The sequence below is a fragment of the Bos javanicus genome, chromosome 1 (assembly GCF_032452875.1).
Source record: "Bos javanicus breed banteng chromosome 1, ARS-OSU_banteng_1.0, whole genome shotgun sequence".
NCBI lineage: Eukaryota > Metazoa > Chordata > Mammalia > Artiodactyla > Bovidae > Bos > Bos javanicus.
In genome coordinates, this window is record NC_083868.1 from 18,904,254 (window position 1) to 19,192,611 (window position 288,358).

At 37.5% G+C, this 288,358-nt stretch overlaps 2 protein-coding genes across 2 annotated transcripts; one reads left to right on the plus strand and one right to left on the minus strand.

Moving 5' to 3' along the window:
* The first annotated feature begins 6,406 nt into the window (after positions 1-6,406).
* On the plus strand, positions 6,407-148,642 carry TMPRSS15 (transmembrane serine protease 15). The gene is made up of 26 exons (XM_061426189.1): positions 6,407-6,697; positions 10,279-10,409; positions 10,910-10,977; positions 18,193-18,344; positions 20,765-20,809; positions 22,238-22,273; positions 34,655-34,786; positions 42,638-42,749; positions 54,838-54,944; positions 63,200-63,340; positions 64,028-64,177; positions 71,346-71,451; positions 71,760-71,910; positions 74,267-74,402; positions 81,556-81,645; positions 86,702-86,827; positions 89,048-89,188; positions 97,722-97,832; positions 99,378-99,510; positions 113,283-113,378; positions 117,944-117,993; positions 118,152-118,326; positions 135,244-135,425; positions 137,110-137,205; positions 143,174-143,313; positions 147,844-148,642. Exons 1-26 carry the CDS (start codon positions 6,553-6,555, stop codon positions 147,997-147,999), a joined length of 3,108 nt encoding a protein of 1,035 aa, XP_061282173.1. The 5' UTR covers positions 6,407-6,552; the 3' UTR covers positions 148,000-148,642.
* Positions 148,643-150,258: 1,616 nt separating this feature from the next.
* On the minus strand, positions 150,259-173,646 carry CHODL (chondrolectin). The gene is made up of 6 exons (XM_061426059.1): positions 173,565-173,646; positions 162,488-162,797; positions 162,185-162,342; positions 156,941-157,027; positions 154,792-154,894; positions 150,259-151,662 (listed from the first exon to the last, which is right to left on the minus strand). The coding sequence occupies exons 1-6, from the start codon at positions 173,641-173,643 to the stop codon at positions 151,578-151,580; spliced, it is 822 nt and encodes a 273-aa protein (XP_061282043.1). The 5' UTR covers positions 173,644-173,646; the 3' UTR covers positions 150,259-151,577.
* Between the last annotated feature and the right edge of the window lie 114,712 nt (positions 173,647-288,358).

Genomic DNA, 288,358 nt, shown 5'->3' on the forward strand with positions numbered 1-288,358 from the left:
CAGTCGTCTTTGAATCATGTACCATAAAAGTCATCAAAGTGTTAATTTACTGACCACTTTGGATTATTTGAACACATTTTCAGAGAAAAAAAAAATCATCTGTAGAATCACCAAAAGTATTCCTGGTGAGCAATATTGCTCTTCTTATTTTATATTAGCTTTTTTTTAAATTTAATATTCATTCAAGAAATTTTTCCAGTAACAGACCGGTCACAGGAATTTTGCATATTTAAAGGTGAAAGCTATTGGGACTTTCTCACATCTTGTTGAATAATGGAAGAAATGTTTCATTAATGCTCAGGGCCTTAATCTTAAGAAGCTCTTTGTAATTACTACAGCTACTTACACAGTCAGAGCATAAAATCACATTCAGCAAATGAATGGACTATATTATGTAACATGATTCTTAACCCTCCAGTTCTTTTGCTTCAATAATATTAACAAGAGTTTATTGATTCAACTTTCTCAGTTTTTTGTTTGTTTGTTTTTTTCTTAACCTTTCATTCATTATAGGCTAAAATGGTTGCAATTTCACTCAGGAGTTCAATATTGAACTCTTAAAAGTTCAATACTAGCCCTACTTACTACATTTTTCACTATCTTCAAGTCTCTTCCCACTTCATTTTTCACTTAACTGAAATGTGTCACTCCCATCACTGAAGTGGTCACAATTGTTTTCCTCACTGAAAACTTCATTAAAAATATAAATGATGCTTACTTTTCCAGAGCTATATATTCTCTTCATTAACCATGCCAGATGTTTTTTCCTACTTATTTGTTTCTACTTCATCTAGATCATTTTAGCATATATGGTTACATTTTAATATATGTTTAAAATACATGTTTTACTTATAAATATTCAATAATTTGAGTTAAGTAGGGTCAGGTGTTTCTATGACTTCTACATTTCTCAAAGTAAAAAGCCTTAGGCATAAAGATTTTTAAAATTTAGTTGTTATTAAATAAGATTAAACTTATTTGTTATTAAATAAGATGAAACTAATATAACAGAGACTTCAATCATATGCTTCCCCTTTCATTTATATATATATGCAGTGCTTAGTTGCTCAGTAGTATCCAGCTCTTTGCAACCGTATGGACTGTAGCTGGTCAGGTTTCTCTGACCATGGGGATTCTCCAGGCAAGAATATTGTGATGGGTTGCCATCCCCTCCCCCAGGAGATCTTCCCAACCCAGGGATCGACTCTGCAAGCAGATTTTTTACCATCAGAGCCACCAGGGAAGCCCAAGAATACATGATTGGGTAGCCTATCCTTTCTCCAGGGGAACTTCCTGACCCAGGAATTAAACTAGGGTTTCCTGCATTGTAGGCAGGTTCTTTACCAGCTGAATTACCTTGGAAGCCCATATATATATATATATATATATATATATATATATATATATACACACACATATATATATGTTTATATATATAAACATATATATAAACTCTCTCCAGTATTCTTGCCTGAAAAATTCCATGGCCAGAGGTGCCTGGTGAGCTGTAGTTCTTGGGGTCACAAAAAATAAAACATGACTGAGTGTGCACACACACACACGCAGACATACATATATTGTGTGCATACTCAATCGTGTTTGACTCTTTATGGACTGCAGCCCAACAGGTTCCTCTGTCCATGGGATTTTCTCCAGGCAAGAATACTGAAGTGGGTTGTCATTTCTTCTTCCACGGGATCTTCCCAACCTAGGGATGGAACCCACATCTCCTGCATTGACAGGCAGATTCTTTACCACTGAGCCACCTGGGAAGACCATACATATATTAGAATAATGCAGAAAACTATTAATTCATGTGTCCCAATCATCTAATTTTGTCAAGTTAACATGGTTCATTAATTTATTTCAAAAATTTTAAGAGAATCAACACAATTCAAATACAGTTGAAGTCCCCTTGGTTGGTATTCCATTCCCACACTATCCAATCCTGTTCTTAGCTAGAAGTAATCATTATATTGAAGTTTTAATTTATCATTCATATGTAAACTTTCATTACATGTAACTACATTCCTAAACAAATTATTTTCTTTTTTTTACTTTAAAAAGTTTAACACTGCATATATTCTTCTGCAACTTCTTTCTTGTTTTTATTGAAATATAATTTGACATACAATGATACATTAGTTCCAGGTGTGCTACATAGTAGCTGACTTCTAGTTCACAGTCTCTAGTCTCATCTCATAAAATGCTTAATATGAGTTCAGTCTTCTTAAATTTGATAAGGCTTGTTTTCTGGTCTAGTATTTGATCTATCCTGGAGAATGTTCCACATCACTTGAAAAGAATATGTATTCAGCAACATTTGAAAGGACGTTCTATCTGTCTGTCTGTCTGTCTCTCCTTTGGTGGACATGGCTAGATCTTGGGGTTTAACTGGTTTCTTTATGTAAAAAGTTTTTTGTTTATTTCCAAACTGCTACATAGAGCTCTGGTTTGTATGCTTATAATGTGTATAATATTTTATCATGTAAAAAGTACAATTCATTTCCCTATTGATGGACACAAGATTTCTCTCTACTTTGTGAAGCTTAAGGTAGTTTCATGATAAATATTGTCATATTGTCTCATTATCTGGATGTGTTAGAGTTTCTCTAGGAGGTATAATTATAAGATGAACTTGGGAGTCAAATTCTACATGTATATTTAGTTTTGATAGATACTACCATATTGCTCTTCAATATGATTTTAATTTTCTTTCTCACAGTTAATAGTTGCCACTGCTTAGCAATACTAAGGATGTTAAATGTTGCTAGTATATTTGAAGTCAATAATATTTCATTTTTTAATTTTAATTGGAATTCTATAATTATTACTGAAGTTGACCATCTACTAAAATTGACTGCCTATAGACATTTGTGTTTTTGTGTTTTATTTCTTTAAAATTTGTTAGGATTTGTGCTTTTGTTAATTGCCTGGTGTTTGTCTTTTAAATGTTATTTAGCAGAAATTCTCCATGAATTCTTTTTTTTTATTTTATTTTATTTTTAAACTTTACATAATTGTATTAGTTTTGCCAAATATCAAAATGAATCCGCCACATGAATTCTTGAAAGTATTTTCTCGGTTGGAAACTGTAAGGGTCCTTCCTACATATGCTCTCATTCATCTCTACAAACTGAAAGCAATTTTTCATGAATGTTCTGTACACACACAGGGTGAGCTGAAAGTAGGAGAGTTAAAGCCCCAGAAACTACTTTCTGCCAGTGAACAAGGCTATTTGGTTAATAAACATCCCTGCTTCCTTGCCCATTAATTGGGATAATCCTGAGGACTTTTCTCTCTGTTTCACACAGTCCACAGCAGGATGTTCCTGAGCCTACGGTGGTTTCTGGCTTGATTATATAGTTTTATTGCCTTTATTGTTCCCCACTTTTCACTTCCCAACTCTTCTCATGGACTTTGTTTGGATTACCTTCCAAATAAATTTGAGAAACTCACAAAAAAATCTTGGCCTCAGTTCTGTTCTGTTGTAGCCAAATAAAAACATACACAGTAAAAAAAATGAAAAAAAAAAAAAGAAGCAATCTACTTTGTGTTTTGTTTTTACTTTCATTGTATGTCTTTTGTTTAAAATCCAGTTTGTGTTATTATTGGCTAAATTTATCAATATTCTTCCTAGTTCACATTTTTAATAAAATGACAGTTTCTATAGTTTTTGGTTTATTTATCCACCTGGAATTTATTTTTCTTATGATGTGAGATAAAGATCTAACTTTATATCCGTAGAAGAATAACCTGATGACCCAGCATTATTTATGAAAGAGCATTCTTCTTCACATTAATAAGACTATCTTTTTGACATATGAAATTTCCATATATGAATCAAGTTGCTTGTGAATTCCTTATTCTGTTTCACTGAGATATTTTTTCACTCTTGGCCCAATATCACTCACTCTTTATTATAACTGTGTAATGAGGTTTGTTATCTGAGATGGCAAGTTCTGGGCTTCTCTGGTAGCTTGGGGGATTTCCCTGTGGCTCAGATGGTAAAGAGCTTACCTGCAATGTGGGAGACCTGAGTTTGATCCCTGGGTAGGGAAGATCCCTTGGAGAAGGAAATGGCAACCCACTCCAGTATTTTTGCCAGGAAAATCCCATGGATGGAGGAGCCTGTCAGGCTACAGTCCATAGGATCACAAAGAGTGGGACATGACTGAGCAACTTCACTTTCTTTCTTTCTGGTAGCTCAGCTGGTAAAGAATTCACATGCAATGCAGGAGACTCCAGTTCGATTTTTGAGTTGGGAAGTTCCCCTGGAGAAAGGATAGGCTATCTACCCCAGTATTCTTGGGCTTCCCTGGTGGCTCAGATAGTAAAGAATACACCTGCAATGCAGGAGACCTGCATTCAATCCCTGAGTTTGGGAGACCCCCTGGAGGAGGGCATGGCTACCCACTTCAGCATTCTTGCCTGGAGAATCTATGGACAGAGGAGCCTGGCAGGCTGCAGTCCATGGGGTCGCCAAGAGTCAGACATGGCTGAGCAACTGAGTGCAGCACAGCATGACAAGTTCCATTTTATTTTAGTAATTTTTTCAGTTTCAAGACATATAATTTGTCCTTTTTCACATTAACCTATTCGTCTTCTTTCAGTCTGTCCTTCATATATCAACGTCTTTTTAAAGAAAAGCTATTCTTCCACTCATTTATTTGAACATAATAAGCATAGTCACTTAAAGCATATAATTTGAGGAAAAATTATAATATGAATGCTGATTTCATTTCTGAACATAAGTATATAATTGCTGATTTTCAATTTTCTGTTTAGTATATTATTGCCCTATGTGGAGGATGGTGCATGAACAAATTTTGCTATTTTTCTTCCCTTATATAAAGTAAAAAGAAAATGCTACTCGATTTTTCTGAAAGCAATTGCCAATGCAACAGCTATAATGAAGAAGACAGTCATTTATCTCCATCTTCTTGACTCCCCAAATTCAAGGGGACCCTCTCAGGTCTCCCATTGTATAGGAGTGTCTCACCTGTCATTAGAATCATCTCCTAGAACATGATAAAGATAAAGCTCTCCCAACTCCATCCATGGTTTCTCTCTTTTCATGTGTATTTTAAAGTGATTAAGAATACTTAGTATGAACTCAGTTAAATAAAAAATATAAATATATTCCATGACATACCTTTATTTATTTATATTCCACTTTTTATTAGCAAGGCTTTCAGAGAGCAACATGTGGTTCTTTTTGTTCAAGAGTAAAGAAGAAACAAATAAGTTATTGCTTATTTGAGCCAATATAATAGGCCACACTTTCAACACATTAACCCTAGACCTAGTACTTCCTTGCCTCTGACCAGTTTTACTTGCCAGAACTAGAGACAAATTGGCTTACTTCAGAACAACTTTGGTTTTATTTATTAATTTTAATTCTAAATTAATTGTTATTCAAAGTGTGGAAGGCCTCATGATGAAGTGTACTTTTATCACAGGACAGTCTTGGTTTTCACGTAACTATCGTCATGAGCATGGTTATCTCAACCTGTCCTGTCGTTATTGTTGGGATACTTAAAATAGTAAAGTTCAAGGCAAGTGAGTAATGTTTTCCCCACCCAGAACACTTCCTTAAAAGAGAAACAAATGCTTAATTCCTCCCACAGCAGTTACTCTTGTTCATTGATAACTACGTGAGGACATGAAAATGTTGGCATGTGATGCCTTGTTTATGTGGACTTTCCTTTAGGTTAGATCAATACTCCCTTACATTATGGAACTTTAGATGGGTGACATAGTGAAGATCGCAAAATTTGTGATTGTTTCGTGTCTGACTCTTTGTGACCCCCATGGACTGTAGCCCACCAGGCTCCTCTGTCCATGGAATTCTCCAGGCAAGAATACTGGAGTGGATTGCCATTCCCTTCTCCAGGGAATTTTCTGCACCCAGGGGTCAAATCCGGGCCTCCTGCTATATATATATATATATATTGCGAGAGAGAGAGAAAGAAAGTGGGATAGAGGAAGGACGGGAAGACAGGTATAAGTGTTAATATATATATTAGGCTATTTATCTGTGTTTAAAAGTTATCTTTAGAATGTCTAAACCTACATAAAACAGGAAAAATGCTTTAATAATGACCTGAGTCAGAGGGTAGAAGGTTGATCTGTTAGGGACTTACTACAAATATCATGTGTGTGCCCAATGATTAATTTGACTATCATGAATTTCATATTTCTTCTACCAGTTCTCAAAATGATAAAGTTTCATTTTTGTTTACAACATGCAGTTAACTTCATTCACATTGACACTGACCTGCTTGGGTGATTAACATTTATAACTCTAAACACCTCTGTACTCACTAGTATCTTATTAAAGATTAACTTCTTAAAGATTAAAGCTAGTTAATGTATAGAGACATAATGCTGCCAAAGGGACATACACACTCATATACACTGACTAGTAAGACTAATGTAGATTTGTTGTTTGACAAAACTTTGAAAACTGGAGAGTTTCTGCTCTTCAACTGCTGCAAGCTTCTGTGCTCTTCCAGAGTCCTTAGAGTAGCAAACCTTCAAAAACCAAAAATGGGGTCAAAGCGAAGTGTACCATCAAGGCACCGTTCTCTCACCACCTATGAAGTCATGTTTGCCGTTCTCTTTGTCATATTGGTGGCGCTCTGTGCTGGATTAATTGCCGTGTCCTGGCTGTCAATCCAGGGATCAGTAAAAGGTAAGTTACATAAGGTTGGCTACAGAAAGTGCTCACAGGTGAATATATACACTTCAGTCTCCAGAATCCTGCCAGCATATTGTATCCATTGCTGTGATTGATTTCCTGCCAAGGTATTTATATTGCATTCAGATGCTTCACCTTAGCTCACATCATAGGAATTTTTTAAGTTGGTATATAATTTTAAATTTAATTCAGAATTTGAATATGAGACTAAGTATTTAAAATTAAAAAATGATTAGATTCTCAGTGTCAACATATAACAAAGTAGGTTCATAGCCTTTGGGTCTGTTCTGATAGAATTTAACTCATAAACATATTCAAACCTTGTTGACTATAATAGTGGCTAAATAGGCCAATTTAAAGAAAAATATTGCTTATTTCTAGAGAATTATATCTTCATTCTTATTAGTACATCAATTTTAATTATAACAATATAAGGGAACCTTGGTATAATTGTGGAGTTATAAATGTCTCAAGATGCCTGAGTAGCAATTTGTGATTAACAGAAAAAATAAATAACTAAATAAAAACCTCTTCTTTAGAGCTAAATGACCTGTGTGTGAAAGCTGACCTGTCATGTCCAACTCTTTGTGACCCCATGGACTGTAGCCCACCAGCCTCCTCTGCCCATGGAATTCTCCAGGGAAGGATACTGGAGTGGGTAGCCATTCCCTTCTCCTGGGAATCTTCCTAACCTAGTGATCAAATCCAGATCTCCTGCATTTCAGGCAGATTCTTTACCATCTGAGCCAGCCAGGAAGTCCAAATTACCTGTACCAACTGCTTTTAAAAGCTCTACAAATGTATTCTCTTGTTACAACAAACCTATGAGTTAGTTGCTATTGATACACCCATTTTACAAGTGAAAAACCAGAGGCAGAATTTAGGTAACTTGTTTCAATTTGCAGCATTGCCAGGTAGTACAAGCTAGATAATCTAACTGGATAATGTGCACTCTACCATTCATTCATTTATATGATTTTTTAAAAAATGTTAGCATAGCAAAAACCTTGAATATTGGATTTATTTTTTTCTGAGAAAATTTTCACATTTTTATAAAATGATGAGTTATATGGTATATTAATTCCTTCAAAACCATTTAATGGTAGTGATTTTGGTTTTACTGAGAAAATTCTCAACCTTTGAGTTAGTTCTTTTCCTTTAAGCAAATAAGTTTAAATTAGAAACAATAAACATGATTTATAGTTTTATAAAAGAATTCCAATATAATCCCTGGTTTATATTACTACTATAGCTATATACAAAGAGAAGGAAGGCTTGTGGATATAAAATTAAATAAATTTTAGAAGTTCACTGAGCCTTTTAGAAAAGTGACCACTTTGGTCTTAAATGCCCTGTGAATACCTTCAAGGACATGTAATCATTTGGAAGTCCATTGGAATGTTTCATACTCAATAAAAATACAAAAGTTAGTTTTTTACCAGGAAAATAAAAGAATAAATACTTTTAAAAGTTTGTGTGATTTAATCATGAACAACTGAATATAAGAAGAGATTTGAAATAAAGCTATAACACTACACCAGGGCTTCTCTGGTGGCTCAGAGGTTAAAGCTTCTGCCTGCAAGGCAGGAGACCGGGGTTCAATCCCTGGGTTGGGAAGATCCCCTGGAGAAGGAAATGGCAACCCACTCCAGTATTCTTGCCTGGAGAATCCCATGGACAGAGGAGCCTGGTAGGTTACAGTCCACGGGGTCGCAAAGAGTCAGACACGACTGAGCGACTTCGCTTCACTATAACACTACACCACAGGATATAAGACACACTTTCAATACATACTTCAATATTTGTTGTTGTTCTTCAGTTGCTAAGCCTGTTGGATTCTTTGAGACCTCATGGACTGCAGCATGCCAGGCTTCCCTGTCCTCCACTGTCTCCAGAACTTGCTCAAATTCATGTCCATTGAGTCGGTGATGTTATCTAAAACCCATCCTCTGCTGCCCTCTTCTCATTTTGCCTTCAATCTTTAGTTTACTTTATACTTACTTTTATGTATTTCATACTATACACTTTAATATACTTAACACTTTTACTGGAAATTGTTTTAGATTTCAAAAAGTTGTAAAAATTGTAGAATTATTTTATACATTCATACAAGTTCCCCTCAAGTCAGTATCTAGTATATATATATACAACTATTACAACCAAGAAATTAATAAAATTGTTACAATAATATTAGCTAAACTAAACACTCTATTCAAATTTCACCAGTTTTTTCACTAATGGCTTTTCTTGTTCAGGATTCAGGACAGATTCCTACATTGTATTTAGTTTCCATGTTTCCTCAGTCTCTGGCAATTCATGACAGTTCCTCAGTCTTTCCTTGTGTTTTAAATACACAAATCTAAATTTTGAGTACTGTTTAAAATATTAATTCTAAAAGTTTCTTCTGAACTAAGAGATTTGTGTCAATATATACAATATGGGAGACCTGGGTTTGATCCCTGGGTTGGGAAGACCCCCTGGAGAAGGGAATGGCATTCTTGCCTGGAGAATCCCCATGGACAGAGGAGCCTTCCAGGCTACAGTTGGCATGGGGTCGCAAAGAGTCAGACATGACTGAGCAACTAAGCACAGCACAGCATGACAGATCTTGAGGTTTGAAGTCAGTCAGTCCTTTGTCCAAATTACATATCTGTCACTCTTTAACATTGAAAAATTTTCTTAGTGAGTCTAAGCCCCAATTTCCCCAGCTGGAAAAAAAAGAAATAGCATCTTTTCATATCAGGTCAATGCATCATTATTAGCACATTTATTAATGATCTCATCATTGTATGAGCTTCATCTGAAGCAATTCATTTTGAACAGACATTCAAGGAAAATAATCACATAATAGTATTGTATTGGACTTAATGGCATATTTTATTTCCCACATCCCTACCCAAATTGTTAGCTTTTTTAAACATATTTTTCATATTGAGATAATTATATTTTCTGCAGCATTCTCAAAAACTTCTCCAATAATGACAGTCCCCATCTAATGGCAAAAGGTTACACATGTCAAATTTATAATTATTAGAATGAAAGAAGTAGTTTCAAAGCTATGCTTCAAAGTAATGCACATACTGAAATCCTCACAGCAATCCACATGTAGAAAACCAGCAGTGTCCCTTGATTCTAGGTGTTCAAGAAGTATCTGAAAGCAACTACAAAACTTTTAATGGTGCCTTTCTCACCATGTTTCCCTGAATCAGTTCCCATAATTGGTGGAAGTTGATCATTCCTGTATCTTCTGACAGGAATCTCAATAACAAACCAACAAAAACAAAACAAAACTTGGAAGTTTGCAGAGTTGGTTAGATTTCAAAGAAAAGAAAAAAAATTATAATGGGACAGAGATGAAGTTTTAATTTTCAATCTTTTAAAACAATTAGATAGCTAAGAAAAAAAATAAAGGATAAAAGCAGCTGATGATGAAACAGGAAGACTAAAATGAAAAAGCAAGAACTCCAGAGTCAGCACATTAAGTAAGAACTTTACTTCCGTGTCTTAACCAGAATGTGCATATTTTCTTACTCATCATTCACATTTTCAGTTTTGTTTCTAATAAATTCATCTAGATGCAGCATTTGGAAAAAGTCATGAAGCCAGAGGGACATTGAAAATAATATCCGGAGCTACTTATAATCCTCATTTGCAAGACAAACTCTCAGTGGACTTCAAAGTTCTTGCTTTTGACATTCAGCAAATGGTAGGAGACTTTTTCTCTTTCTCTCTTTAACTATGTTAAAATTTCATAACATAATTTCACTAACTACTTGCTAGAGATACATAGGTCTTGAAAGTGAAAGTGAAAGTCACTCAGTCATGTCTGACTCTTTGTGACCCCATGGACTGTAGCCTGCCAGACTCCTCTGTCCATGGAATTCTCCAGGCTAGAATACTGGAGAGGGTAGCTGTTCCCTTCTCCAGGAATCTTCCCAACCCAGAGATCGAACCCAGGTCTCCCAAGTTGCAAGCAGATTCTTTACCATCTGAGCCACCAGGGAAGCCCACATAGATCTTATTCTCTTTGAAAAAAATCAGCCAATAAATATAATTGCTCAGGATACTTAAATATATGAAATGTATCATCACAGAGAAGGAAAGTACCCCAAAATAGTCCTATATAAAAATTATTTTGTTTAAATTTGTTTACTGGTTTACTTAATAAATAACATATTAAATTTAATATGTCTTTTTAACTTTCAGATAGATGATATCTTTCAATCAAGTAATCTGAAAAATGAATATAAAAACTCAAGAGTTTTACAATTTGAGTGAGTATAGCTCAAAATTTTTATATAAATAGAAAGCACAGAATCACAACATAGTAATCTCTTGTTAATATTTGTAAATAGAGCATCACAATTTTTAGGAGAAAATGGAATATTTTAAATTTTCAACATTTTCTGGGAGGGTTGAGAAAAGTGGCACAGTATAGACTTTTATATTGGTAGAAAATAACAATGCTAGATAATTGATCTCATATTAACATATTTCCCTCACTTGAGTACAAAATCTTTCAGAGACACATGAAGAAGAGTGAGGTTGCTTTTATGCAGATGTCTAGGAGTCTGACAGTTAACCTATATCCAATGGAAGCCACAGGGGGTTTCAGGTCATTGGAGAATACAAAGAGCCTCACTGTATTTTATTAATTAATTAATTTATTTATTTATTTCCAAGCTTGCCCAGTGGTTCAGTAAAGAATCTGCCTGCCATTGCAGGAGCCTCAGGAGACGCGAGTTTGATCCCTAAGTGGGAAAGATTCCATGGAGGAAGAAATGACAACCCACTCCAGTATTCTTTCTGGGATAATCCCACGCATAGGGGAGCCTGACAGGCTACAGTCCAAAAGGCCTCAAAAAGTCAGACATGACTGAGCACTCACGCAATCTATCTCAGATCAGAAACAATTAAACCAGAGAGTCTACCACCAAAGATACTTGTTACATGGTCTTCACAACAGTCCTGACATTTGTATAACAGTCCTTTGGTTCACAGGGACCAAACAGAGATAGGTCAAGTCAAAGAAAAAGAGATTATACTTAGAAGAACAATGACAGAAGGTCAAATTAGTTAATGGGGAGAAGGAAATGTTAGTCCTTGCTGTTTCTTTTTGGAACAAAATGAACAAAAGCACAAAGCTTTATTTTACCAAATACAAAAAAAAAAAAAAAAAGGCGATTTTTCACCTACTTATCTATTTATCTTTATCATTCTTTATCCCAGATAGCACATTCATGATATCTTAGTCTCAGTAGCCAGTCAACTCCACCCCATGTCCTGTCTTCATTCCTGTCCACAATAGAGAGGCTTTGACTCCTGTTTTCCAGGGTTTATGATCTCTGGTAACCTCTTTCATAACCTAACTTCAGGGCTAGAAGGAGACATATGGCCTCTCAGGAAAGATTTATTAGTGTTTTTTGTTTGTGTATTTTACTCAAAATATTGTTTTAAAATATTTATTCAGTATTTATTCTGTGTAGGTAAAGCCATGAATGCAAGATTTTATTTCACTTTAAGTTAATTATCTATTTTAGAGTAAGTGGAACTGATTTCTCTTTTCCAGTTTTAGAGAGGACTAAATGTGGAGATCTGCATTAAAGCTTCAATTAATATTTAGTTCTTAAAGGTTTAGCACAGATTTCCCTGGAGAAGAGACTGACCACCCACTCCAGTGTTCTTGCCTGGAGAATTCCATGGACAAAGGAGCCTAGCAGGCTAAGTCCATGGGGTCACAAAAAGTCAGACACGACTGAGCAACTATCTCTTTTAAGGAGCGGAATCCCATGTTCTTCCTCACCTTCATAAGGCTCTGCACAGTGAAATCCACGCTAAGCACGGTATGTAGTGCAGAGTTTATTAGGATAGTTTCCCTAATGGAACTATTTGTCTTCTCTTGCTTACAACTTGCTGGATAACTTTGTTTTTACTCAACTGAGAAAATTTGCTGAATACAGACTTTTATATAAGGTCTGGTAGTTTATCAAAACCCTAGCATTTTCTTTGGTATTTATTAAGTAACCTTACATTTCTCTAGATAGTAAAATCACTATATTTGAAACTGTAAATTATTTGAGCTGAGGAATTATTTCTTTCCCTTCCTTTAAACTACCTAGGAGACCAATATAGTGCCTATACCTTGATACATATTTTATAACAATTTTCCAATAATATACTTCATCAGTATAGAAAAACTTTCACCTAGTTGTAGCTGAACTACTTTTAAACCAGAAGTGAGTTTTTAAAAGATGCAACGCAAAGGAATTTCATGAAAATGTCTGTAAGATAAATTATAGGTAGGTGCTCTGGGAGACTGAGAAGAAAAGGATGAGAAAAGAAATTTAGAAGCAGGGAAGAAAGTACCAAGCAAACATTTAGGTTTACTTTAACTAATGTGATATAAAATGACATATTCCAGTTACAGAAAAAAGTGAAAGTGTTAGTTGCTCAGTCATGTCCGACTCTTTGCTACCCCATGGAGTGTAGCCCACCAGGCTCTGTCCATGTGATTCTCCAGGCAAGAATACTGCAGTGAGTTGCCATTCACTTCACCAGGGGATCTTCCCAACCCAGGGATCGAACCCGGGTCTCCAATACAGGCAGATTCTTTACCACCTGAGCCATCAGAAAAGCCTATAGAAATAAGTGACAGACTCTTAATTGCTTTTATAAAGTATTTTTACTTTAAACTGATTGATAAAATTAAGAAACAGAAATAACTGACTTCTCAACTAACAGTAGCCATATCAACTCTGAAAAATACATCTAAAATTCCTTAAAAATGCCTATTTCATTTTTTGTTACTGATTTTAATGAAATACACACTTTATGCACATGTATATGGTCAAATTACAGCACTCAGAATACTACACTTAGTCATTAACCTCTCTCTTCTTCCTTTTAAAAATATTATTTAATGTCAACTCTTTCCTCCTCCATTAAGTTTTGTGTACATATGTGTGTATGTGTGTGTGTGTGTTGAGCTACTCTGCAGGACAAGCAAATGGTCTACCCATCTCTGGAAACCCTTTTATTACTCTGCTTTGTGAAAATGCTTTGACTCAAAGAGCATTTAAGAGTTGATTCTTTTAATAAAGTGCTGTTTACCCTTTGTAGCAATAGGAAGCTTATTTTGCCCTTTGAGCACAGATAAGTCATCAAGTTAGGAAAGGAAAGACTTTTGTTTACTCAGCAACCCTAGAGGTTATCAATATCATTAAGGAAAAGAAGAGATAAGAAACGTTTGATTTATTGCACACAGGCTTTCTGTATAATGATAGGATTTATCTTTTTTTTATAAAAAAAAAAAAAAGGATGAACTCAGATATTCCACTGAAAAAGGGCTTTGAAATGAAAATGGTCATTGTTTCCTTTTTTTGTTTTCTAAAGGAAGAATTCGCATTTTCTTAGTAAATAAATTCAATCTCACAGCTGTGATAGAGATGATTACTAAACCACATAACAGCTTTAACTTTATTATTAGGTAAAGCATACATGTTTATTATGGTTTCCCTGATTTCTACTGTATATCTTTCATATCTCAATATTTATACTGAATAAGAAACAAATTTTAAAGAATGCAACTGTGTGTATAGAATATGTAACTCCTGTCCTTGCAAATGAATTATTAAATGCAATATATAATTTACAACCAAAAAATCCCCACATCTTTCATACAAAGATGTTTTATGCCTGAGAATAAACTAATCCGGTTACTTTCAACTCAGTGAAAGGAAATTCCAGATTTGTATGCTCTCTGCCAAAATTACCTTACCTTTTCTATTTCCTAATTCAAATAAAATAAAAGAAAGTAGTAAGTGAAATTAAATCTGTGAAAGTTACATAAAGAGAAAAAATCTGTTTTAATCAGGATTAAAACTGTATGCTGGGCAACCAAGGATGAGTTGGCAATGATGAATTGAAGACAGAAGAACTAATGGACATTGTTGACTCTCACTTTATTTTAACCACATTTAACTCTATTCATTTAAGAAGTCTGGGATAAAGATTGGTAAGAAGACAAGGAAAAAGAGAAGAAGAAGATGAGGAAAAGATGGAGAAAGTGAGAAGGAAAAGAAAAAGATGAAGAGCTATTAGAGGAGCAGGAGAGGAGAGAGGGAGAGAAAAAGAGGAGGGAAGATTCTATTTCCCCAAAATGTGGAGGCAATAAACTATTCACTCACCATCCCAACTCCAACCAACCATTTCCCCCATCTCTTTGGATATAAAGTTCTGCTAACAATGCAAGATAATAAAAACCTGGACCTGCATCTAGGCAAATGTATTATATTGTCTTCCGTATCAATAAATAGTCCATAATGGTGTTGATAGCAGTGCAGGGGGGTGGGGAATCAGAACTATATCAAAACACATCTGGGACACAGAGTTTCTGGGTTTTATTCCTGTATCTGGTACTACTGCTGCTGCTGCTGCTCCTGCTGCTGCTAAGTCGCTTCCGTCATGTCCGATTCTGTGCGACCTCATAGACGGCAGCCCACCAGGCTCCGCCGTCCCTGGAATTCTCCACGCAAGAACACTGGAGTGGGTTGCCATTTCCTTCTCCAATGCATGAAAGTGAAAAGTGAAAGGGAAGTCGCTCAGTCTTGCCCGACTCTTAGCAACCCCATGGACTGCAGCCTACCAGGCTCCTCTGTCCATGGGATTTTCCAGGCAAGAGTACTGGAGTGGGGTGCCATTGTCTTCTCCACCATCTAGTACTAGTAAGCTATATAACTCTAGGCACAATTACATACATGATTCTAAGTTTCAGTCTCCTTATTGCTAAAATTAGTGTTGGCCAACATCAGGTGAAAAATACTAGAGTCATTTTCCTTTACTCAAGCTTCTGTTTAAATAAATATAGCATGAAACCTGAGAGTTATATGCCTGTTAGGATTTTTTAAATAGCAATTAACAGAACACATGACTGAAAGTATCCTAAACAAAAGTGATTATCATCCGATATCACAAGAAATCTGTAGGTTTCAGAAGAGGTTAATTCAGTGGTACAATGATTGTGACATGATCAAAAATGTACGTGTTTTCAATCTTTTATTATGCTATCTGTAGCTTGACAATCATAACTTGCCTCATGGTTCCACAATAGATCAACAGTTCCAGCAATCACATGTAGACATAATAATAATCAACAACAGAGTAGTAGTCCACTATGAGCCTTTATTACATTAAATATGGAAACATTTCCTAGAAGTCTCCAATCAGTTTTACCTCATATTCCATTGGCCAGGTCCTAGTCACATGCTCATGAATAAAACTATCATTGACATGAGCAATGGTTGCAGAAGTTATGTGAAGATGGAGCATTATTCTCAAATAAAGAGAGACTGACTAGCATGGAAAAATTCACAAGTGTGGAGGAGTATGTAAAAACAGTGTCTGTAATAAAATCTACTTTTATCATGGATAGCAAGTGATTACATGTGTGGGTGAATTTGAGACATTGTTACTTAGTAAATAGTTATTAAGGAGCCTTGCCATTTAAAAGATTTGGATAATTTGATTTAACCAAATAATTGGAAAGTTAAACATTCTAACATTTTAAAATTCTATACTTAATAGAGGTGAAATGTGCAATTATTGATCAGCCCTTTCACATCAATCATGAAAAACTAGCTACATAGAAAGGAATTATTTCTAAACTGTGAACTTGAATAAAAGCACAGAAACTAAAAAGGAATATCCTACGGAGGGGGAATGGTGATCTACTGTGATCTTTCAGGGACATTTTGAGTAGGCTCTACCAAGACATTTATACATACAGATACATAAAGAACCCTTCAGGAGTTGATGAAGCCCTTCAAGAAACTAATTAATTTACAGATATGAATTTAAATGCCTAAATTTCAGAAATAGCAAACATATTATGCAAAATTCGGTTCTCTTTAGTTTGCCTTTTTTTCCTTAATATTCCATTATTTTTAATGGATATTTATTTATTTTTGGTTGCATTTTGGTTTTACTTATTTTATTTATTATTTTTGTTATTTGATTACCATTTATCTTCTTGTTATATTAATATTATATTATTTTAATTATCTTTATTTACTATTTTTATTTATTTTATTAATTTATTATTTTGGTTGCATTTTGGTTTTATTTATTTTTGGTTGTGGCATGCAGGCTTCTCATTTTGTTGGCTTCTTGTGGCGCTCACTTGTGCTTGCCGGCTTCCGTAGTTGACGTGCTCGGGTCTTAGTTGCCCTGCAACAGGTAGAATCTTCCCAGACCGGAAATCGAACCTGAGCCACGTCTCTCGTTAGCAGGCATTTTCTTATTCATTGTACCACCAGAGAAGTCCGTTAAGTCTGCCTCGTAAGGATCCAAGTAAACCCTGAGTAGCCTTAGCTTACTGAAGCGTACAGAATGAAGACCAGAACTAGAGTTCATTTTCCAAACAGTCGTATCCTAAAAGCGCATTGCTCCTGCTCATTCACTTCAGTCATGCCCAACTCTTTGCGACCCTATGAACTCTTTTCCACCAGGCTCCTCTGTCCATGAGATTGTCCAGACAAGAATACTGGAGTGGGCTGCCATGCCCGCCTCCATGGTATCTTCCTGATCCAACGATCGAACCCGAGGCTCCTGCGTTGCAAGTGGATTCTTCACCACTGAGCCACCAGGGAAGCCCTTAAAAGCATAGTAGCAAAGTAGAAACATAGACCAAAGAGCAAAAATCCCTGTAGTATTTCCACTTGGCCAAATATTCATTTTTTGATTCTTTAAACTGTAAACAAATTACCGGTGAGAGGAAAACTTTAAAATGCAGGTTTCAGAGAAGGAGAAAAGAAATGATGACTTGGGTCATATAACTGAACTCTAACATCATGGTCAGAGATGAACAGACAACATAATCCAACTCTTGACAATGAGACAGTATAGCCCACAACTTCCCAGTAACCCATGTATGCTTGTCTTCTTTCTGCTTTTTGAAGTCAGGATATATTTCAATATTTTATATTAAGAATGAAGAAGAAAAAGTAGATATAATGTATTAACAGTTGTTATAAGCTTGCCATCAGGCCTTTGTTAACTACATAGAAAAAAATTTTTTTTTCTGAAATCAGTGTAACTACTTTAGACTTCTTCCTACTTAGAAGTCATCAGTGAAAATAAAAAATCCAATTACAAATCCTCATTTTTTCAAACAGTGCAATAGGAATAAATGTCATGATATCATGTGATTTTGTTTAATTTGACTCAAGTGATTGTGGTTTGGCCTAGGGATTAGTGTGCTACTGTGGAACTGAGAAAAATTGGGTTCTAATTCTGGATATATCTTGTGCTCTTGTAGAAACGGTCACTTGTTTAAGTTCTCTTTCTTCCACCTGTGAAATAAAGATAACACTTGACATGACCTTCCTTGTACAAGTGTGATAGGATTAACAAGGTGATGACTGTAGAGAGCCAAACGCAAATCATTTGAAGAGGGCTGAGTTTTTTCTCTTATGTCACTTTTTGCTTTGCAGAAATGGCAGCATTATAGTCATATTTGACCTTCTCTTTGACCAGTGGGTGTCAGATAAAAATGTAAAAGAAGAACTGATTCAAGGCATTGAAGCCAATAAATCCAGCCAACTGGTCACTTTCCACATTGACTTGAACAGCATTGATATCACAGGTATCTGTGAACCTTATTTGATACTTTGAATTAATAAGCCATGAAATTAAAATTCTATGTACCAAAGGAGCAATGGGATCACCCTGGACTTTTAGGAACCTGTCTTATTGCATGAGTAACACATTTACATAAGGATAGTGAAATATGGAGAAAACAGAAAAAAAAAAAAATGCCAATGAGAAAATCTTTGTAAAATATCAAATACCAAAGAAGTTCTGAAAATATTGGCATGCATAAATGTTTGTGAGTCTAATCACACTTTTGGCCTTGGCCAAGCACAACACTGATTTTCTAGGAACCCTCCATCTGAAAGTGACACATTACTTTTTTTTTTTAAACTTTACATAATTGTATTAGTTTTGCCAAATATCAAAATGAATCCATCACAGGTATACATGTGTTCCCCATCCTGAACCCTCCTCCCTCCTCCCTCCCCATACCATCCCTCTGGGTTGTCCCACTGCACTAGCCCCAAGCATCCAGTATCGTGCATCAAACCTGGACTGGCATCTCGTTTCATACATGATATTTTACATGTTTCAATGCCATTCTCCCAAATCTTCCCACCCTCTCCCTCTCCCACAGAGTCCATAAGACTGTTCTAAACATCAGTGTCTCTTTTGCTGTCTCGTACACAGGGTTACTTTCTGATAGTCATATTGTTGTTTAGTCACCAAGTTGTGTCTGACTCTTGCAACACTCTGGTAGGCCCACCTGGTTCCTCTGTCTGTGGAATTTTCCAGGCAAGAGTATTAGAGTAGGTTGCCATTTCCTTCTCTAGGGTATCTTCCCGGCCCAGGGTTTGAATCTGAGTCTCTTGAACCTCCTACATTGGCAGGCGGATTCTTTACCACTTCACCACCTGGGACGCCCCTAGAATACTGAATCTACCTCTAAATAGCTGTGTTATTTAAGGCAGTTTACCAAAATTTTCTGTATGTTCGTTATCTCATCTGGAAAATGGGAATAGTAAAGATACTGTGTAGTAGCATTGTTTTCAGGGGTAAATGTGTTGATAAAAAAACACTTGTTCTAGCTAATAATAGTTAGTAGTATTTTTCAGCCCATTTGAATTAGACAAAAACCCAAAATAGTCTCTGCTGCAGCAGGTGTGCCAGAGGGGACCAAACCATCAGTAGAGGAAGCACTAAAGAACTTGAGTTGCCTTCTCACTGAACAGGCACAGCAGGATAAAGCAGGAAACTGGATAAAAGTAAACTGTGCTTGATGAGCCCTTGCTGTAAAGAAAAGCAGCTAGAGGTCTGCAATATTGTATCTACTATCACAAAATCAAAGAAACAAAGCACTCATGTCTTTATATTTTTGCTTAAGAGCAAATCGATACTGACTTATGCTGAAGTAAAACTATTTGAACTGGCAATAGGTTACTTAGAGTGTGCATTTATTCCTGTTGAAGTGGATATTTATATATTGATGAGCTTTCTAACATCTAAAAATTTCTGAATTCGAAAACATATTTAGCTGAAGGTTTACAGAGAAGAGATTGTGGATACAGATGAGCCTGGTATTTCATTTTAATATTTATTTGCATCATGTCAATTTTCAAATTTGTTACATTTTAAAATTGGTTAATAATCTCACAAACATCTTAGATTTTTATACAGTAAACTGTCAAGCCAAACACAATGAAAAATTAAGATATTATCTTCTTTAAGAAAAAAATCTTATAAAATTGATTTTATCTTTTTCATTAATAATCTACCACATATTTATGAAACTGTTACAGGTCTTTTACAAAGAAGACAATGCAGTAATGAGGAAATAATGCAATAAACCATCTAGTTAGTAGAAGAAGACCTACCTCTTAGCCCACTTACTATAAATATTGTTTTGAATAAAATCAAATTCATTAGATCAGGGCTTCTCAGAAGATATACTTTGGTTTCCTCTATTTTTAACATAGCTGTCATTGTGTCTTTAAAAATATTAAACATGTTAAATGGTGAAGAAAATAGCTATTTTTATCTTTTAAGTGAAAATCACTTTATTCTTAAACAGTTCTTAGTTCTCAATAGATGTTATCATGTGCCAGATTATTTTGGCATCCATTTGTTTCACGCAAAACCATTGATTCTAGGTCCCACAAGATCGAGGGTATTAGATTATCTCTCTTAAATATAAATTATTCTATATAACTATGATGAATAAGTAGCTATCCTTCTTAAATGGATAAAATAAATGAAACATTCTGTTATATATACATTTTATAGAGAAACTATATAAAGATTCTGAAAATTCATTGAATGTATAATCAAATAGTAATTAAAAAAATAGGAACGTTCAGGGTAAGAAAGGATGAAATGGAAACTCTAGATCAGATGCCCTTTGAATAACTATTTGAACTGCACTCGATGTTTTGTAATACTCTAAGCACTATATTCAAACCAACTTTATTCCAGCCTATTTGGAGAATTTCTCTACGATAAGTCCTGCAACAACGTCAGGTCAGTACTTAACGACATTTTAAAATATATAACTTGGTGACCATAAAACTTTATGACATTAAGCAAGGATTCTATTTTTTTCTGGTGGCTCTTTCTAAATGAGGTATTTAGTCTTCATTTAAAAATGTAAAAAGTATACATTTGGCCTGGAATAATGTAGTTCATAGTATCCAGGATTCATAATGCTTAGGTATGTATGCAAGGATATGCATTTCAAATTGCAATCAACCCTTCATATTTCAAACTCTATATACATATGTATGCATATATGATGCGTGTGTGATCTCAAAATATGACTCTGATTATGCAGCCTTGGAAATGAAGCCCTGACATTGCTAAGGTCACTATGAATGAGGGAAAGGAATCTTAAAGATAATGAAATGATAACTTTCAAAATGTATTGTACTGTTTGGAAAGGACAATCTAAAGTTTAATATTAACTTTGCTCTATTCCAGCATTTTCTTCACTCTCTCTTTCTAACTACAATTGGTCACTATGGCTCATAAAATTGAGGACTTCACTTTGTCTTATCAAGATGATACTGATTATCAAAAGAGAGCTTTGAGAAATTATCATTTTAAAATTAACCTGAGTTATCTTAAAATGTAAAATCATTTTGTTGTAAACATCTTATTCAAATTGAAGTCAAAAGATCTGAACACTAATCCTGTCTCTGCCAACTATCAGAATCACTGAGCATTTCACCTTCTGAAAATCTGTTTCCCATAAATTGTGAATAATAAAAGTTTTCTAAAAGTGTTAGAAGTCATCCCAAACATCAAATTCATAAACAAGTGCTTTTTAAACTGTAAATTGTTATAAAACTATAACTGTATTACTTTTTATATCACTTGTAATCATGAACACTTCTATAATATTTAAAAAATCTATTTGAAGTATCTACTACTAGGTACTATATTTTACAAACATTATCTCATTTAATTCTCAGAATGATTTTGTAGAGAGTTAATACTTTTTCTACTTAAAAATATATAATTAATAAAGAAAGTGCCCAGAGTCACACAGTTTAAATTTATCAAAGTCAGGAATTAAAAGTAATTCTCTGGACTCCAAGGCCAATAGTTTAAGCATATCTCAAGCTCCTATTTCAAATAGCATCAGATTAATCTAGGACATTTATGTCTACAGCCATTATGAAATAAGTGAATTCTTATATTAATTATTGAAAAAATCTTTTTTCCTTAAAAAAGTGAACACATCTAAAAACCTCTGCTATACTACTATAAAAATCAATAAAAAACATAAAAGATTTGTTTTTTAGATCCAGATACAAATCATATATTAAGTTAATGAACATTAATAATTCATAGTAATTTAAAAAACTCTCACATAAAATATTAAACAGGAGGAATTCCTAATAATCGGTTTAAAAATGTAATTTTTATTTATTTTATTTATTTTTACAGAAAAGCTAACAACCAGCATTCCTCTGGCAACCCCAGGTCAGTTTTAATAATATAATTTCTCTTGTTTTTTAAAAAGTTTTTGTTATGTTTCATTTTGGACTTCTGAGAATTATCTGATAAACAGCAGTTAACAGCACCCTTATTATAGATAAGAAAAGTAAAGCATGAAAGTTTATAGTTAGTCTAATTTTTACCAAAAGGCAACAACATATTTGAGGTTAATTAATGCCTGTATTATCTAATCTCACTCCAGTCCTCCATCTATTAGAATCATGGTTATTATCTTCTGCTAAGCATGCCAAGAGTAGGATCAAAATGTTTTCCAGAAAGGATCAAAAGTTTTCCAGAAAGGATACAGGTTTCATCAGGTGTGAGGGACTTTTTTCTCTAATTATTCTCTGAATACAAGTGACACATACTTGCTCTCTCCTTTTAACATGGTATGGTTGCCAAATCAGTACCAACGTTCCCTTGGATTCAGTCATTCAACAATTTTTCATTAAGTGGGTATTTTATACCAACACATGGCATGTATTTGTTTTTAAATTTTTATTGGAGTACGGCTGATTTAAATGTTGTGTTAGTTTCTACTGTATAACAAAGTGAATCACTTATACATATACATATATACCCCTTTTTTTTTAGATTTCCTTCCAATTTAGGTCACCACAGAACAATGAGTAGGTGACTAGAGCACTGAGTAGAACAGTAGTTCCCTGTGTTATTCGGTTAGGTTCTCATTTGTTATCTTTTTTATACATAATAGTGTATCTATTTCAATCCCAATCTCCCAATTCATCCTACCCACATTCTGCTCTCAGTTTGTTAAGTTTGCTAACAAACTTAAGCCTGTTCTCTACATCTGTGTCTCTATTTCTGCTTTGCCAATATGTCTATCTGTACCATTTTTCTAGATTTCACAAATAAGCAATCTTGTATGGTATTTGTTTTTCTCTTCCTGATTTACTTCATTCTGTATGACAGTCTCTAGGTCTGTCCAAGTTTCTGCAAATGGCCCTATTTCATTCCTTTTTATGGTTGAGCAATATTCCATCGTATATAGGTACCACATCCTCTTTATCCAGTCCTCTGTTGATGGACATTTAGGTTGCTTCCAAGTCCTGGCTATTGTAAACAGTGCTGCAATGAGTACTGGGTGCATGCATCTTTTTGAATTATAATTTTCTTTGGTCATACCCAGGAGTGGGATTGCTGGGTCATGTGGTAGCTCCGTTTTCAGTTTTTTGCAGAACCTCTATTCTGTTCTCTAGAGTGGCTGTACCAGTTTACAATCCCACCATGAGAGTTCCCTTTTCTCCATACCCTCTCCAACATTTGTTTGTAGAATTTTTGATGATGGACATTATGACCAGTAGAAGGAGATGCTTCGTTATAGTTTTGCTTTTCATTTCTCTAGTAATTAGTGATGTTGAGCATTTTTCCATGTGCTTTTTAGCCATCTGTATGTCTTCTTTGGAAAAATGTCTATTTAGGTCTTCCACCCATTTTTTGATTGGGTTGTTCTTTTGATATTGAGCTACATGAGCTCTTTGCATATTGTGAAGATTAATCCCTTGTCAGTTCCTTTGTATGCAAATATTTTCTCCTATTCTGAGTGTTGTCTTTTCTTTTTGTTTATGGTTTCCTTTGCTGTGAAAAGCCTTTTAAGTTTAATTAGGTCCCATTATTTATTTTTATTTTCCTTACTCTTCAGTTCAATCGCTCAGTCATGTCTGACTCTTTGCGACCCCATGAACCACAGCACACCAGGCCTCCCTGTCCATCACCAACTCCCAGAGTCCACCCAAACCCATGTCCATCGAGTCGGTGATGCCATCCAACCATCTCATCCTCTGTCGTCCCCTTCTCCTCCTGTGCTTGGTCTTTCCCTGCATCAGGGTCTTTTCAAATGAGTCAGCTCTTCGCATCAGGTGGCCAAAGTATTGGAGTTTCAGCTTCAACATCAGTCCTTCCAATGAACACCCAGGACTGATCTCCTTTAGGATGGACTGGTTGGATCTCCTTGCAGCCCAAGGGACTCAAGAGTCTCCTCCAACACCACAGTTCAAAAGCATCAATTCTTCTGTGCTCAGCTTTCTTTATAGTCCAACTCTCACATCCATACATGACCACAGGAAAAACCATAGCCTTGACTAGATGGACCTTTGTTGGCAAAGTAACTCTTTTTTTTTTTTTTTAATTTAATTTAATTTTTTTAAACTTTTTTTTTTTAATTTAACTTGCAATATTGTATTGGTTTTGCCATATATCAAAAAGAATCTGCCACAGGTATACATGTGTTTCCCATCCTGAACCCTCCTCCCTCCTCCCTCCCCATACCATCCCTGTGGGTCGTCCCAGTGCACCAGACCCAAGCATCCAGTATCATGCATCGAACCTGGACTGGTGACTCGTTTCATATATGATATTATACATATTTCAGTGCCATTCTCCCAAATCATCCCACCATCTCCCTCTCCCACAGAGTCCATAAGACTGTTCTATACATCTGTGTCTCTTTTGCTGTCTCGTATACAGGGTTATTGTTACCATCTTTCTAAATTCCATATATATGCATTAGTATACTGTATTAGTGTTTTTCTTTCTGGCTTACTTCACTCTGTATAATAGGCTCCAGTTTCATCCACCTCATTAGAACTGATTCAAATGTATTCTTTTTAATGGCTGAGTAATACTCTATTGTGTATATGTACCACAGCTCTCTTATCCATTCATCTGCTGATGGTTGCTTCCATGTCCTGGCTATTATAAACAGTGCTGTGATGAACATTGAGGTCCATGTGTCTCTTTCAATTCTGGTTTCCTCAGTGTGTATGCCCAGCAGTGGGATTGCTGGGTCATAAGGCAGTTCTATTTCCAGTTTTTTAAGGAATCTCCACACTGTTCTCCATAGTGGCTGTACTAGTTTGCATTCCCACCAACAGTGTAAGAGGGTTCCCTTTTCTCCACACCCTCTCCAGCATTTATTGCTTGTAGACTTTTGGATTGCAGCCATTCTGACTGGCATGAAATGGTACCTCATAGTGGTTTTGATTTGCATTTCTCTGATAATGAGTGATGTTGAGCATCTTTTCATGTGTTTGTTAGCCATCTGTATGTCTTCTTTGGAGAACTGTCTATTTAGTTCTTTGGCCCATTGTTTGATTGGGTCATTTATTTTTCTGGAATTGAGCTGTGGGAGTTGCTTGTATATTTTTGAGATTAGTTGTTTGTCAGTTGCTTCATTTGCTATTATTTTCTCCCATTCTGAAGGCTGTCTTTTCACCTTGCTTATAGTTTCCTTTGTTGTGCAGAAGCTTTTAAGTTTAATTAGGTCCCATTTGTTTATTTTTGCTTTTATTTCCAGTATTCTGGGAGGTGTCATAGAGGATCCTGCTGTGATGTATGTCAGAGAGTGTTTTGCCTATGTTCTCCTCTAGGAGTTTTATAGTTTCTGGTCTTACGTTTAGATCTTTAATCCATTTTGAGTTTATTTTTGTTTATGGTGTTAGAAAGTGCTCTAGTTTCATTCTTTTGCAAGTGGTTGACCAGTTTTCCCAGCACCATCTGTTAAAGAAATTGTCTTTAATCCATTGTATATTCTTGCCTCCTTTGTCAAAGATAAGGTGTCCATATGTGCATGGATTTATCTCTGGGCTTTCTATTTTGTTCCATTGATCTATTTTTCTGTCTTTGTGCCAGTACCATACTGTCTTGATGACTGTGGCTTTGTAGTAGAGCCTGAAGTCAGACAGGTTGATTCCTCCAGTTCCATTCTTCTTTCTCAAGATAGCTTTGGCTATTCGAGGTTTTTTGTATTTCCATACAAATTGTGAAATTATTTTTTCTGGCTCTGTGAAGAATACCGTTGGTAGCTTGATAGGGATTGCATTGAATCTATAAATTGCTTTGGGTAGTATACTCATTTTCATTATATTGATTCTTCCAATCCATGAACATGGTATATTTTTCCAAATACTTAGGAATATATCTACCTAAAGAAACTAAAGACCTATATATAGAAAACTATAAAATACTGGTGAAAGAAATCAAAGAGGCAAAGTAACTCTTAAGAGGTGGGTCAAAAAATTTCTTGTTTGGATTTATGTCAAAGAGTATTCTGCCTATGTTTTCCTCTAAGAGTTTTATAATGTCTGGCCTTACATTTATCTTTGCTCCACTTTGAGTTTATTTTTAAGTTTTGTGTATGGTTGGTATGTGTCTTTAATGTCATAATTTTTCCAGATTCTTAATAATTGTCTACTTTGCCTTTGTCTATCTGCTGCTTAACCAAAGTGTCTTCTCTACTAACTTAATCTTCGTGTTAAACAGTCTGAATGTGTACATAATCTCTTTAGGTAAACTCCATGCAGGCAATATTGTATAACTCTTCAGCTCCTAAAATAATACTGCTATTTTCATGTTATTAGAATTTATATCAAATATTATATAATACAAGGAGAGAACATTTGTGAAATTATAAGTGGTCTCTGGGTAAGACTTAGCAATTCCTAGATATAACAGTAGGTGTGAAGTTTGAAAAGCAGAGTGATATGTGAATGATGTATCAAAATACTTTATGAAACAAATCATCCCACCTCTAAACCCATGGAGGGCTCTTATGGTAGGACAAGCCTGCCTGGGGTTGTATTTTGGTGTCGTTCAGAGAGCAGCACAACACAGTGAAGAATAGAACTGCTCTTCAGCCCACTGTCCCTTATGCAATGCAGAAAACTACTTATAGCATCTAAAATCACCTTTCAACACACTCTCAAAAAGTGATCTTAGGATGAATAATGACCAATTAATTTAATCTAAAATTTAAATAACTTTAATATATTTTAAGAAATATTTTTATAACTTTAAAAGTCAGCAACAAATACCAAAGTTAGTGCTGTGTTTTCTATTTACCTATTTATTGATTCACTGGGTGATTCATACAACCCACAGTTATTGAGGACCTCTTAGGTGTACAAAACACCCTAAGGGAAATATGTGGAAAGACATAGAAGGAAAAAAAGTGCTAGAGCAAAATATCTGTGGACTTAAAACAAATTTTCTTTCTTACTCTCTTGAAGACAAGCCCACCAAAAATATGAAAAGTGACTGAACAATATACCCAGTTTCTTGCAGGACTTTTAGTCCTATCCAGAATGCCCATAAGACATCTGCCCACACCAAAATGGTCCTTGATGATTTGGTCCTGTCCAAAATTATTTGAAGGACTTCCCTGGTGGTGCAGAGGTTAAGAATCTGCCTGCCAATGCAGGGAGCATGGGTTCAATCCCTGGTCCAGGAAGATTCCCCGTGTTGCAAGGCAACTACACGTACACCACGACTACTGAGCCCACGTGCCCTAGAGCCCACTTGCTCTGCAACAAGAGAAGCCACCACACTGCAAGTATAGAGATGCTCAGGCTCACCGCAACTAGAGAAGGCCCACATGCAGCAAAAAAAAACCCAGCTCAGCCAAAATAAATTAAAAAAAAAAAAGCAAAACAACAACAAAACCCAAATCATTTGAATGGAACAGATATGCTCTTGGACACTTTTTGTTGTTGTTATTTAGTCACTCGGTTGTGTGTGACTCTTTTGTGACCCCTTTTAGTGTAATCCGCCAAGGATCCTCTGTCCATGGATACTTCAGATAGGAGCAAATTTTAAGGACCTTTTGGAATGGATCAAGTGTTTAAGAACCAAATGTCTTATGGACCAAAATATCCCACACACCAAATGTATTATGACATTTGATGTGCTATGTACACACACACATAGTTGCTCAGTTGTGTCTGACTATTTATGACCCATGGACTATAGCCCAGCAGGCTCCTCTCTCCATGGGATTTTCCAGGCAAGAATACTGAAGGGGTACCCATTCCCTTCTCCAGAGATCCTCCTGACCCAGGGATCAAACTCAGGGCTTATGCATTGCAGGTGGATTCTTTGTCTTCTGAACCACCAGAGATGCTGGGTAGGATCAAACATAGGCTAACAGCCCAGCTTCTGGCAAAAGGATATGGTGAAAGGGAAACACAGAGCATGAGGGTAATGATTGACCAGCACTTTTCTTTCCTAGAGAGTAGGACAGAAATCTTTCCAACCTGTAAACTGTAAGAATGGAATCAGTACATATTTATTTCTATCCTTCACATTTTATATGAACATTTGATAATCATAATGAAGACCAAAAACTAATATACAATTTTCAAAGATTGAAAATGTGTAGGTGAATCCATCTTAACTATTTCCACCAATTACCATCATATAATGTTTGGTAAGCCACCTAGTTCTTGAACTTTGTATTTATTATCTGAAAGACAAAGATTTAAATATATGTCTTAAAGAGCAGTCATGAAGAAAGGAAATAATACAGATACCAATTCATGATTGGCATAAAGGAGGGACACAACCAAAAAAAAAAATAGCAAGTTGTATACCTTTTCAAAAAGATCTTTTAAAAACTAGACTAAGGTTAAAACAAGATTGTTGTGTTCAGTAGTGCCCGTTTTAATCTGATCATTTCTTTGGCCACAAAAACTCCATTTCCAAAGCTTTCCTATTATTGGAGACCGTATTGAATTACCTTACTCAATCTTGAAGAATTCTCATAATGTAAGTAGGTGGTAAAATATCACATTCCCTCTTTTACTGGATCCATGAGTCCCCAGTCACCATTCATTCCTATTCATTCCTCTCATACAGCAAGACACTATAGATTTATAGAGGGGAACGTGGCAATTAAACTTGAAAACCACAGTTTCCAAGCAGTAATTTATTATGAATATGACTTTCAGGGATGTTAAGTTTATTCTCATTTTTATATGCCTGGAAGACAGAGTTTGAGAAAAATCAACAAATGCATGCACCATATACCTGGCGTTACTACTATTATAAATTCTGCCAAAGAGAATTTTTATTTGATAGTGGGTACAAAGTCCATGAGGATTATGTTCTATTGTTCAACTGCCTTTGTTGCCAATTACCGTAAAGTTTTACTAACCCATTCGGAACAGTAAAGGGAGAGATGGGAACTAAGGTTGCATTACACCGATTGATTTCTAGCTGTTACAGTGTGCCCAAGAGGGGCTCTTTTGCGCAATTGTTCATATGCTTGAAGGGTTTCTAGAATACAGCTTGTTCTAGTCTTTTGTTGCTTACTGGTCAGGCAATGATTGCAGAAAAACAAGATTAACTATCATGGGCTTTCTCAGTCTCAACAAAATGCAATTTTCTATAGTTCCACCATGTGGAGGGGTTTGAGGATGGAAGGAAAAGAACTGGCTAATTTAGTAAAGAATGTGAAATTGGCTCAAGAGAATTTAAGGCAGAATTATACTCTTCAATTGAATTGATTGTCCCAGGACTCAGACACAGGCACTGCAACCAACACCAAATGTCTTTTGACTTCAAGTATTTGTTTTCTCTGCATCTGAGAAAACAACATACATATCCTGCTAAGCACTCTCCTCTAATTTAAGACACTCCTACACAAATAATAACAGAACCATTAAAGTATTTTCCCACTTTAATTTCATTTGAACAGCCACAGTCTTGCTAAAATGATTAAATTTGTTCTTTTAAAGTAGAGGAGAATTTCTGTAAAGTGATATCTCCCAAACGCAGTAGAGTGAAATGAACTTGGTCTCTTAAAGCAGGAACTCATGCATTCAGATTCTGACTTCATTACTAAGTAAGCTATTAAATCTTGGGTTTAATTTGTCTCATATTTGGTCACCAAGGGTTATTACACCTATTTTTAGGGAAAATAAAAATCTAATATTTCCCAAATATGATTTTCAAATTACTGTCTTGTATGTAACACTTCTTATAACTGGTTTGGAAGAAAACAAATAATGGGTTTCAGTCTTTTTCTTCTCCACAATGCTTAGTCCAGAGTCTGCACAAAACAAACACGAGAGATTCCTCACCTCAAGTCACTGGACAGTGTTATGACCATGGATTACTCTGAAGTAATCACAGTTTTGGGTATACTGAATCCTTCCTGATACAAATATAAATAGACGATAAAGCCTTCAATTTGCAGAATTATGAATAATACTAATTTATGGTGGGTTTCCATATTATGCCAAAAATTAATATCCTCAAGATTAAAATGCCATATAATATAAAAATATGCAAATCTTTTTTCCATTCAAGAAAACAGCAAGTAATATTTAGACAATTTGAACAGATTTTAATAAACAGAATCAATTATTTTTGTACACATTTCCTTAAATAGAAATCCTTAACTGTTTTGTTAAATAGTCCTTATAAGAATCACAGTAGAGATTCCCGAGAAAAGGAGATGTACTAAAGTAAAAACTAACGGATGAAATGGCAAACTAAATAGTCCAGCCAAAGAACTCTAGTTTTAAGAATGGAAGGTTACTTTAAAAACTGGCATCTGGCTAATTTCTGTAGCAGTTAATGTTTTAATCAATGGTTTTGTTGGAAATGGACATCATACCTGTGTATGTAAGGAGATGAGAGGGAGACTGAATACTAGGTAAAAATAAAATCTGATAAAATCCTAAAACATACTTCCTTTATATAAGAATACGATATTCATATTTTATTTTTTTAAATTTATTGATTTTACTTTACAATATTGTATTGGTTTTGCCATACATTGACATGAATCCGCCATGGGTGTACATGTGTTCCCCATCCTGAACCCCCTCCCACCGCCCTCCCCATCCCATCCCTCTGGGTCAACCCAGGGCACCAGCCCCGAGCATCCTGTATCATGCATCAAACCTGGACTGGTGATTCGTTTCACATATGATAATATACATGTTTCAATGCCATTCTCCCATACCATCCTGCCCTCTCCCTCTCCCACAGAGTCCAAAAGACTGTTCAATACATCTGTGTCTCTTTTGCTGTCTTGCATACAGGGTTATTGTTGCCATCTTTCTAAATTCCATATATATGTGTTAGTATACTGTATTGGTGTTTTTCTTCCTGGCTTACTTCACACTGTATAATAGGCTCCAGTTTCATGCACCTCACTAGAACTGATTCAAATGTATTTTTAATGGCTGAGTAATATTCCATTGTGTATATGTACCACAGCTTTCTTATCCATTCATCTGCTGATGGACATCTAGGTTGCTTCCATGTCCTGGCTATTATAAACAGTGCTGTGATGAACATTGGAGTACACATGTTTCTTTCAATTCTGGCTTTAAATTAGAGGAATTTCTCTTTATTCATGGACCAAGACAGATGAAGAGTGTTTGTACAACAGAATATGGAGATATGGAGAGTACAATCTAAACAAGAGTATAATATTTCCACCTTCAAATCTAAATATTTCAAACTAGAGTCATTTACTAATCCCACCAGCTGTTTCTCTGATAATGCCTATTGTGACTGATGAACACTGGCATTTCATGGCCACTTCAAAGTGCATCTGTCATTCTGAGCATCCTTTTCTTCACCTCCCTCTGGCCAGGAGCATATCTGGCCACTAAAGCCCATCAATCCTACTTGTAAAATAGCAACTGGAATATATCCCCATCTCCCCTGCTAGTGCAAGAGTTCCAACTCTCATCAACTTTCACCTTGAATGTTGAAATGGTTTCTCAGTTGGTAGCAGAATTGTCTTTATGAAACATGGACTGGTCATATCGCATATATATGTTAAAATTTTCAATACTGGTGTTTACAAAAAATATTTTAATATGTTAAAATGATTTTTAAAATGTCCCCCAGAATTTGACTAAACTCCCTTCCTGCCATAGTTTCAGTAAGCATGCCAACATCTAGATAAGTTAGATGCCCCTGCTTTCCCTGTAGTAATATGCTCTTGTCATATCATCATATGTACATTTCACATACCTCTTTTCATTGTGCATTTCTAAACATCTTTCAAATTTTAATTTATATGAAGATGTTTTCAATCCCAGACTCAGAAGGAAGATAATCCATGGCATAGCCCAGTTTTTATGTTCCCACATCACTTTTTTCTACCTCATTTACAAAATTTGCTAGCCAATGAATCAGTTGACCACTAAACTCCAAACTCTATAAAAATAGTCTCTGCCTTACTCATCCTATTATTTCTATCCCTTAAAAAGACATGACACAAGTAAATAGGAAATAAATACTTGTAAAGTGAATGAATAATCATTAATGAGATCAAATGTTTCAAATGGTGTCTCTTGACAGTGTGGTTTTGAAGTTCAATCTATAAATTTCAATAAGCAATAGACAAAGATATGAAATATCAATAAGTGAAGTTTCCATAGAAAGCATTAGATCAGACAAAATCATAATGTCTCTAGTTAAATGCCCAAATCTATTCTTGTAGATGCTGAATACCTAGAACTCCTTCAACCACTGTTTAAGAGACAGAGTTACTACAATGATGTCCTTTTTCTCATTTATTTTTTACCAAGCATTTTTTTGAATACTATCAACATGATACCTCTTACGGATTAGTGGCTCAATAATTAAGAACTCTTGATGAATATCTCATATGTGTCATAATATACAAGTTTATTTAATATATTTTTAAATTATTTTTTTTCTCTTAAATGGGAGTAGTTTAGCACTTGGAAATGATTCAGCTTTATCCTGTCCTATTTTAGATGTTAGCTGGTCCATGAATTTCACAATGGCTTATATCTATTTTAATTACAATTATAAAAGACCAATTTAGTTGTATTTATACCCAGCAACTCTGTCTATAATGTTCTTAATTAAGCATTACTTTAGCAGATTTATTAACAGAAGCACTTTCCCCAATTTATTTCTTGGAGCCTAAGAGAAATTTCAGAATCAAATATATTTTTAAAACCCAGCAGATGGCAGTACAATGCTGGCTTTAAGATTAAGACCAATAACAAAAAGAAAAAAAAACGCTATTGAGCTTAAAGATTTTCCAAAAACTTTAAACTGTCATTGTTATTCTAATCATAAAGAAACATATTGAAATTCTCACATTGCTCAGAAAATTAAAAACATATGTGGTTATCCAATGGGCATATATTATTAGGATTGCACCTAAATTTTCCAAGTCAATTTCTAGAAGCAAAATATGTTTCTCGGTCCATCTTTATATTTAGCAATGTGGAAAGAAGCAGGTGAAGGACAGGACAGGCTGAGAGGTGCAAATTTATCAGATCCTGGTCAGAGTATGACATGGAATCCTTCAGGGGGATGTTTGCAACTTTCCCCCTAAGAAACTCTGACCCAAGAAGCTGTGGGAGGGAGGGGGGGATGATTTGGGAGAATGGCATTAAAATATGTATAATATCATCTAAGAAACAAAAGAAAATAATAAAAAAATAAAAGTATATAACATATTTTAAAAAAGAAGAAGAAGAAGCAAGGAGATAATGAACAGAAGAAAACCATTGGGTTTTCTTGTTCAATGTACTGTGGATTTTAAGTTTCATTTTACTATAAAATAGTTTTCATTGACAAATTTTGTTCTGCAGGATGCAAACCTTAACTTCAACTACTATATTTTCAAGTCATAAGTTTATAAGTAAATGAAGTGGCTATTAGATACTGTAGATGATGAGATATACATTTTAGCAAATTGCCCCACATTACACATAACAATCCTAGGAGGTGTAACTATTGGGGACTAAATGTCCAAACTGTAGCATTCATTTATCAAGATTAAAAATCAGCAAAGTAGGGGCTTCCCTGATGGCTCAGTGGTAAAGAATCTGCCTGCCAATCCAGGAGACACAGGTTTGGTCCCTGCTCCAGGAAGATCCAACATGCCTCAGAGCGACTAAGCCCATGCCCCACAGACACTGAGCCTGTGCTCTAGAGCCGGGGAGCCAGAACTACTGAAGTTCACGTGCCCTAAAGCCCATTCTCGCTCCACAATAAGAAAAGCCAGCACAATGAGAAGCCTGCAGTCTGCAACTAGAGAGCAGCCGCACTTGCCACAACTAGAGAAAGCCCGGGCAGCAGCAAAGACCCAGCACACACAACCAAAAGCAAATGAATAAATAGACAACCTTTTCAGAAAATCAACATAGTAAGCATCGTATTTAATATCTATGAAGAAATATGTATCATTTCTTCAAAACTTAAAACTATAAGATGAATTCATTAAATGAAATACATATTTTGGGGGAAGTTGAAATAATTATAAGTAAGCATATACTTACTTGGGCTTCCCTTGTGGCTCAGCTGCTAAAGAATCCGCCTGTAATGTAGGAGACCTGGGTTCGATCCCTGGGTTGGGAAGATTCCCTGAAGAAGGAAAAGGCTACCCACTCCAGTATAACTCCAGTATGCTGGTCTGGAAAATTCCATGGACTATACAGTCCATGGGTCTGCAAAGAGTCAGACACAACTGAGTGACTTTCACTTTCACTTTCAAGTATGTACTTACCTAAATGACAAAGAATAATACATCATAACCTTTAAATTCAATTTTTTTTAAAGGAAATGTCTCAATAGAGTGCCCACCTGATTCAAGGCTGTGTGCTGATGCTCTAAAGTGCATAGCAATTGATTTATTTTGTGATGGAGAATTAAACTGTCCAGATGGCTCTGATGAAGACAATAAAACTTGTGGTAAGTGATTAACTTCCCTCCCTCACTGTGTATACACACACACACACACACACACACACACACACACAGACACACCCCTCAGGTGCCAGAAATTACCAGAGATTGAGATATACCCTTAGTCATGTTTATGATTTAAGACAAAAATCTAAAAGTAATCATATTAATATTCTTAAATTTTGTCTTTAACTCAGGAATCATCACTCCTTAATTCAAATTGTTGCCTTTATTCAACTTTTGGCAAAGAAACAAAAAATAGGTAAAAAGTGTACTTGAGTTGTAGTTCTGTGAGTAAAGGAAATCAGTTAAGAGTAAGATCTTCATGTCTGTTAAACTAAATATCTGTTTTGTTTCATCTTTTGTAAATACTGGCATTTGTTTAGAGTGCTAATAGTTTTTTTAATCACTATTATTACTATTAGTTAACACTTAAGTAGCACTTAATAAATGCTGAACATAGCTGTAATTTAAACATGTAATTTAAATATGTAATTTAAACATATTTCTTTTTTGGCTTGTTTCTTCATTTTATTGCCTGGGTAATATAATGTATATACGACTGGTAAGTAATGTGAGGAACTATTTGAACAATTCTAACCTACAATTTGTTCTTGAAAAATTAAAGAGCAGGAATTGAGCAATTTTTTGGTATAGTTTATAATTAGTTTAAAAATTGACCGTGAGCACAGTTAGTTCCTGAAATGTGTAAAGGCTTTAGTTACAATTTACTTCACTTTATTTGTTATACTTTGCTCTTCTTTTTGATATTAATTGAAGACAAATACTCAAATACCAACTGAAGTTTTAAAAATTACCTATCCACTCAGGATATACTTGAAAAGATAGGCAGTTGGTCTGTTTCCCAGAACCAACTCAAAAACCAGCAACTTGACTAAAGTGTCTTCAACTAAGCACTCCTAGTTCAAATGTTCTTGGATAAAATTCAAACTTCAAAGTTTAACCGCATACTTTGAAGTGCTCTCAGAGCATACTGGAAGAAAGTGCAGGCTACAGAATATTTTTTAATCTATTTTATATAACTAAATTACTCAAAGAAGAAGAAAGCCATGTCTTTGTTTGCTCTGGTTTTCAGGCAGTTTAAAAACCTTTTCAGTGGGAATGTGATACAAGTGTGCCATCATGAGGTAATAGAGGTGATGTTCCCCCAATTTATATTTCAAAAATTACGTGTATCAGAGTGAGCCACATACCTTTAAGTCTATATGATGCTGATCACTAACTGTAAATGGGGAGAAACATCTAAGATGTGTAATCAGAAAATGAACCATACCTGTTATGTGCTCTCCATGGTTACAGAGTTTACAATTTTCATAACAAATTAGTATCCATGCATATCAAATAATAACCATAGAAATACACTATATGTGGAAACTTGTCCTGAAGTAAGTTATAAGGCCATGAATTATGTTTCTAAGTCACTCTAAACAAACTCATGACATTAACTTCAGTATTAGAACTGAAATCTCTAATTATGAGTATGTGTTTGCATTAAATACATAATCAAACTGCATTATTACTTTTCAATATCATGAAGGTTTTGTGTTAATTGAAACGTACTATCAATTCACCATCCAAGTCACTAACTTTCTGAAGCCTATAGATCCTTGTCTGTCATTTTTCTTGATTCTCTTTATTATTTGCACTTTAAAGTTAGCACTGTATCTTTTTTTTTTTTTTTTTTTTTTGCAAAAACAAGTTAAAGTCTTTGTGGAATAAAGAAGAGAAAAAATCAATTAACTACTCTATCTTTATCCAGGATTTACTGTCATATAGGTTGTTTTATTCATTATTTGGATTCCCTGGTGGCTCAGATGGTAAAGAATCCACCCACAATGCAGGAGACCCCGGGTTCATATATTTAGTCAGATCCCTGGGGTGGGAAGATCCCTTGGAAAAGGAAATGGCAACCCACTCCTATACTTTTGCCTGGAGAGTTCCATTGCCAGAGGAGCCTGGTAGGCTACAGTTCATGGGGTCACAAAGCGTCAGACATGACTTAGCGACTAACATTTTCACTCTCACACTTTCATTCATTACTTAATCATAAATGATTGTGAGTACTTCACCTCAGCCCCACTTCAAACTTGTGCTCAAATTGTAGCATAATTTCTAGAAGAAAGCCCTGTCCATCAATTTACATTCACTGAAAGATGATTTTAAGAGAACTATCTGTGTGAAATTGACCTATGCTCTCTCTTCTCTCCCTTATTCCTCCATCTGTGAGCTCTAATTCTAGTCGGTGTTATTAATAGAGTCATATTAATGTTAACTTCCTAAACAGCTTTCTTTTTAGGCTTTAGTTATTTAGGTTTTCATAACTTATAGCTGACGATAGCAGAACCAAGATTTCTTTAAACTGTTCTTTTCTTCTGATGAGGATTGAATCAGCAGGAAAGTTCACTTTTTAGCTGACCTGTGAGAAGAAAAAGTGCTGATCCATACCCTTCAGGCCAATGTTCAGGCCTATTTTGAAAGCTGGCAAGTGTCTCCAAAGGTTGTTTGTCTGTCTCATATGTACATGCAAAATAGACTTGAGTGGATGGGCAGAGATCACGTTTGATTTGTGTGTGTGTGTGTGTGTGTGTTCGTGTGAGATAGACACTCAGTCATGTCCAACTCTTTACTACCCTATGGACTGTAGCCCGCCAGGCTCTTCTGTCCCTGGAATTCTCCAGGAAAGAATAATACTGGAGTGGGTTGTCATGCCCTTTTCCAGTTTGATGTATATTCCTGGAGAATTCAGTGTACTGAGCAAACACACTACTAAAAAATAATGAACCAGCAGAGGGAGCCCTCAGTGGGTCCTAAGAACACACCTATATGAATCCCATTCCATTATACTCAATTTTGGATAGTGCAATAGAATGGCTGATAGTATAATACTGGACAGGCTCATTTATCTCCCACTGAGAGTTTTTTCCTAGCACCACACTAAAAAGCACTTTGTAGTCTAAAAAATTATAATCCTGAATACTTAGTAATCATACTCAGCCATGGCTGGGTTATATCTGTTTTTCCAGAAGTATGCCCTGCTTCATGTCTTATTGTAACATTCAGTTAGGTTCAGTCGCTCAGTCATGTCTGACTCTTCAACCCCATAGACTGCAGCGTGCCAGGCTTCTCTGTCCATCACCAGCTCCCAGGGCTTGCTCAAACTCATGTCCATCAAGTCGGTGATGCCATCCAACCATCTCATCTTCTGTCATCCCCTTCTCCTCCTGCCTTCAATCTTTCCCAGCAGCAGGGTCTTTTCTAAGGAATCAGTTCTTCGCATCAGGTGGCCAAATTATTGGGGCTTCAGCTTCAACATCAGCTGTTCAATGAGTATTCCTGACTGATTTCTTTTAGGATGAACTGGTTGGATCTCCTTGCAGTCCAAGTGACTCTCAAGAGTCTTCTCCAACACCACAGTTCAAAAGCATCAATTCTTTGGCTGCAGCTTTCTTTATAGTCCAACTCTTACATCCAGACATGACTACTAGAAAAACCACAGCTTTGACTAGATGGATCTTTGTTGGCAAAGTGATGTCTCTGCTTTTTAAGATGCTGTCTAGGTTTGTCATAGCTGTTATAAGTAGTTCAATACTATTGTAACTTTATTTTAAATGCCTTCAGGAATGTTCTTCTTAATCTTTTCTCAAATGCAGAAATTCCCAAAGTTCCTTTAGAGCATAAATTGATCTATAGAGTATCCATTTCCACTAAAACTCAGCAACTTCATAGAAAACTGAACACACAAACTGATCGTGTCCTTAAGGGCAAACTAAATATTATGAAAGAGGAGAGTGAAAGAGCTGGTTTAAAACTCAACATTCAAAAAACAAAGATCATGGCATCTGGTCCCATCACTTCATGGCAAATAGATGGGGAAACAATAGAAACAGTGACGGACTTTATTTTCTTGGGCTCCAAAATCACTGTGGGTAGTGACTGCAGATATGAAATTCAAAGAAGTTGAATTGCTCCTTGCTCTTTGGAAAGAAAGCTGTGAGAAACCTAAAGAGCATATTAAAAAAACATCACTTTGCTGACAAAGGTCCGTCTAGTCAAAGCTATGGTTTTTCCAGTAGTCTTGTATGGATGTGAGAGTTGGACCCTAAAGAAGGCTGAGCACTGAAGAATTGATACTTTTGAACTGTGATGTTGAGAAGACTCTTGAGAGCCCCCTTGGACTGCAAGGAGATCAAACCAGTCAATTCTAAAGGAAATCAGTCCTGAATATTCATTGGAAGGACTGATGTTGAAGCTGAAACTCCAATACTTTGGCCACCTGCTGCGAAGAAATGACTCATTGGAAAAGACCCTGATGTTGGGAAAGATTGAAAGCGGGAGGAGAAGGGGACAACAAAGGATGAGGTGGTTGGATGGCATCACCAACTCGATGGACATGAGTTTGAGCAAGCTCTAGGAGATAGCAAAGGACAGGGAAGGCTGGTGTGCTGCAGTCCCTGGGGTTGCAAAGAGTCAGATATGGCTTAGTGACTGAACAACAACAAAAAATACTATGATAAGTAATCTTAACAATATAGGACAATTACAATTTATCACTGACAATATAATTCAAGAAAGGTGGCAAGAGGCTGTGCTCTGAAGCATTCAGGGTTCCAGTGCCTCCACCATACCTTCTGAGCCAAGTTCTCCCCTGGATTCTTTGCAACCTGCTGACAGACAATGGAAGAATGTTACAGAAGATCTTTTTATAAATCAGATCTGGAAATAAATACAATCGTTTCCACCAAAGTTTATTAACCAGACTCTGTCATGTGACCCATTTGGAGGTACGCAGTCTAGTCATGAACCTAGAAAGGGACTGAGTAAAGGTACAGCAGACATACAACCATCTTTGCCAACAGGGACATAATTCACTTTTTTTTTTAATTTATTAATCCTGTTGTGCAGCCCAAAGCTGTTGATAACCTTTCCCCACAAATATGTAGTGAGTGGACGAAGCTGCTGCTGCTAAGTCACTTCAGTCGTGTCTGACTCTGTGCAACCCTACAGACGGGAGCCCTCCAGGCTACACCGTCCCTGGGATTCTCCAGGCAGGAGCACTGGAGTAGGTTGCCATTTCCTTCTCCAATGTGTGAAAGTGAAAACTGAAAGTGAAGTCGCTCAGTTGTGTCCGACTCTTGGCGACCCCATGGACTGCAGCCTACCAGGCACCTCAGTCCATGGGATTTTCCAGACAAGAGTACTGGAGTGGGCTGCCATTGCCTTCTCCGGAGTGGACGAGGAGGATTACTAAAATATCAGCTTTGCAAATAGGATTTATACATTCTAAAACTGCTCTTGTTTTGTTCCCTTTTTCACTTCATATGTTTTTCCTTTTATTTCTCCTGTTTGTTGCGAAGTGCTATTGCAAATGTGATCTATATTATAATTTTAAAAACACTGGATTGATGAAATTCTTTTAATTTCATTTCCTTTTTCATTTGCAGTCTCACTCTCTCTCTCACACACACACACACACATGCACACACACACCCCTGCTTTTCAACTCAAAGAGATTTGAGTAATAACATTATGATAGCTTTATATATTGTAGTATTAAGATAATATTAGGTATTGGGTAAGACTGCCTGTCTTTGAAGCATTGTTTATAAGCTGGGAGAACTTATGCTAGTTATTTAACCCTTCTGTACCTCAGTTTCCCCACCTAAAACATCATAAGTTTGTGGTGAAGAAAACATTAAAACTTATGAAGTGACCTTAGGGAAAGGCCAGTACATAAGAAATACTCCACCAATGCTAGCAGCTGTATTTTATTGCTGGTAGGATTAATTGCTCTTCCTCACTGAGTTCCTGAGTATCATAGTTTAAATATAAACTATTTACAATAGTAGTGGATTTTCATGCATTGCCAATAATCTTGGAGTCCACATGTTTCTTTACAAACTGTGATTAAAAGGCTCCATATATCATTTAAAATACAAGCAGACATTATTCTTACTTTTATGATCAGTGAAGCTAAGGGATTAATAGTCTCATTTCTTTGGTGTGGTTTATGACAGACAGCTTTGAATGAACAAGGGAGTTTTTTTACAACTAGAAATTTGTTTAGTTCTGCCTTAAAAAGTCATATTTTCACTGTGTTTACTTTCAAATCATATAAACTAGCCTTAATTGTCCTTTTTGCTCCAGTAAGTATAACACAGCAACTGAGTCTGTTCTCTCAACAAATCACAGATTTTTCCCTTTTATTTCCTGAAATTTGTGATATTAGGTTATTATCTTTTCTGTTCTTAATTTGTTCTTTTTTTCTTTCTTTTGTCACCTTCTGGGAACTAGGCTACAACAATCCCATTCATAATCCAATACAGTTAACTCCTAGGCCATTGTTCTTAACAGACTTTGAATCTTAAAATGTACCTACTTTTTTTATGCCTTTACCTAATATGCCCAAAGTAGTAAAAAGTCAACCAAAATGCAAGATTTTTACCTAGATTTCTGTGTGCTGATCAATTTATTTCTTTTGTTCATGTAAAATATTTCATGTCACGTAATAGCTTGTATTTTATAATTTGACAGCATTTTTGTATAATGTTAGAATGGGCTTTTCCATCTATCAATTTAGGATTAGCTTATGCTAGCACTCAGATTGCAAGACCAGCAAGCTGATTTTGATAAATTTCCTTGATTTCCCTGCCCTCCATCAACACGTCTGGCATATGAGGAATTAACAACATGCCAAAAGATAAAGGACACATTTTAGAAGTCTTTATTTTAGAATATAATATCCATACAACTAAGTATACAGAAAATAACCTAAGAAAAACATTAATGTTATTTTTAATACATATGATATATAGCAAGTATAAAATGAAAAGCTGTTAATTCATGACTCCTGGTTCATGCTTTCAACAAGGTTTACTCTAATTGGAAATGATTCATATGGAAACTAAGATCAGTAGTAATGCATGACATTGAAGAGAATGGCTTCCCAGGTGGTAAGTGGTAAAGAGTCCGCCTGCCAATGCGGGAGACGCAAGTGACACGGGTTTTATTCCTGGGTCGGGAAGTTCCCCTGAAGTAGGAAATGGCAACACAGTCCGATATTCTTGCCTGGAGAATTCCATGGACAGCAGAGCCTGGTGGGCTAGAGTCCACAGGGTTGCAGAGAGTCTGACACGGCTGAGTACTGAGCACTCCGACACTCTGATACTTTAACACTTTGACTTGACATAAATATATTCATGCTACACGAATTAAAAGAGAAAAGTGAGTTGCCATAGGAAGGAAAAACACATTCAGAGATCCTGAATGAAAATACTGAACTAGATTGTGAGTTCGTATAAAAGGAGCAAAAGTGAAGTCTAGAAGTTGTGTGCAGTAGTTTGAATGGAAAGTTCTCTTCAAGCCACTTGCGCCATATGTTTCATTTGCCTGGTCATATTCTGACCATTTTCAGGAAGACAAATCACTTAGTACACATAGTTGAAACTCACTCTAGCTCCAACTTAATAGGGAAAATAAAATTAAGAACACAGTAGTCATTTGTTTAAATTGGAAGTTTGTAATTCAGATATACATATTTTTTACAAATGTGGAAGAATATACTAAAATGCAACTTAGTTATGGGTATTTAGAAATAGAATGCTTTTCTATTTTTATGGACTCTGATGGGCTGTGTAAAAGTATCTGAAAATAAGTAATAGATTTAAAACATGAAATTTGATCTACTTCCATTCGATCATTTTGGTTTTGTGAAATAGCCTCCTATAGATTTAGTCATGAGTGTTCTATGAAGATTCATTAGCGAATTTGAATCCCATTTCATTTGTGAAATGCTTCCAAGATGATTTTTGTCTGACATTAATTTTCTCTTTTTCACAGCGACAGCTTGTGATGGAAGATTTTTGTTGACTGGATCTTCTGGGTCCCTTGAGGCTCTGCATTATCCCAAGCCTTCTAATAATACAAGTGCTGTTTGTCGGTGGATTATACGGTAATAGTGAGTGAAGTCGCTCAGTAGTGTCCGACTCTTTGCAACCCCATGGACACCAGGCTCCTCCGTCCATGGGATTTTCTAGGCAAGAGTACTGGAGTGGGTTGCCATTTCCTTCTCCAGGGTACTTCCTGACCCAGGGATCGAACCCAGGTCTCCTACATTGCAGACAGACGCTTTATCATCTGAGCCAGCAGGGAAACCACCTTTTATTCCATGTACTTAAGTCATGAAGTCTTTCTCTGATGCAGGAAGTCTTAGCATCTTTAGTAATGCATTTATTTTCTAGACAGTTGTTTCCATTAGCTACAAAACAAAGTCTTCCCATCTGATATACTGTCCAAGAAGTTTCTCTCTCATTCTCAACCTTTTAAAAAGGAATTTTGCCCTATAAATGGGGCCATCTCACTGGGCTCTGTAGCAAGTTTTTTCTTTTTTCCCCCATATGGTTGTCACAAATCAAGTGCTACCAAAATGAACAGCACACCCATGTATCTGTATATCACAAGAAACCATATTTCCTTCAGCTGCATCCTGACTGCAGAATAGTTCCTTTCTCATTATGCTTTGTATCTGTATGAAATCTCCTATGCTGTGATTTGGTCATGCAGATCAAGATCTGGGACACCCTCTATATTCATCTTCTTTGCTGTATCTTGGAAAACACTTAGTTCATTTAATATATATTTGACCTCCAAGTCTTAATTCAGTTGATGAATGCAATCATGATAATCAAAATAATCAAACTGCTGATAACTGGTCTACCTTAATATATGCCTAAGCATTTTTCACAGAGGAGTGATGTTTCTCCCAGATATTCCAAGAGAAGTATCATCTGTACTCAAATAAATATAAGCAATACTGAAATAAGCTCATTGCAGTCTTTTAAAGTGCAAAACTTCTCATAGCCTTAGATAAGTTAAGATGCAAGTAAATCTCCCCCCAAATATACAGTTGACCTTGAACAACAGAAGGCATAGAGATGCCAACACCCTGTGCAGTCAGAATCCATGTATAACATTACAGTTGTCCCTCTGTTCTATAGTTCCCTATGGTTTGTGTAGTGTTGTAATATGCACTTTTCAAAAAAAAAAAAAAATCCACATATAAGTGGACCCACATTCTTTAAGCCAGTATTGTTCAAGAGTCAACTGTATATTTCCTATTAAGCCACTGAAATTTCCCCCCCACAGGAGTATTCAACACACATGCTTTGTGGAATTCACTTTGATAAATGAATCCTAGTTAGCTCATTTCTCTTAACAGCTGGAAGGGAGTTTGGTTTCCCATTCTGACCTACCATATATTTATTTTAATCATTATGATGACTTAATAGAAAATGGGAAATCGATATATCAACTGATCAAACAAGGTTGAAAGACAGAGCCTCAGGTTCTTGCCAAACAAGTGATAGGAAATGGCCCTGTAAATGCTCACATGAGTTCTTTTCCTGTGTAGACATATTGCAGAGAGGACATGAGGTATGAAGGGAAGATTGTTCTAAACACATTTACTTGGCATTATTCAGGGAACAAAGAACATGCTGTCCTGTTTAAATAATTTCTATTTTGGAGCTCAGCCCCATGTAAGTTATGTGATATAACTAGAAGCACACTTTCTTCTTGTCAGTGCTCTAAACAACATGTTGTTGCTGTTGTTTAGTTGCTAAGACGTGTCCAATTCTTGCTACCCCATGGAACATAGCTCACTAGGCTCCTTTGTCTATGGTATTTCCCAGGCAAGAATACTTGAGTAGGTTGTCATTTCCTTCTCCAGGGAATCTTCCTGACCCAGGGAACAAACCTGTGTCTCCTGCATGGGCAGGCGGATTCTTTACAACTGAGCCACCTGGGAAGTACCTAAACAACACTCTATTTGTGTGCAAAAGATAAAATTCTGCATATTAAAAATGGCAGTTCTAAGTAACTCTCAACTGAAAAATTTTTTAAATTTAATATTTATTTAAAAATATTAGGACATCACTTCTGATAATCACATTTAAAAAGAAGATTTATAAATGGCTATTAGTACTGTTTTTAGTACAATGAAAAAATATTCCATTCTTTACCTAAAATGTCAGCAGAGAGTCTTAGAAAAATCTTAAATTACTTCCTTTAAAAAGGGAAATAAAATGAATTGTAACTGATCTATGATGCATTCCTAATTGCACAATGATTTCTTCATGAAATCTTTGGAACTTTATTAATACTAAATAATAATAATTTAATTTTTATGTAATTAATATTTAATCACCCACCCTCCACTTCTTAGTAAAACTATGTCAAGTCTTCAGGGAAGTCTTATAAGCAGACCACAGTAAACAATATTATTTTTGCTACAATAGTAATATTATTTATGCATAATCAATATTATGTTAATTAAATATTTGTATGGTCTGTACTTTTAACTTCCTTTCAATGACTTAATTTTTAAAACTATTTTAAGAAATCCACCATTAATTAGGGATGATTTTTAAAACCTACAAAATCTAAAATATTACTTTAAGTAAATACTGTCAGTTCAGTTCAGTTGCTCAGTCGTGTCCGACTCTTTGCCACCCCATGAATCACAGCACACCAGGCCTCCCTGTCCATCACAAACTCCCGGAGTTCACCCAGACTCACGTCCATCGAGTCAGTGATGCCATCCAGCCATCTCATCCTCTGTCTTCCCCTTCTCCTCCTGCCCCCAATCCCTCCCAGCATCAGAGTCTTTTCCAATGAGTCAACTCTTCACATGAGGTGGCCAAAGGACTGGAGTTTCAGCTTTAGCATCATTCCTTCCAAAGAAATCCCAGGGCTGATCTCCTTCAGAATGGACTGGTTGGATCTCCTTGCAGTCCAAGGGACTCCCAAGAGTCTTCTCCAACACCACAGTTCAAAAGCATCAATTCTTCGGCACTCAGCCTTCTTCACAGTCCAACTCTCACATCCATACATGACCACTGGAAAAACTATAGCCTTGACTAAACGGACCTTTGTTGGCAAAGTAATGTCTCTGCTTTTCAAGATGCTATCTAGGTTGGTCATAACTTTTCTTCCAAGGAGTAAGCATCTTTTAATTTCATGGCTGCAGTCACCATCTGCAGTGATTTCGGAGCCCAGAAAAATAAAGTCTGACACTATTTCCACTGTTTCCTCATCTATTTGCCATGAAGTGATGGGACTGGATGCCATGATCTTAGTTTTCTGAATGTTGAGCTTTAAGCCAACTTTTCACTCTCCTCTTTCACCTTCATCAAGAGGCTTTTAGTTCCTCTTCACTTTCTGCCATAAGGATGGTGTCATCTGCATATCTGAGGTTATTGATATTTCTCCCAGCAATCTTGATTCCAGCTTGTGCTTCTTCCAGCCCAGCATTTCTCATGATGTACTCTGCATATAAGTTAAACAAGGAGGGTGACAATATACAGCCTTGATGTACTCCTTTTCCTATTTGGAACCAGTCTGTTGTTCCATGTCCAGTTCTAACTGTTGCTTTTTGACCTGCATACAAATTTCTCAAGAGGCAGGTCAGGTGGTCTGGTATTCCCATCTCTTTCAGAATTTTCCACAGTTTATTGTGATACACACAGTAAATACTGTACTGCATCATAAAAATTTATTTAAAAGTATATAAATTTTCTAAGTGTACTTTCTTCTCCAAACTGATTATTACATTAGATGGTGGTTTGTTTTTCCTAATGGTGATCAAAGTAGGGTATGAAAGTAATAATGTTTCTTACAAGCTTGAAGACCCAGGAGCCAGTCGAGAAATGGTTATGATACAGTTAAGCTATATTTTGGAATTATATTAAGGCCCCGTGTAGCAGAGTGTCAGTGATGAAGGATGTGAGTGCTGAAGACAGTCTGTGTGGCTTCAAACCTGGCCTCCTCACATTCAATATCTACGATCTCAGGCAAATGACTAAATCTCTTAGACTCAAAATTTCTACATCTGTAGGGGTCAGGGCCTCTAACTACAGGGGTCAAAGTCATCATGAACTGTAAAACACTTAGGTCTCTATTAGGTGCTCAATAAAAGTGGGCTCTAAGAAGAGTAGCTATTGATACAAAAATGTAAAATATAAAAATGACATTTAGAAAAGTACCCTTTCGCTTAAAAAATTCATAAAGTAGCCATGGCTAAAATTACCAATTAATCTCACCTTTATAAATGCCTGTGTTTTATTGCAAGTAATTTGAGTTTTCTGAATCAGAAGTAGAACACAGCATGCACTCATTTCTCTCCTCCACCTTCAGTTATCTATTTTGAAAAAAGTAAAGGGCTTCGGAACACAGTTTCTTGGGGAGCTTTTCTTGATCCCTTAGTTTCAAGGCTTAAAAACAACATCAATTGTTGAAAAAAAGAATCACTATTTTCTTGCCTGGAAACACCAAACTTTCATTAAAAGAACAGAAATCATCCTGAGGGGGCTGCTTATTTCTTCTTCCTCTGTCTTCTTCTTTGATGTTGGATTCCCTACAGGTCTCACTCACAAGCTCACTTCCCCCAGTCCCTGAAGAGGCCTTTAGTTGGTGGAATTCTTCTAAACAGCTGCCACCACTTGCTTTGTTCTTCTCTCAGTCTGGGCTGGGAAGAGCTCATGCTCCTCATATTGATCTCCTCTCACCTCTGTCAGCCTCCTGTGGACATCTGTGGGTAGCCCATGAGCGCACCATCCTCTGTATCTGCCCATCTTCCTATAAAAATACACATCCCCTAATCCACTCCAGAACCACTGAATCTGATATCCACAATTGAAGTCCACATGTCAGTATTTAAAAAAATAAGCAACCTGCCAGTGCTCTACCCTCACTTTCCAGGCAATAAACACTGGTCAGATCCAAAAACCTAGATTTCTGTTTAGATGTCTTTTAATCCTGCACTGCTGGTCACGGCCATTTCAGTGTTGTCAATCCCACTCATTGAAGACTAAACCCTAGTCCTGCCTCCAGCCCATCATTAGGAATCTTATGCAATGAGGTAGTGCTCCAATTTGACATTTTCCTACCATGAAATTCAGAGTTTCAAAATTAACTATATATATTTTTTTTACTTTCAAATAATAGATTTTATTTTATTAATTTTATTTTTATTATATTTTTAATTTAATTTTATTTTTTACATTGATTAAGACTTTAGTACAATCCTAAATAGAATTGATAATATCAAAAATTTTTTATTTCTGATGTTATTAAAGGTTAAAAGTGTGTTAGTCTTAATTTTTTTTCTTTTAATTTTTAATTTTTTTCCTTTATCATTGTTATTTTATTTGTGATGAATGTCCCCAGTTTCTCAATTGACTGAGTATTACTGATAACTTACCAAAAATCTGAACTTGCCATGCCCCTGGCCAGGAATCCTGGTTCATTCAGTAGCCTCCACAGTCAGCCTCTGAAGTCAAGAGTCTTTTCAGTCTTCCTGTCTTTGGAGATTAGCCATCTCCCTATTTTCAGCCCTTTCAGTATTTAGCCAGCTTCAACATTATCACCCATGCTTTGCTCTGCTGTTCAGCTTCCTCCTTTGTGAAGAGTTCAGGGGAACATTGTTCCTCCAAAACACTAAAGAATTATTGACATTTCTGATCTCACACTTCAGTGAAACAATGTAATTATAAACAGACATTGCCCTAGATACATTTCCTCAATCTGAAAATTAAAATTTGAACACTTTCCCCACAGAGTATTCAACATAATGTAGATCAACCATTGGCAGTTTGATTATTGTGATCATCATAACAACTGAACCATTCAACCAAATCAAGAGTTTAGAGATCAAATATATAGCAACTGATCCAAATTTTATTCAAGACTTAGCAAAAAGCATGTATATAAAGGGTATTCCCAACTTTTAATTTGCCATGAATAAATCACACCATAGGAGATTTTCATACAGATGAGAAAGGAAATTTTCTATAGTCAGGAATGATTCATCTTTGTTCCTGCACAGATGTATCAATTTAACAATGAAGTGAAATGAATGAAAATTCCAGAATTCAGTTTAGAAGTTGCATACCCTGCGTGACTGCAAAGCCAAGAACAGCTGCAAGAAATGGGCAAGAAGATTAAGCTTTAACCTCCATCAGCACTTCCCCCAACACAGCACAGCCCAACACAGGTCTTAACTCTCTACTTCTTCCTTGGAAGGAAAGAAAAGGGTGGAACATGCATCCAATGTCCCAACTTTTCCAAGAGTTTCCAAAGGAACTAGTTTCTGTTCTCGTATGTATCACTAATGGACCTGGCATTGTTTGAATGCCTGAGAGATACTGAGAACAAATAGGAGTGGGTGCAGCTTGCTATGATCAGCAGGACTTGATACCATCAGGAAAAGATGAACAAATCAAGGCTTCTCCCTAAAGATGAAAAGAAAGAATTGCAGGAAGTTCCCAACATTCTAGCTATTTCAGCAACTTCCCCAGCAACTGGTGTGTACCTTGCATGAATGGGAAGCTGATGAACCAGCACAATTTGCATGACCTGGTGGCTGCAGAGAATAAGGGAGAGTGGGGTGACTTGCTGTGGTAGGAAGAGAAAACGTGCAGCCCACATTACAGACACCAGAGAGAGTAAGAAACAGAAACCACCAAAGAAGAAACCTGCCAGCCTCTTGTTGTTCTTCAGTGGCTCAGTCGTGTCTGACTCTTTGTGACCCCAGGGACTGCAGCACCCCAGGCTTCCCTGTCCTTCACTATCTCCTGGAGCTTGCTCAGACTCATGTCCTGTGAGTCAGTGATGCCATCCAGCCATCACATCCTCTGTCATCGCCTTCTCCTCCTGCCTTCAATCTTTCCCAGCATCAGGACCTTTTCCAATGAGTCGGCTTTCTGCACCAAGTGGCCAAAATATTGGAGCTTCAGCTTCAGCATCAGTCCTTCCAATGAGTACTCAGGGTTGATTTCCTTTAGGATTGACTGGCTTGATCTCCTTGCAGTCCAAGAGACTCACAAGAATCTTCTCCAACAACACAGTTTAAAAGTATCAATTCTTCAGCATTCAGCCTTCTTTAGGGTCCAACTCTCACATCTGTACAAGATCACTGGTTAAACCATAGCTTAGACTATACGGACCTCTGTTGGCAGAGTCATGTCTCTGCTTTCTAATACACTGTACCGGATTGTCATAGCTTTTCTTCCAAGGAGCAAGAGTCTTTTAATTTCTTGACTGCAGTCACTGTCTGCAGTTATTTTGGAGCCCAAGAAAATAAAGTCTGTCACTGTTTCCATTGTTTCCCCATCTATTTGCCATGAATTGACGGGATCAGATACCTTGATCTTAACTTTTTGAATGTTGAGTTTTAAGAGTTGTAAGCCAGCTTTTTCACTGTCCTCTTTCACCTTCATCAAGAGGTTCTTTAGTTCCCCTTTGTTTTCTGCTATAAGGGTGGTATCATCTGTATATATGAGGTTATTGATATTTCTCCCAGCAGTCTTGATTCCAGCTTGTGCTTTATCCAGCCTGGCATTTCACATGATGTACTCTGCATAGAAGTTAAATAAACAGGGTGACAATATACAGACTTGACACACTCCTCTCCCAATTTGAAACCAGTCTGTTGTTCCATATTCAGTTCTAACTGTTGCTTCCTGACCTACATAGGGGTTTCTCAGGAGGCAGGTAAGGTGGTCTGGTATTGCCATCTCTTTAAGAATTTTCCAGTTTGTTGTGAGCCACATGGACAAAGGCTTAGCATAGTCAATGAAGCAGAAGTAGATGTGGTTTTTTTTGGAATTCTCTTGTGTTTTCTGTGATCCAACAAATGTTGACAATTTGATCTCTGGTTTCTTTGCCTTTTCTAGATCCAGTTTGTATATCTGGAAGTTCTCAGTTCACTTACTGTTGAAACCTGCCTTGGTGGAATTTGAGCATGACCTTGCTAGCAAGTGAAATGAGTGCAGTTGTGCAGTAGTTTGAGCATTTTTTGGCATTGCCTTTCTTTGGTATTGTGAACCTCTGATTGCTTTGGAATAGTCAACGGGGATCTCAGAAAATCAAAAAAGAAATTAGAAAATATCTTGAAGCAAATGAAAACAAGCAAAAAAAAAAAAAAAACCTTATGGGAATAGAGAAAAAGCAGTGTGAATTGGGATAACCTAGAAGAAAGGGATAAATTCCTAGAACCATATGATCTATTCAGATTGAATTATAAAGAAACACAAAGATCTCGGCAGACCAATTACTATTAAGAAAATTGAGCCAGTAACCAAAGACCACTCAACAAAATACTGCAACACAGTGGTTTTACTAGTGAATTCTACCAAATATTTAAAGATGAATTCATACTAATCTTTCTCAAATTCTTCCATAACTTAAAAAATAAGAATGTTTACTCTGGTACCAAAGCCATAGAAAGTCACCTGAAGAAAAGAAAACTCTAGTCCAAGACCCCTGACAAATATTAACATAAATTCACAAATCCTTGAGTAAAATACCAGCAAACCACATGCAATGGCAAATTAAAAGAATCATACACCATCACCAAGTGAGGTTCATCTCTGGAATGCAAGGATGTTTCAATATATAAAAATCTGTCCATTGATATACAATTATTAACAGATTGAAAGATAAAAATCACAGGATATACTCAATAGATGCAGATAAAGCTCTTGACAAAATTCAATAGTCTTTTATGATAAAAAAATAAACATACAATAAACTAGGAATAGAAGAAAATTACCTAAATAGAACAAATGCCAGATAAGAAAAGGCCCAGATTGATATCATACTCAGTTCAGTTCAATTCAGTTCACTTCAGTCACTCAATTGTGTCCGACTCTTTGCAACCCCATGAACTGCAGCATGCTAGGTCTCCCTGTCTATCACCAACTCCTGGAGTTCACTCAGACTCACGTCCATCGAGTCAGTGATGCCATCCAGCCATCTCATCCTCTGTCGTTCCCTTCTCCTCTTGCCCCCAATCCCTCTCAGCATCAGAGTCTTTTCCAAGGAGTCAACTCTTTGCATGAGGTGGCCAAAGTACTGGAGTTTAAGCTTTAGCATCATTACTTCCAAAGAACACCCAAGACTGATCTCCTTTAGAATGGACTGATTGGATCTCCTCTCAGTCCAAGGGACTTTCAAAAGTCTTCTCCAACACCACAGTTCAAAAGCATCAGTTCTTCGGTGCTCAGCTTTCTTCACAGTCCAACTCTCATATCCATACATGACCACTGAAAAACCATAGCCTTGACTAAACGGACCTTTGTTGGCAAAGTAATGTCTCTGCTTTTCAATATGCTGTCTAGGTTGGCCATAACTTTCCTTCCAAAGAGTAAGCGTCTTTTAATTTCCTGGCTGATATCACCATCTGCAGTGATTTTGGAGCCCAGAAAAATAAAGTCTGACACTATTTCCACTGTTTCCCCATCTATTTGCCATGAAGTGATGGGACTGAATGCCATGATCTTAGTTTTCTGAATGTTGAGCTTTAAGCCAACTTTTCACTCTCCTCTTTCACTTTCATCAAGAGGCTTTTGAGTTTCTCTTCACTTTCTGCCATAAGGGTGGTGTCATCTGCATATCTGAGGTTATTGATATTTCTCCCGGCAATCTTAATTCCAGCTTGTGCTTCTTCCAGCCCAGCGTTTCTCATGATGTACTCTGCATATAAGTTAAATAAGCAGGGTGACAATAAACAGCCTTGACATATTCCTTTTCCTATTTGGAACCAGTCTGTTGTTCCATGTCCAGTTCTAACTGTTGCTTCCTGACCTGCATATAGGTTTCTCAAGAGGCATACTAACTGATGAAAAAGTAAAGACTTTTCCTCTAAGATCAGGAATAAAACAAGGATGCCCCCTCTCACCACTTTTATTTAACATAGTACTGGAAGTTCTAGGCAGAACAATTAAGCAAGAAAAAAAATGCAGTGTATCCAAATAAGAAAGGAAGATGTAAAAATATCTGTTCACAGAGGATAAGATCTTATATATAGAAAACCATAAATGTCACCAAAAAAAAGAGAAAAAATATTGAGTAATAAAATAATTAAGAAAAGTTACAGGATACAAAAATTCACATAGAAAGATCACTTGTGTTTCTACACACTAATCATGCAAAAAGAAAATCAAGAAAGTAATCCCATTTACAATAGCAGTGAAAAGAATAAAGTATAATACTTACAAATTAAACTTAATCAAGGAGGTAGAAGTTTTAAACAGTGAAAATAATTAAACATGGCTGACGTAATTTAAAGACAAATGGAAAGGCATGTCACATTCATGAATTGGAAGCTAATGTCATTAAAATATAGTAACATAATATAATAATGTCCATATTACTGAAAATGATCTACAAGTTTATCACAATCCCTATCAAAGTCCCAGTGACTTTAAAAATACTTGGAAAAAAGAATCCTAAAATTCACATTGAATCACAAAGGACCCAAAATAGCTAAAACAATTTTGAGAAAGAGAACAAAGTCTCACATCTTGATTTCAAACTATATTACAAAGCTATGGTAATCAGTAAGTATGCCGCTGCTAAGTCGCTTCAGTCGTGTCGACTCTGTACAACCCCATAGACGGCAGCCCACCAGGATCCCTGTCCCTGGGATTCTCCAAGCAAGAACACTGGAGTGGGTTGCCATTTCCTTCTCCAGTAAGTATAGTTCCAGCATAAAAATAGACGTAAAGCCCAATGAAGAAGAACAGAGAGGACAGAAATAGCCCACAGATATATGATCAAATCATCTTTAACAAGGATGGAAAAACCACACGATGGGGAAACAGCTTTCTCTTCAACAAATGGTGTTGGTAAAATGAGATATTCTAATGCAGAACAAAATTTACCTTTATCGTACACCATACACGAAACCAACTCATAATTAATTAAAGGTTTAAATGTAAGACCTGAAATTATAAATCTCATAGAAGAAAATATGTAAGAAAAACTTCATAGCTTTGGTCTTCACAATGATTTCCTGAATTTGTAAACAAAAGCACGGGCAACAAAAGCAAAATCAACAAACGGCAGTGCATCTCATTCAAACCTTCCGTACAGGAAAAGAAACAGTAGCATGGAAAGGCAACCTGAGGAATGTACGAAAAGATGTGCAAACCATTTTCTAATAAGGAGTTAATATCCAAAATATATAAGGAACTCCTTCAAAGGCTCAATAGCAAAATAAACTAAATAAACTTTGGACAAAGGTCTCAATAGATATTTCTTTTTTATTTTAACTTTTTTTTAGATATTTCTTTTTTAAAAAAGACATACGAATGGCCAACAGGCATTGCTCAACCTCGATAATCATCATGGAAATGCAAATCAAAATAATAATGGTCATTATTAAAAAAATCAGAACATTATAAATATTGGTGAGGATGTGGAAAAACTGGAACACTTGTGTGCTGTTAATTGGAATGTAAAATAGTATAGTCATTATAGAAAGCAGTATGAAATTTCCCTAAAGACATACAAATAGAACGACTATATGATCTAGCAATCTGATTTCTTTGAGTATTTATTCAAAAGAATTGAAATCAAGATCTCTAAAAGATACACAGTCCCATGTTCATTATAGCAGTATTCACAATAGCCAAGAGGTAGATACAGCCTAAATTAGAAACAGCCTAAACAACCTAAAACATGTATTACTAGCCTAAATTTTTATTGACACTAGCCTAAATTTTTAAAGAAACTATGGTTTCACTTTATATACAGTGGAATATTATTGTCATTAAAAGAGGGAAATCGTATCTTTACAGCAGAAGAAAACCCTGTGATAACATGGTTGCACCTTAAGGACATTATACTAAGTGAAATAAACCAGTCGCAGGAGGACAAATCTTGCATGATTTCACTTACATGAAGTATCTAAAGCATTCAAAATCATAGAGACAGAAAGTAGAACAGTGCAAACAGTGGGGAGTTACTGATCAATGGATACAGAGTTTCAGTCATGCAAATTAAAAGAGTTCCAGAGAGCTGAAGTACGATATTGTGTTACAAATACCATTCTTTACATTTAAATATTTGCTGAGTGTCCATCACAAGTTATATATTTTTATTACAATTGGAATAATACATTCAAATTTGAGAATGCATTGAGTTGTGCCAACTGTTAAATGTGTAATAATCTATTTATTTTTTTGCTTTTAATTTAGTGTAAACCAAGGACTTTCCATTCAACTGAACTTCGATTATTTTAATACATATTATGCAGATGTATTAAATATTTATGAAGGAATGGGTTCAAGCAAGATTTTAAGAGGTAAGTTAAAGCAAATATACAGTCCATTATCAAAATGAAAATATGTACAAAATTTATGGACTAGATTGTGCTTTCGCTTTGATTTTGAGCTGAATATGAATTTGTACTTTGTTTCTAAAAGGAAAAACTGATCTTCATTATAAAAATTAATAATTTAGTGCTCTGTGTAATCAATCTTCTTAGTAATAAAAGAGATATTGTTTCACATGATCCCCTTCATGTGGAATTTTACTCTACCCCGTGTTACTTCTCATTAAGCAAAATTCAAACAAACCCTAAAAATGACTATTTTTCTTCAACATTTGATTTTTTTTTCTCTTTTTAATATGCACTCTGGTTCTCTGGCTCTTTCAGGACTATTACCAGTAAAATGGATAACACAATGACTAGATCAAGATATAAGCGCTTTAAATGGATGGTGTGGATGGTATTGTGCAACCATTTGTCATTGTGAACATAGACATCAGTGGGAGCTGAGAAAAGGCAGGGAAAGCACTAATAATATATGTGTGGCTACCCCACTTTATACCATCTGGTCCCCAAATGCATAGACCTATTCATGGTAGCCAAAAAAATGGGAGTGAAAATAAAATAGGTATGAAGGAGGAAATAAAATAAGGATGAATGTGGCAGTGAAATCCAGGGAATAACTAGTTTTCCTCACACTTTTGAGAAATAATCAAGTGCAGAGCTAAGATGAGGTTACAAGTGGTATCTCTTATTAAAGTTTGAATAATAGCTACATATATTCATGAATGCCAAGTCATTTCAGTCGTGTCTGACTCTTTGCGATCCTATGGACTGTAGCCCGCTAGGCTTCTCTGTCCATGGAATTCTCCAGGCAAGAATGCTCGAGTGGGTTGCCATGCCCTCCTCCAGGGGAGCTTCCTGACTCAAGGATTGGATCTGTGTTTCCTGCAGCTCCTGCATTGCAGGTGGATTCTTTACCACTGAGCCACCAGTATAGCTGAGCTGTGTATATATATATATATATATATATATATATATATATAATTTTGGATTTTAAATTGCAATTATGAGTAATGAAAAGTAGATCCTATCTAACACATGCTTTGATTGACTTATTGATCTGAGAAATATTTGAGCATATGATAATAACATATACCTTTTTATTGGGTGCTTTCAATATGGAACTCAACATACTGAGTGCTCTTTGTGGATACCTTATTTAACATTTTTAATAAATCTGAAAAATATGCATTACATGAGAGGAAATTGATGTCCAAGAAGTTAAATGATGACAAGTCCACAAAGGTAGTTAGTGTTGGAGATAGAAATCAGACCCAAACACTCTCGACTTCAAACACAGTGTATTAATTTATTGTGCTTTAAAAGCTCCAAGTACAAATATAATAATGAGTATACATAAAACAGATGAACTCATGGTAAGTTACATTTGGCTTAAATAAATGGGCCAGTCATTTCATAATCTACTTATTTCTGTAGTTGATAAATCAGGTTCATTCAAATTATGTCAACATAAATATTTACATAGCTGAATAAATAAGCCAGGTCATATAAATTTCTCCAAGGGCTAATGTGATGTTAATAATAAAATTTAGCATGCTTTGATCACTTGAAATATTCAAAGTAGTGTAATCATTACTTTAACTCAAAAAAATGCTCCTGTGGACCATATTATGTAGGTGCTGTTACAATCTTTATTTTATGAATGATAAAAACTAAATTCATAGAGGTTAACTGGCCAAAAGTGGTAGGTGAAATTACCCTCATGCTCTCTTCTCTTCAGCTACAATTTGCCTGAATGCTATTTTTACTTATTTTCACATGCTTAGATCATCAGAAATATATAACAAAATCTTCGAGTCATTAGATATAGTGATATGAATAATGCATAAATAATTATCACAAATATCCAATAAGAAAACTATATATCCAAATAGAAAATAGAAAAAAAAAAACAAGAAAATTAATTTAAATTATAATAAATAGGTAGTTGTTTAGTTTTTAGGGTCTTTTTGAAATATGAAAATATTTCAATGTTTTTTAAATTAAATATATTAATTTAACTTGAAAAAATATGAGAAATGGTATTGTTATTATAATTACACTTTACATTTTAAAATAATACCTTGTTGAAGATAGGTAAAACTATCTTACCTCTAGATTCTAGCACATGCCTGATATATTGTAAAAACTTTGTATTTTTTTATTTAAAGTAAAATCTACAGGTTGACATGGTATATAGTAGTTAATCAATGGACACCAATAACATTTCTTGCAGTTTTAAAGGTATTTTGTTTTTTAAATATGCTGATACTTTTATCTATTTTCTAAATATTTCAGTAAGTTTCTTTCTGTGAGAAATATGTACAAATCACTTTTATTAAATTACAATTCAGAATAAAGATAATTACCTTTCTAACATGGAAATAAACAGATATTTTAATTAAATCAATGAAAATAAGATTATATAATTAAATTATAAGAAAACACAAGTTTCCAGTACCATAAAATAGCTATTGCATACTTGATTAGGAATATGTCAGTATAAACAAATTTTAAAGGCATTTTTCAGTCATTTTTATATAAAGTCATGATGTAAAAGTTCTCCTGTGGAAAGTTTCAGAGGAAGATGGGCATTTCATAAAGACAGACAATATCGAGAGCAGTAGGAAGTATTTGGAAATACTTATTTCCAAGTAAGTATTGGAATCAGGGTAAATTAGAATAAATTAACAGGATAGTTAAAAAATGTTTTCTTTATGTTGTGGTTATAAAGCTACAATATTAAATTCATTAGTGTTAATTGTTATCAGTGCTGGGTATTGAAATGGTTCAGTTCAGTTCAGTCGCTCAGTCATGTCCGACTCTGCAAGCCCATGGACTGCAGCATGTCAGGCCTCCCTGTCCATCACCAACTCCTAGAGTTTACTCAAACTCATGTCCATTGAGTCGATGATGCCATACAACCATCTCATTCTCTGTCTCCCCCTTCTCCTCCCACCTTAAATCTTTCCAGCATCAAGGTCTTTTGCAATGAGTCAGTCATTTGCATCAGGTGGCCAAAGTATTGGAGTTTCAACTTCAACATCAGTCCTTCCAATGAACACTCAGGACAGATCTCCTTTAGGATGGACTGGTTGCGTTTTCTTACAGTCCAAGTGACTCTCGAGTCTTCTCCAACACCACAGTTCAAAAGCATCAATTCTTCAGTGCTCAGCTTTCTTCACAGTTACTCTCACATCCATACATGACTACTGGAAAAACCATAGCCACGACTAGACGGACCTTTGTTGGCAAAGTAATGCCTCTGCTTTTTAATGTGCTGTCTAGGTTGGTCATAATTTTCTGTCCAAGGAGAAAGCATCTTTTAATTTCATGGCTGCAGTCACCATCTACAGTGATTTTGGAGCCCCAGAAAATAAAGTCTGTCACTGTTTCCACTGTTTCCCCATTTTTGCCATGAAGTGATGCAACCAGATGCCATGATCTTAGTTTTCCGAATGTTGAGCTTTAAGCCAACTTTTTTACTCTCCTCTTCCACTTTCATCAAGAGGCTGTTTATTTCCTCTTCGCTTTCTGTCATAAGGGTGGTGTCATCCGCATATCTGAGATTTTTTATATTTCTCCCAGCAATCTTGATTCCAGTTTGTGCTTCATCCAGTCCAGGGTTTTTCATGACGTACTCTGCATATAAGTTAAATAAGCAGGGTGACAATATACAGCCTTGACATACTCCTTTTCCTATTTGGAACCAGTCTGTTGTTCCATGTCCAGTTCTAACTGTTGCTCTCTGATCTGTATATAAATTTCTCAAGAGGCAGGTGAAGCAGTCTGGTATTCCCATATCTTTCAGAATTTTCCACAGTTTGTTGTGATCCACACAAAGTCTTTGACATAGTCAATAAAGCAGAAATAGATGATTTTTTTTCTGCAACTCTCTTGCTTTTTCAATACGCTGGCACTTTGATCTCTGGTTCTTCTGCCTTTTCTAAAACCAGCTTGAACATCTGGAAACTCACAGTTCACATATTGTTGAAGCCTGGGATGGAGAATTTTGAGCATTACTTTACTAGTGTGTGAGATGAGTGCAATTGTGCGGTAGTTTGAGCATTCTTTGGCATTGCCTTTCTTTGGGATTGGAATGAAAACTGACCTTTTCCAGCCCTGTGGCCACTGCTGAGTTTTCCAAATTTGCTGGCATATTGAATGCAGCACTTTCACAGCATCATCTTTCAGGATTTGAAAGAGCTCAACTGGAATTCCATCACCTCCACTAGCTTTGTTTGTAGTGATACTTCCAAAGGCCCACTTGACTTCACTTTCCAGGATGTCTGGCTCTAGGTGAGGGATCATACCATCGTGATCATCTGGGTTGTGAAGATCTTTTTTGTACAGTTCTTCTGTGTATTCTTGCCACCTCTTCTTAATATCTTCTGCTTCTGTTAGGTCCATACCATTTCTGTCCTTTATTGAGCCCATCTTTGCATGAAATGTTCCTTTGGTATCTCTAATTTTCCTGAAGAAATCTCTAGTCTTTCCCATTCTATTGTTTTCTTCTCTTTCTTTGAGTGATCATTGACGAAGTCTTTCTTATCTCTCCTTGCTATTCTTTCAAACTCTGCATTCAAATGGGTGTATCTTTCCTTTTCTCCTTTGCTTTTCACTTCTCTTCTTTTCACAGCTATTTGTAAGACCTCCTCAGACAGCCATTTTGCATTTTTCATTTCTTTTTCTTGGGGATGGTCTTGATCACTGCCTCCTGTACAGTGTCACGAACCTCCATCCATAGTTCATCTGGCACTCTGTCTATCAGACCTAGTCCCTTAAATCTATTTCCCACTTCCATGGTATAATCATAAGGGGTTTGATTTAGGTCATACCTGAATGGTCTAGTGGTTTTCCCTACTTTCTTCAATTTAAGTCTGAATTTGGCAATAAGGAGTTCATGATCTGAACCACAGTCAGCTCCCGGTCTTGTTTTTGCTGACTGGATAGAGCTTCTACATTTTGACTGCAAAGAATATAATCAATCTGATTTCGGTGTTGACCATCTGATGATGTCCATGTGTAGAGTCTTCTCTTGTGTTGTTACAAGGTGGTGTTTGCTATGATCAGTGCATTCTCTTAGCAAAACTCTATTAACCTTTGCCCTGCTTCATTCTGTACTCCAAGGCCAAATTTACCTGTTACTCCGTTTGTTTCTTAACTTCCTATTTTTACATTCCAGTCCCCTATAATGAAAATTATAGAAGATGATAAATATTCTGTTAATATTTTATTAAAAATACATAGATGTATATTTATGAATCTGCAAAGAAAGACAACAAAACTGCCTATATGAGAATGCTGAAAGTAATTCCAAGTTGCCACTCTCAGAAATTCTTTTTTTGTGTGTGTGTAGTTATTACTCTTTTCTTTATATCCTAAATGCTTAGCTGTTATTCCATTCCCAAAGGACTGTTATTATCATATCCTTAGTATTGGAGCTTATATTTTAAGACCATGTTTTTAAAACTGAAACACACAAAAGTGGGCACAGTATAGCTGAAGATATGTAATAAACATAATGGATCTTCTTGAGGCTCGTCTTTAATTGTCAACTTATCCTATGACAAAAATAATCACATTGTGGTGTATGTATATTAGTCACTCAGTCATGTCCAACTCTTTGCAATCCCATGGATTGCAATATTGGAGTGGGCTGCCATTTCCTTCGGAGAAGGCAATGGCACCCCACTCCAGTATTCTTGCCTGGAAAATCCCATGGACTGAGGAGCCTGGAAGGCTGCAGTCCATGGGGTCGCTAAGAGTCGGACACGACTGAGCGACTTCCCTTTCACTTTCACTTTCATGTATTGGAGAAGGAAATGGCAAGCCACTCCAGTGTTCTTGCCTGGAGAATCCCAGGGACAGGGGAGCCTAGTGGGCTGCCGTCTATGGGGTCGCACAGAGTCGGACACGACTGAAGCGACAGCAGCAGCAGCAGCAGCCATTTCCTTCTCAGGGTATCTTCCTGACCCAGGGATCAAACCCACATCTACTGCATTGGCAGGCAGATTCTTTACTACTGAGCCACAAGGGAGGTCCCTACTGAACCAGTAGCCACAGTTAGATCCTACCAGAAGTCATTTTCCCCAAAACCTTTATTGCTATAGAAAAGAAAGCAAGAAGGATAGGCAGATAGGTTTGAAGCAAAATTTCTTAAATATTCACATCCTTTAAGCAACTAGATATTTATGGACTACATAAAGTTTCAATATGGGAAACATTGGATTGTGTGTGTTAGCCGCTCAATCACGTCCAGCTCTTTGCGACCCCATGGGCTGTAGACCGTCAGGCTCCTCTGCCCATGGAATTCTCCAGGCAGGAATACTGGAGTGGGTTGGCATTCCCTTCTCCGGGGCATCTTCCCTTGAACCCCAGTCTCCCACATTGCAGGCAGATTTGTTACCATTTGAGCTATCAGAGAAGCCCAACCATTTAGACTGCACAGTTACATATGCTAGTAGAAGGAATCCAAATAACCAATGTAATTCTTCATGAGAAAATACTGAAAGAATGACATACAACTTTATTGGGAAAAAGAATAAGATAGAAGTGAAACCTTATCCATGGCTTTCTTTCCATTAGATGTGACTGAAATTGTCATGCATGTATCATATTTTTCACTAATTTCTACACAATAAGCACAGAATTTTTCAGTAGTTTTGAAAGTATTTTTCTTTGGAACTCAGTAAGTAACAGTGATGTTTTGTCTTCAACTTGCAAGCATAATAACTTTCATAAACTTGAATCTGATACCCAGTTCAAACTGTTACACTAAAATTTAAGCTACTGTTTCCTACCCTATTTTATTATTCCCACTAAGAAACTTCTTAGATGTTTTTCCCCCTAGCTGCTCACCCATGAAATTTTAATATTTCAGATATTGTCTATATCCATACTGTATGAATATCTAAGAATTTTTCTTCTGCTTCTGATAAAAATTTTACCATTTATAGTTTTTTAACAATTATAAAAACTAAGAATTTTTCTTCTGCCCCTGAGAAAAATTTTACCATTTATAATTTTTTACCAGCTAAGAGGCAATATCACCCTTGAGAATGTATGTGCTAAAAACAAATTTTTATAAAAAGAAAATATTATATAATAATGCTTTTTAAAAGTCATCATGTGAGTACTTATTTCTCAAGCACTATATAAATTTGTGAGAATCAAAGATTTTGAAAGATAATATCTTTTTTAGCTAGAATTAAGATAGAAAAGTGACTAGATCAATGTGGGCTTCCCTGGTGGCTCAGACAGTAAAGAATCTGCCTCCAATGTGGCAGACCTGGATTCGATCCCTGAGTTGGGAAGATCCCATGGAGGAGGGCATGGCCACCCATTCCAGTATTCTTGCCTGGAGAATCCCATGGACAGAGAAGCGTGGCAGGCTATAGTCCATGGGGTTGCAAAGAGTTGGACATGACTGACCGACTAAGCACAGCACACAAGATCAATATAAAATTCTGTAGAAACAATACTTAAGTTGTAGAAACAATACTTAAGTTGCCTAGGATTTTTTTGAGGTCCTCAGTTCAGTTCAGTTCAGTCGCTCAGTCATGTCTGACTCTTCGCGACCCCATGAATCGCAGCACACCAGGCCTCCCTGTCCATCACCAACTCCTGGAATTCACTCAGACTCACATCCATCGAGTCCATGATGTCATCCAGCCATCTCATCCTCTGTCGTCCCCTTCTCCTCCTGCCCTCAATCCCTCCCACCATCAGAGTCTTTTCCAATGAGTCAACTCTTCGCATGAGATGGCCAAAGTACTGGAGTTTCAGCTTCACACCATTCCCTCCAAAGAAATCCCAGGGCTGATCTCCTTCAGAATGGACTGGTTGGATCTCCTTGCAGTCCAAGTCCTATAGTTATGTAAATAAAGAGACAGACAAACACCCTTATTTATATTATTTTGATGAAGTTTAGCCCCTGTTAGTATAGCATGGGAAATACTGATAGTATTAAAGTCATTTTTTGTTTCATAACTTTTTAACTTATGTACTTCTAATTTGAAACATTATTATAATAGAACAAGGAACACTTTATTTCAAATAAATTAATTTTAGGACTAATGCTTTCAGTTAACCTTAGGATCAGATAAAAAGATTGATAGATCAATAGAATGATGAATGTATAGATGAATGATGAACACATCAATAGATAAGTGAATAGATACATATGTACATATAACATTCTTCTTTTTTTTTTTTTTTTGTAGCTTCTCTCTGGTCAAATAATCCTGGCATAATTAGGATTTTTTCCAATCAAGTTACTGCCACTTTTCTTATACAATCTGATGAAAGTGATTATATTGGCTTCAAAGTAACATACACTGCATTTAACAGCAAAGAGCTTAATAGTAAGTACTGTTTATTCCTTAGCCTTTGAATCTTCAAGTACTTTAATGCTGTGGTTGAATTTTAAAAGCAACAGAACCTAATATTTTAGAAAAGGATCATTATCCGTTTCATTGTGCAAGTTCTTCAATGAGTATCTCTTACATATACCTTTCTCCACTTCATACTTGGAAAGAAATGAGAAATCAGAAAATCCTTCAAAACAATGAAATAACCAATTTGAAAAAATATATAACAATAGAAAAATTAAATCAAACTTTTATATACTGCAAGTATTCAAGGATTTAAAATTAGCATAAAACTAATCGTGAGAATGTTCCACATCAATTCAGTTTTGACCAGAGTATTAAATTTAGTAAATAGATAGGGGGAGAAAAAAATGGGGACAGAGTTTATGCAGGTAAGTCAACAGAGGTAAGCTATAAAATTTAAAGAACAATAAGAACGAAAGGCTTGTCTTGGCTAAAGCCCTAATGCAGCATAAGAAACATATTAACACTGTTGGCAACAAAAGCTGGTGTGTTTTTTGGTTTTTTTTAACTAAATCAAACAGCCAGCATTAAATTAAGAAAAATAATTCTGTACATGCCACTTGATTATAAACTGTATAAGTATATATTATTGTCAATTCAATCTATTATAATTAGTCAGATTGTTGACTCAATTTGAAGCAAATTTTTAATTTACAGATTATGAGAAAATCAACTGTAATTTTGAAGATGGCTTCTGCTTCTGGATCCAGGATCTAAATGATGACAATGAGTGGGAAAGGACTCAGGGAAGCACCTTTCCTCCATCTACTGGACCAACTTTTGACCACACTTTTGGCAATGAGTCAGGTATAATTCCTATTTAATTCAGAAACCAAGAAAAAACTATGGCATCTTATTCCACAGTTCAAATTGAGCAGTATTAAATGCAAGACCTTTTTTCTTCAGATTTTTTTAATCATTCCTAATAAAATGAATTTAACTGAAAATGGTATCAATTAGGCAAGTAAAAGTATTTCAAGAAATATATTTTTTACCTTATATATTCACAAAATGTTGAAAAGAACACAGGCCATTAGAGACAAAGAGACTTGGGTTGTCACTCTAGATTTGCCACTTATTATTAACTAAGTGGACTTGTGGGAGGTAATTAACTTTTCTGAACTTTGGTCTACTATGCCTTAATTTCATTTTCTCGTTGTTCATTGCTAGTGTATAGAATCCAGTTGATTTTGCATATTGACCTTGTGCCTTGCAGCTTTGCTGAAATTAGTTTTAAGACTTTTCAATAGATCAATATCATACCATCTTGAAATACAGATAACGAGGCAGGTTTACTTCTGATAAGCCTTCTTAGACTGTTCAGGCTGCTATAACTGAATTCTAGAGATTGGTTTTCTTAAACAATCAATATTTATTTTTCACAATTCTGAAGACAGGAAGTCCTAAGTCAGGATGCCAGCATGGTCTGGTTCTGATGAGAGCCCTCCTTTTGGTTCACCGACACCAGCCTTCTTACTACATCCTCATGTAGCAGAGAGAGAGAATGTAAGAGAGAGATCTGTCCTGTCTCTTTTTACAAGATCACTTATACCATCATGAGGGCTCACCTTCATGAAAAGATTACCCTCCAAAGGACCCATTTCCACTCTCATCACATTGGGGTTTAGGGTTTCAGCATATTAGGGGCAGGAGGGAGACCACCATTCAGACCATAACAGAAAAACTATGGAAGATCTGATTCTAAAGCATGGTCCTAGAGGATGAGATGGTTGGATAGCATCACCGACTCAATGGACATGAGTTTGGGTAAACTCTGGGAGTTGGTGATGGACAGGGAAGCCTGGCCCACTGCAGTCCATGGGGTCGCAAAGAATCAGACACAACTGAGCGACCGAACTGAACTGAACTGAAGGGAAAGGTGATGTTTTGTAAGTATATTTGTCACATAAGTGAGATATTAGAACTGGATTTCAGGTGGAAACATTAACATTAAGATAATAAAATTTGACTGAGAACACCAGAAATTATTGGGGATTATTAAGGAATAAGGAACTTGTAGTGAAGAGACCAACTACATATCCCTTGGATGCATGTATTCATAATATTTGTTATTGTTGTTCAGTCGCTAAGTTGTGTCTGACTCTCTTCTACCCCATGGTCTGCAACACATCAGCCTTCTCTGTTCTTCACTGTCTCTCAGAGTTTGCTGAGATTCATGTCCATTGAGTTGCATCTAACCATCTCATCCTCTGTCACCCCCTTCTCCTTTTGCCTTTATTTTTTCCCAGCATCAGGGTCTTTTTCTAATGAGTCAGCTCTTCACATCAGGTGGCCAAAGTATTGGAACTTCAACTTCAGCATCAGTCTTTACAATAAATATTCAGGATTGATTTCCTTTAGGATCAACTGGTTTGATCTCCTTTCTGTCCAAGAGACTCTGAAGAGTCCTCCATCACCACAATTTAAAAGCATCAGTTTTTTGGTGCTCAGCTTTCTTTATCGTCCAACTCTCATATCCATACAAGATGCAAAAACCATAGCTTTGACTAGATGGACTTTTTAGGCAAAGTTATGTCTCTACTTTTTAATATGTTGTCACAGTTTGTCATAGCTTTCCTTCCAAGAAGAAAGTGTCTTTTATTTTCATGACTGTAGTCACTGTCCTCAGTGATTTTGAAGCCCAAGACAATAAAATCTGTCACTGCTTCCACCTTTTTTCCTGCCATTTGCCATGAAATGATGGAACTGGATGCATGATATTAATAGTTTTTTGAATGTTGAGCTTTAAACCAGCTTTTTCACTTTCCTCTTTAACCCTCACCAAGAAGTTTGTTAGCTCCTCTTCACTTTCTGCCATTAGAATTATATTGTCTGCCTAACTGAGGTTATTAAAATTTCTCCCAAGAGTCTGATTTCAGCTTGTGATTCATCCAGCCCGGCATTTCAGTGATTTACTCTGCGTATATGTTAAATAAGCAAGGTGACAATATACAGCCTTGCCATACTCCTTTCCCAATTTTGAACCAATCTGTTGTTCCATGCCCTGTCTGTTGTTTCTTGACCTGCATACAGGTTTCTCAGGAGATATGTACATGGTCTGTTATTCCCATCGCTTTAAGAATTTTCCACAGTTTTTTGTGATCCATGCAATCAAAGGCTTTAGCATTGTCAATGAAGCAAAAGTAGATCTAACTACAAATCCAGATGTAATATGGATCTTACAAAGTAAAGTGAAAGTTGCTCAATCATGTCCAACTCTTTGCAACCCCATGGAGTCCATGGAATTCTCCAGGCCAGAATACTGGAGTAGGTAGCCTTTCGCTTCTCCAGGGAATCTTCCCAATCCAGGGATAGAACCCAGGTCTCCATATTGCAGGTGGATTCTTTACCAGCTGAGCCACCAGGGAAGCTCAAGAATACTGGAGTGGGTAGCCTATCCCTTCTCCAGCAGATCTTCCAGACCCAGGAATCGAACTGGAGTCTCCTGCATTACAGGTGGATTCAATTCAAAAAAGCAATGCAGGTGCATTGCTTTTGATCTTACCTGGTGAGCTACCAGGGAAGCCCATTTAAAAAACAAAGAAAATTACAAAAAGGACAGAATAGAAATTCATGCCTTTAGATGATTTTCTTAGACAAAATCAATCCTATAATACATTTTACTATTGAGATTTCAATTCAATTCAAAAAACACATATTAAATGCTTCTTTTAACTAAACATGGTTCTAGGTATTGAGGACTGGGATCACACATCACAATTTCTACAAAGCCTTTCTGGAACTTACAAATTAAAATCTTCCTTTCCATTAAGCTTTAAAGCACCTCTTTTATTTTTCCTATCACATGACCTTTTATCTGCTTACTTGTTTGTTTCTTTTCATCACAATGTTCTCTTCAGGAACAAGAACCTTGTCTTTTTCATCTTTGAGATGCTAGTGCATTTTCAGTGCCAGAATATAACTAACATGTAAAATTATTTTAAATTAATGAGTGAATGTCTACAGTTTTGACTCAATAAGTCATTTTTAAATAAGTGATTGACTATATGAAATTGCTTATAACATAAAAATAGCCTGAGCACTTCCTTAGAAAATGCACCCCAGGATAACAAAATACAGTTCACACAAATTACAGTTCATGAAGCATTTCTTAACAGGAATGTGACTGCTTTTGATCTATTTCTCTAAGAAATCATTGAAACTCCCACTCGAAGCATTCATTCACTCCCTTATTTAAGAAGTATTTTCTTGAGTCAAGACCTCTGGATGTATCTGTGAATAAAAGCAACCAGATTTTCTTCTCTTACGGAACACATTTTATAGCAAAGGAAAACAGGAAATAAGCACTATGCATCACAAATCATTACATTTTGGGCGTCTGTTTAATGTTAATGAGTACTTAGGGGAAAATACAGAGCTTGGTAAGGCCAGTGGGGAGGGCAGATGTTGAGGTGTTTCTGCAAATTAAAATATAATCATTAGGTTGAGTCTCATTGAAACAATAAGTGATACTTGAATCAAAACTTTAAGGGACATACAGATTACCCCAGGCATAGGAAACACGCAGAGTAAAGGCTCTGAAGGGTGCATGCCTGACCTGCATGAAGGAAAGCCAGGAAACCAGCATTGCTGAAATAGAATCTATAGGGCCAATGGGATTCAGATAATAATGAGTCTTCCATGGCTCTGCCCTTTTCCCCAGTGACGTGAGGAGCCACTGACGTTTAAGTGTAGGAAGGAGAAGATTCACTTTGATTGGTAGAATAGTTTATGGAAGGGCAAGAGAGTTGTCAAGGAGACCAATGAAAAGTTGTCACTTAATCCAGAAAAGAGGCCATGGGACTCACATGTGGTCATATGAGGTCAGATTCTGGATATAATCTAAAAATAATGTTAACAGGATCCTGCTAAATTAGTTAACCAGTGTGACCCTATGGATAAAAAAATATATATATGCTCTGCGTAGATGGCCAATCTCATTAGACTTACATGCTTAAAACTAAATATTATGACATGCATCGTCTTATGCATAATTATTCTCCTTTGAATCAGTGATTTCCCACAGCCTGGTCCCCTAGGGATAATTAGTAATCTGCACAGTTGAAGACTAACCCCCAAGTGATAATAACCCCAACTCTCTAGAGAATCCTGACCTAAAACAGTCAAATAATTTGACCATTTTTTTTTCCTTAACTATAATAAAAAAAAAAAATTCTCTCTCACACTTGGAAAGTAGTTAGAGGAAAGTACAGAAAGCACCTATATCCATTGACTCTGACAGATGGCTTTTATGTAGTCGAAATCTTTGATGTTCAAATTATCATTTTCTCCTTTTATGTCATTATAATAAGAGAGAAAAATCATTCTACTGATATTTGAAGACTATAAGTACATTAGGGGAGAAAAATGATTTAGGCTTGCCAACAGATTAAATCACAAAAGAAATAAGATGAAACTGACCAAAGTGAGACAGGTTGAATGTCAGGTGGAGGTTTTAAATAGTCGGGTTGGAAATGCAGTCTCAGGAGAAGGTTGTGAAGCAGGAGTTATTTAAAGTGAGATGAGTCAGAGCAGTTGAGAGCCCACCAGAGGCAGCAGTGTAATAAGAACGGATGAGAGGCCTTAATAGGTCCTTCCCAAGTCTCATACCGGTGATTTCATAATCTAGCAGTCATTCCCCTCCAAGGGGTATTTTTCTTCCAGCTTGCTTTTTATGTGTCAGACATCCTGCCTCTGAGACGGAAGGGAATTAAATCTTTCCTGCTGTTCCTCTTATCCATGCAGGATGTTTTTTGTTCTTTACTTTCACTTTAAATGACAGGTAGGCCTAAATGAAACAGATAAACTTTGAATTAACATTGCTTTAGGGAAGAATAGCTAAGCCCCTTAACTCTCCGAGTCTTTCTGAAGAAGTTTCTCCTAGTGGAGCACCTGCTTTGAAATCTCTGTATTGTCAATGCTCCGTTTCTCTGTTCTTCTTAGAAACAAAAGCAACTGGTGGAGACATTGGTGCTGATTCAGGGCAGCAGCTTGGGGTGCTCAGCAGAGACCCATTTTTCCAGAACATTCAGGGATATGAGATGAGTAACATAAAATTTTCAGAAATGGAGGAGTCACAAAAGAGCTAGAAGAGATGAAGAAAGTATTTTTTGTTGGCTTTTCTCAATGAAATCATAATCATTCCAACACTTGGGGGTTAGCTAGCACTGTATAGTAGTAAGAATCATTCAAATAGAGACCCTAAAGTCATAGCTAGGTTTACATTTGAGCTCTGCCATTTAAATCTACTCTGTTAGATGACTCGTCATCATCAATCATTTCATCATCTATCTCAGTTTCCTCATCTGGAAAGTGGGTTGATGATAATAGAACCTGACTTTGGAGGAATATTATGAACATTAAATTAACATGTTTTTTAAAATCTTAGGAAAATGCCTGGCATATGAAAAATGCTTTATACATATTAGGTATCATAACTATTTTCTTTGCATACCACAGAAACTTTCAACAGAAACAAATTGGCTGTGATACTGTTCTAAATATTATGCCAGAGAGGAAAATAGTTATAGATTCAATTTTCAAAAGTATGTTAAGTCTTGGGGATATCTGCATTTTATTTAGCCTATAAACCTATTCTAAAATAAGAGTAATTTCAATGTTTCAAAGTAAAATTGTCCTTATTTCCTTATTTTTTCCTGTGATGTTGAATTTCAGAAAATAATGTTGCTCTTTAATATTGAGAGAACCTGGCTGAATTTGCACCATTCTCAATCTAAAACTTTTGATATTTATCTACCAGATTCAGTTAATTTTATATGCACCCACAAACTCACAAAGTGATTCTTAGAATAGTATTTTCTTTTTGAGAGGGCCCTCTAGTTTTCCAGAAAGTTCTACTCTCTCTGCAATCTCTGCTGCCTCTACATCAACATCCAGCACTACTTCTCTTCCAAAGAGAAGAAGTGAAGTAGTGTTACGACTTCTTTGGAGGTTGGAGTGTTGGAGGGGCAGAGGTTAGGTTCAGTTCATGAAGAAATAAGCAGAATAAAAGGCTAGATGGACGTTGTAGGAGAAACCAAATGGCTCACAAAAACTCACTGAATGCTTAACTTACAAATTTTGAAGCTGACTCTTGAGGTTAATTCCAAGAACTCTCAAAGATATTTTAAAAGAATTATCATTTAACCTATAATTCCCCGTAGGGTTGTGGAAGATACCTATTTAATCATTTCAATTGTGTAGTACTTTAATAAATTTTAAAATAAAAAGCCAATTTAATGTAGCATGAATATATTAAATAATATTTAGCTAATCCACACAGAGAATTAAGAAAATGTACCAAATGTCTTTCTTTTATCCAAATTTCTAACAAGTTTTTAACAGCACATATGACTATAAATATAATACACGATGGAATACTCTAAGTGACATCAGAGAAGTACAAGTGTAACTAAGAATTCAAGAGTCACATCTAGTTCGAAAGACCAAAAAGGATTTTCTGAAGATGTTAATTAGACTTAAATGACCTCAAAAATTAGTGACAGTTACAATTGTAAGGGAAACTCCAGTAGAAGGAATTGAACTTTCCCTTGGAATTTGCATTTAAGTACTTACCTTAAGTGAGTTAGTCCATCAGCATATCTAAATATCTTCATGGTCCTATTGTCTCTACAGGAGTGAATACTCAAAACATCTAATAAATTGGAGCTAAAGTGGTATTTTCTCAAAGTAATAAGATGAAACAGTCATGTGAACTCTTAGTAACTTAGATTTTGTCCTGTTCAAGGCTATTGGGAAGTCCTAAATTGAGAAGTGACTTTCTTAAATAACAATTGATTATGGAAGTTGCCTTCTGGCTTCTAATATAGCTCCTTTCCATTCTACCTAAACATGTTTCTTTATATTTTCATGTTAAAGTTGTGCTTTCCTGCTTATAAATTATATAGAAGGAAAGCACAACCAAAAAAGTTGCTAATATTTAAGTGAAGCAAAATATTTTTGTTGTTTTTTACAGGATTTTACATTTCCACCCCAACTGGACCAGGAGGAAGACGAGAAAGAGTAGGGCTTTTAACTCTCCCTTTAGATCCCACTCCTGAACAAGCCTGCCTTAGTTTCTGGTATGTTATAGACACATGTTAAGTAACACCGTATTTAATAAGTGATGTTGCTTTTCTTACATTGCCAAGCTCAAATTTTACTAAGATGTTGCCCCAAGTTTTAATGCATTAGTCATTACTTTTCCCATTAATAAAGTAGCAAATACTAAAAACTTTCTTTTCTCTAGCAGCTCCTTTACCCAAAAGAAAAGAGGTAATTGAGTGAAAGATTTAGAATAATCCAAATATATCTACATATATGTGAATATATGTATATTTTTTTTCTAGTGTTCTAGGAATTGATTAATTTTTGCTTGTTTCCAAATTAGGTATTATATGTATGGTGAAAATGTTTACAAACTAAGCATTAATATCAGCAGTGACCAAAACATGGAGAAGACAATTTTCCAAAAAGAAGGAAATTATGGACAAAATTGGAACTATGGACAAGTAACATTAAATGAAACAGTGGAATTTAAGGTGGGCAAAACACTTATAACCATGTATTTGTATTACAAAATGGTGATACAATTATAGTTTATGGTGATATGTGAAAAACAATTTACTTTCTGGGTATAGCTAAGTCGTTTTCTCTTCTTTCCTGATCTTTCTCTCTTTTTTTTTTTATATTTGAGTTCCCCTATTTTCAATTATTCACTGACATTAAAAACCACTTACTGAGGAACAATTTACTACATGGAAGTACTACTTATAATGAGCCATAAAATTCACAGAAAACTTGAAGGATATTTCAGCTTTCTTCAGCAACTTTCTAGTACAAGTCAACCATGTCTTCCTATTCCACTGCCTAACTAGGTTTTCCAACTTTTCAAGACCACCACCTAAATGACCCCTACACTTTTCTAGGGAATCATCTTTTGCTGTTAGAACATCCACACCCACCAGTATCCCCACACGCTGCCACATTCTAACTTAATCGCCATATATTTCCTCTAGAGACAAGTTCTATGAGCTGTATCATTGGGAAGTCTCTGATCATTTATTTCACTTTAGGGTGAATTAATTTTTCACGTAACAGCTTAATGTATTCTCTTCCCAAGGGTGTTTGCAATTAAAATATAGGATCATATAAGCTAATAGCTTGACCAAATTAAGAATGTTTTAACTGGGCAATTTCAGATACAAGAGTATAACTTTCAGAAGATGTTTGGACAGACATTGTCATTAGTGAAGATTCCGTGCTTTTCTGTGACTTGATAAAAAACAGGCAATAATCAATGACTCTCATTTGTATTCCTCCCAGCTTTCTTAGCTTTCTTTTTTTTTTTTTTCCCTATCCTTTTTCCTTATCCTCTTTCTTCTGATTCTATAATTCTGTAAAGTTTTCTTTTCCACCTTAATTTTCTGACAATTCAAGGAAGGGTAAAGGAAAATGGAACATGAAGGAACGAAAAGATGGCAGAAACAGGAAGATAGGTATGGAAGTAACTAAATCTTGGCCAACACATGGAGAGTCTTAAAAGTCACAAAACTGCATCCACTTTTTCATCAGGCAGAGTGAGAGGACTGAGTTCTAGAAATATTTACACCTTGGCTTTGCCACTTCAGTTACAAAATCTTGAAAAAGTTACTGTATTCTCTTTGACATTCAGCTTATGTGTATCTGAAAGGAAAAGATAATTCTTACATGGAGTAGTGTCTACCATGAAGTAGGTAGAATGAATGAACTAACAAGTGAATAGATGATTGTATATTGAAGTAGGTATAATGAGTGAACAAATGAGTGAATAGATGACTGTAAATTCAATTTAGTGTCAGAAAAATTAAATAATATAATGCATACAATGCACCTTGCATAGCAAATAGCACATCAGGTGTTCAGTTTATGTCTTTCCTTTCCCAGACAGGAGAGGATCCAACAAAGTCCATCAAAAATAGCCACTGTTCTTAAGAACCTAATATGTTTCATCTGAACACTGGGCCTTTCTCCCAGGTCTGGGTCTGTGTCCTCTGGTTATCACCTTTGTAATATATCTCACACAAACTTCCCAGGTCAATTACGACCAGTACCAGCAGGCATTCCCCACTCCAGGGGATCTTCTCAGCCCAGGAATCTAACTCTCTTGTGTCTCCTGCGTTGGCAGATTCTTTACCACTAGAGCCACTATCTGGCTCTGAATAACTATATCATATTTATATTTTCTCTTGTTTTCTTCTTCTCTCTTTTAAATTACCTAATCAATGTGTCTTCCCTTCAGGGTGCTATGCTCCAGGTATTTCTCTGATAGCTCAGTTGGTAAAGAAGCCACCTGCAATGCAGGAGACCCTGGTTCAATACTGGGTTGGAAATATCCCCTGAAGAAGAGAAAGGCTACCCACTCCAGTATTCTAGCCTGGAAAATTCCATGGACTGTATAGTCCAAGAGATTGCAAAGAGTTGGACATGACAGCGTGACTTCTAATCTCTTCAGGGTTGTATGCTCTAGGAAGGCAGACAGCTACCTGGATTTTTAATAATGTTGTGGAAAGAACCTAGAATAAGGTTGCTGTCCATGCAAGATGATGTGTATATGTGACAGAGTACAATGGAGCATGACAATATCATGAAAGAAAGAGCTAGAGACATAGAGAAATTGTGACGATATTGCCTAACACAGAAAGAAGACACTAGCAAAAATTTAGACCACCGTAAACACATAGTTAGGGAGCTGGGCTCAGCCGAAGGATCTTGAAAAACAGTATTTCACTGTGTGATAACTCGTCCACATTTACTTGGACATGACCATATTGATTCTCCAGAGAATACTGGGCTACAAGAAGAATCAATCAGAAAAGATTAAAGTGGAATCATTTTATGTACCTCTCTGAATTACAGGTTTCTTTCTATGGGTTTAAAAACCAGATCCTGAGTGATATAGCATTGGATGACATTAGCCTAACATATGGGATTTGTAATGTGAGTGTCTATCCAGAACCAACTTTAGTCCCAACTCCTCCACCAGAACTTCCCAGTAAGTAACCTTAACATGTGTTTTCCCTAATTAGGTTATTAGTATTTCCAGGTAGATCTCTCTCTGATTTATTTTTTTATTATCTTGCCATAGTGCTGTCTTTTCACTGAAAATCAGAAACTTTAAAATATAAGTAAAACAGAAACTAGTAAAATATTACACATTAAATATAGATCACCAATGAAATAATGCTGTGCATCCTGTTATGCTTCATGTTTATGATAATTTTAGTACATTTTCATTTTTGAAAATAATTTAGGTGCTGATTGCCATTTTGTTTTCAATTTAATACAACCTAATGCTAGGTGTGGGGCTTCCCAAGTGGCCTTAGTGGTAAAAAAAAAAAAAAAAATCTGCCAATGCAGGAAAAGTAAGAGACGCAAATTCGATCCCTAGTCAGAAAGATCCCCTGAAGGAGGGCATGGCAACTCACTCCAGTATTCTTGCCTGGAGAATCCCATAGACAGAGGAGCCTGGTGGGCTACAGTCCATAGGATCACACAGAGTCAGACATGACTGAAGCGACTTAGCATGCACACAGTGCTTGGTGCATGTATGGATTACATAAATTCTTCAATATTTGAAATAGTCATTCAAATTTTATAAATATTGCATACAAAGCACTTCATAAGAAAATGTAAGATATATCAATAACCACTATTACATGAAAGAAAAATCCATATAATATTAATTTATAAATTAATAAATACAAAAATCAACATCTAACTATGTGCCCCTAAAATTAGTACATGAGAGACTTAAGTGGTAGAGTACTTTGGAGAAGAGAGTGTGAGCTGGAAAAAGCTTCATGGAAGCACTAAGATCAAGCAACAGAATGACACAAAAAAGTTGAAACAAAAGAAGGAAAATACCAAGTGTGTCTGTATGTATGCATGCTCAGTCATTTCCATATAATAATATTGCCTCCAAAATTGTGTTCTTGACGCCAAACTCTGGATCTTAATCACCTTTGCTTCACTGTTGTCTGGTTCTTAATATTGCATATATAGATCATCAATAAATACTGTTAGGTATAAACTAAAGCCTCTCTCTCTGTATCTCTCTCTTTCTCAGCTGTTTGTTACTTTGGTAACAAAAACATTTCTGCTAAACAAAATTTTAATACCAGAAATAAAGCTTGCAAATCATTGTGGGGCTAGCCATAGAGAAAATATCAATCTGAAACCAATAATTTGGGTTCCACAACATTGTTCAAAAATAATTGTCTCACTTGATTTTGTAAAGGTGTCTCACACTCTTCTGGTCTATTATATAAAACTTTTTTTCTGCAAAAAGTATTACAATCATTAAAATCATTGCTGATTTGATACATAATTGCTATGGATACCAAGCATTACCAACATCTTGCTATTTTGATAGTGCAATCATTTAAAAAACAGACCGTCTTCACAATCTTTTCTGTTAGCTTGTTTCTCTATTCCTCAATAAGTTGTCAAGAAGAAAACTTTTCTAGGTGAAAGTAACATAGTTTCATAGAATTGATATTTTAAAAGTAGCCAAATTTCATCACTATACAAAATAAAAAATTTGAGAAAACTTTGAGATAACTTTTATCTATAAAATCATACATATATAACTAAAACTTTAATTTTTTTGTATTAAAACTTTATCTGTGTAATGCACAGTCCACTTAATCTATTCCAACATGAAAGAGAAAAATATAATGCCTCAATGTCAAGGAAGCATGATATACCTGCATATTTTCACCATACTGAAATTATAACGGTAGAATAATTCATCTGATTTTAAAATATAAACTTTAGAATTTGCCCAGAGTGTATCTGTTCCAGTTTCCAAATGGTTCACTTCAGGGCAATATTTAGCACAGCAAAAAATGTTAATTACCATCAAATGCATTCTGAACAATTTCATTCAAATGCCATTTGCAATTGGTTCAGTGAAATTCTTATTTGAGCAGAGCTTTTCTGGTTCCAGATCAGTGATTTGTTTAAGCAGAAACAAAAGAAACCATGGCTGACTGCCTAATAGTCTTTTCTTTGGCTCTTAGAGAGCATTTAAATAAGAAAATATTGCCAGTCGAGTAACTGACTAGCTAAAGCCATTTTTCTCTGTTGTTTCTAGGGATTCAGGTTGTGCCCTGTTTCGGGAAATACAAGTTCAGTTTTCCAAACTGCAGGGATTTTTCTTCTTTTTTTTTTTTCCTTCTATTTTTATCACTTGCTGCTACATCAGCTCTATCATTTTTGCCCTGTGACATTAGCACAAGTAATTTAAATATGGGGACTATATTGAGAACATTTTAAAAAGTAAACATTCCATTACACAAATATAATGCCAACTTGCAACACAATCAGAATGATTCATCACAAGTCCTTACTAAATAGTATGCATGCGTGCGTGCTAAGTCACTTCAGCCCTGTCCCACTCTTTGTGCCCCTCTGACTGTAGCCTGCCAGGCTCCTCTGTCTGTAGGAAGCTCCTCTGTCTACGGGATTCTCCAGGCAAGAATACTAGAGTGGATTGCCATTTCCTTCTCCAGGGTATTTTCCCTGACCCAGGGATTGAACCCGCATCTCTTGCAAACCCTGCCTTGGCAGGCGGGTTCTTTACCATCAGCGCCACCTGGGAAACCCACTAAATAGTATGCTGCTGCTGCTGCTGCTGCTGCTGCTGCTGCTAAGTCGCTTCAGTCGTGTCCAACTCTTTGCAACCCCATGAATGGCAGCGTGCCAGGCCTCCCTGTCCATCACCAACTCCCGGAGTTCACTCAGACTCATGTCCATCGAGTCAGTGATGCCATCCAGCCATCTCATCCTCTGTCATCCCCTTCTCCTCCTGCCCCCAATCCCTCCCAGCATCAGAGTCTTTTCCAATGAGTCAACTCTTCCCATGAGGTGGCCAAAGTACTGGAATTTCAGCTTCAGCATCATTCCTTCCAAAGAAATCCCAGGGCTGATCTCCTTCAGAATGGATATTATACTTAGAGCTAAATAATCTTTGACTCTTGTTATTCATGTGAAATGAATTAGTACCTATTCAATTATTTTATAATTGATGGTCATGTAGATCTGCTTAGCTTTTATATCATTAGTATGATTCAATATTCAAACTCTTAGCAAATTCCAAATTTGCTAAGCTCCTATCAGTGTTTTTGACTATTCTATTGTTTTATTCTTTTACCTTCAAAACAGCCTACTTACTAGATCTATTATTGGCTAGATTGCTATTAATTATAAATAAAATGAAAATCACTGGGAATAAAAATTGACCTTTATTGCCACAAATATAATAAAAATATTTATATCATGACTGATCACTATAACCTGTGAATGGAAATAAAAATTTTGACTGAACTCCAAATTTTCTTTTTATGTAGCAACCTAATCTTTTAAAATGTTGTCTGTAATATTGTAGGACTTATGTATTACTATGATTACAAGAAAATTCCTAATTTTAAAAATTAGCCCCTTCGAACATATTCAAATATCAATGTGAGTAGTATTTCTTAAACTGCACCTATTATTTCCCTCACATAAAAGTAGCCATCAGAAACCTATTTTTATCACCCTTATTTCTTGCTTGAAATATCTTGTCAGAAATAACTTTAATTTGAACCCTTTTATTGTAAGTGAAGGCCTGACTCTCCTGTTTTCCACCATACAGTAAATGCCTCCACATTGACACATATCTCATTTATGTTAGAGGTTTAAGCATGGATTAAAAATGACGTGCCTCAAGGAAAATATCTATCCCTGACAACCACTTTGCAAAATACTGCATATTATTTACATATTGCATGCAGTGAAGATCCCTACTGGCATAGGAAGAACTTAATCAGAAAACAAGTCTTTGAGAGAACAGCTCCAAAAAAAAGAAAAATGGGAAAGTTTAACAACTGTAACTGAATAGGGTTCCCCATATCAAGAGGCTATTTGACTCTCATTCTCTGTGTGGAGATGGCTTATTAAATGACACAGCAGGACCTTGATCTCCAGAATTACATTTCATGAGTCTTTGGCTCCTCTATTAAGAAGCACATGCTACATCTCTACTACAGCAACACTACCATTAAAATCAACTGTGTCATCATGTTTAGATTGGCTGAAAGTGCCTTTGCCAATTTCTTACAGTCATTTATATACCAGAAGTAACTGATACACATCTTATAAGGCCAATGAACAGAGATACTTATTGATCAGTTATATGATATAAAATTACATTTGAAATGTATTTCAAAAAGTACTTCTTAAGGATTTTATTATTTTAAAAGTACTTCAAATTGTTGAATTTTCCAAGATTACTATTCAGAAGAGAAATGCTAAGTCAACTGCCTGCCCTGACAGACTTAACAATACACTTAACAGCATTTTAGTTCTGATCGTGTATTTAAGTCCTATGTACTCATCTACATATAATATAACGTACTGTCAAATGTTCAGAGAGGTGAACAAGCAATGCATTCTCCAAAATTTTGACTATTTACTATATGAGGAGTATACAATTTGGAAATTTTCCTGTTCCTTGAAGAGAAAATGACAATGATGTTTAAACAGCAGCATCCCTAGCCGCCACACTGGGTATGGCTAAACTTACAAAGTAGGAAGAGCTGGCTTCCTCCCCGCCACCATCCTTCTTCAATCTGCAGTGTTACTTTTGTCCTGTAGTTACATTCTCCCTTTCCATCCATTTCCTAGATGATTGAAGGAAGAATTTCAAGGCACTTAGAATTACAGAAGATTACACGCATTGTATGTGGGGAAGAGTTGAGGGGTTGTAGTGGATCCCTTTTCAGGAAATTTTGCAAGACAAAGAATCACACAATCAAGATGATTTGCTTCCAAGGGACAGCTGCCTGGGAGCTCGAAGTTTCTTCAGTCTTTCTCAGTGGAGAAACTGCCCTAGTTCTGAATTACCACTTTCTTAAGAAATTGCCCTTGTTCTGAATTTCGGTTCCAATGTCTTCTTCAGCACCCTGTATACTCTGCTCTCTTCCTTCTAGATCTGTTCATCATTGACTTTACTTTTTAGAGATCTCATCCACCTTCCCCTCTGTCCTCCTTCTCCTTGTCACCTACCCATCAAGTATATATCACCTACCCACCAAGTGCCATTTACTGAGATGCAGTCTAAACCCTGCCTATGGCTTGGACCAGATGGTTAAAATGATTCCATTTAATCAACCCAATAGGAGACAGTAACATACTGTGAGATGAGTTTGAGGTTAACTGAGTTGAAGCCTTGACACTAACTGAATGTGCACAACATTAACAACTAATGGAATACCTCCAAAGTCTGGATTGCCCATTTAAAACTGAAAAAGTCATAGTAATTACCTATATCACAGAGGTGCATTGAAAATGAGTACTGAATGTGACAGGCATTTTTCACAGATTATTTCTGATTTTTACAACAACCTTGAAAATCTCTAATATATGTCTAGTTTATATATGAGAAGACCCAGTCTCAAAAAGATGAGAAACTCAGAGAAACCGTTTTACTCCACCAGCTACAACACATCTTCCTTTTGCACACCGTGTTCTCTCTCCAGATGAGACAATGTGCACGGACATTTTGCAAACAATGAGTTTTTAGAAAGATTTTATTATTCCGGCTGAACTCATTTGTTTGTGGATAAGCCAGTCCCAGGAGTTCATATAAGTTAGGCCAAGCCCTGTCACCTTACAGAACAGGATATATTGGTAATGATACTAGTTTGAGCCACAGTAACTGTCTCTGTCCCATTGTGCATATCACAAAACCCAAATCAAAGAACATTATTACCTACAAGCTTGAAAAATGCACATAAATTGGAAGGATCCACATAAATAAGGCAGATGACCTGTGAAAGAGGGATTAAACAAGAGTCTGATAAAAGACACTGCTGTAGATGTAGAGACATTTAATTTTCTCTTCTCTAATTTGACTTCTATGTTATTGGGAGTAAGTACACCATTATCAGGCTCCCCTGGTTGCTCAGCTGGTAAAGAATCTGCCTGCAGTGCAGGACACTCTAACTGGATTCCTGGGTCAGGAAGATCCACTGGAGTAGGGATAGGCTACCCACTCCAGTATTATTCCTCTTCACTGGTAGCTCAGGCAGTAAAGAATCTGCCTGTAGTGTGGGAGACCTGGGTTCAATCCCTGGGTTAGGAATATCCCCTGGAGGTGGTCACGGCAACCCACTCCAGTGTTCTTGCCTGAAGAATCACCATGAACAGAGGAGCCTGGCAGGCTATAGTTCATGGGGTTGCAAAGAGTCGGACATGACTGAGTGACTAAGCACACACAGCCATATCATTATCATCTGCTTTAATTGCAGGAAAATATATACTTATCCTGATCCTCTGTATTCTTCTATTTAGGTTACTTTTATTCTTTTCATCTTAAATATAATATGATATTAAAAAGTAAGAACTGGAATACTCAACGTAGCTGAGGAATTTTTACATTACTTTAGAATGGTCTTCTAATAAGCAAGATAAATAAATATGAAGTAGGTTACAAATTTCAAAAAGTTAGTTTACCTACTTGAAGCATCATACTCTTAACTGGAAGATCGGTGCTATGTTTTTTCTTATAAATTTGGATTTAGTTCAGTCCCAACTTCACTCCCAGACAATCTAGGGTAACTATTTAGAAAGTAGCAATTGTGTTTGTCTCCCTTTCTTGAACATCACATGCTTCAATACAGTATACAGAATGGTGAAGCTTCTCTACTAAAGAAAAGTAGGAAAAAAAGAAGAAAAAACAAGAAATGATAGGATTAGTTATTTACTAGTCCTTCTCATAAGAGAGAGGCATATACTGTATTTGTTCCATTACAAAGATTCATCTATTTTTTTCTAAAGCAAGGAGTTGATACTTTATTTCATGAAGACTACCTATAAAAGATGCTTGTCAAAATTGTTTCCTTGGCCAGATAGTTTTGGAAAATGCAGAACACTATTATGCCTTCTTGGGGAATCACAAAGATCATAAAAATATATAAGGGTTTGAGACATTCTTCAGTAAAGAAACCTGTTAGCCTATATTTTCCCCTACACAAGCTCTAACATGTATCTGACAAAACCAGTATTCCAAGAAATAAAATTGGAAATTTGCTGGCATATAGTATTACAGCTCTGAAATAAATATTATGTTACTCATGATTTTTCTTTGCTTTCCTTTTCAGCGGACTGTGGAGGGCCTCATGACCTGTGGGAGCCAAATACAACATTCACGTCTATAAACTTCCCAAACAGCTACCCTAATCAGGCTTTCTGTGAGTCATTTCTTTTCCAGATCATGGAAAACAAATGTATATATCAAAGTTAGATTCTCCCCTTGACACAGCAAACTAGATTATAATTTTGCTATATCTGGATACAACTACTACATCTATGGGCTCACGTAATGTAATGAGAAGAATAACAATGATTAATGACTAACTTTTTTAGCATTTATTTTATGCCAGTCACAGCACCAGTGCTTAATATAACTTATTTTAGTCAGTTCTTACAATAATTCTTTAAAACAGGTGATATTATGATAATTCTCCTATTTAAAAGTTTAAAAAAATAAGTAAAAGAGGTAGTAGCCTTATTCCAGATACCAGTCTCCTTGATTATGCATATATTGTTTATCTTGTGTATAACAAGTTTGAGTTCCATAGTATAAGATCAGTGGAAAGTACATAAAGCAAAGAGCCAATTGTGACACCCACATCTTTTTTTTTTCCCCAATGTTAAATACTATTTATTTATACATATTTTAACAAGTGTAAACTGTGAACAAAATTATTCTATTTACTCAGATATTACCATTTCTGTTATTTTTCCTTATTTCTTGGCATTACAGGGTGCCCTCTGCTATCATTTTTTTTTCCCCTGTGAACTTTCTTTAACATTTCTTTTAATTCAGGTCTACTGGCAATGAATTCTCTTAATTTTCTTTCTTCTGAAAATGGTTTTACTTTTCATTGTTGAAGGATACATTTGCTGATTAAACGATTCTGGGTTGATAGTTTTCTGTTTTGTTTTCAAAGCACTTTATAAATAGTGTTTCACTATTTCTGACCTCCACAATTTCTTTTTTTTTAATTTATTATTTTTTTAATTTTGTATTGGAATATAGCCAATATGCAATGTTGTGATAGTTTCAGGTGGACAGCAAAGAGACTTATCCATATATATATATATATATATATATATATATCTCTTTTATAACTACAGATTAAAGAGAATAAAGCAGGCAGTGATTAGAATCCCAATATAAAGTGAAAGTATTAGTCTCTCTGTCATGTCTGACTTTTTGCAACCCCATGGACTATATAGCCCCACCAGACTTCTCTGCCCATGGAATTCTCTAGGCAAGAATACTGGAGTGGGTTGCCATTCCCTTCTCCAGGGGATATTCCCCACCCAGGGATCAAGCCTAGGTCTCCTGCACTTAAGGCAGATTCTTTACCACCTGAGCCACCAGGGAAGCAGTCCCAATATGTCCCAACATAAAGGATGATCTAGTATGAAGGATACTAAAAAATTCTAAGTCTAGAAAGAAGAGACTTGTATGATAAAACCAGATAAAGCTTATATCTAGATCATTAGTCCTAAATAGAGATGCTCATTAGAACTGCACAGAGATTGTTTGTGTTAAAGATGAAAATTCCATGGCCCATCCCTCCAAAGATTCCACACTAGTATTTTGAGAAACAGACATGTTCTTCCCCTGCCTTCCATGGCTTCTGATAGCACCACCAACCTAAATGGAAAATTCTACCAGTGAAAAAAATACCCCAATGACAGTGAAAAATGTGTTATTTGAAAATGTCAGTGTCTCTTCCTTCAAATGATCCAGAGATCATATCATTCTGAAAGGACAATAGAGTCACTATTATAGGGAGATATCTGATTAAAAAAAATAAACAGCCATTAATCTAATTTGACTTGTATGGGGAACCAGAGATTATCATCTCTACTTAGCATAGAAACTATCTTTGAAACATTTGTACAAAGTAATAATGTAAAAATATGATTTGTACATTATCAATTGTACAAAGTAATGATGTAAAAGAATCCAAAAATAAGTGGAACATTGAAAGAACAATTTGGAGACATTTATTAAATTTATTAACTTATTCATGAAATCTTTTTTGAGTGCTTTATTTGTTAGGTACTGAAGTAAGTAAAGAAGAAACAAACAATTCAGTCTAGATAAGGATTCAGATAACTTGTCAGACATAACACAATGCCTAAGGCCCTGTTTATAATAAGGGCAAAGACAGGAGGCTGTGCAGGAACATAAGAAGTATTTAACATACAAAAGTTCAGAAGTAGAAGACCTTGATTTTTTCTTGAATCTTCAAGCAAAATTAAGTAATGATAACAAATGAAAATGAAATGTGAAGTTATCTCACACCATGTTAAGCAGTTTGAATTTTATTCTGAGAGCACTGAGGAGACTTTCACTGGCTTACAGGAAAATAGTGGTAAAATCAAGTTTACATGTTAGATGGATCCATCCTTTTGTATTGCAGTCCATGGGGTTGCATAGAGTTGGACACTACATGGTGACCGAGCAACAACAAATTCTATTGCAGGATCAGAGATTGGTTGTAAGGGAGCAATTAGCCTCACTCATTAGGAGATGAAAAATAACAGTGACTTGAATTCGGATAGTGGCATTGGAGACTGAGAAGGCAATGGGATCCCAGGGATGTAGGAGCTAGTATTGGCACCCTTGGTAATTGATTGTATATGGGAGGAGAGAGGTCAAGGAAGACGAGGAAGCTTCTGGTGTAGAAAACTGTGAGTGGCTGATTAGTGGTACTATTCACTGAAATAGGAAGAATGAAAAGAGGAATGAGTTGGCAAAAGAGATCGCTGTGTTCCCTTTATTACTTGTTGAGTTGGAGATACTTAGATTTATACACAGTAAATATTGGATAACTGGATCTACTTCTCAAGAAAATGTAGAAGATAACTTAGAGGTCCATTACTATGTCAGTGAAATGACTTCCTTAAGAGTGAATGAGAAATTCATGTAGAATGAAGAAATGTTCGGGAGCAAAATCTAAAGAATAAATCATTTAAGGAATCAATAAAAAACAAGATGGTGGTGATTTAGTCACTAGTTCAGTTCAGTTCAGTCGCTCAGTCATGTCCAACTCTTTGAGACCCCATGAACTGCAGCACATCAGGCCTCCTTGTCCATCACCAACTCCCAGAGTCCATCCAAACCCATGTCCATTGAGTCAGTGATGCCATCCAACCATCTTATCCTCTGTCGTCCCCTTCTGCTCCTGCCCTCAATCTTTCCCAGCATCAGGGACTTTTCAAATGAGTCGCCTGTCCACATCAGGAGGCCAAAGTATTGGAGTTTCAGCTTCAACATCAGGCCTTCCAATGAACACCCAGGACTGCCCTCCTTTAGGATGGATTGGTTGGATCTCCTTGCAGTCCAAGGGACTCTCAAGAGTCTTCTCCAACCCCACAGTTCAAAAGCATCAATTCTTCGGTGCTCAGCTTTCTTCATAGTCCAACTCTCACGTCCATACATGACCACTGGGAAAACCATAGCCTTGACTAGAGGGACCTTTGTTGACAAAGTAATGTCTCTGTTTTTTAATATGCTATCTAGGTTGGTCATAACTTTCCTTCCAATGAGTAAGCGTCTTTTAATTTCATGGCTGCAATCACCATCTGCAGTGATTTCAGAGCCCCAAAAAAATAAAGTCAGCCACTGTTTCCACTGTTTCCCCATCTATTTGCATGAAGTGATGGGACCAGATGCCATGATCTTAGTTTTCTGAATATTGAGCTTTAAACTAACTTTTTCACTCTTCTTTTTCACTTTTATCAAGAGGCTCTTTAGTTCTTCTTCACTTTCTGCCATAAGGGTGGTGTCATCTGCATATCTGAGGTTATTGATATTTCTCCCAGCAACCTTGATTCCAGCTTGTGCTTCTTCCAGCCCAGCATTTCTCATGATGTACTCTGCATAGAAGTTAAATAAGCAGGGTGACAATATACAGCCTTGACATACTCCTTTTCCTATTTGGAGCCAGACTGTTGTTCCATGTCCAGTTCTAACTCTTGCTTCCTGACCTGCATATAGGTTTTCAAGAAGCAAGTCAGGTGGTCTGGTATTCCCATCTCTTTCATAATTTTCCACAGTTTATTGTGATCCACACAGTCAAAGGCTTTGGTATAGTCAATAAAGCAGAAATAGATGTTGTTCTGGAACTCTTGCTTTTTTGATAGTCCAGCGGATGTTGGCAATTTGATCTCTGGTTCCTCTGCCTTTTTCTAAAACCAGCTTGAACATCTGGAAGTTCACGGTTCACATATTGCTGAAGCCTGGCTTGGAGAATTTTAAGCATCACTTTACTAGCATGTGAGATGAGTGCAATTGTGCGGTAGTTTGAGCACTCTTTGGCACTGCCTTTCTTTGGGATGGAATGAAGACTGACCTTCTCCAGCCCTGTGGCCACTGCTGACTTAGTCACTAAGTCATGTCCAATTCTTTTTGGACCCCATGGACTATAGTTGCCCAGGCTCCTCTGTCCATGGGATTTCCCAGGCAAGAATATTGGAGTGGGTGGCAATTCCCTTCTCCAGGGGGTTCTCCCAACTCTGGGATTGAAGCCACATCTCCTGCTTTGACAGGCAGTTTCTTTACCGCTGTGCCACCAGGGATTCCTGATGCTGCTGCTGCTGCTGCTGCTAAGTCGCTTCAGTCGTGTCCGACTCTGTGCGACCCCATAGACAGCAGCCCACCAGGCTCCCCCGTCCCTGGGATTCTCCAGGCAAGAACACTGGAGTGGGTTGCCATTCCCTGATACTAAAAGGCTATAAATATTTTTTTGTTTTGTTTCAAAAGGAACTGCCATCATATGACATATATAAATAATGGCAACAATTACTTAAAGAAATACTAAAGCTTAGTTGCCCTACAAATTACATTTTAATTACCTCATTTCCTCTACATTTAATCTTGGAAATAAAATAAATAGAAGTAGAATATTCATATCTTTTGACGTTCATATATTTTAGATTGTAGGAGTAAAAGGCTATTTGCACGCTTTGATGAAAGTATTTCATTTATATGAATAAAATAAATTCAATTAGAATAAATGATCTCAAATTTAGTTGAAATTTTACTATAAGTATTCTAGAGTAGATGAAATATTTCTTCACACAGACAAATAGTTTGGAATATTAGGTTTTATAAAATGAAGGAAAGATTTTTGAAAGTGATTTGAAAGTCTCAGAAGATTGAAGTTAAGAGAAATCAAAAGAAGTATGTTTAAACTAACTTTATTATTTATTACTTTTAAGGTATTTGGAATTTAAATGCACAAAAGGGAAAAAATATTCAGCTCCACTTTCAAGAATTTGACCTGGAAAATATTGCAGATGTAGTTGAAATCAGAGATGGTGAAGGAGATGATTCCTTGTTCTTAGGTAAGTCTCCAGTTTATTGTGAAAGTTGTATGGCTCAAGACAGACTGATGGAGAGAGAAAATGAAAATGAAAGTCGTTCAGTCGTGTCCGACTCTTTGCCACCCCATGGACTGCAGCCTGCTAGGCTCCTCTGTTCATGGGATTCTCCAGGCAAGAATGCTGGAGTGGGCAGCTGCTCCCTTCTCCGGGGGGTCTTCCCAACCCAGAGATCGAACCCAGGTCTCCCGTATTGCAGGTGGCTTCTTTACCAGCTGAGCTACCAGGGAAGCCCATGGAGAGAGAATTTCTCAATACATGTAGTTACTTTTTTACAAAGAGCTAAGTGAAAACACAACAGTAGAATAACACATCAAACTGTGGCATTTCCAATATGGGGAACGTTCACAGTGATGATGGAAAAATATTCTTTAGAATTCTTGGGAAATCAAGATTCACAGTTTTGAGTTAGCAGGTCCTAGAGATACTGCTGCTGCTGCTGCTGCTAAGTCACTTCAGTCATGTCCGACTCTGTGACCCCTTAGACGGCAGCCCACCAGGCTCGTCTGTCCCTGGGATTCTCCAGGCAAGAACACTAAGCATTATACTTTAGAGACTAAAAGCCAAGAACATCCATTATGCAGTTTTCTATTCTATGCATTATGTATACATTGTATGTCCAAAAATAACTATTATAATACATTTTATTTCATTTCAAACTGAAGGATCAATTATGTTTATTATGCAAAATTTTTAAATGATATTTACTTTGTGTTTCACTATTACTTTGTGTCTCTAGTACTAGCTGCTTCTATATAAATATCTGAGAATGAGTCAAAAATTGATCAAATTGATTCTTCCCAATCATTTATTGATCACTAATTTTTAATAGACATAGAGGAAAAGTGTACTATTCCAGAAGTTATTATACCTAGATCATAAATGCCTTTTAATATAATAAAGTTCTATGAAATAGAATGGCTAATATCTTATTAAACAACTACCAACTTTCAAGAAAGAAGTGTCCCTTGATAAGTCATGCTTTAAACTATGAAAATACATAAAATGTCAACTGGAACGCAAAAACAGCACACTTTTCAGAAGTGTTTTATCTAACTGTGCTTTGTGCATGTGCTCAGTCGTGTCTGACTCTCAAAAGCCTCCTGGGAGATGAGAGCCACACACAAAACCAGTAACAATGAAAGTCTCAGTGAACTACGGTGCCTTGTACCAGCAAGAACTGAGGAACTTCAAGTTTGATTTTCAATAGTTATAAATGCATTTTGGGTAGTTTTTCTATTTTCACTTTATGTTGTCTTTATAATAAAAATTTCTGTTCTCGTGATCAGTTTTTATCATTTCACCTCTTAGTATTTCCATCAATCATTGAAAAGTAAATGAGAATTCCAAAAGGATCTCATAATCATTGTTCTCAAATTTATCAGCAAGGAGCTCTTATGACACAGAATCACTTTCAAGTATTCCAATATATAAAACATTTAACACAATGAATGTATTTTTAAAGTAACTGAAGCCAGTACTTTTTAACAGGGCTACCTTTGTGGCTCAGCTGGTAAATAATCTGCCTGCAATGTGGGAAACCTGGATTTGATCCCTGGGTTGGGAAGATCCCCTGGAGAAGGGAAAGGTTACCAAGAGGATTTTATTGTTTATGAAGGCCTGTAGCCCTAGGGATTAGAGGGGGAAAAATTGAATACCACCATTTAGGTCTACGTTATCCGTCTCTAATGTATCTTTCAGATAAGGTTAGTGATTCAATTTATAAAAAAATATCAAATGAATTTAAACAAAAATGTATTAAAAAGGCAATTGATTTATTAAGATAAAAATTCAGACTAAATTTATTGAGACAAAAATTGTAAAAAATTATAATCTCCATTATTTTATAAAGGTCTTTAAAAGCAGGTAAATAATTTTCTGGGGTAGCATGAGCTTTGAATAGTACTGGTGCTAAGTTAGACAATATTATGAGTAATTTCATCACTACAATTCTAGAGCTGCAGAAACCTTAAGTAATACTGGAAAAGATCAACAAAGAAGTTGGCTTTCTTAGAAGCAGTGTCTAGAATATAAGAGAATGTACACGTTCTATGTGTGGGTGCTTCTTGAGCAAGCCACGCTGCGTGTTGCATATGTCTGGGAGACAGAATTCAGGAAAAGGGTACATTTCCTTCTAGAGTCAAATGATTATCTCACTGATTATCCCATTTTCTTTGGGAGCAGCTGTGTACACAGGCCCTGGTCCAGTAAACGACGTGTTCTCAACCACCAACCAAATGACTGTGCTTTTTATCACTGATAATATGTTGGCAAAACGGGGATTTAAAGCAAATTTCACTACTGGCTATGGCTTGGGGATTCCAGGTAAGTAGGTGTGGGATTACATGCTGCCTTATAAGTTTTGGAGCCAAACAATAGAAACAGCCAGAACTTAATTTCAATGTTTGCATTCTAGTACATTCGTTCATTTTTCCTCATCTTAAAGGAGAATTTCTTCCTTCCTTTACACCTGATTAACCACTAGCTGACTTTGCTTAAAGCAGGAATCCACAGGGGTTTTTCAACAGACCTATTCGCACTTCTCTGCTATGTAAAGAGTTGTGCATCTTGTATCTGAAAAGGGCCATTTTAAACTGTAAAGGGGGGCTTCTTGGCACTGTGAGGAAGGAGGATTGTCCATCACATTCCTTTTGCCAAGAACGTTTTCAGAGAACAGCAGGAAAACAAGCAAATGAGCTGTTTGAATGCCAACAACATCCAATTAAAATATTAACATCAACTTCTTGGAGACAGACAGTGTGAAAAGGCACGGCCATGCAGGCAGAAGGAATTTGATGCTGATATTTGCTGGAATGCACAACCTTTTTGGTGGCTCAGATGGTAAAGTCTGCCTTCAACGCAGGAGACACAGGTTCGATCTCTGGGTGGGGAAGATCCCCTGGAAAAGGGAATGGCAACCCACTCCAGTATTCTTGCCTGGAGAATCCCATGGACAGAGGAGCCTGGCAGTCTACAGTCCCTGGGATCTCCTAGAGTCAGACAGGACTGAGCAGCAAACACTTTCACTTCACACTTTTCACAACCTTCTTACCCTATATTTTTTATTATATCCGTAACATAATCAGCAGGAAAAACAAAATCGTGACCTGCCTGCTCATCATGGAGAGATGTAGATATAGTTGTAGATACAGATACAGATATTTTCATTCATATATGTGAAATTTAACTCTGCATTCAGTGGTTTAAAGAGAATTTGTATGGCTTGCTGCTCCCCTGAACTATGAATTTTTAAAATACCTCTGCCCCACCACTTAGTGGTTCTCTGGGTGGAAATATGTCAGGAAGACAGAATACACATGGCTTTCTACATGTACATTTCCCTTCCATAGGAAATTGTGGTCAGTATGTCTTTAATTAGGATGTTTAGAAAAGAGGTAGGATTGTGCTATTGATCATCGTCTGGCCTATTCTCTAATACTAGAGTCATCTGTACAAATATCTGTTCCTCCACTCACAACCTAGACCTCATCCCAGAAAGTTGTGTGCTTTGAACATTACTGCAAATGTAAAAAATGACCTGTAGCTTATCTATCCTCTGGCCCTGAATATAAGTCATAACAATTATTACTGTCCAAGCTACTCAGATGGGAGTAAGTGGTAGCTTAGAAAATGATGCTATTCTTCTGGAATTTGTGATTGGTATTAGATACACCTACTTAGGATTTATAAGCAACATTGACATGAATCAACCAAACAATCCACTAGTGAAGTAAATAAAGAAAATATCAATTAGGGAAGTAAACAAACAAAAACATTAAGGCCTATGAAAGAATATACAGCACCAAAGAAAAGGAATAAAGACTTCAGAGCAACTGAAAATTAGAATTTATCTTAAAAAAGAGTACATGAAAAATGAGAAGCATATAGAAAGTAATACGATTTACAATTATTTTAATTTATAAAGAAAATTATTTATTTTAAATTATATTTATAATTATCTTTCAAAATAGCAAAAAAGAAAATATATTGATATGAAAATATAAATAGATGTCATGCTGCTGCTGCTGCTAAGTCACTTCAGTCATGTCCGACTCTGTGCGACCCCATAGACGGCAGCCCACCAGGCTCCCCCGTCCCTGGGATTCTCCAGGCAAGAACACTGGAGTGGGTTGCCATTTCCTTCTCCAATGCATGAGAGTGAAAAGTGAAAGTGAAGTCGCTCAGTTGTGTCCAACTCTTAGCGACCCCATGGACTGCAGCCTACCAGGCTCCTCCGTCCACGGGATTGTCCAGGCAAGAGTACTGGAGTGGGGTGCCATTGCCTTCTCTAAATAGATGTCATATGTTTGTGTAAATATAATGTGTAAGATATATATAGAGAGTGATGTAGATAGATAAAATGTATACAAAATCAGAAGCTAACTAATTAAATCACTGCTTTGGAAAGTAGTAATCAAGGCAATTTTGAGACCACCTGTTTTGGATTAAGTCACTTTTCTATCTCTATGACCTATTCTCTTCTTTGAGAAGAGGAATTTCTTGTTGAAACTCTACCACCACCAAATTATTATTTCTGACTCCATCAGAGGTTTTTGGTAATGGTGTGAAGTGAACTGCACAGATTTTTGGTCAATCGTATACCTATTCAAAAACTCTGACACCAAAATACCACATTGTCACAAAAACGCTGCACAAAAAGCATGATCAAGAGTCAAAAATGATAGGTAAAGAGATGGAAATATATGGAAGTCTCTGATGTGCATACAGGAAAAACACCAACGCACAAATTGAAAGTAATAGTCATTCCCAAAGGAAGAGCCAATTAAAACTAACACTGAAAGTTATAATAGGAAAAAAAACAATATAATGTCTAGATCTGATTAAAGTGTCTGAAAAATCATGAAATATGATTGCTTATTATAAAAATTTATAAGTAGAAATCAGTGTTAGAACATTTCATATTTTAAATTTTAAAGGAAAGTTTTCATTAAATTTTAAAGGAGAATAAGCAGAATCAGTTTTTAAAGATGTTAAAAACCAGTTCAGCTTTATATTTTAGTCATTTCATGATGTATATTTTAAAACAGTGGCATGATATTTCTAAATTTTCAAGGAGAAACTTCTGCAATAAAGAAAATGTGTGACATCAGTATCATTGTATTTTAATGAAATACAATTATGTGCTTGGTTCTCTATTTTAAAATAGAACAAGAAAATACCTAATAGTTACTCTCTTGGAGAGGTGGGCTTCCCAACTTTTTTCCAGAGATGTCACGGAAGGAACTTTTGAGGAGTATTGTAAATGGCACCCCACTCCAGTACTCTTGCCTGGAGAATCCCATGGAGGGAGGAGCCTGGTAGGCTACAGTCCGTGGGGTTGCAAAGAGTCGGACATGACTGAGCAACTTCACCTTCACTTTATATGTTTTTAAATTTATTCTAATTATATTTATTTGTTATTACAATAAAATTCATTTTTCAATGTTTATTTCCAGTGAGTATAAAACACAAATTAAAAACTTGTGGCATATTATATTAACTGCAAATTGAGTTATTAGCTGTTTAATATTGTCTCATGTCTATTCACCAAATTAAAATTAATTTCAGTTCTTTCTATTTTCTTTTTTTATTGAAGTATAGTTGATTTACAATATTGTGTTATTTTCACATATATCAGTACAGTGATTCATTTATATGTTATATATATTATATATATATTCCTTTTCAGATTCTTTTCTCTTATAGGTTATTACAAAATATTGAGCACAGTCTCCTATTCTATAGGTCCTTGTTGATTTTCTATTTCATATATAGTAGTGTTCGTGTTAATCCTAACCTCCTAATTTATCCCTCTCTCTACCTCACTTTCCCCTTTGATAGCAGTAAGTTTAATTTCTATGTCTGTGAGTCTCTTTCTGTTTTTTTCTATTTCTTTCTGTAAATAAGTTCATTTGTATTCTTTTTAATTTTTTTAAACTTTTTGTTAGAGTATAGTTGCTTTATAGTATTGGGTCAGTTACATAGAAAATAATAAAGATACTACCAGAAAATAATAGAGCTCATCAATGAATTTGATAAAGTTCCAAGATACACAATTAATACATAGAAATCTTTTGCATTCTTATAAATTAAAAACAAAAGATCAGAAAGAGAAATTAAGGAACCAATCCCATTTACCATCTTACCATTGCACCAGAAAGGATAAAATATGTATCATTATTTTAGAGTCCACATATAAGTAATGTCATATGATGCTGGTCTTTCTGTATCTGACTGAAAATTACTATATTTTTAAAGTAATGAAGATGAATTGTAAAACCAATTGAACTAATGAGATTAAGAAAACCTAATAGCTGTAATCAATAAGGGAGTGAATGTATCCAAAAAAGTAATTATTGACCATCTACCATCAGCAAAAATGAAAACATCTTGAAACAAAATTTTAGAGAAATAGTAGGTCTTTAAGCCATATTTTAAATTGTAAAGGAAAAAGGGAGGAAAGAATTATAAGAGAATAGGTTGGGGAAAGGAAGGCAGCAACACCTCTTTCATCAAAAATATTACAGTTGCTGGCTTTATTCAAGTCTTCTAATAAAGTAAATACATTACGACTTTGAAAAATATTACACGCAATTTCTAGTCAAGATAAAAGCCAAAAGAACATAATCTATGGCTTACAACACAAAATAGATAGGAGATTTATGGCCTAGGTATTGTTTTTATTTGTTTGCCCTTTCAAAAGATTTCAGTTACTATGATAATGTTATTTAGGCAATAAATCATTTAGAGAAAATTTCCTGGATTGAAACTAAAATGGAGTCTTCCATGACCATCACTCTGTGTTGAATATGTTGAGAATGTGGTCTCAGCATTCCTCTTGGCCAGGGAAGACTTATGCTGCTAGGGACCAGAAAATGGAGTGATTGAGTCATTATCAACATAATCTTCTCCCAGAGGGGTTTTTTTACACCAAAAGGCTGAAAAGCAATTACAGACACAGTGAATTGGCAGTGGCAGATAATCACACTGGTAATGGAAGGAGAGATTAGGCACACACATCTTTATATTGGTGTCCTGCTTTGCTGGTCATTTCAGGAAAACAGGAGCAAAGGAATATCATAAATATGCAGCATGAATGTGCTTCATTTATCTTCTAAGATATTTTAGGTATACCTTCCAAAGTACTTAAGTGACATGTAAAACTATTGTACAACATATTTTTTGTTTCTTCTTTCTTTATCTTAGTTTTCACATTTTATTTACATTAAACTAGAGTATAAGAAATAGGATTTATTAAGATCACTCTCCTCTGAATGTCCCCTCATTGCTCTTTTCTGAATCTCAGAGTCTTAATTTGGAACTCAATAGTGCTTATCTGGCAACTGTGGAAGTGGCAGCTGATTACATTTAGGGGTTCAGCGCCCTCCCCAGATCGTGTGGCATGTGCCTTAGAGATCAGTTCAGTTCCATTTAAAACCAGGCATATGTTGACTAAATGAGGCAGGGCTATTGGAAACTTCATAAAAAGGAGATGGGGAAATTCAGTTCTTAGCAATGTTTCTTTTTGTCTCTCTCACTATGGGCATAAAATGATCAGAAATAGGACTCCAGAGGCCCCAGAGAGTTAAACTTTTGGATTAAATTCTTGAAGTCGAATTGTTACATGCTGCGAAGAATCAGAATCCAGTTCATGTACGTAAAGGGAAATTTTGAAACAATTTATTTAAATTTCTCAGAATTTGTCATTTATTTTCAGTTCAGCAGCAATAGATTATCTTTTCCCATTCAGCATTATTTTTAATCCAACAGACTCATCTTATGAAGATAGGGTAATTTTTCTGTGTTCATTTGGTATAACACTAACAGCTTTGGCTAGAGCAGAAAAATGAACTACAATTTTCAGATATTTGCACATGCTTTCATTCATGTTTTTATTCAGTTATTTAAATTTTAATTCAATGGATACATGCTTTTTGAATTAAATATAGCCTGGCTATACCAGTAAAAGAGTAAAATTATTAATAAATTATCAATGATTAAATTATTGGCATTTAAAACTCATTTTTACCTAATGACTTTAAAAATCTATGAAAACAAAGTAATGGGATAATTTAAAAATAACTAGTGGTGACTAATATTCTATAAGTATATTAAGTTATTTGATTATGGATACAAAATTAAGCTGTCAGCTTTTAAAATAAATATAATATATATTAAAATATAGAATTAAAATAGACTTAAATTCAACACACGTATACCTCGTTTTAAGTACTTCTGCTTTCTAAACTTAATACTGGAAAGATTAAAATATAAAGTCAGTTAAAACATTGAGGCTTGCCTATAGAATAAGTAGCTGTCTTTGCCCATTTATTGTCTCACTAATCTGGTTTGGAAATATGTGTTCGTGAAATAAATTGATAATTGCATTTACAAGAACCTTCCTAATAGTATTATATTTGATATATGTAACCTACACTTGGTGGATAAACATTTGTAGAAGCAACTATCCCAATCACGCCTTTCTTAAAGTATTTTTTATTAAAGTAACTTAAATTTGGGTTGAAAAAATATAGGCTTTATTAAAGTTTAAAATAACAGATACAAATACCTCCAATTATTGCTGTGAGATTCCTGGAGGAAAGCATTAGGTATGACTTCTTGCATTATCTGGAGAAGAAAGTAGCGCAACCAGCACACAGAAGTATCAATGAAAAGGATGACCTCTAAGGATTGCTACTTTTACTGTTAAGGATAAAATTTATTCTGCATTCAGTGTATTCATATTGGCACAGTAAATACATTCAATTTTTTAAAAAATGATTCTCATGATATACCTAAGACATAAGCAGTATTTATCCCACTATATCAAAGAAACTGAGCTTCAAAAGATTAATTTATTTGTCCAAGGTCAAAAAGAAAAGAAAAGAAAATGTTTAAATTGAAGGTCAAATCAGTCACATGACTCCAGAGCTTATGTTTTAACCTGTACCCCAAATTCAAACAATTAAATTTTACCTTCATAATTCATAGATTTGATTTTTATTTTTCAAGTCAATAGCTATCATCAGCCAATCAACTGTCTACTTTTTAAATGTATTTTTTGAAATCATACTTTTAATGATTTCTTCGTGTTTATGATTAATGTGCATGCTGATTTTTGAGGCATATCCACTTACCTAATACAAATTAATTCACTTAACATTTAACAAATATCTACTGATTCTTACTTTGTTCCAGTCATTTTGTCAAGTCCAAGGCATATAAAAATGAAGAAACAAGGCATATGGATATTACAGCTAGTAAATTACAGATTCAATTTAATGAATGGACTCAATGAGAGCATTTATAGAAAAAGCTTTGCTTTTACCCATCTTTGTTGTTGCTCAGTTACTCAGTCATGTGCAATCCTTTGTGATGCCTTGGAGCAGCACACCAAGCTTTCTTGTCCTTCTCTGTCTCCCAGAGTTTGTTCAAACTCATGTCCATTGAGTCAGTGATACCTTCCAACCATCTCATCCTCTGTCGTCCCCTTCTCCACCTGCCTTCAATCTTTCCAAGCATCGGGGTCTTTTCCAATGTCTTAGCTCTTCGCATCAAGTGTCCAAAGTATTGGAGGAGCTTCAATCCTGAGCTTCAGGATCAGTCCTTCCGATGAATATTCAGGGTTGATTTCTTTTAGGATTGACTGGTTTGATCTCCTTGCTGTGTCCAAGAGACTCTCAAGAGTCTTCTCTAGCACCTCAGTTTGAAAGCATCAGTTCTTCTGCACTCAGGCTTCTTTATGGTCCAGCCTTTCATCTGTACATGACTACTGGAAAAACCATAGCTTTGACTATACAGACATTTGTCGACAAAATAATGTCTCTGCTTTTTAATACACTGTCTAGGTTTGTCATAGCTTTTCTTCCAAGGAGCAAACATCTTTTAATTTCATGGCTGCAGTCACTATTTGGAGCCCAAGAAAAGCCTTTTAATACCCAACTGCTATTTCCTTTCTCAAAAAAATCCAGATTCCACATGGCCCCAGTGGAGATTCTAATATCAGGATGTAGCTACTCCTCCCAAGCCACAATCAGAAAACAACTCTAGGGTAGCAAACCCCTCTTTTCCAGTGAGATGAGGGTTCCCCAAGAGCAAGACTCCATAAGAATAAACAAACATTTCCAGGAAGCATAGTTCTCACTCCCTTTCAACAATGACTACATCAAGTAGACATCTTTTGCACAACTCAAATTCTGGAAGCAAGCACCATATATGTATTCCGATCCTCTTCATTGTCCTTTTGTGTTTTCATGTCCAAGCACATTCCCAATAATTTCAGCCCTGCTTTCCCTGTTTCCTTTCAAATGACTGCTATTGCAGTTTCCATTTCTTTAGATGACTTTTTCCCACCTGACCATGCTTTAATTAAACTATTTCCAGCTTGGTACAACTTTGATTCCACCGAAAGACAGCTTCCACATTTCTATGTAAGAAAGGGTTAGAGGTATCATTTAGCTGGTAAAACCAGGAGATCTCTCTATACTTGTGAACATTCCAGTGGTTGTTACTTGTACATTCACATTCATTGGGTTGGAAGAATGTATAAGATTCACAGAGACTGTGTGGGATGGTATGTCCAAAATCTCTCACACATCGCTTGGAACTGCCCTGCCCTCTGCTGCAGAGACACTTAAGGTTTTGTTCATATTCTAACTAAACCATGTCTCCAGCTTTGACAGGACTATTGCAAAAGCATTTGGAGGAATTGTTTTCTCATATTCAATATCAAAGTCAGGTTAACCAAGGACTGTGGCAAAGAATGGATGTTTAAAGGGACAAAAATGGGATGGGTACTCCAGAATGGTCTATTTGTCATTTCACTATCCTATACAATACATATTTTTTCCCTGCATAGAACCCTGCAAGGAAGACAATTTTCAGTGCAAGGATGGGGAGTGTATTCCGCTGGTGAATCTCTGTGACGGTTTTCCACACTGTAAGGATGGCTCAGATGAAGCACACTGTGGTACGTTTTATTTTTAGGAGAAACTTTGATCATCTTAATTTCTACATTTGGATTCTACAAATGCAAAAGGAAGATTATGACTATATCTATTAGGACATATCTTGGTACTTATGGGTTATGATTTCCTGGTGATTTTAGTGCCTCTGCCACCATTCTGGTTATAAGAAATGCTAACGCGCAAACTTATTTCTGTTTAAAGTTGACTACATTTAATACCTTTAAGTCTGTGTGCGTTAAGTTGCTTCAGTCGTGTATGACTCTCTGCGACCCTATGGACTGCAGCCTGCCAAGCTCCTGTGTCCATGTGATTTCCGAGACGAGAATACTGGAGTGGGTTGCCATTTGCTTCTCCAGGTGATCTTCCTGAGCCAGGGATCAAACTTGCACCTCTTAGGTCTCCTGCATTGGCAGGCAGACTCTTTACCACTATGGCCACCTGGGAAGCCCAGCTTTAGGTCTAGGACAAAGCATTTTCAAGTAAAGAGCATAAAATACCTCAGAAAGACAACAGCCCATGCCAGCCAGTCTAGCCACCACTCTTACTCTTATACTTTGTACCTTACCTACACACAGAGGCCCCTCATGCTCATTTATAACGGACTTTCTTAGACTTTTCCTTGCATTCTTGATTCTTCAGTATCTAATTCTCCTCCTGCCTTGAGTCTCCTGTCCAGCCCTCCTCCAGCTCTCTGTTACATTAGGAATAATGACTACTTTTACTCTGTCCTACTTTATAATTTCAAAAAAAAAAATAGTAAAAGCTATTTATGATGTGCATGTGCTGTAACGGAGTGCTGTAAAATGATCTTAACATCATTGGAATTAACTCTGTTTCACTGAAAACTGAGGCTTGGAGGAGTTAAGTAGTTGCAAAAGATTACACATCTAGTAAGGCTTAGGGCTATGTTTTCAACCCAAGTCTGTCTAATTCTACAGGCAATGCCTTTATTCTTTTTATCATCAGAAAAAATGGTGAACAGTAGCAAACACTTTCAGAATTATTGTATGGCATTTGCGGGAAAAACTATGATGGATGATATTTTATCTGTTTGATAAACTAACTCTCTTAGCCCAGTCTCCCACCTAACCACTAATGGCCTTAACACTCTGTCCAAAATGGTTGTCAGTTGAAGGGGGAATGACAGAAACCAAACAGCAGAAAAATAAGGTCAAAGAAAATACCTTCCGGAGAGAGAAGTAAGAAAAAAAATGTTTAAAGTTGTTCTTGAATTTGTTTTCCTTCTTTTGGTAACTATGCTTATAAGATAAGCTCTTCAAAATAGCTTTATTTTCTGTTTATGTGCTGTACTGATATGCAAGGAACTTACGTATCTCTGCCAGTTCCATCTTTATAAACACATGAAAAAGCAAAATTCATACTACCAAACTTATCGTTTTCAACTTAAGACTTCCAGCATGTTCTTAAGAAAAATCATACACTATCAATCTCTAAATGTTAAGAACATTACATATTTGGCTTAAGAGTCCAACATGTGCTTACTGGCTTGGGTCACAGTGACCTTGTGTATGATCTCATCTTTTTAGTGCGTCTCTTCAATGGCACGACAGACAGCAGTGGTTTGGTGCAGTTCAGGATCCAAAGCATATGGCATGTAGCCTGTGCCGAGAACTGGACAACCCAGATCTCAGATGATGTGTGTCAGCTGCTGGGACTAGGGTAAGTAATTGCACTCAGCTCTCAAATTATTCTCAAGCTTTTTTATGGGTTTCAAATTGGGTTTACTAAGAAATTTAAAATTTGTGGAAGTCATGAATTTAGAAAATACATATGCTCAAAAGGAAGAAAACATAAATCTTGTTTAACCCCATTCTCAAAAAGACAACCACAGTTAATAATCTTTCAAGAAATATTACATAAATATGAGTATACAGAAATAGTATATTATAAAATCATGCAAAATACCATATTATAAGCTGTTTTGTAACCTATTTATGCATGAACATTTCTCATGTCATTAAATATTGTTCATAAGTTGTCTTCTTTAACAAAAGGAAATGTTCCATTTTATGCTCTATTATAATGTAATTATAATTAATCACATGGGTAATGGAGAGAACATGCTTTTGCTATGTCTTCCTGACCCATTCATGATAGTTCTTTTGGAAAATTTGAAGAAGTATTATTGTCATGAGAAAGAAAATGTGCAGGATTGTAAGACTTAATTCAAGTAATAATTCCATATTAATGACTCTCAAAAAATTACTATCAGTTCAGTTCATTCACTCAGTCATGTCCGACTCTTGCTACCCCATTGACTGCAGCACACCAGGCTTCCCTGTCCTTCACCATCACCTAGAGTTTGCTCAAACTCATGTCCATTGAGTCGGTGGGGTGTTGGTTATGGGGCATAATGTTTTTTGATGAAAAAGCAACAAAACTCTGAAATGGATAGTTGTATATCCTCACTTCAAGTAAAGCACTGGATAAGTGGCACTGACTCGAGATTCCTACTTTAATGTTGCTTTTAGATAAATAGTGAGTCCATGCAGGTGAGGCCCTAGGAAGTTATTTGCTTCCACTCAGTTCAGTTCCCTTGATCAGTCATGTCTGACTCTTTGCAATCCCATGGACTGCAGCACGCCAGGCCTCCCTGTCAATCACCAAGTCCCAGAGTTATTCAAACTTGTGTCCATTGAGTCAGTGATGCCATCCAACCATCTCATCCTCTGTTGTACCCTTCTCCTCCTGCCTTCAATCTTTCCCAGCATCAGGGTCTTTTCCAGTGACTCAGTTCTTCGCATCGGGTGGCCAAAGTATTGGAGTTTCAGCGTCAGCATCAGTCCTTCCAATGAACACCCAGGACTGATTTCCTTTATGATGGACTAGTTGGATCTCCTTGCAGTCCAAGGGACTCTCAAGAGTCTTCTCCAACACCACAGTTCAAAAGCATCAATTCTTCAGCACTCAGCTTTCTTTATAGTCCAACACACACATCCATGCATAACTATTGGAAAAACCATAGCTTTGACTAGACGGATCTTTGTTGGCAAAGTAATGTCTCTGCTTTTTAATATGCTGTCTAGGTTGGTCATAATTTTTCTTCCAAGTAGAAAGTGTCTTTTAATTTCATGGCTGCAATCACCATCTGCAGTGATTTTGGAGCCCAGAAAAATAAAGTCTCTCACTGTTTCCATTGTTTCCCCATCTATTTGACATGAAGTGATGGGACTGGATGCCATAATCTTAGTTTTCTGAATGTTGAGTTTTAAGCCAACTTTTTCACTCTCCTCTTCCACTTTCATCAAGAGGCTCTTTAGTTCTTCTTTGCTTTCTGTCATAAGGGTGGTGTCATCTGCATATCTGAGGTTATTGATATTTCTCCCAGCAATCTTGATTCCAGCTTGTGTCATCCAGCCCAGCATTTCTTATGATGTACTCTGCATAGAAGTTAAATAAGCAGGGTGACAATAAACAGCCTTGACGTACTTCTTTCCCAATTTGGAACCAGTCTGTTGTCCCATGTCCAGTTCTAACTGTTGCTTTTTGACCTGCATACAGATTTCTCAGGAACCAGGTGAGGTGATCTGGTATTCCCATCTCTTTAAGAATTTTCCACAGTTGCTTCCACTACTCAATTTGATAGTCATCCTGAGGAGCTGTTTTATAGACTCAGGAACTTAGTACAGCTTAGGCTAAGGAGATTGGGTCCTTGACCTTGTGACCACAGTTGACGGACCTAAATGCCCTGGATGACTGGGCTTTGACTGTACAGGAGCTTGTGTTACAGATTACCAAGTATCACTATATGACTGTCAACACAGGTGTTCTTTCCTCTGTGATGTGTGAACCTTAGCTAACTGTCCCCTCAAAGAGACAATGTTGGGGTTAAGGTGAAGCCTTTAGAAAGATGAAAGTAATCAAGATCTTCTTTGCCAAAAATATTTTCAATGCATTTGAATAAAATATGTTGAGTGATAGCATAAAGCTGACTCCGGTTGCATGCAAGAGCATATTGGAAAGGGAACATTTATCTTCATTATTTTTTCTAACAGTTGCTAATATAAACACATTATTTTGATTACTCATAGATTACAAGTTTGTGCATTGGCAGTGATAATGTGTCTTGTCTTTGGATAAATAAGAATAGTTTTTACTTTAAATGCTTATATGGTAGAGACAGACACAGAAATAGAGAATTACAATATATTGTGATAAATACAATATCTTGTAGGAGAACCTCTACTCAATTTGGGCACGTCAGAGAAAGCTTTCTAGAAAGTGGCCTGAGCTGTATAGATGACGGCCAATTCCACATAACTATATACTATCTATTTACAAGTTCTTACCTCCAGCCAGATTTTACTCTCTAGTTCACTGACCTCATTTCTAATGGATCACAGTCACAGAGAGGGACAGAGAACTAGATTTTTTTTTAGTGTGTGTTAAGCAAGTAGTACACCCCACTGCCTTCAATACAATGTTTTTCATGAGGTCAGGCACTTGGCTCTTTTCAGAAATGAGTCAGGTAATCTCTGCAAAGACTTTAATCTTTGGACCAGCACTTATTAACTAGTCTCCCTAGTGCTCTAGTAATTGAAAGAAAGTTACAGCCTTAATGCGAATTTGTCTAGGTTGGTGCATGCTAACAAAAGAAACCTTAGTGTATTTAAAATGATGTGTTTCATATAGAGGAAAGTAATTTAAGAGTCAATTTATTAAAAGGGCACTGTAGCCTCTCAAGATTATTTACACAGTTAGGGTACAAAATGCAATTCCCCACAGGTTCTAGTAAATTATATGAGGCAGATTTCATCAGCTTTCCTATTTTTAATGAAATATTTTCATTCCCCACCTTTGATAGCTGCATAAGTAAAAAGAATTTTGAATAACATTTTCATGTCTCTGATCAAAGTATGAAAGAAAACATTTTAGACTGATGCAAGAATAAATGTTAAAGAAATATTGAGCAGTGATTTTTAGAATATTTCCTAGGAAACCACACTACCCTGTTATTAACCCAATAAATGAACGATGCAGTTGATGTGCTCTGCTAAGGCATTAAAATCAAGAAGTCATCAGGTCTATAAAGCTTTAAAAATTTAGGAAATGCTAACATTTTAAAAATAGAATTAGCTGTATGTATCCCCATGAGGAACTGATGTTAATTTTTAAATCCCATAGTAGTCTTGTACTAGATACTTTCAGTTCAAATATCAAAAACATCTAATTGACCCTCTCATTCTGAAACCCAAAATAAGAAATAGAATTACTTCAATGTTCTCCCATTTCAGAGGTGTTTTAAAAATGTTGGGAGGTGAGTGGTAAATATTTTTTTTAATTAACGTTTCACATACATCAGTTCAGTTCAGTTCAGTCGCTCAGTTGTGTCCGATTCTTTGCGACCCCATGAATCCCAGCACGCCAGGCCTCCCTGTCCATCACCAATTCCTGGAGTTCACTCAGACTCATGTCCATTGAGTCAGTGATGCCATCCAGCCATCTCATCCTCTGTCGTCCCCTTCTCCTCCTGCCCCCAATCCCTCCCAGCATCAAGTCTTTTCCAATGAGTCAACTCTTCACATGAGGTGGCCAAAGTACTGGAGTTTCAGCTTGAGCATCATTCCTTCCAAAGAAATCCCAGGGCTGATCTCCTTCAGAATGGACTGGCTGGATCTCCCTGCAGTCCAAGGGACTCTCAAGAGTCTTCTCCAACACCACAGTTCAAAAGCATCAATTCTTTGGCGCTCAGCCTTCTTCACAGTCCAACTCTCACATCCATACATGACCACAGCAAAAACCATAGCCTTGACTAGACGGATCTTTGTTGTCAAAGTGATGTCTCTGCTTTTGAATATGTTATCTAGGTTGGACATAACTTTTCTTCTAAGGAGTAAGCATCTTTTAATTTTATGGCTGCAGTCTCCATCTGCAGTGATTTTGGAGCCCAAAAAATTTAATTTCCTGTGTAAGCACTAGAGCAAATTCGTATTCACAATTTAGCACTAAAAATAGGTTCATAGAAAATTGAAAATAGAATCTGTGTTTCCTATTAGTTTAAGAAATTGGTAGACAAATAATGCTCCTGTTGTTGTACATATTTTCTGTCACTATCCCCAAATTTTCAACTATGAAGGCAAAGCCTTAACACAAAAAAACAGCAAAGATTAGATATAGGGATTAGTAGAAAAAGTATAACTGCTACCTCAAATTTAAATGATTTTTTAATTTGCTAACTTTATACAAAAAATAATAAATGTTTTCTGTTATTTTAAAATTTTAATTTACAAGTTCAACATGCAAGAAAATTTTAATTTTATTCTTAGCTATGTTCCTTGGGTGGAATGGTTGAGGCAGTGGGCTAGTTGGATAGGAGGGGCTATGGGCAAAATGGTGAAAAAAATTTTATTTTACTTGGTTTAACTGACCAAGCTAAAAAGCTAATAATTTGCCTGAATTGAAATTTGTAGCTCTTATTTTTTTTTCCTGTTTTAGAATGAGAAATACGTTAATTAAAAATAAGCAAAGAGAAAATAATAGCAAACTATAATAATTTATAACTTCCTAAGATTAATCTGTAATAGGCATATCATCTCACAAAGATGTAGAAAACACAGTGGTAGGTAATTATATCTGCTATGGGCAAGGGCATGAAAACAAGTATACCCAAGAGCTGGATCAGCACTTCCCAAACCTGATGATACATTAAAATCAGCCAGTCATGTTCCCAGACATTCAGGTTCAGGGTGGTCTAGGTCATCGGTTCCCAGTGCTTCATTTTAAAATCAAATTAGTAGCTGAATCACTTTTCTTTACATCAGAAATTAACAGAATTTTATAAATCAACTATACCTCCATCAAGTAAATTTTAAGAAAGACAAATATTATACGATATCACTTATATGTGAAAACTAAAAAGATGATACACATGATCATATTTACAAAACAGAAAGAGATTCACAAACTCTGAAAACAAACGTATGGTTACCAAAGGGGAAAGGCTGAGGGGAGGGATAAAGTAGGAGTTTGGGATTAACATATACACACTATTATATGTAAAATAGATAATCAACAAGGATGTACTGTATAGCGCAGGGAACTCTATTCAATATTCTGTAATAACCTACATGGCAAAAGAATCTGAAAAAGAATGAGTGTATGTATAAAACTGAATCACTTTGTTGTATATCTGAAACTAACACAGCATTGCAAATCAACTAATCAACTATCCCTCAATATAAAATAAAAATTAAATTAAAAAATACGATAAAAAAGAATTAGCAGCATCTGTAACAACCACCTGGATGCATGTATAGAAATTTACATTCTGGAGCCCCACCTCAGACCCACCCATCTGAAAGTCTAGAACAGAGACTGACAATTTGTATTTGAATAAGCCCTTAAGGTGATTCTGATGCTCTGTATAGTTTGAGAGTCACTATCAAAGTGTGGTTGTCCTTAACCTTCTTCTATGTGTCATGAACATTTCTGGCAGTCTGGTGGAACTTACCAACCTCTTCTTATGTACGTATTTTTAAGTTGCAAAAGAATAAAATACACATAATTTTGAAGGAAATTCATTTCATTGAAAAAGCTATCAAAGTGTTAAAAATATAGTATGATATTATATATTTCTTTTTTAAGAGAGTAAATAAGATATGTTGGTGATTCTAATGATTGCTGTGCTATCAAAGATGAGCGTAAGTCATATTTTTAGAAGAATGCACTAAGATCTGAAGATATGTGTAATTTGTCTTGGTGACAAAATTATATGTGCTGCTAATAATATTGTGGTTAGTCACCTACATTTGTAGCAGAAATAAGACTGTGTTTCAATTACAAGTTAGTAAAAATAAAGATGTCATTATTTCTCCTCAGACTATAAACTGGCTACATGTTACCATGAATTGCTAGGGGCTCCATAGAACTCAGGCTGGAATTTTGGCTAGAGGAAGAGCCAGAAGTCTTGGTTCTTTCAAGAACGCTGAATGATTCCTACTACAGGAAAGTAGAACTGTCATATCAAAAGAACCCAAGAAACCTTGTATATGTGTTTCAGTAGAAAACATAGAAATTATACAAGACATCTCTGAAGTTTAGCAGTTTGATTTCATCTGGTATTAAAAACAAAGTTAAAAATAATTAAACATTTTTTCTCCTACTAAGAACATGTGTGATAAGTCGTATCTGACTCTTTGCGACCCTTGTAGACTGTAGCCTGCCAGGCTCCTCTGTCCATGGAATTCTCCAGGCAAATATTCTGTTGTGGGTTGCCGTGTCCTCCTCCAAGGATCTTGCCGACACAGGGATCAAACCCTCCTCTCTTACTTCTCACGCATTGACAGCTGTGTTCTTTACCACCAGCACCACCCCGGAAGCCCCAACATGCAGGTTTAGCTTCCCTGTGTGCAGGTCAACTCTGGCTTAATCCAGGGGATTCCTCAGCTTTTCATTCTGACACTAACCTCTTTTAACTTCTCTGGAAAACTTTTCACTCAGTAGATCAAATTAGAGTTTAAAAAGACCACTATAAGTAGGACATCATTAAAATGGTATTTTTTTTTTAGAAAAAAGAAAAAAAAATCAAGGCTAAGATTTCAACAAACACAGGTTGGTATTATTGCTTGCTTGGGAAAAATTCATTCCTGATGTACCCTAGTAAGTATTTGAAAGCACATTATCGGAAAATAAAGGATTCTTTTATAAGAAATCACTTATTTTTATTAATTCAATTTAGGGAGCAAACTCTTTGTTGTCTTTAACTTTTATTTTGACTTAAACTTGAATGGGCATTTTGCGACCCAGAGAAATTTATGGGGCAAGGAAATTGCTGAGAATATAATTATACACATAAAGAGATAAAATTTCTTCTGGTCAACTGTGAATCATCTACCAATAAATTTTCTGCAACTCAGTTGTCTAGTCTACAAAAGCCTGTTGCAGAGTTGGGGGTTTTTCATTTGGTTTTTGTTGCTGTTTCTGCTTTTTTAATTGAAGGCTTTTTTCTTCACTTAAAGATGATTGCATAAAAATAACAAATATTATAGTTTTCCCTAAACCAAAATATCTTTCACCATTCCCTTAAATACTGTTGTTGCAGAGAGAGAGGAAGGTGTCTATATTCTAAAATAGAAACAGATAAAGGCAGGAGAAAACTATCATTCCCTGAATGAATAACAAGCATTTTCTTGTTCATTCTGTTGTTGTTATTCAGTCAGCCGTAAGTCGTGTCCAACTCTTTTGTGAGGCCACTGACTGTAGCCCACCAAGGCGCCTCTGTCTATGGGATTTCTCAGGCAAAAATACTGGCCTGGGTGGCCATTTCCTTCTGCAGAGATCTTCTCTACCCAGGGATGGAACCTGCATTTCCTGCTTTGGCAGGCGGGTTCTTTACCACTTAGCCAACAGGGAAGCTCCTTGTTCATTTAGCCTCCCTCCTAAAAATTATTTCCAACTGACCAAACTGTAAACAACATGGTATATTTTTTGAGATCAAGGACAATTTTGGATTAAATTGATGAAATCAAGTGGGATACTATACTTTTTTCTCCTTTCCTTTAATTATACCTTCCTCTTTCTCTATCTTTCTTTCTTCCTTATTTTTTTTGCTTTCGTCTTCACTTTCTTATTCCCCTCAACTTTTCATCTCTATTTCCTTCCATTCTCTCTTCTTTTCTTTACACTCTTATCTTTTCAAAAGAAACTGCATTGACTTATAACAGAGTATATGTGGTAAAGTTAATACACTAGAAAAGTAAATAAGGTCTAAGAAAGAAGGAACCAAATAGATACAATATACAGAGTCACCACAATTACTCATACATGTGTTTTAGATTTCCTGGAAATCCATGCCAAAAAGAAAACATTAAAAACCGCATAATTTTAATTATGAGATAAGTTGAATAATACCAGTTCCATCCATAGGAAGACAGATTTCTTCTGAACCCTCAATTCTAAAGGAAATTTTGCATGTATGACCTTAAAATGTAGTAAGGCATTAAAAAGCATGCACTAAGAAAAATTTATAGTAAACATGGAGATGTATATCATATACCTCTTATTCAAAGATAAATAAATGGCAATGACTGAGAAAACAATGTTACAATTGAATCAAGAATATAGTACAAGGGATTAAGATCATTTTATCCAAGATGCTGTCCACAGAGATCCCCTCTCCCATGATCGAAGTATCACTTCTCTCAGCCATGTTTTTGGTTTTTAGTAGGAAATACCAGGAGTTTGTCTCTTTGCAAATACCATTAATATGGTAGAGAGTGGCTACCAGACTGACCCTATCCATTTCTCTCTGCTTCTTAATACAGTAGCTTGTACAAAGGGGTAAATTGATCAGGGGAAGAAAATTTTTTTTCCCTTTTGTGTGACATGAAATTTCGAGTTGAGATCAGAAAATCTAAAATTAATAAAGCTTACTTGTTTTCTAAGAGCTAACATATGGCTGGGTAAGTGCTAGGTGAGTTGTTATAAATGTGTTAAATGAATAAGCTATTTTAGTTACAATGTGTCCAATTCAGTCATGATGCTTATGGAATTGCCAACCTGTCCCCACTCTCCTAGTGGGATGGTTTGCCATCCATTGCCTCAAATTCCTTTCACTCACCCTTCCCCTGCCTATTAAAACGCTCTCTCCTACCTTCTGTCCTGCCAAATCGATCCCCCTCTTTCCCTCCCATTGAAAGGGAAGGCCCATTCTTCTCCTAAACCATTTTCAAACTAATCCCATCTGGTTCCATTCATTACTTAAACCTTTTGGGGTGTGAAATGAGCTACAGTGCCTGACTGCAGCATTTGCAACATTTGTTATTATTCTTTGCAGCTTTAGTGAGTCCAAAGCTTAAAACATCCCTACCTAAGCTCCAGCTTCAGGGAGGAATTCTTATCACAGCATACACAGTCTAAGGAGGGTGACAAAAGAGAGGAAACCTCCAAGGGACCTGAGAAGAGAGGCAGAAGATTTAATACCGTGCAAGACGCCTTGGGAAAGGCTTCTTTTTCTCTCTAGAATTCCTCTCTGAGTGTATTTTTATACTCCATATATGACCTCAAAAATAATGATGGTGGGTTGCATTTATATGCTTCTTTTCTCACAGAGAATAAGGTTCCCCTGAAGCCAGGGGAGCCCTTTGAGGGTGCACGACGTATAAAAATGGTAATAAAGTCTTAGAAATAGGCAGTCAGGAGGCATTACCATGTCATCAAGGTGATGCTATGTAGATGCATTTTTATGTGGCACCAAACTGCAGATTTCAAACAGTTATGCAAATATGCACAGAGTTATCTAAATCTGCAGAGCTGGGACCTTTTCAGAATTTAAAAAAAAAATGCAAACTCCAGTTGTAATCTTGACAGAATGCCTCTCTAAATGTGAACAACTAGTTTTCTTGCAAAGAGGAAACTGAGTCAGGGAGTGCCTCAGTTACATGCTTTAATTAAAGAACTTAATATAATATATTCTCAACAGTTCAACTGCTCAGTTCTGAGATTTTGTTTCTATGAACTAAATAGTGACTTAACATATGGTTGCCAACGTTTTATTTTGCCAAGGATATTTTAAATGTATCCTTATCATCTCCATCATTTTCTAAAATAAGAAATAGTTTATCATAAACTTCCTCTGCTGCTTATATTTTGTTTATTGTGAATACCAGTTGGAAGACATCGTGTTTGGTTTGAAAAAGGTGAGTTCAGCTTGGCAGGGTTAGAAATGCAGATACTCTCTCTCATATTAAATTCTAACTTTTAATATCCAGCACTGATGCCTGGAAATGTTTGTATGAACCAATGGGCTCTATACACCACCCTTAGGTTGCTGATATCAATATTTACAATAAAAATGAATTATGTGAGTACTTTAGAAGTTTTTTCCAAAAGAATGTTTTACCCAGTTGTTCTGAGTAACCCAAAACAATATACATGCACCATTAACTGCAGTTTTTTTCTCATATAAAGTTTGAGTTTACAAATTTAGAACGCAAGCTTAGAATACAAGCTTGACGTGTGTCATTTTGTCCACATACATACATAATCTATTTTTCTCAGCCAGCTAGTGAAAACGTAACTATGGAACAGTACTTGAGAATCCCAGGTAGAACATTCAGCATTTACTAAATATTCTTCATCCTTAACGCTTTGCCTCTAGTCTTCTTTCTTCTAGAACAGGCTTGTGTTAAAAATGTAACTGAAAATCCCACCACAGTGCAGTGCCAGTGGTAGATGTGTGATAAACAGATATTAGATTAAAAACTGATTTATAAATATTTTTCAATATTTTTTTCAATTTCATTTTGCTTAGACTTTGCTTTGAATTTCCACAGAAATTAATACATCCCCTCAGGATCTATCTTTAAAAGACAACTAAGCAATAGACTAAAAGCAGCCAGAGACAAAGGAAGCCTTAACTCCACAACCTCAATGTGTATTTTTAATGAATAACTCTTCTAAATGTTCCCCCATGTAGTCACTGTAAAATGACAAAACTAAACCAATTTAATAACAAGTTGATGTCCTTTATTCAAGGAGAAGGACTTCCCCCAGTGATTCAGTGATAAAGAATCCACCTGCAATGCAAGAGACGCAGGAGATGCAGGTTTGATCCCTGGGTCAGGAAGATCCTCTGGAGAAGGAAATGACCACCCACGTCAGTATTCTTGCCTGGAGAATCCCATGAACAGAGGAGCCTGGCAGGCTAGTCCATGGGGTTTCAAAGAGTCAGACATGACTGAGCACACACATACACATGCATTCAAGAAAAAATAGCCCATAGATAGGAGGGGACAATGTCTCACAAGTGGTGGAGCACTATTACTGAGGGATTTGGGGCAAGAGTGAGTTTTATAGAATGTTAGAAGAGGCAAGGGAGAAACAGAGTACCACTGGCTAAAAGGCCAAGGATTTCCTTATAGGCTGACAGGCTGCCAGGTCCTATTTTCTAGGGTAAGGTGAGCCAGCTAAGGCAGAAAGTGAAGAACTAAAGAGCCTCTTGGTGAAAGTGAAAGAGGAGTGTGAAAATGGTGGCTTAAAGCTCAACATTCAGAAAACTAAGATCATGGCATCTGGTCCTGTCACTTCATGGCAAATAGATGGGAAAACAGTGGAAACAGTAGCTGACTTTATTTTGGGGGGCTCCAAAATCACTGCAGATAGTGATTGCAGCCATGAAATTAAAAGACGCTTCCTCCTTGGAAGGAAAGTTATGACCAACCTAGACAACATATTAAAAAGCAGAGACATTACTTTGCCAACAAATGTCCATCTAGTCAAGGCTATGGTTTTTCCAGTGGTCATGTATGGATGTGAGAGTTGGACTATATAGAAAGCTGAGCACCAAAGAATTGATGCTTTTGAACTGTGGTGTTGGAGGAGACTCTTGAGAGTCCCTTAGAATGCAAGGAGATCCAACCAGTTCATTCTAAAGGATATCAGTCCTGAGTGTTCATTGGTAGGACTGATGTTGAAGCTGAAACTCCAATACTTTGGCCACCTGATGTGAAGAGCTAACTCATTTGAAAAGACCCTGATGCTGGGAAAGATTGAAGGCAGGAGGAGAAGGGTACAACAGAGGATGAGATGGTTGGATGGCATCACCGACTCAATGGACATAAGTTTGGTTAAACTCCGGGAGTTGGTGATGGACAAGGAGGCCTGGTGTGCTGCAGTCCATGGGGTCGCAAAGAGTCGGACACGACTGAGAAACTGAGTGGAGCCAGCTAACCCTGAGTTATGGATTATGACTGGTGTTACATTTTCTTGACAGTGAAGCACTTCCTGTAAGTGCAGGTTGACTTAGATTTAGATTTGTGACATGGACCAGGCCCCTGGGTGATATTCATTTTGTGGATCCTGATTTATGAGTTAATTTATCAGTGCCTTAAACAGATTGCTTAGGTCCATCCATTTTGTCACAGTTGGCAAAATTTTATTCTTTTGTATCCATTCATCTGTTCATGGGCACATAGGTTGCTTCCATATTTTGGTTATTGTAGATAATACTCCTGTTAACACTGAGGTGCGTTTATCTTCTTAAGTGAATGTTTTCCTTTTCTTTGGATATCTTTATTCCTGTTTTCTTTTCTGAGCTATAACAACTATATTTTATATAAGTCTTTAAAAAAATAATTATTCTTCCTGCATGGAATGAATATATTAAACTTTAGCAATAATAGTACTAAGACTCATTTTCCCTTCAGTAAATCCATTTTAGATTTTATTAAAGGACTGGTCATTGATTTGTGTGCTTCAGTTACTTTCATCTGTTTATAAAATGAAAGTGCAAGTGCTAAATTCTGGGACATTACATAGGAGTTTCATTGTTCCAGCTTTCTGTTCAGTGGATGAAAGCTACTAGACACTTTCAGTCTTTAAGGTATTGTCTGACCTGAAAGAGAGAGGAAACACCCTCTCCTTAGTTCTTTTCCTCTTACTGATCATAACAGCCATGAGTCTTCCTTGGAATCTCCTCTGTGTACAGAGTTAGGAAATGTTCAGCATTGACTATCATCCAGGGAAGACACTGGACCGTCTTTTGAAGAGGCAGTGGGCGGGTCCATAATGATATTCCAAAAGATAGGAAGCACATCATCTCCCTGCCAGCCAGGAGGAGAGAGCAGGCACCAGGAAGTCTCTAGCCTAAAGGCATAGTTTATATGAAGATTGAAATCTAGAATAAATAAAAGGCAGGAAAAATATTAAAAACTTAGAAGCTAAAAGTTTCCAGCCTAAGCCTAGGGAAGAGTGGATAATTAAAAGACATCATCCATGAAGGCTCACAGTTGACAGAATGGCTATAATAGGCTTTCAAGGACAAGAAAGGCCAGTAACTTAATGTCTTTTGTCACATAAAGGTGTGTAACCCATTCTGGCTCCCTGGTTGATACTCAGAAGACCAGGCTACATACTCCATCTTTTAGAACAATCACATAGCTTCTGACTTTAAATTAAGATAGTTATTAATAGGCTTTGCATTGAATAAAATATCAAGAACAGAGCGACTAAAGTAAACACTGAAGATCTCCTTTTTCTACGTTCTTAGACAATGTGCACGTTCTTAAAAGGTGAATTACACTCAAAAGGAAAAAATGTTTAATAAATTATGGTGCAGCAAGTCTGTGAAGTTGTCATTATAATTGACCATTATGGAACTTTCTGGACAACATAGAAAAACTCAAATGACAAACTCAGACACTCAAGTGATGTATGCACTGATCTTAACTCAGTTAAATAATATATATGAGCAGGCAAAGAAGAACCAGAAGTATTATGCAAACATTAAAATGACATTTATGTCATTGTGAGTAATTCTACAGATCTATAACTTCTTTTAAACATTAAAACACTTGAAGTTGAGTATTAAAATGTTAATCTCTTTGTCAGGAATTTCATAGTTTACTTCAATATCCACAGCATTAAATAACTAGTAATTTAATTTATGTTTTTGTTTGTTTGTATTTTTATTTTGTTCATGGGTTTTTCCCTAGGACTGGAAACTCATCCGTGCCAACCTTTTCTACTGGAGGTGGCCCATATGTAAATTTAAACACAGCACCTAATGGCAGCTTAATACTAACGCCAAGGTAGGTTACAAAATGTGTTCTTTGATGAGATGTACATGGACCAAATAATAGATTTCAAAGCCATTCAGATTTTGAAGCCATCGCATACTGGCCATATAATTTTGAAAGGTATTTAACTCTTTGTTATTCAGGTAATTTCAAGCAGTATCTAATCCATCCTATTGGATAACATCACCTAATCCATATACATGGTAAGATGGTCAAACGAAGTATTGTAGTGTAACTAAATAGCACCCAGAGATTCAAAAAGTTTTACTTCAATATCTTTTTTATCCCTATTCTTGGATTTAAAAAAAGTAATGGAACGACCCAGAGGGATGGTATGGGGAGGGAGGAGGCAGGAGGGTTCAGGATGGGGAACACATGTATACCTGTGGCGGATTCATTTCGATATTTGGCAAAACCAATACAATATTGTAAAGTTTAAAAATAAAATAAAAAAAAGTAAATCCCATAGAAGGCTTCCCTGGTGCTCAGACGGTAAAGCGTCTGCCTGCAATGCGGGAGACCCGGGTTCGATTCCTGGGTTGGGAAGATCCCCTGGAGAAGGAAATGGCAATCCACTCCAGCACTCTTGCCTGGAAAATCCCATGGACTGAGAAGCCTGATAGGCTATAGTCCATGGGGTCGCAAAGTCGGACACGACTGAGTGACTTAAATTATGAGAGTTGAGATAAATAAGTACATGTTGGACAGACTAAAAAGAGTGATGCCAGTATGTATCATCAAAAGAGAAGAAAGAAAAACAAAAGGCACAGTATTCTTTTTCCTGGCAAATGTGTTCATGCTAAGTTGCTTCAGTTGTCAAACTCTTTGTGATCCTATGGACTGTAGCCTACCAGACTCCTCTGCCTGTGGGATTTTTCAGGCAAGAATACTGGAGTGGATTGCCAGGGGAGTTCCTTACCACTAGAGCAACCTGGGAAGCCTTTTCTTAGTAAACAGAACATGGATATTAACGGAAGGAATCCAGACTCTAAGTCGTGTCTGCATTTCTCTTTTACTCTTTAAAATTAGGTTTGCTTTTACTCATGTTTTAAAAGCAGCATCTTTCCTGTATTCAAATATCTGTTTTAGCTTAGATTATGTCATTTCTTCTGTTTGGGCATTAATGATAACTTCAGTTGAATTGGCTTCAAATTTTACAGCTCCATTAAAGGCCAGCTTGTGGGTGGGTGGAGAAAGTAACTTTAAGAAAAGACTATAACTACAAGAATTTAAGACATTATTGCTGGTACAGTAGGTTGTAGTTTTTGGTTTAACGTATTAAATGGTGAAAAGTTAAATTATATAATTATTCAGCTATTCATGAAAAGTTGCCATTTCTGTAAGTTCAACCAGTAAAACAAATTGTTAAAGGAGTACTTTTAGTACCAAAGTACTTTGCAGTTGAATACTTTATATGAATGCTTGCACAGCCTTAGCTGATATTATTAGTCTCATCGGGGGTGAAGCAAAGAATCCACAAGATCTCCTTTCATAGATTTCCTTTTTATAAGGCATGTCTAAATTTACATTACCATTACAGATGTTGAGCAGATTGTATGTTGAGAACGCCTCTCATTTATATTTTACAAATATTTAAGGATGAGTTAGGAAAAAAGGGAAAAATAGTAAATATTTTCATATTAATTATATGCATGTTTAAAATAAAACTAGGTTATTCTATGCTTACCAACAAAATACCAGGATCATTGTACATTGATGTCTCAATTGTATGTAGGTTTGTGTTATTTGAAAGAGATACCATTTATAGACAGAGATACTTGAAACTTTCAGCACATCAGTAAGTCAGGGCATTCTTAATCTCTTTCTTGATTAGCCACATATACTGGGTTGGCAGGAAATCAGATATATTTGCACTTAGTTAATTTATTAATATACTTATTTATTTTTTGAAGAGACAGGTTTATTGCCCCCGTGTAATCTGATGTTTTGAAAATGCTCTTTCATTAGTGGTCAAAATAAAAAAATAAGAAAAAGAAGAGGATATCAAGGAGGATGATTCTTCTAACTACAGAAGCAACTTGACCTGATATAACTGGAAATGTAGAATTGCGCTACTTCCAGTACTAGGCTTCCTTTTTCTTTGTCTGCTAGTCCTAGATAAGCAAATTTTGATTTGATACATGTTGGTTGAGAATGTGTTCTAGATACAGGATGTAGAGTGCTTATCAACACTTTACCCCTCAGTCGCTCAATCATGTCCAACTCTTTGTGACCCCACGGACTGTAGCCTGCCAGGCTCCCCTGTCCAGGCAAGAATGAATTTTCCAGGCAAGAATACTGGAGTGGGTTGCTATTATTTACTCCAGGGAATCTTCTGACCCAGGGATCGAAACTGCATCTTCTGCATCTCAATTACATTCTGCATCTCAATTAAACATTACAATGCTACAGAGGGTATTTCCAGTTCATATAAAAGCTCTGTGACTTAGGTGGTACTTCTCCACTCTAAGGTTGAGGAAACAAGCCTGGTATTGATAAGTGACTTGGACACATTCACGAAGCTGGAGGCAACATGAGATTTTAAGCCTTCCACCATCCACTCTACCATCTATACTGTGAATGCTCCAAGGCAGCATCTTACTTTAAATAACAGTTCTAGAAAAGAAAAAGAAAGAAAAAGGGCCAGTGTTGTTGGGCAAATATAGGGAGAGAATTTAGTTCACTTTGTCAACACAGCAGATAGAGACATCCATTTGTATCCCAATGTTGCCCCACTGGACTGGGAGTAAGCCACAGCATATGGCACTGCCTATTTTCCTGTAGAGGGGGCTAACCTAGTTCTGACACCAGGACCGAAGACCAGAACAGTTACTCTATTTTTCTCTAATCTCTCTAAATGTACCTCGACAAATGGACTCACTGCTCACTCTGACTGGAAATGAAGCCTCTTACTGCTCTATTCTGAGAGTACATATGTGCTTGTGTAGGAAAAGTTTGGTTAAGCAAAACACATGAAGAATGAGGTGCGAAGTTCACTTTAATTTTCTGGTTGTTAAGTTAGCCAAAAACTTTTCTGTGCTTGCTGAAAAGAAATCCATCCATTTTATACAGACAACATAACATTAAGTATTGTTTAACACCTAAGAATAGAATCCATTTTGAATATCAGTTTTTATCGATGAGTATCGTAGATGTGGTAAGTTTGGATGAGACGGGACATCATCGTGGAAAATATCCTAAAAACTGCCTATCTCTTAACCCTAGGTGGATAACAGAAGGAGAGTTAACTGAGGTTTCTTCTTTGGGGAATGTTGAATGCATACTGATACATCTACAGAAAGTGAAATTTGCTCAGTCGTGTCTGACTCTTTGCAACCCCATGGACTATACAGTCCATGGAATGCTCTAGGCCAGAATATTGGAGTGGGTAGCCTTTCCCTTCTCCAGGGGATCTCCAGGGGATCTTCCCAATCCAGGGATTGAACCCAGGTCTCCCACATTGCAGGCGGATTCTTTATCAACTGAGCTATCAGGGAAGCCATATAGATACATCTATAGATAGATAGATATACCTACATGCACGTTGCTTATTAATAAAATATACATTTCCTTATATTGCAATTGAATATGTCTACTCTAAAGAATTTGTCCATTAGACAACATGAATGCCTGTGATCAAATACTTACCGTGTATGTTCCAGAAACATTGAATTGCTCTGATTGTGCTTATTATCTCACATGGATCTTGGGTCATGTTTTGTGTTTTTTGATTTGGTCTTTTCTAAAATTACAAGCATCTAAACACTGTGCACAAGATATGGTGTTAAATATTTAAATAGAAACTTAAAATTATATGCACATGTGTGTTCTAACATAAGCGATAGCTACATAGCTGCATCAGGAAAAAGTGTTGGCAAGCTCTTTAATTCCTTGTATTATACTGATCTCTAGTGGTTGGTAAGTATAACATTTTAAAACAATTTTTCTTTTAATTTCTTTAAACGAGAATTCTTGGCTTTGAAAAAAGTCGGTGTCCAAATATTTGAACAGGTAGTGAGTTTTTAATTATTTATGCCTGCACTTTATGTGCCTGTTTACACATCTGTCTCCTTTGAAAATAGGACCTATGATTTATTCATTGAATTCCCTGAATAAGTACACAGCCTCACACACAGTGTTGGGCACTGAGGCGTATTCTGTATTATAGAATGATGAAATCCAAGGTTGATTCACAGAAGCTAACAGTTGGCATGGTTTATGGAATACTTATTCTGTATAATGCACAATAGTAATTCCATTGCAAATATTTCTTTATTTCTCACAAAACTCCAATACGGTACTATACCCCAACTAATGGATATTAAAACTGAGCCTCAGGGCTATGGAGCAACTTATCTAAAATCACCTGCGTTGCAGAGTTAAAGGTTCAAACTCAGCTTTATTTGACTTTCAATTGAAGATTCTCTGCTGTACATTTCAACCTCCCTACATTTTGAGTATGACATATTTAAAAACCCATTTTACTAAAGAGGAAAAATAGGATAACCTATAATACTATGTTTTGTTTGAAATGTTATGTGCACCATTTTTTAAATATAGTTGCTCTTCTATTACAGCCAACAGTGCTTAGAGGATTCACTGATTCTGCTACAATGTAACTACAAATGTAAGTAAATATTTCCTCTTGTTCTCCTTCAAGCCTTCAGTGTAATGTCCTGGAGTTGGTGTCACCTTAAATTATTTTGTAGTGGCCCATTCAATTTTCAGGATCAGAGGAAATTCACCGAAATTAACTAGAGGCTCTTTCTTCAATTATCTTAATAGCATGTGGGAAAAAACTGGTGACTGGAGAAGTTAGCCCGAAGATTGTCGGAGGAAATGAGTCCAGAGAAGGAGCCTGGCCTTGGGTCGTTGCTCTGTATTTCGACGATCAACAGGTCTGCGGAGCTTCTCTGGTGAGCAGGGATTGGCTGGTGTCGGCCGCCCACTGCGTGTACGGGTGAGTGTGACTTCACTTCCCCAATGAGGTGACCCTGGCAGACCCTGTGCATCCCATTCCAGGTGGCCTCCCTAAATCCTCCCAGCAGGGAAACGTCCCCACTGTTTATAACACTATAAACTGTCCAGTAATTTTCCCATGAAAGTCATGTATAAAAATAAAGTACAATTAAAACTCATTTTCATTAGAGTCTTACATCAAGAATTATGTTTCCCACATACACAAAAATCGAAATTTCCACCTATTCACAAGGTAAGCATTTTTAAAGGTATAAAATGAGCTTTTACTATATGATTTGTGCTGGTTGTCAGTCATTTAGAACAATATTTATTGTCATTAAGTCATCAATGTCAAAAAAAAAAAAAGCATGTATCAGTAGATCTGGAGTTACAAACTAAAAAGTGTTCTCTTTGAAATTCACATGTAAGCACCTTGCTGTGAATTAGCTTAAAAAGCTTTCTTTAGTTTTCTCAAGTCAGATCTGTTTTGATGCTGGTGCTGCTGCTGAGTCACTTCAGTTGTCTCCCACTCTGTGCGACCCTATGGACTGCAGCCTGCCAGGCTCTTCTGTCCGTGGGATTCTCCAGACAAGAATGCTGGAGTAGGTTGTCATGCTCTCCTCCGGGGACTCTTCCCAACGCAGGGATCGAACCCAGGTCTCCTGAACTGCAGGGAGATTCTTAACCGCTGAGCCACCACAGAAGTCCGTTTTCACGCCAACCGTAACTAAAACTTAGAACTAAGAATCAACCATGTCTAATGCTCTTCTTGTAGTATGATTTGACAAAGTGCATGCGGAATTCTAGGATTTGTCTTCTCCCTCTAGAGCAGCCATCCTTAGAGCAGTGCCCCAGGAGAAATGAGAGTGGATGGAGGAGGTAGAAAATAAACATCAATATTCCTGGGTCCAAGAATGTGTTAATTTCTTCATCTGCCTGAAGGATGTCACCTCTTTATGTAATTATACTCCAACATTTCTGGATTAGGTCAGAAAAAGGTAGCTTCCTCATAGATTCATGAGCCCTGACTAGGGTGATTTCCTGCCCCTGATTGAGTAGAAGAGGCCTCCAGGAAATGACCTTAATTGTGAGGGTTAGAATGAGCCACAAACATCCAGAATCTCTAAGTGAAAAAGTGCAATGTGTGTGCAGAATGGAAGAGACAACTGTCGTTAATCAGATTAAAAGACTAACTTTGTACAAACACTAACACTGAAAGTTCTTGGATGAATGGAGATAAACTGTCAACCACAAAGGCAGTCAAAATCGTTTGGGAGACAGGGAGGTCCAGGGAGAATGAGTATTAATGAATTGAGCCTAATGTGAAATATCTATCATACCAGAATGAGCGCAAACTCACACTGAGAAAGCTGGGAGCCTAGAGGTGAGGACCCTGATTTGTAGTTTGGCCAGTTACCTGGGCTTCATGAGGACTCTCCAAGGTACTGTCTGTCTGCTTCTAAAGTTCTGAGTCTGTGCATTACATTGTATCTGGGTGAAAATATTAAAGCCTCTCCCATATCTAAACTGTACCTTCATTTTGCTGCTTCTTGATAACTCTATTTTAATCTTTTTTTTCCTACCATATCATAAAAAAAAAAAAATCTGTAGCAGTCAATTTTCCCATTCCCTGCTAAACAAGACTTCAACCTTTACCTACACATACTCTATGCGTTGGACATGTCACCAATGGGTAACCTCTATCCTAACTATGTTATAGGTAAAAGGTATCTTTAGCTAGAAATTCAGTGTTTTCTGCTGCACCATAGGTAGGTCTTAGTAAGAGACCAACTTACTGTATTAACATCAGATATGATAAATTCATCCATCCAATATTCTTGCAGAACATATGTTTTCTAAATGTCAGCTAGGCTTGCAGTGACGTGAATGACATCTTTCAATTATCTACTTTACAGATGTACTTATTATGGGTTCAGTTCAGTTCAGTTCAGTAGCTCAGTCATGTCTGACTCTTTCCAACCCCATGAATTGCAGCATACCAGGCCTCCCTGTCCAACACCAACTCCCAGAGTTCACTCAAACTCATGTCCATCAAGTCAGTGATGCCATCCAGCCATCTCATCCTCTGTTGTCCCCTTCTCCTCCTGCCCCCAATCCTTCCAAGCATCAGAGTCTTTTCCAATGAGTCCACTCTTCACATGAGGTGGCCAAAGTATTGAAGTTTCAGCTTTAGCATCATTCCCTCCAAAGAACACCAGGACTGATCTTTAGAATGGACTGGTTGGATCTCCTTGCAGTCCAAGGGACTAAGAGTCTTCTCCAACACCACAGTTCAAAAGCATCAATTCTTCGGTGCTCAGCTTTCTTCACAGTTCAACTCTCACATCCATACCTGACCACTGGAGTTTTGCCTTGACTAGACGGAACTTTGTTGGCAAAGTAATGTCTCTGCTTTTGAATATGCTATCTAGGTTGGTCATAACTTTCCTTCCAAGGAATAAGTGTATTTTAATTTCATGGGTGCAATCACCACCTATGGTGATTTTGGAGCCCCCAAAAATAAAGTCTGACACTGTTTCCACTGTTTCCCCATCTGCTTGCCATGAAGTGATGGGACCGGATGCCATGATCTTCATTTTCTGAATGTTGAGCTTTAAGTCAACTTTTTCACTCTCCTCTTTCACTTTCATCAAGAGGCTTTTTAGTTCTGCTTCAATTTCTGTCATAAAGGTGGTGTCATCTGCATATCTGTGGTTATTGATATTTCTCACAGCAACCTTCATTCCAGCTTGTGCTTCTTCCAGCCCAGCATTTCTCATGATGTACTCTGCATATAAGTTAAATAAGCAGGATGACAACAATATACAGCCTTGACGTACTCCTTCTCCTATTTGGAACCAGTCTGTTGTTCCATGTCCAGTTCTAACTGTTGCTTCCTGACCTGCATATAGGTTTCTCAAGAGGCAGGTCAGGTAGTCTGGTATTCCCATCTCTTTCAGAATTTTCCACAGTTTCTTGTTATCCGCACAGTCAAAGGCTTTGGCATAGTCGATTAAGCAGAAATAGATGTTTTTCTGGAACTCTCTTGCTTTTTCCATGATCCAGCAGATGTTAGCTATTTGATTTCTGGTTCCTCTGCCTTTTCTAAAACCAGCTTGAACATCTGGAAGTTCACGGTTCATGTATTGCTGAAGCCTGGTTTGGAGAATTTTGAGGATTAATTTGCCAGCATGGTGAGATGAGTGCAATTGTGTGGTAGTTTGAGCATTTTGGGGGATTGCCTTTCTTTGGGATTAGAATTAAAACTGACCTTTTCCAGTCCTGTGGCCACTGCTGAGTTTTCCAAATTTGCTGGCATATTGAGTGCAGCACTTTCACAGCATCATCTTCCAGGATTTGAAATAGCTCAACTGGAATTCCATCACTTCCACTAACTTTGTTGGTAGTGATGCTTTCTAAGGCCCACTTGACTTCACATTCCAGGATGTCTGGCTCTAGGTGAGTGATCACCATCCTGGTTATCTTGGTCATGAAGATCTTTTTTGTACAGTTCTTCTGTGTATTCTTGCCACCTCTTCTTAATATCTTCTGCTTCTGTTAGGTCCATACCATTTCTGTCCTTTATTGAGCCCATCTTTGCATGAAATGTTCCCTTGGTATCTCTAATTTTCTTGAAGAGATCTCTAGTCTTTCCTATTCTGTTGTTTTCCTCTATTTCTTTGTATTGATCGCTGAGGAAGGCTTTCTTATATCTCCTTGCTATTCTTTGGAACTCTGCATTCAGATGCTTATATCTTTCCTTTTCTCCTTTGCTTTTCACTTTTCTTCTTTTCATAGCTATTTGTAAGATTTCCCCAGACAGCCATTTTGCATTTTTGCATTTCTTTTCTATGGGGATAGTCTTGCTCCCTGTCTCCTGTACAGTGTCACGAACCTCCGTCCATAGTTCATCAGGCACTCTATCAGTGCCTTAAATCTATTTCTCACTTCCACTGTATAGTCATAGGGATTTGATTTAGGTCCTACCTGAATGGCCTATTTGTTTTCCCTACTTTCTTCAATTTCAGTCTGAATTTGGCAATAAGGAGTTCATGATCTGAGCCACAGTCATCTCCCGGTCTTGTTTTTGCTGACTGTACAGAGCTTCTCCATCTTTGGCTGCAAAAAATATAATCAATCTGATTTTGGTGTTGGCCATCTGGTGATGTCCATGTGTAGAGTCTTCTCTTGTGTTGTTGGAAGAAGGTGTTTGCTATGACCAGTGTGTTCTTTTGGCAAAACTCTCTTAGCCTTTGCCCTGCTTCATTCCATATTCCAAGGCCAAATTTGCCTGTTACACCAGGTGTTTCTTGACTTCCCACTTTTGCATTCCAGTCCCCTATAATGAAAAGGACATCTTTTTTGGGTGTTGGTTCTAAAAGGTCTTGTAGGTCTTCATAGAACCATTCAACTTTATCTTCTTCAGCATTACTGGTTGGGGCATAGGCTTGGATTACTGTGATATTGAATGGTTTGCCTTGGAAATGAACAGAGATCCTTCTGTCATTTTTGAGATTTCATCCAAGTACTGCATTTCAGACTCTTGTTGACCATGACAGCTACTCCATTTCTTCTAAGGGACTCCTGCCCACAGTAGTAGATATAATGGTCATCTGAGTTAAATTCACCCATTCTAGTCCATTTTAATTCGCTGATTCCTAGAATGTCGATGTTCACTCTTTCCATCTCCTGTTTGACTACTTCCAGTTTGCCTTGATTCATGGACCTAACATTCCAGGTTCCTATGTAATATTGTCTTTACAGCATCAGACCTTGCTTTTATCACCAGTCACATCCACAAATGGGTATTGTTTTTACTTTGGCTTTGGAGATCATGCTCCACTGATCTCCAGTAGCATATTGGGCACCTACTGACCTGGGGAGTTCATCTTTCAGTATCCTATCATTTTGCCTTTTCATACTGTTCATGGAGTTCTCAAGGCAAGAATACTGAAGTGGTTTGCCATTCCCTTCTCCAGTGGACCACATTCTGTCAGACCTCTCCACCATGACCTGCCTGTCTTGGGTGGCCTCACACGGCCTGGCTTAGTTTCATTGAGTTAGACAAGGCTGTGATCAAATCAATCTGTGATCAGATTGACGAGTTTTCTGTGATTATAGTATCAGTGTGTCTGCCCTGAAGACACAGGGTTAGGTGTCTAGGTTAGGTTAGGAATATCAACAGCATCTTTTCAAACCACAAATACATGAAGGAAATGGAAAAACATTTTCATTTAATATAAACACATGTTCAGTCATACAGCACATAAAATAACTTTTCACACAGTTTTAATTCTGAACAAAGGCAAGCAAGTGTAAGCTGTAATAGAATTTTGATGGTTCAGACGTTTCCTCAGCAACCTTGCATTGTACCCACTCTCCTTAGCCCCTCAGTGGTATTATATCTCATTCTTCATCAGTTGCCAGGAGTTTTCTTTCTTTTTTATTTATGTCTCTAACCAAGAAAGTTTCTGATATTATTTCAGAGAGTTTTATCCAAAAAATGTTCTTACAAATATGTTAATACTGCCTCTGATTTTTAAAACTCTACTTATACAATGAAAAACTTAATTTCCTAATAAAAAGGAGAACCCAAATCAAGAAACTTACTGAAACCAAACCATACAAATAACCTGTGCCTGTGTGCATGTTAAGTCACTTCAGTCGCATCCAACTGTCACTGGGCTCCTGGGCTCCTCTGTCCATGGGATTCTCCAGGCAAGAATGGAATGGATTGTCACGCCCTCCTTCTGTGGATCTGCTTGACCCAGGAATCAAACACATCTCTTATGTCTCTTGCATTGGCAGGAGGGTGGTGGGGCAGGGGGTTCTTTACCACTAGGGCCACCGGGGAAGCCCCACGCAAATTACCGATGTTTGTACTGTGTGCTACGTCACTTCAGTCATTTCTGACTCTGTGCAGCCCTATGGACTGTAGCCCTTTCGGCTGCTCTGTCCATGGCATTCTCCAGGCAAGAATACTGAAGTGGGTTGCTATGCCCTTCTCCAGAGGATCTTTGCAACCCAGGGATCAAACCCACATTTTTTATGTATCCTGCATTGGCAGGCAGGTTCTTTAACACTAGAGCCACCTGGGAAGCTAGTGACCTGATCTGACCTGACCTCGATGTAAATCTGCTCCAGGAGTTTCCACCTATGGATAGTTAAATGGTTTAATTGGTCAGTTCTTCTCCGTCTACATTTGTATGTTTACACCCCTTTTCCCATCCCTCAGCTGCAGTATTCCTGGATGTCACTAAACTTCCCTGTGCTTGTTCCATTTCTCCTTTACTGTTGCGTCTGTTTGTTTTTTATTTTTTCCAACCTTAAAAGAGAGATTTGGAAAGTATGAGCCGACTTTGCTGTGATTTAAAGACAAGGAAGGTTGACTTCAAATCAGAGAATAGGATTTTGATCCTGCTGATGGTACTGACTGAAGGGTACTTATGGGACTGACTTAAGGGGAAGCCCCCTTGTGGCTCAGATGGTAAAGAGTCTGCCTGCAATGCAGGAGACCCGGGTTCAATCCCTGGGTTGGGAAGATCCCCTGGAAAAGGAAATGGCAACCCACTCCAATAATCTTGCCTGGAAAATCCCATGGATGTAGGAGCTTGACAGGTACAGTTCATGGACTCACAGAGTTGTACACAACTGAGCGACTTCACTTTCCCTTTCGCTTTCTCATGGCACTGACTTTGTGTGACTTCGAATCAATCTGTGGGTTTCAGGATCTCATCTGTAGAGTGTGCACAGATTATCTACCTCCTAGGATGATTGCCAGGGCAAAATTAAGATGCTTCAATACTTTTGTGAATTAGAGAAATGTGCAATAAAATTTTTATTGCTCCTGCTCACGAAATGTCCGTGGAAGAAGACTCTAAGTCTTACCCATGAGATACTCAGCACATTTATTTTCTAAATTGTTTATATTGATAAAATTTCAGACATGCCCCCAAATTGCAAATAATAATACAGAGAAATCCTGTGTACCTTCACTGACATTTACCATTTGTTTACATTTTATGCTATGAGAACTTTCTCATCATTCTTTCATTCCCTCCACTTTGGAGAAATATTTGTTTTCTGAATCATTTGACAGTGGGTTAGACATATGCCTCTTTACACTGTGTTCTTTGTTATTTTTTTTAAACTAAGAACAAGAATATTTTCCTTCATAATCACAGAAAATCATGGAAATTAACATGCATGCAATACAAAATATCTAATTAATTAATACAGTATATATTTACTTTTATCAATTGCCCCAAATATGTTTTTTAGAACATTTGTAGCTTGTATGTTTTCCACCCAAGAACCAATTAAGAATAATGCACTCAATTTGGTTGCCATGTCTCTTTCATCTTTAATCTAAAACAGCCTTTCTGTTAGCCTTACTATCTTTGTCTTTCTCAGCCTTTTTTTCTTGTCTTTGATATCTTTTTAATACATGCAAGTTATTTTATAGAAAGTCCTTATATTTGGGGAAACCCTTCAAGCTTGCTCCCTTCTTGGTCTTGATATATCCCCATTCTTTGAAAACTTCCTTACTTTCTGGCAAAATAAAGTGTTCCAGGTTCATCTTGTACTTTCCCTGCCCTTGCTCTCAAATTAAGCTTTCTATAAGAGACCCCAAATCCATTCAGCAATTTTAGTTCCTTCTACATTAAAAAACTAATATCATCCACAGCCCTACAACTGGTGGTATTCCCTGATTCTAGACCTTCTCAGTGGGCATATCTCTATATTCTCATAGCTTTATAAATATGAACTCAAAATGGGATAATTCAAGTAAAACACAATAGAATACATTTTAGTCTTTTCTCCTTCCATATTTATAACTCATCTCCAATTATGACAAAGCTTATTTATGCTGTCTACAAAATAACTATGGATTTACTCAAGCTTAGAATGGAAAAGTAGTTTGAAAATTGTGAACTATAGCACTGTCTAAAGCAACCAGAGTTTAATATTGCTTTCATTTTTTCCCACTGACATATGCAAAATGCCTAATCATTAATGTCCAATTTGATTAGTTTTGAAAATGCATATGTCTGTGTGACCACACTCTCATCAAGACATAAAACATTTCCACCACCTGGAAATTCCTCCCTTACCCCTTCCCAGTCATCACCATCCTTGAAGTAGACTCCAGAAGGGACCACTGTTCAGTCTGGGTGGGTCACTCATTTATAACTTACAGTATGGATCACATCTATTGAATAGACATCTATCCATGATGACATTCCTGGAGGAGGAAATGCAACCCATTCCAATATTTTTGCTGGGAAAATCCCATGAACAGAGGAGCCTGGCGGGCTACAGTCAGTGGGGTCACAAAGAGTTGGACATGATTGAGCAACTTGAGCACAATAATGAAATTATCGTTGATGAGAAGCCTCTTTTCAATCTTCCATTCTTTAATTTGCTCTTCAGAGAAGATCAAATGCACCATGTGGATTACCTCATTTCTCATTAAAACAATTTACTGAACCAGGTGTTAACATTTCTGAAATAGATGATTTCATAACCAGGTGTTTTGGTGTATGACAAGAAATACACATTACTATTTATGCTTTATTTAGTGCTAAATTAATTTAACTTATAGTGATAATAAAACTTTGAAGACCAACTTTTTAAACAGTATTGACTACAGTGAGCGATAGTCATGACTGAATAGTCATGTCCGACTCTTTGTGACCCTATGGACTGGACCCTGCCAGGTTCCTCTGTCCATGGAAATCTCCTGGCAAGAATACTGGAGTGGGTTGCCCTTTCCTTTTTCAGAGGAACTTCCCTACCCAGGGATTGAACTCATGTTTACCATCTGAGCCACCAACATTAATTAATTGATACTGCAATTACAGTTTAAAATTTGGATTCTTTTTAACGCCTCAAACAGATAGATCTAGGACACAGAATCTACCCAAATATAATGTTTTAAAAAATTATTTCATTTCTACTTAAACATACTCGAAAAAAATATTGTGGGTTTAGTTTCTCTATCTACCTATTCTTACAGTTTTAGGAGATCAGCTAATAATAAATTACCTCCTTCAGGTTGCAGAAATCCTGTAACACTCTTTCAAGATTTTAGTAATTTTTACAGATCAAAAAAATGAAGAGTATTTTCCTAAGCCAGTAGAGATTTCAAGATTAGTGACTTATTTGGTTTTGGTTATGGCATGGATCTTGATTCCTTTTCTAAGAGATACCAATTTCTAATCTGGTGTCATCTACATAAAGTCACCTTTGGCTCATATCATATAACTCATTTCCTTGATAGTATTCTATCAGCACTACTTTTAATAACATACTTTTATTAACTGCTGCTGCTGCTGCTAAGTCGCTTCAGTCATGTCCGACTCTGTGCGACCCCATAGACGGCAGCCCACAAGGCTCCCCCATCCCTGGGATTCTCCAGGCAAGAACACTGGAGTGGGTTGCCATTTCCTTCTCCAATGCATGAAAGTGAAAAGTGAAAGTGACGTCGCTCAGTCGTGTCCGACTCCTAGCGACCCCATGGACTGCAGCCCACCAGGCTCCTCCGTCCATGGGATTCTCCAGGCAAGAGTACTGGAGTGGGGTGCCATTGCCTTCTCCAACTTTTATTAACAGATAACATTATTATTATTAGTCCACTCAGAAGTTTCATTTCCTAAGTGTTTCAGCATCTGATCCCTGAAGCTACTTCTACTTTGAGAACAAATTCTTCATCTTGGATGGCATCACTGTGAGCTCTCTTCCCTTATTTATTTTCTGTAATCACATGTGCTGATATGGCTTGATCTGCAACTCCTCTCTCTACCTGGCTGAAATGTGTAACCACTGGTTGTGCTCAATCTTTCTGACTCCTGGATTGCATCTCGTTTTTAATATATTCCTTCAGTCAGTGAGCACTCACCATTTTTTGTTCTGCTTTTGGCTTCACCGAGTCTTCACTGAGGTGTGTGAGTTCTCTATTGTGGCCCACAGGCTTAGTTTGGGGCTCCCAGTTCCCTGACCAGAGGTGTAACTTGTGTCCCCTGCATTGGAAGGGAGATTCTTAACCACTGGACCACTAGGGAAGTCCCAGTGAACATAGCCTGTGCCAAGCACTGTTCTAAGTTTTAGGGGTAATAATGCTCTACAGATCAACAAAGTTTTTGTGTGAATGATGCTTATATTACAGGCTAGGGCAGAAAACAAAAACACTGAGAAGCCTTGCTACCACTGTTAATCAGGAAGTGATTGACAGTGGGGTAGGAACAAGATATGAGATATAAGCAAGACCGTATCCTAGGCCCTGGTGAGGACTCAGTCGGCCGTGGTAAGTGGGATGTGAGCCTGGAAGGTGGAAGAGTGACCTTGTCTTGTCAGGTATCTGTGTAGAGATTCCACTGCTGAGGGGAGCAAGGGTAAAGTTGGGGGAACCAGTCAGAAAGAAACAATGGTGGCTCTAAGATTATGTTAGAGGAAGCTGGACAAATGCCTGGATCTTATTAATATGCTCAGATGCTGAGAGTCATCTAAAGTTGCAGTGATCTCAGAAAGTGAAGAGGAACTAAAGAACTTCTTGATAAGGGTGAAAGAGGAGAGTGAAAAAACTGGCTTGAAACGCAACATTTGAAAAAAAAAAAAAAACTAAGATCATGGAATTCAGTCCCATCACTTCATGGTAAATAAAAAGGGAAAAACTAGAAGCAGCAACAGATTTTATTTTCTTGGCCTCCAAAATCACTGCAGACAGTGACTGCAGCCACAAAATTAAAAGATGCTTGCTCCTTGGATAGAAACATACGACAAACCTAGATAGCATTTTAAAATGCAGAGACATCACTCTTGAGAGTCCCTCAGACTGCAAAGAGATCAAACCAGTCAGTCCTAAAGGAAGTCAACTGTGAATATTCATTGGAAGGACTGATGCTGAAACTGAAGCTCCAATAGTTTGGCCACCTGATGGAAAGAGTTGACTCATTAGAAAAGACCGTGAAGTCCCTCAGTCATGTCTGACTCTTTGCAACCCCACAGACTGTAGCCTGCCAGGTTCCTCCGTCCATGGGATTTTCCAGGCAAGAATACTGGAGTGGATTGCCATTTCCTTCTCCAGGAGATCTTCCTGACCCAGGGATCGAACCTGGGTCTCCCACATTGCAGGCAGACGCTTTACCATCTGACCCACCAGCAGATGCTAGGAAAGAAGGAAGGCAAAAGGAGATGTGGGTGGCAAAGGATGAGATGGTTGGATAGCATAACCAACTTAATGAATATGAATTTGAACAGACTCTGGAAGTAGTAAAGGTCAGGGGAACCTAGCATGCTGCAGTTAAAAGGGTCTAAAAGAGAGTGGGAAATAGATGGGGAAACAGTGTCAGACTTTAATTTTGGGGCTCCAAAATCACTGCTGATGGTGATTGCAGCCATGAAATTAAAAGACGCTTACTCCTTGGAAGGAAAGTTATGACCAACCTAGATAGCATATTCAAAAGCAGAGACATTACTTTGCCAACAAGGTCCACCTAGTCAAGGCTATGGTTTTTCCAGTAGTCATGTATGGATGTGAGAGTTGGACTGTAAGAAATCTGAGTGCCGAAGAATTGATGCTTTTGAACTGTGGTTTTGGCGAAGACACTTGAGAGTCCTTTGGACTGCAAGGAGGTCCAACCAGTCCATTCTGAAGGAGATCAGACCTGGGATTTCTTTGGAAGGAATGATGCTAAAGCTGAAACTCCAGTACTTTGGCCACCTCCTGCAAAGAGTTGACTCATTGGAAAAGACTCTGATGCTGGGAGGGATTGGGGGCAGGAGGAGAAGGGGACGACAGAGGATGAGATGGCTGGATGGCATCACTGACTCAATGGACGTGAGTCTGAGTGAACTCCGGGGGTTGGTGATGGACAGGGAGGCCTGGCGTGCTGCAATTAATGGGGTCGCAGAGAGTCGGACACGACTGAGGGACTGAACTGAACTGAACTGAAAAGAGAGTCGAACATGACTTAGTGACCAAACTTCAACAGATAGATAAGGAGAAGAATAAAGGGTTTGTCTTTAAACAATAAGATAAGTGTTCATATAATTTATTGAGATGATGAAAATGGGAAGAAACAGAACTAGAAAGGGAATAAAAGTTCTGATGTTTTGCGTATTAAATTTGAAACTTCCTTTCAGAATCCAGCTTTCCCAGGTGGTGCTAGTGGTAAAGAACCTGCCTGCCAATGCAAGAGACTCAAGAGACGTGGGTATTTCTGGTATTTAAAGTCATGGCATTGAATAAGATCATCACTGAAACTAATGTTAATGAAGAAAAGAAGAAGGCAGAAAGCAAATTCTAGAATATTCTAATATCTCAATCTAAATATTTGAGAAGAAAAGAGCTGGCAAAGAGAAACTGAGGAAGAGTAGAGAGTGAAATGAGAGGAAAATCACAAATCCATGGATAGTCTGGGGAATCAAGTGAAGAAAGGCACTCAAAGATGATTTATTAAGTTTCCAAATATAATCCTTGTTGTTGTTCAGTTGCTAAGTCATGTCTGACTCTTTGCGATCCCATGGATTATAGCCTACCAGGCTCCTCTGTCCATGGGATTCTCCAGGCAAGACTACTGGAAGGGGTTGCTATTTCCTTCTCCAGGGGATCTTCCTGACCCAGGGACTGAACCCACATCTTCTGCAAAGCAGGTATATTCTTTAACCAAAGCCACCTGGGAAGCCCAGCGGTAATCCACCAGATCAAATAGTGCTGAGGATTGTTTGGCTTAGTCTTGGTTCCCTGTACTTATTTCTCTTTTCACACTTAAACACATAGATGCATAACTTTATTTTAAAAACATACTTAATAGATGAAATAAAAAGTCCCATATGTATGAAATGCTTTCCTATTCATGAGAAAGGATAATATTGGAACACACCCTTCCTGTCAACCCTCCTTTACAATACATCTGCCTTTTTACACACTTGGCTTTTTTTCTTTTGAGTTTCTTTATGGACTCATGGCCCTTTATTAACAATGTATTTTATTAACTAGAATAATTATTGTGATTACTATATGATGCTCAAATTGTTAAAGCTAGCCAGTGTTATCCCATTTAATATGGTTCCTTTGTTCTTTTAAAATTACCTCCGATACTCTTGAAAACTTTATTGATCTCTGACAACAGTAGCACATTTCAGTGGCATTCCAATTCTTTCTTGCCTTTGAAAATTGGCTATTCCATTAGGAATTCTTTTCCATTCATGGAGAATGAAAATAGAGACTAAAAGTTCTGTAAACATATGGGTTGACAGTGGGCAAACTTGCTGAGGTTGCTTTATGCCACCATTAGTAATGGGAGAATATTAAAAAATCCAGTTTATAGTACGGGTTCCCATTGATCTTTTTTTCCTTTTAGCATATTGTGTTGCTCTATGATAATTATCTTACCATATTTACTTCCTACCACAGTGAAAATCCCACTTACAAATGGACATTTTTTTTTAAGATTTTTACAGATAAGATGACTATTTACATTTACTTTTAACCATGTCGAGTGGCATATGGGATCTTAGTTCCCCAACCAGAGATAGAATCCATGCTCCCTTCAGTGGAAATGCAGATCCCTAAACACTGGACCACCGGGGATGTCCCCTGGACATTGTTATGCTTACGTTAGTGAAGTTATTTAATCCGAGGACAGAGCAACATAGAGTGGGCAGCATCTATGGAGCACCTAGTATATGCCATGAGGTACACAGTCTTTGAAGTTGCAGAGGTCAGGAACACACATCTTTCTATTTCATCTCAACCTATGCCTTTCTTTTCCTCACTACTGAGAATAACACTTTGCTTGAACAGAGCAGGCAAAGATGAAATGTAGCAGAAATTCCGCCCACTTGCCCTAACTAAAAATACCCTATTTCTGCCATCTTTAGCCTCTGCTGGATTGGGTCTGCCTATTTTACTTGGCTTGTGCTAGTGTGGGGCTCATGCCGGGGAAGTGAATCACATAGACACGGAAAGTTATGCAGAAGGGACATGAGAGAGAAGTGCAAATGACACATGTTGGAGAGATATTTCTTACCTATAGCGCTGCTTACAGATGGTGGGAAGAAACATGGAAGAGAGGCTCTATTCATTGTAGCAGAATAATAATTTCAGAAATCGTTAAGAATTATGTCAGAATAACATTGCAGTAAGCCACATTAGACCAGAAGATTAAAACATGCATGTTTAATCTTAGTTTGTTGTTTGTGTTGCTTCTCTATTTGAAATACCAAAATAATGAGAGAAAATGGTGATTCCTAAACTTTGCATTACCTACAAATTCTCTCATATCAGTGTTATTTCAATAGTTCTCAGATAGAGTACAGTACATACAAAAGAGATAATTTGGGAATTTAGCTACTAAACTGCATTTTATCCGAGCTGCATTGTTTTATTGATTTAAATTGATAGCAAGTAAATTGAATATACCACTGAGAACTTTTTTGTATTTTTTCTGAATATAAAATATGTAGAAACATTTAAGGAGACAATAAATTTTTTAAGTAAATGTACTCAATTTCAAAATGAAATCTATAAAATGGGGTCATACTTCCTTTGAACAAATGTTAATAATTATTATTGAAATGTTATACCATTAATATAGTGTTATTAGTATAATAATTAGTATACCAATTATACCAATTAATAAACAATACTTTATTCTCATTCATAATGAAATCAATAATTAATTAATAATTTATTAAATAAATAACTTACTTATCTCAGTATTTATAAGTGATTTGATTATGGGCTACTTAATTATAAACAGTAAATTTAATAATTTATTAATAATAAATGAACAAAAGTAATAATGATTTATCATTACTAAATAATACTAACTATAAGTGATTAGTATGTATAATTTAACATATAAATAATAATATAATGCATTGGTTATATAAACTATAATGCAATATATATATAAATAAATACAATTAAATGCAAAGTAGGAAAATAGTGGGGCAATTTTAAGATGCATTTTTTGTAAATATCAAGTAAATATATAAATTAAATGCTGAGTAAAAATACATACAGCTTTTTCAGAGGAGTAATTATTTAAGAGGAATACACAAAGTAATGAATAAATAGGTAAAAACATAACAGATGGACTTGAAATAACTTCATGCCCTTTATATATTTACATATATTTGTAGGTGACTTGGATTGTAATATTTGAAGTACCGTGTTAAACTAGGCATTTATGACCACAGAGAATTGAATGACTAGTTCTGTTATATTACAGTTATTGGAATTTTCACTTCATTGTGAATATGGCTCAGTTGGCTTAATACCAGTTTTCCAACAGTAATTTCTTGGTATGGAGATGTTGCCTACCAACAGCACATTGAGGAATTTCTGTACACTTTCAAATTCTAATACAATCTCCAATTTAATTTGCCTATAATACAAATGTTATCCTTTACCAGTACATTATCAGTAGTCAACATTGTGTATGAAAAATTGTGAGTTCATTATGTGTGGAAACTGCTCAAGTTCATGTATTACCTTATAAATATAATAGGTTTTATTGTTTATGTGACCTCTGTGAATTCAGTGATCCCCTAAACAGGAGGTGCTGCTGAACTTCCTTTCATTGTTACCATAGCTACTGTGGTTGCTAGAAGGAGCCTTGAACCAAGAGGTGGTCTCCACACTGGAATGTGATCTATAGCAGTAGTTCTCAAACCTTACCAACAACATGGAGATTTAATTTAAAAATGAATATTTAAAAATGCCTCTCTCCATCCCAGACTTATTAAATCAGAGATAGGGAAAGGAGAACAGTGTTATTTAAAAGTGAAACAGGTGATTCTAATGGGAAACATAAGTTGAAAACCACAATCTAGTTCAGTTTAGTCACTCAGGCGTGTCTAACTCTTTGAGACCACGTGGACTGCAGCACGCCAGGCTTCCCTGTCCATCACCAATCCAGAGTCTGCTCAAATTCATGTCCATTGAGTCGGTGATGCCATCCAACCATCTCATCCTCTGTTGTCCCTTTTCTCTCTGCCTTTAATCTTTCCCAGCATCACGGTCTTTTCCAAGGAGTCAGTTCTTTGCATCAGGTGGCCAAAGTATTAGAGCTTCAGCTTCAGCCTCAGTCCTTCCAATGAATATTCAGGGTTGATTTCCTTTAGGATTGAGGTGTTTGGTCTCCTTGCTCTCCAAGGGACTCTCAAAAGTCTTCTCCAACACCACAGTTCAAAAGCATCAGTCCTTCAGCACTCAGATTTTTTTATGGTCTAAATCTTACATCCATACATGATTACTAAAAAAACCATACCTTTGAATAGAGGGACATTTTTTGGTAAAGTAATATCTCTGCTTTTTAATATTCTGTCTAGTTTGGTTCATAGCTTTTCTTCCAAGGAGCAAGCTCTTTTAATTTCATGGCTGCAGTCACCATCTGCAGTGATTTTGGAGCCTCAAAAAATAAAGTCTCTCACTTTTTCCATTGTTTCCCCATCCATTTGCTGTGAAGTGATGGGACCAGGTGCCATAATCTTAGCTTTTTGAATGTTAAGTTTTAAGCCAGCTTTTTCTCTCCTCTTTCACTTTCATCAAGAGGCTCTTCAGTTCCTCTTCACCTTCTGTCATAAGGGTGGTGTCATCTGAATATCTGAGGTTATTGATATTTCTCCCAGCAACCTGGATTCCAGCTTGCACTTCATCCAGCCCAGCTTTTCACATGATTTATTCTGCATATAAATTAAATAAGCAGGGTGACAATGTACAGCCTTGATGTACTCCTTCGCCAATTTGGAAATTAAAGGAAATATTTTTAAAGAAGAATTTGTCAGAGAAGTGCAAGATTACCTGAAGATATGAACAAGTGGTTCTGAAATATCTACTGTGAATTTCTCTAGAGTGTAACTGTGGTGGATGGGAAATTTCTTATTCTTTTGTTTTCATAATCTTTAGGAGAAATATGGAGCCGTCTAAGTGGAAAGCAGTGCTAGGCCTGCATATGGCATCAAATCTGACTTCTCCTCAGATAGAAACTAGGTTGATTGACCAAATTGTCATAAACCCACACTACAATAAACGGAGAAAGGACAATGACATCGCCATGATGCATCTTGAAATGAAAGTGAACTACACAGGTAGGAGAAATCAGCTTTAGTCATCTTATCTGACCATATTAATTCAAGATCAGACTTGAAATATTATCAGTACCAGTGTATTAATAGTCCATAAAAGTTGGGTAATTTGTTATAGAAATCATTATAATTTAAATGGAATTGGGGAATGGGGAGACACATATTAAATTACCTTCATCAAGGTGCTTAAATCCAGCTTTCTGGAAAATTGACCAGTAAAATAAAACTCTCAGAGTCCTGTATAACAGTCAACTCCAAGGAGCAACCCAGAGAAAGTAGATCATGCTCTACTGCACGCAACCTCTCTTTCTCATGGAAAAGAAAGGTAGGTTCACCTGCTACAGATTCTGGAATAGGACAAAGTGAGACGACCATGTGTTCAAAGAGCAAAGGGAGTGAGAATGGCTATCCGTGTGTGTGTGTGTGTGTGTGTCTGTGCTCAGTCATCTCCGACTCTTTGTGACCCCATAAACTGTAGCCCACCAGCCTCCTGTGTCCGTGGAATTTTCCAGGCAAGAGTACTGGATTATGTTGCCATTTCTTCCTCCAGGGGATTTTCCTGACTCAAGGGTCAAGCCCATGTCTCTTCTGTCTCTTGCCTTGGCAGGTAGACTCTTTACCACCCAGCCACCATTCATAAAGAGAGTCAGTAATATTAATGAAATGGCAGATGGAGGGCTTCCTCCAAAAATGTAAATAAGGTACAAGAAATCACCTGAGAGAGTAAACCTTATCCTGAAGGACTCTGCTCAGCTCCAACCTTTACTCTGAAGACTTTCCAGTCCCCAGTCAGGAGAAAGTGCTGGCATTCCTGTGCTTCTAAGGAATTTGGTCTCCATGTGTAGGAGTGTGTGTTAGTTGCTCCATTGTGTATAACTCTTGTGACTCCATGGACTTTAGCCTGCAGGCTCCTCTGTCCATGGAATTCTCCAGGCAAGAGTACTGGAGTGGGTTGCCATTTCCTTCTCCATGGGATCTTCCCCACGGGTCTCCTGTATCACAGCGGATTCTTTACCATGAACCACCAGGGAAGGCCCCACATGTAGGAGAGCACTTCTCAAAGGCACACGCTTGCTGCAGTTGGGTGTATGAGCCTATCCTTTTATCTACTTTTGTGTCTGCCCTGTGTTTTACATGTCTCGGATGCTGAATAAATGTTAGGAGGCTTGCAAATTATTGGAGAAGGGCTTAAAAAGTCAGCAAGCTGTGCTAATGCCTCCATAAGTACCCTGTAAAACAATCGCCTAAGACCCTTTTTAATGTGGGGATAATTGGGGGAAAGAAAAATCCCCCACAGAACATTTGCCCAAATTTCTCTTAATTAACCCTGATAAAACAGCCTTACCAAGATTTTCACAGAACTGGCACCACATTCTATTAAGTACCACGATGATTTAAAAATCAAATGTGTATGACTAATTCCAGAACTAAGATGTGTACATTACAGCAGAGTAATTGAGACAATGCGGGGGATCCTAAAAGGCCACCAGTGGTACCTAATCCACTTTCAAAGAAGTGCTGCTCTGCAATGCTTCTTTCCCTTAAGATTGATGTCTAAAACATGTCCAGGCAGCATAAAATGAAAACACAAGTTTTTTTTAGATGAAATGTTGAAAAGGATTGATTTTTAAAACTTTTGGAAATGCATGTGTGTTTGTCCTTGTTTTGTTTTCTTTCATATTTCCAGATTATATACAGCCTATTTGTTTACCAGAAGAAAATCAAGTTTTTCCCCCAGGAAGAATTTGTTCTATTGCTGGCTGGGGGGCACTTATATATCAAGGTAAATTGTCAGATTCAAAAGAAAATATAAAAAGCTTGCTAGTACTCTACCCTGTGACTGTTTTCAAAAGACTCATATTATAACACTTTTCCTCAATGTCTCTTAAAAGCGCTGTCAGGCTTATATTCGTATGTTGTTTTTTGTATAGTTAAAAATTTCATTTCCAAATTGCATTACCATATTATAAAACTATAATTATTATAAGAGGGAAATCCAAGCATCCCCCGAGCTCAATATCTAATGTTAATATTAATATTATAAACAATCTGATGAAAAGATACACTCACTGAAATGAATATAGCCAAAAGTGACAAAAATGTATTTTTGTAAAGCATATGGATGAAGTCTCATCAAAAGTCAAATTATTTTCTTTTTAATTAATGTTTTTTATTGAAGGATAATTGCTTTACAGAATTTTGTTGTTTTCTGTCAAATCTCAACATGACTCAGCCATAGTCTGAGCCTCCCTTTTGAACCTCCCTCCCATCTCCCTCCCCATCCCACCTCCTCTAGGTTGATACAGAGCCCCTGTTTGAGTTTCCTGAGCCAACAGCAAATTCCTATTGACTATTTTACATATGGTAATGTAAGTTTCCATGTTACTCTTTCCATACATCTCCCCCTCTCCTCCCCTCTCCCCATGTCCAAGTCTGTTCTCTATGTCTGTTTCTCCATTGCTGCCCTGCAAATAAGTTCTTCAGTACCATTCTTCTAGATTCCATATATATGTGTTAGAATATGATACTTATCTTTCTCTTTCTGACTCACTTCACTCTGTATAATAGGTTCTAGGTTTATCCACCTCATCAGAACTGACTCAAATGTGTTCCTTTTATGGCTGAGTAATACTCCATTGTATATATGTACCACAACTTCTTTATCCATTCATCTGTCGATGGACATCTAGGTTGCTTCCATGTTCTAGCTATTGTGAATAGTGCTGAAATGAACAATGGGATACATGTGTCTTTTTCAGTTTGGTTACCTCAGGATATATGCCTAAGAGTGGGATTGCTGGGTCTTATGGTGGTTTTATCCCTAGTCTTATAAGGAATCTCCATACCATCTTCCATAGTGGCTGTATCAATTTACATTCCCACCAACAGTTCAAGAGTGTTCCCTTTTCTCCACACCCTCTCCAGCATTTATTGTTTGTAGACTTTTAGTATATTTTTATTCAAGCTCATAGGACCTTATCAGTTCAGTTCAGTTCAGTTGCTCAGTTGTGTCTGACTCTTTGCAACCCCATGGACTGCAGCACACCAGGTCTCCCTGTCCATCGCCAACTCCTGGAGTTTACTCAAACTCATGTCCACTGAGTCATTGATGCCATCCAACCATCTCATCTCTGTTGTCCCCTTCTCCTCCTGCCTTCAGTCTTTCCCAGCATCAGGGTCTTTTCAAACGAGTCAGTTCTTTGCATCAGGTGGCCAAAGTATTGAAGTTTCAGCTTCAGCATTAGTCCTGCCAATGAATATTCAGGACTGATTTCCTTCAGGATGGACTGGTTGGATCTCCTTGCAGTCCAAGGGACTCTCAAAAGTCTTCTCCAACACCACAGTTCAAAAGCATCAATTCTTCGGTGCTCAGCTTTCTTCACAGTCCAACTCTCACATCCATACATGACTACTGGAAAAACCATAGCCTTGACAAGATGGACTTTTGTTGGCAAAGTAATGTCTCTGTTTTTTTTAATATTCTGTCTAGGTTGTTCATAACTTTCCTCCCAAGGAGTAAGCGTCTTTTAATTTCATGGCTGCAGTCACCATCTGCAGTGATTTTGGAGCCCAAAAAATAAAGTCTGTCACTGTTTCCATTGTTTCCCCATCTATTTGCCATGAAGTGATGGGACCAGATGCCATGATCTTAGTTTCCTGAATGTTGAGTTTTAAGCCAACTTTTTCACTTTCCTCTTTCACTTTCATCAAGAGGTTCTTTAGTTCTTCTTATAGGACCTTATAATGACTCATTTTAAAATTTTTTTTATTTTTTTGTTTTTTAACTTTACAATATTGTATTGGTTTTGCCATATATCAACATGAATCCGCCACAGGTATAAACGTGTTCCCCATCCTTAACCCTCCTCCCTCCTCCCTCCCCATACCATCCCTCTGGGTCGTCCCAGTGCACCAGCCCCAAGCATCCAGTATCGTGCATTGAACCTGGACTGGCGACTCGTTTCATATATGATATTATACATGTTTCAATGCCATTCTCCCAAATCATCCCACCCTCACCCTCTCCCACAGAGTCCAAAAGACTGTTCTATACATCTGTGTCTCTTTTGCTGTCTCGTATACAGGGTTATTGTTACCATCTTTCTAAATTCCATATATATGTGTTAGTATACTGTATTGGTGTTTTTCTTTCTGGCTTACTTCACTCTGTATAATAGGCTCCAGTTTCATCCACCTCATTAGAACTGATTCAAATGTATTCTTTTTAATGGCTGAGTAATACTCCATTGTGTATATGTACCACAGCTTTCTTTATCCATTCATCTGCTGATGGACATCTAGGTTGCTTCCATGTCCTGGCTATTATAAACAGTGCTGCGATGAACATTGGGGTACACGTGTCTCTTTCACTTCTGGTTTCCTCAGTGTGTATGCCCAGCAGTGGGATTGCTGGGTCATAAGGCAGTTCTTTTGTAGATTTTTTGATGATGGCCATTCTGACCAGTGTGAGGTGATACCTCATTGTAGTTTTGGTTTGCATTTCTCAAATAATGAGCAATGTTGAGCATCTTTTCATGTGTTTGTTAGCCGTCTATATATGTCTTCTTAGGAAAAGTGTCTGTTAGGTCTTTTTCCCACTTTTTGATTGGGTTGTTTGTTTTTCTGGCATTGAGTTGTATGAGCTGCTTGTATACTTTGGAAGTTAATCTTTTGTCAGTTGTTTCATTTGCTATTATTTTCTCCCATTCTGAGGGTTGTCTTTTCAACTAGCTTATAGTTTCCTTTGCCATGCAAAAACTTGTAAGTTTAATCAGGCCCCACTTGTTTAGTTTTGTTTTTATTTCCATTACTCAAGGAGGTGGGTCACAGAGGGTTAGCTTTGATTTATGTCATCAACTGTTCTACCTATATTTTCCTCTAAGAGTTTTATAGTTTCTGGTCTTACATTTGGGTCTTTAATCCATTTTGAGTTTATCTTTGTGTATAGTTTAGGAAGCATTCTAATTTCATTCTTTAACATGCAGCTGTCTTCCCAGCACCATTTATTGAAGATGCTGTCATTGCCCCATTGTATATTCTTGCCTCCTTTGTCAAAAATAAGATACCCATGATACATGGGTGTATTTCTGGGCTTTCTATCTTAAGAAGCCAAGTTATTAACTACTACTTTTCCCAAAGCAATGAAAGTGTTTGTATTAATCATAGAAATAATATAATTTATATTACATAAATTATCATACAAATGTCTACATGATAAATCATGTAAATTAATCATATAAATGTAAAGATGAGTAGGAAATTCTTTTCAACATGCTGATTCCACCTACTGACAGACTATAAATTAATAAACCATTGGCTCACTAGCATTTTTTGATAGCATGCTTTCCAAACAAAGAAAACATGCCCATATTAAAAATAATCAAGCATTTAAAAATAAAAAGCATTCTAGTACTTCATACCCCATAAATGTAACTGCAAGTTTCATTGGTTTCAAAATTCTTCATGGGAGTTAACTCCATGTAGGATAATTTGACCATTCGTTCATAGCTAAGCAAAAAGTTAAAGAACTATTGTCAGGTGGAAAAACCTGGTCTCTAGAATTACAACAGGTCATTGCCATCTTATGTAAAGATCCTAATTGCATTTAAGATGAAAATGCACAAAATCTTGTGGAGAGGAGCAGGTCCCAAAAGCAAAAGATGCACAGCAAAAATATCCTTCCTTCTTATAGGAGAGAGTATAATATGTGAGCCAAATCATTGTCTGATGGTTCCAACAAAGCTTCTCCACTGCAATTACGTTATGTGGCTGAAATGCTTTGCTTCTGCTGCCCGGAAAGTATATTGAAGTCAAAGACTGTTTATTATTCTATTTCCTCCATTTGAAAAATGTCATGACTTATTAACTTTGAAATCTGAAGAGTAAAAATGATTCTTAGATATTTTTTCTATCAGACTTCAAGCTAAAAGACATTTATGACTACAATGTACTCTTTAAAAACAAATTATCTACTAACAAAATTTAAGACTTTATTGCATAAGAAATTATTTTTTTAAGAGTTGAGTAAACTTGTTCAGATTTGCTTATTGTTACTAAAGATATGCATTTAATTGACTTAAGAAAAGACTCTGGGAGTGGTATGGAGCCAAGAAAAAAAAAATCTGCATCTGAGATCAATTTCACTTAGAAATAAATCATATTTAAATACTTCCTGGGTGATGGCAATTTTAACGAATTTTATAAACTTTGTCTTAGGGTTTCCAACAATTTCTAAAATAACAGTTTTTCCCCTTTGAGTATAATATACTAATTAATTTTCTAAGAAGATTATGAACATATTGCTTACAAAGAAAAGAAAGAAGTATTAGTTGATTAAATCAAGGCAACTAGTAAAGTTAAAATAACTTCACCAACATTTTTGTGTGGGTTTTTTCTGTGTGAACATGTATATTTTCAATTGTCCTCTTGATAACTCATGTTGACAAGTATTAACTGTAAGACCACTGCTCAAATTTTTTTTAACTTTTTAAAAAGTTTTATCATATAGCGAACCAATTTTTTTATTTCTTGACAAGCAGCAAAATTGTCTTTGATTTTTATCGTAAAACTAAGTCTACCAGGCCATACTCCATCTTCATAGAATAAATGACAGTGAGATGCTGAAAGTTCTCCATCATAACCTCTATAATTCACTTTTTAAAGTCCATTGTCAAACTTTAAAAGTCATCCAGCCTCTGAAGTCACTGGCACCAGTTGGAATCAGTTCCCAACTTCATGTTCACTGTCACACTGATGCCTTGAAATTGACCATGGTTAGAGTGCTTATAACAGGCACATTGACAGACAATACATGTTGGGGCTTTGTCTTCATTTTTGAAAACCAGTTACTGAACATTTACAAACACACCACTGGGTTATTTACACATTGCTTTGCACCTAAATCTCACACACACACACACTCACACACACACGTTTGTTTCTCATCTTTTAGTGTGGCAACAAAACGTAACTGGAAATGAGGTCACACCAACACTGGCTGTCACATGCGCTAGCTGATTTTCAACTTTCTGCCTCTCTTGAGAAACCAAATAGAATTGCTAATTATTGGAAAGTGCTTATCATGTACCTTTTCTAGGGCACTAGACACCTGCTTTTTTCACATCCCTCTTGGGATTGGTGTTTCAGTAAACAAAGATTCAGGCTTTCAGTGGATGAGTCATTTTGTAAAAAGCATGGAAGTATGCTCTGCTACTCAATGCCTCCTTTCTCTCTGCACATGGATGACAAGCTGATTGCCCTGAGACCAGGGCACAGTTCCTCTGAGCTTTGTCTCCTGCACAGTTCGCACCTGTTTGCTCACAAAGGAGCTGAATACCATCATAAGGGAGCACCTATTCAGGTGGCAGATGAAAAGCACTTCTGGATTTCTGAGCCTTTGCTAATTTTCATGAATGAAGCTTTTTGTGTTGGTGGGCTTTTTTCCCCATGAACCATGTGGTCACCACTTGAAATTACTGAAAATACCCAAAGACTGTCTAGTCCAGTCAACCATCCCTGCTAACCCTTGGGAACTAAAGAAAGTGCTTTACTGTCACTCATTTGGCAAAATCCGCAGATGGGCTTTATTATGTGCTTTAAAGTACAGGGTTTAGCATTTAGTTTCATTGTATATGCACACAGTACTCAGTAATGAGAGGGAACTGTTGAAATAAATAAGACTGATGGTGGCTCATTCGCTGATGCATGTTGATCACTTCTGACTGGCTGGCTGCATTATCCATCTCCAACAGGTTCTACTGCAGACGTACTGCAAGAAGCTGACGTTCCCCTTCTATCAAATGAGAAATGTCAACAACAGATGCCAGAATATAACATTACGGAAAATATGGTGTGTGCAGGCTACGAAGCAGGAGGGGTAGATTCTTGTCAGGTAAATATGTAAAACTGCTCACCTTCAATTTCAAGAAAGCATTGCTACATGATGAGCTCATCATTCATTATGACCAGGGAGTACAGAACTCACCAGGATCGTAAGTATCTCTTCTTTTACAAAACTGTGACTTTTCACTTTTATTTGTGGCTTATCTGAATAGTCCTCCAGGGTAGACCTGAGCAAGTCAGAAACAAAGCTAATTTTAACAACAAGAGTTACAAATCAGATGTTTTTAGAGGCTAGGCATAAAATAAGAATGTGTCCAAATGCCAAGTGAAATAGAGTGGGCCTATAGGGGTGGGTGGGCTGGAGAGGTACACCTTAGTTAGAAGCATTTACTTTCAGATTTCCAATTCTTTAAAAAAAAAAACCCTAATACAAACAAAACAGATCTGTAGGCCAAATTTAGCCAATACTTCTCCCACTCTCAACCCTTATTCAGAGTCTGGTCCAGGTATCCAGTCACCCAAAATAATTTCTGGATGAAAACCAAGCTGGAGAGCATGCAAGGTATTTGAAGTATCATTAGCTTTTGACTTGTGTGACTTTCAGAGAAAATTCTTACCCACAAAATAACCCTCATGGAAAACAAAATCATCTTACCACCTAGAAATAATGTAGCCATCTATCAGTTCTAGGAAATCTACATACACTCAACAAATACAAAGTAAATTCTGCTAGATTTTAGAATTTAATTAATTCTCAGGTACAGCATGAAATAACCATGAGAGCATGGATTCCACATTCAAACTACTTATTTGACCCTTGCTGTAAAACCTACCAGTGAGAGTGGGCAAGTCACATAGGTATGATTAAATAGAGTTTTGAAAGCAGTAACACATGTAAGGCACTAAGTAGGCACTCAAAAAGAGTAAAAATTGTTATTGTAAAAGTGTAAATAAATTTTGTGGCATGTTTTCTATATTTGAAAATTAATAAAATATTAATGCATTAACATCTACTGGATTAGATTAAATCTGATAACAGGATTGTGAGGGTTTGTCATGTCTGACTCTGTGACTCCATGGACTGAAGCCTGCCAGGCTCCTCTGTCCATGGAATTCTCCAGGCAAGAATACTGGAGTGGGTAGACATTCCCTTCTCCAGGGGATCTTCCCAACCCAGGGATCAAACCAGTTCTCCTGCATTGCAAAATTCTTTACCATCTGAGCCACCAGGGAAGCCCATGTTTGCTATATTTGAAAATTAATAAAATATTAATGTATTAACATCTACTGGCTTAGATTAAACGTGATAGCAAGATTGAGCCAATGAATAATTCACAAATGAAAATGTAGCAATTTATCCAGTACAGAAATGGCTTCACTTTGTTAAGGTGTGAATAACTTGTTATATACATGAACACGTATTAATACATATGTCATAATAATCTGACTTGATACAAGACTTTCTTAGACACTTAAGCTGGTAGATCCATATGTGTCCTCTAGTTGAGTCCATGTCTCATGTCATCTTAAATGTTCAGCTTAGTTTTACATTTACTCTGCTTTGATGAACACTTGCACATTCAAGATGAATAGGATTGCATTCTTGTTTAAAAATTATCTCTGATGTCTACTACCCTTTAAAATGATAAGTGTGCTAAAGGTAAGATACATTGCCACTTAGAGGGAGATTTATATAATTATTGTTTAGAAGAGAAATCAGTAGTACACCTTCAATTAGAGTTAATGGGGGTTGTGTAGCGGACCCCCTCACACATGAGGTAGAAAGTATGACCGCTGATGCTATCGATGCTCGGGCTACATTAAGCCAGTAACTCATGCCAGATCTCTGAAATCTGTTTGGCTCTGGTTTCTAGAGAGTCAAGTGTGTTATTCATTAGCAAGTAAGAAAGCTCCCACACAAGACAATTCTTTGTAACATAATATTGTCATGATTGAGGAATTGATAGTCTGGAGATTACATGATTTTCTTTTTTTAAGATACTATTTATTCAAGTGAATAGATTTTGTTAAAACTGGGATCACATTCTAGTTAAAGCCACTCAATCTATACTAAGAGAATTACATGATTTTCTTTGTTCAACTTTAATATTGTGTTAAACAGGAAGATTGATTAAACAAAGATACATTATTTTAAATTATGCCTATGTTATTATTGGTACATCATTTAAGTTCTTCAAAACATTATATTCTTCCCCTCTAGTGGTGAAGAATTTGTCTTATTAGTCATTCACACGTTCCTGAATATCTTCCGGTTTCCCAAAGGCTTGTGCTTGCTAAACAATTGTTTGGATTTTACGGCACCGTGATTAGCTGTCAAAAGTCCCTGTAAAACTAAGTGAATGACATACAAAGAGCAAACCTGTTCTGCCAACTATTTTGATCCTTATTCTATAAACTGGTTTTCAAAGTGTGGCCTCCAATCCAGATTAGCATCACCCAAATACTTGTTATAGGTGCAGATTCTTAGCTCTGCCCGAGAGCCACTAAGTCAGAAACTCTAGAGGCGGAAGTCCAGCAATGTATGTGTGAGCAAGCCCCCCCGCCCCCGGAGTGATTCTGATGCAACCCAAGGTTTAAGAACCACTACCCCAAACAAAAATGGTCTCTAATCCTCATACTCAGATTCTCAGTCATAGAAGTTAGTGATTTTTGTTTTCTTCACAAATATAGCATCTCAGTGGAAACACACTTTAGGTTAATACTTTATGTTCTGAAAGTGAAATTGAAAGTCACTCAGTCGTGTCCGACTCTTTGCAACCCCCCAGGCCAGAATACTGGAGTAGCCTTCCCTTTCTCCAGGGATCTTCTCAACTTGGGGATCACACCCAGGTCTCCCACAATACAGGTGGATCTCTACCAGCTGAGCCCTTATGTTCTGAACCTTTATTCATATTTTTGAAGTAGTTACACACATCAGAGATAGTGGAAGAAGATTATACCTTCATTGAATAAATCAGAAAATAAAGGCAAAGAGAAGTTACACAGTGGAACTGACATGGTGCAGTTTGATGATGGGAAGAAATAGCCCCAGACGTAGGTCTCTCAACCAGACGGACCACCCAGCTGTTTGGCCTCAAGCCTGCTGGTGGATTCTTCAAATAATTGCAAATGAGCCAGTCTGTGCTGGGTAATTTAAAATCCTTGTTCATGTAATCAACATCTGGATTCTACCATCTATTAGAAAATTATTTTGAAAATATGAAGAAAACCAAATGAGTCCTTTTGAAAGTACCCAAAGAGTTGGAGTTTATTTTTACTAATCTATAAGTCACATATAACTTAGAGTCAGTATTTATTCTTATCTTGAATTGACACTGTTCCATAAATATTTCTGAACCTATATTATGGACTAAGGGTTGAGGATGTAGAAGTATTAATCAAATCATAAGCTCTGCCTTCAAACAACTTGAGTGCATTTGTTACATTTAGAAAAGAAAGTAACCAGTGGTTGCCAATATGACTTATGCTCTTCGGCACCCAGGAGAGAAAGGGTGATTTTCTAAATACATTTTTTCCCCTTATATGTAGGCTTCAAAGGTAATCAAGAATCAGGCAGAAAATCTCTCAGGATAATTTTTTAAATAAGCTTGTGTGAAATATTCTATTGTACCAGTGATTTCAATCACAGCATACAGGGGTTTATGTTCCTTCATAAATATAAAAAAGGAAAGGCTAATTAAAATATGTTTCACATTAATGTGGGAAAATATTTGTCAATTCTCTGTCATTAAATAATGGTATTATACATTTGCTTTACATTCCTTTCCATTACACAGGAACAGTCATGTGTAAATAAACTATGTAAATAACTAGGAATTGCTATAATTAATATTTATTAAAATTACAGACATTTCATCAATTAAAATCTCAGATGAAAACATGTGTACCTGTCACTAGAAATTATATTATAAATGTACCTATTTCCATTGAAATATTACTTTTTCAAATCTGATTATGCTTGTCTAATACCAAAACCTAATGCTACTCAAGAGAACTAAAATCAATTTTATGTGTGAGTTCTTAGTCATCCTGAAGCACATAATGTGGAATGACTGTCTTTCCACAAAGTCCCTCATAATACTTAGGATAAATCAATATCTCCTTTAATAAAAAGATTAGCTTTTAACATATATTTTGATTGGGATGCTCTCAGAGTTGTGCCTTAGAAAGTGTCTTTGTTGTTTAGTCCCTAAGTCATGCCCAATTGTTTGAGACCCCATGGAATGTAGCCCACCAGGCTCCTCTGTCCATGGGATTTCCCAGGAAAGTTTCTTGGTACCCATTAAAATGCCATAATTAAAGGGAATGCTTGCTATAAAAGTGAATCACAAAAAATTACACACAAATTTTGTTTTAGTTGTCACAGTTTCTGTGTCCTTACTGACCAGCTAAAGGTTCTCATTCTTGATCTAGTGTGACGATGAGACTATTCATAGTTGACTTGCAATGAAATCATATTTTTGATCTTCAGTTTTGGATTTATTTTCTAAACAATTATATATGTATTTATATCAATTGACCACACATCGATGATTTTCTTTGGCAATTTACTGTTTAGGGGGATTCAGGCGGACCACTCATGTGCCAAGAAAACAACAGATGGCTCCTGGCTGGCGTGACGTCATTTGGATATCAATGTGCACTGCCTAATCGCCCAGGGGTGTATGCCCGGGTCCCAAGGTTCACAGAGTGGATACAAAGTTTTCTACATTAGAGTGTTTCCAGAAACAAAGATGAAAATCAGGCAGTTTTCCCATTTCACTTTAAGAAGCACGGAAATTGAGAGTTAAAAAAATAATAATTTATAAAAGTCTTGATTCTTACCTAAGGCACTGAAATGCTACAGAAAAAAAAAAAAGCAAAAACTAATCTTTACAATACAAAGTAACTATAAAATAATAAATTCTGATTTTATTGTCAACAGTTATTCTTTCACAGACATCATTATTTCCTTTGTTCTTAATCATTATTTTTATCGTATTCTTATTTAAAGAAATTATATTTTAAATCATGTAATATAATGTTTAAGCAAAGTTAGGAGGAGACGTGAAATAAACTTTTACACAAAGTAGGGTATTGTTTGAAATAGATTGTTATAAGTTATCTAATTCCAGGATAGATCACTATTATCAGCATCTCAATCATTTTGCTGTTTTTCTATCCAAATGCATTTTCAATCCATCTTGAGCACATCCTTAATATTTTCCCCATAATAAAATATATTTATTGTAAGCTCATGTCACAAGCCTGGACTAAACTGATTGTACAATCCTCTCAAATAAGCTAGTTAAACAGAAAACTAGCACAAGTCTATATATTGCCCTTGCATCAAAATAAAAGCTAAAATAATTAACATTGTCTTTCTCTCATCACATCATTTTTACTTGGATTATTATACCACAGTCCATTTATTTCAAGCTGGCATTTTTTTGGGTTTACAAAAATTATCAATCATATCAAAGAGATACAAGTATTACAAACGTGGGTTTTCTCTGACAGATGTGTTTATAGTGGGTATTTCTAACATGTCCAAAGCTTATTTAGACACAGCTGAATTGCCCATTACAAGGCCAAAAATGTAGAATAAATGCATTTGTTCCACAGCTTTAATCTCTTGGATCACTTCCAAAGTACAAACTTCAATATAGCTCACCCCACAAAATCTACTGATTTATTCAGAAAGAAAAAATTTATATAAATTAATACAAACACACACACACACACACACACACACACATTCTTACATGGGTCTGTATAGTCCAAAGGAATAGAAAAGTTTCAAGCAGTTGAAAGAAGAGATCCATCAGTTCATACCTGTTTTATGGAAGAAAGGAGACTTGGGCTAGACCTGAGTGAATAGTTGTTACTGATGGACTAAAAAGGCATCGGCATACATAGGTCACTCCCATGTAGGTGGGAGTGACCCTGAAAGTTCAGAGAGAAGGGACAGTAGACAATCATGAACTGTCCTAGTAAAAGGTGTTCTCTCTGGGCAATGGTCAGAGAAAGGGAAAACAAGGTCATAACAAGAAGGTGTGGCCAGATGATTGAGGACTACAAATTCATGGAATTTATTACTAGAACAAAAATTGGGAGTCCTTGAACACACTGTTCTTTCTAAGACCTTTCCAATGACCTGTTCCTAATAGAAAGGATGAAGTGATTAGGAAGGATGGAGCATCAAGGGTAGAGTGTGTTATTTGATTTGATTCCCCAAATATTGTTCCACAAATGTTTCATCTGCATTTCAAAACATTTATTAGAAGCATGTTCTGAAAATTACAACAGATATATCACAGACTCCTTTTTATTTTTCAAAGGTCAGCTTTAGAAACCCTTAGGACAGTCACTCTTTACCATCTTCTATTAAGAGAGAAGTTCCTTATCCCATCCCTAGGAACTTATGGGTTTAGTAATTGATACCAGAAGAGTAATCCAGGTCTGGAACAAGATAAAAAGCAAAACCAAGTCCCTTCCCCATTACTTTTCCTCTCCCCCCCTGCAGCTGTTGTAGCTGTGGGTGGCACAGACGTTGGGGAAAGCCCAGTCTCCCTCCATCCAGTCCGGACTGAAGGAAATAATGTATGGTGGGAGCCTGGAGGAAAGAGGTGGGTCTCAGCAGCTGGTCTCCTATGCTGCCCAGAAAGATGGGTCTCCAAGAAAGGAAAGAGGAGTGTTAAATGTGGGCAGCTGTAAGCTTAGAAGGCAGCTGCCCATTTCCTCAGTCTCTAAGCAGCTGAAAACAGACCACTGCCCACTAATTTCTATTTTGTCTCTTAATTTTACCAAACAACTGGAATTGTGAATTCCCACAATGAAAGCACTTTCATTATCTAATTGAAAAGATGAGGTTTAGAACACCCGGCAACTGTAACTTCCATTCTTACCACACTTAAACAGTCATTTGTTTCCATGCATTATTGCAAACACATCTGTACTTCGTTCATGTAAGAGATTTAGACAGCACCAATGATCATTCTTCAGAAACAAGAACTTTTTATTTGGTTAAAAGGAGCACAGAGACGTTTGAAGACCAGATAGTTACATCTCTCTCTTGAGAGGAAGGAGCCACAAGCATTGAAGAAACTAGAAGAGAATACAGAGCCACCCCAATTTATTCTCCCAGCCAAACCCTGGACAGGGAACCCATGATCACTGATGCCTACAAATGCGTTTTTACACTATTTCAGTTTCTTTCCTCACGGAAATGTCAACGTGCTGTGCTTAACTGCACATTCATGGTGACCACTCAACTAGTCCCAACTCTTAAACCCCCTTATATGATGATAGAGGCTAAACAGAGCCAGGAAAGACCTTAATCAAACTCTGCAGGAGTTTGCCTCCAAGGTCAACACCAGAACCATCTTTGCTTTGCTGGCAAGAGAGGGACTGATTTCAGAACCCTCAGAGAGCTACTTGTGGTTATACAGGCAACATGTGAAGACATTATATTGATTGTGTATGCCACCTTTTTTGTTCTAGATTGAGTATATTATTGTTTATACAGCTATTTAACAAAGTTATTACAAAATCTGTTGAACTTTAAATTCAAAATAATTGTAAGGCACATGTCTTGCACAATTGAAATTAGACAATTCTTGCCTTTAAGTAAAATATTTGAGTAGATACCACGGTTAATGAAATAACTTCTTATTTCTGAAGACATTTCCTAAACTTCCTCTGACCCAAAGCAGAGAAACTAAAAGAAGATGAGCCACTTCTAGAAAATGAAACTTTTTCTACGGTAATAGATTTATGTGTGTGTGAATTCAGTTGACAACAGCGATACATTTCTTTAATCAAAACAGCATGTATTGAAAAATGAGACATCATAAAAATAAATACTAGAACAGTCCATTCTATCAAACACTCATGTAAAGGAAAAATATTTTGCACACTGTAAATTTCGATGCAATTTACATTACATTAACTAGATTACAACTTATGAAAGGTGAAAGAGACAAAGACAACTGCTTCCAATGCACACATTGTTCTGATGTGTTCACAGCAATTTTATCTGCATTTTATCCATCTCATCGACTTGAAGTTTGGGTGCATCCTTTAGCAAAATAAGCATGTCTCACTCCATTATTAGCACAGCATTATTTTATAAATGAGATAATGAACATATAAAAATTATTTTAGTATTTGCCTCAAGGGGGAGCTTACAGTTCATCTTGCACATCCTTTGAGATTTCAAGCCATTCCAAGCTAATGTTCTGATGCCATTCCTTATACAGTTCCAGAATTATAAAACTCTATTTTCTTTTCTGGAGCCAAGTCAGTGGATTATTATACTTCCATGCCACTTTCTTTCCTGGTGCTTTTTGAAATCCACAGTGTGGATTGGTTTGGGCTAGTTTTTGTTCTTCCTTTACTGAAAAACAGAAGAAGAAGTAAATTCAATGTCTGAGACTTCTCATCAAACTAGGCATGTCTTGGTCCAAATGGAGCTTTGTCAGACTTATTACAAAAGTATTTTTCTTCTCTCATCAGCAGATTTTTTTCATTCCTACAAAAAAATTCTGGATTATTCCAGTAGGTGAAGAGGGTAAGCAGTTCATATAAGATAATAAAAAAAATCTTTCTCTGACCCTTCATATTTTAGAATTCAGACATATACACAAATATGTTTAACCCAGTTTCAAAATGTTCATTGTAATCACCAATAAATCTTCATTTTCTTTGATCAGTTATTTTTATAATTTTGCTTTTTGAATAATCTGCCATTAACATATGATGTACTTTAATGTCAAATCATCAAAATAGTGCTTTTGTCCTACATGTAAAAACTGTCCTATCCCCTCCACCCATCATGTTTTTCTGTCCTATAGTTAAGTCATTTAATTCCCCAAAGCTTAATTTTGCTATAGTTTCTGAAACAAAGGCAGTTCAAGGCAGATTCAGGCCTGAGAGAGTTCCTCTAGCTCTCAGGCTGACCACACTCCACCCTGTCCCTCAAGCTGTGATGTCTTCTAAAGTGAAAAGTGAAAGTGTTAGTCATTCAATCCTGTCCGACTCTTGGCAACCCCATGGAATGCAGCCCACTAGGCTCCTCTGTCCATGGAGTTCTCCAGGCAAGAACACTGGAGTGGGTAGCCATTCCCTTCTCCAGGGGATGTCTTCTAAGTTTTTCCATAAGATGGCCACTTCTAAGACTCCTGCAAAAGTGACTGTTCCTGAGTTTCTCCCTTCCTGAGTCAGCCTCTTCAAGATACTTATCAAGATTGAGGCTCTTTTTTGATCCAGTTTCCTGGGAATGAGCCCTCGCCTAGATCACTAACCCCTGGTGGTTCCTGTTCATTTTCTTCTGTACTTCCTTGCTCCTACAGATGCTTCCTTCAATAGATTGCCTCCACCCCACGCTCCAGGCATTCCTCCTACCCCATCCCATTCAATCTCTGTCTACAAACACTGTGTTGCTGAATCCCTTCAAAGAAAGAAATAGTCTTTCTAAATAAGCCTGAGCCATAGAATTTCATACTATTACTTAATTGACTTCAATTTAACTGTAAATTTATTGCTAATACATGATTGTATCTAAATGATACATTTTCGAAATGTGCATCCAAATAAGTAAGATCAACACATCTCTACCCAGGAAGTTATCCTACATGAATGGAAAATAAGCCAAGCAAATTTGATGAAAAACATGAAATTCTCCTAAATGGTTGAAACAAAAGGGTGGTTAAGTTATTAATGTGGCTTTGGGGTAGCATTAGTATTTATTTGATTTAAGAGTTATCATGGGTTAAGGAAACAAGACTTCTTATTTTGAACATGACATGGAATCACAGAAGCCATCATGTGTACCCAACCGGAACTTAAACTTTCTGCAACGCACTCAGATGACAATGGATTGGAGTCTTTGATGAAGTTTTTCCTTGCTTTCCTGGAAGAAAGGAAAATGGGAGTATCTAAGAGAGGATGAATTAAGCACTAATAGCTAATTCTGGTGTCTGGAGATGGCTTATGTTTGAGTGAGTATATTTTCTTACTCTGAGAAATATGTTTGAAATTTGAGAAATATTTCCTCACCCTTGAGAATTTCCAACATGTGAAAATTCCAAGGTCTTCAAAGTATAAAAACCTGGAAGACTTGAGAATGAGCAGAGTCTCCACAATAATATACTATTTTGGAAGAAGGAAAGCAAACTTCAGAGAAAACTCAGTTACTGATACTTTGGTAATTTTACTTTTAGAAATGAGAAGATCTACATAATTTTTCTCAACTCTTTGTTCATAGCGATTAGCTATTTACAGCCCTTCATTACAGTTTGGCTGGGTTATGGGGGGGATTTATATCAAATCCTCCCTCTGCTTCATTGTTTTTCATACTGATAAATTATCTTTTCATCTATAGTCTTAGAATTAAGGGTAAAATCAGATATTTACTATTGTCTTTATTCTGTATAAAATATTGAAAACATATATATGTGTGTGTGTGTATATGTATATATATATATAAACTGAGTACACAAAATATAGTATTAATTTACCAGGCTTTATTTATCATTATTCAAAAATGGCTTCTTTAAACAGTCAATATATCACAGCTTGGATTTTTTAAAAAAAATTCTTTTGTAGCATTTAGAGTTTATATCTATTTAATTTTTTTTTTCTGGAGCTTTTTAACTCAGTAAATTCTTTAGGGTTCATGAAAAAGAAAATGAAGATAAAAGAAAAAATTACTTATCTGCATGTCCTTCCCTGTTGGAAACATTCTATCATTTTTTATTTAAAACACTGACAAAAATGTCTAGTTTATTCTAACAAGCATGCACTAATTTAAATCCACATCTTCTTTTCTTTGATATATACTTATATTTCACACATTAATGTTTTAGTTTAACTGTCAAACTGACACCTATGAAAAAATTTCACCTGTAATTCAAGGGTATGAGTAAACAGATATAAAAGAATACTCTCAAGAGTCTGGATGTTAAGATATATCACTTTATTTCAAGATGCCTACTAAAAAGTGACTCGTTTTACCATTGTTCCTATACTTAAAATATCCTTTGGAAATAAAACAGAAGGCTGTTTTTGCAAAAGGTACTACAAAGTTCACGCACAAAAATCAAGTCTGGCATACAACTTGAGGTCAAGATTAAAAGGTTTAGCATTACTGCCTGTACTTAATATAAAGAGACAGTACAGTATAGTCGCATATGTTGTGGAATTAAAAACATTCACATTTCAGATCCATCACACATATTAGCCATGAGACCCAAGGCAAATTGTATGACCCATTTAAGCAACCATATTCCCAACTGAAAAAGAGAAAACAGAAGGATACCTACTTCATATGGTCTGTGAGGATGAAATGAGATAATTCATAATCCTATAATCAAGGTATATGTTATTAGATTATATATACTGTATTTGTACTGAAAGAATTAGAATCACACTTTTCTTAAGGCAACTTAAAAACATAATTTTTTACAGAGTTATGAAAACATGTTTAAAGTTTTTCAAGTTGTCTCTCCATGTATGAATTATTTACCTTTTATGTAGCATCTGGAAACAGCAGGTTCCAAAAGCAACCAGGATCAGTAAGAGCAAAGGAATTGTTGGTATAACAACATAGATTAGATTGGGAATTATTCCTACAAAAGTAAAACAGTCTTAATGTAAACAGATAGTTGAGGCAGGATTCTGACATTATGGTTCTATAAAAGCTTTCTAAAAAATTAAGGCAAAATAGAATTATTATCAATAAGCAGATACCAAGTAAGGTCTTCCCAAAATACTGAATAATCTAATGAAGTAATATATTTATGTTTGGTTAAAAGTTAAAAACAAAATCATGCTGCATGGTTGCCATGCTCCGGTTAAATGACCATATTTCCAAACTATTATTAAATTTGCAATTCAGATAGGGACTGGCTTTCATAACATATTAATAATCTTAGCTATCTCACTCCATTAATCCTTCTCAGTTATTACTTTGAAAACAAGCACTGATTATTAAAGAATAATCATGATTAAAGTAATTGTTGATTTATTAGATATGTAATTATCCTAATAAGCTCAGTGCCATGATGACATGCATAACTCTCTGGAATTAAGCCAAAATACGTAAATATTAACTGATGATAGAGTCATAACCTAGAGACATAAGACTCCAGAGGCATAAATATTTGATCTTAATTAAATTCTAAGATGAATCATTTTTTAATCCTGTTTCATCACAGTAGATAATGTTAGGTATTCTTGGAAAAATAAAAAACTGCCACACAGAACCCCCATATAGCTTGCAATGACTTTATTAAACAATTTCTCAATGTCATAAGAGGGAAAATATTACTAATATAATTATTTACTGATCTGTTTGATTAGATTTACATGGTCTGAATGGTTTTAAAATCAGACGACTGAAAGTGAAAAGCACTAAGGTTTAATATCACATCCATACAAGAAAAGCAAATTAGAAAGCTATGTATTGAGATAGCAAATTGAAAGCCATTATCTTAGTCTAAATGCGTGTGTGCTCCGTCACTCAGTCATGTCTGACTCTTTGCAACCCCATGAACTTTAGTCCACCAGGCTCCTCTCTCCATGGAATTTTCCAGGCAAGAATACTGGAGTGGGTTGCCATTTCCTCTGCCAGCGATCTTCCCAACCCAGGGATCGAACCCACGTCTCCTGTGTCTCCTGCACTGACAGGTGGATTCTTTACCAGCAGCACCATGCTAAAACAGGCCCTAACTGATACTAAGAGCAGTTTTTTTTTTACTAAAAAGAGGTTTGCATTGGGATTGTGTTTTGTGTCTTTTGCAGACACTGGTGTGCCATAGGCACTGAGTTGAAAGCTCATTGTATGTGTCTACTACCCAATCTGCTCTTTAGTCATGTCACTTGGTAACTTGAAATTGGCCAGGGTGGCAGTTTTCCATACCACAGAAAACTCAAAGCCTACAAATTGGACTTTTTAAATCCCAGCTTACTCTAGTCAATCCCTAAACATTTACCAGTTCCCTACTGTTTATAGGCTACTGAACGTGCCAATTTACATCATAACACCTACAAATTGGGGAAGATCCTTATGAATCCACATTTTAACATGGGATACTTAGTTTAGTACTAGATACAGAAAACAAAATTTCTATTCAAAAACTGGCTTAGGAGACTTCCCTGGAGGTCCAATGGTTAGGACTCTGTGCTTCCACTGAAGGGGGCATGGGTTCGATCCCTGGTTGGGGAACTAAGATCTCACGATCCGCACAGTGCGGCCAAAAAAGAAGCACCCACAAAAACTAGCTTAGCATCATTTGTTCCAATGCAATTCTAAAATAAATCTCCATACGCTTATATTTAGTGCACTTTTTCACTAAGCAACAAGAAAATTGGGGCCAACATGAAGCAAAAGTGAACTGAGAGAGTAGCGCTGACATATACCCACTACCATGTGTAAAATACATAGCTAGTGAGAAAGTGTTGTGTAGCATGGGGAGCTCAGCTCAGTGCTCTGCGATGCTCGCAAGAGGGGGCTCAAGAGGGAGGGGATATATATACACACTCATAGCGGATTCACATTGTTGTACAGCAGAAACCAACACAACATTGTCAAAATTATCCTCCAATCAAAAAAAAAAAAAATAAGTACCTTTTCTTCTCCTTATAAGTGAGTTAAAGACATGTGAACTAATTACCTGCCTCAGTAACAACTACATTTTGATGAGTGTCTCCAGGTTGGTTGGTAAAATACGTCTTTTCTACAGGAGCTGTTGGATTAATCTCTGTAAATAATAAGTACAGTTATCATGTATAATGATAAATAAGACAAATGCAAATGTAGATGAAAATAAAAGCTTATTACAAAACAAAATAAACATTGATTTCTGAACAACTTCCAGCTAATTCTATTTTGAATTTAAATTTATATGAAATGATTTAACAATAAAGGCAGCATTTAATTGTCTCTGAATAAAAGATCTGCCTGGTTAACTCTTTGCAACTTGGATCCACTGGGTGAATTCCTGTAACCCCAGACTGCATTTAACAATCCAGAGCATCTGTGCTGATGATAACCTATTACAGGTAATAATGACCAAGGAGGTACAAAAGTAGGCAAAGATAGGCAAGAATCAGAAAGCATAAGAAAGTGAGGCACTAGCTGTGAATAAAGACCAACAAAGATGATTTCTACACTACTGTTGTTCACTCGTTAAGTCATGTCTGACTCTTTTGCAACCTTATGGACGGACTATAAGCCTGCTAGGCTCCTCTGTCTGTGGGATTTCCCCAGCAAGAATACTGGAGTCGGTTGCCATTTACTTCTCCAGGGGATCTTCCCGACCCTGGGGCTCCAGGCAGATTCTTTACCACTGAGCCACCAGTGAAGTCTTTATACTACGAAGGTGTATAATTTAGATTTCTCCTCACAACAAAAAACAGCAGATAACAGCATATGGACAGTATCCGGAATTGATGATTCAAATAAAAATGTTCTAAAGCACATTTCTGTCCCCTACAAACCATGCCATCCTTAGATTTCCTTCTCAACAATATCTGCATCTTTAAAAAATTATCATAAATTAAGGCTTGCACATTGTTTCTCTCCCTGCTTTTTCTGAGGCAAGACTTTTTCAATTGCCACACACCTGAAAAATGCTGTTGTTGGTTTTTTTTTTTAATAACGATCTGGTACTACTCTCTTGTCTAATTTCTTTCTCTAGGGCACTATTGTTAAGAATCCACCTGCAATACCGGAGAACTGAGTTCAGTCCCTGGATTAAGCTGGAGGAGGGGATGGGAACCCACTCCAGTATTCTTGCCTGGAGAATCCCCATGAACAGAGGAGCCTGGCAGGCTACAGTCCCTGGGGTTGCAAAGAAGCAGGCATGACTGAGCGACTAAGCACAAGCAGTGGCTGAATTCATAGAGAAATTAAATAGAATTACTAAGAAATAACTTGTACATTTGTTTTCATTTGTTCCAAAAATATAACTCTGCTTATTTTTCTCAGTTAATGAAAAAGAAAAAACACAGGCAGCATCTTACATTAATTTCAGAATATTAAATCACTTCAATGTAATGTTTACTATTCTAATTTGGCTACATGGTCTCTATTCATTAGAAATTTAATCATACACCATCCTATAATAATATTTATTATCTTTTAAACATATCTTACCCTGACACTTTGCCTCCTCTAGTCTTCAGTCCTACCCTACACTCATTCTTCTACAGAATTTAGGTACTCCTTGCTTCTGGTGCTCAACTGGTATTTGCTGAGCAAATAATACAGATATTATACACTTTATCAATATAGAACTGGTTATTTTTTAAATCGTTCAAAAGTTTTAATGTAATTGCTGATTGAGAAAATTTTAGAAATACAATCTAATACATGCCGTTTTTATTGTCTAAGAATAACAGTGCTTAATGTAATTTTAATAAATATAAAAATTGGATTCACTATTCAGAAAACTAAGATCATGGTATCCAGTACCATCACTTCATGGCAAATAGATGGGGAAACAGTGGAAACAGTGACAGACTTTATTTTGGGGGTCTCCAAAATCACTGCAGATGGTGACCGCGGCCACAAAATTAAAAGATGCTTGCTCCTTGGAAGAAAAGCTATGACCAACCTAGACAGCATATTAAAAAGCAAAGACATTACTTTGCCAGCAAAGGTCCATCTAGTCAAAGCTATGATTTTTCCAGTAGTCATGTATGAATGTGAGAGTTGGACTATAAAGAAAGCTGAGCACCGAAGAATTGATGCTTTTGAACTGCAGTGTTGGAGAAGACTCTTGAGAGTCCCTTGGACTGCAAGGACATCAAACCTGTCAATTCTAAAGGAAATCAGTCCTGAATATTCATTGGAAGGACTGATGCTGAAGATGAAGCTCCAATACTTCAATCAACTGATACGAAGAGCTGACTCACTGGAAAAGACCCTGATGCTAGAAAAGATTGTAAGCAAAAGGAGAAGGGGGCGACAGATGATGCGATGGTTGGACGGCATCTTCAACTCAATGGACATGAGTTTGAGCAAACTGTAAGAGATAGTGAAGGACAAGGAAGCCTGGCATATTGCAGTCCATGGGGTCACAAAGAGTCGGACATGACTTAGCAACCAAACAACAAGTCATGCTATTAGATAATATGCAGGAGCAGAAAGAGGAGACCAAGTTCAAGTCACATAGTACTTCTGGTATAGTTGGAGAATAAAGTTCAAAATATTGTTACAATTTGTAAATTAGTTTTACTGCTTGCTCCTCCAATCCCCACACCACTAAAAAGCTAACTGCTGCTGTTGCTGCTAAGTCGCTTCAGTCCTGTCTGACTCTGTGCAACCCCATAGACGGCAGCCCACCAGGCTACCCCATCCCTGGGATCCTCCAGGCAAGAACACTGGAGTGGGTTGCCATTTCCTTCTCCAATGCATGAAAGCTAACTCAGTTCAGTTCAGTTCAGTCGCTCAGTCGTGTCCGACTCTTTGTGACCCCATGAATCGCAGCACGCCAGGCCTCCCTGTCCATCACCAACTCCTGGAGCTCACTTAGACTCACATCCATTGAGTCAGTGATGCCATCCAGCCATCTCATCCTCTGTTGTCCCCTTCTCCTCCTGCCCCCAATCCCTCCCAGCATCAGAGTCTTTTCCAATGAGTCAACTCTTCGCATGAGGTGGCCAAAGTATTGGAATTTCAGCTTCAGCATCATTCCCTTCAAAGAAATCCCAGGGCTGATCTCCTTCAGAATGGACTGGTTGGATCTCCTTGCAGTCCAAGGGACTCTCAAGAGTCTTCTCCAACACCACAGTTCAAAGGCATCAATTCTTTGGCACTCAGCTTTCTTCATAGTCCAACTCTCACATCCATACATGACTACTGGAAAAATCATAGCCTTGACTAGATGGACCTTTGTGGGCAAAGTAATGTCTCTGTTTTTCAATATGCTATCTAGACTGGTCATAACTTTCCTTCCAAGGAGTAAGCATCTTTTAATTTCATGGCTGAAGTCACCATGTGCAGTGATTTTGGAAGCTACCTACTTACCACCAAAATAGCACTGACTATACAAGCAAGGAATTTAGTCAAGCCAACATCCTTCATAAACAAGACACTAAGCTCAAGGAAAGAAAATCAGTTACATATGTGTATGTGTGTGTTAGTCAGTCATGTCCAACTCTTTAGCGACCCCGTGGACTGTAGCCCACCAGGCTCCTCTGTCTACAGGATTCTCCAGGCAAGAATACTTGCCTGGAGGGGGTTGCCATATCCTTCTTTACCACTGAGCCACTGGGAAATCCCTCTCCATCAGTTACATATAAGGTAAATAAAATGAAAATAAAGTACAGAAATTCTAAGTACATTAATAAGACCAACCATGGAAGTGTTCAAGTGCTTCAAAAACAATAAGTACATAAAATAATCTTGCTCAAAAGCTATACATATTTGAAGATTTAGGTAGAATATAGAAGATAAAGGAAAAAATAATTCCTTGTCTAAAATGCTGTTCCATAAGTAGTATAAACTTAGACTACCTGATACAAAACAGGATTCAGAGGTAATAGTGTCCTGAATAAGGTGGTAAGTGTGATGCAAGATAAAATAATATACAAGGGTCAGCTAAAAGTTCAAAGAAAGAAGATAATATTGTATTAAGAATATACCATAATATACTTTGTTTCATTTAACAGTTTCAAGCACTTAGTGTCACAAAGTTAAAATGTCAGAGAATTTCAACTTTATATTTTTCTAAGGAAAAAAATTTAGACAAAGAACCTAAGTGCAAAACAGATTTCATTTTGCAAAGGCTTCTAAGAGGGTAATGATGGATTTAACCACCAAGAGGTTTAAATAATAAACTCACCAGGGATAAAGAGAGAAGGCTAATATACTCAAGCGCAGAATAAATATAAGAGAAAGGTAAATCTAATCCAACTAATCCCTTGTGCTTTACAGTCTTATGAGTAAAGAAGTATAATTTCAAGAGAATAATGGAAATAGCAGCACTTGATTATAATTGCCTACCATGAACATATGCTTCGAGGTCAAGTAGACAGCCCTTGGGAGAGTTCAAATGAAACTTCCAAACACTGAGAGGAGAAAAACAGCAAAAAGACCTCAAAGCCTAAGTGTCTAAGTTGACTTTCTCAGATCATTAAAAAGATGAGTTTACATAGTTCTGATCAGTCTCTTTTTTGGTCAAATTTCAATTCAGTTCAGCTGTCCTGTTCAAAATAATTCAAGTTTACCATTTCAGTAGGAAACCATATTACCGTAGCTCAGGTCAGAGCAATCTCTCCATGTGCTGCATAGGGTAAGAAAGCTGGAGACTTCAAACAGAAGGAAACTGAGGAGCCATATTCCATAGACTGAGGGCCACAGCAAGAACATGCCACCTGCCCCTACTTTTCTGCACCAGGGTTCTCTGACATTCGGATTTTCACTGAGGAGTACAAGCCAAATATCATGCCATTATATGATAAGCTAATATCCCAGAGGAATGGTGCTTGGTTCCCTTAAATATACCAGAAAATGTTCTAAAAAACTACTAATCACATGTGTAAACTCCTAGGTGCTTTGGTGACATACTTATTTCACATGCACTATACTAAATGCTTAAATGTTTGTGAATAGATATTTATTCTTCATAAAACCTGTTTACAAAAACACAATTTGGCCTTAATATTAGAAATAATTACTGTCTTTTAAAGATACCTCTCTGGATATTTCTAGATACTCCCTTCTATTTAACTCATTGGGCAGTTGTTTGCTTTATAGCTTAGGCTGTTTCAATACTCTGTCATCGAACTGCAAAGTAATTTTGTGTTTCACTGCACAAAAACAAAAAGAGCCCAGGTAGCATAGGCTAAAGATGAAAAATGTAAGCCAATACACATACAATCTGCTCCTACTGACTTACAATGCTTCCTACCTGGTTCATACTTGCAGATGTAATTGTGCTTCATGTTGCACCTGTCGTCATTCCACTGGTAAAGGTAGGGGCCCCCAAGGCCAGGGTTGGCCGTTGGCTGATGATACATCACAACACACTTCTCACTTCCACAGGAAGGTTCATCAGTGTACCAGTTTCTGCAAGGACAGAGTACCAGGGACACTTCTCAGTGACTTCGACTGTTCTACTCTGACATCCTCTACAGGTAATGGACATCTCCCCCCATTCTTTGCCCTCTGAGTCCCCCCCAGAGACTTCTGCCTCCTCAGGATCCCCACTCACCGGTACTGGGAACTGCTTCCATCCGACCACTGGTAGAGATCTGGGCAGGCACCGGATGTTTGCCCCTGGCCATTTCTCCAAAGCCCTATCCAGAAATCACTATCGGAAATTCCTATTCCTGGCTTTGTCAGGTTCTGCAACATGCTTTCTATTAACTTCTGTTCTGCCTCATTCTCCAGGCTCAGAAGGGCTCCTCCTTCGCTCTCGCAAGCCAGCCGTGCCTCCTGAAAGCTCACGCGGCTGGACAGCTCATGAAAGTAGGCCATCTTGTAGCAGAGATGCTTGAAATCAGCAAAACATACTTTTTGGCCTGAAAAAAAGAAAAGATGTCCATGTACTGATTACCTGAACTATCTTCATAATGGTACTTACTACACATTAAAACGAAAGAACCAATCAAATCAGAAAGAATCTACCAAGAACGCTTCTCCCACTGAACCACTGCATAAAATCTAGAAAATATTCTAGATTCCTACTTCAATCTACAAATGCTAATTGATACCCTAACAAACTAGTAACCCAAACTTTTCAAAACAGGGGAGAAGAAAGTATAAGTGGGTCAGTTGTGTCCAAATCTTTGCAACCCCATGGACTGCAATGCACCAGACTCCTCTGTCCGTGGAATTCTCCGGGCAAGAATACTGCAGTTGGTTGCCTTTCCCTTCTGAACCAAGGGATATTCCTGATGCAGGGATTGAACCCAGATCTCCCACCTTGCAGGCAGATTCTTTACCATCTGAGCCACCAGGGAATCAGTACACCAAGGAAATTTTTGTAAATCATAATTCTTCTGGCTTACCTTTTGCAAACTGATAGCTAAAGCAAGTGAAAGTAGATAAAGAAATGTCAAGTATACACAGTAAAGGAAGCTAAAAGGTCAAAATTATGAAATAAGAATCACAATTCACAAAGGAATTAATAAAAAGTAAAGTAAAGCAATCTTTACATAAGGCATCATGAAGTGAATACATTCAAATAATTTAAATTTAAATAAAGTGGCAAATATAAACTGTAAATATTTGTTTTTCTTGTATATATTTGAGAGCAAACATATTAAAATTCAAAGTTAATAGAAGTCAGTATAAAGGTAAGGGTAATAATAAACAGTTTATTAATATAGTGTGGTATTAGAAGTGACAGGTAAACCTTTTAGAGTACTCTAGGATATTCAGAATTTGGAACAGAAATTTAAAATGCAAATTTTCACTTGTATTTTAAAGGTTTTTATAAGTTACAACACTCAGTTCAACCATCTATGCTGATATCTATGAATGATTTTAAAAGTCACTATATAGAGAGAGAATACAAATTTATGTCACGATATTAGATTGAACCACAAATGAAGTTTAAGATAATTCTCAAGAGTTCTTAATGAAATATCACCTTTTATCAAGCTTCACTGCTACGACATCACTAACAACATCTGTGAAGACTTAAATACATAGGCAAACAAAAGTTTGACTTAAAAGGCCTCTCAAAATTGAATTTCACATACCTCTACATATAGTTCAGAATGAATACTCCTAATTACTTCGTGACAGAACTACAAATATGAATGATCACACTGCATCATAAAAAAGCCATATAAATAACAGGAATAGTGTCCAGGATTTAGCAACGGAATTCCTATTGTTCTATTGTTTGCACCTGCCTCTTTTATCACCAAGTAAGTATGCCAAGGTTATAGACACGGTCTCCACAAAGGTCATGCTGCTCTGTTTTGTTTTTCATTAGCTTCCATGATTCACCTCAAATCTTTGCTGCCAACTTTAAAAACTGCCATGGCTCTATCTCTGTCATTATTCCTTATCCCCAGCCTGCTGTCCACAGTCTCCACCTCCCTTTCAGTCTCTCGTTTCAGCCTGAGCTTTGCCCTTGGAAAATAAGCTAGTATTTTATGTAAAATTAAGGTGAGTTACTTTATACCAAGAGATCAAGACATAGCTTTACTGCTTACAATTCTTATTCTTCTTGGGATTGAAGGCTTTATTCACTGTGTATTTAATTTTGTAGCTGATCAAGGAAATCTGTCAGTATTAGAGGGCTGTTATAACAGTTTCTAGCCAGTGTTTTAATATTTAAAATAAAGCATTCAAGCTTTATACTCTTAATTACAGTACATCACACTGAGCCAGTGTTGGTATCACATCCATTCTCCTCCAGAATCAGCAATTAATGACCTCTGATGACACTTAGAGGCAGGAGGGAAGAAATCAGTGGAAGGCCATTAACCTCACACCAGTGTTTGAGTGATAGGCATTCAGTATCTTGATACAAGCTGAGAACAGCCAACGAACAACACAGAAGTTCCAGCAATGCAAGCAAGACAGCCAGGTGTCCTCTTTGTCTCATTAACTGTGATCTGGACTCAAGACTAATGCACTGAATAATAAGAACAAATTAAGAGACTGCCCCAACTATTAATGAAAACTAACATGTTAATATGAATGACTACAGGAAACTGGAATTAAAGAGACACCAAAAGGACAAATGAGCCTGAAATAAATAATCTGGGGGAGATGACATGGAAGTCCCAATGGTTGATCCTAATACAAATTTTTTTAATTTCTAATTTATTATTAGGGTTTGTGATGATGTCAGTGTTCAAAATGGTTGTCCCTGGCAATACTTTAGTAATGCCATTAAGCCTAGTGATTTTTAGGCTTGTATTTTTAAAGCAATCTCTATCTCTATTTTCATTTCTACATCTTTTACATACTTCTAAATCTCAAAATATATCTGAGCTGCATTCCCTTGAGCTTTCAATGTGTTCAATTTTCCACCCAAGAACCTCAGACTTCAATGTGATCCCAGCTTTTGAAATATTAACTTGTCCAATGAGATTGTTTGGCAAGATAACAGAAAGAAACCAAATTAAAAAAATAAAAACAGATTAGACAGAAATTTTAATGAGTTAAAAATTATTTATGTAACAAAGCCAGCAACAGTAGTTCAGAGGATATGCCTAGTTCACTTTATAAGCTAAAAGTCTCTGCTCATTATCTTTGACATACTGAAAAATAAATGCAGAGATTTGTTATTTATGATGAGGACACAAGAAAAATGATGAAATTGTATTTATAAAATTAAAATAGCACTTCTAATTAAATGCATAAGAGAGCTTTCAGTGTCTTGTGGAAATTCCTAATACCACTACTAGGTATTAGAAATGTCAACCTGTAGATAAACATTAGTCTATACAGAAATAATAATAATAAAGGAAAAATCTAGAGACAGGGATTATATTTTAAATAGTTAGGAACTAATACGAGGAGCCCTGGACTATAGCCAGCCTTTGCACTCTCTGCGCCAGGTACCATTTCTTTGGCAGTGGATGAAGGAATGGTCTAGGATCCTGGAAGATGGGGTGTGGGCTGTGGTGGCTGCATATCAGGGGGACTTGTAGAGGACGAGGACAATGGCCGATTACCAATTACAGACATATGTTAACTGCAAAGTGTACTAATGGAATATCAGCTGTGTCCACACATTTTAAAACTGAAGTTACTAGCAGTTTAGCTTTAGCAAGGCAGTTTTAAGGAAATTATTAGCTATACTGCACATTTTTATGGTATTTATATAGAAAATCAGTTAAAGCTGACACTGAATTTCTTCACATTCAATTCTATTTTATTATCGACTTCCACCTTAGTCAGCAAATTTGGTCCAAGTTGCAGCACAATCACCAGAAGCAGCAGCTACTGAAACACTCACCGCTTCAGCCGACACACTTGGCTGCAGGAGCAGGGGAACTTTCAACAGCTGGGAAACAAATGTTGCCCTAATTCCCAGAAAAGTTCCATCAATACGGGCCTTCTGGAAGCAACTTTCCCACTTCTCTGAAGGCTAATCTTAGGGAGCCATTACGACTACATCCCTTCTCATTCTGTGAGATCACATGGAAAATTTCCTTTTCTCTTGTTTTTAGATATTCAGAATAAATCCTCCATTGACTTTTTTGAACAACGGGAAGCTAGTCTTCCATCTACTACATCTAACTCCATTTACTACATTTAATCTTCCACCGACCATTCTACCACCTGTAAAATAATCAGATACCCACCTAGCAGTTTTTATTACACTAAGGCTAGCTTGATGACAATTTACTAAAACTTACCTAACATCTGTGGTGGGAAATCTCCCTTTATTGTTGGCTTATTTACAAAAGAGAAAGACTTTTTACCTAGGAGTCAACAACTCCTGGTTTTAATACATACATTCATACATGCATGCATGCACACACACACACACACTCATACAACTACACAGATACATATGCACTTTAATTCAGTAATAATTTTTAGTATTGCCTGCTAAAATAATCATTCCTATCATTATCACAGCTAAGATTCTATTTCCACAAATAGATAATTCTGTCTTTTTTCTTAGTCATAAAAATTCCTGTAGATCTAAATATTGGCAGAGTTTTAAATGTTTTTAGTAACAGTGTAAAAGTGGGACCAATTCATAAAGTCATGGCAAGAATTTTTCTTCCTGAATAGAAAGGATCTATGATTTGGTTTGCGGGTGTGCATGTTAAGTCACTTCAGCTGTGTCCGACTGTGTGACCCTATGGACTGCAGCCTGCCAGGTTCCTCTGACCATGGGATTCTCCAGGGACAAGAATACTGGAGTGGGTTGCCATGCTCTCCTCTGGGGGATCTTTACCACCCAGGGATGGAAAGCCGTGTCTCTTACATCTTCTGCATTGGCTGGTGGGTTCTTTACCATGAGATCTACCTGAGAAGCCTATGATTTGGTTGGGTTTCATTTATATTTATAAAATTTCTGAAAGTTGAGTCCTTAGTTATGAAAGTAATAACATTTTTTCTTACACCTCACACTATAATCACATATTAGCAACATTAAATAAGTATGGAATTTTATCATGTTTTTCAATAAAAACATGGAAGACATACTGTGAATTCCAGTTGTTCAATTATGATCTACCTTTAGTTGCAAAGAAAAAAACAAGTTGTACAAAAGAGGACCTACATGATAAATCTTCCCCAAATCAGACTAACAGGACTTTGGACATTTCACTAGAATACCATAAACCAATTTGCTTTTCGTGGTTCTTTTTTACTCTACTCAAAATCAAAGGGATAAATATGCTGAAACGATAACATACAATGTGAAATGACTTCCGATCATAATGCCCAAACTTTGAAACTAAAAAGGAAAGCTATCAGTTATTCGTTCTGCTTTTACTGTTCAATATCACACCAACTTTTAAGACTTTTTCATCATAAAAATGTATTGCTATAATAAACTTTACTTTTGCAACAGATTTTGTAATGTAATTAATTGCATAGTGCACTATTAAGATCATGCTGGAATCCATCTTCCTATACTGACAAACAGCGAAAACTATAGTCTTGGCCATTGTTTGAATAATGGTGGTATCAGCAAATCCTAACTCTCCACCTGGGAAACACCACAAGTCTTCTGATAAGAGGATGAAATTTATTTCATTAACCTAGTATTTATAATAAGATCTACATAATAAATGTAAACCAAGTAATCATGTGAGTGAAGAATTCAAACATTGAATCACTAAAAGCTGACTTCAATCAATAAGAGCTTTACTTGAACTGTGGAAATATTAGGGACATTATTTAAAACTTTCCTAGCCTCAGTTTTCTTACCTAAAAAGTAAGAGTAGCTCAGCGATTTAAAGAAATAATGATAATAGCCTGAGATTTATCAATAGCTAAGTGTGCAAACCCTCACAGCTAGCACAATCCTTTGTTTTTCAGTCGCTAAGTCTTGTCCAACTCTTTGTTTCTCCATGGATTGCAGCATGCCAGGCCTCCCTGTCCTTCACTATCTCCTGGATCTTGCTCAAACTCATGTCCATAGAGTCGGTAATGCCATCCAACCATCTCATCTTCTGTTGTCCCCTTCTCCTCCTGTCTTCAATCTTTCCCAACCTCAGGGTCTTCTCCAGCAAGTCAGTTCTTCACATCAGGTGGCCACAGTATTGGAGTTTCAGCTTCAGCATCAGTCCTTCCAATGAAGATTCAGGACTGATTTCCTTTAGGATGGAGTGGTTTGATCTCCTTGCAGTCCAAGGGACTCTCAAGCGTCTTCTCCATGCCCTTGGGTAAATTAGGAAAGAGGTGATACAGGCTGGTCTCCTGTAGGTGGCCTCAGCGGTAGCTGTGGGGCCTGAATGCCTGAGTGACCTCTCACCTTTTCTTGGTGAGCCTGTGTCCATGACACGACCTGCACTATTGTGTTTGAACCCCTCTAACCCCACAACTGGATGCTGGGAAAGATTGAAGGCAAAAGGAGAAGGGGATGGCAGAAGATGAGATGGTTATACAGCATCACCAATTCAATGGACATGAATTTGAGCAAACTCCGGGAGGGAGTTAGTGGAGGACAGAGGAACCTGGCGTGCTGCAGTCCATGGGGTCACAAAGAGTTGGACACTGCTTAGCAACTGAACAACATCAACAACAACCCCACAGCAACCCTATAGTGTGGATGCTCTCATCCCATCTTAACAATGAAGCAAGGGAGACACAGAAAAATTAAATCATTAGCCAAATTCACACAGCTCATAAATGGTTAAGGGTTTGGAACCAGGCAGTCTGGCTCCACAGTTCACACATGTCCCCAAACTTCTAGGCTGCCTCCATGGAGGTCTCAGGTATATTTTTCTTAGGTGAAAAAATTCATGAATAAAGGGACTGATTCATATATACATAATTAGTATAACCTATGCTATCATGTTTAGCATTGGCTCATGATTGATTACTGGATGGCTAACACATGCTTAGGGTTGTACATGGAGAGTTTCCCTCTAAGCAGAATGCAGAATTTCTTTTGGTTAACATTTAGACATAGGTTTCCTACTGCAACATCCATCTCAGATTTTCAGACCCCATATCTCCTCAATGATTTTTAAGTCTAGACCTTCTATTTTCCAAACAAAATAGACAAGGTCCAACCTGAACATATCCCCAACAAAAAGGAGTATAACTTTAGTCAAATTGCCAGGCTATGTTCTATCATCAGTGATATATTAAAACATGAAAGAAACAATCTCGCCTGATGGTTGTGTCTATCATTTACCTGTGTGCCAAGCATCTAACACAGAAGACAGAGAGTTGGAGAAGATCAACATTGCTAATGAGACCATCAGCTGAATTTCCACTTTGGACATCTTTATATAATACTGTCCCTTTTTAATGTTAATGTAACAGATATTATCATCTTCCAGTAAAAGAATTATGAAAATAAAACCATAAAATAATGAAAAATGGCAGGTAAGGATTAATGACTATGATGAATGTGTAGTTTATTAAGTGACTGCTAATAAGATTAATTCATTCCTCTCTTGCCCAAGAGATACTTAAAGTAATTGCATCTTTGAAAACTGCACTATCATCACTTTATGCTTTTGATGACGTCATGGAATAGTACCACAAGCTGGAATACGCTCAGCAGTTTTTTTCAATTAAAAAAAAAAACTTGTGTGTCCCTTGCTATTAATCTATGGGCTACTGGTCACCACCTATGGGCTACTGGTCACCACCTATGATTTTGTAATATTCTGTGGCATTTGGATGATTAAAATGGAAGTCTCTAAATCATTCAGTCTTCTAAATAAAATGTTTGCCAATTTCAATAATTTCAAGTGAATACATATTAAAGTGTTCTGCAGAAATATGGAGGTACCCTGAAACACACCTAATGCACTTTGCAGTATAAATAGATTGATGGATCACTGCTGGGTACACTTAGAAAGTAAACACACACACACATTACTTCAGAACACTGTAAATGCTTAAGAATATCCACGTGCTCTTCAGATATATTCTCCCATCTTAGAGACCTGAATTTTGAATTCTTTTTCATATGTATGCATATACCCCCAAAGTAAAATCGTCTTACCTTTGTCCTAAAGAAGATGTCATTATCCACCAGTCACTTCACAAATTTAAATGACTGCACCCCCCCAGAGATATCCTCTACACAAGAGATCCCCAACCTGCCTGAGGGTCTGAGGTACAGCTGATGTAATGATAATAGAAATAAAGTGCACAATAAATGTTAACGGGCTTGAATCATCCCCAAACCACCTCCTACCCCTCGTTCCATGGAAAAACTGTCTTCCACGAAATCAGTCTTTGGTACCAAAAAAGGTTGGGCCCATTGCTACACATCTGTGTAGAGCAACAAATCAGTACTGGTCTAAGATCTTAAAGCAATTCCCAAATTAGAATCAAAAATTCACTAGATATTCTGTGATCACTGTCTTCATGGTTATATATTTTTATTGCATATTCATGCATCAAAATAAGCATAGCCAGGAATTTATAAACATACTTTTCTATTACTGCTGCTGCTGCTGCTGCTAAGTCACTTCAGTCGTGTCCGACTCTGTGCAACCCCATAGACAGCAGCCCACTAGGTTCCTCTGTCCCTGGGATTCTCCAGGCAAGAGTACTGGAGTGGGTTGCCATTTCCTTCTCCAATGCATGAAAGTGAAAAATGAAAATGAAGTTGCTCAGTTGTGCCCGACTCTTAGTGACCCCATGGACTGCAGCCCACCAGGCTCCTCCATTCATGGGATTTTCCAGGCAAGAGTACTGGAGTGGGTTGCCATTGCCTTCTCCATCTATTACTGCTAGATGCTATGAAATCTTATGAGGCAGGTTAAGATAATGTTTCATAAGCTTATTCTCCTAAAATGCTTTCACTTCATTTATAAATAATGCTCTCAACTTTTAAAAAGGTGGTGTATGTAACAGTATTGGAAAGTATTTTATTGTATAAAGTTATGAGTTCTTATCTTTTTTCCCTAGGATAAATGATACATTATATGGAAATTATAATGGTTATAATGATCTTCAATAACTAAAAAATGCATTACATATATTGTAAGTATGTTCCTAATAATGGCCCTAAAAAGCTTGTTTCAGTTGACAGACAGTTAAGTAGAATTTTGGTAAATTGTCCCTAGTGGCATGAAAAAGTTGACACACCTTTCAAAGCTTAACAGCATCCAGGGAGACATTAGACCTAATATTTCTGAAATATCAGGCTTTAGACTGCTCTGTTTTCATGCCATCATGGCTGATATATACATTTTTAAAAATTAGTCTTCAGAGGATAAAATTACAAATCAATTTATAATGGTTAGATTTCAATGTGAGTTTGTATGGCAAAGACAAATTATTCATAAGAAGAACATAACTTGGTAATTATTTTACTATCAAGTAAACATCATCATTTATGTTAAATTGAATAAATCATGTTCACTTAATTAGAAATTTTCCAGATGTCACCTACAAGATGTCTATAAATACTTACTAGAAGAACACAGCAAAAGGTTTGTAAGTATTTATGCAATAATAGAACACAACATAAACTTTTCATCAATGGTTTTTCTCAAGGTCTGCTTTATGTATTCTTCTTCTCCCTTTGCAAATTTTAAGAGATGAAACAAGAATATACCTAATGGAGACTATTTAAATCAGTGAAGTTTTTCCGTGTGTTTAAGAAACACCTTAAGCTCAGAGCCTGATCTCTACTGTTCATTCATTTGCACGAATAATTCTGACAGAGACAAAGGCAGTCAGATGCTTAATTTACACATTCAGATGAGTTTGTATGCTGGACTTTTCTTTGAAGCTAACATCGGCAGGAAGAATCCAAAGCTAGGGCTTGTGTAACCTTATTTGATTCTGCAATGTTTTCATTTTATATTTAAATAATAACAGCCTGGGAAAAAAATGTAAGCAATATGTATTGCCAAGTGACCTTTCACACAATGTATTTAATTCCAATATCTCCAGAGGGCCAAAAAGTTAGTGGAGAGTGATTGATACCCAGACATTGAAGGATTGTATTCAGAAGATGCAGAACATCACATTGCTGAGGGGAATATCAGTAACAATTAAGCTTAATAGGCCAATTTCTAAAGGTCTGACTTCACTACTGATTAAGTCGCTGTCATCTGTCATCTACCTCTAGTGACACCTGTTATACAGATGCACAGAATGTGAAAAGGAATCTGTGCTTTCTACATTAAAAAAAAAATTACACACTTAAAACCCAACCCACATATCTTCAACGAATGTCTATTGCAACGCTATAATTAGCATCACAAGAAACTTCAATAAGTGTAGCTATGCTCAATTTTCCTGTAAGGCCCCATTCATCCATCCTAGGCTTTCGAGAATCTTGGCTTTTTTTTTGTTTGTTTTTTTTCAGAAACCTTCCCCAAAAGTAAGGGAGAGTGAATGTGGTATGAATTGCTCAACAACAGGACAGTAAAAGTCGTCGAAGGAAAAAAAAAAAAAAAAGGCAAAGCAAAGGCCGGGAAGCTTGCCAGTTCTGATCCCTTTCCTGGGCATAGACTCGAACCGACCTAATTGGGCATCTACTGTGTGCATAGACCTGCATTGATGATCATGCACAACTCAACCCAACTCGAGCCGATTTCGTGTTCTGAGAAGTCCCCAACTTGCAACAAGGTATGTAAAGGAAAGATCTCCTCCCACGACGACCAGTGGCCTGGTCTTTGTCAGCCCTCCTGAGAACAAAGGCTGAGCACCCCGGGGTCGTGAGCCACCCACAGCGAACAGATCTGGTCTCAGAAATCATCTGCATGAAACCCGTGCGGGCGGGCGGGGACTGGAGTCGAGCCAGGCCAACAGAGGGTGGCATTTCTGCAGCGGCTCTTCTGTCACTGGGCTCCGTCTGCCTCCGCGGTACCCCACCCTTTCTACAGGTACCAGCCCTGCGGCCAACTCTCTTACAAAGAAAGTCGAAATAAGTCCTAGAAAACGCTGTACTGCCCAGGATGAAGCAGAGCTCTCTTCGTAGCCACTAAACCAGGCACTTCCAAAAGAATGTAAACTTTTCTGGGTGTTTAGGGAGGGATGGGGAGAAAGCAGCATGCAATCAATTTCCTCCTGCCTCCTCCGGCCCCCTACCTATCCCGCACGGGTCTCCAACCCCTGGGAGAGCCTCCACCCCTGGACACGCCTGCCCTCGCCCGCGCGCCCCGCGATCCCCTCTCCCGGCTTGAGAGCCGGGCGGGCTGCCCCGGACTCACCGCTGACCACCCGGCGGCAGAAGGCTCCGTGGCCGCAGAGCAGCGCGGCGCCCAGCAGCAGCGATACCACGCGGCTCATCGCGACGGGGCGGCAGGTGTGGCGTGGAGCGAAGGTGGTCTCTGCCCGCCTGGGGGCCCGGGCTCTAACCCCGCAATCCCCCTGCCTCCCCGTTGGAGGCCCTACTCCCGCTGTCCGAGCCCGGCTGCCCGGCCCCCTGAGAGCATCGCCTCGGGCCGGACCTGGCGCCGGGCGCGCTGATGCCGCGCGCGAGTGTGCCGGGTTGGAGCGCACGACCCTGCGGGTGCGCGTCTCCAGAGAGGCACCCGAAGTGAAGCGGTCCCGTGTCTGTCCCAGAGAAGAAGAAGGAGCCCCGGTGTGGCCCGCACCGTGCCCCTGGCTCCTCTCCTCGGCCTCTGGCCAGCGAGAGGCTGAGCCGGTATGCCCAGGTCGTGGCTCCTACAGACGCAGCAGCAGCTCTGCGCTGGAGGCGCCGTCTTATATACCCACGTCCCCGAGGTTCCAGCCCCTCGCCAGTAATAATTTTTAACTACTTCGTCTCTCCTGCCCTGCGGTGCATCCTTGGCCCCTCCCCTAAAAACTGGAGCCACTTTGAAAACAGTCCAGTCAGCAGCCCCACCTCCTCGCGCTCTCCTCTTTCCATTCGCTAGCAGACTCATTTGTGTAAAATGAGACAGTTTTGCTATTAAACTCTGGCAAAAGTTGGATCCATTTGATTTTCTCAAAGATTAATGGCCACGGGGATGCCAAGTTGTGGGGCCTTTCTCTCTCTCTCTCTCTTTGTGCTATATTGCTTTATCATATGTATTGCTAGATGCAGGGCACTAGCCACTATTTAAGATGGATTGGTGGAGTGGGAGCCAAAACCTATTCGATGAATTATACTGTTTGGCAGGTTTTCCCCCACCTCGGTTCTGCAAGAAGATTACTTCCAAGCAGGGTTGTTTGACTAAATTGCCACAGGAGTAAATTGAAGAGAATATTTGAAACACAGTTTTCCCAACTGATTTTCATCTCAGTATTTCGGAATACTTGGGAATTTCCTGGACATAACGGTATGCATTTCTTTGCAATCATCTATCAGTGAGGTATGGTGCTAGAGAAGACTCTTGAGAGTCCCTTGAACTGCAAGGAGATCAAACCAGTCAATCCTATAGGAAATTGGTCCTGAATATTCATTGGAAGGATTCACGCTGAAGCTTCAATACTTTGGCCACCTGATGGGAAGAACTGACTCATTGGGAAAGACCCTGATGCTTGGAAGGATTGAGGGTAGGAGGAAAAGGGGAAGGCAGAGTATGAGATGGTTGGATGGCATCATGACTCAATGGACCTGAATTTGAGCAAACTCTGGGAGACAGTAAAGGACAGTGAGGCCTGGCTTGCTGTAGTCCATGGGGTGGTAAAGAGTCAGACACAACTGGGTGACTGAACAACAAGAACAAATCAGTGAGGTATGGTTAACAAACGAACTTTTCCATAACCTGATTTGGTCTTTATTGTAACAGTCCACTCAAGGATGCTAAATTTTCCTGGAGTACTGAAAAGAAGTTCATGAGAGTTTCATCTATATCTGGTCCATTATAGGAACCCTGAGGATGGTCTCATAGTGGGCTTCAGTAAGACTGATATTTTGCCATTAGGTTGTTTTCAGTGCATGAGAATGTGTTAAATAAAATCCTCTGTTTTTAGTTATTTTAAAATTCTTTGGCTTTTATAAGCCATGAGTATACTCAACACTTGTAGGACTGTTTTCTTAGGGAAAAAGTTATTTTACAGTAATGATAGATCTTACAGAATAAGACATTTTAAACACTTGGAAGGATCTTATGGAATATTAAGTCCACCCTACTCAAGTAGAATCCCAAAATGATTATGGTGTCTATTATTTTATTTTCCTTGCGGAACCATTAGAAATACTAGTTTATTCTAGGGTCAGGGCAATAAGCAAATCATGTAAAGAATGTGGATTTTCACCACTAGCCACAGATCCAAAAGAAAGAGTTGTTGCTAGGATTTTGATTGGAAAATGGAAAACATAAGTCCTCAAAGCCATGAAGGAATATATAGCTCAGTCTGTAAGCCATGTCAAAGAGTGTCCCTGGGTGTGGCTATGTCAGAAAGTTGCTCTAGGGGTTCTAGAGAGGGCACTTTTTGGGGTTTCAGACTGTGGACTTCTGGTTAGGTCCTCAGGTGAAGGAAAGAAACCTAAAGAGCATTGGGGGTATCTTTAATAAAGGCACTAGTTGCTTTCATGAGAGTAAACTATCATACTGAGAGGTAGAATTTCAACATGTGGATTTGGTTGGGGGGCAGGGGTGGGGATACAAACATTCAGTTCACTGCAATGGGCTACAAAGGAGATTTGTTACATTTAAGATTATTACAACTTTATATGAATATATTTGAAATGTCATTGGAATCCAATGGTAACTAATTTACTCACTCTATTACAGTTTAAAGATAGTAAATGATTCTTCTGAGGACTATCAATATCATTGGTAGGACATAATAAAATAAATATTTGAAAATGAAAAAATAAAGCTATTACAATATAACCAAATCAGCAGTAGGCACAAACTGTTATTTTATTTATTTTATTTTCTAAGTAATAGTTAACAGTCACTTCCAGAAAGAGACCATTGAATCCAAGGTTTTCCTTCCAATTCTTCAGAGGTGACACCTTGGCATCTGTTCAGGCCTATAACTGACTCAAATGCAAGGATGAACATTTGGTCAAATTCTCCCCAGATTTACTTATTCTTTTCAAACCATGTCTGTGCTATGGAATACATGACCTGCCTCATTTAAGAGCCAGTTTTACTCTCCCTCATAATTCTAGGAGAAGCCTTAATTTTTATAGGGTTATCTTATGAGCTTCAATGTTCATAATGCTGTTTGAAATTTAATGAAGACTTATGTGTGTGCATGTTCCATTGTGTTCAACTCTGCGATCCCATGGACTGTAACCCCCCAGTTCCTCTGTCCATGGGATTCTCTAGACAAGAATTCTGGAGTGGGTTGCCATACCCTCCTCCAGGGGATCTTCCCAACCCAGGGACTGAACCCCCTTCTCTTCCATATCCTGCCTTGGCAGGTGCCACTAGCACCACCTGTGGAGTAAAACCTGCCTTCCTATCATTTAAAGTTTAAATTCAGGAACTCTTGAGTCTGTTACACGTTTTAACCATTCAGGTGATGAGTTAGTATTTATGGAACTCAATTATTAGAAGCATATGTTATCAGATCTGAAGATTCCTATGAATTTATATGAATATGTAATTAAACATCAACTCAGTGGATTGAAATTTCCTTTTAGTGCCTCTTTATTAATTGAAAGCAATGCATTCAGTACTGCTGTTACCAATTTATCATGGGCCAATACTTTTTACTCTAATCTTTGCTGAAATACTAAATCTGATCTCAATATACATTGATACAAACAAGCAAAATTGAGGTAATTAAAGCAAAAAAAAAAAAAAACAAACATATAAGCTAAAGTCATCCTTACTTCAAGTGTCCAGCTTGAATTCTCTAGGTGTGTAATTGACAAACTCCTTCCTGTGTATTGAAATATGGAAAAATTACTTGGCTAAGAGAATCATTAATCTAGATTTAATATGATCTTGGGCAAGTTTCTTCATTTTTTTTGGTTTTGACTTTTAAAATATAAAAAGAGAATGAATTGAAGTTCTGTGCTCCCTGACTGGTTGGCATTCTGGCCCAGAAAGGTTTATTTCACAAAATTTTCAAATCTTAATCTTTATGTTTACCAAGAATTATCCCCAACCAAGATAAGTAGTGATGTATATAATTGCTGTTGTTCAGTCACCAGTCATGTCTGATTCTTTGCAACCCAATGGACTGCAGCACACCAAGCCTCCCTGTCCCACACCATCTCCTGAAATTTGCCCAAGTTCATGTCCATTGCATCAGCGATGCCATCCAGTCATCTCATCCTCTGACACTCTCTTCTTCTCAGTTTCAGTCTCAATTCAGTTGCTCAGTTGTGTCTCACTATTTGCGACACCCAGGACTTTAGTACGCCAGGCTTTCCTGTCCATCACCAACTCCCAGACCTTGCTCAAACTCATGCCTATCAAGTCGGTGATACCACCCAACCATCTTATCTTCTGACATCTACTTCTCCTCCTGCCTTCCATCTTTCCCAGCATCAGGGTCTTTTCCAATGAGTCAGTTCTTTGTATCATGTGACCAACGTATTGGAGCTTCAGCATCAGTGCTTCCAATGAATACTCAGGACTGATTTCCTTTAGCATTCACTGGTTTGATCTCCTTGCAGTCCAAGGGATTCTCAAGAATCTTCTGCGACACCACAGTTCAAAAGCATCAATTCTTCAGCATTCAACTTTCTTTATGGTCCAACTCTCACATCCATACATGACTACTGGAAAAACCTTAGCTTTGACTATATGGACCTTTGTCGGCAAAGTAATGTCTCTGCTTTTTAATATGCTGTCTAGGTTGGTCATAGATTTTCTTCCAAGGAGCAAGTGTCTTTTAATTTCATAGCTGCAGTCACCATCTGCAGTGATTTTTGAGCCCAAGAAAAGAAAGTCTGTCACTGTTTCCATTGTTTCCCCATCTATTTGCCATGAAGTGATGGGACCAGATGCCATGATCTTAGTTTTCTGAATGTTGAGTTTTAAGCCAGCTTTTTCACTTTCCTCTTTCACTTTCATCAAGAGACTCTTCAGTTCTTCTTCACTTTCTGGTATAACGGTAGTGCCATCTGCATATCTGAGGTTATTGATATTTCTCCCTGCAATCTTGATTCCAACTTGTGCTTCATCCAGCCTGGCATTTCCCATGTGTACTCTACATAAAAGTTAAATAAGCAGGGTGACAATATATAGCCTTGACATACTCCTTTCCCAATTTGGAACCAGTCCATTGTTCCATGTCTCATTCTAACTGTTGCTTCTTGAACTGCATACAGATTTCTCAGGAGGCAGGTCAGGTGGTCTGGTGCTCCCATCTCTTGAAGAATTATCCAGTTTGTTGTGATCCACATAGTCAAAGGCTTTGGTGTAGTCAGTAAAGCAGAAGTAGATGTTTTTCTGGAACCCTCTTGCTTTTTTGATGATTCATCGGATGTTGGCAATTTGAGCTCTGGTTCCTCTGACTTTTATAAATCCAGCTTGAACATCTGGAAATTTCTCAGTTCATGTACTGTTGAAGCCTGGCTTGGAGAATTTTGAGCATTAATTTACTAGCATGTGAGATGAGTGCAATTGTGCAGTAGTTTGTGTACTCTTTGGTATTGCCTTTCTTTGGGATTGGAATGAAAATTAACCTTTTCCAGTCCTGTGGCCACTGCTGAGTTTTCCAGATTTGCTGGCATATTGAATGCAGCACTTTAACATCATTATCTTTTAGGACTTAAAATAGCTCAGCTGGAATTCAGTCACCTCCATTAGCTGTTCGTAGTGATGCTTCCTAAGGCCCACTTGACTTTGAACTCCAGATGTCTGGCTCTACATCTGGCTCTGGGATGTCTTCTCCTTCTACCGTCATCTTTCCCAGCATCAGGGACTTTTCCAATGAGTCAGCTTTTTGTATCAGTTGACCAAAATACTAGAGTTTCAGCTTCAGCATCTGTCCTCCCAACAAGTTCAGGGTTGATTTCCCTTAGGATTTTCTGGTCTGGTCTTCTTGCCATCCAAGGGATTCTTGGGAGTCTTTTCCAGCACTGCAGTTCAAAGGCATCAATTCGTTGGGGCTCCACCTTCATTATGGTCTTTCTCTCACAACCATACGTAGCCACTGGGAAGACTACAGCCTTGACTATATGGACTTTTGTCGGCAGAGCAATGTCTCTGCTTTTCAACACCCTGTTGAGGTTTGTCATAGCTTTCCTGCCAAGGAGCAGTCATCTTCTGATTTCATGGCTACAGTCATGATCCTCAGTGATTTCAGAGCCCAAGAAGAGGAAGTCTGTCACTGCTCCCTCCTTTTCCCCTTCTATTTGCCATGAAGTAACAGGGCCAGATATGGCCACATTGGTTTTCCAAATTTATACAGATGGAAGTTAAATTTTTCAGTATCAATAAATTCATAAAGTTCTTTTCCCCACATATTTTTATCAATATTTACTGAAAGAACAATTGTTATTATGTGGGGTCATGGAATAATATGTTTAGTAAAATTCCAGCATCACAGTCATAGAGATAGAGAATCACTAAAGCATAATACATTATCTCTAAAGTTCCTTTCAGCTTTACACCCGTTCTCTCTAAAGTTAGGAAACTCTAACACTTCTCTTCCTTCCTTCAACTTTTCTTTCTGCTTCCCTCCCTCCTTTACTCTCTCTATTAAAAAAAAAAAATCCAGTGTCAATTTACAATGAGTGGATACACCCCATCATTTGATTTCCAAGTTAATCAGAAGATAGGAGTCCTGGAAAATTTTCCTACGATCTTTTGAATATATTGCAGTTGCCACATAAATTGAAAATCCAAACACAGCAAAATAAAACTGAGTGCCAGGTTGAGTTAAATAAAATGCAATTAAGAGACTATAAAAGTATAAATAAATATTTGGTGAACTCAAATTTTTTTCTATAAAAGTGCTCCATTTTATTCAAAAGGAAATTGTATCAGGAAGAGAAATAGCTAAAGACCCAGAAAACATAAAAGATGCCTTTGTTGTATTCACAAATATTCAGTGTTTTTCCAAATATATCAAATGACTGGAAAACAATGGTGTCAGAGCAGCCATAATAGCAATAAACTGAGTTATGTGGAATGACATATAAAGTTAGAATGTGGTGGGGAAACAAAGGTTTTTGGACCAAAAAAAAAAAAAAATCAGTTTAAATTTCCTTCTGGAGGTACATCTGTCACTGCAATATTTGTTCATATACCATTTCTAAGGGGAAAGGCTTATGTCCCAAATGCAGGTTTATACTGCAGCACAGCAAAATGGAAATTGTAGGACAAGCAAGGAACACATTGTCAGGTAACTCGTAGTTACTGGCATCCATAAAATCTCCTTATCCTCTAGACTATGCTTTTTAAAATATACATACAAGTTATCATTTATCTGCGTCTGCGTGCTCAGTTGCTACAGCTGTGTCTGACTCTTTGTGACACAGTAGACTATAGCCCTCCAAGCTCCTCTGTCCTCGGGATTCTCCAGGCAAGAATACTGGAGTGAGTTGCCATGTCCTCCTTCAGGGGATCTTGCCCACCCAGGGGTCAAACCTGCATCTCCTGCATTGCAGGAGGATTCTTTACCACTGAGTGACCAGGGAAGCCCCATTTATCTATAAAAAGGTCTAAATATTCTGCAGTGTAAAGAAACCCTTTTAAAATAAACCTGAACAGAAAGGGGGGAAAAACAAAAACAGTAAAAGTAAGTATATTTCTATGGTGAAATCTTTTATATCAGAAAAAATAAACTGGTCATATTACATAAGGAATGGATGCTATAATATTTCTCTCCAAAGAATGGACACATAAGATTCATAAGACAGCCTTTATTTTCCAGAATTTTCAAGATTGGAGACAAGTTAGGGACAGTTAGAAAGTTTGGGATGGACATGTACACATTGCTTTGTTTAAAATGGATAACCAACAAGGACCTAGTGTACAGCACAGGGAACTCTACTCAATATTATACAACAACCTATTGGGAAAATTTTTTTTAAAGAATAGATAGATGTATACGTATAACTGAATCAGTTTGTTGTACGCCTGAAACTACCACAACATTGTTAATCAGCTATACTCCAATACAAAATAAAAAGTTAAAAAATAAATAACAGAGAGGCAAGAAATCATCATGAATCTATGACCTAGTATCTTCTATCTTTTCCAGCACTTAAGGGGTCATTTAATTGGATACTAAACAATTGAAAAAAAAATAGTTTAGATTTTTAAATATTTGTGAACTCAAATAATACAACAGTTGCAAAAAGGTATAAAGTTCCTAATACAAACTGGGATGATCATTGTGGATTCTGGTTCATCCCCACTGGAGATCATTAGCATGTAACCTAATGACTTTAAAAATATATATCTATTGGGAATAAAATGGGGAACAGAGGTAGTAGGTCTGGATGTCTTCATCCCCAAATCATTTCCCCACACACATGCGTCAACCCCTCCCTGAACAGATAACTTCGCGTGGCTTACTCTAACACATTGAGGGCCACTAGAATGCTGGGGTCTTCTTGCAGACTCTACGTTGATTTCTCTAACTCGACTTAGTAGTTCATGGGGCTAAGAAGCTCTTTATGATGACCGTAAAGGAAGTGAAGACACTGTCCTCCTCTTCTGCCTAGACCTGCCGAAAGATCTCCCTTGCCACACAATCTAAATCTACCCCTTGTTTATCTCTCTCCCAGTTTTTCCAGTGACAACATCTGTTACTCACTCAACAAACATTTAAGGAGCACATGATGTACTTTTTTTCCTGTTAAAATCGAGGGTATATCTGTTTAGTTGTTTAATGCTTGCCTGTCCCTCTTCGGTTATAAATTCTGAACTGGTTTTATTTTCCATCAGTAGGTGCCTGATAATTATTTATCAGGTAAATAAGTGAAAGAATGAGTGAATCTCTGCATTAAACTTTTTACCTTCACCTGAAGCCAATTTTGGCACTTCTCCCTTTTCCTTTTCTGCTCACAGGAATAAGGGTGGTGGGAGTGGGAGGGACCTCGCATGTGGCATCCAGTACAGAAAGGACAGTCTCTTTCCCTCCATCCTACTCCATCACCTGGCAGGGATGAAAAGAGGCTTCCGCAATTCTGAGGAACCCTTATTTTCCTTGACTGATATTGACAGATCTTATGCCTGCAAATGGAAAGAGGTTTTCAAGAGTAATTCACCTCACTTGCATTCAAGAATCCTAGTTTAAACCTTTCTTCCTAATCTGCAGAAATTGTGGTCACACACATTTCAGCTAGATATTTTTTTTGTATGAGAGTGAACATGAATCTAAAATTCCAATATACATTCCTTGATGATAATGTTAGAGGCTCCAAATTTTGTTTTTCTATCTCCACACAGCTCCACACAGCTCCACACTCCCATCAGTAACATCTTCCATGAATATGGTATCCACACATTCCAATTTGTCTGGCAAAGTTCTGCTTTTCCCAGAACAATGCCTGTCCACACCTTGATGGGTGACTATCACTTTCTATATGAAGCTTATTTTTTAATTTCCAGAAAAAATATTTTCTTGCTCTGATTTTTAAAAAATATCATACTATATTTTTCTCCAATACTTAATTGGGTACATTATATCTCTTTATGTAGACACATCAATTTCCTTTAGGGTAGATTCCTTGTCATTAATATCCTGCAGTGTCTAGGAATTCATAAGTGTTGACTTCAATTAATTGTTCTCAAAATCCTACAAATAGACATTACAGAATAAAATTTAGCCTATTTGAAGGTTAATATAAAATTTCACCATCTTTATATATTCTTATATAATTGCTTCTTTGCCAAAATTATGCTTAATGTTTTAGAATGACTGTGATTATTTTATCATGATTATCTGTGCTTACATTTTCCTGTTTAGTATTTTACCACATTTATCTTTTCATGTTCTATTTTTTACCTTTGAGTATAAGAGACTGAGGATATCTTATAAATACAAATAGAAAATGTGTGTTTATTGCTCAAATTTTTATCGAATTGCTGCAAACATTTAGAAGTCTGGAATTACCTACTCTTTTGCTAAGTACCACAACTGCAATTTCTAGTGTGGTGGTAAGGTAAAAATCTAAAAGAAATAGAAAGCACCTAAACCAAGTAACCATAATAACCACGCTTCCTTCCAAAGAAACCTTAGAGACACTTTGTGAAACACTTGGGATTTATAAAACACATTTTGAAAACCAGAGTTTCAATCAATAAATAGCTATCATATGCTGAGCTAAGGGTCAAAATGTTCTGAATCTACCAAAAAGCAATCAAAACTCAAGTAGATGAAGAAGACTTTTGAGATTTAAAAATGAAGGATGGTTGACTCATTTAATAACCAGCAGATGATGCAAGTATAACTGAATATTCTAAATCTATATGATTTTAAGGGGGGAAAACTATTCAAAACATTGTTGAACACTAAAGAATTTCAAAGTCTTCCCTGGATTTATAAAATTTAAAAAAATTAAAAAGAAATACCATCTAGCTAAATATGAGCTATTTGTCTGTCTTTTTTGTCTCACCTTTAATGCTCTAGTTTCCAATTGCTCTTCTAGGTTGTCATGGCAACAAAATGCTATTTTCAATAAGTTTTGGTAGAAAACCTGTGTGGAACACCTAATTTAGTATAAGTGGAGTACATTAAGTTGGTTGCATGTATGACAGATATTTTAACTTTGTACAGAATTATTTGATCATATTATTCCTGATGAGTACTGCTTCTTAAACTTTTTATGACATAAAATAACTTTTACAGTTCATTGACAATACTAGGAATAACTTCAGTGCAGACATACCTATAGCCAATCCAAACAGCTGCCTGGGATTTAGGCTTTGCTTCCCCCAAACCCAATATATCCAATTATCCTCTACACCAGCAACACGTTGTTTGTCTGAAATATAGATTTCTCATATATTCATTATTTTAATTTCTTAATTTGCTTCCACTATTAATATAAATTATATATTAATTTATATTTATGCTTTTGAACTGTGGTTCTTTATGATGCTTTTGAACTGTGGTGTTGGAGAAGACTCTTGAGAGTCCCTTGGACTGCAAGGAGATCCAACCAGTCCTTTCTGAAGGAGATCAGCCCTGGGTGTTCTTTGGAAGGAATGATGCTAAAGCTGAAACTGCAGTATTTTGGTCACCTCATGAGAAGAGTTGACTCATTGGAAAAGACTCTGATGCTGGGAGGGATTGGGGGCAGGAGGAGAAGGAGATGACAGAGGATGAGACGGCTGGATGGCATCACTGACTCGATGGACGTTGAGTCTGGGTGAACTCCGGGAGTTGGTGATGGACAGGGAGGCCTGGCGTGCTGCAATTCATGGGGTCGCAAAGAGTCGGACACGACTGAGCGACTGATCTGATCTGATCTGATTAATATAAATATACTTGTAGAAAACAAGATAAATATCAGAAAGAAAATGTATGGATGATGCCACTACCAAAAGCTCCTGTTACACACACACATACACACACACACACACACACACACAGGTTTTCATATATTTTACTTCTCAAAAGTTTTCAATTACATTCTAGCTGGTAGAACAAAATTTTAATTCTTTTGTGCTGCATCCAAAGCCCTCCAAAATTTGACCCTGTTTACCTTTCTAGATTTATTCCCACTTCCTACTTTTATACATCAGCCAGTACCACCAACCAGGTGACTGACAGTCTGTCTTTATGTTTTCTCAGCTCAGTGCACACTGCTACAATTTTCCACACCTTTTCATGCTTGTCTCTCTCACCATGCCTATCATAAACATGGATTCCCCTTTTCTCGAAAAAAAGAAAAAGAGCCACTCAGTTAACTTCTTACCTTTCCCAGATGGAAAAAAAAAAAAACTAACTTATTTTGTCCTTTAATAGAATCTACTCTGTAGAATGTTTCAGGTTATCAATTTTCACAAGTTACTTAGCTGCTTACATGCAAGTATTTTACCTTCTCAACTGGAAAGTAAGTTCATTCAGAAACAGAACTGTTTGGTGTGTCTTTTTTCCAACCCAACAACAATTTTGTCTATTTTACTTAAGGTGAAAGAGGAGAGTGAAAAAGCTGACTTAAACTCAACTTACAAAAACAAAGATCATGGCACCTGGTCCCCATCACTTCATGGCAAATAGATGGGGGAAAAAATGGAAACACTGGCAGACTTTATTTTCTTGGGCTCCAAAACCACAGTGGACAGTGATTGCAGCAATGAAATTAAAAGATTCTTGCTCTTTGGAAGAAAAGCTATAACAAACCTAGACAGCATATTAAAAAGCAGAGACATCACTTTTCCCCAGCAAGGGTCCTTATGGTCAAAACTATGGTTTTTCCAGTAGTTATATACAGATCTAAGAGTTGGACCATAAAGAAGGCTCAGCATCAAAGAATTCATGCTTTCAAACCATGCTGCTGAAGAAGACTCTTGAGAATCCTCTGGATAGCAAGGAGATCAAACCAATCAATCCTAAAGGAAATTCACTGGAAGGACTTATGCTGAAGTTCCAATACTTTGGCCCCCTGATGCAAAGAGCCAATTCATTGGAAAAGACCCTGATCCTGGGAAAGATGGAAGGCAGAAGGTGGTGACAGAGGATGAGATGGTTGGATGATATCACTGACTCAATGGACATGATGGTTGGATGATATCACTGACTCAATGGACATGAGTTTGAGCAAACTCTGGGAGATAGTGAAGGATGGGGAAGCCTGGCATGCAGAAGTCTATGGGGTGGCAAAGAGTTGGACTGAACAACAACTTAATAGAAGAGCCTTCAGAGTAGAAGTGGTATTCCAGATCCTTCCTGACTTCCAGTGATACACTCTAATAACTCACTTTGCAGCCATACGTTATCAGACACACCGTTGGGGAGTAAAGGTGAAGGAATGTATTGTCTCCTCCCTCTTTTAATTGTATTCTCTTCTTTTATCCCAGATATTGCATGATTGCTACAAACAACTACTTCATGAGTTACCTACGTAAGAGGTCCTTAGCATACACCCATTATGCACACAAGGAAAGTTGGAAAAATGGGTTAAGAGCTAGGAAACAATACCAGAAACATAGGTGTTTCTTTTCTGATTAACTACCAGTTCAGTTCAGTTCAGTCACTCAGTTGTGTCTGACTCTTTGTGAACCCGTGAACCACAGCACCCCAGGCCTCCTTGTCCATCACCAACTCCTGGAGTCCACACAAACCCATGTCCATCAAGTCGGTGATGCCATCCAACCATCTCATCCTCTGCCATCCCCTTCTCCTCCCGCCTTCAATCTTTCCCAGCATCAGGGTCTTTTCAAATGAGTCAGTTCTTCGCATCAGGTGGCCAAACTATTGGAGTTTCAGCTTCAACATCAGGCCTTCTGATGAACACCCAGGACTGATCTCCTTTAGGATGGACTGGTTGGATCTCCTTGCAGTCCAAGAGACTCTCAAGAGTCTTCTCCAACACCACAGTTCAAAAGCATCAATTCTTCAGCACTCAGCTTTCTTTATAGTCCAACTCTCACTGGCCTTGACTAGACAGACCTTTGTTGGCAAAATAATGTTTCTGCTTTTTAATATGCTATCTAGGTTGGTCATAACTTTCCTTCCAAGGAGTAAGTGTCTTTTAATTTCATGGCTGCAATCACCATCTGCAGTGATTTTGGAGCCCAGAAAAATAAAGTCTGACACTGTTTCCACTGTTTCCCCATCAGTGATGGGACCAGATGCCATGATCTTAGTTTTCTGAATGTTGAGCTTTAAGCCAACTTTTTCACTCTCCTCTTTCACTTTCATCAAGAGGCTCCTTAGTTCCTCTTCACTCTCTGCCATAAGGGTGGTGTCATCTGCATGTCTGAGGTTATTGATATTTCTCCTGGCAATCTTGATTCCAGCTTGTGCTTCTTCCAGCCCAGCATTTCTCATGATGTACTCTGCATAGAAGTTAAATAAGCAGGGTGACAACATACAGCCTTGATGTACTCCTTTTCCTATTTGGAACCAGTTTGTTGTTCCATGTCCAGTTCAACTGTTGCTTCCTGACCTGCATACAGATTTCTCAAGAGGCAGGTCAGGTGGTCTGGTATTCCCATCTCTTTCAGAATTTTCCACAGTTTATTGTGATCCATACAGTCAACAGCTTTGGCATAGTCAATAAAGCAGAAATAGATGTTTTTCTGGAACTCTCTTGCTTTTTCCATGATCCAGTGGATGTTGGCAATTTGATCTCTGGTTCCTCTGCCTTTTCGAGAACCAGCTTGAGCATCGGGAAGTTCACGGTTCACATATTGCTGAAGCCTGGCTTGGAGAATTTTGAGCATTACTGTACTAGTGTGTGAGATGAGTGCAATTGTGCGGTAGTTTGAGCATTCTTTGGCACTGCTTTTCTTTGGGATTGGAATGAAAACTGACCTTTTCCAGTCCTGTGGCCACTGCTGAGTTTTCCAAATGTGCTGGCATATTGAGTGCAGCACTTTCACAGCATCATCTTTCAGGATTTGGAATAGCTCAACTGGAAATCCATCACCTCCACTAGCTTTGTTCTTAGTGATGCTTTCTAAGGCCCACTTGACTTCACATTCCAGGATGTCTGGCTCTAGGTGAGTGATCACACCATCGTGATTATCTGGTCGTGAAGATCCTTTTTGTACAGTTCTTCTGTGTATTCTTGCCACCTCTTCTTAATATCTTCTGCTTCTGTTAGGTCCCTACCATTTCTGTCCTTTATCAAGCCCATCTTTGCATGAAATGTTCCCTTGGTTTCTCTAATTTTCTTGAAGAGATCTCTAGTCTTTCCCATTCTATTGTTTTCCTCTATTTCTATGCATTGATCAATGAGGAAGGCTTTCTTATCTCTCCTTGCTATTCTTTGGAAGTCTTCATTCAAATGGGAATATCTTTCCTTTTCTCCTTTGCTTTGTACTTCCCTTCTTTTCACAGCTATTTGTAAGGCCTCCTCAGACAGCCATTTTCTTTTTTGCATTCCTTTTTCTTTGGGATGGTCTTGATTACTATCTCCTGTACAATGTCACGAACCTCCATCCATAGCTCATCAAGCACTCTGTCTAGCAGATCTAGTCCCTTAAATCTATTTCTCACTTCCACTGTATAGGCATAAGGGATTTGATTTAGGTCGTACCTGAATGGTCTAGTGGTATTCTCCGCTTTCTTCAATTTCCGTGTGAATTTGGCAATAAGGAGTTCATGATCCAAGCCACAGTCAGCTCCCAGTCTTGTTTTTGCTGACTGTATAGAGCTTCTCCATCTTTGACTTCAAAGAATATAATCAATCTGATTTCAGTGTCGACCATCTGGTGATGTCTGTATCAGGCAATTAAGCCCAGTTTCTTGACAAGATATTCTACACCCTAAAGTTAAAAAAAAAAAAAAAGATGTGACTTGTTTTCTTGCACTTGTGTTAATGCATACAGTTAACCAAGAGCCCTGGGCATGGAAATTTTCTTTATCTTAGCATTTTTGAAAGTTAAGCTTTATTGATTCATTCTGTGAATAATACAATTTGGATTATCACCCTTTGATATATCACTAAAGAATTTAAATACCATGAAGTCTGTACTATGTTTTTTTGAAAGTTGTAGTCAGTCTATAGACAGTATTTTATTGACTTAAACATTTAAGTCTTGATAGGTTATATTAAGTCACAGTGTAAAGCAATAAATAATACAATCTTGCATATGAAATCTTTTCATTGGCACTTCAGAAGAGCAGAAAAGGAAATGCATAAAGCCTTACCAGAAGGAGCCTAACAATTATAAATTAAAGCCAAATTATATAAGTAAAAGAAAATTTATACATATATTCAATATATTCCAAAATATTTGGCTTGATGTTTTAGCAAAATATTAGCTGGGCTGTAAAAACTGAACTCAGGCCTTCATATCATATAATGTTATGGAGACTATGAGTTTCATATGAGAAGAATAACAATAATGATAAAATCAGTTTATAGTTACATTGAGAACAGAAACTATTCTGAAAGATTTATATATGTTAATACATTGCATCCTGACAAAAATCATGATATTCCTGTTATTCCATTTGTTTTATTTTAAAGATTTTTTTTGATGTGGTCCATTTTTAAAGTTTAATTGTATTTTGTTGCAATATTGCTTCTTTTTTTATGTTTTAGCTTTGTGCCTGAGAAGCATGTGAGATCTTAGCTCCGCAGGCAGGAATCAAACTAGTACCCCTTGTATTGGAAGGTGAAATCTTAATCATTGGACTACCAGGGAAGTTCCCCCATTTCTTAAGACAAAGAAAATGAAGCACAAGGATGTTAAGCGACTTGCCCAAGGCTACACTTGGCTGAAAGATGAGAGCGGGAATCTGAACCCAGGAGTCAGTCTCTAGAATCTTGGCTCTTAACACAACATCAAACCAGCTCTCAAGGGTAAGCCCTCCTGAGTGATAGACACAGAAAGACTGGAGCTTCCACTAGCTTCTATTTTCCAAGGCAGACTTTTTATCCGTTTCATATACCTAATCCTCCATCCATCACACAGCCATCCACCAACTCTAGTCAAAAAGTAGGCCAGTGTTTCCCAAAGATGATCTACATGGTTTTAGGTGAAGTAGTTTTAAAATTTTAATAGCTATAGATTAACCTTTATGTGTATTAAGAAATCAACATAATTAGCACATCAACATGATCATACAGATATGAACTAGACTGAATAGTGAGTAATTTAGATCATTTTAAAGAAAAAATATTAAGCAAGTAGTAAGACAAATGGGGCAGAAATATTGACGATGGCATGTAACCAATGGATATTTGCTAAACATTGACCTCAGCAGTGTTTTTTTCTGAGAGTCGAATTTCCAGATAACCAGCCCTGGAGTGTCTCAATTAACCTAAGGCAGAACTATTCTAGTCGCACCTCCTTTGCCACCATTTTGCTTTTGTTGGAATATAATTGCTGTACAATGCCGTGGTAGTTTCTGCTGTACAACAAAGTGCAGCAGCTATGTGTACATATATCCCCTCCCTCTTGAGCTTCCCTTCCACTCCCATCCCAGCCCTCTAGGTCATCACAGAGCATCCTATCACAAACTCCCAGGGTCGCCGAGCAGTCATATGCATTTTTCAATTATGGTCTTTCCAAATAGAAGCCTGTCTAGCACCCAGTGAGGCTCATGTCTCTGTTTTTTTCAGAACACCTAGCCAGACCCCTCTGTAGAGGCCCAAGCAGCAAAAATAAGGCTTCCCAGGTGGCTAAGTGGTAAGAAATCTATCTGCCAATGCAGGAGATATGGGTTCAATCCCTGGGTCAGGAGGATGCCCTGGAGAAGGAAATGACAACACACACCAGCATTCTTGCCTGAGAAATCCCATGGCCAGAGGAGCCTTGTGGGCTACAGTCCATGAGGTCACAAAGAGTCAACCAGTGAACACACACACACACACACACATGCAGCAAACAAGGGTATACATGAATAGAGATGAAAAGGAAAAGGAACTGTGATTCTTGGAAGACCGAAAAGGGAAAGCACTTACACCGTGCTGACTAGTGTCTTCAAAGCACTGTAGCAACTAGCTAGTTTACTCTTCCAAATAACTGATCTGAAGACACCATTGTCCCTCTTTTTCAGAAAAGGACGTAAGAGCCCACAAAGCTTCTTTGATTCTGAAGCTGAAGGATTTCTACTGTACTGTGCAGTAGAGGCTGAAGAAGAGAAACAATACATAGTGAAATGAGGCTGAAAGAAACCTTGAAATGATACATTTCACATCTTCTTAACAGATTGAAAATTAAAGTAAGGCAGAGGCAAATGGCCATGCAGCCAGACCTACAACATGGATATTCAAACGGCCAGTTCAATGCTCTTTCTAGCACCCTTTTCAGAAAGGTGTAGGTATTGGCTAGAAGGCTGAGAAAATGTTTGGCTGAAGAAGATGCTTAAATTAAATCAAATGGAAGGAAGGTCTGCTGTGCCAAGTCACAGAGTTAGTACACGCCCAGTGGCCAGCAGCCATGGAAACAATTTCTGCTGAATAGGTTATAAAACAAATAGGCGACTGCAGGGAACTCTCCAAGCACTATCATTTCATGATGTTGGAACCAAAAACACTGAGCATGTTAGTGGACTGGCAGGGAGAGGAGCTGACAGTTACCTTGTCAAAATCTTTATTAGAAGTACCATTATTTTATTGTAACATTGATTAGTATTTTTTTTTTAATTTAAAAAGCTGAGTAAATTTGCTTCTTCAAAGACAAGCTACAACAGACATTCTCCCCAGTGAACCATAATATCACCAACCAAAGGGCCATTTTTGTCTTTATATCCCCATATCATCATGCCCATGATTGCAGATATAATTTTGTTGAATTGAAGCAAACACATTATAAAGGTTGAAACACCTGTGCAGGGATAATGAAGATCCTCTAAGTGTATGTGAAAGAAAAATCAGAAAATAAAAAAGGATTTGTATCTCTAGTAGTTTGTATTTATCTTCTTTTAGAGATATCTTTTGAGAAAGTCATTATCATAAAAATAATTTTGGCCAATTATGACATATATTATGCTAAAGTTATAACTCTACTACTCAATGACTCATAGTCATATTTTACCTTCTTCTTTGGTATTTTAATGCATAATGCTGCTATTAAGAGGCACATTAGCCCACCTTGTAACTCCAACAGTCCTCTAACCAAACTTTTTATTTATAAAATGATACTAGATATAAATTTTCTGTTATGTTAATTCCTTTGCATTTGTGAGTATTTACCTCCACTTTGTCTTTCTTTTAACATTTTATAATAAATTATAAAGCCATATTATACGGAGTCAATGAGCATTAGCGGTAATAAACTCCAGGTAATCGTAAGCCTAAATACTTAAAATTCTTTTTAGTTTCTACTTCCCTCTCTTTTATTTAGTGATCACAGAAAGGTAGAGCTATTTAAAAGGTCACAACTGCCCAAGGAATTAATAATGCTGATTTTGTAATCTTGAAGTACGTGATTCTCTCATTGAAAATAATCTTTTCAAGGGAATACAAAACAACTGTCAGAGGCATACCATTTGAGTGGTTTTTGTTTTGCTGTTTTTGTGTGGTTCTACTTCCTGACCTTCCTGGCTATTTTCACTACAAGGATTTTTTTAGCAAAGCCAGATATTGTTTAGAACTAGAACTATGAAGACCCTGAATGGTATTGAGAAAATTGCCCGAAAAAACAAATGAGGATATTGTAAAAGGTAATAGCTTCGACTTAGGGTAAGTTCAGAAACTTTTTCCCCCTAAATTCCATAGGGTATGTTTTATTTGGCTACATTGCACTTAAGCATTTGACATAGATTGTACCATTTGTTTTTAGTCACTAAGTCATATCTGACTCTTTTGCAACTGGGATTTCCCAGGCAAGAATACTGATACTGAAATGGGTTGCCATTTCCTTCTCCAGGGGGTCTTTCCAACCCAGGGATTGAACCTGCATCTCTTGCATTGGCAGGTGAATTCTTTACCACTGAGCCACAGGGAAGCCCTATGGATGTTTCTAGTTTCACAAATACTTACTCCCCACTTGCACCTTCCAAGGAGAAATAAAATTCCCCATTTAATTGATTTCAATTTGGGTCATGTGACTTACTTTGGCCAACAATGTGAGAGAATGTGACATAAGCCATTGTGCATAAGTCGATTCAGCCATATCCAACTCTTTGCAACCCTATGGACTATGACCCACCAGACTCCTCTGTCCGTGGGATTTTCGAGGCAAAAATACTGGAGTGGGTTGCTATTTCCTACTCCAGAGGATCTTCCTGACACAGGGATCAAACCCACGTCTCTTATGCCTCCTGCATTGGCAGGTGGGTTCCTTACCACCAGTGCCACTGTGCGGCCCGACATAAGCATATCAAAGCAAAACCTAAGATGTGCTTGGGTGATGTATCTTGTTCTTTCACACCCTAGATCTTTCCACAAAGATCTCTCCCTAGCAGAAACTGCTTCTTCACTCTGGGTCACAGGATAACAAAGATCTGGCACCAACCAGATCCACAGGGACAGCCTAGAGCAGAGCCTGCACAGCCTCCACACACAAGACCATTTTTAGAGATTAATTGTATGTCATTGTAAGTTGCCGGCATGCTTCAATCCACTGTTACGTACCATCAGTATAGCAAAAACAAACAAATACAGAAATTGATACCAGAAATGGGATGCCTGAAGGAAAATGTAAAATTAATGACATTGGCTTTAGGGCCAGATGTGGGTGGCCAGGAAACTTACATTTTTAGAGATTAGTCTACTATTCCACCTCTGGATATTGCTTGGCGATTGGGGAGGGGCAGCTATGATGTAGAGGCCACCACACAATTTCGAACTTCAAGTATGATGCCATAAAAGCATAAAACTTTGAGGGAAGGAAGGGGTCTTCACTGGCATAGGGATGAATACATTTTATGGGTGGAACAAAGGAAAGCTGGGCTTCCCTGGTGGTCCAGTTGTTAATCTACCTGCCAATGCTGAGGACATGGTTCGGTCCTTGGTCCAGGAAGAGCACTCAGTCTAGAGCACACACCACACAGTAAGAAAAGCCACTGCAGTGAAAACCTGCTCACGTGCCGAGAGAAGAGCCCCCACCACTCAGCTGGAGAAAGCTCACACACAGCGGTGAAGACCTAGCACAGCCAGAAAGAAAGAAAGAAAAGTTAACATTTGTCTTCCAAACAACAAATTATAGATTGCATAATTATAGCACAAATATTCATCCTCCCAGCCCACATTACTGGAGAAGTACATATTTTCACACTGTTGATGTTTGCCTTGACCACAGGAATATGACAAACAGCCAACTCAGACTGAGGCTTTGAAGGTGCTTATGTGTTCTGGTTTGGCCTTATATCTCTTCTTTTCTGCCATGAGAATAATATGCTCTGGTTAGCTTGCATCTTAGAATGGCAGATATATTGAACACATCAAAACACACCTAGAGTCTCAAGAAGAGATGCCTCAGCCCTCTACAAAACCTGTGAGTAAGAAATGAATGTTTTTTGATGCAAGTCATGGAAATATTCATGTTATGTGACATTATCACAGAAAATGACTAGTATACAGTTTCAAAATAATGTGTCTGTCATCTGTACACATGAGAAAACAGTGATATTTCACCTGATCCAATTTCACATATTTTATATATGCAATTTTTGTAGTTTTATTTGTAGGTCTGTGTCACCATACTGCAAAAGTACACTTTTGTTGGTGTCTGTTGTATTCACTCATACTTCCCTAGGACATCCAAGGGACTTAGAAGATTCATAAATTGTTGGGCTCGTGAGGTCAACTGGATAGACCTTATAGAAGATTTGTCTTTTTATAATAAATATGGAAGCATTACATTTAACACTAACTCACATTTAACTCACCAAATAAAAGCCACTATTTTTATTTGGTGAGTTAAATACAAAACAACACAACCTTTGTACTGCATCTAATAGTAACCTAAATCATAACCTACATACATTTATATCAATGATTTAGTTGAAATAAGCTATCTTCTATAACCCTAAATCTCATTATTCAAAACTAAAGAAAAAAGCTTTTGACAAACCAATTTAAAGAAAAAAGTACATCAGTGTAGATTATTAGGGTTTTGGGATTTAAGAGTTCTCTTCTAACCGCTGGCAGAATTAACAAGAGAATTAAGTTGGCTTGTGAACACCTTCTCGTGCCAAAGTAGACATCAGGGAACTGAAAGCACAGCTGGGATGCTTAGATTATGTGTGTGACAACCCCATGAGGGACTGCCAACCAGATGCCCACAGAAACGCCAGCATTCCTTGTGCGGTGTAGACATGAAACTAATGATGCGTTCCATGATGTAGCCATTGAGAGAAAACCATCTGTTGGTTTATTCGCCCACCATTTTGTCACTACAGATGAGCATTAAGGAAAAAACATGGCATGAAAAGCAATTTAGATAGGGAGGTTTGTGGTGTGTAGACACGCCTTAATGACTATACACACCCATAAATTTGCAACTGTCCATCCACAGCACTGTCTTATGTTACACTATCTACATAAATTATGCTTGTGACTCCAGCAAGTTGCAAAATTAAACTATTGGCTGCAGTAAGTAAGCCATCAGATCAATTAATTACTATAAAATCTTGATGTGAGATGTATGAAGCCTTGAGAAAAGTCAGATTAAAAAGTTGACTTTTAAAAAACTGTAAACAAATACCATTGCCACACTGAATGGTTGGGTTTGTTCCTATCAAATAAAAAGATGCAAAACTGAAAAATTAGCAGCCCCAACCATAGCCAACACAGTATTCTGAATGCTTGTGTAGTAGTAATACTCGTAATAGAGACTTCAACACAAAAGTCTCGGTCTTTTAGAAAGCTTAAACTTGTTATCACAAACCACTATTTTCATTCAGATATTGTCACTCACAATATTTTGCTTTGTAGATATATACAGCATTGTGGAGAAACAAATTTTCTAGTTAACTTACACTATAAGCAACTGAATAATAACATTTTATAAATAATTAAAATTTAGAAAATGTTTTTATACAATTTTACAGGCAAAGCTGAGATTTCAGGCTTAGTTCCAGACCACCAGTATAAAGCAAATATCACAGTAAAGTGAGTTACATGAATCTTTTTTCTTATGTATATAAAAATTATACTTATACTACACTGTGGTCTATGAAGTGTACAAATGCATTATGTCTCAAAAATCAATGTACAAACACACACACACACACAAAATCAATGTACATACGGTAATTAAAAATTATTTTGTTGCTAAAAAGTGCTAACCATTGCCTGAGCCTTCAGTGAGTCCATCAAATAGCAGTGATCACAGATCACTATAACAAATATAATAACAAAAAGATTGAAATATTGTTAGAGTTACCAAAATGTGACACAGACATACAATGAACAAATGCTGTTGGAAAAATCATGATGATAGACTTAACACAGTGTTGCTACAAAGCTTCAATTTGTAAAACAAAAAAAAACAAACAAAAAATCCCACAACATCTGGGAAGCACAAAGAAAGTATGCCTGTATGGTTGATTCAGTTAACCACCTAGTGTGTTAGTTACTATTATCTGTATTTAACCATGAGGCTCCCGAGACAGGGAGAGGGGCATGACCCTGTCCTCCTTCCCCATCACAGGGAATTGGAAGAATTTAGACTTGAACCTAGATTTTTCTAAATCCAAATCAAGTTGAATTTCTGATAAGTGAACAGATTGTTTTTATTTACTAGTTAAATTAACATGTTTTCTCTCTTCATATGAGTATTACATTAACAAAAGTTAAATACCCACTACACAAAACAAGTATGCTTAAACAATATTAAACAGTATTTTTAATATAAATGTCAGACACAGGAAATCTTGACAAGTTTCATATTAAGAACCTTGATTCCACAGGAGAATTATATTAAGAACCTTGATTCCACAGCAGAATTACTTTACATTTACCACCATTACAAACGTTTACATTATTTAGGTCACTTAGTTTCCCCAAAATCTGTTTGACAAGAAGATGCAGATAAATAAGGATTGAAAGAATTGATGCTTTCAAATTGTGCTGTGGAAAAGACTCTTGAGAGTCCCGTGGACTGAAAGGAGATCAAAGTAATTAATCCTACAGGAAATCAACCCTGAATATTCATTGTAAGGACTGATGCTGAAGCTCCAATACTTTGGCCGCCCAATGCGAAGAGCCAACTCATTGGTAAAACTCTGATGCTAAGAAAGATTGAAGGCAAAGGGAATAGGGGGTGGCAGGGGATGAGATGGTTAGATAGCAACACCAACTCAATGACATGAATTTGAACAAACTCTGAGATACAGTGAAGGACAGCGGAGCCTAGAATGCTGAAGTCCATGGGGTCTCAAAGAGTCAGACAGAACTTAGCAACTGAACAACAACAACAAAAACCTAAGATTTTAGGAGCTTGATGCATACAAAGGATGAACCTTTTCTCTGGGATATAACTATTATTTGTTTTTTTTTCCTCTTGCCCCAGAATTTTTTTAAAAATTTTACTGCTTTAAAATAGACTTTAAACAACTACCTAAAATAAATGGATCCATATATTTATTTTATTACAAATGACAGGAAACATGAAAATTTCCAGAGGACTATAATAAAAAAATCAATTTATACAAAAAACAAGATATTATAGCTTCACTTCAATGAACATTGCTAAGAGACAGGAAGAGTACCTTCTATTTAGGATAGAAAAAGCAAAATATTTCCTTTCAATCACAACTCATTTTCTCTATAACTTAAAATAATGAATCCATCCCTTGGAACTGGCAGAAATAAGCATTCCATCTTCCCAAGCGTGAAGGGGAAGAACCTTTGTGAAATGATGTACCTCAGGTTTTCCCCAAACTTGGCAGCCCTCACATTCATTAAAAGACATACTTACAAGGCAGTCGAGTTTACCTTTGGCTCCTGTCCCATATCACTTTAGATCCCTCCTCTCTCCCCCTTCCTGCCTTTTCTTCTGATGCACTAGACTCCCTTGCTAACAGTATTGTGCGTCCAGATGGACTTTTATTGTCTGTGTGTATTCATTTATTTTACATGGATCTTGAAGATAAATACCCCTAAAATCTAAAGAATTACTATCTTAAGACAGTTACAGCGTGCTTGTGTGTTAATTTTGAGTATGTGAAAGTCAAAGTGATAGCTACTTAGTTGTGCCCAACTCTTGGTAACCCCTGGACTGTAGCCTTCCAGGCTTCTCTGTCCATGGAATTCTCCAGGCAAGAATACTGGAGAGGGTTGCCATTTCCTTCTCCAGGGGATCTTCCCAACCCAGGGATCAACCCGGGGTCTCCTGCATTGCAGGCAGATTCTTTACAGCCTGAGCCACCAGTGAAGCCCAATTTTGAGTATACAATCAATTTATATTTTTCATTAACTTGAAATGAAAGATACATAAAGTGTCATCTTACTTCAATTGCTTTCCAAGTTTTCCTGGTTTCCACTCATCCCACAAAAAAGAAAATTACTGTATCTGTCTCATGTGTTCTTTCAGGTATATTTTAAGCATATGTAAGAAAAAAATATATAGTCTATCTTATTCCCTACTAAAATTGAATAATGTACAAATATTTATGTTGCTTTTTTTAAGTTTACAGTATATTCTGAAGATTTTGCATTCAACTACATAAGAAATCTTTCTTTTAAATTGTTAAAATATATTTCATTTATATTAACAATATAAGAAGGTCTGTATGTATCCAAATAGTTTAAATAGTCAATAAAATAATAATTAGAGAAGTGCAGCTCAAAACTGCAATGAGGTATATCACATCACATCAGTCAAAATGGCTATCATCAAAAAGTCTACAAAAATAAATGCTGGAGGGAGCCTGGAGAAAAGGGTACCCTCCTACACTATTGGTAGGAATGTAAATTAGCAAAGTCCCTATGGAAAACAGAATAAAATTTTCTTAAAAAACTGAAAATGGAGTTACCATGTAATCCAACAATCCTACTCCTGGGCATATATTTGGAAAAGATGAAAGCTCTTTCAAAAAGTTACATGCACTCCAATATTCACAGTGGTAATATTTACAATAGTCAAAACATAGATTCAACCTAAGTGTCTGTCAACAAGCAAATGGATAAAGAACATGTGGCATACACATACACACAAACATACACACACACACACACACACACACACACAGGAATATTACTCGGCCATAAAAAATAATGAAATAATGCCATTTGCAGTAACATGGATAGACTTATAGATCATCACACCTAAGTGAAATAAGTCAGACAAAAACAAATAATATTTCACTTATATGTGGAATCTAAAAAACATTAAACAAATAGGGAACTTTGCTGATCATCCAGTGGCTAAGACTCCAAGCTTCTAATGCAGGGGGCCCAGATTCCATCCCTGGATGGGGAGGTGGATTCTGCAGGCCACAACTAAACATCCTGCATGCTGCAGCTAGGACCCACTGCAGCTAAATAAATGTTTGTTTTAAATTATACAGATGTATTTATTTACAAAACAGGAATACTCAGACATAGTTTGATGACCAAAAGTGGAGGGAGGTATAAATTGGTAGTAGGGATTAACAGATGCATACTACCATAAATAAAATAGATAAGCAACAAGGTTTACTGTATAGCACAGGCAATTATATCTTATAATAGACTATAATGGAATAAAATTTAAATATGTATATATATATATACACACACACACTCATATAACTGAATCACTATGCTGTATACCTGAAAGTCAATATTATAAATCAAAAATACTTCAATTAAAAAAAGATTAACACCTAATCAAGTTGCATAATTCATTTAACAGAACTTTTTCCACCAGTGGGCAAATTGAGTCTATAAGGTAACACCTACAAATAATAAGCAATTGCCCTTAAATACAAGACCAAACACATTAGATACACAATCAGGAGTAAACAAAAGACTTATTTTTTTTAAAGAAAGACAACATTTTAAGTGAACGTATGTATGTTTAACTCAAATGAAATATGTCACCTTTTAATAATTGCACACTTAAGACTATTACATAAATAACTATTTTATGTAATATAACTATTTATGTAATACCACAAATCATAAAATGAGTGTGTGGGGGAGTGTGTAAAACTTTCCCAATATAGTAGAAAAATCAACTCTATAATGTAAAGAATACTAAACTGCACTTCTATCCAAGCCTTTTTAAATGTAAAATTTAGGAAGTAAAACATGCATTCAGAAGAATAAACATAAGTGTCCAATCCACGCATTTTCACAAAGTGAACATACCTGTGTAATCAACATCCTAATAAAGAAATGGAAGATTTACCAGCGCCCTCAAGACTTATCCTGAGCTGCCCTGGTGGCTCAGGTGGTCAAGAGTCTGCCTGCAGTGCAGGAGACCCGGGTTCAATCCCTGGGTTGGGAAGATCTCCTAGAGAAGGAAATGGCAACCTGCTCCAGTATTCTTTCCTGGAGAATTTTATGGACAGAAGAGCCTGGAGAGCCCCAGTCCATGGGGTCGCAAAGAGTTGGACGTGACTGAATGACTAACACCTCACTTCAAGATTTGCCCATGTGAAAAAAAAAAAAAAAGAAGAAGAACAGACAGAGGTACTACATAGACTAAAGAAAAAGGAGAACGATTGCCTTTTATAAGAAGTTGAAGAAAAACCATTAAAACTCTAAAGATATTAACTCTAACACCTCACTTCTCTCTCTCTCTCTTTATTTATATATATAGGAGGTCTATAACTTCCTACCCTCTCAGTTTTTATACAATGCTGAAAATATAGTTGACGTTTGAAATCCAAGAAACTTGCAGGTTTGAAGAGGGGGGCATATTCAGGAAGGGCAAAAAAAAAATTTTTTTTCTCAATCCTAAGGGAATATAACAAACTCCTTGCTAATTTGTGTCTAGGATTTAAATTTCAGAGATTAGATCCAAAATGGAGAACCAGGAAGTGCCAGGAACAGTGGGCAATTACAGCAACTAGTTGTTAATTACAGCAATTGATTAAGGAGGGCAAACCATGACTGAGCATTTTGCCATGACAAAAACTATCCTAGGCACTTTACAGGATTATTTCACTTAATCTTCATATCAACTTTATGAGAGCAGAATAATTATTATCTCTATGTTAAAGACGAGCAAAGGTAGAGAGGGACTGAAGTGATTAAAAAAGCAATTTGGAACAGATCATCCAGCTTGGAAGTGTTGGAGGCAGGATTTTATAGCCAGTCAGGCTGATTTTCAGCACAGCAGTGGCTCAGAGCAAGTGTCTAACAGAAGTCTGAGGTATGGAAGAGTTAGCTTGGCAAGAAATAGTGAGCATGTAAGGGACCTCAATCAGACAGCAGTGGACTATAGGGCTCCAGGCACAGGAGCTCAGAAAACTGGGGCTCAACTCAGTAGTCAGAGTCCCAAGGAGATTAGCATGGTCAGTGTTGGGGTCCTCATTAGTCTTCCCACTGTGACTCCCTGAGGAGTCATAGTTTAGAGAGTCTCCAAAATTGAGGCGATTTTCCTCCAGCAGCTGGTATTCTCTCAGTCAACCTCTAAAGCTGGCCTCTTGGTAATGATAGGCTTCTTTCAGTTTTATGATCCTTTCCACAGAGGTATCATAAGGCTCATAGATATATTTTTTCTTGAGAATTCCTTGACTTCTTGTATTAAAAATATACCTATGTTAATGTGTATTTTATAACTCAATGCCTTTACAACAACAATATTATTTTATGACCATAGACTCTGATACGGGTTCATTTAATCTTTTAGTTATGCCATCTGCCACTGGTGAGAGTGAGTGAGTGAGTAAGTGAAAGTCGCTCAGTCGTGTCTGGCTCTTTGCAACCCCATGGATTGTAGCCTACCAGGCTCCTCCCTCCATGGGATTCTCTAGGCAAGAGTACTGGAGTGCAGTGCCATTTCCTTCTCCAGGGGATCTTCCTGACCCAGGGATCGAACCCAGGTCTCCCACATTCCAGGCAGACGCTTTAACCTCTGAGCCAACAGGGAAGCCTGCCTCTGGTGAGAACTGATGGAAAAATGGCAGAAGCATACCTACTGAACTGCCTCAACCCGTAAGTTCTAACTGCAGAGGAAGCTGGGGAGCAGAGTGGGACACAGGGGTTGGGTGGGCCCTATGTGCCCACCACAAACAGCTTACCCTTTCAGAAGTTAGACATTCCTGTTGCCTTTTTTTGTTCTCGATTATTGATTTTGGCATTCTAGTTGGTCCATTTTGAGTCTCAAATTTCACAGGCCATGTCTCCTGGGAGGCCTCCAAGTCCCTTGTACAATTGTATTTCTGGTAGGGAATGCTGTGATATCCCAATGTGGATATGACCCTCTTTAAGAAAATGAAAAGTATTAATAGAATTCACTTTGAAACTCAGGAAAAAAATGCTTATGGTTTTCTCTTGGTGCCAGTGACTGCACTTTACAGATATTGCAGATAAAACATCCTAGAAAAATATACTAATTGAGTTCTTTGGACCAATAGCTTTTGTTTCTAAATTTCCATGACTTTTACTTATTATCACTCTTCAATTTCTGATCATTTCTCTCATTTATGTGATTAAAAACCTTCTAGTCATTGGCGCTTTCCACTTTGTAATAGTTTTGCTATTCAATTCCTCTTCAAATGAAATATTATGACAGTTTCATATCAATAATATAGAACTTTACTGGCAGTGAGGTTCTTTGTATCCCTGTATTTATGGTGTTCCTAGAAGTTTTCTCTTGCCTGGTTGTACTCCAAATTCACTGTCTGACTCCATTTCCAAAGCTGAATAATAATAATGTGTGTCCATGCATACTCAGTCATATCTGACTCTTTGCAACCCACTGGACTGCAGCCCGACAGGTTCCTCTGTCCTTGGGACTTTCCAGACAAGAATACTGGAGTGGGTTGCCATTTCATACTCCAGAAGATCTTTCCTAACTCAGGGATTGAACCCATGTCTTCTGTGTCTCCTGCATTGCAGACAGATTCTTACTGCTGGGCCACCAAGGAAGCCCTGAAAAAGCCATGGTTTTTGTTCAGTCATTAAGTCATGTTTGATCTTTGTGACCCCATGAACTGCAGAATGCCAGGCTTCTTTTTCCTTCACTGTCTTCCAGAGTTTGCTCAAATTCATGTCCATTGAGTTGGTGATACCATCCAACCACCTCACCCTCTGTCGTCCCCTTCTCCTCCTGCCATCAATCTTTCCCAGCATCAAGGTCCTTTCCCATGAGTCAGCTCTTTGTATCAGGTGGCCAAAGTATTGGAGCTTCAGCCTCAGTCCTTCCAATGAATATTCAGGACTTATTTCATTTAGGCTTGGCTGGTTTTATCTCCTTGCTCTCCAGGGGACTCTCAAGAGTCTTCTCCAGCACCAAATTCAAAAGAATCATAGGGTAGGAGGATTAGCTCCATCACCTGAGCACAAGGGACTCTCAAGAGTCTTATCAAACACCACAATTTGAAAGCCATAGGGAAGGAGGGTTAGAGCCACCCCAACTGAGCAAGTTTATTTGGGAATCATAGGAGTTTCCCACTGGAGGTGACTCAGAGAACAATATTTTTGCTTATATTGGTAGAAATTAAAGGATATAAGCCTGAGCTCTCTCTTCGACCCATGAATTACTTAACATGAGCCAAAGTGTGAAGGGAATAATGAGGCAAGATGCTTTCAGATCATGGAGAGCAACCTCAAGACACAGTACTTTACCAAAATTATGCTTCGTGTTTTAGGATGACCACTGTTATTTTATCATGACTATCTTTGCTTATATTTTTCTGCTTAGTATTTTAATCTACCACTTTTATCCTTTTTGGATTCTACTTTTTACCTCTTATTGTTCATGTGTTGCGAATTCTACTTTCTTGTTATTTCCATACTCCTCTATTTTAAAAGTATCACCCAAACGAAACCACCATAGCAGGGGCTATGATGGGAGCCATAGGTGGGAGGTTGATCCATGCTGTAAATCAAGGCTATTATGTGGCTATCTCATTGTGATACTGGCCAAAGCTCAAATGCTGTCTGCACTGAGCTAGCCCAAGAGGGATTCCTCTAGCAATAATGATGCTCAAAAGAGTGCCTGGCAAATTTTAGATTCTCAAAAATTATGTACGCAGTCAATGACTATCTTCCCTATGTCATCCTGGTTTGGATTTCATAACTATAAAATTAATCTATAGTGAGATTAAATTGGTGGTGGTGGTTTAGTTGCTCAGTCACATCAGACTCTTGTAATACCATGGACTGTATCCCTGCCAAGCTCCTCTGTCCATGGGAGTTTTCAGGCAAGAATCCTGGAGTGGGTTCCCATTCCCTTCTCCAAGGGATATTCCCAACCCAGGGATCAAACCCAGGTCTCCTGCATTGCTGGCAGATTATTTAGCACTGAGCCACCAGGGAAATTACTGAAATTAAATTATCCCCCTTCGATTTACAAATAAAGAATGGAGGGAAAGACAGGTTTAGTAACCTGAGAACAATAAGTGATCCATTGAGTCCAGCTTAGAATTTGTGTAAATATCAAGTAACCTGATTGAAACGATGTCAATTAATGATTACTATAGGCAAACCACTTTGCTAGATGCTAGTGAGATAGATAATTAAGACATTCTTCCTATGTATAGTAAGCTTACAGTCTAAATGGTAAAATACAGAAACTGAAACATGACATGAAATACGCACGACTTAGCCTTAGAGAAGCAGAAAGTCCAGAGGAAGATGTTACTCATTATGATGAATAGACCTAGTAAAGCTTTAAAAATGAGGTGACTTAACATTCCCTTAATGGATAAGACTTTAAAAGGTAAAGAAGGGAGAATGCTGGGATAATGTAATAATACAAGTCATAATTCAAACCACTGCAAGCTGAAGGAAATTGGATATGGAGAGAAAATAGATGGTGATAAAGTTAACATTACAAATTTATTAGATTCCATGGACAGAGAAAAAAATAATTTCAGAGACCATAGCCTCATTGAAATTTTTGAGGCAAGACTTGTCATAGCTCCCCATATATTTTAGAATTTCTAGCTTGAACCCTTCCAGTAGAGGAAGAATAAACTAGCTGAGATACCAAGGAACCCTCTCCTACATTTTTCAATCTAGTTCACTGTTTAGAGTGGTGGGAATACTGCTCCTTCCTGAACACTGATAACTGTTGAATAAACTCATTTTGACCTAACCCATTGACTGGGCTCAGTTCTTATTCCAGTGTCTCAATTTTATATATAAAAATCCTTATATTGGCATAGTTAATTGAAATCTCCTTTAGCCTATGCTAGGTAGAATTTGGAAAACTCAGCAGTGGCCACAGGACTGGAAAAAGTCAGTTTTCATTCCAATTCCAAAGAAAGGCAATGACAAAGAATGCTCAAACTACCGCACAATTGCACTCACCTCACACGTTAGTAAAGTAATGCTCAAAATTCTCCAAGCCAGGCTTCAGCAATACATGAACCATGAACTTCCTGATGTTCAAGCTGGTTTTAGAAAAGGCAGAGGAACCAGAGATCAAATTGCCAACATCCTCTGGATCTTGGAAAAAGCAAGAGAGTTCCAGAAAAACATCTATTTCTGCTTTATTGAATATGCCAAAGCCTCTGACTGTGTGGATCACAATAAACTGTGGAAAATTCTGAAAGAGATGGGAATACCAGACCACCTGATCTGCCTCTTGAGAAATCTGTACGCAGGTCAGGAAGCAACAGTTGAACTGGACATGGAACAACAGACTGGTTCCAAATAGGAAAAGGAGTTAGTCAAGGCTGTATAATGTCACCCTGCTTATATAACTTACATGCAGAGTACATCATGAGAAGTGCTGGACTGGAAGAGACAAAAGCTAGAATCAAGATTGCTGGGAGAAATATCAATAACCTCAGATATGCAGATGATACCACCCTTATGGCAGAAAGTGAAGAGGAACTAAAAAGCCTCTTGATGAAAGTGAAAGTGGAGAGTGAAAAATTTGGCTTAAAGCTCAACATTAAGGTAACTAAGATCATGGCATCTGGTCCCATCACTTCATGGGAAATAGATAGGGAAACAGTGGAAACAGTGTCAGACTTTATTTTTTGGGGTTCCAAAATCACTGCAGATAGTGATTACAGCCATGAAATTAAAAGACGCTTACTTCTTGGAAGGAAAGTTATGACCAACCTAGATAGCATCTTGAAAAGCAGAGACATTACTTTGCCAACAAAGGTCCGTCTAGTCAACGGACGTCATAGTCCAACTATGGTTTTTCCTGTGGTCATGTATGGATGTGAGAGTTGGACTGTGAAGAAGGCTGAGCGCCAAAGAATTGATGGTTTTGAACTGTGGTGTTGGAGAAGACTCTTGAGAGTCCCTTGGACTGCAAGGAGATCCAACCAGTCCATTCTGAAGGAGATCAGCCCTGGGATTTCTTTGGAAGGAATGATAGTAAAGCTGAAACTCCAGTACTTTGGCCACCTCATACGAAGAGCTGACTCATTGGAAAAGACTCTGATGCTGGGAGGGATTGAGGGCAGGACGCCAGAGGATGAGATGGCTGGATGGCATCACTGACTCGATGGACTTGAGTCTGAGTGAACTCCTGGAGTTGGTGATGGACAGGGAGGCCTGGGGTGCTGCGATTCATGGGGTAGCAAAGAGTCGGACACGACTGAGCGACTGAACTGAACTGAACTGAATTGAGGTAGCCTTTAAGATGCCCACCCAAAATTAGAACAGATGTCCCCAGGTTCTTAGTGTCTGGTCTTGTTTACCCCAGCCCTATTCTATTTTATACTTAGTCTCATCTTGTCTCCCTTCACACCCAAGCTTATCCCCAGCATTTTCATTTCTTTTATCTTCCTATTAATTTCTTCTACCTCAAAGTTTAGTCTACCAAAGACTGGCACTATGCTAAGATATCTAAACCCTATTGGTTGTGATGACAAAGAAGCATTCTTTATGTGCCAAAATAGGCAAAAATGAGAACTGGATAATAATAGCATTTGTTGTTTGATTGGTGTATACTAAATGAGATAAGATGATCCATCATCCCTTTGGACATTTTGTTTGAATTCTAGATCAGAAAGGATTGCTTTCTATCTCCTTAGAAATTATACTCATTTTGGTCAGGCTAATAATCATTTCAAAAACAATAAGCAGTCTGTACTAATACAAGCCTTACAGGTACTAAATGCTGAAAATGTACAAACAGCCATCTAAAGCAGCAAGGCTGGTTAAATTATAAGAGTGTCTCAAAAGATGTACCTTCGATCAGAACATTACTCACAATTCCAGTAACACATGCCAAAAGAAGAACTTTTCATCTATCAGAAATTGGACCCAGGTAATTTGCTTGACATCACCTAACAACTTAGAAAACAAACAAATCATTGCACTCTGTTAGTGTTTCCTGAATGATGAAAGCAATCAATATAAGTGATTGCTCTTTAAATGAGAACTCCATCACTTCTTCCAAATAATGTGATGGTCTTTGGTTTTTTGCTTTCATCTTAGTTTGGATGTCTAGCTGAGATAAACAAGGTATTTACACATGCCAGTGCAGGATAATTAGCAATTTCCCTTTGGAGACAAACATTTTAAAATATGATACTATCATAGGAGAATCTCAAAATATAACATGTATAAAGAATAAAAAAGACAAATGGAAACTATTCTCATTTCAAGAGAATATTTACAGAAATCTTTCTATTGTTTCTAGATTAAGTTTATTTTTAAAATCCAAAATATTTATCTCAGTATATTTTGATAATTTACTATTTTAGCTATAATTTATGTTGCTCTAAATTTATTTTGAACATGATTATTTAGTTGCAGCTTTCTGAATTCTTTCAGTTTAATGCATATTTCCAATGTAAATATGCAGACTCATTAAATAATAACAAAGTGTAAATGCCTGTTGGCACTGTTTTAAGTCTAAATTTACAGACTTTAAAAACAAAAATTCTTGTTTATATTTAGGTTTCAAACTAATTTTAAATTTGTCGAGATTGCCATGATCAAAAGCAACCTTTTCAAGATGTGATGTATTGCTCAATACTCATATCTAAAACTGAAAAGACTCTCCTATTGATCTATTGACTTCTGAGGGCAATTACGGTGGTTTCAGACTTTAAAATTGCTATTAACTACGATATTGTTTGGGCAGTGGTAAAGCCATACTATTAGTTAACGTTCAGACTGATATTGATTGGCTTTTTTCGACAATAAATATAAACTTACTAGACATCAATGTTCAACTATTTCTTTTCTGACAGTTATGGAACTAGCAAAAAGAGATTCAAAACGTGTGTTGCATGACCAAACCCATAGCTGTGCCACAACGAGTTACTGCTTTATTTATGCCTATATAGCACTCTGTATATGCCTTGAGTAGAACACTTACTACCTAGTATTTATTGTTTACTTTGTACATGAATTCTAAGTTCTTTAAAATTCCAGGGTCCTACTTACTTGGAAGGCTTTCATATATTCACCATGGAATAAATATTTTCAAATGAATGCACTTATGATAGACAAATTCCAATCAGCAACAGTAAATCTGGAGAGCAGTATCCAATAAAATTTTGAGTGAAAATTGAAATGTCCTAGATCAATGCTATTTAATACAGGAGCCACCAACCACATATGACTGTTACACACAATATGTGGCTACTACCATTGAATTTTAAATTTTATTTTCCTTTAAAATTAAATTGAAATATAAAGAGACATATTGCAGTTATTGTACTGGACAGCACATTTCTAGATGCTCTTTAAGAAATACGCTTTACCTATACTTCTGAAATATTGCCAATTTTCTTCCAAAAATGTCAGGAAATCATAAAGCTAAAATGGGAATTCAACTAAAGATTACCCTACCGTTAATGAGATGTCATAGGGAAGTCTGCATTGATGGAGACAAAAAAACACCAAAATTTTAAATTAAGAGTGAGAAGATATCCCACCACCAGATCTAAAGACTCAAAAACCATTGCCTTTTGATGCTATGTCTATTTACTGAGCCCCAAAGGAAAATTGAACTGAAGCAGATGAACAAAGACAAAGGAAATTAAATGTACAAGAGGGTGATGACCAACAGAATTGGCTATTTAAAAAACATATCAAAAACCAGGGTTCATCCTTCTTGAAACATGCAGACCTCAGACACGAATTTCCAGAATGTAATAGGCAAATTCACAATATGCCAAGATGACATGCTGTGCCACCAAATTTCCCTGGAACTATTATGACTCTGACAATAACCTTCCCTTTGGACTCATTGTTTAGCCACTGATTGCTTTTAATTTGACTTGCTTTCCTCCAACTTGAATAATTCATTTGTTTAATGGTTATAGGGTATCACCTTACAGGCTGTTTAGTGTTCCAGACACTGGGGTACAGATCTGAACAAAGAAAACCAAAATCCCTGCTTCCTAGAGCTTACAGTAGAGGAATAAAAAAAATGAACAAATGACACAATTGAAATATGCTAGTGGATTACAAGGGCTATGGAACAAAACCAAGCAAGAATAGGGTGTGTGTTTGTGTGGGTGTTTAGGAAACCTGTGTACATGCTAAGCTGATTCAGAGTCTGACTCTTTGCAACTATATGGATTGTAGCCTGATGGGCTCCTCTGTCTCTGAGATTCTCCAGGCAAGAATACTAAAATAGGTTGCCATGCCCTCCTCCAGGGAATCTTCCCAATCCAGAGATCGAATCCATGTCTCTTATGGCTCCTGCTTGGCAGACAAGTTCTTTACCACTAGCCCACATGTTTAGGATGCAAGGCAACAAAACATTCAGTTCAGTTCAGTTCAGTTCAGTTGCTAAGTCATGTCCAGCTCTTTGCAACCAAGTGGACTGCAGCACGCCAGGCTTCCCTGTCCATCACCAACTCTCAGAGTTTACTCAAACTCATGTCCATTGAGTCAGTCATGCCATTCACCTCATGCTCTCTTATCCCCTTCTCCTCCCGCTTTCAATCTTTCCCAGCACCAAGGTCTTTTCCAGTGAGTCAGTTCTTCGTATCAGGTGGTCAAAGTATTGGAGTTTCAGCTTCAGCATCAGTCCTTCCAATGAATATTCAGGACTGATTTCCTTTAGGATGGACTGGTTGGATCTCTGTGCAATCCAAGGGACTCTCAAGAGCCTTCTCCAACACCACAGTTCAAAAGCATCAGTTCTTCAGTGCTCAGCTTTCTTTATGGTCCAACTCTCACATGCATACGTGACTATCAGAAAAACCGTAGCTTTGACTAGATGGACCTTTGTTGGTAAAGTAATGTCTCTGCTTTTTAATATGCTGTCCAGGTTGGTCATAGCTTTTATTCGAAGGAGTAAGCATCTTTTAATTTCACGGCTGCAATCACCATCTGTAGTGACTTTGGAGCCCAGAAAAATAGTCTGTCACTGTTTCCATTGTATCCCCATCTATTTGCCATGAAGTGATGGGACCAGATGCCATGATCTTCGTTTTCTGAATGTTGAGCTTTAAGCCAACTTTTTCACTCTCCTCTTTCACTTTCATCAAGAGGCTCTTTAGTTCTTCACTTTCTGCCATAAGGGTGGTGTCATCTGCATATCTGAGGTTATTGATATTTCTCCCAGCAATCTCGATTCCAGCTTGTGCTTCATCCAGCCCAGCGTTTCTCATGATGTACTCTGTAAATAAGCAGGGTGACATTATACAGCCCTGACATACTCCTTTCCCTACTTGGAACCAATCTTTTATTCCATGGAACAACAGCAAACCATATGACTACTTAAAGGAAGGGTTTTTCAGTCAGAGGTAAAAATAGGGATGGGGGCAGAGCAAGAAAACTGTGTGTAGCTGGAACAGAATACAATAGCAGAGCAGTAGGAGGCAAATCAGAGAAGTCATGAAGGCTAAAGAGTATAGACTTTGAAGACTATTTTAAGGACTATTTTAATGTTTATTCTGTAATATAAACTTTGATGGGGTTAGTCTTCACTCTGACTACTGTGTTAAGACTGCAAAGAGTCAAGGGAGAAGGGAATCAGGTTCAGGAGCTCAGGATTAAGAGACTTTGCATTGGCTCAGATAAAAAATGATCAGTTTCTAGATATAGTTTTAAGGTACATCTAAGGGACTGGATGAACTGGATGGATCTACTGTAGATGTGAGAAAAGAAGAGTCAAGATGTTTAACCTGAATAACTGATTGGAGTGGTATTTATTGAAATGGAAGCAACTGGAAACTAGGAATTTGGGGAGAGACATTGGGAGCTAAATTCTGAATTCAGTTGATTTGAGATGTTTCTTAGATTTCTGTGTGTAGTTTTAAAATTTTTAGAGTTTAAAGAAAATGAGGATAAGTTCAGATATAAATTTGGGAGTCATCAAAATCTAAACTCTCTTTGAAACCCACAGGCATCATGGAAGACTACTAAGACCAAAAAGTAGTAAAAAAGTGAAAGCATTACTTGCTCAGTCATGTCTGACTGCAACCTCATGGACTATGGCCCTCCAGGTACCTCTGTCCATGGAATTCTCCAGGAAAGAATACTAGAGTGGGTAGCCATTCCCTTCACCAGGGGAACGTCCTGACCCAGGGATTGAACCCAGACCCCCTGTGTTGCAGGCAGATTCTTTACTGTCTGAATCATCAGAGAACCCCACTAAGACCAAAGAAGGATACAACTGTTTGCAGGGAATGCCGAAGTATCCACAATGAAAGCAAGGTGAAAGGCATTTCCTAGAAAAGCCATGAAATCTAAGGGTAAGAATAAAAGAAACTGATGTTGCTTACTGGCACATGGGAGGGTCAGAGGGCAACAGATAGAGATCATAAGGATGAGCCTGAATTCCTAAAAGAGGAAAAACTTTTCATGGTATTCAGAATACATGTTCATTCAAAGGGAAAATCTGAATTACATTTTTAAACTGTTCTCCTATAAAGGTTTGCATATAAACATTAACTTTTTTTTTTAGTTTTCAGTAATTTGGAAAATCTATCCCAAGAGACATATACCTTACCATTCTAAAAACTGAAATGTTACTGTTATCCCCACCTGTGCTATGGGGTCCACTGGAGAAGGGAATGGCAAACCACATCAGTATTCTTGCCTTGAGAACTCCATGAACAGTATGAAAAGGCAAAAAGATAGGACACTGAAAGGTGAATTCCCCAGGCCAGTAGGTGTCCAATATGCCCAATATGGAGAAAAGTGGAGAAATAAATGCAGAAAGAATGAAGAGACAGAGCCAAAGTGAAAACAATACCCAGTTGTTGATGTGACTGGTGATAGAAGTAAAGTCTCATGCTGTAAGAATAATATTGCATATGAACCTGGAATGTTAGCTACATGAATCAAAGTATTGAGAGTGGTCAAACAGGAAATGGCAAGAGTGAACATCAAAATTTTAGGAATCAATGAACTGAAATGGATTGAAATGGGTGAATTTAACTCAAATGACCATTTTATCTACTACTGTGGGCAAGAATCTCTTAGAAGAAAGTAGCCCTCATAGTCAACAAAAGAGTTGAAAATGCAGTTCTTTGATGCAATCTCAAAAGCAACAGAATGATCTCTGTTCATTTCCAAGGCAAACCATTCAATATCACAGTATTCCAAGTCTATGTCCCAACCACTAGTGCTGAAGAAGTTGAAGTTGAAGAGCTCTATGAAGATCTACAAGACCTTCTAGAACTAACAAGAAAAAAAGATGTTCTTTTCATTATAGGGGATTGGAATGCAACAGTAGGAACTCCAGTAGAGATACCTGGAATAACAGGCAAATTTTGCCTTGGAGTACAAAATGAAGCAGGGCAAAGGCTAACAGAGTTTTGCCAAGAGAATGCACTGGTCATAGCAAACCATCTTCCAAGAATACAAGAGAAGACTCTACACATGGACATCACCAGATGGTCAATACTGAAATCAGACTGCTTATATTCTTGGCAGCCAAAGGTGGAGAAGCTCTATACAGTCAGGAAAAACAAGACTGGGAGCTGACTGTGCCTTGGATCATGAACTCCTTATTGCCAAATTCAGAATTAAATTGAAGAAAGTAGGGAAAACCACTAGGCCATTCAGGTATGACCTAAATCAAGTCCCTTATGATTATACAGCAGAAGTGACAAACAGATTCAAGGGATTAGATCTGAGAGAGCGCCTGAAGAACTATGGATAGAGGTTCATGACATTGTACAGAGCAGGGATCAAGACCATCCCCAAGAAAAAGAAATGCAAAAAAGCAAAATGGTTGTCTGAGGAGGCCTTACAAATAGAGGCCTTACAAAGAAGAGAAGTTAAAGGCAAAGGAGAAAAGGAGAAAATATACCCATTTGAATACAGAGTTTCAAAGAATAGTGAGGAGAGATTTTAAAAAAAGCCTTCCTCAGTGATCAATGCAAAGAAATAGAGGAAAACAATACAAGGGGAATGACTAGAGATCTCTGAAAGAAAATTAGAGATACCAAGGGAACATATCATACAAAGATATGCACAATAAAGGACACAAATGGTAGGGACCTAACAGAAGCAGAAGCTATTAGAAAGAGGTGGTAATAAAACAGAGAAGAACTACACAAAAAAGATCTTCACAACCCAGATAACCATGATGGTGTGGTCACCCACCAAGAGCCAGACATCCTGGAATGCAAAGTCAAGTGGGACTTAGGAGGCAACCCTGTTAACAAAGCTAGTGGAGGTGATGGAATTCCAATTGAGCTATTTCATATCCTAAAAGATGATGCTGTGAAAGTGCTGCACTCAATATGTCAGCAAATTTGGAAAAGTTGGCAGTGGCCACAGGACTGGAAAAGGTCAGTTTTCATTCCAATCCCAAAGAAATGCAATGCCAAAGAATGCTCAAACCACTGCACAATTGCACTCATTTCACATGCTAGCAAAGTAATGTTCAAAATTCTTCAAGCCAGGCTTAAAAAGTACATGAACCATGAAATTCCAGCAATTCAAGATAGACTTAGAAAAGGCAGAAGAATCAGAGATCAAATTGCCAACATTTGTTGGATCATCAAAAATGCAAGAGAGTTCTAGAAAAACATCCACTGCTTTATTGACCACAGCAAAGCCTTTTTGACTGTGTGGTCACCATAAAGTGTGGAAAATTCTTAAAGAGATAGGAATACCAGACCACCTGACCTGCCTCCTGAGAAATCTGTATGCAGGTCAAGAAGCAATAGTTAGAACAGAACATGGACCAACAGACTGGTTCCAAATCTGGAAAGGAGTACGTCAAGGCTATATATTGTCACCCTGCTTATTTAACTTAAATACAGAGTACATCATGCAAAATGCTGTGCTGGATGAAGCACAAGCTGGAATCAAGGTTGCCAGGAGAAATATCAATAACTCAGATATGCAGATGACACGACCCTTACGGCAGAAAGTGAAGAGGAACTGAAGAGCCTCTTGATGAAAGTGAAGGAAAGTGAAAGTGAAGTCACTCAGTCATGTCTGACCCTTTGCAACTCCATGGACTGTAGCCCACTAGGCTCCTCCATCCATGGGATTCTCCAGGCAAGAGTACTGGAGTAGGTTGCCGTTTCCTTCTCCAGGGGATCTTCCCAACCCAGGAATAGAACCCAGATCTCCCATATTGTAGGCAGATGCTTTACCGAAAGTAAAAGAGGACAGTAAACAAGCAGGCTTAAAACTCAGAATTCAAAAAACAAAGATCATGGCATCCAGTCCCATCAGTTCAGTTCAGTTCAGTTCATTTTAGTCACTCAGTTGTGTTCAACTCTTCGCGATCCCATGAATCGCAGCATGCCAGGCCTCCCTGTCCATCACCAACTCCCGGAGTTCACTCAGACTCACGTCCATCGAGTCAGTGATGCCATCCAGCCATCTCATCCTCTGTCGTCCCCTTCTCCTCCTGCCCCCAATCCCTCCCAGCATCAGAGTCTTTTCCAATGAGTCAACTCTTCTCATGAGGTGGCCAAAGTACTGGAGTTTCAGCTTTAGTATCATTCCTTCCAAAGAAATCCCAGGGATGATCTCCTTCAGAATGGACTGGTTAGATCTCCTTGCAGTCCAAAGGACTCTCAAGACTCTTCTCCAACATCACAGTTCAAAAGCATCAATTCTTCAGCGCTCAGCCTTCTTCACAGTCCAACTCTCACATCTATACATGACCACAGGAAAAACCATAGCCTTGACTAGACGAACCTTGGTTGGCAAAGTAATGTCTCTGCTTTCCAATATGCTATCTAGGTTGGTCATAACTTTCCTTCCAAGAAGTAAGCGTCTTTTAATTTCATGGCTGCAGTCACCATCTGCAGTGATTTTGGAGCCCCAAAAAATAAAGTCTGACACTGTTTCCATTGTTTCCCCATCTATTTGCCATGAAGTGATGGGACCGGATGCCATGATCTTCGTTTTCTGAATGTTGAGCTTTAAGCCAACTTTTTCACTCTCCACTTTCACTTTCATCAAGAGGCTTTTTAGTTCCTCTTCACTTTCTGCCATAGGGGTGGTGCCATTTGCATATCGAGGTTATTGATATTTCTCCCGGCAATCTTGATTCAAGCTTGTTTTTCTTCCAGTCCAGCATTTCTCATGATGTACTCTGCATAGAAGTTAAAGAAACAGGGTGACAATATACAGCCTTGACGTACTCCTTTTCTTATTTGGAATCAGGCTGTTGTTCCATGTCTAGTTCTCACTGTTGCTTCCTCACCTGCATACAGATTTCTCAAGAGGCAGGTCAGGTGGTCTGGTATTCCCATCTCTTTCAGAATTTTCCACAGTTTATTGTGATCCACACAGTCAAAGGCTTTGGCATAGTCAATAAAGCAGAAATAGATATTTTTCTGGAACTCTCTTGTTTTTTCGATGATCCAGCAGATGTTGGCAATTTGATCTCTGGTTCCTCTGCCTTTTCTAAAACCAGCTTGAACATCAGGAAGTTCACGGTCCCATCACTTCATGGCAAGTAGATGGGGAAACAGTGGAAACAGTGACAGACTCTCTTTTTTTGGGCTCCAAAATCACTGCAGATGGTAACTGCAGCCATGAAATTGAAAGACACTTGTTCCTTGGAAGAAAAGCTATGACCAACCTAGACAACATATTAAAAAGCAGAGACATTACTTTGCCAAAACAAAGGTCTGTCTACTCAAGGCTATGGTTTTTCCAGTAGTCATGTATGGATGTAAGAGTTGGACCATAAAGAAAGCTGAATACCGAAGAATTGATGCTTTTGAACTGTGTTGTGGGAGAAGACTCTTGAGAGTCCCTTGGACTGCAAGGAGGTAAAGCCAGTCCATCCTAAAGGAAATCAGTCCAGAATATTCATTGGAAGGACTGATGCTGTAGCTGAAACTCTAATACTTTGGCCATCTGATGCGAAGAACTGACTCATTGGAAAAGACCCTGATGCTGGGAAAGATTGAAGGCAGGAGAAGGGGACAACAGAGGATGAGATGGTTGGATGGCATCACTGACACAATGGACATGAGTTTGAGTTAACTCTGGGAGTTGGTGATGAACAGGGAAGCCTGACATGCTGCAGTCTATGGTGTTGCAAAATATCCGACACAGCTAAGAGAGTGAACTGAACTGTGGTATGCAGGAAAATTAAGAAACTTTTAGACAATAGTTAACAATGCTGTATTATATGCTTGAAAGTTGCTAAGCAAATAGATCTTCGAAGTTCTCAGAAAAAGAAAAAATTTTGTAACCACATGAAGTAATGTATGTTAACTTGCTGTGATAATCATTTTGCTATATGTTTATAAATTACATTGTATGCCTTTATACGATGTTTTATGTCAATTATATCTCAAAAAAACTGTGGGGTTACTCAGACAGGACAGCAAACTTGTCTTGTTCTTTATCTTATTCTTCTACCCCATCTGCTTATTGAGCTTCTAGAAAGTTCAGAATTATACATAATTAATGGACTCAAATATTTGGACCTACCATTTGTAGCCTGAATAAATTATTTTTTTGTACATAAATTTTAAAAACAACCAAGTGACACCTATTAAGTAAATCAAATCTTTGCTAGAAAGTTTAAGTGTCACTGGAATTAAGCAACTCTGTTTTCTCAATGGTGCTCTTAATTCAGGAGTGTTTTGTAAAGATGTAAACAGGGTTGAGCAGATCGTTATCTTTCCAGAGGTTACAGTCAAATAGTGACCACAGAAAAAATAATTTCCAAGAGTTGCTTTGTTTGATCCATCAGGGAAGGAGAAAAATAAAATATTTTAATAGTTCTATATATTGATAGTTTGTTAAAAGGAAAGCCTGTCTCCGCTATTTTGTAAAGCTCTCCAAACCCTATGCTTCATGTCCTGAAATCCTCTCAGGGATGCTGAGCATTTTCTCAGGTACTGTGTCTCAGATGGAAATAATAAAATGCAATGGGAAAAAAATGGCCTATGTTTTACATTAAAAAAATAAACTAAATATCATGGAATGGCAGAATCTGACCTTTAATGTGGCTGCAATATGTCTGGAAGTATAAGTATTACTGCCATAATTTTTAGTTGCCTATTCCCCAGATAACTGCAGTACTCATTTTAAAACAGTCTTATAGGACCTTGGTATGATTTAGAATAAAGAATCCATAATGATGTCTTAATAGTTTCCAGTAATATTTCAGCTCCTATGAGTTTTTTTTTCCATTTCCATAGCCACAACATTTTTTAAAGTACACAGAATCATAATTGGTAAACTGCAGAGATCCCTTGAGATTTTTTTTGTCCCAAAGTTTAAAAAATTTCTAAACAGAATACAAAAAAAAGAGGCAGTTTAATTTTTCTTTTTTTTCAGTGAGCTGATATTTTTTTAGGATTCTTTGTTCAGTCACTGACTTCTCCATTAGATACCACTCTGTGTGTTAGAAGCTCAGTCGTGTCTGACTCCTTGCAACCCCATGGACTGTAGCCCACCAGGCTTCTGTATCCATGGAGTTCTACAGGCAAAAGTACTAGAGTGGGTTGCCATTCCCTTCTCCAGGGGATCATGCCGACCCAGGAATCGAACCTGGGTCTCCTGCATTATAGGCAGATTCTTTAACTACCAGGGAAGTCCAAGAGTATTAAATATGCATAATAGTGTAATCTGAAAAAGAATATATATATGTATAACTGAATCAATTTGTACCACTAAAATTAACACAACATTGTAAATCAAATATACCTCAATTAAAATGTGTAATAGCAGACTTTGATTAATCTGTTACTTTTAATTGAAACATTTCTACTGAGTTCATTTCTCAAATCCTATAGTGACTTTTGAGTGAAAATAAGGTATCAAATAACACCATGTTAGGTTATTTTGGCATAAATTGCATGCAAGTACTACCCTAAGATTTATATCAATTGTCTTCAAGATGGTACTTCTCTATGAGTTTATCTATGAGGATAAGAATGAAGTCCAAAAAATTAATATTTCACAAGTATGAATCATAGTCATACCTTTGCTGTGGATGAATATGTTGTCTAAAATACCAGACTGTCTTTAACTGAACTTATATCAACTTACTGGCTAAACTTAATATATCATGCTGAGCAGAGCACACTACTGCATGCCTTTCATTAATATAAAATTAGTTATGTATTATTTCTAAACACTAGTTATGATCAAAACCTTCCAAAATATATGACAGGTGAAAATAGTATTTTTAATTTTCATTGGAATACAGTAGATTTACAATATTGTGTTAGTCTCTGCTGTACAGCAAAGTGAATCAGTTACACACATACGTATGTCTAGTCTTTTTTAGATTTTTTTCTATGTATAGGTCATTACAGAGTATTGAGAAGAGTTCACTGTACTCTGTAGTACGTCCTTATTAGTTATCTATTTTATGTATAGTGCTGTGTATATGTCAATCCCAATCTCCCAATTTATCCCTACTCCAGCCCCTGCTTTCCCCCTGGTAACCATAAGTTTGTTTTCTACATCTGTGACTCTATTTGTTTTGTAAATAATGTCATTTGTACTATTTTTTTAGATTCCACATATAAGTGATATTAAATGATATTTGTCTTAGCGAGAGAAAGTAATTAAAAAAAAAACAAACACCCTTAAGTGAAAAACTTGGGAATGATAGAGTTTTAAGAAGCCATGATTAAAGACCCCAGATTAATATAATCAGAAAACTCTATAATTTCACTTACAATAAGATGTACAACACTATCTAGAAATGAAACTTGAAATTATAAATCATAACAAACTTTTTGTCAATTTAAATGCAACTTGAAAGAGCATTTGAAATTTTAAAGCAAACTGTATGATTGCTTTTATGTATAAGTACATTTTTACTTGTAAATTATTTGGCAATCACTTGAGAATATTGCAGAATTTCATTCAAAAGTTGAAAAGAAAGATATATCAGCTGTCTGAGTTGACTTTTCCTTCATATGTCAAAAGCTAATGGATATACAAATGGCTCTTAAACTTTATTTCTATCCTCACTCTTTCCCTTATGATCACAAAAAATAAATCAGCAAGGATCCTCTAAGACTTCAGTGAAACAAAATTCTGGAGAACCAAAAGATCACCAAATAACATAAGAGAATAATTCTGATAGTTTCTAAATGGATTTAATCTGCACATCCCAAAACCCACTGTATTTCAAACTCAGAGCTTAATGACTAGATTAATCTTTACCATATAAAATATTATTTTTGATTTATGTTGGCTGACATTCTCTGACAATGCTTTTTCAAGATGAACTTTCCTTTTAAATTATTCAAGTTCATCACTGACATTGAATGATCAGCTAGTTTCAGTAGATGTAGACACATGCAGATTATTTACTGTCTATGTTAAATTGTGCAGGATATTATACTTTTAAGGGCCAAGATGGACGAAAATGAAAATCTGGTCTTCTTTTGTTGAAAACAAAAAAGGTTCTTTTCTACTAGCCTCAGTCTATTTTATCAAAAGTGAGATTTATATAAAATTACTAAGAAACATAAAGTATTCAATTAAGAACTAATCCTGAGGTTGTGTGTTTTCCATTTTCCATTTACATCATCAGTAAATCATTTTAACTTGGAATGTATTAAATAAAACTATTTCATAATCTAAACTTCCACTTTCTCAGGATTTATTAGAATAAAAACTACTTTTTAGAATAACTTTTTAACAATTAAAAGCTGTCATAAGAGCTTTTGAACTTTAACAAAAATTGTTTATAAAATATAAACTTCAAAATGTGCTTCTGCCTTTCTCTCATATATAAGAAAGGAGGTGGGAGAAACTATTTGGAAATGATGTTACTGACAAGGGATTCATTAATTCACAAAATATGCAAACAGTTTATACAGCTCAATATCAAAAATAAACAAGCAAATCAAAAAATGGCAAGGAGACCTGAATGGTCAGTTCTCAAAGAAGACATACAGATGGCCAAAAGGTATATAAAAAGATTCTCAATATGGCTAATGCTATGCTCTGCTAAGTCACTTCAGTCGTGTCCGACTCTGTGCGACCCCATAGACGGCAGCCCACCAGGCTCCCCCATCCCTGGGATTCTCCAGGCAAGAACACTGGAGTGGGTTGCCATTTCCTTCTCCAATCCATGAAAGTGAAAAGAGAAAGTGAAGTCGCTCAGTCATGTCTGATTCTTAGCGACCCCATGGACTGCAGCCTACCAGGCTCCTCCATCCTTGGGATTTTCCAGGCAAGAGTACTGGAGTAGGGTGCCATTGCCTTCTCCGCAATATGGCTAATAGAGAAATACAAATCAAAACTACAATGAGATTATCACTTCACACTGGTCAGAATGTCCATCATCAAAAAGCCTACAAATAATAAATTCTGGAGAGGGCATGGAGAAAAGGGAACCCTCTTACATTCTTGGTGCAAATGTAAATTGGTGCAGCCACTATGTAGAACCATACAGATGTTCCTTAAAAAACTAAAGAGCTATCACATGATCCTACAATTCCACTCTTGGGCAAATGTCCAGAGAAAACCACAATTTAAAAAGATATATGCACACCAATGTTTACTGAAGCACTATTTATAATAGCCAAGATACAGAGGCAACCTAAAGGTCCATCAACAGATGAATGGATAAAGAATGGTGTATGCATGCTAAGTCATTTCAGTCGTGTCCGACTCTTTGCAGCCCTATGGACTTTAGTCTGCCAGGCTCCTCTGTCCATGGGATTCTCCAGGCAAGAATACTGGAGTGGGTTGCCATGCCCTCCTTCCGGGGATCTTCCTAACCCAGGGATCATTTTTCTTGTATTGGAGGTGGGTTCTATACCACTAGCACCAACTGGGAAGCCACAAAGAATGGTATATATACACAATAGAACATTACTCAGCCATAAAAAGAAGGAAATAATGCCATTTGCAGCAACAAAGATGGACCTAGACATTATCACATTAAGTAAGCCAGAGAAATGTCAATAACCTCAGATATGCAGATGACACCACCCTTATGGCAGAAAGTGAAGAGGAACTAAAAAGCCTCTTGATGAAGGTGGAAGTGGAGAGTGAAAAAGTTGGCTTAAAGCTCAACATTCAGAAAACGAAGATCATGGCATCTGGTCCCACCACTTCATGGGAAATAGATGGGGAAACAGTGTCAGACTTTATTTTTGGGGGCTCCAAAATCACTGCAGATGGTGACTTCAGCCATGAAATTAAAAGACACTTACTCCTTGGAAAGAAAGTTATGACCAACCTAGATAGCATCTTGAAAAGCAGAGACATTACTTTGCCAACAAAGGTCCATCTAGTCAAGGCTATGGTTTTTCCAGTGGTCATGTATGGATGTGAGTTGGACTGTGAAGAAGGCTGAGCGCCGAAGAATTGATGCTTTTGAACTGTGGTGTTGGAGAAGACTCTTGAGAGTCCCTTGGACTGCAAGGAGATCCAACCAGTCTATTCTAAAGGAGATCAACCCTGGGATTTCTTTGGAAGGAATGATGCTAAAGCTGAAACTTTAATACTTTGGCCACCTCATGCAAAGAGCTGACTCATTGGAAAAGACTCTGATGCTGGGAGGGATTGGGGGCAGGAGGAGAAGGGGATGACAGAGGATGAGATGGCTGGATGGTATCACCAACTCCACGGACATGAGTTTGAGTAAACTCCAGGAATTGGTGATGGACAGGGAGGCCTGGCATGCTGCAGCACATGGGGTCACAAAGAGTCAGACACAACTGAGCAACTGAACTGAATGGAACAGACTGAAGCCAGAGAAAAACAAATACCATGTCTCTTATATGTGGGAATCTAAAAAAAAAAAAAAAGTTATTTTCAAAACTGAAAGAGACTCACAGACGTATGAAGACAAGCATATGATTATCAAAGGGGAAAAGGTGGGGCAGGGAGAGGAATAAATTAGGAGACTGGGATTAATTTACACACATTACTATATATAAAATAGGTAACCTACAAGGACCTACTATATAGTACATGGAACTATACTCAATAATATATAATAATTATAAGAGAAAATATGTATATAATGCTTCCCTGGTGGCTCAGAGGGTAAAAGTGTCTGCCTGCAATGCGGGAGACCACTCCAGTACTCTTGCCTGGAAAATCCCATGAACGGAGGAGCCTGATAGGCTACATGGGATCACAAAGAGTCGGACACGAATGAGTGAGTTCACTTTCACTTTCATGTATATAATGAAATTAAAAGACGTTTACTCCTTGGAAGGAAAGTTATGACCAACCTAGATAGCATATTCAAAAGCAGAGACATTACTTTGCCAACAAAGGTCCATCTAGTCAAGGCTATGGTTTTTCCAGTGGTCACATATGGATGTGAGAGTTAGACTATAAAGAAAGCTGAGCGCTGAAGAATTGATGCCTTTGAACTGTGGTGTTGGAGAAGACTCTTGAGAGTCCCTTGAACTGCAAGGAGATCCAACCACTCCATCCTAAAGGAAATCAGTCCTGAATATTCATTGGAAGGACTGATGTAGAAGCTGAAACTCCAATACTTTGGCCACTTGATGTGAAGAGCTGACTATATGAAAAGACCCTGATGCTGGGAAAGGTTGAGAGCAGGAGGAGAAGGGGACGACAGAGGATGAGACGGTTGGATGGCATCACCAACTCAATGGACATGAGTTTGAGTAAACTCCGAGAGTTGGTGATGGACAGGGAGGCCTGGCATGCTGCAGCACATGGGGTCACAAAGAGTCAGACACAACTGAGTGACTGAATTGAACTGAAGGTATGTGAGAAATGAAATGGAGGATATAAAGAGGAAAACTAGTTATCTTTATTTATAATTACTTCTTATATTCATCTTACTCTCTGAAATTAATTGTGTATGTAATAAGAGTAAAAAGTATCTTGCCCTCAATAATTAAAGTACATTCTTCAAGAATAAAAACAAAAAGAGCAGTTAGAAACATTCTGTATTAAGATTAGTACCTTGAAATAAGCAGCTTACTTAGAAGTTCAATTTAATAGAGTATTGAATTAATTTATATCCTAATTTTATATATTTGTCAGTGTAATTCTTTAGATACAATTATATGTACCATTTTTATTATATAAGTTTTATTGTCTTAATGGTATTAGAACTATGAATATTGAAAAGACTTTTATTTTAAAGCCCTGAATCAACACTAAGCCAAAATCTCTAATGGCTAAAATCCAAAAAGCAGGCAGTGAAAAAGTGAAAAATGCTAGCAAAAAGGCAGAGCAAGAGGAACTGCTGTTCGTTGCTGGTGGGAACACAAAAGTGTACAGCCGCTTTGCAAGACAGCGTGGCAGGTTCTCGCGTGCATTTTATCTTAAGGTCCAGCAACAGAGCTCCTCCATACTTACCCAAATACACTTAAAATTTATACCCACACAAAAATCTGCATATGAGCTACAGAGCTTTCTTCATAATGGTTCCAAACTGGAATCTACCAAGATGTCCTTTAAAAGTGAATGGGTATACATATATTTACTGTTCCTGGCATTTTCAAGGCAAGAATACTGGTGGTTTGCCATTCCCTTCTCCAGTGGACCACATTTTGTCAGAACTCTGTCCATGGGGTCCCAGAGTTGAACATGACTTAGCAACTGGAGAACAACAATCCATACGTTTGTATACCAAGGGGGTAGAGAGGGATGGGATGAATTGGAAGATTGGGTTGACAAATATCCATATTGATACTATGTATAAAATACATAGCTACTGAGAACCTGGGAGAAGGCAATGGCATCCCACTCCAGTACTGTTGCCCGGAAAATCCCATGGATGGAGGAGCCTAGGAGGCTGCAGTCCATGGGGTCGCTAAGAGTCAGACACGACTGAGCGACTTCACTTTCACTTTCCACTTTCATGCATTGGAGAAGGAAATGGCAACCCAGTCCAGTGTTCTTGCCTGGAGAATCCCATGGACGGAGAAGCCTGGTGGGCTGCCGTCCATGGGGTCGCACAGAGTTGGACACGACTGAAGCAACTTAGCAGCAGCAGCAGCAGAAAACCTACTGTTTAGCACAAGAAACTACTCAGTCTTCGGGGTGACCTAAATGGGAAGGAAATTTTAAAAAAGAGCTTATATATACATACATACATATATATATATATATATATATATATATATATAACTAATTCCCTTTGTTATACAGTAGAAGCTGACACAACATTGTAAAGCAACTATACATGAATAAATTTTTTAAAGTGAATGGGTTAAACTGTGGTACATCAATACAGTGGTAAATTATTCAGCAATAAGAAGAAACAAGCTATCGAGTCATGAGAAGATATGGAGGAAATGTAAAAGGATATTGATGATAAAGAAATCTGAAAAGGCTATTCACTGTAATTCCAAACACATGACATTGTAGAAAACGCAAATTTTTTGACAGTAAAAAAAAAAAATCAGTGATTACCGGAGGTTCAGGGAGGAGGAAATGGATGAATATGTAGACTACAGGGGATTTAAGGCAACAAACCTACACTGCATAATCCTAGAATGGTGAATACATGACATTATACATTTGTCAAGAACATATTGTGACAACCTAGAGGGGTGAGATGAGTGGGAGGTGGGAGGGAGGTTCAAGAGGTAGGGGACTTACATATACCTATGGCTGACTCAAGCGATATATGGCAGAAACCAACACAATGATATAAAGCAATTATCCTCCAATATCATACATTTCAACAAAAAAAGAAAAGAAAAACATAGAACTACAAACAGAGTGAACCCTAATGTAAACAATGGAATTTAGTTAATAACACATTGATATTGGTTTGTTACAATCATCAAGATGCTAAAGTGAGAAACTGTAGAAAGAGGAAGTAAATGCAAAAGAAATACTCTGTACTCAATTTTCTGAAAATCTAAAACTGTTTTAAAAATTAGAGTTTATTAATAAAAAAATATCTTTTTTTTTTTAAATCCCAAATCAAGTTTGGTTGAAAAAATACAGCCCTTGAGACTGATGTAGGATTACCCTGCTGACTCAAGCTGCCTGGTTTATGAGCAATCATTCTATTTTCTTCTTTTGTATATTTTTGGGAGCTCCGTTACAATGATATCTAAAAGCCAGAAAATAAATCTGTATTTGAGAACTAAATCTCCAAATGTAAACTTATTAGCATTTTAGATTTTCTATCCAGCAGGAAATTACTTAATCAATTTATTTTAATTCTTTGGCCTGTAGGATTTCTCTCAATATCTTTAAAATAGCATTAGACATGGGCTGAAATTTTCATTTTTTTTTTAGAAAACGTCATTTCATATTGATTTTATAATATTTTGGATTCAAGGACAAGCGTATGCGTTAAATGACAATGCCGATACTCTAATACATGCATTATTTTTCATTTCCTCTATCTCTTTGAGCATCCATTGGGGCAGAGCTATCTAATGCCACAGAATGTGTTTTTTTCCCTTTTGGTGATATTATTATAGCCCTTCTTTGAAGGTTTCCATGTTTGTGAAATAATACATAACATTAACACGAGTAGCATGTCTGGGAGTCACATAGAAAAATAATGTGACTCCCAGATATGCTCCTCATGTTAATGTTATGTATTATTTCACAAACTACAATATTGTTAAGTAATTAGCCTCCAATTAAAATAAATATTTTTTTTAAAAAGTATGTTGTTTATCCTTCTAAAATACTACCACAAACAGCAAAATTTTTTGAGTGCAAAACATCAAGAAAACCTGTTCTTTGAGAGTCTGGAGATTTTTTTGTATGGCAACAATTATGCCAAACAACAACAAGGTCAGATCACATTAACTAAATTTATTATGATTTCAATGAAGCTGTATTATTTTACATAACTGTAATAGTGCCTTCTGTTTTTAGAGTTCTGTAAAGTTCATGGTAGACTTTGAGACACTAAAGGGGAAAATAAACAATTTCAATAACTCTTTGCACTATTTTAACCTTGTTGCAACATTTGCATTATCTTCTGTAAAATGAAGCATATAATCTTGCTTTGATTCCCCATTTCACCATCATTAATAGAATGCAAAGCCTCCATGAAGTATTATATCTCCCTAGGGAATACAGGAGTTCTTTGTGTAATGGACTATGTTGCATCTAACTGAAAAGTCTAATTAATGTAGATGGTAGAGGAATCTATGTGCTTTCAATTGTCTGTTATTTGCTGACCTGTAGATAACTTTCAGCTTGCTATTTTCAAATAAATAATAAATTCCACTAATAACAATACCTTTTCATTAACTAAATGCCTTGTGATTGTCAACTCAACTGTGTGCCTCTCTCCTTAATGGGGACTCAAAATGCTTAGGTAAGTTTAAATCATCATGAAATATTTATTTGGTTGCATTTGCAAATTATATAGTACTCATGTGAGTAACTGTAAAGTAGACAAAGCTATGTTTGCTTTTCCTTCCTTCCATTTGATGGTCCTTTGACCAGGCGCTTTTGGCCTTCATTGTCATTTTCTTGGCTTCCTTGGGACTTATATGGTGGCAATTCTGTATGGCATTCAGTGTCCTATAAATTTGGGTATTTTTCCAAGACTTCTTGGCAAGAACATGAGCTCTCAGCAAGCACCAGTGACCCTATGGTGTAGGCTTCTGCAGCCCTCCACAACACAGACCTAGTTGTGCTTAGCAGGCATGGGTGAGGCAATGATTATAAAGGGGGGAAAAAACCCCATTTTACAAGAAAGTATTGGTGTTAGGGTTAGATAGAAACAAATGCACTTCCCTAATTAAGCTACTTTTTATGTTGTATTGATCTATCTTTGAGACAAAGGAATGAACTCCGGAGGGGCTGAATTTGGATTATTATTTGTTCATAAGCTCAACAATCACCATGCCACATGGTCTCACTTTGCTTCTAAATAGTCTTATTGTATAGTATAAGTAGTATAAATAATATATAAGTAGTATAAATAGTGTATATGAGAAAGTAGTCTTCCCATGGATGCAGCCTTATCAGGCTTCTGTGATTTCTTGGAAAGAGGTAGTAGAGACGACTTTGTGCACAGGACTAACGATGTCTGCTTATGAGAGGTGGCCAAAGCTTTACTCTTACATATAACCCACACTCAGTTCAGTACTGGGATGCCAAAAACAAAGCGTTTAAGCAAAAAATTAGGAGCGTTTTTATGGACTGTAGCCTACCAGGCTCCTCTGTCTATGGAATTTTCCAGGCAAGAACACTGAAGTAGGTAACCATCGCTTCTCCAGGGGATCTTCCTGACCCAGGGATGGAACCCGGGTCTCCTGCACTGTCTTAGATTCTTCACCATCTGAGACACCAGGGGAGCGCAATTGAAAAAGAAAGGAACTTCAAGTAAGACCTTTGATGGGGGGTTCTAATATAGCACATTTTAAACTTTGCAAAAAAAAAAAAAAAAAAATCACATCTTTTTCCCAAACACCATTTGCTTAGAGAGGAGGTAATATTCACAGGTGGGCCATGGTCATAATCCAAATATGATAGATTCCCAGTGCCAAAATTAACTTGTCCCAGTAGGTTCCAGTTCATTTTCAAGATTCAGGTTAGGATGATTGGTAGTAACTGCTATCCCAGCAAAAACAACACTGAGATGGTATCCTCAGACACTACTGAGTCCCTGTTATGTTCCTCTGCAAAAGATACTAGGTTTTGGAAACATTAATTGGCCTGTGATAACTGCTCAGGAAGATGGAAATTTGCTTGTGTTTTTACCTTAGTTTGATTAAGGCAAATTCTATTGTAATCTATGTCTTACTAAGTCTTTGGTCTCTTTAAAAAGCCAAGCATGTGATAAACCATACTAATATTTTCTTAGGTCAGCTTCCAAAGACAACAGAAATGAAAGCAAAACTAAACAGATGGGATCTAATCAAACATACACACTTTTGTACAACAAAGGAAACCACAGACAAAAGGAAAAGACAACCTACAGAATGGGAGAAATATTTGCAAACAAGGAGAACAAGGGATTAATTTCCAAAATACACAAACAACTCACACAACTCAACAACAACAGAGAAGACATAGAGATGGCCAATAGGCACATGAAAAGATGCTCAACATCATTAACTATTAGAGAAATACAAATCAAAACTATAATGAGATACCACCTCACACCTGTCAAAAAGGCCAGCAATTAAAAAGTCTAAAAATAACAAATGATGAAGAGAGTGTGGTAAAAAGGCAATTCTTCTACACTGTTGCTGAGAATGTACGTTGGTACGACTACTACGGAAAACAGTATAGAGGCTCTGCAAAAACTAAAACTAGAGTCCCATATGATCTGCAGTCTCATTCCTGGGTATGTATATATCCAGACAAAGTGAAAGTGAAAATCACTCATGTCCGACTCTTTGCGACCCTGCGGACTATATAGTCCATGGAATTCTCTAGGCCAGAATACTGGAGTGGGTAGACTATCTCTTCTCCAGTGGATCTTCCTGACCCAGGAATTGAACTGGGGTCTCCTACGTTGCAGGTGGATTCTTTACCAACTGAGCTATCAGGGAAACTATAGAATTCAAAAAGATACATCACCCCTATGTTCATAGCAGCACGATTCACAATAGCCAAGACATGGAAACAACTTAGATGCCAAACAACAGATGAGTGGATAGAGAAGATGTGGTACATATGTACGATGGAATTCTATTCAGCCATAAAAAAAGAATGAAGCTAGAGATTATTATACTAAGTGAAGTAATTCAGAAAGTGAAAGACAAATACCATACGATATCGCTTATATGTCAAATCTAAAATATGAAATAAATGGACTTATCTAAGAAACAGTCTTGTGGTTGCCAAGGGGAAGGGTTTGGGGGAAGGATGGAGTGGGAGTTTGGGGTTGGTAGATAAAAAACAAAACAAGTACCTACAGGATGTATAAACAACGGTGTCCTACAGTATAGTATAGGGAGCTATATTCATTGTATAGTCACATTTTAAATTAAAATTTTAATTTAAAATATTGAAAATGTATATGTATATACATATACATACATATACATTTTAATATTTTTCTCCATCATGGTTTTTCCCAAGATATTGAATATAGTTCCCTGTATACACATATACATATATATACACATATATATACATATACATATATATACAAATATATAATATATATATATTATTATATATATATAATCACTTTTATGTATGGCAGAAATTGACACAATGTTGTACATTAGCTATACGAATACTAATTAAATTCATCCAGTCCTCTCTCCTCTGTTCCTAACCTTATTGAGGTTGTCATGATCTGGACCATCATCATCCAGGGGAACAACTGCCTTATTTCTCACCAATCTTATATAGACTTTTCATGCCATACTGAGGACACTTCTAGAATATAATCATCCCAATCCTCTGCTTAAAATCAGTCAGTAAGTAAAGCCTCAGTTCTTTAAAAATCTTTCCAAACACACATTCTATTACTTGTCCTTTTATATTTTGTTCAATTATACTGAATACGTCTTACATATGCGAGTGTTCTTTTGCATCTAAACTTTTGCACAATATTATACAAACTAAAATACTGCTACAACACCTCCGCTTCTTCCTTTACCTGACTATTTCTATTAATCTTGTATAGTTCTAATTATATAGGCTTTCTTCAGGAAGGTTTCTCTGACATCTAAACACCAGTCTAGGTGCTCTTTCTAAGCTTAAAGTCAAGCATGTCAAAGTTGGTTTTGAGACTATAGAAGCCACTGTGTAACCGATTCCACTCCAGACAGACACGGCCCAGCTCTCTAGGTATTAAGAACACCTCTAATTGAGACTCAGAGAAAGACAGGGAAGAAGGCTTTGGATTTTTCACTCACAAAAGATGGCAGAAATTTGGATTTCAATCTGTTGGCCATTGGACTTCAATTTGCAAAAGGAATATTTTAATATTAATTTTCCCATAAAATTGATGAGGCAGACATATTCAACTTTTTATATCCCTATGTTGCTAACATTTTGTTAGTGAACTATGAACATTTTTCTTGAAACATCTTTATGCTATATTTACTGAAACATAAAGAAACTTCTGATGCAACTGGATAAAGTTTTAATTCAACTAATTAAAGTTTAATTAAAAGAATTTCAGTGTTTGTTGCATAGTGATCATGGATTCATTGTCCCAAACAATTTTAAGAGTCTTTTTTTCCCCCAGAAAGATACTCACGATACAGGGGCTGGAATCAGGGGAGTGACCGCATGAAAGTGGCAGCTGGAGAATCAGATGTAGCTAATTTGAGGGCTATATCCAGGGGGCTGCCCAGGTTTGGTGCTAGTGGTAAAGAACCTGCCTGACAATGCAGGAGATGCAAGAAACATGGGTTCATTTCCCGGGTCGGGAAGATCCCCTGGAGGAGGGCTTGGCAACCCACTCCAGTATCTTGCCTGGAGAATCCCATGGACAGAGGAGCCTGGCGGGCTACAGCCCACAGGGTCACACAGAGTCGGACGCGACTGAAGCGACTTAGTACAAATGCAGGAGGGCTATATCCACACATGACAGACAAGAAAATTTTGGCACTGTGGATCTCCCATCTCTAGATATACCCCACCTGTATACAATATCTCGTCTCCAAGAGAAGAGTATTTGAATAAAAAAATACTGTCTTCTTTCAAAGTTTAACAGAGAATAAAGCATTGGGAAATATTAAGAGAAAATGACTGTTTCCTTCTTTGTGGAATTTCATTGGAAAGTGTAATATTCCAGACTCTCTCCATGCCCTTCACTCACTCTGTCCAATGGGAGATGCAGTGACTTTTCTAATAGGTAAATGTGATGAGGCTATAATGGGCTTGCTCAACTCCCTCCTCCCACCCCCCGCTCTCAGGAGCTGCTTTTTGCCTGTAGAATGGAGACTTTCTCTGATTCTACAGTAAGAGTTTGACTTAATGCTTAAGAGCCTTCTTCAGGTCTTGTTTTGTCATAATTGAATAGGTTCATCTGTCCAATTCTGGTGTTCATTTGCCAGGCCCATTGGTGATTACCTTAAGCTATATACTTCAGCTTCTACTAGCATTTCCTGGTGACTCAGTGGTAATGAATTCATTCGCAAGGCAGGACACACAGAGATGGCAGTTCAATCCCTGGGTTGGGAAGATCCCCAGGACCAAGAAATGGCAACCCATTCCAGCAATCTTGCCTGAAAAGTCTCACGAGCAGAGGAGCCTGGCAGGTTGCAGTCCATGAGGTCTCAGAAAACTTGGATATGAGTGAGCGAAACTGTTTATGTTTTATGTACTCTTTTTTTTTTTTTTTTTGGATTTATCACTTTTTTAGATCCCACTGAGGAAAAAAGAAAAGTGTTTGGTACCCTCAAAGATCCTAACACCTGTGCTCAGTCTAGCATCTTCAAACATATCTAACAGTTGTGTTTTAATTGGAGTAGTGATGAATTCATTCCCCTTAAATGTATCAATATTACTAAGTAATACTACCAAAAATAAGAACATGAATCATACCTCACATATCATTATCTCTCTGGGTAATGTTTTCCTGATGAATGTCTCATTTTAAAATCCAAATTTCAAATAATGTACATTTTTCTCAATATAATACTGATCAGCTGATGTTTAAACAAGGTAGCTTATAACTGTCTCCAAAACTCAACAACAAGATTATATTAATGTGTGGGGAAAGTTTTGGATTATAATCCAGATATGATTAAGAGGACAGCATCAGACATTATGTATTATGTGTAGACATTTTGAGAAGGATGCCAAGTATTAAAATTGGACAAGTATGTCTGAGATATCACTGCAGTCGAAGGAGGTATCAAGGTCTGATAGATCACAAAGATGATGGAAGAGACACTCTTGAAAGTGACAGTGGTACAATGAAGAGCTACTCTTCTTAAAACAGTTTCTTGTTTCTTTCTGAAACATAATCACCAGAAGAGTAGAAAGTCCATTTTACAGTTTTTCATTCTCATTCATTGACCACCTCCACTGAAGCTATGATAAAGCACACATGGCCAGGAAAATCATCACTCCTAAAAGTGTTTTTACAAAACTATCTCCTCCTTTGATATTTGCTTGATGTTTTTGCTTTTTAATACATTTTGTTGTTGTTGTTTATTCCTCAGGTTCTTTTACAGGTATGGGCAGCCACATAACCTAGACCCGGCCAATGAAATATAAATGGAAGTCTGTGTGGGAGCATTTGTGGGAAATCTTTTATTATTATTATTATATAAGTTTCCATCCATAACCATATGGTTGACCCTCTCCACTCATTTTGCCCATGTTCATGTCCCTTTATCACCAAAAAAGACATTTTCAACCATTCAGCTTATTTTTTAGTTGTGTTCAGTTTCAACTTTGCTTGGTGGGAAAACATTCATTATGTAACATTTTCCAGTTGTTTTATTGTACTTTTTGTCTGTTTTTACTGCTTTTAAAGATAAATTTATTTAATGTCAGGCATTCACCATGTTGTAAATATAATAATTTTGACTCTATAAACTTTACATGTTAATTCATACAAAGTAATTTTTTAAACATGAGCACAAAATGATATGCTAAGCATTTCAGATCTGTATATATATATATATGTGTGTTACATGCATATACATACATTTGCACTCACTCAGTCATGTCCAGCTTATGGTTTTTCCATTAAAAAAAAAATGGAACCGGGATTAAGCTCCTATTTAGCACTATCACCCAAAACACCTGATTTTCAGAAATAGATTGATGTTAAAATGCTGTACTTTCTAGAAAGCACTTCTTAAATCACACAATATTAGTATGCACACACACACAGAGTGCTAATTTAAAATACACTTGCTAGTTGGAGCTGCATGCATAAGTTCTCAGTATGACTACTTTAGAATAAATTACAGAATTTAGACAAAAATAATCATTTTTATGAACACTATTGGTAAAATTGAATTATTGGGTTGTGATGCTAACAAGCTAAGGGCTTTAACAATAGTGCACTTGGAGAACTATATTCAATATCCTGTGATAAATCATAATGGAAAAGAATATGAAAAAGGACGTATATAAATGTATAACTGAATCATTTTGCTGTAGATCAGAATTAACACTGTAAATCAAATATACTTCAATAGTTTTTTAAAGCTAAAATAAATAAAAAACAGGGAAGTGACAAACAAAACAACGGTTCATTTTCATTTAGGGATTTAGATACCAGAATCTTAAAATTCAGATACTGTTAAAAACTGGGAGATTGGGATTGACACACATACACTGTGATACTATGAATAAAATAGGTAACTAATGAGAACATCCTGTGTAGCTCAGGGAACTCTACTTAATGCTCTGTGGTGAACTGAATGGGAAGGAAGTCCATGAGGGTGGGCATATATGCATATGTATGATGATTCATTCTGCTGTACGGTAGAAACGAACAACACTGTAAAGCAACTACACCTCCATAATTTTTTTAAAAAAATTAGTTATTGCTTCCATCTGATCATTAGAAAAGATAGACCCCAAAAATATAATTTCCTATGAAATTCAGAAATGCAACATAAACAAGTTTATATAATTATTTAGATATTCAAAATACAGAGAAATACATAAGCTAAACTGTTAAATATTAGAATTAATTATTGGAAAAACTTGGTCATGTGACATACTATACCCCCCCAAAAAATGAACCACCTCAAGAATTTGTGAAGTCCTTCATTTTCCTGTCTCCAAATACTACTATACCTTGTGGTTTTCCATACCTTCTGGATACCTTTAATAAACCTCCCGTAGGGAATGAGCAGGAAGAGTCATGGGACTTCCCTGGTGGTTCGGTGGTTATGATTCCATGCTTCAAATGCAGGGGGCATGGGTTTGATCCTTAAATAGGGAACTAAGATCCCACATGCCACGTGGGGAAAAAATAAAAGCCCTAAACTCAGTGTTCTCATTAGGCTACTTTTCTTTTCACATTATTCATGTATCCTGACTACTTCCTCCACTGGGAGGTCCCTCAGTTACCTTTATATTCTGATTACTCTAAATCTATAATCTCTAACCCTTACCCCTTTTGAAAATAACTCCACACAATCAACTTATGAGCATTTCCATTAAATTTCCAACAACTCAGTGTTTTCTAAATAAGCCCTCCTATATTCTCTAGCTCAGTAAATACTCCACCATCTGCCATGATATACAAAGAAGAGTGAACTTTACTCAGGTCTCACTGAAACTCACATGTAATCATCAAATCTCATTGGCAGCATTTCAATAATACTGCTTCAATCCATCCAATTCTTTCCCCTCTGTTCCTAACCTTGCTGAAGTTGTCATGACCTGGACCATCATCATCCATTGGACCAATTTCCTCTTTTCTTGATCTTAAATAGGTATTCACACTACACTGAAGACACTTCTAAAATATAATCAAGCCAATCCTTGCTTAAAATCAGTCAATAAGGACTTCCCTGGTGGTCCGGTGGTTAGGAATCTATCTGCCAATGCAGGGGACATGAGTTCAATCCCTGATCTGGGAAGATCCCATATGCTGCAGAGCAACTAAGCCTGTGAGCTGTAACTACAGAGATGCACTCTAGAGCCTGGGAGTCACAACTACTGAAGAAGTCCATGCACCCTAGAGTCCATGCTCTGCAGAAAGAGAAGCCAACACAGTGAGAAGCCCAAGCACCACAGAGAGTAGGCCTAGCTTGCCACAATTAGAGAAAAGCCTGAGCAGCAGCAAAGACCCAGGGTAGCCAATAAATAAATAAGAACAAATTTTAAAAATCAGTCAATAAGTAAAACTGCAGTTCTTTAAATACCTTTTCAGACACACCTCCTATCACATGCCCTTTTATATTCTATTCAACCATACTGAATGTTTTCTACCTACATGCTATTTTGCATTTAAACCTTTGCAGAAGATTACACAAGCTGAAATACTGCTCCAACACCACTACTGGTTCCCTTACCTGACTATTTATATTATTCCTTTATAGTTTTATTTAGCTAGGCTTTCCTCAGGAAGATTTCTCTCACATTGAAGTGAAGTGAAGTTGCTCAGTCATGTCCGACCCTTTGGGACCCCATGGACTGTAGCCTATCAGGCTCCTCTGTCCATGGGATTTTCCAGGCAAGAATACTGGAGTGGGTTGCCATTTCCTTCTCCAGGGATCTTCCCCATCCAGGGATCAAACCCGGGTCTCCCCCATTGTAGGCAGACACTTTTACCAGCTGAGCCACCAGGGAAATGCACTTACATTGAAACACTAGGCTAATTCAATGTTCTCACGTTGAAACACTAGGCTAATCTTTATCACTTACTGCTTTGAACTGTAGTGGACCGATACTGGTTTGAATCTTTCACTGGTTACAAACATTATTTCAAGGACCTTGTCCTTTTTATATTCCCAGTGTTTGGTGCAGATCTGAGTAAATAGTAAGTGCTCAACCTATATTTCTTAAAATTATTGAAGACTAACAGAAAAGTAATATCACAGCCAGAAACATGGACATTGACAATGGAAGCTGACTTAGGGACTAAAAATTACTTCTGTTTAGGAATATATTGAGATTAAAGCAACACTGGGATCCCTAAGGGAAAAATTTTGATAGAGATTGGTCATATAGAATTGAGCTTCCAGGTGTAGGTTTTACCCACACAAATTTTGGTGAAAACTGAAGTAAGAGCAAACTAGGTTCTGAACGTAAAGGAAAAGCAACAAATCTTTGGAAGAAATTATGAAGGAGTTTAAATGATTCCTTTTATTGTTTTGTGTAGAAATCAATATTTCATTTGGCTTTCTGTTAATAGGGTGGAGGTAGTAGGAGATTTGTTTGCTTTGCTGACTAGCTTCATAAATCAGCCGATATAAAGTATATTGTTTACTATCAGCCTTTACTTTTCCTCAGAATAATAAAGTACAAAAAAATCCAAAGATATTTTGATTACTATCACAAAGATACTTTAATAACGATTCTGCTATTACAAAAGAGTTAATAGTATATATTTGACACATTAAAAAGAGTATCTTTAAAATGATAGAGAATTTTATGAATTTCCATTAAGGAATCCTTGCTAAAATTGATGCAGTTAGTCACAAGGGAATGGGGAAATTATTAAATAAGAAGAAAGTGTTTGTGATAATAGTCATAAAACTATGTTTATATGATACAAAGTTTAATGGACAGATGTTTAGAAGAACATTGCTTTTTTTCAATTTTAGTTTCACACTGTTTTCAGGAAATGGGCAGAAACTGAGTGAAGATATTTATATTTCTCTAAACAATTCCACTTTCCCAAATGGTTGCATATTGATTTTGTGAAAGCTTCTGCCCTCCTTCAAAATATATTTGTCAGTTACATATGCCAGTCACCACTTAAAGTTAACTGTAACTCAGCAATGCTATAGGACATGGAAATAAACATTTCCAGATGAAGACATATTTGAAAATCTTCCACATCAATAAAGGAGGAAATTTTTCCTGGTATTTGGAAATGCTGTCATTTTTAATTCATTTTAATAAAGGTTTTATGTTGAAAATTTTACAGTAGCAGCAAAAGTTGTTTGAAATATAGCTGGTAATAAACCATGTTATAAGGGAATATAATTTGGGTTGATTAGAAAATCTCTAGATTAGGAATAACAAGCAGGATATCTTTGCTGTTATTTTCCATAGTGGTTGTACCAACTTACAAATCCCAAGAGCAAAGCAAAAAGGTTCCCTTTTCTACATATCCACACCAACCTTTTGGTCTTTCATAGTGATATCAGTTCTAATGTAAGCCAGTATTTAGGTTTTTCTTCAGTTTTATTTAATTCATGCTTTTTTTTAAAACTTTATTTCAGTAAGCTTAAAAATCTTATCACAAATTTCTACTATACAAGATGTTAATAAGTTACAATATGTAGTACAGAAGTAATTCTAACCTTAGAGTAAAATAACTTTAAAGTGAACCTCTATTATAAAATAACTGAACATGCCTTGTGATTCTTGAAGTTCACCTTTTCTTATAAGTTTTTAAAACTTGTAAAGGCAACCTACTATACAGAGTGAAGTAAGCCAGAAAGAAAAACACCAATACAGTATACTAATGCATATATATGGAATTTAGAAAGATGGTAACAGTAACCCTGTGTACGAGACAGCAAAAGAGACACCGATGTATAGATCAGTCTTATGGACTCTGTGGGAGAGGGAGAGGGGGAGGGTGGGGAGATTTGGGAGAATAGCATTGAAACATGTATAATATCATATATGAAATGAGTCGCCAGTCCAGGTTCGATGCACGGTACTGGATGCTTGGGGCTGGTGCACTGGGATGACCCAGAGGGAGGGTAGGGGAGGGAGGAGGGAGGAGGGTTCAGGATGGGGAACACAGGTATACCTGTGGCGGATTCATTTCGATATTTGGCAAAACTAATACAATACTGTAAAGTTTAAAAATAAAATAAAATTTAAAAAAAAAAACAGGATTAAATTTTCTAAAGGTAGGGTCAGTAGACTTTACTTTTAATTTTACTAAAATAGATTTTAAATAACTTTAAAATCTTATTGACCATATCCAAAAGTAAAATTACTAAAACCTTAAGTTGAAGCAATGCAAACAAAAATACCTATTTATTTTTAATTGAAGGATAGCTGCTTTATAATATTGTGCTGGTTTCTTCCCTAGTCAAAATGAATCAGTCATGGGTATACATATGTCCCCTCCCTCTTGAACCTGTCTCCCACCTCACATCCCATCCAACCAACCTAAGTTGTCACAGAGTACTGGTTTGAGCTTCGAGTAATATAGCAAATTCCCATTCAGTTCAGTCGCTCAGTTGTGTCTGACTGTGCAACCCCATGGACTGCAGCATACCAGGCTTCCCTGCCCATCACCAACTCCAGGAGCCTACTCAAACTCATGTCCATTGAGTCGGTGATGCCATCCAACCATTTCATCCTCTGTCGTCCCCTTCTCCTCCCACCTTCAATCTTTCTCAGGATCAGGGTCTTTTCCAGTGAGTCAGTTCTTCACATCAGGTAGCCAAAGTATTAGAGTTTCAGCTTCAGCATCAGTCCTTCCAATGAATATTCAGGACCGATTTCCCATTGGCTATCTATTCTACATATGGTACTACTGCTTCTTTTTATACAAGACTTTGAACATTCAGTTCCTTGCGAATTCAGCAGTAGAAACATCAAGATTTATTTGCATCATGATTTTTGCAAAGTTTACATTTCTTTTTTTTAATCTCCTAAAAACATTCAGGTTAAATACAGGGTTGATCAATTATGCAAATACATTGGTTTCTTGATCTTTTTAAATTAGGTTATATAAACATAAAAAGGTGTTCTGCTTGAAACCATAATAAAGATGGAAATTTACATCTTTAATGTGAAAGCTATGCTTGTTTTTTTTGTTGCTATTGATTAGAGTTTTTGCTGTCTTAATATTCATTTTGGGTCAAATGTAAGCACACATATTTCTTTTTTAACTGAAATGAGATTATTTCCTTTTTTGTTCATGATACCTGTAAAATATGAAAACTCTTGCTCATATGTATAAATCAGAAACTGAAAAATGTTTCTTGCTGTCCTGTGAATGGCTGGCTACCCTTCTTCACATAAATCCAGAAACAGATCAGTAATATTATATCGAGTCTGATCAGACTACATTTCCTCTCTCAAAATCACGTTTCCAACCCAAGTAGAAGAGTCAGAGAAAAGACTCTCCCCTGACACGTACTTGTTTTGAAAGGCAAGGACATTAATGTTCAGTGTTAATCAGTTCTCCCAGGTAGTTTCAGTAACACTTGACATTTGCCTTTTCTCAAATCTTGCCTTTTTCTCAGTCAAACGCAACAGCAGTAAAAACATTAAGATTTATTTGCATCATGATTTTTGCAAAGTTTACATTTTTTTAATCTCTTAAAAAATTTAAGTTTTAACAATATTGTTGTTTGTTTGTTGACCATAGTCTATAGTCTTGTTGACTATAGTTGACTATAGATTTGCTGTTGTTCAGCAGATCTCTAGAATTTACTCATCTTGCATAATTGAGACTTTATGCCTGTTGATTAATATCTCTCCATTTCCACCTTCCCCTACCTCCTGGCAACCATAATTCCACTCTGATTCTATGAGTTTAACTATTTTCAGTTCATTTCACTCAGTCGTGTCCAACTCTTTGCAACACCATGGACTGCAGCAGGCCAGGCCTCCTTGTCAATCACCAACTCCTGGAGTTTACTCAGATTCATGTCCATTGAGTTGGTGATGCCATCCAACCATGTCAACCTCTGTCTCCCATTTCTCCTCCCCTGTCTCCCCCTTCTCCTCCTGCCCTCAATATTTCCCAGCATCAGGGTCTTTTCAAATGTGTCAGCTCTTTGCATCAGGTGGCCAGAGTATTGGAATTTCAGCTTCAGCATCAGTCCTTCCAAAGAACACCCAGGACTGATCTCCTTTAGGATGGACTGGTTGGATCTCCTTGCAGTCCAAGGGACTCTCAAGAGTCTTCTCCAACACCACAATTCAAAAGCATCAATTCTTTGGCACTCAGCTTTCTTTATAGTCCAACTCTCACATCCATATATGACCCCTGGAAAAACCATAGCCTTAACTAGATGGACCTTTGTTGGAAAAGTAACGTCTCTGCTTTTTAACACGCTGTCTGCTGCTAATGCTGCTAAGTCACGTCAGTCATGTCCAACTCTGTGCGACACCATAGATGGCAGCCTACCAGGCTCCCCAGTCCCTGGGATTCTCCAGGCAAGAACACTGGAGTGGGTTGCCATTTCCTTCTCCAATGCATGAAGTGAAAAGTGAAAGTGAAGTCGCTCAGTCGTGTCTGATTCAGTGACCCCATGCGCTGCAGCCTACAAGGCTCCTCCGTCATGAGTCCATGGGATTCTCCAGGCAAGAGTACTGGAGTGGGTTGCCATTGCCTTCTCCGAATATGCTGTCTAGGTTGGTCATAACTTTTCTTCTAAGGAGTAAGCATCTTTTAATTTCATGGGTATAGTCACCGTCTGCAGTGATGTTGGAGCCCCAAAAAATAAAGTCTGTCACTGTTAACTATTTTAGATACATCATAGAAGTAAAATCATGCAGTATTTCTTTTGTTTTATTTCATTTAGGAACTCTTATAACTTCAGAAACTAACAGAGCTACACTTTAGTAAACATTTCACTGAGGAAAACATGCAAATGGCCAATAGGTATATGGAAACAAGCTAAATATCACTAGTCAGAGAAATATGAATCAAAACCACAATAAAATAGCATTCACACCTGTTCCTACGGTTATTACCAGTTTTCTTGAAAGAAACTTTCCATTTGAGGTCAAAACATTTCCCCAAGGCCTTGCAGAGACTTGGCAACTGATTCACATGATGAAAAGTGTTTTCTAAGTAGTCTTGTTTCAGAGCTATTTGTCATCTTCAAGGATCTCTGCAAAATCTGGCCTTTAAAAAAAAAAAAAGTCTTCCCACAATTTACCTGTCAGAGCTCTGCTGCTACTAAGACAATAAATTTCTGTAGTATGAAGTCATTTATGGCCCCTTAGTGCCGGTCTTCAGTTTCTAACTCACTCTTGAGTGATAACAAAATAAAACTAACAATTTAATAAAGTTAACGCTTTTATACTATCATCTAGAGCTCTATTTTATCTCTGAGTTTTCAAATGAGCACTCTCTGAGGAAAACAGGGTGTTATGACTGCTTGAATCTTATTTTTTTTCTTTTACTATGGAGTCAAATCTTTTATGGAGCCAGTATTGATGGGCTAGTATCAGTACAGATGCAACTATGGCTTCTTCAAAACAGGCCTTTCTTCCAGTTAAGATAAAAATGAAGTAAATCTTAGCATGCTAATATCAGACAACTCTCTTTAGCAGAAAAAATTCTTGAATTTCACTATCATAAATCTTATAACTGGTACAACATAATTATTGGTAAAACCTGATCATTCATTAATCTGAACATAAAACCCATCATTTATCAGTTTATTACATGAAATCTCTTTAGCCTTTTGTGACGATGTGACATGGCAGTTAAAAGTGGAACTTTCTCAATTTCTTCTACTGTATCTTTCCCTAACATTTCACTTTCTGTAATTTTACAACCACCATTAAATAGGTTATCACCAACAGCATGGCTTTTACTCTTCTGAGAAATAAGGTCTCTTTCTGCTACTAAATAGCACTGTTCCAGAGATTTTTCTTTAAACAAAAGCTTTACTCTATTTTGAGACTTTAATAACCATTTAAACTAATCAGCACCTTTATTTGTCAAATGAGTGGGATTTGTAATGAAGTATCTCTTCAGTTTTGCAGATGCCATTGATAGACTTGCATTTTACACAAAATGCAACGAAATAAGCCAGTTTGGATGACCAGCCAACAAACACTCTATTGATAAGTAGCTTTCATCATAAAGGATTTGTGCTGCACCCTTGGACTACTGCAGTGATGTGATTCATGAGATTATATGTACACCTCAAACTAGAATCTTCTCTCCAAAAACACCACACTGGATCACCAGATGTATTTGTAAAATACAAAATCCAATAAAATATAAGACAGGCATAAATAAAAATGAGAAAAAAAATCACCAAATACATAATAAAACTTTATAATTAATTATAGTCTAATATGCATAATCTGTTTTACAATTGTTAAAGAAAAAAGAAAGAAACTATAGGCCCAAGGAGGAGCCACTTAACCCCAGGGCCCCAAAATAGCCTGACAAAATTAATTTCCAGGTTTTTGAGTGGGAAACCTCAGCTCTTGGTTGGTTCTAGGTTCTTTCACACTGGAAACTGCTGTTAGTTTAAGCTGTAGTTTCCCATCTGTTTGGAACATTCCCCAGATTCCATGCTGAGAATTGTTGATGGTTACAAGCTGGAGTGGGATTAGGTCTGACTTAAAAATGGACTGGCTCTAGGAGTGGGCTAAGTCCAGTTTAAAAATCAGACAGGATATAATTTAAACTGAACTACATCCAGTCAGGGACTTTCCAGCTGGTGCTGGAAGTAAATAACCCACCTGTCAATGCAAGAGACATAAGAGACATGGGTTCAATCCCTGGATGGGGACGATCCCCTGGAGAAGGTCATGGAAACCCACTCTAGTATTCTTCCATGGGGAATGTCATGGACAGAGGAGGCTGGAAAGCTACAGTCCATAGGGTCACACAGAGTCTGATACAACTGAAGGGACGTAGCACACATGCATCTGGTGAGGGGGCCTAGATGAATAAGATTTTGTTTAAACGGGATCCTTTATATCCAGGAAGTGCACAACCTTCCTGGTGGTGGTTTAGTTGCTAGCTCGAGTCCTGTCCAACTATGTGCAACTCCAAGGACGATAGCCCACCAGGTTCCCCCGTCCATGGGAATTTCCACACAAGAGTTCTGGAGTGGGTTGACATTTCCTTCTCCAGGGGATATTCCTGACCCAGGGATCAAACCCCATCTGCTACACATCTGCTTATTTTATGTCTGAGAACTGTGAGAAGTTGTTCAGTTCAGTCACTCCGTCGTCTTTGACTCTTTGCGACCCCATGGAGTGCAGCACACCAGGCTTCCCTGTCCATCACCAACTCCCAGAGCTTACTCAAACCCATGTCCATCGAGTCAAGGATGCCTCCAACCATCTCATCCACTGTCGTCCCCTTCTCCTCCTGCCTTCAATCTTTCCTAGCATCAGGGTCTTTTCCAATGAGTCAGTTCTTCAAATCAGGTGGCCAGAGTATTGGAGTTTCAGCTTCAGCATCAGTCCTTCCAACGAATATTCAGGACTGATTTCCTTTAGGATAGAATGGTTGGATCTCCTTGTAGTCCAAGGGACTCTCAAGAGTCTTCCCCAACACAACAGTCAAAAGCATCAATTCTTTGGCCCTTGGCTTTCTTTATAGTCCAACTCTCGCATCCATACATAACCACTGGAAAAACCATAGCTTAAACTAGATGGACCTTTGTTGGCAAAGTAATGTCTCTGCTTTTTAATATGCTGTCTAGGTTGGTCATAGCTTTTCTTCTAAGGACCAAGTGTCTTAATTTCATGGCTGCAATCACTATCTGCAGTGATTTTGGAGCCCCCCAAAATGAAGTCTGCCACTGTTTCCACTGTTTCCCCATCTATTTCCCACGAAGTGATGGGACTGGATGCCATGATCTTAGTTTTCTGAATGTTGAGTTTTAAGCCAGCTTTTTCACTCTCCTCTTTCACTTTCACCAAGATGCTCTTCAGTTTCTCTTCGCTTTCTGCCATAAGGGTGGTGTCATCTGCATATCTGAGGTTATTGATATTTCTCCCGGCAATCTTGATTCCAGCTTGTGCTTCCTCCAGCCCAGCGTTTCTCATGATGTATTCTGCATATAAGTTAAATAAGCAGGATGACAATATACAGCCTTGACGTACTCCTTTCTCGATTTGGAACCAGTCTTGTTCCATGTTCAGTTCTACCTGTTGCTTCTTGACCTGCATACAGATTTCTCAGGAGACAAGTAAGGTGGTCTGGTATTCCTATATGTTTAAGAATTTCCCACAATTTGTTGTGATCCACACAGTCAAAGGCTTTGGCATAGTCAACAAAGCGGAAGTAGATGTTTTTCTGGAACTCTCTTGCTTTTTCAATAATCCAACAGATGTTGGCAGTTTGACGTCTGATTCCTCTGGCTTTTCTAAATCCAGCTTGAATAGCTGGAAGTTCACGGTTCATGTTGAAGCCTGGCTTGAAGAATTTAGAGCATTACTTTGCTAGTGTGTGAGATGACTGCAATCCTGTAGTAGTTTAATCATTCTTTGGCATTTCCTTTCTTTGGGATTGGAATGAAAACTGACTTTTCCAGTCCTCTGTGAGAAGTTGTAGATATTTACAAAAATGATATTATCCTAGTAAGCTTGTTTTGTGTCCTGAGACCTTGGCTTGGTAGCTGTCAGATTGGACACTCAAAATAATTGACAAGTAGAAGCGTAAGTTGTGCCCCATTTGCAGCCAGACAGGGCTAGACCAGTTGAACTCCATTTGCAGCAAGGGACCTACCAACTCTTGTCAGTCCTCAAGGGAAATTACTATGGTCATTATGAAGTGAAGTGAAGTGAAGTGAAGTGAAGTGATGTCACTCAGTCGTGTCCGACTCTTTGTGACCCCATGGACTGTAGCCTACCAGGTTCCTCAGTCCATGGGATTTTCCAGGCAAGAGTACTGGAGTGGGTTGCCATTTCCTGCTCCAGGGGATCTTCCTGACCCAGTGATCGAAATTGGGTCTCCCACATTGAAGGCAGACACTTTACCATCTGAGCTACCAGAGAAGCCCATGGCCATTATGAGGACTATTCCAAATAGGTATGATTTGAGAAATGCACTTAAAATCAAGAGCTTCTAAATCAAACAAACAGAACACAAATAAATAAATAGGGTACCTATTTTAATTAGTATGCAGAAACTTCCAAAATGCATCATGGAATGGTTTCAAAATGCAAATAAAAAGTTAAAATGATAAATGATATCTAAAAAGAAGCTAATAATTATTTGAGGAATTGAAAACTGTTTATCTTGCAAATCTCTGCAGGTCACAGAAATTCAAAGTTCATCCACACCCCAACACACACACACCACTTCTCTTTTTCTTTTTTCCCTGGCCATCTATCAAAGCTTACTTATTTTTCTCATAATGTTTGAAAAGATCAAGACAAAGAAAACAGAATTGTCCTGCATTTAATTTGTGCTTTTGTGATGCAGATTTCCCAAATTTATCTTTTCTAGAACCTAACAATTCTTTGAAATGTAAACTCTGGGGAGAAGAAAAAAAGAGGAATTTAGAAATTGAGCTAATGAAACATCCTACAGCTCTACAAATATTAACTATAATTAATGTCTGTCTGCCCATATGTTATATGTGTGTCCATATATGGATATTGTAGATGTGTAACATTTTTCTATTTACAGATGATATTGCCAAAATTGATTAAAAAAAAAAAAAACTCTATTTAGTCAGTTTAAGGAACTAAAGTGCCTCTTGGTGACAGAGAAAGAGGAGAGTAAAAATCTGGCTTGAAACTTTACATTAAAAAAACTGAGATCATGGCATTCAGTCCCATCCCTTCATGGTAAATAGATGGGGGGAAAGTGTGTTAGTTGCTCAGTCGTGTCTGACTCTTTGCAACCCCATGGACTGTAGCCTGCCAGGCTCCTCTGTCTGTGGAATTTCCCAGGCAAGAATACTGGAGTGGGTTGCCATTTCCTTCTCCAGGGGATCTTCCTGACCCAGGGACTGAACCCATGTGTCCTGCATTGTAGGTAGATGCTTTACCATCCAAGATTTTATTTTCATGGGCTCCAAAATCACTGTAGACAGTGACTGCACCCATGAAAGTAAGACACTTGTTCCTTGGAAGAAAAGCTATGACAAACCTAGATAGCATATTAAAAAGCAGAGACATCACTTTGCTATGGTCTGTATAGCATAAGCTATGGTTTTTCAAGTAGTCATGTATGGATATGAGAACTAGACCATAGACAAAGCTGAGCACTAAAGGAAGAATTGATGCTTTTAAATTGTGTTTCTGGAGAACACTCTTGAGAGTCCCTTGGAGAGCAAGGAGATCAAAGCAGTCAAAGGAAGTCAACCCTGAATATTCACTGGAAGGACTGTTGCTGAAGCTAAAGCTCCAACACTTTGGCCATCTGATGACCCTGACGCTGGGAAAGATTGAAGACAAAAGAAGAAGGGGGTGGCAGAGGATGAGATGGTTAGATACTATCACCAACTCAATGTACATGAATTTGAGTAAACCCCAGGAGATAGCAGAGGATAGAGGAGCTTGGCATGCTACTGTCCATGGGATCACAAAGAGTTGGACAGGACTTTGTAACTGAACAGCAAAGTTGGTTTGAAGGCAAGCTCTTAAAGGATTGAATCATTCTAAAGCCCTCAAAAATATAACAGGAATCAACCTAAATGCTTTTCAAGTTCATGTGTTCCTGGATAATCTTCAGTAATCTAAGTTCATTGATTTAATTAAAACAGACATATTGAGATACTACCTACCTGCATGCCTAACTTTGTCACTGCCAGTTGAAGCTGTTCATACACTCTTGATTCCCTATTCATCTCCTTCCTCCTTGGAAAGCAAGGAAAGAGATTATTTTGTAACCTGATGATATTTGTCATGTCATTTTCTTTCTCTATTTCCTTGCTTCACTCTGGAATTTATCTCCTCCCCAGCCTCAGTTTATTAACCTTCAGGGTATGGTGTAATACTAAGCATTTCCTTAATTGAGTCATGTAAAGAAGAGTGAGTTTTACTATCAAGTTTAACAATTTGCTATTTTGAAACTCTTGCTAGACCCACATTAAATGAGATGTTAGAGAATAAAAAAAAAAAAAACAGACATATCTTTTAATTTATCAACATTAAATATAATGCAGATAAACTTCTACTTGGGTTTACTAGTCAAATTTATGTTATCTCTATTGTGATATATGTCATTAAATAACAACAACAATGTACGATGATGACTGATTTTGTCTACTGTCTCATGAAGTTTTCATGGATAATCTAAAATTATTCAGAGCAAATGATGTACATGTAAGGGGGATAAGAGTGGAATTTTTCACAACAAAAATATTCAATGGTATGTGTACTAAAAAACAGATTTCAAAACTTTTGTTTACAAAATTTATTTACCATGGTAACTAGTTCACTCTAGTTACTAAGTTAAATGGTATGATAGAAATTTATTAAATATGTAGATCATTTCCAAGTAAAATATAGTGAAATATTGATTACTGATCATAGGTTTAATTGCTTTGGGTAAGGTCCATCTAGTCAAGGCTATGGTTTTTCCAGTGGTCATGTATGGATGTGAGAGTTGGACTATGAAGAAAGCTGAGTGCCAAAGAATTGATGGTTTTGAACTGTTGTGTTGGAGAAGACTCTTGAGAGTCTCTTGGACTGCAAAGAGATCCAACCAGTCCATTCTGAAGGAGATCAGCCCTGGGATTTCTTTGGAAGAAATGTTGCTAAAGCTGAAACTCCAGTACTTTGGCCACCTCATGTGAAGAGTTGACTCATTGGAAAAGACTCTGATGCTAGGAGGGATTGGGAGCAGGAGAAGGGGACGAGAGAGGATGAGATGGCTGGATGGCATCACTGACTCGATGGACGTGAGTCTGAGTGAACTCTGGGAGTTGGTGATAGACAGGGAGGCCTGGCGTGCTGCAATTCATGGGGTCGCAGAGTCAGACATGACTGAGCGACTGAACTGAACTGAACTGAACCTATTGCAAAGAAAATAAAGATAAATTTGGGTCTATTAGTAAACATTTTAAGTAATATTGAATGACTATATTGTGAAGAAGCATGATTCTAGAGATAAACAAAGCTGCCAGTCAAAAAATTCTCTTATGATACAAGGTTCACAGTTGTTACTTCTTAGTTTTCACTAGACATTAAAGTTTCTAAGGTTTACATATTCTAGCATATGTATTACAGCTACTAGAAATAAGGTAAACAACTCTGCATACAAGAAAAGCAACATGTCTTTTTTTGGCTAAGAAAAAAAAACAAGAACCAGGAGTGGGGGTGCCGTACAAACTGCTAAGCAAGGGCAACCTCTCGAGCTATGAGAAGGAAAGGGCCGTGAATAGCCTACAAGAACATGAAGAATGGTCAGGACTGTACTAGTTAGAGGCTGCTCATGGGATCGATGTTTGGTTTTGAAACAAGTTGAAGTTTAAGACAGAATCCATAATAATTTAAGGAACTGTGTCAGGGTATCGAAGTCATTGTTCGTGCTCTTAAAAAGAAAATTCCAAACGAAAGCACCAAGACCACAGTTCTGTATATCTTACTTCCCTGGGAAGCCCAGCTGGGCCTCTTCCACTCCTAAATGCCTCTCTCAGACATGTCATCTACCAACTATACTCAGTTCCTGGGTGGATGTAGGTAAGCTGCTGATGTGAAAGCTACCTCTCACTCGGTTCTTGCTAAAGGAAATGAGAATAATTTTATCTGAACTAAAACTTTTTATTATTTCAGAATAGGAAGGAAGTAAATAAAGGACAAGCTAAGGACAAAAAGTTGGGAAGAAAGAAAACGAAGGAATCAATCCTGTAATCAAGCTGGCTAAAACTGAATTGTTATTGTGGGAGTTTTATGAATGAGCTTTAATATCAATTGTATACTTACGTAAAAGTAACCTAATTTTCTTTCATCTGCTAAAAGAACAAAACTTTATTGGATTATTGGCCTGCTCTTGGTAAGACATAATGAAAGATTTTCTTGTGGCATATTTGGATGAGTTTCATTATGAAGCTGACATTCACTTATGTAAAATCACTGAGCAAGTCACTTGGCTTAAAAGGGTGGGGAGGGAGGTGGGGGCAGTTCAGGATGGAGGGGACACATATATACATATGCCCAATTCATACTGATGTATGGCAAAAAAAATCACAATATTGTAAAGTAATTTTCTCCAATTAAAATAAATTAATTTTTTTAAAAAATATGGTGACTCCTTCAGTGGGGGCTTTGATTGGTTTGAGTCTTGTGGACCATGACTCCAAAATGCATTCTAAACACTGGGAATTATTCTCCTTATAGTGCCTCTGGTGTGTTGTATTTGCTAAAAAGCTTCAAATGCATGTTGTCAGCTGCTAACTATCAAACAAACGATCTCCTCAAGACTGGAATATCAGAAAAGCAAAGAGAAAGACCAACTAAAGGATTATGAACCTGAAACTTTGACCTGTGAATGTCATATGGAATCAGGAGAAATGTCATGCTCTGTGATACAACAAAAATCAACAAAACTGAGAAAACTGAGTGGTAGCTAACAGTGGTCCTTCTGCCTTAAATTTCTCACATCTCCCAGGCTGATATTTTGATCAAAAGGAAGATTTTTTTAAAAAGAAAAAAGAAACTGCAGACCCAGGAGGAACCACCTGCCTCCAGGATGGCAAACCAAGACTTACTTGAAGTTTCAACCTCTCTTCAGAGTGGAGGGCAGCATTAGTGATGCAACCTTGCCTGCAACACTCCTGTCTTCCATTAATAATCTTCTTGTCCTGCCTTGTCTTAATAAAAGCCTTCCATTTTGTCAATTCCTCAGAAAATCTTTCTATTTACTAAATGGGTTGCTGCCCAATTCATGAATAATTGAATAAAGACAACTAAGCCTTTACATGTACTCAGTTGAATTTTTTTAAACATAATATTTCTAACATAAAGCAGTGGAGGGGGAGTTAGGTGATAAGTCATGAGGCAAAAAATTCCTTCTTTAGAATGTCCTTCCAATTTTCTATTATACCCAAAAGTTAACTTCTTTTAGTCAGGCTGCAGTACATAACGGCAGACTGTGTGAAGTAATTTGTGAGTGATAGGCTGTCATCAGTTCATCACCTCCATGCAATTCAGTGCTCACCAATCATTAACTGTCTTTCAGTCTTGCATCAAAAGAATGAGACTAAAGGAGAGAATGGTCCTACTGTGCCCTGCCATATGGGACAGAAAGACCACTAATAAATTTGATCATGTCCATCACCATGAGTACTGATATCACATGATGTGTTCAATTCTTATGGTTTTTTTAATCTCACTTTATTGTTTAATCCCAAAGTTCTGTGGAATCCCAGTTAAGAATCAAAGATCTCAGTTGTGATTAAAAAACACACATTTATAAACCTGAAATTTCTGGATTTATGGAGTACATCTACACTGAGGAATGAAAGTTAGTCTTATTAGCAAGTATAGATACTGAGTCTCCATAATGTAGTGGCTCCCCTAAATGGCTTGTAAATTATGGGGGCCTTGCTCAGATTCTCCAAAATATCTAATTATATCTAGTATGGAAAAGAGCATTTAAGATGCCGCCTATGATGTTGTGAGGCATCCCAGAAAACAGTGTGGTCTAGTACTGCTTCATTCTTCCATACATTCTTACTCAAAACTAACTTTTATTGATAATTAAGATTTACATTTTCTTTGAATCAGAATGACAACTTATCCATTTGTGAAAATGTAAAAGAAAATAAAATTTTGTTCTGGTTAAATGTGAAGTGCCTATTAAAACAGCCATGTAGAGATATCAACTAGGGAATCAAATATAGATTAGCAAACCCGGAGTTGCGTAAGTCAGAGTTATATACACTTATATTTAGGCTCTCAATATATATGTGTATATTTATGAACACAAGTATGAATGAAATAATATAGGGAGATAAAGTCCAAGAATAAGCCTGCATTATTACAATATTTTACAGATGAAATAAAAGGAAGAACAGATCAAAATAAACTTAAATGTAGTCACCAGTAGGAAAGTTTATGATTGTTGTTGTTCAGTCTCTCAGTTGTGTGTTACTCTTTGTGACCCCATGGACTGCAGCACATCAGGCTTGGCTATCTTTCACTGTCTCCTGGAGTTTGCTCACACTCATGTCCATTGAGTCGATGATGCCATCCAACCATCTCATCTTCTGTTGCCCCTTTTTCCTCTTGCCCTTAATCTTTTCCACTATCAGGGTCTTCTCCAATGAGTTGGCTTATCACATTAGGTGGCCAAAGTATTGGAGCTTCAGTTTCAGCATCAGTCCTTCCAATGAATATTCAGGGTTGATTTCCTGTAGGATTGACTGGTTTGATCTCCTTGCAGTCCAAGGGACTCTCAAGAGTCTTCTTCAGCACCACAATTCAAAAGCATCAATTCTTCAGTGCTCAGTGAAAACATCCAGTTTAGGATATAATCATAAAGTCCAACAGAAAAATGTGCTTCAAAAGGAGAAAATGGTCCCAATCTAACTAATGCTGATAAACATCAAGAAAGAAGAATATGATAGATTTAGAAACATAGGAAATCCTGAAAAGAACAATCTCAGTGTAGTGTTGAGATCACTCCACTGATTTGAGGCTATATGCTAAGGAAATGGAGATAAAACTTTAAGTCAAGGAGGTATCTTTAAGATATAAAAGTTCAGTTCAGTTCAGTCCCTCAGTCATGTCTGACTAATTGCTACCCCATGGACTCATTGTGACCCCATGGACTGCAGCTGGCCAGGCTTCCCTGTCCATCACCAACTCCCGGAGCTTGCTCAAACTCTTAAGATATAAGAGAGTAAATGAAATTCGTAGGCTGATGGAAATGAAACACAGGGAGAAACTAAGGGTGTAGGGCTAGCAATCGTTCCTAGGAAGTTCCCATTTTCTAAGGCAATAAACTCCCTTACATGTTTCAGTGAGTTTGGTTCTTGTTATCTTGCAACTGAATAAACATGAATGATACAAGCCACCACTGGGATTATTTAGAAGTTGGAGACACATTGAGAAAAGAGAAGCTACTTCCAGCAGTTCTCCAAACAAAAGTGAATCAACCAAGGAGAAATCTTGTGAGTATTTGCCAATCTCAAATGATAATGGGGTCTTGACATTTTTTATGACACACAACTGGTTCCCATTTATCCACAATTCTCTAGAAACAAATGGCTGCCAAGATGGGCAGGAATTTGGATCCTTACCCCTGGCCTTTAGAAATCTTGGTGAAAAGTCCCTGTCCCCAGTTTTCCCCAAAGGATGTTAACTCACCCCTGCCCACAATGTACTGAAAATCAGAATCCAAATTTGGGGATTTACAAACTTTCTTTATTTGGGGATTACAAAGTTTCTCTCTCTCCCCAGTATAGTATTTGATATTAGGTAGTGCACAGCCCTAATGACTTAGAACTTGGAATCAGATTCAGTTCAATTTAAAACAAATAAATAGTTGTGTGTGTGTGTATGTTTTTCAACTTTGTACCTTGTATTGTGGTACAGCAACCCACTCCAGTATGTTTGCCTGGGAAATCCCATAGACAAGTGAGTCTGGCAGGCTATGGAGTCACAAAGAGTCAGGTACAACTAAACAACTAAACAACAACAGCTAATTAACAATGTTGTGATAGTTTCAGGTGGACAGCAAAGGAACTCAGCCAAACATATACATGCATCCATTCTCCAAGGGATGGGAGTTTGGGAGAGAACAAACAGCTATTTTTTTTTTTTTTTTAGTTTCATCAGTTTATACACTTGGGTATTGTGGAGAAAATTCATACCAAATACATATTTGTTAAGCCAAAGCCTGGTTGAGACATTGTAAAATTAAATATGTGTTTATTCTAAAGTCTTTTTTAGTTCCTCAAAGTGTGCTTTTATAGACAATAAGAATTCTAACTTGATTTTTCCCAATTTCTCAGTCTGAATTTTACTTAGTATTATAATGACCATCTATATATGTTCTGTGTTTCAAAAATAAAAACGTCTGGTCCAAGACAGCAGTAAAAAGATCTTGAACTCATTATCTTCCCAAGACATGTTGGCTCTAAACTTACAGATAGAATACTTCCTCCTGAAAAAGAAGGAGGGCTCTTTTCAGGAGGGCTCCTCCTGAAAAAGAAGGAGCCCTCCTGAGGGCTGATGGAACAACTTTTGCACAAAAGCTGCTAGAGGGACCACATGCAGATTGGTAGGAGAGGTGGAGACCTGGTATTCACAAAAACCCCATCCTGACACAGCAGGCTGCAATAGGGAGGAATATCACTGAGTGGTTTGAATGCAGACTTACCTGTCTGGGCTCACAAAGCAAGCAAGCAAATGAAAACTATACTCACCCCAAAACAAACGAACAAAAACAGCAGCTTAAAGGCAACTAGACTATATATGTGGCTTCATTCGTGGCCCAGAAGGTAAAGAATCCGCTTGTGATGAGGGAGACCTTGGTTCAGTTCCTGGGTTGGGAAGATTCCCTGGAGGAAGGTATAGAAACCCACTCCAGTATTCTTGTCTGGAGAAACCGTATAGACAGAGGAGCCTGGCGGGCTGCAGTTCATGGAATCACAAAGAGTCAGACACGACTGGGCAACTAAGCACAGACTATATATGAAGGAAATCCACTTACCAGCATCTGCCAAATGGGCAGGGAACTGCTAGAACTCTCTCCAGGTTTGGTGGCACCAGAGAGCACCATTTTTATGCCCCTCCCACCTTGGCTTTCCTTGTGGCTCAGATGGTAAGGCGTCCATCTGTGATGAGGGAGACCGGGGTTTGATCCCTGGGTTGGGAAGATCCACTGGAGAAGGGAATGGCAACCCACTGTAGTATTCTTGCCTGGGGAATCCCTGTGAACAGAGGCGCCTGGTGGGCTACAGCCCATGCAGTGACGAAGAGACACAACTGAGCGACTCACACATACCATCTTGATAGCTCAGGTAGGGACAGAGTCCAGTCACTCTAGCTGGCCTGCCAAGCACCCCCACCCAAGCACACATTAATTCATCGGTTCAATTCAGTCTCTCAGTCATGTCTGACTCTTTGAAACCCCATGGACTACACCACACAAGGCCTCCCTGTCCATCACCAACTCCCAGAGTTTACTCAAACTCATGTCCATTGAGTCGACAATGTCATCCAACCATCTCATCCTCTGTCATCCCCTTCTCTTCCAGCCTTCAATCTTTCCCAACATCAGGGTCTTTTCAAATGAATCAGTTCTTCAAATCAGGTAGCCAAAGTATTGGAGTTTCAGCTTCAGCATCAGTCCTTCCAATGAATATTCAGGACTGATTTCCTTTAGAATAGACTGGTTGGATCTCCTTGCAGTCCAAGGGACTCTCAAGAGTCTTCTCCAACACCACAGTTCAAAAGCATCAACTCTTCGGCACTCAGCTTTCTTTATAGTCCAACCCTCACATCCATACATGACTACTGGAAAAACCATAGCCTTGACTAGATGGACCTTTGTTGGCAAAGTAATGTCTCTGTTTTTTAATATGCTGTCTAGGTTGGTCAATGGCAACCCATTCCAGTGTTCTTGCCTGGAGAACACCAGGGGGAGCCTGGTGGGCTACCGTCTCTGGGGTCACACAGAGTCGGACATGACTGAAGTGACTTAGCAGCAGCAGCAGCAGGTTGGTCATAGCTTTTCTTCCAAGGAGCAAATGTCTTTCAATTTCATAGCTGCAGTCAACATCTGCAGTGATTTTGGAGCCCCCCAAAATAAAGTCTGTCACCGTTTCCACTGTTTCCTCATCTATTTGCCATGAAGTGATGGGACCAGATGCCATGATCTTAGTTTTCTGAATGCTGAGTTTTAAGCCAACTTTTTCACTCTCCTCTTTCAATTGCATCAAGAGGCTCTTTAGTTCTTAACTTTCTGCTATAAGGGTGGTGTCATCTGCATACATGAAATTATTGATATTTCTCCTGGCAGTCTTGATTCCAGCTTTTGCTTCGTTCAGCCCAGCATTTCTCATGATGTACTCTGCATTTAAGTTAAATAAGCAGGCTTTAAGTTAAATATACAGCCTTGACATACTCCTTTCCCTATTTGGAACCAGTCTGTTGTTTCATGTCCGGTTCTAATTGTTACTTCCTGACATGCATACAAATAATTCATTAGGTAAATGAAAATCAAAACCATAATCAGATATCATTTCCCACCTGTCAGAATGGCTGTCATCAAAAAGATAAGAACTATGATGATGGCATAAAAAAGGGAACTTTCATGCACTGTTGATGGGAATACAAACTGGTGCAGCCACTATAGAAAACCATAGGAAGGTTCTTCAAAAAAAAATAAAAAACACAACTACCATACGATTCAACAATTCTACTTCTGGGTATTTATCTGAAGAAAAGAGAAGCACCAATTCAGAAAGATATATATACACCTCTATGCTCATTGTCACGTTATTTATAACAGCCAGGATAGAGAGGCCTTATGGGCTTCCCTGATAGCTCAGTTGGTAATGAATCTGCTGGCAATGCAGGAGACCCCACTTTAATTCCTGCGTCAGGAAGATCTGCTGGAGAAGGGCTAGACTACCCATTCCAGTATTCTTGGGCTTCCCTTGTGGCTCAGCTGGTAAAGAATCTGCCTGCAATGTGGGAGACCTGAGTTCAATCCCTGGGTTGGGAAAATCCCCTGGAGAAGGGAACGGCTACCCACTCCAGTATTCTGGCCTGGAGAATTTAATGAACTGTATATTCCATGGGGTCGCTAAGAGTTGGACATGACTGAGCAATTTTTCTCTTTCATAGAATCCTTATGGGTATGAAGGACAGGGAAGCCTGGTGTGCGGCAGTCCATGGGGTTGCAAAGAGCTGGATATGACTTAGCAATTGAACAACAACAGGATATGGAAGCAACCTTCATGTCCACTGATAGATTAAAAAATGATGTAGTAAATAGGTGGTGCTAGTGGTAAAATCCACCTCCCAGCGTAGGAGACATAAGAGATGCGGCTTTGATCCCTGGGTCAGGAAGTACCCTGGAGAGAAGCATGGTGACCCACTTCAGTATCCTTGCCTGGAGAATCCTATGGAGAGGAGCTTGGTAGGCTACAGTCCATAGTGTCAGAAAGAGTTGGAAATGACTGAAGCGACTTAGTTCAGTTCAGTTGCTCAGTTGTGTCCAACTCTTTGCAAACTCATGGACTGCAGCACACCAGGCTTCCATGTCCATCACCAATTCCTGGAGCGTGTTCAAACTCATGTCCATCGAATAGGTGATACCATCCAACCATCTCATCCTCTGTGACCCCCTTATCCTCTTACCATCAATTTTTTCTCAGCATCAGGGTTTTTTCCAATGAGTTGGCTCTTTTCATCAGGTGGCCAAAGCATTGGAGCTTCAGCTTCAACATCAATCCTTCTAAAGAATATTCAGGGTTAATTTCCTTTAGGATTGACTGGTTTGATCTCCTTACAGTCCAGGAGACTCTCAAGAGTCTTCTCCAACATGACAGTTCAAAAGCATCAATTCTTTGGTGCTCATCTTTATGATCCAACTCTCACATCCATACATAACTACTGGAAAAACCATAGCTTTGACTAGACTGACCTTTGTTGGCAAAGTAATGTCTCTGCTTTTTAATATGCTATCTAGGCTTGTCAGGGCTTCCTTGATAGCTCAGTTGGTAAAGAATCTGCCTGCAATGTGGGAGGCCTGGGTTTGATCCCTGGGTTGGGAAGATCCCTGGAGAAGGGAATGGCCACCCACTCCAGTATTCTGACCTGGAGAATTCCATGGACTATATACTCCATGGAGTAGCAAAGAGTCAGACATAACTGAGTGACTTCCATTTTCACTAGGCTGGTCATAGCTTTTCTTTCAAGGAGCAAGCCTCTTTTAATTTCATGGCTGCAGTTACCATCTGCAGTGATTTTGGAGCCCAAGAAAATAAATTCTGTCATTGCTTCATTGTTTCCCCTTCTAATTGCCATGAAGTGATGGGACCAGATGCCACGATCTTCGTTTTCTGAATATTGAGTTTTATGCCAACTTTATCACTCTCCTCTTTCACTTTCATCAAGAGGCTCTTTAGTCCTTTTTCCCTTTCTGCCATAAGGTTGTGTCACGTACATATGAGGTTGTTGATATTTCTCCCTACAATCTTGATTCCAGTTTGTGCTTCATCCAACCTGGCATTTCACATGACATAGTCTGCATATAAGTTAAATAAGCAGGGTGACAATATACAGCCTTGACATACTCATCTCCCAATTTGGAACCATTTTGTTGTTCCATGTCCAGTTCTAACTGCTTCTTCTTGACCTGCATACAGATTTCTCAGGAGGCAGGTAAGGAGGTCTGCCACTTAGCATACATGCAAACATATTAATCAATGGTATATCCTTCAGCCATAAACAAGAATAAAATCTTGCCATTTGTAACAATATGGGTGGACCTAAAGGGTTGTCTGGTAAGTGAAATAATTCAGACAGAAAGCCAAGTACCATGTGATTTCACTTATGTGGTACATAAGCAAAAAAACAAGTGAACATAAAAACAGAAACAGACTCAGAAAACAAACAGGTGGCTCCAGAGAGGGTGGGGGCAGGAAATGGGCAAAATAAGTGAAGGTGGTTAAGAGGTGCAAACTTCCAGTTATAAATGTCACAGGGATACAATGTACAATATAGGTAATCTAGTCAGTAATATTATAATTATGTATGACAACAGATGGTAACTAGACTTACTGTGGTTATGTCATGTATAAAAATATTGAATCACTATTTTGTACACCTGAAGCTAATATAACATAGTAAATAAATTATACTTCAATTACAAAAAGTAAAGCATCCATATTTCAAATTTATGTTTTTGTTCAGCTGCTAAGTCATGTCCAACTCTTTGTGACCCCAAGAACTATAGAATCATGTCAGGCTCCTCTGTCCTATATATTTGCAAAAGAAATCTTCAATCACTATAATTAGTTACATTTGGAGAAAACTTTCAGTTGCTTTTTAAAATCAGCATCCTTCCCTTAAAATCAAACTGAGTTTTTGAGGTTTCCTTATGTGATACATTTTAGCAAAACATAAGAAAAAAGTGTGTACAACTGCAGCTAATATATTATTAGAAAGTGTAGTTGAAATTCAAATATGAATAAATCACATATTTAAATATCATTTGACCCCCCCAGATGAAAACAGTAGCTTTGGCAAAGTAAGCCTCTAATGTTATGTTTCAAGAGATTCTTGTCAGCTCATGGGAAATGTATTTCTCTGTATAAAATAGAAATAGGCTTTCTAAAAGCTAAGACTTAATTACTGCAGAAGAAAATTCACATTCACATGACAAAAATCACAATATCAAAATAAGTTGGTTTTTATTTTGTTGGTTTTTCCAATGTCTGAGTTGGGAAGATCCCAGGAAGAAGGAAATGGCAACCCACTCCAGTATTCTTGCCTGGGAAATCCCATGGACAATGGAGCTTGGAAGGCTACAGTACATGAGGGCGCACAGAGTTGGACACGACTGAGCAACTGATCACACACATATGAAATGTTGAATACAGTTTTCCTGGCCTACTCTGCAGCTACCCCCCCTACTTAGATAATATATAAACCATCAAAGACACACCTTTCTTAAAGGAATTCCCTTTGTTACATCAGTGTGCGTAGATTTATGACATTTTATGTGTATAAAAACTATTCTTATCAGCGAATGTAGGGAATAGAGAGAAAAGCATTGCTTTCTTCTTTCTGTGGCCTAAGAAGCTTGAATCATTAGTGCTTTTTTATTGCAAGTAATAAAAGCTCAATCTAACTTAGAGGGGGAAAAAATGGAAGGAAATAAAGTGAGGATGTCTTAGACATCAAAGGCAGTTATCAGAGTTGGCTTCAAGAACTAGAATCTCCATCTCTCTAGCTCTCTCCCTGCTTCCCTCTTTCTAGATATATTACTCTATATCTTTTTACTTTTCTGTACTGAGACGACACAATAGAAGATGGTTATGCCACAGTTTCTAATAGGTAAAATTTATCCACAAGTTTATCCTGAATTATAGCTAAAATCCCTTGGGTCCAGTTTTAAATTCCTGGGAAAGAAAAGGACATGATTTGACACAGTTTGGGTCAACCCCTGGTCCAATCTTCTATAATCACAAGATAATAAGATCATAGGAACATAGCTATAATATAAACATATTTTAGGAAGCATCTCAAAAAGCTTCATGGAAAAAGGTGGAATGCATTCTCAGAGAGAGACAACCCCCAAATATATCTGTTCAAAATAAGTTTAAAGTGTATTTAGAAAACAATATGACAGGTTATCCTCTTTTTCAAAAGTCTTTGGAGACTGCTTTTATATTTATATTTATTTATATGACAATCTCATCTTTTTTGCACTTAAGTGTTAATAGCTCAGTCATGTCCAATTCTATGACCCCATGGACTGTAGCCCACCAGGCTCCTCTGTCTATGGGATTGCTCAAGCAAGAATACTGGAGTGGGGTGCCACCCCTTTCTCCAGGGATTTTCCTGACGCAGGGATTGAACCCAGGTCTCCTGCATTGCGGGCAGATCTTTATCATCTGAGCCGTCAGGGAAACCCTCCACTTAGATCATGTGAATAAAGGTTTTTAGCCTTCAGAACAGTAGTTGTTGTTGTTCACTCACCAAGTCATGCCCAACTCTTTGCAAACCATGGACTGCTGCATGCCAGGCCTCCCTGACCTTCACCATCTCCCAGAGTTTGCCTGAGTTCATTTCCATTGAATTGGTGCTGCCATCCAACCATCTCACCCTCTGTTACCCTCTTCTCCTTCTGTAGTAGCAGAAAGATAGCCTCTTGGTTTATCTCCAAATACCTTGGCTCAAACTAACATTGTGATACACATGTGGACAGAGAAGGTAGGAGCCAAGGTAGAACCCACAATACTTCAACTGGACTAGGTCTGTAGAACAAAATGAGAATAGGATGACCAAGGATATTGCTGTGTATTAAATAGTGGGTAACACAGCCCTAGGAATGACTAACATACTTGCTTTTAATTTGGATCAGTTTATACCAAATTGATTAAAAGGGTGTGAATTTCCATTTTCTACTTAGGCTTTTCCATGAGTCTATTTTTCACTAGGCTCTATTAAAATGTAGAACATTAATCATGGAAAACAGGGTATACTTGAAACAGAAAATTCAGGACCAATAGATTCTTAATGAAACTCAACCACTCTGTGTCCCTTGAGAACATCTTACCACTGTGGAGAAAGCACAGGCCTTGGAGCCAGTTAAACTCAGGCTCAAATCCTGGCATCTGCCCTCACATTATCCTTTGAGACAGCCTTGGGTAACATTCTTAAATTATGTGAATGCCAGGTTCTTTCTTCATCATGAATTTCAAAAGGAAAGTTTAAAATGATATTCATTTAGATTAAAATTGGTAACTGCATGTTGCTAAGAGGAATGTAAAATGGTGGAACTGTTTTTAGAAAACAGTCTGGCACCTTAATCCAAAGGTTAAATACTGAGTTAACATAAGACCCAGCATTTTCACTCCCATGATATACACCCAATAGAACTGAAAACATAGTTCTACAAAAAAAAATATGCCTGAATGTTCATAGCACTATTAATAGTCAAAAATGGAAATAACCTATATATCCATCGGCAGATAAGTAACAATATGATATTCACACAATGGAATATTATTCAACAATAAAAAGGAATAAGGTGTCGGTACTTGGATGAGCCTTGATGATGTTACCCTAAGTGAAAGAAGCCAGTCACAAAAAATATGTCGTATTATATGATTCTATTTATATGAAATGTTCAGAGTAGGCAGATCTACAGACAGGATATACATTAGTGGTTGCCTAGGTCTGGGGGAGGGGAATGGAAAGTGACAAATAATAGGTACAGGGTTTCTTTTTGATGTGATGAAATGTCCTAAAATTACATTGTGTAACCTTTGCCAACAAAGAAAAGGTTCGTATCATCAAGGCTTTGGTCTTCCAGTAGTCAAGTATGGATGTGAGAGCTAGACAATAAAGAAGACAGAGCACTGAGGAACTGATGGTTTTGAACTGTGGTGCTGCAGAAGACTCCTTCGAGTCCCTTGGACTGTAAGGAGATCAAACCAGTTAATCCTAAAGGAAATCAACCCTGAATACTCCTTGGAAGGACTGATGCTGAAGCTGAAGTCACCTGATGCAAATTTCTGAATCACTGGAAAAGACCCTAATGCTGGGAAAGATGGAATGCAAAAGAAGAGGGTGACAGAGGATGAGATGGTTAGATAGCATGACCAATTCAATGGACATGAATTTGGGCAGACTCTGGGAGATGGTGAGGGACAGGGAAGCCTGGCTTGGTGCAGTCCATGGGGTCACAAAGAGTTGGACACAACTGAGCGACTCAACAGCAACAATGTACATAACCCTGACTACACTAAAAAAAAACAATTCAATGGAATACTTTAAATGAGTAAGTTTAAACAAATCATATTTCAGTAAAATTCCTTTAAAAGGTGATAATGTGTGAAATACATCAATTTATAATTTATTCATGCCAGGATAAACTTTACATGTAAACTTTTCTTTCATATTTCTAATTATATCCCTCCACCATGGCTTAGCATAAAAAGAAATATAGCAAATAATACTCTAAGTACTAGTTAGATGTTTTAAATAATGTTAGTTCAGTTCAGTTCAGTTCAGTCGCTCAGTCATGTCCAACTCTTTGCGACCCCATGAATCACAGCACGCCAGGCCTCCCTGTCCATCACCAACTCCTGGAGTTCACTCAGACTCACGTCCATCAAGTCAGTGATGCCATCCAGCCATCTCATCCTTTGTCGTCCCCTTCTTCTCCTGCCCCCAATCCCTCCCAGCACCAGAAATAGATTTAATGGCCTGGATCTGATAGATAGAGTGCCTGATGAACTATGGAATGAGGTTCGTGACATTGTACAGAAGACAGAGATCAAGACCATCCCCATGGAAAAGAAATGCAAAAAAGCAAAATGGCTGTCTGGGGAGGCCTTACAAATAGCTGTGAAAAGAAGAGAACCAAAAAGCAAAGGAGAAAAGGACAGATATAAGCATCTGAATACAGAGTTCCAAAGAATAGCAAGAAGAGATAAGAAAGCTTTACTCAGCGATCAATGCAAAGAAATAGAGGAAAACAACAGAATGGGAAAGACTAGAGATCTCTTCAAGAAAATTAGAGATACCAAGGGAACATTTCATGCAAAGATGGGCTTGATAAAGGACAGAAATGGTATCTGCCTAACAGAAGCAGAAGATATTAAGAAGAGGTGGCAAGAATACACAGAAGAACTGTACAAAAAGATCTTCACAACCCAGATAATCACGATGATGTGATCACTGACCTAGAGCCAGACATCCTGGAATGTGAAGTCAAGTGGGTCTTAGAAAGCATCACTATGAACAAAGCTAGTAGAGGTGATGGAATTCCAGTTGAGCTCTTTCAAATCCTGAAAGATGATGCTGTGAAAGTGCTGTACTCAATATGCAGCAAATTTGGAAAACTCAGCAGTGGCCACAGGACTGGAAAAGGTCAGTTTTCATTCCAATCCCAAAGAAAAGCAATGCCAAAGAATGTTCAAACTACTGCACAACTGCACTCATCTCACATGCTAGTAAAGTAATGCTCAAAATACTCCAAGCCAGGCTTTAGCAGTACATGAACCATGAACTTCCTGATGTTCAAGCTGGTTTTAGAAAAGGCAGAGGAACCAGAGATCAAATTGCCAACATCTGCTGGATCATGGAAAAAGCAAGAGAGTTCCAGAAAAACATCTATTTCTGCTTTATTGACTATGCCAAAGCCTTTGACTGTGTGGATCACAATAAACTGTGGAAAATTCTTCAAGAGACGGGAATACCAGACTACCTGATCTGCCTCTTGAGAAATCTGTATGCAGGTCAGGAAGCAACAGTTAGAACTGGATATGGAACAACAGACTGGTTCCAAATAGTAAAAGGAGTATGTCAAGGCTGTATATTGTCACCCTGCTTATTTAACTTTTATGCAGAGTAATCATGAGAAACGCTGGGCTGGAAGAAACACAAGCTGGAATCAAGATTGCCGGGAGAAATATCAATAACCTCAGTTATGCAGATGACACCACCCTTATGGCAGAAAGTGAAGAGGAACTAAAAAGCCTCTTGATGAAGGTGAAAGTGGAGAGTGAAAAAGTTGGCTTAAAGCTCAACATTCAGAAAATGAAGATCATGGCATTGGGTCCCACCACTTCATGGAAAATAGATGGGGAAAGAGTGGAAACTGTGTCAGATTTTATTTTTGGGGCTCCAAAATCACTGCAGATGGTGACTGCAGCCATGAAATTAAAAGACACTTACTCCTTGGAAGGAGTGTTATGACCAAACTAGATAGCATATTAAAAAGCAGAGACAGTACTTTGCCAACAAAGGTCTGTCTAGTCAAGGCTATGGTTTTTCCAGTGGTCATGTATGGATGTGAGAGTTGCACTGTGAAGAAGGCTGAGAGCTGAAGAATTGATGCTTTTGAACTGTGGTGTTGGAGAAGACTCTTGAGAGTCCCTTGGACTGCAAGGAGATCCAACCAGTCCATTCTGAAGGAGATCAGCCCTAGGATTTCTTTGGAAGGAATGATGCTAAATAATGTTAGTAATATTAACTAGTAATATTATTCATAAAAATAGCTATGAATTATACTATGTACTAGGCACAGGGCTAAGCATTTGTAATTTATTAATTAAATATTCTTAATAATTTTACGAGAGGTAAGCACTCTTAATCCATTTTACATATAAGCTGCGGCTTAGAAAGTATTCATTAACTGCCCCAAATTACACTTCTGTTAAATAGTAAAGTAGATAAACCCAATGTTAAGTTCAGTTCAGTTCAGTCGTTCCGTCGTGTCCGACTCTGTGACCCCATGAATCGCAGCACGCCAGGTCTCCCTGTCCATCACCAACTCCCGGAGTTCACTCAAACTCATGTCTATCAAGTCGGTGATGCCATCCAGCCATCACATCCTCTGTTATCCCCTTCTCCTCCTGCCCCCAATCCCTCCCAGCATCAGGGTCTTTTCCAATAAGTCAAATCTTCGCATGAGGTGGCCAAAGTATTGGAGTTTCAGCTTTAGCATCATTCCTTCCAAAGAACACCCAGGACTGATCTCCTTTAGAATGGGCTGGTTGGATCTCCTTGCAGTCCAAGGGACTCTCAAGAGTCTTCTCCAACACCACAGTTCAAAAGCATCAATTCTTCGGCACTCAGCCTTCTTCACAGTCCAACTCTCACATCCATACACGACCATTGGAAAACCCATAGCCTTGACTAGATGGACCTTTGTTGGCAAAGTAATATCTCTGCATTTCAATAACCCAATGCTGCTGCTGCTGCTGCTGCTGCTGCTAAGTCGCTTCAGTCATGTCGGACTCTGTGCAACCCCATAGACGGCAGCCCACCAGGCTCCCCCGTCCCTGGGATTCTCCAGGCAAGAACGCTGGAGTGGGTTGCCATTTCCTAACCCAATGCTAGCTGATTGCATAAGTCAAACTCTTAATCACCAGGCAGCCTCCCTTTTAGTGACCTGATGGGTGGGTATATGTAAATAGTTTTAGGATATCTGATTTAATCATACATTTACAAATGCCCCTCCCCATATTTCAGGGGAATTATATAAGCTAGACTGAACAATATTGTTTCTTTCTGTACATTTTCAGTACCTTCAGAGAATATGAACTCTTCTGAGTTACATATTGTAGTAATGTGTAAACTCTTTATTACTGATTGATTTGTACAAACCAGTGCCACATCAGGAGGCTCAACAGCACCCCTTTACACAGATAATAATGAAGTCTCATCATGTATCCTTAATAGGATTTCCTTCACCACCATTGGGTCACCACTGCGATCCTGAGTGATGCAGCGTGCCTCAGCAACACTGGCAGATCTTGGGTGTTTGTGCTCAGCTGCTCAGTTGTATCTGACTCTTTGTGACCACTGGACTGTAACCCACAAGGCTCCTCTATCCAAGAGATTCTCCAGGCAAGAATACTGGCATGGGTTGTCATGCCCTCCTCCAGTGTGTATGCAGTACCAGCCCACATTTATGACATTGATAAACATGTCACTGATATATTATTAATAGTTGAAAAATTCATTTATTATCTTAGTTCAGAACACAGACCCAGTCATGCAGATCCCTGTTAAAATCAAGGAGAAGGGAGGTTGCCAACCATCCAGAATATTTTTTCAGGTATTTTGATTCATTTGTAAAATATGTATCATTTTCTGATATTCCTAGGGTAAAGACTTCACTTTTACTGCTCTCATAAGTCCTTTGTGAAGTAGAAGGAAAAGGAGAGTAGAGGGAAAAGAAATACTATCATCACACTTAATTGATCCATACATAGTAACAGGAACAGGAGAGTCAAGATAAAATGATTCCCCCAAACTATTCTTAGGTTAAACTTAAGGATGATATTGCCTTGACTCTAGCCTGGTAAGAACAAAAGGGCAAAGGCAAGTTTCTGCTAATCTGGATTGAGTTCAGTTCAGTTCAGTCTTTCAGTTGTGTACAACTCTTTGTGACCCCATGGACTGCAGCACGCCAGGCCTCCCTGTCTATCACCAACTCCCTGAGATTACTCAAACTCATGTCCGTTGAGTCGGTGATGCCATCCAACCATCTCATCCTCTGTCATCCCCTTCTTCTCTCGCCTTCAATCTTTCCTAGCATCAGGGTCTTTTCAAATGAGTCAGCTCTTCAAATCAGGGGTCCAAAGTATTGGAGTTTCAATCCAATCCAGATAAGCCTACTGAAAACTTTTGAAGTAACTAGCTTGGATTTGTTTACAAGTCTGGAACCATAAACCAAGAAGCAAAGTTGAATCCTTTCAGAATGGTGAGAACAACAGCGGAAATGACTTAAGGTACTATTCTGAAAGCGCAAGTAAGACAAGAATCAGTGAACAGAGGCAAAAGTCCAAGAGTTAGAACTAGAGTCAGAAAAGGGGCTAAAATGTGTCAAAATTTTTTCTGTAGAAAAAATTAGACGGCAAAGCAGAAGCCTGGCTTAGATTTTTGCCAAGAAGCTGGGTGTTCCTGTACAACCTCAAAACAAATGGGGGTTTTTAACTCAAGACCTTGAGTCTGTTGAGGTTTCAACTGTCCAAAAGCCATGTCTAAGGATGGGTCTGTGTGTTTAGTGGCAATCAGCTGACCTTTTAACAATATTCAATCTTATCAAAAGAAGGCATGGTTTTGGAAGACTGGCAAGAAGTGAGACAAGCTTCCAGAAGATGTTATTGACCCCAAACTGGTATAATTCCACCACAGTAAACTAATACAGTTGGAGAAGGAAATGGCAACCCACTCCAGTATTCTTGCCTGGAGAATCCCAAGGACAGAGGAGCCTGGCAGGCTACTGTCCATAGGGTCACAAAGAGTCAGACACCACTGAAGTGACTTAGCACACACAAAAACTAATACAGTATGTATCTTAAATACATACTGTGTTTTGTTACTGAAACTCAAAAGTAACAAAAAAAAATTAAGATAGCCACAATACTTCCTAACACACCTTACAAAACTATAAGTATGATAAATTCATGATAATTTGAAATTAAAGCTCATGAAATTTTTGTATATGAAAGAAGAAAAAATATGAAAGATTAAACAAACTGCATCTAAGCATAAGGTAGCACCTATATTTACCAAAATTATCTTCTCATGTTACTAAAACACAGATATTTTGAAGAAAATACTGTAGTGAATATACTATCCAACAGCCCCATTAAAATAACGTGTATCCAGGATATAGGTACAAAATTTATATCACAAATAATAATTTGAATTATATTATAGATTATTAATTTGTGGCCTTACAGTATACTATTATCTAGAAGATCTCTGAACTATTTACCAACCGTAAGCCTGATGACCAAGACTTCAGTTCACTTCAGTTCAGTCACTCAGTTGTGTCTGACTCTTAATGACCCCATAAACCGCAGAATGCTAGGCATCCCTGTCCATCACCAACTCTCAGAGTTTACCCAAACTCAAGTTCATTGAGTTGGTGATGCCATCCAACCATCTCATCCTCTGTCATCCCCTTCTCCTCCTGCCCTCAATCTTTCCCAGCATCAGGGTCTTTTCAAATGAGTCAGATCTCTGCATCAGGTGGCCAAAGTACTGGAGTTTCAGCTTCAACATCAGGCCTTCCAATGAACACCCAGGACTGATCTCCTTTAGGATGGACTGGTTGGATCTCCTTGCAGTCCAAGGGACTCTCAAGAGTCTTCTCCAACACTACAATTCAAAAGCATCAATTCTTTGGCACTCAGCTTTCTTTAGAGTCCAATTCTCACATCCATACATGACCACTGGAAAAACCATAGCCTTGACTAGATGGACCTTTGTTGGCAAAGCAATGTCTCTGCTTTTTAATATGCTATCTAGGTTGGTCATAACTTTCCTTCCAAGGAGTAAGCATCTTTTAAATTCATGGCTGCAGTCACCATCTGCAGTGATTTTGGAGCCCCCCAAAATAAAGTCTGACACTGCTTCCACTGTTTCCCCATTTATTTGCCATGAAGTGATGGGACCGGATGCCATGATCTTCATTTTCTGAATGTTGAGCTTTAAGCCAACTTTTTCACTCTCCACTTTCACTTTCATCAAGAGGCGTTTTAGTTCCTCTTCACTTTCTGCCATAAGGGTGGCATCATCTGTATGTCTGAGGTTATTGATATTTCTCCTGGCAATCTTGATTCCAGCTTGTGCTTCTTCCATCCCAGCATTTCTCATGATGTACTCTGCATAGAAGTTAAATAAGCAGGGTGACAATATTCAGCCTTGACGTACTCCTTTTCCTATTTAGAACCAGTCTGTTGTTCCATATCCAGTTCTAACTGTTGCTTCCTGACCTGCATACAAGTTTCTCAAGAGGCAGGTCAGGTGGTCTGGTATTCCCATCTCTTTCAGAACTTTCCACAGAGGGCAGACAGACTGAAACCACAATCACAGAAAACTAGCCAATCTGATCACATGGACCACAGCCTTGTCTAACTCAGTGAAACTAAGCCATGCTGTGTTGGGGCCACCTAAGATGGACGGGTCACGGTGGAGAGGTCTGACAGAATGTGGTCCACTGGAGAAGGGAATGGCAAACCACTTACTGAGGTTCTCAAGGCAAGAATACTGAACAGTATGAAAAGGCAGAAAGATAGAACATTGATGACCTAGATAATTCTTCAAGGTTTACACCTATTCTTTGAATTGAATAGGGAATCAGAGTATTAAAGCATCATACTAGTGCTCTTGTTGAAAATAAATTTTTTTTTTTCATTTGGACCCAAGTAAGTAGCTTTTTCTGGAGAAGGCAATGGCATCCCACTCTAGTACTCTTGCCTGGAAAATCCATGGACAGAGGAACCTGGTAGGCTGCAGTCCATGGGGTTGGGAAGAGTCGGACACGACTGAGCGACTTCACTTTCACTTTTCACTTTCATGCATTGGAGAAGGAAATGGCAACCCACTCCAGTGTTCTTGCCTGGAGAATCCCAGGGACAGGGGAGCCTGGTGGGCTGCCGTCTATGGAGTCGCACAGAGTCGGACACGACTGAAGCGACTTAGCAGCAGCAGCAGCAAGTAGATTTTTCAGATTAGCAGATTTGTTTATAAAGTGAGATCCTAAATCAACTGAGTAAACTCAATTAACTTTTCCTGAAAGTTATTATAAATAATTTACTGTTGATGTGACACTCTAAACCAGTTTAATAAACAACTTACTTATATTGTAAATTGGATAATTGATCCAATATTAAATAAGTTTTAAAATCAGCAAAACTTTGGTAATTATTTGTTGTTTAGCTGCTAAGTCATGTTCAACCCTTTGAGACCCCATGGACCAGGCAGGCTTAGTTAAATTAAATCTATGGAAACAATTTACTGACTATATTGGTATCATTTTGTTTATGTATGTTGGTATATTTTCTGATTTTATGAGGCATCCATGCATTGGCTGAGCATTTCAGTTTTGAGTCAAATATAATTCTTTTTGTGAAGTACGTTAATATGAAATTGTCATGAATTCCATTGATATAAGGTCAAAATATGATTTTGTAAATTCTATGGTGTCAAGAATTATGCTGAAACACATACAAGAAAAACAGAAACAGCAAATGGTAAAAATCTGCATCGTAGAAAAATCTTGTGAAGAAAGAAGGATTTAGATGTGTCTCACCTCTCTAACTTCTTCACTGCTTCAAAATTTTAGATAATATACACAAACTTTTTCAACCTTATTCAACAGAAAAGTAGGTTTAATAACACCTGCCTTGTTGGGTTGCTAAGAGGATTTACAATAATACATATAAACCCCACAGCATGGCACTTAGCACACAATGAAAGCTATAGAAATTTGCTCTTGCTAACATTTGTGTGATCATCATGCTGTGAACTCATGATCAGAAATTATATTTTTTATTTAAATTTGTTCTCAATATAATTTTAATATATTTTGTTATTAACACATAAATTCTCTTATTTTACCCAGTAAGAAGGTACTGAATCTTTTTCCAATTTTAACTATTGCTTCTGGGCTTGACAGAAAACAGCCTTTCTTTAAACTATTTAGTATACTTCAACACCCTTTTATCCTATGTACCATGTAATAATAACATGCATCTATTTTAATAATACTCTTATATATATTAGTTATAGTTTCCCATTAATTAGAAATAAGTTTGGTACCATCCTCCAAACACTGTGTTACACTCAATGGAGACAAAAGAAAGTGTCTATAAATTTGGAATTTGTCTATAATTTTGGAGTCTAGCTTGGGATACACATGTCAACATTATGTGCTATGGAGAGTGTCAGGATGCCAAGATACTGTGTTATAGTTACAGTTACAGCTTTTTAAAATGATATTAACTAAGTAACAGCTGAAAATAAAGTTACTTTAAAAAATGTTCTAGGAACAAGTTAGAAAGATGAAGCTGAAAATCCTGAGATACCATAAAAAGACAGCAACATTCTGCAATCTGCTCAATGTGAAATGAACTCAGAAAGGGATAAATAGGAAAAAAACACTTCTTCCTCAAACTCAATGGATGCCACCTTATGGCTTAGTCCCAGATGTCAGAGTGGTAAGGATTGACTCTAGCTTCCTGTTGAGAAGTTAATGCCCTTTGATGAATAGTTTCCAGCACCCCTAATGGATACATATCTTATTTGACTTCAGTTCAGTTCAGTTCAGTTGCTCAGTCATGTCCAACTCTTTGCTACCCCATGCATCACAGCACACCTCCCTGTCCATCACCAATCCCCAGAGTTCACCCAAACTCATGTCCATCAAGTCGGTGATGCCATCCAGCCATCTCATCCTCTGTCATCCCCTTCTCCTCCTGCCCCCAATCCCTCCCAGCATCAGAGTCTTTTCCAATGAGTCAACTTTTCACGTGAGGTGGCCAAAGTATTGGGAGTTTCAGCTTCAGCATCAGTCCTTCCAATGAACACCCAGGACTGATCTCCTTTAGGATGGACTAGTTGGAACTCCTTGCAGTCCAAGGGACTCTCAAGAGTCTTCTCCAACACCACAGTTCAAAAGTATCTATTTTTCAGCACTCAGCTTTTTCATAGTTCAACTCTCACATCCATACATGACCACTGGAAAAACCATAGCCTTGACTAAGACAGACCTTTGTTGGCAAAGTAATATACCTGCTTTTCAATATGCTATCTAGGTTGGTCATAACTTTCCTTCCAAGAAGTAAGCGTCTTTTAAATTCATGGCTGCAGTTACCATCTGCAGTGATTTTGGAGCCCCCAAAAATAAAGTCTGACACAGTTTCCACTGTTTGCCCATCTATTTTCCATGAAGTGATGGGACCAGATGCCATGATCTTAGTTTTCTGAATGTTGAGCTTTAAGCCAACTTTTTCACTGTCCTCTTTCACTTTCATCAAGAGGCTTTTTAGTTCCTCTTCACTTTCTGCCATAAGGGTGGTGTCATCTGCATAACTGAGGTTATTGATATTTCTCCCGGCAATCTTGATTCCAGCTTGTGCTTCTTCCAGCCCAGCGCTTCTCATGATGTACTCTGCATAGAAGTTAAATAAGCAGAGTGAAAATATACAGCCTTGACATACTCCTTTTCCTATTTGGAACCAGTCTGTTGTTCCATGTCCAGTTCTAACTGTTGGTTCCTGACCTGCATATAGGTTTTTCAAGAGGCAGGTCAGGTGGTCTGGTATTCCCATCCCTTTCAGAATTTTCCACAGCTTATTGTGATCCACACAGTCAAAGGCTTTGGCATAGTCAATAAAGCAGAAATAGATGTTTTTCTGGAACTCTCTTGCTTTTTCGATGATCCAGCAGATGTTGGCAATTTGATCTCTGGTTCCTCTGCCTTTTCTAAAACCAGCTTGAACATCTGGAAGTTAATGGTTCATGTACTGCTAAAGCCTGGCTTGGAGTATTTTGAGCATTACTTTACTAGCATGTGAGATGAGTGCAATTGTGTGGTAGTTTGAGCATTCTTTGGCATTGCGTTTCTTTGGGATTGGAATGAAAACTGACCTTTTGCAGTGGCCACTGCTGAGCTTTTCAAATTTGCTGGCATATTGAATGCAGCACTTTCACAGCATCATTTTTTCAGGATTTGAAATAGCTCTACTGGAATTTCATCACCTCCACTAGCTTTGTTCGTAGTGATGCTTTCTAAGGCCCACTTGACTTCACATTCCAGGATGTCTGGCTCTAGGTCAGTGATCACACCATTGTGATTATCTGGGTCATGAAGCTCTTTTTTGTATAGTTCTTCTGTGTATTCTTGCCACCTCTTCTTAATATCTTCTGCTTCTGTTAGGTCCCTATCATTTCTGTCCTTTTTCAAGCCCATCTTTACATGAAATGTTCCCTTGGTATCTAATTTTCTTGAAGAGATCTCTAGTCTTTCCCATTCTGTTGTCCTCTGTTTCTTTGCACTGTAGAAATTTTAATGTCCTATTGACAGAAATAATTTATCTCTAATATATAGGCATACACAATGACCATGAACTTCTACTTTACTGTCCTAACATTCTAGTGTCTGATTTTGTGAGAATATAACTAATAGACCATCTTATGTACTTATCATAACAATGGTCCCAGAGCAGCTGACCTCACACTCTCCAAATACTTCTGTTCCTCCCATTTCAGTCCTTGATCTTCACTTTATATACTCCTTCTAGGTTTACTATTCATGGACCTACCCACCAGAGAAAGACCCAGTTTTACCCACACCCAATCCCTCCCACCAGGAAGTTTCCACAGGCCACTTATCCTCATCCATCAGAGAAAGACAGAATGAAAACCACAATCACAGAAAACTAACCAAACTGATCATATGGGTCACAACCTTGTCTAACTCAATGAAACTATAAGCCATGCCATGTAGGGACACCCAAGACGGATGGGTCATGGTGGAGAGCTCTGACAAAACGTGGTCCACTGGAGAAGGGAATGGCAAATCACTTCAGTATTCTTCCTTGAGAACCTCATGAACAATATGAAAAGGCAAAAAGATGGGACATTAAAAATTGAGCTCCCCAGTTGGTAAGTGCCCAATATGCTACTGGAGAAGAGCAAAGAAATAGCTACAGAAAGAACGAAGAGGCTGAGCCAAAGCTGAAACAATGTGCAGTTGTGGATGTCCGGCAGTGAAACTAAAGGTTGATGCTGTAAAGAACAGTATTTCATAGGAGCCTGGAATATTAGGTCCATGAATCAAGGTAAACTGGAAGTGGTCAATCAGGAGATGGCAAGAGTGAACATTGACATTTTAGGAATCAGTGACCTAAAATAGACTTGAATGGGCAGATTTAATTCAGATGACCATTATATCTATTACTGTGAGCAAGAATCCCTTAGAAGAAAAGGAGTAGCCCTCATAGTCAACAAAAGAGTCCAAAATGCAGTGCTTGTGTGCAGTCTCAAAAATGACAGAATTATCTCTGTTCGTTTCCAAGGCAAACCATTCAATATCACAGTAATCCAAGTCTATGTCCCAAACACTAATGCTGAAGAAGCTGAAGCTGAACAGTTCTATGAAGACTTACAAAACCTTCCAGAACTAAGACCAAAAAAAGATGTCTTCTTCCTCAGGGACGGGAATTCAAATGTAGGAAGTCAAGAGATACATGGAGTAATGGCAAGTTTCACCTTGGAGTACAAAATGAAGCAGGGCAAAGGCTAACTGAGTTTTGCCGAGAGAATGTACTGGTCATAACAAAAACCCTCTTCCAACAACACAAGAGACAACTCTACACATGGACATCACCAGATGGTCAATACTGAAATAAGACTGATTATATTCTTTGCAGTTGCGAAGATGGAGAAGCTCTATATGGTCAGCAAAAACAAGACCGGGAGATGACTGTGGCTCAGATCAAGAACCTCTTATTGCAAAATTCAGATTTAAATTGAAGAAAGTGTGGAAAAGCACTAAGCCATTAAGCTATCAGATCAGATCAGTCACTCAGTCGTGTCCGACTCTTTGCGACCCCATGAATCGCAACATGCCAGGCCTCCCTGTCCATCACCAACTCCCAGAGTTCACTCAGACTCACGTCCATCGAGTCAGTGATGCCATCCAGCCATCTCATCCTCTGTTGTCCCCTTCTCCTCCTGCCCCCAATCCCTCTCAGCATCAGAGTCTTTTCCAATGAGTCAACTTTTCACATGAGGTGGCCAAAGTACTGGAGTTTCAGCTTTAGCATCATTCCTTCCAAAGAAATCCCAGGGCTGATCTCCTTCAGAATGGGCTGGTTGGATCTCCTTGCAGTCCAAGGGACCCTCAAGAGTCTTCTCCAACACCACAGCTCAAAAGCATCAATTCTTCGGCGCTCAGCTTCTTTCACAGTCCAACTCTCACATCCATTAAGCTATAACCTAAATCAAATCCATTACAATTATATAGTGAAAGTGACAAATAGATTCAAGGTATTAGATCTGATAGACAGAGTGCCTGAAGAACTATGGATGGACATTTGTCACATTGTACAGGAGGTAGTGATCAAAACCCTTCCCAAGATAAAGAAATGAAAAAAAGCAAAACGACTGTCTGAAGAGGCCTTATAAATAGCTGAGAAAAGCTGCTAAAGGCAAAGGAGAAAAAGAAAGATATAAGCATCTGAATACAGAGTTTCAAAGCATAGCAAGGAGAGATAAGAAAGCCTTTCTCAGTAAACAATGCAAAGAAATAGAAGAAAACAATAGAATGGGAAAGGCTAGAGATCTCTTCAAGAAAATTAGAGATATCAAGGGAACATTTCTTGCAAAGATGGGCTGAATAAAAAACAGAAATGGTATGGACCTAATAAAAGCAGAAGATATTAAGAAGAGGTGGCAAGAATACACAGAAGAACTGCACAAAAAAGATCTGCACGACCCAGATAATCACGATGGTGTGATCAGTCACCTAAGCCAAACATCAAGTGGGCCTTAGGAAGCATCATTAAGGACAAAGCTAGTGGAAGTGATGGAATTCCAGTTGAGCCATTTCTATCCTAAAAGATGATGCTATGAAAGTGCTGCACTCAATATGCCAGCATATTTGGAAAACTCAGCAGTGACCACAGGTCTGGAAAAAGTAAGTTTTCATTCCAATTCCAAAGAAAGGCAATGCCAAAGCATATTCAAACTACTGCACAATTGCACTCATCTCACATCCTAGCAAAGTAATGCTCAGAATTCTCCAGGCCAGGCTTCAGCAGTACCTGAACTGAGAACTTGCAGATATTCAAACTGGATTTAGAAAAGACAGAGGAACCAGAGATGAAATCGCCGATATCCAATTGCCAATATCATATTGATCATAGAAAAAGCAAAAGAATTCCAGAAAAACATCTATTTCTTCTTCATTGACTACACTAAAGCCTTTGACTGTGTGGATCACAACAAACTGGAAAATTCTTCACGAGATGGGAATACTAGACCACCTTGCTTGCCTCCTGAGAAATCTGTATGCAGGTCAAGAGCAACAGTTAGAACCAGACATGGAACAGACTGGTTCCAAATTGAGAAAGGAGTACATCAGGGCTATATTTTGTCACCCTGCTTATTTAACTTATATGCAGAATACATCATGAGAAACGTTGGGCTGGAAGAAGCACAAGCTGGAATCAAGACTGCCAGGAGAAATACGAATAACCTCAGTTATACAGATGACACCACCCTTGAGGCAGAAAGTGAAGAGGAAATGAGGAGCCTCTTGATGAAAGTGAAAGAGGAGAGTGAAAATTTGGCTTAAAACTTAACATTCAAAACACTACAATATTGTAAAGTAATTAGCCTCCAATTAAAATAAATAAATTTTAAAAAACCATTAAAAAAATCAAATCACACACACACACACAAAAACCCACTAAGATCATGGCATTGGGTCCCATCACTTTCACATTTCCCGTCACATTCATAGCAAATAGATGGGGAAACAATGGAAACAGTGAGAGACTTCATTTTCTTGGGCTCCAAAATACTTTCAGATTGTGAATCCAGGCATGAAATTAAAAGACACTTGCTCCTTGGAAGAAATTCTATGACCAACATAGACAGCATAGTGAAAAGCAAGGACACTACTTTGCCGACAAAGGTCCATATAGTCAAACCTATGGTTTTTCCACTAGTCATGTATGGATTGGAGAGTTGGACCATAAGGAAGGCTGAACATCAAAGAATTGATGCTTTTGAACTGTGGTGTTGGAGAAGACTCTTGAGAGTTCCTTAGACTGCAAGGAAATCAAACCTGTCAATTCTAAAGGAAATCAGTCCTGAATATTCATTACAAGAACTGATGCTGAGGTTCCAACATTTTGGCCACCTGATGTGAAGAGGTGACTTATTAGAAAAGACTCTGATGCTCAGAAAGATTGAAGCCAGGAGGAGAAGGGGACAACAGAGGACAATATCATTGGATGGCATCACTGACTCAACGGACATGAGTTTGAGCAAGCTCCGGTGTTGGTGATGGACAGGGAAGACTGGCGTGCTGCAGTCCATGGGGTTGCAAAGAGTTGGACGTGACTGAGCAACTGAACAGAAACAAAGATGAGCTCATTAAATATAACCCACATTCTGTTATTTCCTAATTTTTTCTTTATGCTCCGACTCTTCTGAGTTCAAAATACATGTATTCAGCTGTCTACTAGACATTTCTGTATGGAAATCTTGAAACATTTAACAGAATTAACATATTCAAAACTGATCTTTGGATTCCCACCACCACTACTAAGGTACTATTTCTCCCACTACCGCTTTGATATCTTCTTCAGCTTTTTTATTTTGAACAAGTCAAGGTCTTTCATGCCTTGATCATCTTCCACACATCTATAGCGTACTGCCAGCTAGTCTCTGATTCTTTCTTAAAATTCAAGGTCAGTTTTAATGGCACCTTCTCAAAGACTACAACATAATGACATAGCTTCTTCTCTGAATGTCTCTATCTCAGTACTCTGTTTTACAGAATTTTTTAACACAAGTTTTAGATAAAAAGCAACTGATGAAATAAAATATTTATCTCCTTTATCCAATTATAAATTCTTTGAGGGCAAGGACTATATCTTTTCTGTTCAATAATGTAGCTCCAGGGTCTTGCAAGTATATAGTAGTATCTCTGAAAACATTTGCTAAATGAATAAATAGTTAAAAGCACTGAATGACTATGTAAAATATCACAGTAAGTGAGAATGTCCTTACCAGCCACATTCAAATTGCATCTGTACTGCAGATAGGAAACCTCAACATAAAAGTCCCATTACAAAGTAAATAACTGTCTTAATAAATAGTAACTTTCATACAATGTTCACTTTAGTTTAACTGCTTTATAGATATTAACTACTTAATCCTCTTTCAAACTTATGGGGTAGTATCTAACATCACACACACATTACAAACAAAGAAATGGGGCAGGGGCTGGGGGTGGGGGTGGTGGTAAGTCTGTGTCTTGCCCAGACTCACAGAGTTAAAAATAGAAGATCCAGGACTGGAGTGCAGGCAGTCTAGCTGCAGAGTCTGCCTGCTAGTCCAACCACAATAGCTATGCCAAAATGCTTCTAATATCTAGGTATATCTTAGTTTTGTTGCTTTAACTTTTAATTAGAAGATAATTGGTTTACAGTATTGTGTTGGTTTCTGCTGTACAACAGTGTGAAATCAGCTACAAGTATGTCCTTCCTCTCGAGCCTCCCTCACACCTTCCCATCCCCGATTTCACCCCTCTAAGTCCTCACAGAGTACCAAGTTGAGCTCCCTGTATTACACAGCAACTTTCCACTAGCTAGCTATTTTACACATGGCAGTGTAAATATGTTAATGCTACTTTCTCAGCTTGTCCCACCCTCTCCTTCCACAGCTGTGTCCATGAGTCCATTCTTTATACATGAGCCTCTATTCGTTCCCTGCAAATAGGTTCATCAGTATCAGTATTTCTAGATTCCATATATATGTGTGTTAATATATGATATTCGCTTTTCTCTTTGACTTACTTCACTCTGTATGACAGATTCTAGGTTCATCCACCTCACTAAAACTGACTCAATTTCATTTAGTCTTTTTTTTTTTTTTTAATGTAGCTCCATTTGAGAAAAAAAAAAAAAAGAAATGAGACGTGCAAGTAAGCCCTCGGAACTTTATCTGTGGTATAAAATGAAGTAGAATTGTATTCCTGTCCAGGCCTAACAAACTCTGCCAGGTGAGAACATAGGTATATTTTTCCCTTCATTGACTTAAGTGGAACCTGTTTGGTCCAGTTCCTTTCTAATTAGAAAAAGCCATTTCGTCATTTAACATTTTTGCACAATCATACATTCATCCATTACTTATCTCCAAAAGCCCTGTCAGCAAAAAATGTATCTTCCAGAAATGACAAGAAAAGCTTATAAACTTGGCCTTAAATATGAAAGTTAATGGCCAAGAGCAACTGTGCTTCCTAATCCAATGCAGTCCTGAAAGAATTCTAGAATTATTGATGCCATAAAATTCATTTAATTAGAACTTTAGCATTAAGATTCGAAGAAAACTAGTAGATATTCAATACAATTCTTGGAATAGCACTTAACCTAGTATAAAAACTTTAATGCTAAGAAATAATCCCTTTGTGTTACTTACATATAATTTTCAAGCCCAATTACCATAGTTAGTGTTACACTGTGTTTTTAAGAATTTTCTTGTCAAAATGTGAATGAAAATAAACCACTATTCTGAAAGGCTAGTCGAATACATCCTGTATATGCATTAAGAAAATTTTGTTTAGAATACTACAGATGGTTAGAATTTTCTGTTTGAAGTTATTTACGCATTCTATCCCAGGGACGGGGGAGCCTGGTGGGCTGCTGTCTATGGGGTCGCACAGGGTCGGACATGACTGAAGCGACTTAGCAGCAGCACCAGGCATTCTATTTTATAAGTGATTAATGGTTTCCTTCATAATTTCTACTTTTTCAGGGATAAAGAGCAGTATTGTATCTTATAAGTTAAGAAAAGTAGGGCTAACCATGTACATTTCAATTGTCTTTCAGTTTATATAAGTGTAAATTTAAAGCCTTTACTTAGGTCTAAAAAGGATACCATCATGGTATAAAGTTCACCATTGTCCCCCACATTATAGTGGTCCCCAACCTTTTTGGCCCCAGGGACCAGTTTCATAAAGACATTTTTCCATGGACTCTGGGGATGCTTTCGGGATGATTTAGGTGCATTATGCTTCACCTCAGATCATCAGGCACTCCTGCAAAATGGCGTATAATGTATCCTGAGAATGGGCTTCCCAGCTGGCACCAGTAGTAATGAATCCACCTGCCAATGATGGGGATGCAAGAGACACGGGTTCCATCTCTGGGTCAGGAAGATCACCTAGAAGAGGAAACGGTAACCCACTCCAGTATTCTTGCATGCAGAATCCCCATCGACTGAGGAGTCTGGCGGGCTACAGTCCATGGGGCCACAAAGAGTGAGATTCCATGGAACTCACACACAAACATATCCTGAGAAAATTAGCATTCATGGGAAATGTGGTATTAGATGTATTTATACTTTCTAATTTTCTTTTGTCAAGAAAATTGTTTCTACCAGAAGAATGCCAGTGCAGAGTTATGAGTATAGGTTAGTGTACTGAGAGTAGCACTGGAGTGGCAACACAGTTGTGTAAGTTATAGTAAGTCCCCAACATGAGCAAACCTTATAAGAATAATACTATTAAAACCTTTCCTGTTACATTGGGCATTAGAGTTTGACTAATCACTTGGAATTCACTCAGTCCACTATCACATTATAATAATGCTTGAAATAATTAGGAAATTATGACAACAAAAACATGAATTGAAAATTACCAAGCCAATTAATGGAATGAGAACTTTCAGAGTTTACTATTTGGGGTAGACAATCCTATGATGATCCTTGAATAATGCCCTCCTCTTGAGTGTACATAGGACCTTTAACCTGCTTGTAAAGAACAGACCATGGCAAAGGTGATGGGATATCACTTGTATGATTATGTTATCTTGTATGGCAAAGATGAAGGGATTTGGCAGATGTAATGAAGGTCCCTAATCAACTGAATTTAAGTTAGTCAACGGGAAAAGAAGAAATTATCAATGGAACTGTATAAACAAGTAAGCTTTTTTAACAACCAGTCTAGAGGTTTCATGAGCTTCCCTGGTAGTTCAGATGGTAAAGAATCTGCTGCAGTGTGGGAGACCTGGGTTCGATCTCTGGGTCAGGAAGATCCCCTGGAGAAGGGAATGGCAACCCACTCCAGTATTCTTGCCTGGAGAATGCCATGGACAGAAGAGGCTGGCAAGCTCTTCTCAGTCCATAGGGTCACAAAGAGTCGGGCACGACTGATCAACTAACATTTTCACTTATTTTTTCTAGAGGTTTGAAGTCAAAGAGATACTCTTTCTGGTGTCAAAGAAGCAACCCACCATGTTGAAAACTGCCTATGGAGAAAAGTAGCTGCTAGGAGATGAGAACCTCAGTCTTACAACTAGAAGGGATTCAATCCTGTCAACATTAAGCTTGTGAGAGAACCATAACCTCTAGATGAGAAGCCAGCCCAAGATGACGTCTTGATTTTAGCCTTGTGAGACTAAACAGAGGACCCTGCTGATCAGAACTTAGACTTCAGACATGCAAAACAGTGACATGGTAACTGGGTATGTTTTAAGTTATGAAAGGTGTGGTTGTCATGCAGCATAGAAAATATACTAGAAGATAGGACTTCTGGAATGGGGGAGGAAGTACATCTGAAAATCTTCTCCTCCATAAAAGCAATAAAAACACTAAAGAAGATTTTCAAATCAACTTTCAGAACTTAAAAAAAAAAAAAAAGACATACCAATCTGAGTATTGTCTACTCCAGGAAAACTGCTGAATCTCCTAAAGAACAGTCATGTTGGGTTTCCCTGATGGCTCAGTGGTAAAGGATCTGCCTGCCAATGCAGGAGATACGGGTTTGATCCATGGGTTGGGAAGATCCCACATGCCACGAAGTAACTAAGCCCAGGCGCCAGGACTACTGAGCCTGTGCTCTAGAGCCCAGGAGCTGCAGTTACTGAAGTTGTGCACCCTACAGGCTATCCTCCACAACAGGAGAAGCCACTGTGCCGGGGTCCAGCCCCGGTGGATCCAGGGAATTCGAAGCAGGGACGGCGTCGGCGAGGATCAGGAAACAACTGCTTAATTAAACGTTAATTAAGGATATAAAGAGTAATAGAATGAGGATAGCTCAGTGAGGAAATTTCAGTGAAGAAAAGAGGCTGAAATAAGGATAGCTCAGTAGGAAAATTCAGTGAAGAAAAGAGGCTGAATAATTCAGCCAGAAGGTAAGAGAAGGAACGACATGGTGAGACCAAGTTTCAGTGAACAAGGCCCGCACTTTATTTTCCAAAGTAGTTTTTATACCTTAAGTTATGCATAGAGGATAATGGGGGAAGGGGTAGAGTCATGCAGCAAGCCAGGCTTTCTTCCTGCAAACTTATCATATGCAAAAGCTTAGGTGATTTGCATCATCTTCTGGCCCGGAGGCCTGTTAACATTTTAAGACCCTTTCTTCAGAAAACTTATTTTTCTCTAAAGGTGATAAGTCAAGCACCACCCTCCAAAAGCATTAGATAAAGTTGCATTCCTACAGAGCAAAGGTGTGGTGGGCTATAACAAGAAAAAGAATTAACTCAAGGGTCCAAGGTTACAAACATTAAAGCTACTACTTACAACAATTATATTAATCAATACACTGCCAGGGACACAGCAGGTAAGGGGTATGGAAACTTAGCAGCAAACATTGGCCCAACAAGTGAAAATCCCTTCACCAATACAATTTCTAATCAATCTTTTAACTGCTCAAAAGAATCTGTGTTTAGACAGTTTAGAACATCTCCTGCCTCTCACAGTTGGGAGGCTCTGAACAATCACATGTGGCTGGAAAAACCTATTCAGGCAGGCTAGAGAATTTCCAAAGGAGTTTGTAGGTTGAAATACTGTCACACCCAGGAATTATTAACTGGAGCTGTAAGCTAACTCTTTTTCAGAGAGAGGTAGTGGGGGACATCCCCCTGTAAAGTCAGAGGTGTAGGTGAAAGCACAAAGCAGAAAGTAGGCAGACTCTGGTTTTGGAGGTAGATGGGGGACTCCTGAGGCTTGATCCCGCCTTTGTATATGCCGAGCCTCCTTCCTCATGACCTTTGTCATGGGCGGAGTTCCTCACGCTGGCTCCCGGCAGTGATAGAATTCCAGTTGAGCTATTCCAGATCCTGAAAGATGATGCTGTGGAAAGTGCTGCACTCAATATGCAATATGCACTCAATATGCAATATGCCAGCTCCCGGCACCACTGCAGTGAGAAGCCCACAGACTGCAAGAGAAAGCCTGAGCACTAATGATGATCCAGCACAGCTAAAACTAAATAAATGCTTTTTGAAAAAGAGAATAGTCATGTTTTAACCTACATTAATCCCAGCACCTTCTCCCCATTTCTGGCCTTGAATAATTGGCCTTATAACTAACATCACTATGAAAATTGCAAGATGAGCAATCACCAGCTGGAAAAAAAAAATAGATTTTGAACTGTTTTGAACTGAAATGCCCCATGCACAGAGAACATTCATTATTGGATCTACATAATTACTCCCTGAAAACCTACACTCATAGGACTTGCCTTTATTTAACCAGGTTGAGAACTCGCTCACAGCAAACAACTTTTCTCTTATGTTTATTTTTGTTAGGGTAAAAAGAAAATCAGTTGCAATTGTCTAACACCACACCTGCTTAAGCAGGAATAACAATGGAAGCAAATAAGAAGCTTAAAATCTGTTCTTTCTGTTTAGTTGCTCAGTCATGACTCTTTGCAACCCTGTCCATGGGATTCTCCAGACAAGAATACTGGAGGGGGTTGCCATTTCCTTCTCCAGAGAATCTTCCTAACCCAGGGATTGAACCCACGTCACCTGTATCTCCTGTACTCCAGGTAGATTCTTTACTTGCCGAGCCACTGGGGAAGCCCAAAATGGGGGATAGAGGGAGCATGTAAAAGGAAAAACTGTTCTATACATCAATGTCTCTTTTGCTGTCTCGTATACAGGGTTATTGTTACCATCTTTCTAAATTCCATATATATGCATTAGTATACTGTATTGGTGTTTTTCTGGACTCTGTGGGAGAGGGAGAGGGTGGGAGGATTTTGGAGAATGGCATTGAAATACGTATAATATCATATATGAAACGAGTCACCAGTCCAGGTTCTATGCACGATACTGGATGCTTGGGGCTGGTGCACTGGGACGACCCAGAGGGAGAGTATGGGGAGGGAGGAGGGAAGAGGGTTCAGGATGGGGAACACATGTATACCTGTGGCGGATTCGTTTCGATATTTGGCAAAACCAATACAATATTGTAAAGTTTAAAAATAAAATAAAATTAAAAAAATAAATAAATAAAATAAAATAAAAATAAAAGGAAAAACTGAGAGGAAGGAGCTAAGACGGTGGAGGATTAGGATGGGGAGAACACTTTCTCCCCTACAAATTCATCAAAAGAACATTTAAACGCCAAGTAAATTCCACAAAACAACTTCTGAATGCCGGCAGAAGACATCAGGCACCCAGAAAAGCAACCCATTGTCTTCGAAAGGAGGTAGGAAAAAATATAAAAGACAAAAAAAGAGACAAAAGAGGGAGGGATGGAGCTCCATCCTGGGAAGGGAGTCTTAAAAAGGGAGAAGTTTCCAAACACCAGGAAACATTCTCACTGCCGAGTCTGTGCCGAGCCTTGGAAGCACAGAGGGCAACATAACAGGGAGGAAAAATAAATAAACAATTAAAACCCACAGATTACGAGCCGTACGGTAACTCCCCCAGCGGAGAATCAGCGCAGAGGCCTGCATCTGGCATTAGCAAGCGGGGGCTGGGCAGGGAGGCACGGCGCGGGCTGCATCGCTTAGAGTAAGGATCTGGCCTGAATATCCCGAGTGCTACCTGAGTGAAATAATTTGGGCTAGCAAACCAGACTGTGGGATATCTACCACGCAAAAAGCCAGCCCTAACCTAAGACACCACAGGGCCCACACACGGAACAAAGGACTGTACAGAGATAGCCGGCTGCAGACCGTCCCCCTCCAGTGACAGGCAGCCAGAGCCAGAAGGGGGCAATGGCAGCCCCAGAGAGACATTATCTACAAAACTGTAAGCAGGCTTCTTTGCTAACTAAAACTTCTTGGGGTTCTAGACAGTCAACATCCGCCTGAGAAGGTGCGCCAATCGTACACCCAGATAACCAAGCGGCGGGGAGGCGATTAGTCGCAGCAACCGCACTCGCCAAACACCTCATCACTGAAAGACAAGTATATGTCTTGTCTTTCTTGTCTGAGCTGCTCGGACCTGGGAAGGGCACAAAATGCAGGCCCAACCAAGTCTGTGCCTCTGAGGACTACCCGAGTGCCTGAACCGAAGCAGCTTAGACCTGGGAGGTGCAAGCAGCCTGGGGCCGGCCGTGAATGGTTCCCAGTGGAGCAATCTAGGGCCTGAGCAGTGTGGGCAGGGAGGCTACACATGCTGTGAGCGGGGGCAGGCCCAGTGTGGCTGAGGCACTGCAAGCACACGCCTGTCTTATTTATTTGCAGCATCCCTCCCTCCCCACAGCACGACTGAACAAGTGAGCCTTAAAAAAAAAAAAAAAAAAGGTGTCCACCACCAGCCCCCTCTGTATCAGGGTGGAAATCAGACACTGAAGAGACCAGCAAACAGAAGAAGCTATAACAGAGGGAACCGCCTTGGAAGCGACAGGCAATAGATTAAAACCCCGTGGTTAGTACCAACTACATAGGACAGGGCCTATAGATCTTGAGAAATATAAGCCGTAACAAGAAACTAGCCGAAAATGAACTGAACCCACAATACCCACAACAACATCAGAGAAAGTCCTATATATATTTTTACTATTTTTATGATCATTCTTTCTTTTTTTTTTTTAATTTTTAAAAAAATTTTAAGTCCCCTATTACTCCTTTAATTTCCACTTTTATAACCTACTATTACTTTGCAAAAAAAAAAAAAGACCCTTTTTTTTTGTAAAAAAGCAAACTTCATATATATATTTTTTATAACTTTTGTGACCTTGTTTTTTTTTTTTTTTCCTTCTTTTCTTTAACATTGTATTTTTGAAATTCCAAACTCTGCTCTAGAATTTTAATTTTAGCTTTTTGGTATTTGTTATCAATTTTGTACCTATATTTTTTTTTTATATAACTTGTGTCACTTTTTTTTTTCTCTCTTTCTTTCTCTTCATCTTTTCTTTAACATTGTATTCATGAAATTCCAAACTCTACTCTAGATTTTTAATTTATGCTTTTTGGTATTTGTTATCAATTTTGTACCTATATCTTCTTTATAATTTTTGTGACTTTGTTTTTGTTTTTTTCTCTTTCTTTTTCTTTTTTTTAACATTATATTTTTGAAATTCCAAACTCTACTCTAGATTTTTTAACTTTTGCTGTCTGGTATTTGTTATCAATTTTGTACCTATATTTTCTTAATAAATTTTGTAACTTTTTTTTTCTTTTTCTCTCCTTCTTTTCCTTCTTCTTTTCTTTAACATTGTATTTTTGAAATTCCAAACTCTACTCTAGATTTTTAATTTTTGCTTTTAGGTATTTGTTACCAATTTTGTACCTTTAAGAACCCAATCTTCAGTACTCATTTTTTTACTAGGGAGTGAGATTACTGGCTTGACTGCTCTCTCCCCCTTCGGACTCTCCTTTTTTTTTCCACCAGGTCACCTGTGTCTCCTCCCTAAACCTTCTCTACTCTACCCAACTCTGTGAATTTCTGTGTGTTCCAGACGGTGGAGAACACTTAGGGAACTGATTACTGGCTGGATCTGTCTCTTCCCTTTTCATTCCCTCCTTTTATCCTCCTGGCCACCTCTGTCCCCTCCCTCCCTCTTCTCTTCTCTGTATAACTCTGTGAACATCTCTGAGTGGTCCAGTTGTGGAGTGCACATAAGGAAGTGATTACTGGTTAGCCCACTCTCTCCTCTATTGATTCCACCTCATCTCATTCAGGTCACCTCTAACTTCCTCCTCCCTCTTTTCTTCTCCATGTAATGCTGTGAACCTCTCTGGGTGACCCTCATGGTGGCGAAACTTTTCATCTTTAACCTAGATGTTTTATCATTGGTGCTGTATAGAAGGAGAAGTTTTGAGACTACTGTAAAAATAAGACCGATAACTGGAAGCAGGAGGCTTAAGTCCAAACCCTGACTCCAGGGACCATTAATTGACAGGAGCTCATCAAATGCCTCCATACCTACACTGAAACCAAGCACCACACAAGAGCCAACAAGTTCCAGGGCAAGACATATCAAGCAAATTCTCCAACAACACAGGAACACGGCCCTGAGCTCCAATATACAGGCTGCCCAAAGTCACCCCAAAACCATAGACATCTCATAACTCATTACTGGACACTTCATTGCACTCCAGAGAGAAGAAATCCAGCTCCACCCACCAGAACACCGACACAAGCTTCCCTAACCAGGAAACCTTGACAAGCCACCTGTACAAACCCACACACAGCGAGGAAATGCCACAATAAAGAGAACTCCACGAACTGCCAGAATACAGAAAGGAAACCCCAAACTCAGCAATTTAAACAAAAAGAAGAGACAGAGGAATACCCAGCAGGTAAAGGAAGAGGATAAATGCCCACCAAACCAAACAAAAGAGGAAGAGATAGGGAATCTACCTGATAAAGAATTCCAAATAATGATAGTGAAATTGATCCAAAATCTTGAAATCAAAATGGAATCACAGATAAATAGCCTGGAGACAAGGATTGAGAAGATGCAAGAAAGTTTTAACAAGGACCTAGAAGAAATAAAAAAGAGTCAATATATAATGAATAATGCAATAAATGAAATCAAAAACACTCTGGAGGCAACAAATAGTAGAATAACAGAGGCAGAAGATAGGATTAGTGAATTAGAAGATACAGTGGTAGAAATAAATGAATCAGAGACGAAAAAAGAAAATCGAATTAAAAGAAATGAGGACAATCTCAGAGACCTCCAGGACAATATTAAACGCTACAACATTCGAATCATAGGGGTCTCAGAAGAAGAAGACAAAAAGAAAGACCATGAGAAAATACTTGAGGAGATAATAGTTGAAAACTTCCCTAAAATGGGGAAGGAAATAATCACTCAAGTCCAAGAAACTCAGAGAGTCCCAAACAGGATAAACCCAAGGCGAAACACCCCAAGACACATATTGATCAAATTAACAAAGATCAAACACAAAGAACAAATATTAAAATCAGCAAGGGAAAAACAACAAATAACACACAAGGGAATTCCCATAAGGATAACAGCTGATCTTTCAATAGAAACTCTTCAGGCCAGGAGGGAATGGCAAGACATACTTAAAGTGATGAAAGAAAATAACCTACAGCCCAGAGTATTGTACCTAGCAAGGATCTCATTCAAATATGAAGGAGAAATCAAAAGCTTTACAGACAAGTAAAAGCTGAGAGAATTCAGCACCACCAAACCAGCTCTCCAACAAATACTAAAGGATATTCTCTAGACAGGAACACAAAAACGGTGTATAAATTTGAACCCAAAACAATGAAGTAAATGGCAATGGGATCATACTTATCAGTAATTACCTTAAACGTAAATGGGTTGAATGCCCCAACCAAAGACAAAGACTGGCTGAATGGATACAAAAACAAGACCCCTACATATGCTGTCTACAAGAGACCCACCTCAAAACAGGGGACACATACAGACTGAAAGTGAAGGGCTGGAAAAAGATTTTCCATGCAAATAGGGACCAAAAGAAAGCAGGAGTAGCAATACTCATATCAGATAAAATAGACTTTAAAACAAAGGCTGTGAAGAGAGACAAAGACGGTCACTACATAATGATCAAAGGATCAATCCAAGAAGAAGATATAACAATTATAAATATATATGCACCCAACACGGGAGCACCGCAATATGTAAGACAAATGCTAACAAGTATGAAAGGAGAAATTAACAATAACACAGTAATAGTGGGAAACTTTAATACCCCACTCACACCTATGGAAAGATCAACTAAACAGAAAATTAACAAAGAAACACAAAGTTTAAAATACAATAGACCAGTTAGACCTAATTGATATCTGTAAGACATTTCACCCCAAAACAATGAATTTCACCTTTTTCTCAAGCTCACATGGAACCTTCTCCAGGATAGATCACATCCTGGGCCATAAATCTAGCCTTGGTAAATTCAGAAAAATTGAAATCATTCCAAGCATCTTTTCTGACCACAATGCAGTAAGATTAAATCTCAATTACAGAAGAAAAACTATTAAAAGTTCCAACATATGGAGGCTGAACAACACGCTGCTGAATAACCAACAAATCATAGAAGAAATCAAAAAAGAAATCAAAATTTGCATAGAAATGAATGAAAATGAAAACACAACAACCCAAAACCTGTGGGACACTGTAAAAGCAGTCCTAAGGGGAAAGTTTAGCAATACAGGCCTACCTCAGGCAACAAGAAAAAAGTCAAATAAATAATCTAACTCCACACCTAAAGCAACTAGAAAAGGAAGAAGTGAAGAACCCCAGGGTTAGTAGCAGGAAAGAAATCTTAAAAATTAGGGCAGAAATAAATGCAAAAGAAACAAAAGAGACCATAGCAAAAATCAACAAAGCCAAAAGCTGGTTCTTTGAAAGGATAAATAAAATTGACAAACCGTTAGCCAGACTCATCAAGAAACAAAGGGAGAAAAATCAAATCAATAAAATTAGAAATGAAAATGGAGAGATCACAACAGACAACACAGAAATACAAAGGATCATAAGAGACTACTGTCAGCAATTATATGGCAATAAAACGGACAACGGGGAAGAAATGGACAAATTCTTAGAAAAGTACAACTTTCCAAAACTGGACCAGGAAGAAATAGAAAATCTTAACAGACCCATCACAAGCACGGAAATTGAAACTGTAATCAGAAATCTTCCAGCAAACAAAAGCCCAGGTCCAGACGGCTTCAGCTGAATTATACCAAAAATTTAGAGAAGAGCTAACACCTATCCTGCTCAAACTCTTCCAGAAAATTGCAGAGGAAGGTAAACTTCCAAACTCATTCTATGAGGCCACCATCACCCTAATACCAAAACCTGACAAAGATCCCACAAAAAAAGAAAACTACAGGCCAAGATCACTGATGAACATAGATGCAAAAATCCTTAACAAAATTCTAGCAATCAGAATCCAACAACACATTAAAAAGATCATACACCATGACCAAGTGGGCTTTATCCCAGGGATGCAACGATTCTTCAATATCTGCAAATCAATTAATGTAATACATCACATTAACAAATTGAAAAATAAAAACCATATGATTATCTCAATAGATGCAGAGAAAGCCTTTAACAAAATTCAACATCCATTTATGATAAAAAAAAAAAAACTCTACAGAAAGCGGGAAT

Bases quoted from the DNA above. Each gene is read 5' to 3' on its own strand.
- TMPRSS15 (XM_061426189.1), top strand. From the start codon at position 6,553: ATGGGGTCAAAGCGAAGTGTACCATCAAGGCACCGTTCTCTCACCACC. The intron at 10,410-10,909 runs GTAGGAGACTTT...TTTAACTTTCAG, and splicing joins CTTTTGACATTCAGCAAATG to ATAGATGATATCTTTCAATC. The intron at 34,787-42,637 runs GTAAGTGATTAA...TCTTTTTCACAG, and splicing joins TGAAGACAATAAAACTTGTG to CGACAGCTTGTGATGGAAGA.
- CHODL (XM_061426059.1), bottom strand. From the start codon at position 173,643: ATGAGCCGCGTGGTATCGCTGCTGCTGGGCGCCGCGCTGCTCTGCGGC. The intron at 162,798-173,564 runs GTGAGTCCGGGG...TCTTTTTTTCAG, and splicing joins CTGCCGCCGGGTGGTCAGCG to GCCAAAAAGTATGTTTTGCT. The intron at 154,895-156,940 runs GTAATTAGTTCA...TTACTTTTGTAG, and splicing joins TGTAGTTGTTACTGAGGCAG to GAATAATTCCCAATCTAATC.